The sequence below is a fragment of the Colius striatus genome, chromosome 1, assembly GCF_028858725.1.
Source record: "Colius striatus isolate bColStr4 chromosome 1, bColStr4.1.hap1, whole genome shotgun sequence".
Classification (NCBI taxonomy): Eukaryota; Metazoa; Chordata; class Aves; order Coliiformes; family Coliidae; genus Colius; species Colius striatus.
This window is the reverse complement of record NC_084759.1, coordinates 169,854,761-170,134,836: the sequence shown is the minus strand read 5'-3', so window position 1 is coordinate 170,134,836 and position 280,076 is coordinate 169,854,761. Positions and strand designations below refer to the sequence as shown.

General features: G+C 40.6%; 9 protein-coding genes and 3 long non-coding RNA genes across 29 annotated transcripts in view; 8 read left to right on the top strand and 4 right to left on the bottom strand.

The window, feature by feature from the left end:
• Positions 1-15,348: 15,348 nt before the first annotated feature.
• Positions 15,349-31,002, top strand: MDM2 (MDM2 proto-oncogene). Of its 3 annotated transcripts, none has more exons than XM_062016567.1 (11): positions 15,349-15,457; positions 16,055-16,127; positions 17,833-17,907; positions 18,259-18,392; positions 18,526-18,575; positions 19,743-19,810; positions 19,961-20,054; positions 22,592-22,749; positions 23,689-23,844; positions 25,310-25,387; positions 26,840-31,002. In XM_062016567.1, the coding sequence occupies exons 2-11, from the start codon at positions 16,059-16,061 to the stop codon at positions 27,395-27,397; spliced, it is 1,440 nt and encodes a 479-aa protein (XP_061872551.1). In that variant the 5' UTR covers positions 15,349-15,457; positions 16,055-16,058; the 3' UTR covers positions 27,398-31,002. The 3 variants fall into 3 exon arrangements, with proteins under 3 accessions (XP_061872551.1, XP_061872540.1, XP_061872548.1); XM_062016556.1 differs by having other exon boundaries at positions 22,589-22,749; XM_062016564.1 differs by lacking the exon at positions 15,349-15,457 and adding an exon at positions 15,741-15,928 and having other exon boundaries at positions 22,589-22,749.
• Positions 31,003-34,142: 3,140 nt separating this feature from the next.
• Positions 34,143-66,312, bottom strand: CPM (carboxypeptidase M). Of its 6 annotated transcripts, none has more exons than XM_062016495.1 (9): positions 65,947-66,126; positions 65,613-65,763; positions 47,761-47,858; positions 39,170-39,342; positions 37,586-37,770; positions 37,160-37,330; positions 36,380-36,532; positions 35,209-35,357; positions 34,143-34,491 (listed from the first exon to the last, which is right to left on the bottom strand). In XM_062016495.1, the coding sequence occupies exons 1-9, from the start codon at positions 66,115-66,117 to the stop codon at positions 34,258-34,260; spliced, it is 1,485 nt and encodes a 494-aa protein (XP_061872479.1). In that variant the 5' UTR covers positions 66,118-66,126; the 3' UTR covers positions 34,143-34,257. The 6 variants fall into 6 exon arrangements, with proteins under 6 accessions (XP_061872479.1, XP_061872489.1, XP_061872527.1 ...); XM_062016505.1 differs by having other exon boundaries at positions 66,001-66,126; XM_062016543.1 differs by lacking the exon at positions 65,947-66,126 and adding an exon at positions 65,867-65,888.
• On the top strand, positions 59,724-61,600 carry LOC133628425 (uncharacterized). Its single transcript, XR_009820689.1, has 2 exons — positions 59,724-60,033; positions 60,810-61,600. It is a non-coding gene; the product is annotated as an uncharacterized LOC133628425 (long non-coding RNA).
• On the top strand, positions 64,916-67,308 carry LOC133628414 (uncharacterized). 2 transcript variants are annotated; one of them, XR_009820687.1, is made up of 2 exons: positions 64,916-66,324; positions 66,603-67,308. It is a non-coding gene; the product is annotated as an uncharacterized LOC133628414 (long non-coding RNA). The 2 variants fall into 2 exon arrangements; XR_009820688.1 differs by having other exon boundaries at positions 64,916-66,432.
• Positions 67,309-114,570: 47,262 nt separating this feature from the next.
• CPSF6 (cleavage and polyadenylation specific factor 6) lies at positions 114,571-140,108 on the top strand. Of its 8 annotated transcripts, none has more exons than XM_062016441.1 (12): positions 114,571-114,705; positions 122,622-122,831; positions 124,677-124,780; positions 125,507-125,652; positions 126,357-126,530; positions 127,432-127,503; positions 127,653-128,157; positions 129,306-129,398; positions 130,421-130,536; positions 130,861-131,014; positions 131,945-132,136; positions 139,681-140,108. In XM_062016441.1, exons 1-11 carry the CDS (start codon positions 114,646-114,648, stop codon positions 132,129-132,131), a joined length of 1,821 nt encoding a protein of 606 aa, XP_061872425.1. In that variant the 5' UTR covers positions 114,571-114,645; the 3' UTR covers positions 132,132-132,136; positions 139,681-140,108. The 8 variants fall into 8 exon arrangements, with proteins under 8 accessions (XP_061872425.1, XP_061872411.1, XP_061872418.1 ...); XM_062016427.1 differs by having other exon boundaries at positions 131,942-132,136; XM_062016434.1 differs by lacking the exon at positions 139,681-140,108 and adding an exon at positions 132,278-132,308 and having other exon boundaries at positions 131,942-132,136.
• Positions 140,109-157,243: 17,135 nt separating this feature from the next.
• YEATS4 (YEATS domain containing 4) lies at positions 157,244-161,162 on the top strand. The gene is made up of 7 exons (XM_062004826.1): positions 157,244-157,347; positions 157,449-157,568; positions 158,029-158,095; positions 158,196-158,290; positions 159,759-159,851; positions 159,929-160,016; positions 160,495-161,162. Exons 1-7 carry the CDS (start codon positions 157,297-157,299, stop codon positions 160,662-160,664), a joined length of 684 nt encoding a protein of 227 aa, XP_061860810.1. The 5' UTR covers positions 157,244-157,296; the 3' UTR covers positions 160,665-161,162.
• A 4,318-nt stretch (positions 161,163-165,480) lies between these two features.
• On the bottom strand, positions 165,481-182,834 carry LOC133627978 (uncharacterized). The gene is made up of 3 exons (XR_009820478.1): positions 182,638-182,834; positions 178,488-178,612; positions 165,481-165,568 (listed from the first exon to the last, which is right to left on the bottom strand). It is a non-coding gene; the product is annotated as an uncharacterized LOC133627978 (long non-coding RNA).
• A 191-nt stretch (positions 182,835-183,025) lies between these two features.
• FRS2 (fibroblast growth factor receptor substrate 2) lies at positions 183,026-239,363 on the top strand. 3 transcript variants are annotated; one of them, XM_062016395.1, is made up of 7 exons: positions 183,026-183,097; positions 219,789-219,894; positions 222,816-222,907; positions 225,009-225,195; positions 228,374-228,532; positions 229,471-229,634; positions 231,889-239,363. In XM_062016395.1, the coding sequence occupies exons 3-7, from the start codon at positions 222,842-222,844 to the stop codon at positions 232,837-232,839; spliced, it is 1,527 nt and encodes a 508-aa protein (XP_061872379.1). In that variant the 5' UTR covers positions 183,026-183,097; positions 219,789-219,894; positions 222,816-222,841; the 3' UTR covers positions 232,840-239,363. The 3 variants fall into 3 exon arrangements, with proteins under 3 accessions (XP_061872379.1, XP_061872399.1, XP_061872389.1); XM_062016405.1 differs by lacking the exon at positions 183,026-183,097 and adding an exon at positions 188,485-188,548; XM_062016415.1 differs by lacking the exon at positions 219,789-219,894 and having other exon boundaries at positions 183,055-183,097.
• Positions 239,364-241,768: 2,405 nt separating this feature from the next.
• Positions 241,769-254,734, top strand: CCT2 (chaperonin containing TCP1 subunit 2). Its single transcript, XM_062004343.1, has 16 exons — positions 241,769-241,882; positions 243,060-243,134; positions 243,590-243,655; positions 243,754-243,865; positions 244,818-244,894; positions 245,851-245,963; positions 246,510-246,712; positions 246,820-246,920; positions 247,007-247,134; positions 248,749-248,852; positions 250,999-251,118; positions 251,684-251,812; positions 251,900-252,003; positions 253,026-253,125; positions 253,672-253,813; positions 254,419-254,734. The coding sequence occupies exons 1-16, from the start codon at positions 241,880-241,882 to the stop codon at positions 254,447-254,449; spliced, it is 1,608 nt and encodes a 535-aa protein (XP_061860327.1). The 5' UTR covers positions 241,769-241,879; the 3' UTR covers positions 254,450-254,734.
• Positions 254,735-256,950: 2,216 nt separating this feature from the next.
• On the bottom strand, positions 256,951-257,778 carry LRRC10 (leucine rich repeat containing 10). The gene has a single exon (XM_010209834.2). It carries the CDS (start codon positions 257,776-257,778, stop codon positions 256,951-256,953), a length of 828 nt encoding a protein of 275 aa, XP_010208136.2.
• Positions 257,779-262,332: 4,554 nt separating this feature from the next.
• LOC104563394 (cathepsin E) lies at positions 262,333-270,775 on the top strand. Its single transcript, XM_010209833.2, has 9 exons — positions 262,333-262,388; positions 262,565-262,742; positions 264,749-264,866; positions 265,441-265,559; positions 265,990-266,189; positions 266,893-267,015; positions 267,684-267,828; positions 270,400-270,498; positions 270,602-270,775. The coding sequence occupies exons 1-9, from the start codon at positions 262,333-262,335 to the stop codon at positions 270,773-270,775; spliced, it is 1,212 nt and encodes a 403-aa protein (XP_010208135.1).
• A 5,768-nt stretch (positions 270,776-276,543) lies between these two features.
• Positions 276,544-280,076, bottom strand: part of BEST3 (bestrophin 3) — a 16,853-nt gene continuing 13,320 nt past the window's right edge. Inside the window, exons 8-9 of the mRNA XM_010209832.1 lie at positions 279,746-279,897; positions 276,544-277,441 (exon numbers count right to left, since the gene is read on the bottom strand). Coding sequence (XP_010208134.1) covers positions 276,544-277,441; positions 279,746-279,897 — 1,050 coding nt within the window. The remainder of the gene's footprint in view (positions 277,442-279,745; positions 279,898-280,076) is intronic.

Sequence of the window (280,076 nt, the reverse complement as noted above, 5' to 3'; positions counted from 1 at the left end):
CTCTTCCTGCTGGTGCTTTCCCTCTGATGGATGTCTCAGCCTTCCCTTTGACAGCTCAATTGCTGCGAAGATGGTTGGGATGTCAGACGCGGAAGGTTAAGAACACAGAGTGAAAACTATCAGCAGGAGCTAATATAATCATGGGTAATGAGAAATCCTGTTCTAAGACACAGAGACATCTTTTTACCAAAAAGACCTGCGTTAAGCAGCAGGGAGAGGCGTGAGTTTATCTCCAGACAGGTATTGCAAAGAATGCAGGAGCTGAACTCTGAATTCCTGCTGTGCTGTAGTAGTTTGCAAATTTAAACTAGCTTTTAATAAGATAAAAATTGAAAATGCAAGTGCCATGCAAAAAAAGAATAAATAGCTGGATTCAGGCAGTATAAAATCTTTGCCAAGTTTGTCCCACGGGGATGGTTAACCTTCCTGAGAGAAGAGAGTTGTTCTGTCTCCCCAGCCCAATGATCTGGGGCTTAGTCAAGGGAGGGGTTGTGTTCCTGAAAGCTGTTCTGCTTTTTTTCAACTTCATCAGTTAGTCCAATAAAAACATATCACCTCTCCCTGCAGAGCTTGTCTTGCTGAAGTTACTGTTTCTGCTTTCATCTAACTGACTTAGATGGTGCTCCTGTCTTGCTCCGGTAAATGAAAGGTCTAATGGACCTTGGGGAGTAGAGCTTGCTCCACTGCCTCGGGCAAGAGCAGCATCTAGTCAGCTCTGCTGCAGGGCATCCAGTCAGCCCAAAGGGTCATAGTTAGTCTCCACTACAACAAGAACTAAAGAAAGGGGAAATGTGATCTCCTTTCTTTGTTTTGGTGACAAGGCAGTTGCTAATCCTTTCAAGTTTTAGTCCTTCTGGTTTCCCTTCAGTAGATGCATAAGAAAGCTCCCTTTCCTATTTCTGTCTGTATAATTTCTGTCTCTGTATAATTGTGAGATATTTTAGGGAATTCTGGAATTGAGGCAGGAATTGTATTCACTGCTCACATACATGTATTGATTTCACCCAATGTTGGGGGTTTTGGTTTGGTTCGATTTTTTACCCAGAGACCCTTGACTGCAATCCAGTAAAAAAAATAAATCCTTAAAATACAAGAGGAATTCAGATTAACCTGAATTAGTGTTTAACTTGCCAGCTCAGGAGTTGCCTCTGCCTTCCCAGCTGCACTAGCTCAGTGCCTAATAGGCACAAGGTGCAGCCTTTATAATGGCAAGACAGGAACAGGCATAGGCAGCTTAAACGTCATGTAATTACAGCAAGTGATGTCTTTAGAAAGTAACGGGGAGGATCCAAAGATTTTTCTTGAGGATCAGCATTGCAAAGACCTGCTCTGATTTGTTAGTGGCTTCACTGGAGTATGCCTACAAGCCTTTGATTGGGAGGCATGTGGTGGAAGCAGCATGGCTGTGTGGGTCAGTAGCACACACACAAGATGCACACAGGGTGTCAGAAAAGAGCAGCATTATTTTTAGAACCATAGACAGCTGTGACACATCCAGGAAGCACAGGGAGGGGATTTCTGGTTGAAGCACAGTGTAAGAATCTAATTGTGAATGACCTTGGCCCAGAAAATAGTTGTATTTACAAAGCAGAGATTGAGAAGCAAACTCGTTTAAAGGAGCCATGCTCTGATCAGGTGATGCACGTGGAGTAATCATCCTCTGGGGCCACAGAACAGAGGTGGCTGTGAGAAGAAAAAAAAAGTGAAGCAGTGGACTAAGAGGCAATTGAGAGGGGTATACAGCATGTGTGCATCTAGGCAGGGCTTTAAATATAAGGTCTTACGTTTGGATGCTTAACTCCAAGGTTAGGCATCTGGGTAGCACTTAATGGAGAATGGCATGTGCTCAGCCTTTCCAGAAATGAAGCTGCATAGCTGACAAGTTTGATTTTTTTTTTTTTGGTCGCCAACTAAATTAGGCATGCTGCAAAACATGCATATGAACAAAACAGTCCTTGTTTTGCTTCCTTACTCTGTCCTTAACATTTTTAATCCTCCATACTCTCCGGGGAAAAATAAATTGTTTGTGCACTTTTTTTCCTGTTGCATATCTAATCAGAGTGACTGAATAGGTTTTGTTGTACAATATAGTGGACTTGCATGTTAAAAACTTTGATTAAGGTCTTGTAATTTATCTATATGTGTGCATGTTGATTCCACTCAGGTTTCTGTCTCTGAGATGAATGGCAAAAGCCACTTGTACCTCTTATACCGCACCAGCTGTTGTGGATTAAAGCGCTTGTCTTTGAGGAGCAGAAAAGCAACATTAAGGTCTTCTGACATCCAAAGTGGTTTACTTGTCAAAAGCATTTCTTTTGGTGGTTAGTCAAAAATAGGTTTCCTATTTGTTAATCCAGTTGAGAACAGAAACTGACAGTGGTGGTCCTATTTCCTTCAGGCAACTAGGATACATTTCTGAAAACACACATTCTCACTTTTGTGAGTGGCAAAATGGTTCTGGTGGGGATTAACAATGTACTGGTGGTTTTTAGGTGTTTTCATGCTCCAGAGACCTGCTTTTCTTCAGATGCAGTTTGCGTAGTTCTTTGGTCTACAGGTAGGGGAAAAAAACAGAGGTAGTAAATTTGTTTCTCAAACAAAGCCCAAGCAAAACTCTCCCATAAAGGCTATTTTGATTCATGGATAGCTTTGCCTTTATCAATGGTGGCTTCTATACCCCTAAACCTGCAGTCTCAATGAGGTCCAGCTGACAGCAGAGTGAAGGGACACAGGAGAGGCTGGCACTGAGCTGGAGTTGCTCAGCACCCACAGTATGGGATGTTTTTTTGTAGAACCATATGCAAGATTACAGAATCAGCTCTACTTGGGTGTCATTCAAACCTCATCTTGAATGCCACAGAAAGAAATTAAAACACAGGTAGTTTGACAATCAGAAAATTCACCCAATGCTCTTAGCACTTTCTGTGAGATGGCAGAGTCAGGGGAACAGCACATTGCTGCTTAAAGGCACACGTCCCACCCCTCCCAGGGAACTCCCTTGGACGCTGGGTTCTGCCCCTGGATCTCTAGGCAGAGGCTCTCAAAGACTTCCTCAAGCATTGCACAACATGTTATGTGCCTACCAGTGGTCTCAAAAGTGTTTGGGACACTGGCTGGCTCTGAGCTTCAGTGGCTGATTGTCTGCCTCTGCAGCCTCCCATGGGCTGGCAACTCTCTATTCCTCTTGTCCCCTGTATAAAAGGAAGAAAGTGTATAATGTGGGTCCTATTTTTCAGTGTACTCTGTTTAGCTGAACCAGTCTGTGCTACATCAGCTGTTTCTGCTTCCATGAAGAGAGCTTTACTCATTTGAGAGCCTGTAATAATTCACAGAATGCCACATAAATCAGAAATAATTGAGATGTTATTGTTGACTAGTTTATTTTCTAATCAGTTACTTGTCCCTAAGCAAGCCAGGATTTAAATATCTGTAGTCAAGTATTCTTAGTGTTTTCATGGAGTATAGAAATAAGATAAGCAGTCCCCTGACCTCCACAATTTCCTTTTTAAAACAAGTGTAAATCAATCCTTTCAAAGATATATAAAGAAACTGGTTTAGGATGTGATATCTTTATTGACTAATGGGATTTAACATTTTGGAGGTAGGAATGACTCAAATTAAAAAGTTCTGGAAAGACTTTTCTGCAAATGTGTTTTAACAGGATTGATCTGCAGCAGAAGCCAGTCATCAGTCTCTAAAGAGGCATTGCCTACTTTGAAAACTAGAACCAAAACCTAGTAAAAATGGAGAGCTGGTATGTGTATAGAAAGCGTAGATAAACCCACAAAGGTTCCTTAGTTTTACCGCAGTCATCTTTTTGGTCTTGCATAAAATAATTGCAGGGCTGCAGGGACCAGAAAGCTCTCAACTTACTGCACGTGCACACACCGACAATGCTGTGAGGCAGTACTGCTCCCCAGCTACTTGAGCCTTCTTCTCTTGCAGAGATGATTGTCCTTTCCCATCCATGTCAGCAGAGAGTACTGTAGGCCCATGCCCTTGTCTCCCTTGGATGCAATCCTTTGAGTAACAGCTTTAGGTGCCAGACTCAACTGAACCCACCAATAGGTGGGAGATGATCCCTATGAGTTACTGTGTTACAAGGATAGTACCTTTTGTTAAGAAAGTACCATCAATAGCAGAGGGAAGTGATGTCTTCAGCTGGAGCAACTTTATTTGTCAGAGCTGCTTGATCAAAGCTGTAATAACAACAAATCATGCCTCTTAGTAGGCAAAGAAATATCAAGATCATAATTTTGGAACTGTGTGGAGAAAAAGCTTTGAACATGATGGGAAGATTAGCCACAAGATGAAAGAGGGTCTGACTTTTAAAAAAACAAAAAAGTGCCACAGTAAAATGTATTTGCTATCACAAGGGAAATTCCCTTAATACCTGCACAAGTGGAATGCAAAATACACAGATGATACATGTCCTCTACAGATGTCAAGATGTAAATTTCCAAAGAAGCTTTCACAAAAAGAGAACAGGTTCAGCTCGAAGCAAGAGCAAATGAGCTGTAAAAAATGAAGGGCCTGTAAATTACCATCACAAATGTCTTCATAGCTACCATCAGCTCATCTTGCAATGAAAGCTTTCAGCTCCTTTGCAATGCAGGAAAAGCTGGCTAGGGCTAACTGAAGTAACTATCAATGCTAACATTTACTCTTCTCCCTAAGTAACACCTGAGGGAAACTTCGGGGAATTTGGACCCAGTTCTATCAACAGGAGATAACAGACTTATTAACCCAGGTGACTGATGCTGCAGGTAATGACAGGGCATTTAAGGTGTAATAAGGGAAAGACCACTCTGAGTGGCTCCCTGCCCTCAGAAGGGGTTATTTCTCCAATTCTCTGCTTCCAGATGCATATTCCTGCTGCTTTCCCTGTGATGTCTATGTGACTGCATGATAAAGCAAGCTGACATATCAGCAGCAAATAAAAGTAAACATCCTGCTGTTGAATCAGCTAAATCTGTGGCCAAATGAGACAAAGCCAGCTCAAAGGGAGAGATACTTGGCTGGGAATGCACAGCTCCTGGCCAGGCCATTGTTTCACCTGGGCATTAGATGAGCTCAGGACATTCTTTCAGTAAAGTATTTGATGGGCTCAGCTGCATCACCTAACCCTGCAAGCTGTCTGAGTCAATCCAACATTGCTTCCAAAAAAAGGTCTCACCATCAAAGCCTGCAGACAGCAGTGTGGAGAGGAGAATAGGACATCTCTTTTGCAGTGCTGTGCTCAGAAATGAACCGAGCTTTCTTTAAGCTTCACCTTCAGTGGTGCTGCTGCCTAAGGCAGCTGAAGCAGATCCCACCTCTTCCTCTGCCTACCTATCTACTACCATTCCAGTGACATCCTGGCCCAGCCACTGTGGAGCTACTCAGGACTGCCTCAGGGAACTGATCACTTCATGCCACAGATGCAGAAATATCTGCACCAGTGTAAGAGAAGGGAGAGCAAGAGGATGGAAGAGGTGGATGGAAACTGATCTGTGTGAAGTACTGTGCTGACCAAAGAAATGCATCATAATCTTTGCTATCTCACCATTAAACAACCATTTTAGTGTGTCTGTGCAGCTGAGTCAGCCCCACAACTGATAGGTTTCTTTGAGCAGAGCAGGTATAGTAGATAACATGGCTGGTTAGTAATCAGGACAAGGGTAAGACAGGCCCAAGTCAATGATTCTCTGCAGCTTTACCAACACCCCCTCTAGTAGAAATGTAGATTAGGTACTGTGGCATCTCCTGCTTTGAATGAGTTAAGGATCAGGATAGGTAATTGTCTGCCAAAAAGGACAGTCTGTATTCTACCAGACCTTCTTCAGGAGGTATCAGGGAAAGTAAATGTTCTCATGAATCTTCTTGAAAGTCAGTTTTGACAAGGAAAGCCAGAAGACCTGTGCTGTCAAATATCTCACCGCAAGTGCATTTCTGGATATGTTTGTGTGAGGTTTGTTTTGCTTATGTGAGGAAACTGCAGTGTGTCTGCTGGCAGACAAGTTATGATGCAGCAATATCTTACAGACCGATAATGGTGGGCTGGGGATTTTTCCCTTCCGAGTAACTCTACTGTGGTGTATTTCTATCAAAGTGTTCTACCGTGCTGTGTGCCGTCTGGCCTTGGCTCATATTTGAACACGGTGTTACAATAACTAAGGTGGGTCAAAAGTCAAAGCCCGGTGCCTGCGTATCTCTCCAGGTACACAAAGAAAGGCAGAAGAAACTGCCAAGAAAAATGTACAGTTTCAAAGCTACTACAGCTTAAAATAAAGTTATTTTTAAACAACAGGGGTGATCTAAACTAAGATGCTAAAATGGACCCTGTGAAACAGCTGAATGGAGGAGTGCCAAAAAGTCCATGTACTTGCTTTTTCTGGAGGCAAGATATAACTGAGATATTAATACTTCAATGGAACCAATCAATGCACAGCACAGTGTTTTGCACAGCAGCTTCATAGACTCATAGAATCACAGAACAGGTTGGGTTGGAAGGGACCTTTAAAGAGCATCTAGTTCCAACCCCTCTGCCAGAACCAGGGACATCTTCAACCTTCTCCTGCAGCCAGATGCTGCCCTGTTTTTCCAGTGGCATAGAATTGTAGAATGGTAAGGGTTGGAAGGGACCTTTAGAGATCATCTAGTCCAACCCCCGTCATCTAGTCCAACCCCCTCAATGAGTTTGTGCACGGGTTGGGGTTTTTTTTTTTCCCGTTTTTTGTTTTTCAGATGAAAAAGACTGGCACAAACTTTCCACCAGGTGGCACAAACCTTCACTGACAAACCTCCTCACAACGACAGCCAGGGCTACGGCTAAGGCTTGGAAACAGAGTTAACGTCTGTCAGACCGGCCAGCGGGGCCACGGGAGGTGGCAGAAAAACAAGCTTAATGGCACACACATCCTTCAAAAATTCATACACCACTTGGCTTCATACTTTCTCTCTCTCCCCCCAAAACCTGGCCTTCTGGATAAAGACTGTGGATGTTTTCCTGATCTGTAGAGAGGTGTTTCAATTTGTAGGGCAGCTGGGGTGGGGGATTCCCCTTGCTTTTCCTGTTTCTTATTTAGCTAAAAAACCCATTTATTCTGGTAACAAAACCAGGTCACTGACAAGAACTACCTCTCTCATTCAAGTTTTTTTAGTTCAGGTGGACATACCAGAGTCCTCCTCAGGCTAAAACATGCCACGTACTGGAAACCAGTACCAAGTGGCTTTCAGGTGGAAGCTATGAAGAATTAAAATTCTACAATAAAAGAAGACAGGCAGGGTATGAAATATATAGATATTAAGATGTTTTTAAAAGTAAACCCTCTCACTATATGCTGCTTTATTGATCCAATACTACAAACATTTTCACATGTAATTACCAAAAATTAGGACACGTAAGAGTATTTGCAGAAAAATTTGCAAGCTCTTTGTGTGAAACTAATTTTTATCTGTCTAGAGTATCTATATTAAATATACTGTGGAAATGTTTACAAAATCTGAAAAGCAGTAATAACATAGAGGAGAGAATAAGACAAAAAATATGTAAGTACTGGAAGAAAAACATCATAGCAGGCAAAGTGGAGAAATTCGAGGGTTAATGTTAAAAAAGACGCTCAAGTCAGTGCTCATCATCCCAACCAGTGTCTGGTGCCTCAGCTCCAGAATGCCAAAATTCTCCTTGTTTTTAGCATTTCTCAATGAGTCTGAGAGAGTGGAAAATATGTATGAGAGCTTTCCCCACAATTTCTGTGACTCTCATGTTCCAGGGCCTTGGCACTCACCTTGGCATAAACAGTTTAATGATCAAGGCTGTTGCATCTCTGTGGGTCACAAAAACTCCTCCCAGGAACACTCAGCTGTCTTGGCCAGCTTGATTCCCTAAAGCTGTCTGGGCCATTAGAGGGGTCTGGGTGCCTATGCCCTTGCACCTGGTTCTACAGAGCTTCCTCAGAAGGGTTTTCTCTATGTTAGATTACTCTTGAGGGACAAATTGCAGAGATCTTCAGATCTCCAAGATCTTTTGGAACATTTCCCTGTTCTGTTACAGCACAGCCATATTTCCTGTTTTGGTCTCCTTTGGCAGCAGTAATCTGTTAAATTTTGGGAGATGAGGTTTAGTCTGTACTTTCCCAGCTCTTCCTTATAAGACATTTGGATAGGAAAAAAGAGCTGTACATGAACTGTTAGTAGCTGCAGAAGGGGAAAATGATACAATTAATGCACTGATTGAGCCTAAATGACTAAATAGCTAAATAGCTGCTTTCCAGGATCAATGGAAGGGACAGATCAAACAGGACCACTAAGAACATCAGTGAATAAACAGCTTTTATCACATCCTTAATGTTAATGTGATTGTGTCATATTGATAAGGTACTTTGACAATCCAATCAGGTTTTTGCCAATGGAGAGCAAGATAACTTGTAATGTTCTTTGTGGAGATGCAAGTACAGAAGAGCTATGCACATGGAGTGGAGGAAATAAATCACACAGTCAGCTGCAAGTAAAAATGAAGGATGCAAGTTCTGAGATATTTCAGAAATCTAAACCCTCCAATTCCAGCTATCGCTTGAAGAAGAAATCTGGGGAAAGATCACTCAAGATGAAAGTGGAATGCGTGGACCATTACAACTATATCTTAGCTAGGCTTTCTGAATGTTAAAGCAGTTAAAGAAGCAGCCCTGTATATGTCATGTGCAAATCTCCTTTCCTTCAGATCCTTTTAAAACCAGAACAGTGATATACCACTGGAAACACACTTTGCTACATATTCTACGCAATACACTACGCAAGCTTAAAGGATCACAAGACCACGTGTCCCTCCAAGTCTGTTTTCTGTGTAAAGCTCAATATGTTTGAGATGTAAAGCCCTGTCTCACAGACTACTTTGCCAGCTAGGTAAAAGGAAAACTTGGTACAAGCTTGTAGCTGTCTGCGATTCATCAGTGAATTTATTTTCTACTCTGCCAGTGTGATTTACCAGTTAATTTATTTTCTACTCTGCTTGCTTGTCATTCTTTTACATATATGCACTGTCTTTTCATCTAGAAAACCTATCATTTTCCTGTGGCATCATGGCACACAGGAAAGTTTTTCAGTCAGATCAAATACAGCAACTATTTTGAGGTGGAAAGGGAAAGAGGATTGAATAACCACTGTCTGGACCTGAAGTTATGCAGTGATTTAGGTTTGCTTGCTTACAAAGAAAGCAACACCGTGCTCACTGTTAGGAGCCCCTGGATTCAGTCCTCTTCTTGGTTTGGGTCTGAGGTGAAGTTGGGTTGATTTGCTGACTGTGATCCAGGATGCTCCAGGCTCTCTGGAGGTCGCAGCTTTCTAGTTTCACTAGATAGATGAAATCACAGTTCTGAAAAGTCCGTGTCAGTATGGCCACTGCAAGGTGGCAGAGTGAGCACAGATACAGCTCTCCTCCTGGGAAAACTGCATGATGCTGATGTTCCCTCAATCCCCAGAGACACTCTTTCTCTCTCTCTTGGCATCATGAATGTGTTCCTTACTTAGATGCTGTTGTTCCATGTTTGTGTTTAAACAAGTATTAATTCTCAGGTAAGGCAATACAGTAAAAAACTTTTCTTCCTTGGCAACAAGCGATTGCCTGCTGACTATGAGGTGCTGAGGTGACATACGATCAGGGTCCACTGGAATCAAAAGAGGGCATATAGGTAAAGAAAAACACAAACTGAGTAACTAGGAGAGCAATGTGTCTCTTCAGAAGGATGACTTGGCAAGGTATATCAGTTTCTTTCAGGAGGCATATGGATCCATGCCTGATTTGAGAGAGATTTAATCTCAAGGTAATTCTTCTTGGAAAATCCACTTCCAAAGTGGGCTTTGGAATATACATCCAAGATTGATAATGTAGCACAGTTTGTGATGGTAAGGAACTATTGAAGGGAAACTACTTGAATTAACCTTCAAGGTTTGAAGTTGAGGCTACCCCAGACACTAGTGATGCTCCATGCAGACTCTAGTAAATGCTCCAAACTACTTGTCTAGCCACTGGCATTGTTGTTTAGCTGCATGTGCTGTGAGCTGTATGTTAAAAGCTGTACTGACAAAGCTATGCTCTCAAAAACAGAGAGCCATTAGGTATCAGCGGAAAGGTGACTTTGTAATTCATCAGCAAAATCAATTGTATCCACAAAAGGAGAGTGCTGAGGCTTTTCTCAGGAATGGATAACTCACTCTGTCTCAAGTAAAAGCATACACCAGTCAGTAAGGCTGCATCAACCAACAGGAAATTGTGGAGCAGACTACAAGAAGGTCTGCAAGGGAGGATGCTATAGAGACTTTGTGGTCCAAAATAAAGGGTATCTTCCCTGTGTAACAGGCAGCTAGAAAGCAGGCATGGAGGCATGCAGGGGAGATGTGGACAAATGGGTTAGCATGGCTGGGACGATGCCGGGAGATGTATGATCAGATGCATAGAATGGGTCAGAGTTGAGATACTGCCTGTGTAACAGAGTGCCCTGCTGGGTTTGGTTGTAACAAACAGTTCGAGTAACAGCCAGGCAGTTAATATCTTTTTTTTTTTTTTTTTTGGCTTTCCCCTGTTCTAACCCAAACTGCAGCCAAACTTTAATAGTACTTCAAGCCTGACATTAACAGCTATAGTTCTGTTCATACATGACATCCCAAACAGACTGGATTTTGGATTGTTTGCTCTTGGCTGTCCCTGAATACATTTCAGAGTTTTTCCTCAAGAGCTTGAGTCCTGTCAGTCTGTGCACACCCCACACACCCCTGGAAAACAAACCTGATGTGTGTTAGACTGAATGGTACATTTGAAGGACAAAGAAACACTGGATTAATAGAACAGTTCCAAAGTGAACTGAGCACATCCTAGTTTGTTTAAACAAGGCAGACAGCCATTGTTAAACTGAGGCTTTCTCTGATCTAATTACATGCAATCAAGTACTCCTTCAAAAGGGGAGATCATTGGTTTACTTCATTTTCACAGCTAGCAGGAACACAGGTCACAATCTAGACACACACTTCACCCCTTCCTTACATGAGTAGAAGACAAACATTCAGTGACGTTCCCAACCAAAATTACTGAGAGTAAGAAGAGCCTTTTCTTGAGACTTTTCCCATTTGGTTCTTTAGAATCATTCCACAAGCTCCAAAATCAAGGACTCAGTAGAAAACTAGAGGAGGAAAAAACCCACCCAAACCTTTCCTTCCATGTTAGATACTGAGTGCTTCTAAGCAGAACTTTGAGAGAATTGGTTTGTGGTTTTGTCAGTTGCCCTCCCCTCAGAAGGCACATGCTGTTTTCATTTTGCTCATGGCTGACTGAGCTGCTACCAGGCGGGAACTGGATTTAGGCAGCCAGGCTACCAGTGTCTCCCAGATGCACAAAGGAATGGGTAGGGCCAACTAAACAAAAGCACAACTGCTGTCTTCTGATGTGGGTTTGTTCCAGCTCCAGGTGGTTTTGAAGCAGCTTGCAGTTAACAGGGTGCACCTGAACTGAGTGCCTGCAGGAGGGAGGTAGCAGCTCACAAAAAGCTGCTAGAAAACCACATTTTGTTTGAAACTGCCTTTGCCAGGCCCATCTGAAGTAATTTTACATTTTTCTAAATCAACAAGGTTGAATCTGAATCGTTGGAAACTACCCATCTAGTATCCAAAGCATCAACAAAGTACTGCAGGCAGCTGAGGCCAGGGTACACACACAGCATGGGCAGAGCTGCAGACTGCCTGCAGTGCCAACCCCGTGTTGGGCAGATCACAGACACAGCTCCCACACACCAGGAAAATACAAAATACGGCTTAGTGTTCCCTCTTAAACAGCCGCCACAGCATCACGTGTGGTCTTGGGGCTCCTGCTGCTGCTGCTACGAGCCTTGCTCTCAATTCCTGCTGTCGTTACTGTCTGTTCCAAATTACCCCTATGAAGGCTGCATCCCCTTTTCATTTAGTAGAGTCTCGGTGTCATTTACAGTGAGAAGTTTCCAGTGGTGGCATCAGCTGACATCTCCACTGGGTCTTAACTTAGAAACTAGAAGTTCTCTGAACTGGACATGCTATTACTGGCATGAAAATTTCTAACCAATGTGCTTTTTCTTACACAAGAAAACGGGAATGCCAAGAATATGACAACATTCCTTCTCTTGTGTTTGTCTAGAATGGTAGTGACCTGCTGTCTGGCACGTGGGGTGATGGCTGCAGAAGGCAGGCCTGGCAAAAAGCCCCATTAAGCCACACAAGCCCCAGCTGCGTTTCAGCATCCTTTTTCCTCTTGTTATCTTGCAGTGCCTGACAATCTACAGCACATGACCGATTGCAACTTTGTGTCACTGTGTCAGTAGAGACACTGTCTAAGGTTTCAGAAAGGATACAGCAGCCCCGGATGTGGGAGGGGACTGGGGAGGTGTGTGTAAGTTTTGGGTTTTGTCTGGGAGCAGCTGAAGCACATGAGGTTAACCTATCTGATAGCCAAGAAGCAGCAAAGGAGTTGGAGAGGAGACTTGACAAAGCCTGGCCACCTATGCCTCTGCTCAGCATCTGGGAACTTCAGACCACGTCATGTATGTACTGGATGCTGACTGGGCAGCAGCCGGGAGAGGGTAAGGAGGACATGTTGGGAAAAAAAAAACTCTACCAGACAAAAATCCCCCAAATTACAGTGAGGAACAAAAGCCTGAAATGGAAATCTTTAATGGTCCATTCCTTCACTTAAGTAGGACACCCCTGCAGCCCAGCCACCCACCTTTTCTCTGGCATGTGCGCCTCTAGGTAGACCAGATCCATCTCGGACAGGAATTCAACTTGCAAGCATTACAAAATGAAATGTCCAGAGTTTGGATCTGAATTTATATTAAAAAGAGTCTCATACCATATTGGTTAACCACAATGTAAAGTATCTCCAGTTAAGGCAGCTGGGCTACATCTCCTCCAGAGATTTTCTGTAGCATTATAAATAAAATAGCGAGGTGGGGTCTTGCTGTCACAATGTCTCCTTTTCTTTTTATGACCTTCAAACAGTGGGGAAGTCAGCTCTCCTAGCTATATAAGCCTATTACCCACCCTTCAAGTCAAACTTTTTTAATCATACTTGTCTAGAATTATCCAGCATAAGAAAAGAACAATGCATGTTGATGACATGGCATGTGCTCTATTAGTGACAAGATAGTGACAGACAGAAGGGGTGCATGTCAGAAACTATCCCCTACCTCCCTAAGCAAGCACAGACACTGTTCTTTTCCTACTTGAAGCCTTCCCTTACTTGAAATTAGTCTATTTGAGAGGAGAGATAAAATTGTTCTTGAAAAATGATTAAAATTCTCGATAGGAACTGTTGGGTTTTGGTGTTGGTCTTTTTTTTCAATCCCGAGGAGTTAATGAATCGGTAAGGGAGGTTATTATTTAAAGAATTCCAATTTAATCTCAAAGGTATCAGGGTGGTTATTATTTGAGAAGGGGAAAAACAAAGTCATAGTTACCAGTTTGGTGGGTCTCAGACTGTAGACAATTTATTGCTAATTTTAAAAGCACTTTAATTTCCACAGAGCCTTAGTAAAATGATATTGTGCTTAAGGCAAGGCTCAACAGTGCAATATATTTTTGGGAGAACTACATAAACACTGTTTTGCTTCAGCACAGTCAAATGCATTTTGTATAGGAATGAAATAGTTTTAATGCCACATCAGGACAAGACTGAGCATCTTCGACTGCTGTTCAGTGTGACATCAATTGTGTGTGGCCGTTTGGTTCCATTTTGCATTTTTGTGCCATTTCAGATTTCTCCTAACAATGAGGCTGGTTGGCTAAGGTGTGGGGGTACTGGGTGGAAATGGGCTGATATCTGACTTTACTGGTGGTCAGACATTCCACTTAAACCAGATTTCTGTTTGCCTTGAAAGCCCTGGTGCTATCAGGAGACGAGCAAGCTTTGCAAAATTCTGGCAGCTCCTTGGCTGTCCCTCACTAGACCTTGAGCTTTATGCTCTAGAAGGGTAACAAGCTTATCTCGAAAATCCGTCAAAACACAAACATCCAGATTTAAACCATTGCTGGAATTTTTACAAGGTGCCATGGTTGCTGAGAATCTATATTTGGCCAAGGGACAAGCCCAGGCAGTTATCCACTACTTGTTTAGACAAGTTAGTTGTCATGGAAAATTAGCATTATGCTCACTCTTCTCTAGCGGCAGATCTTCAAACACTATCTGAAGCGCTCATGTTCTCTAAAAATATCTCTTCACTATTCAAATGTAATTTCAAATTGTCACTATGGGCAAAGAAGAGACTTAGAAAAGGGAGTCAGACTAAGAAGTAAGCAGTTCTAGTTGAAGTGTAGCAACTAGTAAGTACCTATCAAAATAACATACTTCCAAATACCCTGCACTTAAAAGACTCTTAAAATTACAGAAAGATATACAGCAGGAATTTAGGATGGTACAACAGCATTCAATTATCTTTGGATGCAAAGTTTTCTCCTAGTTTCCTTTCCTAAATATCAGTGGGGGGGAAAAAAAAAACCTTAAAAGGCACAAATAAGCACTGTAAATCAATCTAGTACCAAAAGGTGTCATTACTGGGCAACCAACACTTTTCATATTGTGTCCTTGAATTTATCTGGACTGTGAGGAAGAGTCTCTGCCTTTATTATAAAACCTTGAAATAAACTGACATACAGAAGTTTCCTATCACTAACATATGCTGCAGCTGGGTTTATGGAAGTACAAAGTTGCCATCGGAAGTCTTAAAGCTGTTTATCCCCCAAAAAAGGTCTGATGTTTCAGAACCAGAGCTCACAAAACAGGAGATCAGAGGGCCTAATGTGTCTGAGTGTCACTGAAATCAGGAAGAAAGTTCTCGGTATCAAGTAGCGTAGTATCAATCAGTATCAAAGTAGGAATTGCTTTATTTGGGCCTGGGAACATTCATCCTCTTTGAGGCTGTTGCTTTGTTAGCAACATGCCCCGCTCTTCCAGGCCGGTCTCCTCGACGCTTCACGTCCACAAGCCACAACATGTTCTGTTTACCACAACGCGACAGTTTTTTGTGGAGTGGCCCTAAACACAGTCATGAGGGGGTAAAGCAACGATGGTGAAGCACAGGAGGGCGGCAGGCGAGAAGAGGCGAAGCCGTAGATACAGCATAGTGCGAGGACCCTGCGGGCAGCCTCCGGCCCCGCCGCTCCCTCAGCGCCAGCCGGGGCTGTGTCTGGCGCCGGGGTTCCCTCGCCGTGACGCGCCGGCGCTACCCGCGCGGCCGCACCCGCTGCCCGCGAGGCGCCGCCCTAGGCCCGCGCGCACCGCGGCCGTTACCCCGCTGCCTCCGCGCGGCGCAGCCGTTGCCCCGCGGCCGGGAGGGGGCGCTGAGGAGCGCGACGGGCCGCGCGGCGCGGCGGCTAAAATGGCGGCGTTGGGCGCGGGGCGCGCTGCGGCGTGGTAGGGCCGCGGTCCCCCGCGCGCCGAGCAGCGGAGCGGGCGCGGCTGCCGGTGCGTGGAGGGCCAGGGGCGGGCGGAGGGGAGCGGGGGGTGTGCTCGGGGATCGGTTTTCGCGCGTGGCGATGTGGGTGCAGGGAGCGAAGTGAGTGGCGAAGCGCGGCGGGGCCCCTGGCTCGCGGTGCGGCACTGAGGAGAGCAGCGCGTCTTTGCCCACGCGGGGCGGGGGGGGGGGGGGGGTTGGGGGGCGGGAGAAGCGCGGGGACGGGGCAGTTTCTTGCCGCCGCCTCCCCCGCCTCTGTGGGCCGCGGTGAGTCAGCGCCAGCCCCCCCGCGCCCTGCCGTGACTCGGCAGCGCCGCCGCTCCCGGTCATGCTCGGACATGTCGGGCAGCGACTGGCGAAGGAACTAAGCCCCGACTTGCCTCTCCTTGGCAGCGCTATATAAGGCCCGACCCGGCCCGGCCCAGCTCGGTCCAGACACCTGCCGCCGGAGCTCGGCGTGTGGGTTGGACGAGGGCACCGAGGTGAGGAGGCACCGCCGGGGTAGCGGCCACACTAGCACAGATGTCCCGAGGGAGCTCTCTGCAAAGGGGAGCCCGGGTTGTATAGCTGTGTACAACCTTTTGACATTGCTCTCCCCTTAATTGCAGGCAAATGTGCAATACCAAGATGTCCTCCCTCACGGATGCCTCTGCTGTTACTGCTTCGGAGCAAGAGACGCTGGTGAGTAGCTCTGTTGGATATGCGACCTTTTCGTGGTTTTTTGCAGGGGTTTTTATATGCTGCTTCAGAAGAGCCGCTGTGCTTACTGAAGGATGGCTGAAGAAAAGCCAGGAAATCCGGTGATGGTGATTTCTTTTTGATCCTGTAATTGTGAAGCAAGTCTTGTTCGTGGTTGAGTGTTGAAGGTGGTTTATATCTGTGCTTTATTTCCTGGAGACCTTTGATGGTTTCTTTCTTGTAATAAAAAAGTATGTTACAGCCTGATTTGATCATCGGAGGTATTTTGGGGTAGAAGTTGTTAACAGTTCATAACCAAAAAGTTGTGGGAAATCTCCCATTGTGCAAAATGTACACTGTTTGTGAAATATTTTCTCTTTTCAACGGAAGGTTTTTGAATTCAGCGTTTTCGGTTTCTTTGTTTTACCAGAATCCATAAGGAAGTTAAATCTTTATTTGTGTTTATGGCTTTGCGTATCCAGGCTTTCCATGATACAGTGACGGTTCTGCTGTCATGGCTTTTAAGTTTTCCTGAGGATGGAAGCCGATGTGTTAGACCTGAGATGAGAGTTAAAAACGATGTGTGTATAATAATGGTTGAACAGGATTACTTTATGTAGAAGGGTATAACTTTAAAGTGTAGACCAATAGCAAGACTTCAAAAAAATAAAGGAGCAGAGCAGCAGATTGTTCAAAGTTGAATTTTTGTTTGCTTGTTTCTTCTTTAAGTCATCATAATGTGTTGCTACCATCTACTGTCAGATCTGTTTGGCAGAAGAACGTGATACTTGCAGGAGTCAGGGAGAGAGGGCTGAGGAGTAAAAGATCTGAACTGATAGGACCATTTGTAGATTCAGAGGTCTGAAACTGTGCTTTGGCATCCTTTACTCAACAGTCATTGCTAGTTCAATAAATTACTGCTTACTTCCTTTATGAAACACTAATATATACCGCATGCTCTAAATAATTCAGCACTTATGATAAGAAGGGGTGAATAGTCACCAGGTGTTATCCATAAGCTTATTGATACTTATATTGTTATTTATGTTTTGGTGTGTGTGGTTCTTGCTGCTAATCTCTTGTTCATGCACTAAAAATACTAGCATTGGCAGATATTTAAAGTGGAATGTAGGGAAGTCCCTTCCCCTCCTCGCCCCCACACAAAAATGCCTAGGGGAAGTTAAATGTTTATTCTTTGTCTATGATATTTTAGCCACACTTTTCTGTAAGATGTTTCTTTTCTGTATTTTTTTTATAGCTTCATTAGCTCAATATACTATTGTTACAGTGACAATACTAAAAAATACTGCACTGGGACTTCTCAGTCGCTCCAGGCATTTTCTTTGCAATCCCTACAGCTTGTTCTCATCTCCTGCACTAGTAAAGGCACAGCTATTTGCGGAACAGTGCAGTGAATGGGATCAGGATGCTACTCAGGCCAGAAGGGGAAGGGAGGGGAGAAGAGATTGAGGAATCTATGTACTAGTGAAAGACTGGGGTTGGAGCTGAGATGTACAGCATAGGAGAAGTTTAGTATGATAGGGTTTGCATTAAGTTCTGTTCTGACATATGAAAATTTTGGATGTGGATAGGTTTGCACGTGTCTGGTTTTATATCTGATCAATACTCGAGGAGGAAGCCAACCGTTATATAACTAGTGGGTGTTTTGGTGAATAATTGGTCCATGCTGTTTTTCTTCCCCACTCAGGTTAAACCAAAGCCCCTGTTGCTGAAGTTGTTAAAGTTAGCTGGTGCAGAAAAGGACACTTTTACTATGAAGGAGGTGAGAACTTTTAATCAGTAAAAGTAGATTACAATGAGTACAGATAGATTGTTCTTTTGCTTTGGGTGAATGGCAGGCAGTGCAGTTCATAATTTATCTGGAAGATACTGATTTTGTTCTCCTGACTTGTTAGGTGGTGTTTAGCAAGTTTCTTAAAACCTGAACAAAAGTGTCTGGTGGTCAGTAGAATAGCAGAGTGCTTGGGAATGGGTAGATGGAAATCACAGTTCAATGGAGTTTGAGGCAACAACGTGGGAAAGGCAAATCTCAATGAATTTAATGTGTTTTCTCTTAAACTTGAAACAACAGAGCCTGTGTATTTATTGTCTGTGTGTGTCATTTATTTTACAGGTAATATTCTATCTTGGACAATATATTATGTCTAAACAGTTATATGATGAAAAACAGCAACATATTGTACACTGTGCAAATGATCTCCTGGGGGATTTATTTGGAGTAACAAGCTTTTCAGTAAAAGAACACAGGTAAAATGGGATTCTTCTGGAGAACGTAACGCGTGTGGCTTTTTTAACTCTTTGCGTCTTCGAAGATGGTAAGCTCCCATTTATAATTACATGTAGCTAACTTGCAACATCTCTTTCTTTGTCCCCATCTAAGGAGACTGTATTCAATGATTTCCAGAAATCTGATAGCAATCAATCAACAAGGTAAGCTAGTCTAGGAGGAGCTTTTGTATTGGGAAACAGTAGAGAAAATATAACTTACATTAATGTGTCTTGCACGTAGCGATCAGATAACATTGATCTCTCCATAATTAGCAATTTGGCTTTGCACACTACTGCCCAGAGCAATCACAACCAGTGAATCAAAGCAAACACCTGGGGAAGAAAAAAAAAAAATCTGAATAGCTTCTGAGTAATTTCATGGGACTATAAACAGAACAAGCACAGTTAGAGCTGAATACAAAGAGGACTAAACTGAAAATTAGCTGCTTGCTTGAGTTTCTTACAGATAAAGCCCTTGACAACATAAAAAGAATGAAGTCGGGGCAAATACTTTTCATAGTTTCTGTTAGGATTCTGTTGTCAGTTTCAAAACTCAATGTGGGATACATTTAAAACTCATCACCCTCATTGACACTTTAGTTGCTTTGTGGTCACTTTGTGGATAGCCACTCCATAAATGGAGAACTGTTACATACACTCATCTTTCCTGCTCAGTATACTTGTAATTTTTGACTAACACAAGGAGCAAACCAGAAGTTGAATAATGGAAGTAATTTTGTAAATTAGATTCTAAATCCATGAGAAGACACTCTTTGTTTCTGATTCTTCCTAAAGGCAAGTGTTCAGCTGCTGAGGCTGGGAAGCAGTCATCATTATTATCCCATATTGTTAAGGTTGCAAACTTAATTTACCCCTCGAATTCTTTTCTTGAAAGATAGTTCAGTAATGCCTTTTAAGTTCAGTGTTCCCATAAGGTGAATGGCTGGCAAAACATACTTTGGAGAGTGTAAAATACTTCTTGCATATACTCTTTAATATCTGCAGAATGTCAACTAGTGCACAGAATTCATTTGAAGGCTTTTGTAATAAAATTTTGAGCTACTTTGCAGTTATTTTTCTCTTTCTCCCTATGTTCCCGCTTCAGTAACGTTACAGGGAAAGTGCTGCATGCACCTGAAAAGCAAAGGAACTGGATTGTTTTTTCCATTGTTGAAAAATGTCTGGATTTTAAGTTCTGTCTAGAATTTACTTTGTAAATACTGTATGTGGGAAACTTCTTTCAGTTGTTTTCATTCTTTACACTTTCGAGCCTGAAATTGGCTTTTTCTACTGTGCCGTGTTACAGTTTTTGGTTTGGTTTGGTTTCAGGCCCTGCACTTGCTGACACACCTGAGGATGATGCCACTTTTCATCTTGCAGAAGAAAATGTTCTTAAGGTTTGGTTTTGTTTTGATTCTGAGATTTTGATTGTGATGATTCTGAGACGTACATTCTGTTTAGTTTTCTTGTGGTTTAGATACAGTGATTGATTCTAGCCTTTAGCCTCATATTCACACTCAGACTTACTCAGTATTTCTATTAATCAGGAGTCTGTGCAAGGGTCAGAAGAAAAGCAGACCTCATCAAACGGGACTTCCCGACCAACTACATCTTCTAGAAGGAGAACACACAGTGAATCTGGTATGTGCAGATTTATGACACAGACCTTTCAGTAGCATGGCCACTTAGGGGGAAAAAAAAAAAGTACATTCTGTTGCCTTACTGACTTTGAAAGATGCTGACCAATACAATTCATGTTTCTCTGCTTATCTAAAACAAAATGTTCAGTCTGGAAAAAAACACAGTTGTTTGCATTACTCCGGTATCATGTTACAGCTGGATCCCTAGAACTGTTAGTAAGGTGATGGAATAACTTGTTCCACAGGCCTATAAACTTGTTCACATCAGCAGGACTTAATCAGTTGCCTTGTCTTCATGATGAGAACACTTTTGTTGTAGTAGACTGATTTCATCAAATTCCTTTCAGTTTTCTCTGGAGACAGCCACAAAATTTACATTTTGTTTGCTCTTCTAAACCCAATTTTCATTGAATTAGTGGCAAACACCAAAGTTCTGGTAGTAACATGGGATGATTTTGGATAGGTTTAGGTTCATTAAGCACTTTTTAAAACGTCAATGACTTGAATGTCCTGTTTGTCTCCTCTTTCTCTTTACTGTGGTTATTCAGTAATCACTGACAAATACATTTTCAAAAAGTGGAATGTTTCTTTCCATAGTTAGCAAATAACTAACTGGTTAGCATGAACCTGAATAAACTTTCAAAGGAAGTGTTCTCTGCAGTTCTACTGAAATACTGTTCTGTGGAATTCCTTACTTCAGTTTGTTCCATCACTTCTGGTACCTCATGACTTGGTGGTTGTAATTGCCTGGGCAGTTATGACCTTTTGTCGTTGCATAGAATTTCCTTCAGTGGCTCAGGAACAATTTTTCAGTTCTTCAGCTTCTGTATAATATTTTTTTGTGTTCATCTTGGGCCACTGTGTTGTTAGTCGGTCCAAAAACTGTGCTGCATTGCTGAGCGGGATGCACTAAATTAAAAGAACGTTTTAATGTTGTAACAAAAACTGGTTAAGGGATGGAAAGTCTCGGTTAAACATCATAACCTGTAATACTTAGGCATGACCCAGAACACATAAGGTCCTGTGTTGTGCTTATTGTAGGTTTGATTATTAACACTTGCCTTTGCATCCACTTACTAGTTTGTTACAACCTTAAAAGTTCTTTTAATATAGTGTTTTTATATACACTTTTTTTCTAATTTATAGGAAATCTTCCTTTTAAACCACTATTCTTGTTAAATTGGGATGGTAGCGGCTCCTTTGGAGCCACTTATATAGTGTATAGAAACCTTGTGGTGATACAGTATCAGTACAGCATGGAGCCATGACAACTAAATGAGGACAACGATGGACAGGAGCAGCCCTTGGGCCTGCGGGCACCAAATTTGGTGGGGCTCTCAGGGCGGAAAAAAAGAAAAGAGAGGGGCTGAGCCAAGAAGCACCAAGGGAAAGTGAGAGAAGTCTCAAAGTATGTACAAGTGTTTTGTTCTCTTTTCTTTTTCAATGAAAGATTCAAGACTTGAAGACTCGTGGATTGTCAGGATGTGTTTTGGAAGGCAAGGGAGAAGCTGGGCCATAGAGGGTGGGTGCAGAGGGTACCTGTAGGGGGGCAGCAGCTCTTACCAGGGTCTGCTGAACTGAACCATGTTGTCAGGCCCCTTGGGGAGTGTTCACTCCGCTGCACTTATGTACTGACTTTACAACACCTTCTTTAACACAATTGTTTCTTACCAAGCACTCTAAAAGGCAGTGGAGCTGAATTTTTACTTACCTACCCCTAGAATGCTGTCCCCCTACTCCCTATGCTACTGTAGGTGGATGTTTCAAAACGTGCTGTATTTAAAAAGCATTGTTTTGCCTTCAAACCAAGCATACATTTTTAGCACAGCTTAAAACAATGCTTTTGGGGTTCAATTTTTACATAGTACACCTTGAAGATTTTCTTGCAAGTGTGTGGTGAAAGTCATAATGGTTTGTTGCAAAGATTTTCTAGGTAAACACAGTTGCAAATAGTGCAACAATTAACTGGCAATTTTATTGATGGGTCTTAAACTTGAACCTGAATTTATCTTGCTTAGCATGAGATCTTTTGTGTGCCTGTGACCCAGGAGCTAGTTCCTGTCTTCCTGCAAATTCTGGGATGGGACTCAAAAGCCCTCTGAAAGTGCCTTTTTGTCTACTGATTGCAGAGGGACCTGGGACAATTAAGATCCTAACTGCATTCCTTTAAGTTAGGAGGGATTTAAACTGCCATGTGTGGAGTAAAAATGCTTCCAAATTTGCAATTATTTTATTTCCTGCATGTAGAGACTGCCATTTACAAGCTGTGCTGATGGGACAAATGGGGAAAGCCACTCGCTGAAATACTGGTTTTGGGAATGTTTCATGCTTTTCATATTTCTCAGCATTACCATGTCTGGTTTTTAAAGCAGTTTTTGGTGCCTTTACTTTTTTTCTCCATAAAATAGTACTGAATGACTGTTATTCTTAAATTCCTATATAAGTAAATTAATATTTTAAGCTTCTGTTAAGAATATTCAAACTGCACATTGCATAGATGTTTTTGGAGTAACAAAAATTCTTGAATGTGCCCAGAAGAAAATTCTTCAGATGATCTGCATAGTGACAGAAGAAAACGACACAAGTCAGACAGCATTTCGTTGACGTTTGATGAGAGTCTCTCGTGGTGTGTAGTCAGTGGTCTGTGCCGTGAAAGAAGCAATAGCAGTGATTCAACAGATTCTCTTTCCATTCCTGTAAGTGGTACAGATTTTTCAGATAGCGCAAGTGCACATACGCATCTTAAATCATCATGTTCTCAATTAAAAGCCGCAGTGCTTTCGATGGTGTCTGAGGAAAGAAAAGAGACTGAAGGAGAAAAGTTGGTGTATGGGTGGAGTGGGGTCTATTGTAGGTCTGCTGAGTAAGCTGATATTAATTTAAGAAAATATATTAACTTTGAATATTCTTCAAAAAGCAGATTCTTACTGCTTGACACAGTATCGAAAAAATGCCAGATACATTTTGTGTTTCAAAATAAGTATTTCATAGAACGCTAAGAGAAGAAAAGCAGTCGCAGGTGCTCCATAATTCAGAGTAGCTGGTAGTTCTGATACAGCTTTAGTAACTACATAGCAGTGCCCTGATCATCTACTGTATTATTTTTCCAAGCCTTCACTGTTTTTTCACACTGAAGCAAATTATCTGGGGTTAGGTTAAGTCGTGAAGAGCTAACGGTATTCCTAGTCATATACTGTATTCTGAATTGACAGAACTAATATTATATCTTCACTCTTGATATCTTACAGTTGTTTAGTCACTGTCTCAAATTAAGGTTAAGTTGATGAGAACAGAGGATTTAATGACATGCAGCCAAAAGACAACATCATCTTGCATCTGTTCTCTCACTTTTTATGAGAGCCTTTGTGAAATAGTAGCTGCTGTCTGCAAGCTGGCTGTAGGTTGTTTGCAGCCTACAGAGTCAATAAAAGGCTTTCAGATCTAGCTTTACTTTTCTATTTCCATAAAATTTATGTGTCTCATAAAAGATGTATCTAATGACAGCTCGTCTCATGGTTTCCATGGCCAATTAAACTTGAGTTGTTTGGGTTTATCTTACAAGCTATTATAACAGTAATGGTTATGGATGTGGACTGGTGAGGTTGAATGTGTACCTTTTTTCCCTTCTCTTCCAGGATCTTGATGCAAGTTCATTAAGCGAAAACTCTGACTGGTTTGAGCATAGTTCTGTTTCAGACCAATTCAGTGTAGAGTTTGAAGTTGAGTCTATTTATTCAGAAGATTATAGCCACAATGAAGAAGGACAGGAGCTCACAGATGAAGATGATGAGGTACTTATTTGTTTTGTTTAAGATTCTTTTTCGACCGAAAGGAGTGAGAGTGGGACAGAGACTTAGAGGAATACTCCATGTTGAGATTGCAATAGAAAGTAGTAACTCTTCTGGTTTATTTCAGGACTGGATGTGCTGCATCACAAACTGCAGCCAGTCATTCATTAAATCAAATTCCACGCCTGTCACCAGCGTACACCCACTGGGCAGTAACTGGTGCAGTGCTAAGGCTTTATGCAGGCTCTGAAACAGACTCCTGGCACTCTGGAGAGGTCTGCGTAGCAGATTGTATAACAGCTCAATAGCTGTTGGAGTCAATGGCAGCTTCATTTTTAGTTTTAGAAGTATGGGTTGAGCTTTGACAACAGTTTTAATCATGAAAACTATCCTAGTATCTTTTTTCAGAGGGATATTTCTGAGTCATTTGTCTCCATTAATATAAATTTGTAAAACCACAGTTTCACAAATTTTCCTGAGGAGACAAGAAAACAGTAAAATTGAGATTACCATAATTTTCAAGTGGTCTAGATAGTTGGAATGTCAGGAAAGAAATGGGATTCATTTTTTTCTAGTAAATTTTGTGTTACTTCAAGATTGAGGACCAGAGGGAGAATTTGCTGGAGCTAGTATGATTGTGGTACTTTACAGTCAGTCCCATTCAGCCTCTTCTGATGTATACTGCTGCAGAACTGCAACCTGAGATAAGACGGTGGTTTGGAGGAAGAAAGGACTGTGATGTGTCCCTGCTCTCAACAGCAGCATTAAGAATTGCAGGCTGCTGGAGGATGGAAGGGGCCTCTGGAAGTCATCTTAACCTTCACCCTGTCTCAGACAAAATTGGTTGCCCAGGGCTGTGTCCAGATGACTTTTTAATAGGTAGAGGCTCCACAGCTGCTCAGGGCAACCTGTGCCAGTGCTTGGTCACCCTCACAGTGGAAGTGTCCCCTGACAGACAGAACCTCCTGTGTTTTTACTGTGTGCCTGTTGCCTCTTGTCCTGTTGCTGGACATGACTGAGAAGAGCCTGGCTCTTTCCTTATGCCTTCCTGTCGTGTATTTGTACACATTGATAACACACCCTCCTGAACCATCTATTCTCGAAGCTAAATGGTCACAACTCTCAACCATTCCTCATGTGAGGGTTTTTCCAGTCCCGTACTAAACTTAGAGGCCCTTTGCCAGACTCCAGCAGCTCCTCATCTCTCATGTATGGGAGAGGCCAGGAGGGTGGGACCTTCTATCTGACTGGTCTGTTTTTTTTCTTCAAACTCAATCAGAACTGTAAACAGAACTCTTTGCCCTCAAACCCAGTCATCAGATTTTATGGAGTTAATTGATGTTAGCAAGTATGTGCGCTACTTATATTTAATTAAAAGTCTCTCAGAAAATCTTTATCAGTGTAAAAATCTATCAGATCTTTAATTGGATGCCAAAACCCAGTTACATCAACACTTTCTTTAAACCAGGTATATCAGCTGACTATTTACCAGGATGAAGATAGCGATGGTGATTCATTTGATGAAGATCCCGAGATTTCTCTAGCTGTGAGTAAAACCCTGATTGGCAAAGCGTCATAAGTTGTGTGATCTGACAGAGTAGATCAGGGAGTATAGATTAATTCTGTGGCTACCAGTGGCTTTTAAAGAACTAAATTGACTTTTTCTTGTACACTCAAAGATTGATTCCAGGGCGATACTTTAGTTATTGAACATGTGATTATTAAGGAACCTTGATATTTATTTTCTTAAAAATTGCCAAACTTCCTAATCCATGAAATAACTCACACATTAGATTACAATTTCACTGACTTAATGGAAGGAAGTGATTTGGACTGTAAATCTGACTTCTTGCACAAAATGGAAAACAAAAATTCTTAAAAGAGATGTAGATTTAAAAAACTTCTTTCTGTAAATCACAGTGTCTAGTTCTATTGTCAGACCTGAAGGAAGGAATCTGTAGCATACAGATGTGAAAGCCAAACAAGTTTTCAGAACAGTACTGTAAAATTAAAAGGTTTTGAGGCTTTTTGTAAGTCCTATGAGACCGTTCTTGAAGTGCAGGAATTGGGGTTTAGGGCAAAGTGTGTAGATGTGTGAAAAAAGGCTCACTCTAGAATTAAATACAGTGTCTCTATTTATAATTGCTTTTCACAGTTGAAGCTTGAATTGAGCTGTTCAAAGCTCTCAAATGTTCCAGTTTCTACAGGACTGAAGGACTTAATGTACATGTGAAATACAGGGCTAGCCACCAGCTAAAAACATAGCACCGCTTACATGTAGAAAATCATGTCTGTATGTTGTTTTTAGGAATTGAAATTGGTCTTTGAAGCTTTTGATGTCACTGATGTTATTCAGAACTCGAACAAAAAGTGCCTTAACTCTTCTAAATAAGCTTTGGTTTGATGTCTTTTTGTTTGTTTTTATTCCTCCTGTGACATGCGTTATTTCTAGGAAAGGTCTTGAGGTGTATTTTTAGTGAACTAGCAGTAGTGTGTGAAGTAACTTCCAAGAGGGTGATGCAGCCCTTTTTTTTAATGGCTGCTGTTGTCTGTTCTCTGAGACTCCTGTGTCAGAGTGCCCTCACCTGGCTGCTTTGCACACCAGCACCTCAGCATCCCACGGGGTAACCGTCCAGTTGGTCTTGAGTAGGTTCCATTTCAGAAGTCTTGTTCTTGAAAATAACGGGAATGGTGACCATTTTGTCAGAAAGGAAGTTTTTCATGAGGTTCTCTGAAGACATTTGTGGTCTGGTTTCTTCAGTTTTGCATGAGATAATAAATCATTATTCTATTTTATTTCACAAAAAGAAAGAACATCAGAGAGTCTTTAAAATCTAGAACTGTAAAAATAGGGCCAGTCACTGAATGGAGTTTTAAAATTATGACTAAGGCAAGGTGACTATTCTTTTGGTGGTAACAAATTGTTTATAATCACTGAATACTTCAATTGTAAGTGTTACAAGTAGCTCAAGCTGTTCCAACCTTTCATTCACTGAAGGATTATTGGAAGTGTCCCGAATGTAGCGAAATGAATCCTCCGCTTCCGCGACATTGCCACAGATGCTGGGCCCTGCGTGAGGACTGGCTCCCAGAGGAAAAGAATGACAAGTTGGAAAAGAGCGAATTAGAAAGTTCCCTCCCTCTACAGCCTGAGGAAGGTTTTGATGTTCCTGACTGCAAGAAAGTGAAAATGACTGAAGAGAAAGAAGCAGCTATGGAGGAGAATGAGGATAAAGCAGTACAAATTTCCGAGTCCCAGGAAAGCGAGGATTACTCCCAGCCATCGACATCCAGCAGCGTGTTTTGTAGCAGTCAGGAAGACTATAAGGAGCCTGAGAAGAGAGAAATGGAAAGTGTGGAATCCAGCCTGCCTGTTACCAGCATAGAGCCCTGCGTCATCTGTCAGAGCAGGCCTAAAAATGGCTGCATAGTACATGGCAAAACAGGACACCTCATGTCGTGCTTCACGTGTGCAAGAAAGCTTAAGAAGAGGAACAAACCCTGCCCCGTGTGCAGACAGCCCATACAAATGATTGTGCTAACTTATTTTAGTTAGATGGATGTTGACTGGAAAGCAACAGAAAGAACTTCATAGAGTACTGGTTAAGAAAGTTAAGAAATTATTTTTGTATGCTTATTGGGAGAATTCATATGTTGAGACTCTTTACATTTGGTATGAAAGGTAATTGTGGAAATAAATGCACTGGCACTGTTAAGAGGTTAGCCCAATATTCCTAAGTCAGCTTGGAGGTTTTAAGTCCCTCGCAGTTAAAATAACCTATCCCTGCAACTGCCCTCCTCTCCAAGTGTTTGTTTTAGTGACGTTTGTTTTAATGGATTAAATAACGCATGTTAAAACCCCCCTCTTGAGAAGGTTCTGCTTCCCAAGCATTCCAGTATCTGTTGGCTGGTGAAGGACACCAGGTTCAATCAGAACCCTCTGAAGAAGTCAATAAAATAAACAAACAGAATTTTGTCTCCCTTATTCCCAAAACTGAAATTCTTCCAAGTAACCAAACTGCAGGGGAGACCTTACCAGGAAGTAAGTGGGAGAAGATGCAATAGAAAATCATTTAAGGTTTTGGAAATAGAAAAGGGTATTGTGTGTTGTCTATTTTTATAGCATGTGTTGTGCACTTCAGGGCTTTGTGTTCCCTGAGAAGTCATTGTTCCAAGGTCAGGCTTGCAGTTCTCTCTTAAACATCCCAAGAAACCACCTTTTAAAGTGCTTTGTGGGTTTGGAAGTCCTTACTGGTCTTAATAATTATTTTAGCAGCATGAGAAAAGCCTTGAACAGACAAGCTGAATGAAGGAGATGCTATGTAATGTGAGGTTGGGCAATATTAGGGGACAGTTGTACATTTCTGCACTTGTTTCCTACTTCAGCAGTAGAGCATGCAGCTCGGTCACTGCATTCACTTGAAAACAAACAGGAAGGAAGGAAAAGCCCACCTCCATCTGCAGAAACAACTGAGCTATGCTGTTCTCGTTCACACAGACGTTCTTTAGATTCACTGCTCCTTCCAACTTAGCTGTTTGTGTCATAACAATTCTGAAAATTTCTTGCAGTGTTTGGTCCAACTTAAAATTGGTCTCACTGTATCCATCCTTTCCTGCTTTTGGCTCTCGTCTCCTCGCTTTACTTCATCAGAAGCCGTGTGAAACAGAGCAGTTCCTTTATGAAGGAGTCTGCCAACCACCTCAGTCCCTGCTGCTTTCAGAGGGGGTAGTGTGGGTGTAAGCTCGGGTATCTTCAGGATAGAGTCAGTTTACTGATCTGAGCTGATTTTCAGATGGAGACTTTCTGTGCCAGTGAGTTGTGTTTATTTAGTTTGCAAGAGGAATTGTGTGGTTTTAGCACCTTTTAATTTTACAGGCAGTTGCTTCTCACTTGCAATGGGAATGCAGTAGTCGGGGGATTGCCAAGAGTGGAGACATAGCCTGACTGTGGGGGTCGTGCTGAGCTACCCCAATGGGCTGGGAGTGCCTCTGGGCTAGGACAAAGGCTTCTACTGCTACAGTTACCATCTGTCAGAGCTGGACTTGTTCTTCTGCCATGAAGGGGGTGCAAGCTGGGGTTTGCAGGGGAAGTGCTCAGGGAAAGGAGATAAAGCTGTGCAGGAGAAGCTCTGTGTACCCTTGGTTGTTACCTGTACCTGTCTGGATAAAACTTGGCTACTGGGGTCAGATGTGTTTTGTTTGTACATTTGAACTAATTTTCAAAAAACACTCCCAAAAGGTAGTAATATCTCTGAAGTTTTACCACAATTCAACTAAACAAAACATAAACTCCAGTTGTGGATGTTTCTTGAAATTCTTGCTTGCTTACCCATTGCAATTTGTAAAGCTACAGTAGGGGGCTGGAATTTTTTGAAGTGGGTTTTGTGGGATTTGATAATCCTTTAGCCCAAAATAGGGAAGTGCTTTGGTCAGATATTTAAAATTCTCAAGTAGAGATGCTGGTAATAGATGGCCACCTGCCTTAATCCACATGGCTTCCTATTTATTTTTCCTAATTTTTTCTTTGATTTGATTTTGATTTGCAGAGACTCTTCCATTAAACCTGCAGGTTGCAACCAAACAAGTGCTTGTAGCTGGGGTCGGAAACCTGCAGCTGTGGGGATTGTAGATGTGCCTGGCCGAGACCAGTGCTGATGACAAAAAAACCCCTCATCTGTTGATGCCTTCTCTTAGTGATGGCTGGCCTAGGACTATCCTGCTCTTGGTGTTCTCTTCCAGTCAGGCCGCTCAAGTGATCATGGTACTGAAATAACCTATTTCAGTTCTCAGGCACGTGTGGTCAGAGCAGTCCTCGCTGTTCACAACCACCTTCAAAAACTATTTCATCTCCCAGAAGCACTTTCTGGTTTTGCAAGAGATAAGCAGAGTATGCGGCACGGTGAATTTTCCTGCTTGTGAGCTGAAATGGTACTTCCCTGGCACGGCCTCTGCTGTGGAGAACAGCCCTGGAAATACCCACCACTCCACACAATGCTGAGGCCGTGGGCCATTTTGATTTCCGCATCTGTGGCCAAACTCCTGTGAGCAATTCTTTGGTTTGAGTTACATTTTCTGTATTAATGTTATTAACTTCTAGTAGAACTCCCAGCTGTGGTTGATTTGGGGCCCACCTCACTCATATAGGAGTGGTGAATGGTGGTGCCTACTCTCATTCCCACCAGAGAGGCTGGGGCCTGCAAGCACGTGCCCAGGCTTTGGGGTGTGGGTGACACTGTCAACTCCACACTGCTGCCCCAGCGCCAGCCCAGGGTCTGGTTTTCAGTCCAAAAGGCTGAAATCTTTGGGTCTGCCCCTGTGCCGCCACCCCACCGTGTTCAGCACATGTAGGGCAGGGAGTGGCCAGCCTGGGCTTGTCACCCCCTTCCTTCCTTCTGGCCTGCAGACACATTTCTGGCCTGGGGCAGCAGCACAAACGTCAGGGAGGTTTTAGTAGTTGGCAGTTGTTGCCTGGTGAGGTCTTTGAGATTCATATTTATACGTCGCACAGATTTTGATCTTTAATTTATTTCAGTTTGTAAATATGCTTACAGTTAGGGGTTTGAGCTTTAATTTATTGAATTAGTCTATGGGTACGTGTGTAAATACATAAACATGCATACTTAGTAACTCACAGTCATGAAAGAAATATTTAAGGAATTGTAGCTTTAAAATAAAGAGAAATATTCAGATAGTTTTCAGACTAAGGCAGGCAGAGCAAGGTTTATGGCTCCGTTGGTGTTTTTCCTTCCCTTAAAATGACTTCTGTGTTGAAACTGAACATTTATTAAATAGAGGTGGACGCTAGTGCAACAGTAGCAGAGTGAAAATATTTTGATGATGTTTGTTTTCCTTTGGAGTGCTTTTGGATGTCTGAGTACAGCCAAGAGGCTGGCTGAGTGCTTTGGGTGGTGGTAGGGTCAGAGGTGCACCGAGAGGTTAATTTGCAAGAAGTGAGGTTCACTTTTGCCTTTGAATACAACCAAGGGCATTAAAGGGATGGCCAGGTGCTGGCAAAATGTGACAGTACATGATTCTCTGTAATGGCCTTACTCTGTTCCATTGGGCTCTTCAGGTAGACAATAGCTGTGTACAACCGCTCCAAGAACTCACATTTATTCTGTTTTATAAAGTACAATAAACCTACTTTCTGATCAAGCTTGACTTTTTCACTGTGTGGCTCTTTATTAGAATAGAAATTCAACTCTTGACCCAAGGATGCAAAGTGCAGGTAAAGTACTCGAGACAGGTGGCAAAATTGCTTCATTTCAGAGTCTGATGTTGCTCAAAAAGGCTAGAAGTGATGAATATTGAAGTATTTGAGAACCCTTAGTACTGAGTCTTAAGATATATTAGTTATGCAGTTTGCTGCTTTTGTCCTTTAAGAATCTTGCACAGCCAAAGCAGAATCAGCTGGCTGGCAGATGCTGTTGCTCAGTTGTGCAGCACAGGGAAGGGTGGTTGAGGGTGCCTTAGAAAGGGTAAAAATGCCATGAAATGTTATTTGATGAAAAGTGTTTCATTTATCGTGGCAGTGTGGTAAGGTTTTTATCACCAAGTTGTGTTTGCTGTAAATTTGTTTAGACATCACTGTCTCTGAAATGTCTGGGTGGGTATGAAGCCACGTACAAGACTTCAGGCAGGTTTTCCCCTTTAAAGACTAACATGAGGGAAAACCCAGTTCTTGTAGGAAGCATCAACAAGAATAACTATCTCTGAAAATTATGTTCTTACAAAAGAGACATGAGAAAATTATTGGAAGCATAACAAAACTGAAGAAATAGAGGATAGGCATGAAGAACTTGACTTCCCTGTCTTTGATTTAAAGTTGCTGTTGTGTTGGGGCGTAACTTGAGAAGTAAGAGTTTCCAGTTTGAAAGCAGTTCATTTACTCGGCCTGTGAATGTGCCCCACACACAGCACGGCAACAGTTGTACCAGGGAGATGCGACATTTCTTTGTGCAACACTCAGCCTCACAAGGGAGCATTGCAGTGCTCGTCCCCTGGGACAGGGGTTGAACAGGTGCTGGAGGGAGGCTGCAGGATTGCCCCTGCCATAGGGTCACCCCCATAAAGTGCATTTGGCAGCACATTTGTACTTGGCCCAGGCCATGCGTGTTCCTGGGCAGTGCAGTGCTGGAGCAGCAGCTCTCCTGGCTGGGCCCAGCCTGCCCCAACACCTCCCCCAGCAAACCTGCCCACTCGTCCAGCGCCTGCCCAAGGCGGGCACGGCATCATCTTACTGCTGCTTAGAGGCCACACAGCCAATGAAAGCAAAACACAGTAAATCCCACCACGAAATCTGGATTTAAGGTATCATTTAACAGTGGATTGCACTTAAAAGCAACGATTTTTCATGTTCACTAACTCATGTGTGGGGTTTTTTACATTTAGCACAGATGCACTGAAAAGCTCAAGTGAAACACCTCACTGTAGTTTGTGTGTATATTCTGCTTGTCTCCTCTTATGAGTAAATGCTGCTTTAACAGCCTGATTTTAAAGGGCAGTTCTTGGCTTTGAGCTTTAATAGCTGCCAACACAATGATTACACAATACCTAAAAATACCAAATAGCTTTTCCAAAAGCAGAGTCTTACCTTGTCTGACTGCACATAGCTGGAATGGCTGTGTTTAACAGAGTGGTTTGCAGTGAATCTATGTAACTGTGCACGTCTGCCCCTGCTCCTTCCTGAAGGCACTTTCCAGACCTTGTCAGTCTGGAGCTCACACCCCGCACCTGTGGGACACCCGGTAAACACCCCCCTGGTGGGAATTGCTGCCTATATTGCATTTGGCTTTGAGTTTTCAGCCTTTTCTGAGGAAAACAAATACTATGTTGCGTTTAAAAGCTTTAAATAAAGTTTTGTTTATATACTCTTTGGTGTTCTTTTTCTCATGTCAGTGTCCTGAGCGTTAGAAGTTCTTGGTTTTCATACAGATTTGTACTTCTGTGAGCCAGTGCACAGGCTCCTTCCGCCCTCACCCAGCAGCTGGGCTACTGGCTTCTCTCAGATTTCGTGCTTTTGGGGAGTTTTCAACACTCCTTCATCTTGCTGTGACAGAATCAGAATCAAATATCACAGGCACAATTAGGGGATAATTATTGGTAAACAATCCACAGCAGTCAGGAGAAGGGAAAAGGTAGAAAATGCAAATGACTATGATGAATTCAAATGGCTATGATGAAAACATTAAATAGCACCTTGCAGAGACAGCCCTTGTTCCACAGAGCCAGTACTGTTGCAATTTCTAAAGTATATTTACAGCTTGAGACACTCCACAGCCCAGGCTTGGTGCGACAGGCAGGAGAATGCTTTCAGGGAAGGTGATACCTGGGAAGAGATTAACTGCATTCCCACATTTTTTACTTACTGCTTACAGAAAAGATTGATGCTTCCAAAGGTAATCCCTTCTGGTTATTTTTGTAACTGCTGAAGAAAATTACTGGCTAATAAACTTTTAAAATAAACACAAGAGCTGGTACTAGCTGCCTTTTCTTGATAAATTTTGTGTTTATTGGGATGCCTGCAGTGTGCCTGGAAATGACTTACAGCTGTCCAGGCAGAAATAGCCTGCCAGATGTGCACACAGTCAGGCCAGCCAGGTGAGCGGGGGCAGCCCGGCCTGCCCTATGATGGGGCTTGTACCTCACAGCCTGTACCCACCAGCAACTGGCACATGGGGGAGAGGTGGCCCAAACGGTGCCGTGGCAGGGCTGTGGAACATGCTGTAACGCTTGAAAGCCATCACTACAGTGTGTTGGATTAAAAAATATCAAATTGTGATAGAGCTGTTGACTCTTTCCACATCACTTTCAGCAGCTCTGCCTTAGCGGTTTCAGAAACCCGAGTTACTCTTTTTCCCGGTGGCACATCATCAAGCTTCCAGCAGCGTGGCCCTTCAGCATTCACTTACCCCTCATTTCCATCTTCTCATCTTACACGCTGTTTGTCTTCCTGGTCTTGACCTCCTTTCAGCCCTAGGCAGGCCCATCGCTGCAGGTAAGAAGAAGCACGGGCACAACAGCCACTCCACAGCCAGAGCAGTGAAAGGAGGACTGGGTTGGTGGAGCACAGCTGGGCACAGTGGCTGTTGGTTCCACCAGGACCCTGAGCTCCCACAAAATGTTTGCAGTCCAGGCCTGGATGTTTTCAAACTCAGGCAAAATTTCTTCAGAATGTGTTTGCACTTTCTGCATCAGAATTTCTTTGAAGTAAAATACACAGAAAAATACGATAGTTTGTATTGTAACCAAACCATTTGATTGTCCAGCCAGTGTTTCACAAACTACAATAAACACCACTGTAAATCTGAGAATTTGGTTTATAAAAACATACATTCTTTTGCATTTACAATTGTCTGAGAAGCCATGTTCTTGCAGGAAGATTTTTGCCTTGTCACAACACATCAATTCCTGACTTCATTTGAAAATTACGAGCATAACGGTCATTAAAACCAAGAGCTGGAGAGTTGGCCTTGCTGCAGCAGAAGCCTGTTCGAGCTTTTGGTAGAGGGGAATTTTGGGACACAAAGCACCTCTTGATTTGACGGAGACTTCAGAGAAAGAGAAGTCATGCTTCAAAGCACTGAAGTTGCCAGTAGTGTCAGGTATTTCCACTGTCTCCAGGATGGACTTAACTCCCGGTATGGTAGCCTAGGAGCAAATGTGAAAGCTTCCTTACTTGGTTTGAAACCTTGAGTTCAGCTGTGAAACAATCATTGCCTAATGTGCTCATTTACACTTTCAACACATCAGGTAAAAGTGTTCTAAACCCGAGTTTGAGAACACAGAACAGGAAAATACTAAAGTTTTCACGTTATAGCAATAACACTAAACTCTCCTCAAGACTGAGATGGTGTTCTTTATGATGGGAGGGCACCGCATGCCGTACAAGAGAGGGAAGCCTGCAGTGATTCCTAAGGGTAAGCCCCCAGCCGGTGGGAGGCAGAGCCTGTGCCGCACGGATCTTGTCTAACAGCAGCTGCTGCCAACCCCCTCCCCGGAGAAGCCGTTTCCTCCCAGGGGAGTGACTGCCTCCGGCAGGCAGGGGGAGCCTGCGGCACCAAAGATCCAGCTGCTGTCTCTTCACTTGCAAGAGCTCTGCGGTTTGTTTGAAACCACGGTCCAGATGCCCAGCCCAGCTGGCTCCACCATCCACGTCAGACAAGTGCTTACCTCTAGGTGTCCTGGGCACTTAAGACCATGTTGTATAAAAAAATGTCCCTTCTGCTGACTCATGTTTTAAAATACTTTCTGCTAAGTCTGCTTAGGAGCCTTTACAGCTCCCATATCTCACTTGAGCCAGTTCAGCCCATCAGCCAATACAAGGCGGCTGTGGAGCTCAGTATTCTCATAAGGCCGCACACTTACATTGATCACGTACGTCCCAGGCAAAAGGAGTAGAAAGTACTCCCCCTGTTCATTTGTTCTGTAGGGGCAGATGTGAGGCCTCCCTTTGGCCTCCACGATGACATTAGGAATAGGATCCCCATTCTTATCGGTCACTTGACCCTTGACACCTACAAAAAAGGGAGAGGAGAGAAAGTTCACAGCCTGTCACTGTGGTGAGCCTGCTTCTCTAAGAAAGTCAGAGTCTTTGTTGCTGGATGCACCTCAAAAGCATTTTGAATCTGACTAATGAGTCACATCTAATGATATCATTAGTCCTTTCTGTCTTGCTGAAGGGAATTGAAAAGCCATTCTTGTTGTCATTGTTAAGTTCACCCTCACAGCACCGTAAGCTCTGCTTCTAAATCTCATTTGCTGAAAGCATCATATGTAGGTATTGTTCATGTGTTTTTCTGGAAGGCTTCAATCTGCAGCACCAGCTATTTTGGGAGGGTAGGGGTAACCTTTGTTTTTTTAAAAAAATGAAATAAGTCAGCTTCTTGTCTAGTGCTTCCTAAGGACAGAACACCAACAGTGTCTGCTTATGAAGTAGTTTCCTTAAGTTCTCATATACCACCTTCAAGGCAGCACGGGCATTAAGCAATACAAACATTCTGGGCAACGAAATGCGATGTAAGCAGCAGATCAGTGCAAAACCCTTTGGACTCATTGTGAAGCACCACTGGCTTCACCAAGCAGCAGCACTCGTCTGACTGTGAAATCAAGACCACACCTAGAAAAGCCACACAAACCCACAAAATCCAAGCACCAAAGACCTGTGGAACACTCTGCATTTGCATACGCTCACATACACCTCTAAAACACCTGACTGCCCCTAGGCTCTGAAGAAAACACTCCTGAGGTCAGGAGGATGGTCAGAGGCCCCAAGGGCCTCACTCCTGCCCCAGCACATTTTAAGCCCCTTGCATCCCTGTAGTAGCACTCATGGTTCCACACGTGACCCCACTGTAAGAGCTCCTCCTTTACCCACCCCTGGCCTTGCAGCACTTGCTGTTCAGAAGCATTTAACTCCCAAGGTCATGCCAGAACTCCTGGCCTGTGAGCTCTGACACTGACCCAGGCTGCTGAGGGGTAACCACTCTGCCCATTGTCCTGGCCTCAGCTTTAGCTCTCTCTCCTTTCGCATACCCACCCAGATGGACTTGTTTTATGTATTCGATCAGAGCAACTTTGTTGTCATTCCAGAAGTTTTCCAGTTGGTCTTCTGGAGGATATTTACAGCATGACAGCTCCAATGTAATTTCAAAACACTGTCCCCAGATGTAGTTGTAATCTTGCATTCCACCTTAAAAGTGAAATAAAACGAACACAGTGTTCAAGCAAGAGGAAAAATGAGAGAGTAAAAATGGCGGTACTTGCATCACACCTGTTAGAAAAGTAAATCAGATAAATTGTGCCTCCATGCCACACTTGTATTTACAGCCTCCATGGAAAAACAACTCAATTACTTACAAGCAGAGTGGCATTTCAGGAAGGATGACTTATGGCTGAGGAAGGGCGAGTCTTTGACTTAAATGCATTCAAGTGCTCCCAGCTAAATAGGGGCAGACAAATTCACAGGCTGGCAAAGAGTTTGCCACTGCCAAAACCATCCTAAGAGCCTTTTACGGCCTTTATATTGGACTGTGAAAGCACGACGTAGTGCCCCAGTATACAGGACTTGTATTGGCTCCACATAAACCAGAATGATAACATTTATTCAGTGATCAAACATTTAAAAAGGATAAGGGATGAATAGAAGACTGGTTATTCTTTTTGCAAGGACAAGAACTTGGTGCAAGTCCAGTGTGTGTGTTATCTACTCTATGGCCTCTCCTCTGGGCGAAATCACAGCCTTTTGGTCACCACAGATGAAAAAGGTGGGAGAAAGCGAGAACATCGTATCCAAGGCAGATGCAACAAACATTCTTACCTTCCAGCTGGTACCAAGAGTACCCATTGGTAATGCCATCTGGAAAGGTTTGCCTGTTGTCACACCTAATTCCTTTATACATGCTGGCATGGTTGAAAGAGTAGGTTTTTGCCAGATGAATGAAGACATCGTCATCCGGAGACCTGCTGTAGCCTTGCAAAGAGCCGGTCACTGCAGAGTAAAGACAGCTGTCAGGTAACCCATTGCTGGTCAGCCAGTCCCACAGGGCTGGCTTGCACATGGGACAAACACCTCCCAGGCAGAGAGTATCAGGCAGTGAGCTTTGACAGGCTTTATCAAAGTCTGCCTATCCCAGCTCCAAAGCTGGAAAAACCTTGCAGAAATCCTTACCAATCTTGCTTTGGTTCAGCTAATGATTCGGAACCAAATCAGCTGTGGGATCATGAGAGTTTGTTACTAGCTTACCTTTGTTACCGTTATCAAAGGTGTAACTGGCAACCAGGGCACCCCCATGCAAGTTTGCTGAAAGAACAAACGTTTCATTTTTTATCCAGTTCATTACTGCTTGAGTCTCTGGCTGAACACTGACGTCGTTAGTTTCAAAGGCATCAGGAAAATTTCTGTTTAGATCTTCTCCGTTCTTATTGTACCTTAGGAAGAGAGAAGATACTGCTGTAGACACTTCCACATTGCCAGCCTCCCAGTCCTTAAGACCTGTGACATGCTCTAGTGTCTCCAGGAAATAGACGAGATGACCACTGCAAATGTTGCCGGGTGTTAAGATGACAGACTTTAGTTTGCTTTCTGGCAGCACTGTAATTTTCATAGGAAGCAATAAAACAAATATTCTCTTGTGTTTCAGGGGGAAACAGTGGATGATATTTAACAGGCATAGAGCATGCACACAGCTACACATATGTGAATTAGGAAAACCTAAGTCAGATAAAGGAGGATATTGTCCTTCTGCATAGAAGACCAAGGAAACTACTGGATGGCCGTGTCCTTTGTACTGGTCTCGCTCTGGACGTAGAGCAAGACATTTTACTCAAACACAGGATGTATTCTCCTCTGCCTCCACCTAAAGGTCCAGACTGCAAAAGCTTGCTTTCTTTTTCACTCAGACAGGTCAATACAAGAATAAAGAGGGTATTTAGAATCAGCTGTATTCATTTTTAAACTCAGTTAGTTAAACTCCTACATATTTGTCAGGGAGGGGATAAAAAACCAAATATATATCACTCTCCATAGAAATCCTGCTTGCTGAGGAAGACATTTCTAATGAAAAGGGGGCCTACAGCAGTCACCTAGACAACTAAACTACCTTTTCACTTGCTTCTGATGTTGCCATGGCCAGTGACGCAAGAGAACTTCTAGATCATGAGTTTGCTTTTTATGTGTATTCCAGCTTTGTCCCTGAAACACTTCCCTTTCTCTGACTCCCCTCTTCTAACTTGTTAAGCTTTTCCTCCCCTTTTCAGTCTCTGCAATAGTTACATTAAAGAATGCAAAAGTAGCGCACGGTGCAATGCTGTTACATCTCCTCCTGCGTAACCAGGTGCTGTGCTACCAGTAGCACTATTAGAGTGAGCTGTTGCCTAACATCTTGCTAGATCCACATTCAATGTGGACTTTCAACACATTTCTAGAAGCCCATTCAATAAGCTTAGACACACCTTTTTCTCATTAAGAAGGGTTACAGAGTTCTCCAATGAAACAGATCCATCCCTATGACTGGAGTTTTCCTTAAAGGTCTAAGTAAGTAATTGTGCTTCTATTCACAGGTTGTGTCTCCTATCTAAAAGGCTGGGTCATTACACCACTCTGAACCAATTTTTTCTAGCCGCATCACATAAACAGCAGCCTGACTCAGTTTTCCAAAAACTCCGTGCTGCAACAGTGCACCTTCAAAATTGTGCCAGGCCAGAATCAGCCCTAACGCCTCCTCTAGGTTACCCTTGCCACCGAGGATGACTCAGCCTCTTGGCTATTTCCACTTATTACTCCCCACCCATTTCCCTGACCCGCTGCCACCCTCCTAAGACACGTTACCTTCCTCGTGTGTAGTAGCAGTCGGGCACTTTTGTAGCCTCAAACCCATCAGGATTCATTGTTGGCATGATGTGAATCCGGGTGTTATTGAGTAACCGAGTAATAACCGGGTCACGTCTGTAGCTGGTCACCAGGAAGTCAATCAGATGGAGGAGGATTTCTCTCCCAACAGTCTGTGTAGAGAAGCACAAATTTTATTTCAAGTCAGCTATGGAAGAAGAAGGGGAAACCTCCCCCTGCCCAAACCACCACCTCGCACTTCCAGGTTTTTCCTTACTGGATTTCACAGACATAACAAGGCCTATGAGAGCATTCTGCTCAGCACTGGATTGTCTTATGCTCTCCTCTACATATTTTTAATTTACTAGATGAGTCATTGGAGGGTTCTCACAAGGGTTTTAGACCCAGATCAACCAGATCCTGTAATGGGAAACCAGCTGTGTCAGCTGCACTGCTTAAACCCTGCATGGATAAGGCACAGCCTTATCAAAAAGGAAGACCACAGAGGCGGTTCAGGATGGCGTGGGCTGAGAGGCCATTGCTGCCTTTTCTCAGCGGCAGCGCTGAGCCAGCTCTGGAAGGCTGCCCGAGAGGCCCTGGGCATCACCTGGCAGCCACAGCTCAGAAGGAAGGGAAAGATCTTCCACCTTTTCCAGGGTGCTAGAGCAGGGTTTTTTCTTGATGATTCCCTTTAATGGGAAGTCAACTTTAATACAGGATCAAGAGAGGCCCAACAGATACTTCTGTTATATTTTCCATTGCCTTGCTTTATTTTAATGCCATGAACACGAGTAGGTATAAATTATGTTTACCTACCAAACAAGTAGATACGAATCCTTAGAAGAAGAGATGGAAAGACATTTGGATGCAGATTTTGACTCAAGGAAAGAAAGAAAAAGCTAAACGTATATTTTTTTGTTTGCATGTGTCATGAAAGCTGGAAGGACGGTTCCCTTCAATCTACTCTATCAGATTGCAGGCAAAATAGTGGCAAGTTCCAGTAAGTTAAAAGTAATCCTGTTCTGCCCCAGAAACCACTAGTACACTGGTGACTGGACCACACTTCTCAGAAGCCCTTTGTGTAGCACTGTGACCTGTGCCCTAGGGGTGCCGTAAGGTTCCTGAGCCCTGGCTGGGACAGGAGCAAATCAAGACTTGCAACTAGATGTGCTCTGGAGATAGATTATCTCTACTTTATCTCCAAGAACAAAGCTTGGTAAGTCACTGCAGGCTCTCAGAGCTACAGCATCTCATCAGTGTCTTTTAGAAGGAATCTTGCAACACTGAAGGGGAAATACTGCAAATAATTAAATCATTTTTTTTCTATAAATGAAGAACATGAAGTGGCATTACTGGATGAACCTGGTGTGACAGATAAACATCTCCTTGCTTTCAGACTGATACAGGCTAAGGTAAAAGGTAGGTGATATCTGGCAGGAGAAAAGGAATATTTCCCCACAGCTATTTATTGCAATGATTTCTTGTTGAATTTTCACATTGGTGCAAGTTAAGTGGCAAATCCTGCTCTGAGCGTTGAGGTGAACAAGAACACAGATACCATCCAGCAGGAGCTGAGTTGGTGCATGATGGTGCAAGGAGGGCTTGGGGTACCTGCTGTTGGGCAGGGAACAAAGCAAGCAGTTCTGTCATACTGGCTGTTTGTACAGGGAGAAAACAAGGAGATTTTCTCCTACGTTTTCTCACCCTTGCCTGTCAGCTCTTGCTGGTCTCCTGTAAGCCACCATCCAATACTCTGCTAGGGGAAGCTGGTTATACAAATGCATACACTGTGCCATTAACTAATTAGTTCTTTTTCTAAGCACTACAGCAAATGGGCTTTGACAAGGAGGAAAAAGGTACTCGATATCCTCCACTGCCAGTAGCTTTCAAAACAGCACCTGAGTACATGAAAGCAGACTGCTCTGCAAGTTTGATAGATCTACTCTGTGAAATTTAAGAAGTGGTGCAACAGAACCTGTCTTGTACAGGCAGCTCAGTTCCAGCTCTGTGTGATAGACATCTTGGGAAGCACACACATCAGGAGGAAAGAAGGGAGGGGGGAGAAGACAGCCAAATCATGGCCCTGGGCATAGGAGATAAAGTTAGCAGACTCAGAAGCGGCAAGAACAGCCCTACCACAAAGACAGTTAAACTACAGACAAGACTGGACAGCTCTCTGGAGAGACTGGGAAAGTGCCTCTGTTCCCAGTCCTCTTCAGTACCTGATTAAAAGATATCCAGAAAAGCAAGGGTAGAGAGGCAGGAAAGAAAAGGGTAAAAACAATAAAGAAAAGCAACAAGAGAAGACAGTGAGAAAGGACACTAAAGAACAAAAGATGATCAGTTTTTCACAGATGACACTCTTTGCACTTAAAAGTTAGATACAGACTTACATATAAGGTGTTTTAAAAACTAACCCCATTTTATAGGATTCCTTGTATAGCTATTGTTGTAGCTGAGTACTTAGTACATTAAGCAATCTGCCTAATCTCTGTCACAGAGTTGGTACTTTGATCGTTCCCTGGTAGGGAAAGAGTGTATTTATTACCACTCTGTTTTGGTGAAGTGACAGAGAGATGGTTTTGTTTCAGTCCAGAGTACCCTGTATTTCTTGAGAAAGCACATCTGGAAGTATTTGAAGGGAAGTAAAAGGAAGGTTTTTGTTTCTGGGGAATGCATAGCTGAAGTTTGGATCAAGCCCTTGGAAGGCATCTGCTGCTCAGCCAAGCTATACCCTGTTACTTGAGAGGTCAGCTGTACCTGTGGAGAAAAGTTATGAAACATTTCTTTTCACTTTAGAGCTTCAAATAAAGGATTTAGACACAGTGGATGTAGGTTATTGACAGTAGAAGTCAAGGACAGACACTTTAACCTGCCTCTAGTCTAATATAAGGAAGTAGAGAGCAGGGGACAATCTTTATGTGCTCTGGGGCTTTGAGAAGACACAGTAAATATTTGGTCTTAACTTCAGTACACCAAGGGCAATGCCTTGTGTGTATTGCTTTGTGCCCGGATGCATTGTTTTGCTGTAGCTCAGAGGGGTGACACAAAAGCAAAGGGAATCCCTTTCTCCCACCTCTAGGGATACAGTTACACATTAAATTTCTCAGTGTTCTTTCAGCTGTCAGTTTCCTTGTGTGCCCCAAAGGGAGAGAGTCAGAAGGAAAGGCTTTTGGTGATCCTCAGGGGATGTCTTGAGTGAAGCAGCATCCATGTGTCAGGGCATGGATCAACACTGTAGAAAAGGGTGTGACTGCTGCTTCTATAGACATATCCCTCAGATGTTCTGACTGTCCCTTCTGGTATGTCTGGGTCAGCTACCTGGGCAGCCACCTAAGGGCTGACTCAAGAAGCCAAGTAGCCACCAGTTAAAAGATTAAGGTTAGCTCCAAAGGCACCTTCACTGCAACACTTTACTGCAGCACCTCCATTTCAAAAATGTTTTTATTACCACATGATACAGACCTAATACCAGGGGACTATGGGTGGAGAGACACTGCCCATTTTTATGGTTGAAGTAATTTCTGCAAGCCTGCCCTGGTCTTTAACTTGAACTATGTTGAAAGAGAGATCCAAACCATCAGGTAGGACCTGCTTCAGAACAACACAGCCTTGCCAGTCTCCTTGCTCCAGCCCTGACTGCTCCACCAGCATACCAGGCACAACCCCGCCTCAGGAAGCAGGGGTACACCAGAGAAACTGATCATCCAGCAGGTTTACCACTTCAGTGCCCCACTTGCAAGATATTCATTTCTAACAGTTGTACAGCACCAGTGATGGTGCGTGGCTGTGACACACCCCACCCTGTCTGTCCTTCTTTACTGAAGCACAGGAGTGTTAAAGCAAATATTTTTGTGCAAATACAGCTTGGCACACATCCATTTATTTCTACAGCAGCAATCACTATGGAAGTATGAGAACTACCACGTTTATGACAGGGAAAGTGAAGTTCCTTGGTTTATCACTGAAGGAAATGGCAATACAAAGCCTGCTTTTGAACTAGGAACTGGCATGAGATGTTACCACCTGGATAAATGCCATAGGCTTCAGGCTTTTCAGCATAGGCATCACCTGGCTGAGAAATGGATCACTTTTTGTTTTCCCACTCAAAAGAGTGGGAGTGCAGATAAGGAACAAGGTAGCTGGGGTGAGGCAGCAGCCCTATCTGTGTTGAAAGGGATCCCAGCAACATCCAGGTTTTTTTTTGTTGTTTTTATTTTAAGTCTGTTGTTAGCAAATAGATTTGATTCCTTTGAATTGTGAAACACCTGGTGCTTCTGACCTTTACACCACATCAGCTGAATGCTGAAGCCAGGTGGAAAAGAGTTCACTATACAAAAAATTTCCTTTCTTAAAAAAAGTCTCTTTTCTGGAGCACTTGTTTCCATGCCACACCACTTCCATACTATATTGCACAGCACAAAGGACACAGGAATACTGTGCTGGAAATACCTTATTGTGTAATATGTAGAGCTGGTGATAAAAACCCATCTTTTTCAATAGTGTAAATGCAGATTCCACCCTTTTTTCTTTTTCTTTCTTTCTCTTTTTTTCTTTCTTTTTTTTAGTTTGTTGTTTGGGTTTTTTTAAAGCCCCAATTACATTGATCACAAATAAACCTACCCCAGTCCTCAGTCACCCAAGTCTTAAAAAGCCACTATGTCTCAAGACAACCCTTCTGTGGATATGACTACGTCTATGATGACATGGAAAATAGCATCTAGTTCCTTTAAATTAAACCACGCGATAAGCCATCAAGATAAAGACATCCTTTCATGTAGGCTAGTTCAGGCCTATCAGTACAGGCTCAGCTTCACATAATGGAAAAGGCAAAATACTATTACCTTAAGAAAATAAGGTGAGCAGAAGTGGATGGTTTAGGAGAAGAGGGTTGGCATCAGCATTACCACCCTGGGAAAGAGTTTATCTTGTGATGGCCCCAGTTAAGCCATAGCTGCAGGAAGTTAAGGAAGCCATATGCTTAATTCATTAAAAGGAGCAAGAAGAAACATACAGATAGTTTACACTTCATTCAGACATGCTTTTCCTTAAAGGGCTTCCCTGCTGTGATACAGTTTAGGAACAGCCTTCTATTTAGACCTTGTGGTTCAGTTTTGTAGACTGGACTCAAGTCACTGGTGCAGCTAGTCAAAAAGTGATGTTCTGCACCATTAATGACTTCAGGGGCTTGGTTGTGGTCAATGTCAAGTGTAATGAGTTCTTCCCCAGAGAGGAAAGTGTGCGTGTACACATTGAAGCAGAGAAGATAAGTACAACGAGTACAAACCTGGGACAAGAGAGGCAGCTGCTAATTCAGAATGAGAGCAATCTCAGAACAGCAGGCAACCTCTCCATCACCTTCCTCAGCACAGACTTTATTACTGTTTCACAGGATTATGCATTTTGTGCAGTCTGTTAGTGCCATTTCAAAGTCTCACATAGCTGCAAGTGACTGAACTACCTCTATCACTTTTAACCTGGCTTGGGTTAAACAAAAGCACTGCTAAAAATGGTGTCCAACTTCACACAGGCACAAAGAATACAAGTGTTCAATAAAATCCCCTCTGGGGATCTGGGGCAAATGTTCTCTCTGTTTAACATTGGTGATCACAAAATAAAAACATTTAAACCTTGTCAGATCATGTCCTACGGTATTAAGAAAGATTAATCTCCTTGAAGAAATATATCTTTCCAGTTCTGAAAAAAATGCTCTCTTCCTAGCATTGTATGTTTACATTATTTTGTCTTAACTTCCCTGTTGGGCAGCTCTCCAGATAACCTAGGTCAACAGCTTGCACACATGCAATTCAGGCTCCTCCCACTGACTTTTATGTTTTAGGAGAAGCCAGCCAGCTTAGTCAAAAAAAGAGAAGTGGCATTGGTATGGTCATGAAAGGTTTAGAAGGGTAGCATCACTAAACAATGCTTGAGAACAGAACTTTTCTCACTCTGTACAATTTATGGAAAGCATCACTGAGGCACAACCAACCTAACTTAGACCAATGAAGTCACAATCCCACAATTTTAAGTTATGAAAGGCTGTGGAACACAAGTTGAAGTCTGTCATATAGTTAGTGAAAAACCTATCTGCTTAGTACTTTTATGGAGGTAGATGAATCTTTCCCCAGTGACCAGTCCAGCAGTATCTTACATTAGGAGGAAAAAAAAAAAATACTCAAGTTCTCCAGTGCTTCTCTATATGAAGAATTCATTTGCTGACATCTGAAATGCATTTATGTTTAGAAAGGAAAAACCAGACACCAATTGTGTGTTATTTCCATACACAAGGGAAAAAAAACCCACAAGGCAAAGATTTTCCTGAGGGCCTGAAAAGGAGGAATAGGTTTATTTCCAGAATCTTCCCTAGATGCGTGCTTGGGCTAATCAACAATCTAGGAAGTAGCACTGCAGTTAGTGCTATATGGTGCATAGGTAGGTCAACCCTGCTCAGACAAACTCAGACACAGCACCAGATAACAGTCTTGCCTCATTTCCTTACAAAGGCAATATAAAAATTCAGATCCTAGGCAGTGATCCAGGTTGCCTGATCTCCAGCAATTCCCGACCCTGTGGATATGCAAAGTGTGCATGTCCACTGTCAAAGTTCCTTGTGTGTATCCAATTGGGCAGTGATAGTGGCAGGTGTGCTTCATCGTGGAGGTTTCAATAGGAGTGGCCTTCTACAGTCCCACAATATTGGATTTGAGAGCCAGGCCATTATGGATAAGAGATCATATCCAATCCTCCATTTCTTTCCCATCAAAAGCTGAGTCATCTGTAGCCAGAGTTTTGCTGTTCCCTTCAGTTTGTAGTGACTGCCATATGGAGCCTCAGTTCCCAGGCACTCTGGACTATGCTGCTACACACACCAGCTGTTAGGAGCTGCAAACCTCATCTTGGGCATCCAGTCACACGTGCACCCATTTGAAGCCATGAATCAGCTTCCTCCCACACAGCGATAAATTCCAAAGGAGTCAGACTCACGTCAGCACTTTGAGCACAGTCACTGTCAAACAAGGTGAAGCTAGTCTAACTTGGGGAAAATTCTTCTGACATTACGTGCCAAAGTGCCTGTAGGCATGCAAGCGCTCACACACAGTACTGGTAAGAGCAATAGCTTGTGATATGATACTTTACACAGGATACACTTCCTACTACACCTATTTTCCTTAGTTTTGGGAATTCATGCTCTAGCATACATATACGTATATATAATTATATATAAAAATTTTACCATTTCTGTCCTTTATATTAAAGGCTGCATAGAAATACATTGTGTAGTTTCAACTGATGCTGAACATGACTAAAATAAGCAGGTAAAGCTAAAGAATATGGGAAATAAAAAGTAAGAGAAGTAGTATCCTGGGCTGTGTGAGAAGAAGTGTGACCAGCAGGTTGAGGGAGATGATTCTCCCCCTCTACTCCACTCTCATGAGACACCACCTGCGGTACTGCTTTCAGCTCTGAGGCTCCCAGCTTAAGGAGGACATAGGCCTGCTGGAGCAAATTCAGAGGAGGGCCACAGAAATAATCAGAGGGCTGGAGCCCCTCTCCTATTAAGACAGGCTGAGAGAGTTGGGGTTGTTCAGCCTGAAGAAGGCTCTGGGGAGACCTTACAGCAGCCTTCCAGTATCTAAAGGGGCCTACAAGAAAGCTGGAGCAGGCCTTTTTGTGAGGGCATCTAGCAATAGGTCAAGGGATGACGTCTTCCAACTGAAAGAGGGTAGGTTTAGAATAGATATTAGGAATAAGTTCTTCCCCGTGAGAGTGGTGAGGCACTGGAACAGGTTGCCCAGAGAGTCTGTGGCTGCCCCATCCCTGGAGTTGTTCCAGGCCAGGTTGGATGGACCTTTGGGCAACTGGTCTAGTGGAAGGTGCCCCTGCCCATGGCAGGGTGGTCAGATTTAGATCTTTAAGGTTCTTTCCAACCCAAACTATTCTGTGATTCTGTGACTACAGAGAAGAACAAAAGCTTTGAGTCTTTCCATTCCAGGTTCATGTACTATACCAGGAAGGCTCATCATAACCATTTTTCCTTTATCATTAATAAATGGGGGTTCTTTCCAGATCCAGAAAATCCTGAAATTGTTTTTTGATTTGTACTCACTATGCTATCTCAGGTGAACCCTGGTATTCCTAACTGAATGTTCCCAAGAGAAATTTTATTCCTAAAATAAATAGTTTAGTGCTTCACATCAGTTATTATTCAGTTCTATGATGCATTTGAAGAGTGTTATCAGTCATACTTCATGTCTAGGCAATAATAATGTACAAGCAAACTACTGCATACAACTGATTGCTAAGAAAGCCCAAGCCTCTGGCTTTATTCACATGGAGAAGACAAATTCTCCATTTAAGAGGTCTTAGGTGTAGGATTGTAGGATTCTTCACCATGATGTAAGGCATCCTTAAGCCCTTCCACTAAAACAAGGGAATTTTATTCCTGAAATTCCTCAAGAAATACACACATTTAGGTCCTCTTTGAGGTATGACACACCTCAATTATAAGTATCATACACCTGAGAGAAGCTCCCTCTGAATCTCTGGTAAGTGCATTTGGTATAAATGACATTGCAAAAGTTGAAACCTACCTCATCCCCATGCATATTAGCAACATACTTGAATTCTGGAATGCCAATCTTATGATGAGTTGGAAACCTTCCCAGAACAAGAACCCACAGGTCTCTACCTTAAAGAGGGGAAGGGGAAAAGACATTTTTTTTAAACAAGCATAAAATCACACAAACCTGAGAGATTAAAAAAAGTTGGTCAAGACCACCATACAAATGCTCGTATTTCATTGCCGCCCAGCCAGTCCTGTATTTAGCATATCAAAGTAGATTGTGGGGGTTTTATTCTAGGAATCCTTGCTGTATTAGTTATAGGAATAAATATATTTTCCCTCTGACCAAAATTGTGTAGTGAACCCTGCAATTTCAAAAGCATGCAACCAGTGCTAGGAATATAGTTTGGACTTCTTTTTGGAATAAACCATTTTTCGAATCAAGTTTAGCGAGCAAGATCTTGTCAAAGACCAACAATTAAAGAATATTTAAAATAAAAGACACTCTTCCCCAAAAATATTAAATGGTAAGCATTTTCTGAAGTATATACAGAAGCTGTCATTATTACAAAGAAGGAGCATCTTTTTGGATTAAAGAAAACACAGAAAAGCTAAAAACATTTGTGAGTTACTGCTCAGAAAACAGGAGATAGCAGGCAGAGCTGTATCAGAGATGTTAAAAAAAAATCAGCAGGAAAGAATTAATAGCTATGGAAAGAGTATTAGTTAGGACCACTAAAGCTGCACAGGACGCTGAACTTTAAGAAACAAAACAAACAGTCTGGAAGTCCTTATTTAAAGGTTGAGAGATGAAGGGCAGCAATTTTTTATTATTTTTAATGATATTGTGGCATTTCAGATCTCCTCTGTAAAACTATGCTTCCTACTAGTCTGCTTAACGAGGTGGAAAGCTCTAGCCTCAGTAGATGGCAGCAGCAAAACTGCACCAGTTCCTTGATACTAGCAGTCACAGCCTACAGATTGCTAATGCCAGACCGTGCTCCCTGTCCCCGGCTCTCACACAGAGCTTGTTGGGACCTGTGAGATGTCTCAGAGGAGCCCAGCTGTCATTAGTACATACAGGAAAGAGGAAAGGTGATGCTATATGCAATAATATAAAAAGCCTTGTTTCATAAATCTCCGTGGATCATCTAATCTGCAGCAAGTAATCTTTGGAGCATAACAATTTCCCAGAGGCAGAACTCATGATCCTCATGGTATAGCTGCAGTGAGCCAGTCACATAGCTAGAAAGGAAAATGCTGTGGCATTCAGGAATGGGAGAAAAATATGTTGAGGAAGACAGGAGGAACACTAGAAGATGTATTGAAACATCTGCAAGGTAGGTAGAAGTGAAGACAGTGGTTACCAAAATAAATTCTCACTTAACACATTGAATCAGAGTCTCAGGCTTAGGATTAAGAAGCAACAAGACAGCATTGAGAGCAGGCAGATTCAACAAGGACTGGATTTAATCTCCTGGTTTTACAGTCACTCTACAAGACATTGGTGTTTAACCCTTGTATTCATATGCTATGCACAAAGCCCTGAGATGCTACTGATTCTTTCATTAAAGAACAATGTGAGAAAACAATCCCTACTTTTAAAAAAAACCAAACCCATGTCACAGTAAGTGCTTTAGTGAGGAAGTCAGTTATTTGGCTTTGTTGTGTGCAGAGCCACTATTGCATTTTTAGAAAGACAAGAAAATAGTTTGTCTTCTGTAAGCCTAGACAAATTACAGTGTGGAAAAACACCAAACAGGGATGATACCCTTTAAGCACATCCTTCTTCAAAAAGGAGTGAGAAAGAAACACCCATCCTTACCACCCTAGCTCTTCTCCCCTCAAAAACCTCCAGAGTTCCCTTCCAGTCTCAAACATCCTGCAATTCAGTTAAAACAGATGCCAAGTTGTGCTGCAGCAGTGTATATTGTTTGAAACTGAAAACAAAATAAAAGTCTCAGTCATGCAAAAGACATGCTACTTTTTAGTCATAGGCAAGCATGGTCAAAAATCTCAGTTTAATTTCTATCTCTGCAATGTGTCATCCTCTCCATGGTTTTATCCAGTGGCAACCTGCAATGAAGTGCCAAGTGTGCCCTTCCAGAGTGCTTCTATGATTCTTTGTCCTTATGCACTCCAAGCTGTTCTGGCCAGCTCTCCTTCCCTCTACTGAAAGGATGTTTCAGACATCCCTCCTTGGTTCTCAACTTGTCAGTTGTCATACGGACTGCTGCTGCATCCAAGAAGAACATACCTGCTTACAATTGTAATTGCAGCCCTTCCTCCATAGCCTAAGCTGAATGAAGGCGACTACTGTGAACCTACAATATGTAGCTTCCCTAGCTAGGGATTCATCAGATCAAGCTGCAGGGGCAAAGGGCACATCCAATGTCTAAAAGATAGGGGTAAAATTATAAAATTAAAGTACCAATGGACCTAATAGGTTGACCTGCTTCTGCAGGGAGGGTGGACTAGATGATCTCCAAAGGTCCCTTCCAACCCTACCATTCTATGATTCTATAATATTAGAGACCTGATGATGTCCCAGCTCTCCCCTAGATGAAGGTGGATACAGCTGAACTGTAAAACACACGTTTCCTACAGAGGACACATCTATATAAATTCATTTATCCCTGGGACTGCCTGTTATCACTGTACCAAGCACACAGAAAGGGCTTCAAAATATCTCAGAGCCAATGGGTTCAAGGAATTACATCTAAAAAGCCCTTTCAGAGCAATTGACATAAGTGCTGATTAAAAGCAGTAGCTTCCTCAAATACCTGATGATTGCATACACTAGCACAAGGCAGTGACCCAGAAGGCAAGATGGTTGAAAATCCTGATCTTGCACCAAGCTAGCCAATGTATTTACTACACTTGTATTACCTTTCTATACATAATTTTTATCCAATATAAAACAACCAATTGATCACAGCAGCCAAACAATATTTTAGTCCCTAGAAGATGAAGCATCTTACATTGATAACCAGATCACAATGGCTATTTCAAATCCAGCTACTAGCAATGACAGTATCTCCATCCATTGTATATAGGCTTTTTGGAGCATCTAGTGAGCCAATGTAGCACAGTGCCATATTCTTTAGTCATTTCTCCATAGCAGCATCAGCACCATTTCAGTACTATATAGGCTAAAGCAGTAAGAGATCAAGTACAGCTTAAATACTATAGCTACTACTGTCATTTAGTACTTTCTACAAATACTATCGTATTCTGACTACAAATTTTAGAGAGATATTTCCAGTGCCCTGCCATCAGCAGTGCTCTTTCCAGATGCTATCACTGTGAAATTGCACCCATGGGAAACACAAGGAAAAGCTAAGTATAGACTAGCATTTAGTACTGATTTAAATTGGTCTTTCCAGCCTGAGTGTTTAGATTGTTTATCATTTCAGTGAGGGCCATCTAAATGATAAACACTCCCATGAACTGAGACACCAATTATTTTCTGGCATTTCCAGCTTGTGAGAAGTATTAAACCTACCATTAACAATTAAAATAAATTCCTGGGTCTGCTCAGCCTGCAGTACTGGATAGTGTTCCTGTAAGGGATGATGTAAGGTTTCTTTCCATACACCAGTAATCCACTGCATACAAAAAGATTCAGCATATAGATAAAGCTTCCTTTAATCAGTAAGCCCTAGATAACTCTGGCTTTGCAGCTGAAGTAAACAGCTCAGCTACTTCTCATGCTTTCAGTAAACTGAGTGGATATCAAAAGCCATTTCTTGCTGACTTCAACTACTTAGTGAACTATATTTCAAGTAATCAAGATGAGCCTAAACTTTTCAGTCTTCTCTCCAGCCCTTCAACAATCTTTGTGGCCTCTCCTTTGGACTGACTCTATTCTGTCCATATATTTCCTGAATTGTGAGTACCAAAACCAGACACAGTACTCCAGATGCAGCCTGAGTGCACTGAGTGGGATGTTCACAAGTATCTTGGGTAGTAACACCTCTGTAGATGCAGCCCAGGATCCAATTTGCCTTCAATACTGGAGCAGCACACATATTCAGCTTTCCACCTCCACCAAGAACCCCAGACCTCTTTCTGCAAGGCTGCTCCCCAGACATATATATCCTAGCCTGTACTGGGCTGTCTGGTTATCTTGCACCCCAGGTGCAGGACTTTGCATCAGTTTTTGTTAAACTTCACGTTTTTCTTGCTAGCCCACTCTTCCAACTGACCCAGGTCTCTCTAAAACAGCTCACCCTTCTGACTTGTCCACCTAGTTTGGTTTCATCAGCATATACAGCAATGGTGCTATAGATCCCATCATCCAGATGGGTTATGAAAACGTTGTCCTGTACCAATCCCTGGGGGAACCCATTTGAGATAGGCTGCCAGCCTGAGTAAAAAGCATTGATGACCACCCTCTGAATCCAGCCTGTTAGCCAGTTTCCTACCTATCACACAGGCCACCTATCCAATCTGCATCTTCCCAGTTTGTTCAAGAGAAGGCTGTGGAGAACAGTGTCAAAACCAGTTTGCTCTGGCTCCAGATCCTACTGAATATCTATTTGGATAGTAAAGCATAGAATATAGCTCATACAATGCTTGCTCTGACACTGGCTAGAAAATTGAGCTTTTAGGTATCTAAACCCAAGCCTCAGTTATGAATCTGCTTGAATCCATCTGTGTTACTGGGAAAGTGGATGAAGCTAGATTGCAAAAAAAAGACAACATGACATTGGACCAAATTGGTGACCTAAAAAAAAAACCCCAAAAGACCTTTCGAGATTTGATACAAGCCACAACATTTTACTTCCCTTTATACTTCAAATGCTCTACCTTAAAACTTACTAGATTTTAATCTTACTTATTCCATGTTTGGCACAAACTCCACAGGGCAAGTTGCATATTATCGGGTGGTTTGCACATTACTCTTAAAGATGTGACTCTAAGCTGTAGGAAAGGCCACCTTAATAGTAAGAAAAGAAGATAAAGAGGTTGAATAGAAAGTGCAGGAAACTTTAAAGCTTTATCATTATTCTTCAGATTGCTATTGGTAACTGATGTTTCAGTGGTCCTGAGAACTCTCCCTATCAAGGATTCATCCTATCATGCTTCACACAACGTTTATGACCACCAAAGCACACAGTCAAAGCAGTGCAAAGTAAGAAGGGATACCAGAACACAGTTTTTTTCTATGAGAAGGTAAGAGGGCAATGGCTATGCCTTAGGGATAGCTTGTACCAATCTTGCTCAATTCCAGTAGAGGCAGAAGAGCTTTAACCCAAATGCTATGATAAGAACACCAAGTAACAGGAGTGAAATAAACATATTAACTGATTTTTATAACAGCTTCCACTGCAAGAGCAACCATTACGTAATTATGGTTTGACACAAGAAAAACAATTCAAATAACTAGCATCTGCATTACTTACACAAAATACTGTGGGGAGACAGGATGGCATGAGAGTCACTCCTTGATAAATTCTTCTGTAGATACACCACATAATTCCCACATAATCTCTCGCTCGCTTGTTAATCCACTTTAACTATTCATACTAATACTGGAAGCATTTCTCTAACTGCTCTTGGCAACACATTCTGCAGTGTCTTGGAATACTTCATCCTCACTGGCAACTTATGTAATACTAGTGTAAATCTAGGTTAATTGTTACCATGCAAGATACTAAGGCATCTTTACAGTTTTATTTTCATTGCAGAACTATGTCAGAGTAAATTCCCAGATGCATCTGACACCTATTTTCTCAGGCTAAGTCAAATTAAGCTTATTACCACATAAATCCCCCTATTTTGCAGGAAGAGACATGAAGAAATTGACGGTGGCTTTATCACTTCTAGCTTTTACATCACATTCATGGTAAATCTGCTTACGTAGTAACATAAACCATTCTTTGGCTTTTGTGTTTTCTGATCTGCACTTGTGTTCACTGTAATGCTCAGTACTGTCAGTGTGTTACACAGGAGTACAATTGCTTCCTGTGTTCACATGCATAGGCAAGAAGATGGAAATACAAAGACATTAAATGCTTATGTGATTTAGCATTGTACTTCCAAGCTTCAATAAGAAGCTTGTGCTCTGTATTTCCACTTTGTCAGCTTTCTGAGCTTTATTGCAAACAGTCCCATCTCAGCCAATTTATAGTCCAAATATTATACAAAGGACCAGTTTTAGCAACTACCACTGACATAGTACACTTAACACTTGTGGTCTCTTCCCATGTATCCTTTCTTACAAGCATAAGGCTCTCTCTCTCATTCAAGAGGAAAAAATAGACAAAACTAATAATTTCCCACTATTTAATAAACACCTAGGTACTTCCAGAGATTATATCAAATCAATTCCATCTAGAGTCAGTTCCTTATAGGCAAAAGTGTAGGAGTGACCAATGACTTTAAAAAAAAACCAAAAAGCCAGAAAATAAACCACCCCAATCTAGCTACTGATTATTTGTAATCAAAACACTTGAGAATGGAATGGAGTCAAAACAGTTCATGGTTCATGTGCTTATTTTTCTTCCTAAAGGTTTACAGATCTTTGGTTGATTGGAACATCCATAGCTGCTTTAGATGCTTTCACGGGACTTGAATCTTATGAGAACAACTCTGTTTTCTACTTATACATGACTCATCACACTGTACCATTTCCAGTTCTCACAGATGTTAATACATAAAAAGATGAGAAATAGTCAGTCCACAGCACAGCCTCTACAATAGCACTTTATAGTTTATTTGAACACAAAAAAAATATATCAAGAAATAGAAATATTTTTTAAAATTCAAAATTAAAACAACCCAGAAGAGAACACTGGTTTTGAATTAATATACACTAATCTTATTCAGTATTGGTCATCGAGAACAACTCTGGCATATAGAATTAGCCTTAACAGGCTTTCCCCATGATTTACACCGACAGATTTCAGATTCACTCCCAGAAACCAAACAGGCTACTTTTCCTCTTCACCAACTATTGCATCTATTACAGGAGCTTTAAACCTAGTTCTGAAAATGTGTGTTTTCTGAAAAGCACGAGACTGATATGCATCCAGTGACTTTCAGAAAAGCTGCTGTATACATGGAAAGTACCATTACCCATTCACAGCAGTATCACCAGATCATGGGCAGGGATGTCTTACAACACAAGACATACACAAAGAGGGAGATGGCTTGTTTTTGAAGTGCAATTTGTCCAGATTCAACAGTTTTATTTGGCCTATGCTTTTAGCAATAGAGGCAGAGGAGGCCAAAATTATTCCTGCCACTTGAAGGCAAGAGAAGGAGTAGAAAACAAAGAGGAGACAACTGGTTGTTGCTCCTGTATCTCTGAAAAGTTACTGGTGTACTTTGAGGGTTTCATTGTACTGAAGTATCTTACCAAGAGAGCTGGTATGCATACCCTGTAAAAGTCCTTGCCAGATCCCAGACACTATGTTTGTTCTGAGAATAGGAAGCTCCAAACAATACACATCTCAACACTGGCAAGCAGAGTCCTATAAATTCAGACAGTGAGCAGCTTGCTCTCACTCCACTCCACTTTTCTTTTTATTTTTTTAAATTTTAAGTAAAATCACACCAGAAAACGACTAAACAAACCACAAAATCTGGTTTTCCCTGGAAGGTAAAAAAAAATGCAAGACATTAACTTTTTAAAAAGGATCCAATCTTTATCATCATCTATTGCTGGTTTAGTTAACAACCTATATTAGTCTGATGAGTTTCTTCCAGATTCTCTCTCTCAAAACAGGTAACAAAGTGTCTCCTAAGAAACATTAGTTGTTACCTTTTAGAAAAGGCAACAGACACTACTACCTACAAACAGAGTACCTCAGTTCTTTTGTCTCTTCCAGAAACATGTTCTGGTGGCCTTAGTTTCTTATGGGGTTTTGAGATCAGCCTAATGCAATTGCGCATGAAAGCAAGTTTTGTACTTTAACTTACTTTAGGTCCACTACAATTAGAAAATAGTCTTTGTCAGAAACAGCCAGGTGGCACATTGCTGGAAGTGCATAATGGGGCAGTATCATTTTGTGCCTACCCTGTTCCTGGATCTTTCTCTAATTATTCTTGTATTCATGTATTCTTTCTTACAAGTAACTCCAACTGCCAGAAACTGATCTTTCCCATAACAGCTAAGCCCTAGACATCACAATGCAGAACCATCTGTTTAAATGCATCCTCTAATCTTTTCCTCACATCTGAACCACTGTATAGATTACAAGGATCACTGTGCCAGAAGTGGCGCAGTTTACATGGAGAGCAGTATCTCAGCTGGTAGGGGAGAGCTACAGTTAGCTCTGCACATTACTTATTTCCATATCCAGTTGCCCAATTCATGAAAAGTTATGAAAGCAGAACTAGCAACCACACACACATCGAGTCTTCATTTACAGAAAAAACCCTCAACAGTCTTAAAAATCTAGATCTCTCTACTATGCAAATTACAAGTAGGTTTGCACTTTTACTTGAACTAGCTGAACACAGTATGCCATACCATAGCTACATACAGTAAAGCTTTAATTAGGCAGCTCTGAGAATCAACACCACTAGCACCTCCAAGGATCTACAGCCAGAGGCAGGAAGGCTATGCAGAAGTGATGCAAGGTGCACTGCTTTTCTTTTCTGGGATATGAAGAAAAAGCTACTAGAAATTAATATAAACAACTTCCCTGCTGAAATATCTGAAGAGATATTAAAAACTCATATGTTAAGCCTGCATTTTATTTCTTTTTAAGTAAGGAATTTGGTAAAAAATTAGCATTAAACTGAGAGTGCAATGCAACCCACATCACCGGTCATCAACGTGAATACTCACCCACTTTTCCCTATTCCTAGGGAAATACAGACCCTGTAGCATGACCCAAAGACCAGCAAATGTATGCAGCAACAGACTAACAAACAGACCTAATCTAGTGACAGAAGACTCTTAATTGAAGGACATCTCTTTATCAATGAGATCAATGAGATCTTTTTTTATTTATTGGTGAAGCTCTCCTCTTGTGCTACTACACAGCACCCAAAACTCAAGAGTCTAAGGAAATGAATACTTATTTAGGACCAGCCTAAGTCAACAACTACATATAAAAAGTAACCTAAAGTAAGAGTACAGATTTCATTTGCCTCTTGCAATATACAGATCATAAAGTAGAGTTAAATAGTCAGTACTGCTATGAGCTATACAAAGGACCATGAGCCATGTTTCAAGATCCCATCTCTTATTTACAGAACTGAAAGTTTATGTACAACATTCCAAATAGCAGAATCCTACAAGAAGGGGGAAAAGACCCAGTATTTATCTGTATATTGTGCACTGTTCTCAGTATCCTGAGTTATAGGGTTTTGTACTTGGTTGTTTTTTAAAAAACATCTTCTACATACTTACTTTCTCAACAGCATCTAAAGGAAATGCGGATCAACAAAAATAAAACTGCACCCACCAGTTGCAACTGGTGATTTTATATTACATAAGCCTCTCCTCATTGCCAACTACACTGGTGTGAATTATCAGCCCAATTGTCAGTTCTGTCTACTTCTTAACAAATGTGGAAAGCTACAAAGTCTTACAGAGGGAAAATAGGATGGTTGAAGGCTTAAGACGTTTATTGCTCCAAAGAAATGTTTGACAAATATATGCTATAAATAGACAACTACAAAGCAAGGAGTACAGAGAAGGCAGGAGAGCAGAGATTTTTTCCACACACTAGTTTTAAAGAAATGCTGCTTGCAGGAACAGTGGACTATTTCTAAAAAGATCAGATCTTTCCATTTCAAAGTTACAGCATAAAGATTTCACTACTAGATAACATTTTTTTTTTCTTTGAGAAGCATTTAAGCTATGTTGCTAGAATAGGTTCCCTTCAAACATTTGTTTGGTTTTAAAAAAACTTAAACAAATAATTATGTTTTTAGACTGGGATAGAAATCTATGTCAGGTTTCACTGCAAAAAATCCTTTTCCACAAGAATTCCTGCAAGAACTGTATTTAAGTTTCATTTGTGTGTGTGCCTGCATGTATGTAAAAGAAAACTGCACAACACACACACACTTTCATTATGTTATTTTTAGGTGTAGAAGACAAATCTGATTGACCAATTCACAACAAGTATAAAGAAGTTTAATGCAAGTTATTTTACTTTCATTGAAGTGAATAGGAACATGCTCTAAGTCAGTGACAATGTCTCTAAGAGTTAACATCTTAACTTACCAGTCTGAGCTATTGGATGCTGACAAAACTACATACTTCTTATAAATTATTTGTGTAAAAAGCATAGCCATACTGAGAGGAAAGCAACTTTAAGTCACGTTATCATCAGACAAAATCTTAGTACTTGGCTATTGGAAGACTGATTGCACACAAACTACTTGTGTCACATGACTGGAGTCAAACTACTATTTCAGATGGTAGAAGTACTAGGGCTTTTCATAGCTCTAAACATACTTAGTATTCATATTTAAAGTAATTCTGGTAAGTAAATTGCTAGAAGATGCAGTCAGATGAAATATGAAACTCTGTTTCCACATTTAAAGATTCTGTTAGGACAAGCAGACTTAGACACAAGACCTGATACAGTAACAATAACTTCTATATAAGCACTTGGTTTAGAGCAAAATGTAGTTGGAATCCAAAGATTTTTAAGAATACAGGCTAATACTTCTTATTTTTCAAGTCATGGTTTAACTTCAAGTAGATAAACAATGAAGGATCCAGTTCTCCTCCTCTGTTTCGTTCCCTTCCCATCATAGTGACTCACATAATATGCTGCAAATAGAATTTACAAGGCTGTTAAAAATCAAGCACATCCATGAATCCAAATACCCTTCAATAATAAAATGAACATATAAAACTACCTAGAATCTTGTTAACATACATTTATATGCCACAAGTACTGACAAAGACTAGAACAAATATGGTTATGAAGAAAGACACCAGAAAGAGTAAATGGAAAATAAAGGAAATAAAACTTCAGAGGATCACCAGGCAAGAATTTAATTATCATGACAAGTTTTAGAATGTCCATATTTAAATAAAACTCTGGACTTGAGATAAGTGACTTTAGTATGCTTTACATGAGGCCCTCATAGTGGGAAATACCACATTCATTCTTGTTTCTAAAAATGAACACTGAAAATATCAATGCTTATATTATCTACACACACCACACTTGCACTAGGAGCCTCTAGTTTACAGTATTAAGGAAGTTTGTGGGGTGAGAGATAAGGAGGAGGAAAGTGAAGGGGAGGAGAGACCTTATCAAGGACTGGAGACAGGAGGAAAGCCATCTGTAGCAGTCATTCAAGTAGAAAAATCAGAAGGTAATGCTCTTCTACAAAAACATACCTCACACCATGCAACCACAGAAAAAACCTGCAATATTATCTTTAAAAGCATCACATTCCCTGTGGATTCTCCTCTAGGCAATTTCTTTCCTTTCAAGACAAAAAGAGTATTTTTAAAAAGAAAGAAGAAAGAAAGATGATTAAATACACTGGTACTCACATTTAGTTTGTACAAACAATAACAGGTAACAGAAAAAATTACCTCAAAGCATACTGGACTATGTATAACATTTCATTCTATATTTGTGCAATGCCAGGATCCCTGAAAAGAATCTAATGAGAACAGTTCCAGTAGAGTATAAATGTTTTATGGATGCATACATCGGTTTTGTTTTCTCCAGCAGTAAAACTTGTTTTCTGGTACTTTAAACAAAGTAAAAACATCCAGAATATTCTTCTAATGTAAATTCAATACAACTTTCAGTGGTTTTTACTATTGATGGCAGTAACTCAGGCTCCTTCCATACTGTATCACAAGATATGTCTGAAAATAGCTTCCTTTTTTTCCCCAGCTAGATATAATTTTTGAGCTATATACACAGACTATTAATGTATAGAATAGACAAGTGCAATACTTGTTTTTTTAATAAGTATTTTCACCGGAATACAATGATCCTGAAGTTAGCACCTGTTCAATAGTCACTGCTAAATGCCTAAAAGCATCAATCGTGTTGTATCAAAAAAAGTCAGGAGACTTTTTAACTGTATCCTTGGCATATCCTGGGCACAAGTTCCACCCATATTTATGCACAATGATGACAAGGACAGGTTAATTCCCTACGTTCTCTATTAATCTTATTACCAGGCAAGCACACACTTCCCACTGCACTACTGAATCCTAATACCTAGCAAATCCTTTTGCTGAAGTCACATCTGCTTACCGGGTGGAAACTTGGGCAAGCACCATTCCCTTCTGTTTTCTGAGGAGGGAAGCCTATGAATGCAGGCAGAAAGGAGACAGAATGAGCTCCAACAGGTACGTACTCTGAAGAACCTGGGCTTCTGAAAGCCCTGCTGAGTACACCTTCCTGTAGTGCATAGTATCCCTTGTGCACACAGTCATATGGAACTCTGGATGAACTTTAAAAACCAAACCAATCAAACACACGCACTTCCTACATACTTCAGCCTCTCAACTTACAGAGTAGGGATGGAAGAATATTAAAAAGTGAGGGTTGGTGGTTTTTTTGGTGGGCTACTGAATGTTAGCATTGAGATTAATGGATGGAACACATCAGTTCAAGGGCAACAGACAGCAATTGAATAGTAGGCAGCAGAATACGATGATTAAACCACATACTTCTCGCCTAAAAATCTTTAAGGACAACTGTTTTGCAGAAAGATATTTCTGAAAACTTCTAATGAAGCCACAATAAAATCTGGTCAGTTTGTTTTGCTTTTTGTCTCTCCAATGATAGAATCTGATAAAGAGTTGTTAATTTATTCACATCTATTACGTCAACTTTGAGACTCTTTGCTAGGTAATGACAGAGTTACTTTAACTGTGCACAGCTTTTTGCTCAGTGAGCAGGATCTGGCTTAAGGATGATGTTTACAACTGTTCCAATTTGACTGGTATTCTAAAAATGCAGACTAGCCTCCACAAAAAAATCTAAACCAAGCTGTCATTGGCATGCTATCATTTTGTCTGAATGCAGAATATATCTAAGAAGAGTTTTTAAAAGAGTATAGATTTACTGCAAAAGCCACTCATCTCTTCCAACATTTCTTGCCCTTGTTCTCCTAATAAAGACATCACGTCTCTGTGAGAATCCTTCTGTCTGCTTCCCACCACCCTCATTTTCTTCTCAAAGAATAACTGCAACACAGTATCTTGAACAAAGAAAAGCGACAGACCATAAACTTACATCAAATACTTGCTTTTTGATAACACACACCGGAAGATTTGCTTACGGAAAAGTCAGTCTGTTTTTCACCAGGATGGCATTAGGTAGGACAGGTTAATACAATTATCCCAGATCCCATTCTCCAGACTGACACAGCTCTGCAACCTCTGCTGTCACAGAATGCACATACTGTAGTGAGATTGGATACTGTGCACATTAGAAAACAGAGCTCCTGCCAAATGCCCGTTATGAGCTTGTTCATCAACACTTCAGAAACAATGTAAAAGAACCAAGGTACCTTCTGGGCCACCATGCATCTCAGCCTACCTGCTTATAAGACTGAGAAGAGGAGGTTCAAACAAAGGTTCAAACAAAATGGAGTACGGCCTGCACACCCTGGAAGCCGTGACTCAGCGAAAAACGCAGCCTCAGCAAAGAGCGCCTCACTTCCAAGAAGCAGAAGTTGAAAAAACATTTCTAGGAAAGACCCGCAGTCTGCGGTTATCAGAAGAGGCCAGATCGAGGGTCAAGAGCTTGTAATTTTCCATTGTTTGTACCCTATATCTTTTGTGTGGCGTGTAAACCCTATAAAAACCCTTTCCTACTGAGCACCAGGGTTGCCTCCTCTGACTCTTGCACGAGTTACGAGACGCCCCGGAGTTCTGAAATAAACCTCACCTCGTGCGTTTGCATCAAGCCGGCTCCTCGTTTTCCTTTGAGGTGCGCGTCTACCTGGATAGAGGAAAGCTTCGCTTTTCAAAGACCATATCTGGTCTCTAACCTACAAATCTTGAGAGATTTGAGGTAACCTACTAAAATAGACCAAATTGTATTGTCAGACAATGGGCTACAACTTTTTAAGCTCTCTACTCCCTTGATTTAAGAACAGTGGATTATCAGATGAGATGCGTAATTAAATATCATAGCTTCTAAATGCATAGACCTAGAAACTGACCAGGCCATTGCCAGTCTAAAACATATTCTTCCCAGCAATCTGGCAGAGAGGTGGTGAATTTCCATATTGTGATGTAAACTACCACAAAAACACGTTGGGCATCCTTCAGTTTGTTTTCCATTGAGGATCTTGGTACTGGTTAAATCATGTACCTTGCTGTTACAGTCTGCACACATCAAATAAACACATTCTACAGAGCTCATCTCAAATTTATCCATGACAAATCATACTTGACAGCTTATCTTTCATATGAGAGAGGAAAGAACTTTATTTCTTTCATCTTGACCTTAGTGGGTCTTTCAATGGAATCTCAGAATCTGTCCAAAGAGGCTCTGGAAGTCACCTGGCCCAATGCTCCCTGTTCAAGCAAGGCCACCTTCAGCCAGTTGCCAAGGACTGTGTTCAGATGGCTTTTGAATATCTCCAAGATGGAGACTCCACAACCTTTCTGAGCACCTTGTCCCAGTGCTCAGTCACTCTCACAGTATCTTTGGAAAAATGCTGGGAACATGAAGTTTGACAAAAGCAAATGCAAAGTCCTGCATCTAGAATGGAAGAGTCTCAATATGAGATTATCAACCCCAGAAGAAAACCCCATGCTTGTACAGGCTGGAGCCTGGCTAGATTGCAAACTGGGGAAGAAACGTCCAGGTAGACAACATAAATGTGAGTCAGCCATGTGTTCTCACGGCAGAAAAGGCAACTTGTGTGCTGGGCTGCATCAAAAAGAACACAAAACCAGCTTGAGGGAAATTATTTTTTCCTTCCATTCTGCATTAGTAAAGTTACATCTGGAGTACTAGGTCTAGCTAGGGATTACCTAGCACAAAGGAGACACCACCACACTTGTAGTGTCATCATCTCAGTGGCTTTCTGCTGGACTACATCTGAGGAGAGGTTGGGGCAGGTCGGTTTACTTAACCTGGAGGATAAAACAGCTACAACCTCCCACTACCTAAAGGGACGTTATAGAGAAGACAAATCCTTCTAAGAGACAGATAGCAAAAGGGCAGGTAATGACTCACAGCAAGGGAAATACTAATTGGATGCAAGACACATTTACACAATAAAGGTAGTTGAGCACTGGATCAGGTACACAGACACTCTGTAAAATCACCACCCTCTCAGATATTCAAAACTTAGGTGGAGAGAGCCCTGAGCATCATAATCCAACTTTCAAGTTAACAGAATCTCAAACTAGAAGGCTTCCAGATCTAAATTACATTGTGATCTGTTTGGAGCATGTGAGACTTCTGACACAAAGCGTTTAGGTATTTCTGTTAAAGAACTATATGAAATCACCCACTGAAGTGATAATACTCAGGTCCCTCTCACCCTCCACATTTAGGATTCTGCACCCTCACAGATCTCCAAGCCTACACGTGCCAATGAAAAGTCAAGCTTCTACTTCTCATTCTTCATAGTCTAGGTCTAGATGGCAGTATATAGTGCTAGATTATTAGATAAAATTAGAGTAAAGCCTAGATTAGATTTCAGAATAACACAGTAATAACAGTCATTCATAACGGTAAGACTATGTCTGGTGGCTTTATAGCCACCACTTTGATTCATAGGATTTTGTATTTATCATCAACAATTTTGATACCAGGAATGTCAACAGCTTTATAGCAAAGTTACTATATCACATTGATCCTAATTTTATAATATTTAAATAATTCAAGAAATACATTTTGCTATAAAAATTTAGGTAATTGGTACTAGGACAACACCAGTGAACTCACAGAAGTGCACGTGCATACACATATTCTTGGTTTTGTCAGTTTATATAAGAAAAGAAGTTTTGAATTTCAACCCATTGACCAAAATCAAAACTTCATTTTCACAAAAGTTATAACCACTGTTGTCACTTGTCACAAAACTTTCTTTTAGTGTGAGATAAACAACCCAAATCCAAACCAGACCTTACTTCTGTTCCATCCCCTACCATTATTTCAAGGGGCTCTTAAAGGCATGTATCTTAACAGAGGTAGAAAAGAGAGAAACACTGAACATTTTTCACTGCCATTCTGCTTTTTTATGGCTTGGAGAAATTTTCTACTGACCACCTACTCCATTCAGAGAAATACTGCAGGCACACAAGACATGCAAAAAGCTAAGTGATCACCTTTTTGTGAAATCGTGATGTTTAACTGTCAGAACAAGGGAGAGCCATGTAATTATCTTTTCCCCACGCAGTTTGGCACACTGAAGGCAATACACCAAATCCTGACTAAAGTCACAGTGCATTGCTAAATCAGTCAAGAGGTGACGCATTTCCAGATTTCACGCTAATGGAACTGAAATGAGTTGAGCACTTCATGTAACCAGCTTTCAGGTTTCTATATATGTAAAAGCCAAAATTTCAATCCTTAGGTTGTCCTATCTGTACAAAGATAAGCCAGCAGAGTTCATACCAGAGAAGCCAGAATCTAGTCCTACCGTTAAAATGTTAGCTAAGTCCCCTCAAGGTAGGGAAATGAAGATGTGGACAACAGGTAGTTTGTACTGGAGGGAATTGTATTTGAAGGAACTAGCCATCTCTTGTGTGGATGAATAACACAATCCAATATGATTGTGCCTTTGATGAAATCAAGAACACAACTTAAATAACTAAGATTCTAGTTTGAGCCTTCCCACAAAACTTTCTAAAAAATGAGTGCAGACATGCACAGAGACAAGATCATATATCCATAGCAACATGACAGCTGTCTGATACCTCACTGAAACAGAGCTCTCTTTTCAACTAAGTTATGTCCCAGACAAATACAAGTATATTAAAAAAAAAAAAAAAAAACTAAGACACATATAGTAACACAAGTAAAGAGATATGAAAAGAAACCAGAGAGCTGTAGATTTTTTAACACAAACATAGATTTGCTAATAGATGCTGCAATTGTCTCCTTCCAGTGGTATGAAATGGAATTAAAGGAACAGATTTTTTTCCTAAAGAATGAATGCTAAAATGTGTAGTTGTATACTTCTTATCAAAGGAATTCAATTTTCTGAATTGAAAACTTTAAGGTGGGTTTTTTTGCTTAAAACTAGATAGATGTACATTAAAGCATTTATATACAGATAAACACTAAACTTTCTTATATTTTAATATCAATTTAAAAAGTATGGCATTTAAAAAAATGTAAGTTTATTGTAAGAAAGTATCAGTCATAGAGAGAAAGAGAAAAAAAACCAACCCACGTATCTATGATAGCAGTATATTTTCCTGTAGGGTTTGAGACTGAAATCTCATTCTTCATTTAAACCACAAGACCATGTATCAGTATGGAATTTGAACAGATTTTCTGGAATAACAGGTAAAGCCAAAAGAGAAGGTATTTTTAACACACAAGTTAGAAAACACACACTCCTATCAGAGCCCACACTTAGAAAAAGGGGTACTGCACATTTTTACGTTCTTTAAAGGCAGCTCTGTTTCTGAAATTGCCACTCAGAGGGTTTCCAATTCTCAAAGAGGGCGAGAGGGAAGAAAAGAAAAGAAAAAGGTATTTGGAGACCGTCAACTCTAGCTGAAGCGTCACGCGTGTCATCAGAGTTTGTTATTCACGCTTAAGCGAGAGGAAGAGCAAACTTCACACAGTGTAAAGCAGCGAGGCACCCGGCACTTGAGATTAGAGCAGCCCTGCCGCCATCAAGCCCGCAGGAAACGTCACCGCAGTCACCTTTACCCATCCTCGCCTCAATTTAAAACGAAATACAAAGTCTTTGCCCCCCATTCCCCTCCACCGCTTATCCTACCTTCCACCGAGCGCCCGATGCTATACAAGTGAGTGATGGAGGGGTAGGCGGCGTGAACCCTCTTCAGGTATGCTTCCAGCTCCTCGGAGTGGTGGTACTTGAAATCCAGAGCTGCCGCCGCAGAAAACAGGCAGAGGATGCCCACCACGTTCTAAAAAGAAGCAGATGAATCACACAGCCGAAGGTACAGGCGGGCTTGCCGCGGCGGCCACAGAGCCGAGGCATCGACAAGCCCGTGGAGGGACCTTCCCCACCTCAGCCCGTCTCCCCTCACAGGGACCTTCCCCACCTCAGCCCGTCTCCCCTCACAGGGACCTTCCCCGCCTCAGCCCACCTCCCCACAGGGGAGCAGGTGCCTTCTCCTTCCACCCACGACCGCCGCTCCTACCCCGCTAGCCGCCCGCATGGTGCCACCACTTTTCCACGACTGGAGCCCTAACGCCGGGCGGGGGCCACCATCCCCCGCCGCCGGCCTCGCCCTGTCCCTGACTGACATGGCCTTCATCCACTCGCGTCCCCTCGGCCCGCCCAAGGGGAACGGGGAGAACACACCCCTCCTCTTCTCCCCTCCCTCCTCCCCGCCTCGCGGACGGCTCTCACCTGTGCACCGCACGGCTGCTATCGGCGCGGCGGCGGCTGACGTAGCTCTCCCCTCCGGCCTCGGTAGCCGCTCAGGGTGAACCTGACCCTCTTTCTCGTCCTGCTCCTCCGGGTGAGCCTCCCTGGAGGCTGAAGGGAGGGAAAGAGCTCGGGCACACGGCCGGCTGCTGGGCACTGTTCCGAGGAAACAGCGCGGCCGCATTTTGGCGAGTCCCCCCTGGTTTGGCCTCTTCTTTCTTCCCAGAGGGGTTGAGGGGTGTCTGGAGGGGGGAAAAAAAAGGGAAAGGAGAGTCGCAAAAGTTGACATTTTGACTTTTGGTGGTGGTTTTGGTTCACAGGAAGGGCTGTTAAAGTAACTCTCTTTTTTTTTAATCTATATTTTTTTACTAGGAGGTGTGACAGCTGCCCTTCTCCAGCTGACATGTACTGTTCATCCCTTTACTCTTCCCCAGCACCTGTGTGGCCCTGGGGTGTCACCAGGATGCCCACACCTGGGGCCCAGAGGCAAAACCAGCTGCATGCAGAGGGACTCTTGAGAGATTTTAGCTCCCCGTATCTGAAAAACAACCTGCCAACGTGTTTTTAGATGAGTTGTTAGTAGGCTCGGTTTCGCTTATTGAAGGGACTGGATGATATCTACAGAATTAAAAGCTTTTCTTGGTTTTGCGCTAACCACATTGCCTTGGGGATATCCTGGTCTTGGGATTCACCACAAAGGCTTTTTCAGCGACTTTTATTGTCTTTGTGATTGAAGAGGGCTAAGAAAGATAAGTGAAGCTGCCCTACAGCAATTAAAAGTCAGATAGCATGTAAATTTCTTTTAAAATATGTTGTGGGTATATCTGAATGTTAGGGTACAACTATTTGTAAATTCTGTGTCATTTTCCCCAGAAAGATAAATGACAATTCTCATTATAACCAGCAACAGGATTTCATCTGTGCCTTCTGAGGTTTGCTATGCTGGCCAATGCCAGGAAAAGGATATTGAAGGAAATGAACAAGCGAGGCAATCCCAAAGAAATCCTGTATTCCAAATAGAAGCTGCTGTATTTAGTAAAAAATTCATGTTAAATAAAAGGTTACTATTAAATTAAAAGGTAATTTTGTATTTTACAGCAAAATATTTTTTTTAAAAAAAGAGCTATACTTCAAAGCAGGAGTCTGTAGTATTCCAGTGTACCAGAAGCATATACATCTAAAAGTGGTGGTAAGAGATCTGTGTTCAGATCTCTCAAGTATTCTTAGTTCATGGGAGGTACTTCCATATTGCATATGATGAGGGATGTATGCAATGTGCAAGGCTACTTGGTTAAAAGAGATATATTAGGCTCCCAGTGAATAGTGTTCCTTCAAGCATGGGATTTTGGGGGAGGGGATAGACCTACAGCCTTTCTCCAATACTCTGGCTCCACCATATTTTAACCCTTGACAAGGCATTCATCTCTCACAAAAGAAAACTCTCGAAAGAGAGGGAAGGAAGGAAGCCAGGTTAATGGTTAGAGTTGCTTGCATTTGTTACTTGGAAATGGAGAAAAATTATGGGTTTAGAGTGCAAATGCAGAGAAGTACAAGGAAGGAGTCAAATGTGTAAGCTTCACATTTGAATTTGTGAGACTTGAATATACATATACATCTATATATATAGGCTCCATGAAGGCTGATCTGGAGACACCACTTGAGAAAGCAGGGAAGAAAATATACACTGGTGATAATCCAAAATATACATACTTGGAATGTGGCCGTAGATAATTACATGAAATCAGAGAATTCTGACTCCAAGGCAGATTAGGGTGTTGGCAACATGGTAAAAATCACAAGGACCTGTAAAAACTTAATCTCAGGGAAAGGACTGAAATCACCTTTGATACCACGTAATCACATAGTGTTATCTTCTTTAGATATTACACCACTCTTTAAGGTAGCCAACATAGTCATGTTTAAATGAGAGTACTACTGTATTTAGGAATGTTTAAAATGATAGATTGTTTCCATGCCAGGTGATTGCAAGTTAAGACAAGTCAGACTGTTTGGCAATTTTTTAGTTACATGTGACAGTCAACCTTTCCTTCCACCCCCTTTTTTTTTTTTTTTCCCAGCCTGCACAAAAGTCAAAGATGTCTGTTGCTCTTGAATCACTTTTCTAAAGGTCTATTTAATCCAACCTGGGTAAACAGTATTCTGGCATACACAGTTGTGGCTAAACGTCAGTACCAAAGACCTGTATGAAATTAAGCCAGCAGTAAATCTCCTGTTGGCACCGATAGTTCAGAATCAGGGACTTACATGTCCAGAGCTGGTTTCAGTTATTGTTGTCAGCACTGCAGTGGACAATGACCCCTATGAGGAAGTGAGATTAGTAGAAAAGTCCAGTTGCTGCAAACAGCACTAACTGTTCTCCTTTTAGTATCATTCCGGATCGTTCATTGGAAACTGTTCAACAAGTACCTATTAAAGCTCACGCCTGAGCACGGACTCTGTAGGGGGAAACATTTCGACTTGAAATTCGGCCCCGTGGATCTCAGCAGAGAGATGTCTCTGAGTATATCGGGGTGGTGTGATGATGCGAGTAGCCGTGTTGCCCTCTAGTGACAGGTAAAGAAAATCCTGTCACAGGCAACAGGTAGGAAAAATTCCTCTTGGGGCAATAGAGTTACGTAGCACCCCAAGACTGATACTTCACAGACACACAGTTAAGATGGGTATCGGCAGTAAAAAGATCATCTGGATGTATTTTTGATTTTTGAGAGCTGTTCACAGGGGTGGTCTTGGAATTTGAAACCTTACTCAGAGTTTTGTCATTTCTCATGCTGGATTTCTGCACTTTCTGAAGATGAGTGCCTCACATTGTAACTCAAGCTCCAATGCAAATACAAAGAGATCACTAACAAGGATTACTTTTCTAAATGATCACTGCTATTATTAAAACTTACTCATTTGAAGTCATGTCCTAGGCATACAGACTACAGCTTCATGTTCTTTGCACTGATGTAACACCAAGGACCTGACAATCAGATTTCCGGTGTGGGAGAAACGTGAGATAAAGCCCTTCTCAGATGAGACAAACCAGACAAATGAGTTCAGTACAAGTGGTGACACAGACACATGAATCTGATAGAACAGCATAGTCCTGGATTAGTATAAATCCAGATATCAATCACCTGAATAAATGTCAATGAAGCCATTCTGGTGTACAATACCCTGAAGAATTAACAGGCTGATACTAGTATGGTGACAGATAGGTTCCCTGCATTAAAGAGAACAAAAGCTCCAGAAATCACTCAAGCATTCACTAACTTACTAGTTGTCTCTGTCATGCAAGCAATTCTCTGCTGAGGCTTAAGTACTTGTTTCACAAATCTCTCCATCCCAGCAGAAGGATTACTGCTGGAGAAGAAAGTAATGCCCTGCTATGTCTGATAATCTGCAATTAGAAAATGATCCTGAGGGAGACTATTAGCAGCTGGTATAGTTTAGAGCTGTCCAGACAAGTGTTGAATTAACTGAACAATTTGGAACCACAACTAGCTGCCTGACGAGCCTCTCACTCATCCCATCTTACAAACAGGAAAATCTGCATACAACAGAGATTTTTAGCTGCCATAAGACAATGTGTTGTCGTGTGCTATAGGTCAGTTCTGATCCACAGAGTGTTGAAGCGTGGGAATACGGTCGAGAGGTTAAGACAATTGTCTTGACTGTTGTATGTTGGATATTGTAATGCAATTGTAAAATGTTTTGGCTTTATATTTCTCCTCTTAAACTGGTTTATATTTGTCCTTTCAGTAGTTCACACAGAATTAGATGTAATTTGAAAATTATCTCTGGAAAGGCAGGACTTAGTTTTGCACTTGTGGCATAATGAGTCCCTTGGTAGCTAAGAGCACAGGACTAAGAATGGCAAAACCCAGATAGGTTTGATGGGAAGTTCAGTGGGCTGGGGCCCAATGGATTTCAGGAAAGTGGTAAGAAGGAAGGTGAAGAATGCCAATAGAGGTCTTGAGCAGGTGGGAGGACTGGAGCTTGGGACAAAGGAGCTGAAAGGTGGTAGAGTTACACATACTGTTGTTGGGAAAAGGCATTTACAAGGATTCAGGTATGTATGGGAGTGTTCACATGGAAAAAATAAAAGAGAGCAGTCTTTCTGTTCACTAACATCTTGTTAATCTGACCCCAGGATAACAACATTTGAGGGATGTAAGATGTTGACATGGAATCTTGTCAGGTAATTTGTATATGAAATGCATTGCAGCTAATGCCATGGAATTACAGAGACTTTTTCATAGCTGGTTGCTTGTTGATATTAAGCAATCCTTTTGAGTAATCTGAAATTGTCCCAAGAACATTTCAGCTTTCAACATTTGGAAAATTTGTCAAGCTTTGGAATAGCATTTTTCCATTTTTGCTAATTACCTTTAAATTAAAATATCTTCCTAATTGCCATTGTCAAGAACAATGCAACACTCTTACTCACAGCTATGGCTAGTCTGTCTCCTTGAACAGAACTCCTCCAGGCCACTTCATGTATCTGTTTCAAGTAAACAATGGTGCCATTTCCTGAACAAGAAATTAAGACATTTTTGAAAACTTCATTGGGAAATAAAACAATCCTCTCTTTTTCTGCACTGCTTTATGCATAATGGGCCTCTACACAGACAACCAAGTAAATAGGATGCACAATGCACTGAATTCTCCTATCAGTGAAAAGTACACATTGTGATGTTTTGAGCTAATATTTTTCTTTTCAGAAAGAAATGAATAGGAAACTTTCTGGATATACAATATCTATGAATTTGCCAATCAGCAGTTTAAGTGTTTAGTGGTGCAATAAACAAACATGCCACTTGCTTCACCTCACTGAAAGCAATTGACAAGTTTTACTTGGATAAATCTTTACTGGCTGTGTCCTGGTCAGGTTGTCATTTGTTAAATCATATGGCTCTGGGAAGGGTCGATTTCTCCGAAGATGTGAGTATGGTTTTGTGGCCAGCTTAAACCAACATGAAACTGAGCTGTCCCAGAGAGAAGCATCCCCGTACCCAACCTTACTGTCTCCCTTTTGCCAGTATGAGTACCCAAGCAGCCATGTGGTCAGCTGGATTGGGGAACTCGTGAATCTGGAAGCTAACTCAAACACACAGAAACACACAGTCCAAGAAATCTCTTCATTTTCAACGTATCTCAGCTCCCATATCCAGCCCATGCAAGTACTGGCCGTGACTGAGGCAGAAGAAGGGCTAGATAGCCCATGGAGACTGAGAACGAACTGACAGTAAACTGTTGGCTGGAGCCAGCGAATTATGTGATACCATAGGTCAGAGGAGAGTTTCTTCATAAGAACAAGCTATGTTCAGAAGAGAGAGACTCTTGTGCTGTGTCTCAGTTCAGGCAATGCCTCAACATGAAATCCTGCTACTCTCCTACCTCCCTAATGATATGGAAATACTAACGCTGAATTTAACTGTAGATTAATTAGTGCTTGTCAAGCAGTTTTGAAATGCCAATTAAATAAAGACAAGAGAAATAGAATGATCTTTCAAATATGGAAACTTCTGTTAGGCTTAGTCTGATACTATTGCATGTCCTGTACAGCAAGTGATAATATATGGATAGTTTCTCCAGCCAAATCAACTTTCCAAGGCAACCTGTAATGAAAGAAAACTTACTAAGCTTTCTCATACAGTCAGTATTTGCAAACACAATAGCCTTCACAAAAGAGCACTGGAAATAATAACTTTTATTCACAAATGTTTATAAGCCCCCAGAGAAAAGCTGCATCCGTGGTGGTTCTGGAGACTGGCTAAAAAGCAGCCCTTGACAACATGCAGCCTAGAAAAAAAGAATCTTGCAGTCCTCAGGCTTTGAAGGTAGTTTATTGGAAGTCATGCATAACCTCATCAGAAAATAAGAAATCAAGATGAAAAAGTTATTTTTGACACCAGAGAACTCTTCCCCCCCCCCCCCCCCCCCCCGCCCGGTTCACATTTTGTGGATTGATTAGAAAATTAAAAAGCTTTGATATGGAACAAAAAAGATGAGCTAAGCTTTAATTTTGCCTTGGCTCATCAAGTTTTCATACAATTAAGCTGCTTCTAGTGTTACTTATTTACAAAGACTTTCAAGTGATTTTTTTTTTTGCTTTAGAATGCTTTGTACTTACACTAAATTGTATAAAAAAGAATGATTTTGGTACCACAATGCTTCCCTTAAAGTAACCACTCAGCAGTTTTTCCTTTCAAATCCATGCTTAGAGAAGATGTGTAGGATAAGGGTCACTCTTGCATTGCTGGCACATCCATGGAATGAATGTTTCAAAACAACATACATTACATGGTTGTCAGGCACCAAAGTGACATCTGAGCAAGCCTCAGATTGGAAAAATTTTGTGTTACTAGTTTCAGAAGGAGATAAATCTTGGAGTCAAATGTTTTAATTCCTGTTAATATATGACTGTGCAAATATAATAAAAAATCCTCTGTCGAGAATGAGGATTTCAAGTGTTTAAGAAAGGAAACTTCATTTCATTTGCATTAGTAATTCTTTCTGGCAGTCTCTCACACAGGAAACCTGAAAATACACCAGAAGAAAAACATGAATACCCCAGAGAGCCTGTGGTAAGGAGATCACTAAATTAAGATAACTTTGAGGATACCCTCATTTCAAGACATGTATTCAAATTCTCTGTAACAGATATCAACGCTGTATGTTGTATGCATTGCAGACTGACATACTGCATACCAAAAGCTTTTCTGTAGGCAGTTGTTTTTCACATAGTTTTAATTGCTGTTCATCCTATAGGGGTTTTAATGGATGATTATGGAGCTATGATTATGCCTTTTCACCACACACTAACTTTTTTGGGCCTTTCCTTTACTATGACTGTTCCTGTGCAAGCCTAGCTACGTGAAGGATCTGTCCTCAAACAAAGATTGGACTGTTCAGAGAATTATTTGTCCATTAAAACTATCTTGTTGTGGGTTAATAATAAAAATTGCACTCCATATCACAAAAAGTGTCAAAGATTGCCGTGGACATAGATACTTGATCACTCAAAAATTCGATTTCCTTATCTGCCTCCTTTGGACATAAATTATTTAATCTTGTCCTAATAGTCTTAGATCTGTTTTGCTCTAGCATTTTATTTTAATTCAAAGTGGCTATCTCAATTAGAAATGTATTACAGTATAAGCCTAATGTGATTGCTGGCTCACAGGCTCACTCATGGTACAGATGCTAGCTTCATGGTGGTGGATAGTTGTTTTACAGGACTGAAGTACTAGCCAGTTCTTACATGAACTGAAGAAAGTTCTTGTTTTTATTTTACCTATAATCATTTGAAATAATGGACTAAAAGTAGAATCTGAGTTGGCAAACTTATGTCTTCTCTTGAACCTATGATGTGCGCTATATTAATGTAAACAGATTTTGTATCTATCTTGGTTTCCTCAGATTCACATTTCATGAGACTGGGCATCTAAATTTGGCCTTTTAGCCTAAATGTAACCAAAATGGGTGTTCACTCTATTAGGTCATTTTATCAGATTTCTTTCTTTAAACAATGGAGTATTTCTTTTCACTGCATGTGAGAAAAACTCACAAAAGATATTAATCTTTGCGTAAGTTTATATCCAGGACATTATTCCTTATAAAAGGACCAAAATTTATTTCTTCCTTTCAAGGCAGTCCCAGTTACTCTCAGTATTTTTTGGTACTTTTGTCGAGATCTAGAATTACAAAAAAGATCTTTATCTCTTGTCCAGCCCTACTCAGCTGAAAATAGAGAATCTGAGCCAGTAAATCATGTAACCATATGTTCAACAACTTTAAACTTATGCCAAAGCTCTCTTGACTTCAGTTACAGTTAAGTATATTATAAGGTGGCATGTGTGCTATCTTTTAGGAGAGAGAATAGGCTTGGAAGCTATCATAGTTGGGGCTTTCACTATTCTGGAAATGTATGTCTTCATTAGTCATTCTAGAGCTTACACTGCTTTATATAAAACCAGATTTGATCCATGGACATATGCATCTCTAATCTCGATTGTATCTTCTAATATTTTTGGCTCAGAATATCTGTCATCATTAATTCCCCCCATCCTATTTTGAAACAAAATTTTAATGAGTTGCTAGGTCAAAAGTGATTTCATGAACTTTCCCTGTCCCATAAGGGCGTTTGTTCTGGTTAAGATGTGATATTGTTGTTTACTCTTGTTTTAAGATCTTTTCCTTTCTATGTTTATGTTTTATTCAGAACTGATTAACTTGGAAAAAATCTTACACTAGTCTCTTCAAAGAATTACCGAAGTGGGAAAGTTTCTCTTTCTGCTCCACTGAAGATTCTAGACTCTTTAAGCTCATTTTTGCATTGCCATGTATTGTCTTTTATGTACATAGAGTAATGGAAGAGTGTGCAAGACTGATAAATCAGCATTTTCCATACATTTGACATTGATGTGTTGATTTGACCATAGAGAATAGGTCTACTATCACTTAACATTCTGCAAAGACCATGAGCAAGTAACATGAAAGCAAGTTCTTGCAGAAGCTTTGTACATGTGACCTGATCTAGGTTGACCTGCTTCTGCAGGGCGGTTGGACTAGATGATCTCTAAAGGTGCCTTCCAACCCTACCATTCTATGATTCTATGATTCTATGATCTGTTTAATTGCTGAATTATGTTAATAGTTTTAATTAGAAAGTCGTGGTGCTTGTACTTCTGATGACTTTAGCTGAACTTGAAAGGAGCAATAGCTCATTCAAAAGGTTTATTGAAAGCCAAAAATGCTCTAAATGCAAGGCAACAATGCATGTATCATAAACACGACAAGAACTTTGTTTCATGTGTATGGAGTAACTGAGGTTGAACTAACAACTGTATGACTTTCCACAGAATATGAAGGGTATCATAAATGGTCTTTGCTTCTGGTTGCTGGAAAGCCAAACAGCAATATATAATTGTCTATGTATTCTGTGATGAACAGGTTTACTAACGGTTTTACTGCTTACCACAATGCTGAGGTGCGGTTCAAGTGTCGGAATGAACTTGAGACCAGAGAGACCAAAGTCTCTGGCCAGGGGGAAGGACAGGCTTCAGAGATGATGGAGCTCTCTGGTTTCCAGTAAGGGTTGGTGTGTAAGCATCCCTCACTCACATCCTTTCTCTATCTTGTCAGCAATGACTTAAAAAAATGTCCATGGGAAAGTGCTACAAAACCAGATATACTTCCATTAACCATTTTCTTTAATGACACAGAATACATGGCTCAAATGCATTGCCAAACTCTGAATTTACCTAATTTTAACAAAACATTTTAGTTTATAGTCTCCACTCTGTTATGTAAATCTCAGATGTGATTCTAATTTCAGTACGACTGGAAGTACAAATAAATAGTTTTTAATACAATGTTTTAGTTTCTCTCTCTGAAGTACCTTCTGTTTATGACTTTATAAACGTCTATGTAAAATCTCTTATTATATATAAGATTAAGTTCTCTGAGGAGAACTGACAATGTGTGGATCTCAGTTTATATAATGATCATTGATACATACATAGAATTGAAAAAATATATTAGGTTTGTAAAATATAGCAAAGAATAAAGATTTAAATAATAGATCTTGTCTAGAATAAAGATTTCTGGCACAACAGTTACTCTGATACTTAATGACTGTATTATGAATATTTATTATATGAACTCAATTTTTTTCTGTACCTCTATTTTGGTAATAGTACACAATAAGTAGTGTTGCTTCATGAGCAACTATTTAATATTTTGGTTCGTATGAATTTTTCAGAGAGTGGTCTGTTTTCATCTGAGACATGAATCAACATTCAAGATCTTCGGGATGTCCTCTGTAAAAGTGGAGACTGGTGACAGAATTAAGCATTTTATTAATTCAAACCCTTTTGTTTAGAAAGAATGGACAGATGACACTTTGCTGAACCTAGAAGGTGTTATACAACAAGCATTTTATTTTCTTACGTTTTCAAGCAACGCTAACATTAATTCTGATGCTGATAGTTTCTGTCCTGCTTCTGGCATCTCCATCAAACAATGCCAATTAATGTTCATCCAGACAGGGAGTTCAACTTCTGACCAACTTTGTGTATAACCTATATTTACAGCTTAATTACTTTCCAAAGAAGTGTCATCTTCATGTTTTGTATTCAAAGTGGACTTTAAAAACAGTTTTATTTACATGATACTAGTAGCTTTCAACAAATCACTATTCTAACCACAAAAAGACATTACAAACTCTGTTATGGGAACCAAATTGTTGATTTCCTTAGGTTTAGAGTTTTTTGTCTTTTTCATAAAAACGGTATATGAATGATTTTCAAGCATTAACATCTATTCACAAACATTTCTGAAGACTGGTGTTATCCTCATTTTACAGATGAGGCACTGGAACACATTAAAAATAGTATCAAGAATTTTCACTGGTCTTAGGAGCCACTCTGAAACACCATCAAACTGATTTTTTAGGATAGTTAGCATTATATTACTTTCTTTATACTTAAAAAAAATCCATCACTGACTCCAGCTACAGCTGTAAATATTCAAGACTTTTACAAATTTGATCCCTCCGTATCAGTCCAGGTCCCCAAAATTAAGAAATACAGCACACTTGCTAAGTAGTTTTATGAAATAACTTCACATAGTAGAGCCAGAGACATAATCCTGTTCAGCTGGTCAGCATTTGCAACCTCAAGCACGTAAATATGATTTCTTCCTGCACTCTATGGTCTCAGAAAATCTCTTCCAACTTCTACAGCAAGTGAGACTAGTGTCAACTGTGACTCTTATTTACAGCCTAAATTCAAGTATCATTTACGAAGTCTGTTACAGGGTCTACACATGAAGAAGCCAGGGAAAGGCTGCATGAATGCTCTAGTTTGCAATGATAATCTTTTAGTGAAAAGGCATTTTATCTCCATATGAACATTTCAAAACACGTAGAGAGAACAGCTATTTACTCCCCTGAAATGTCACCCTCTGTACAGTTCATGAACAAGGTTGTATTTGCTTTCTGACAGTTGTGTTAATGAGACCAGTAATAGTTTCTTATCTTTTGTATCAATATCTGAGATTGTGCCAGCACCTTTCAAAGATATTTGATATCAGCCAAAGTTTTGGAACTTCAGTGATCTGTTCTTGGTCTCAAGGAGGGCATAGAAGCTGCTCTTATCCAGCTTGGCTTCTCATACCCTCTGCACACTGACCTCTGCTTTTAGCAGTCTTATTAATCCTAGTGTTTGGCTTTTTTTTCCACTTCCATCTTCTTTGCTTAGCAAGATTCACAAGACGTACCAAAGACATTCTTAGGCCCGGTTTGCCTCCATTGATGTAAATCCGACTACTATACTACTTCTGTATTTATCATCTTCTGTATCATCTGCTGTATTTACTATTAGACATTTTCTGGGCTAGAGAAGTTGCATTCCTGCAGCTGAAGCTGACATAGGGAAATCTGAACACTAAAATTGCTCATCTGCCTCAAAGCTCTCTCTGTGACTTCTCACATCCTCTCACTTTGAAGATCATCGGGCCTAACAAAGTCCTGTGCTTACGTTTTTATTCACAGCATTGCATTCAGTTAAATACTTGAGGAATTAAAATAAACTGAACTTTTGTATCCCTTAAATGAATACAAGGTTTGCCTATCATATTAGATAAATCTAGACAACACTTAAATACATGCTGTGCTTTTCCACTGTCAGGGTCCACCGTTAATCAGCAAATGTGTTAGTTTCCTACTACTTCTATCTTATTTACATTATCTCAAGTGAACTATTGCACAAGTATTTGGTAACTGCTATTCTCTTTGTAACATGGACTATCATCTATTTGCTAAAAGCCTAATGATCTCCAAAGACTGCACCATGAAGACTGAAAAATAAACTGAAGTAAACTATTTGTTGTAGAATCTTCAAGGGCACTTTTTTCCCTGATTATCAAGCATCCTGAGGTACCCAGCAGGTCATAAGGGCAGTCTTCAGATTGTTCTTAAAGGCTACAAACACTTCTTCTTTCTCTCTGTTAATAGTGGGGAAAGACAACGCCTTGTCAGAAATACTTAAGAAGCAATCTAGGTCATATGCCAAGCCATTCTAACAATTCATTGATCAACTGCTTCTCTTCTCTTAGATATCAGTGTGCCTTCATGTCATCAATGGCCACAATCTCTCAAGCCTTTAGTGACTTATGGCTATGTCATTTCTATTTTACCTGCTATTCCTCCATTATCAGGACTCTGACAGTGTATTAAGGTATAATACATGATTTATGGGGTTTATTACTTTGAAAAACACTTAGGAAAAAAGTAAAACATAAGAATAAAATTTATACTGTGTCATGTTTCCATGGTAAAACAAATACAATACTGAAATCTTTCAGAATCCTGCCTTGCTAATCTAACAGGTGACGCTGATTTTTCATCTCATACCAGCCACTAGTTGCAACTTTAACATCTAGTTTGAAAGGAGTTGCATGTTTTTATACACTGCAATATATGAGTTCTCATAAATCTAAAGTCTTCTTCTCTTTGCTCATATAATTCTCCCCTCTTGTTGAATCTTTTTCTTGCTGATATGCATTAAATTGTTTGTTCATAAAATACAAAACAATTGCACAAGTATACAGATAATTAAATTAGTTGATATTCACTTACATTACACATAAGAATAAAACTTACATTACATCTAAGAATAAATAATCTTAGGAGTTGGAAAAATATTTATAAATACTATTTAAACTGTTTATTCAATAATAATCACAGCATCATATGTTACTGTCTAGTTACAACTCCAAATAGGGTGCTTAAACAGAAAAATGCCCTTTGTTATCTAAGGCTCAGCATTACACGGAATATATACTTTTACAAAGTTTATTATCTGCTGTGCTTTTGGGATTTAAAATTATTGGGCTTTTTTCTAGCCAAAAATACTCAAGGATCTTTTATTTTATTTTTTTTGCAGAGTTCACTAAGTGCCCTCCTCCTTGCCTCTTTAAAATTGGGTAGAAATCTTCCAGTAATTTCTAAAAGTTCTTTTGTGTTACTTCAACTAATATAAGAAATATCAGTCAAATGCTGGATAGTTTGAATGTTAAAGAAAGCCATTGATATTTTAATTAATTTATTTCCTTAACTTGATGGGAGTGGCCAGTGTGTACTGGGAGCTTCAGCTGATTTTAATTATTTCTGTGAAAGATAAAATTAGGTGGAAACACTCAGGAGAAGCTGAAAGGGAAAGTGCTAATACGTTTTGAAAGTGTAAAAAGTATCTAAATTAACCAGAGGAGAGCAGATACGTTCATTTAAAAGGATAAATATATAAATATCAGAAAAAATGAGGGAAGAAAATTTAACTTGGAAGTGCTTACTGATAACACACAGCATTTTCTGAGCATAGTCTGAACATAGCTCTCCCCACTCTTCAAAATTAAACTGTTTTCACCTCTTTAATGCTCTCATCCATACCTGGAGTTTGAACACATAGTTCTAAATAATTAGAGACCCATAAAACTGGAGACAGCAATCAAGCTGGTAATCTAAGGATCCCAGCTTTTGATTCAATATCATTCATCCAGTGAAAAATCTGAGCACTCAAGAGACTTATCAAGAAAACAGAAAGAGCATGAGTTGCTAAGTAATTAATAGATGCGAAGGCTTTAATGTACTTATGTGACATCAGTAAAGAAATGGGTCCAATGAATTTTGCATAACTAACAAACTCGGTTCATGACTAATGACTTAGGCTCCTTGTTGTTCCTTATTCCTTATTCACAAAGAGAGCAGTGGGAAATTCAGATTTGCCTAAAAAATACAAGTGCCTTCAAGTTCCTGGGAGAGATATATCCACTTATGTGAGGGCTGAATTAAGTCTAAATATATGTATAGTTAAAGATTAAGTGTCAGTTTCATAAAGATATTTGGAATAGAAAGAAGTTCTTCCTATTAAATATTAGAATATAAAGAAGGACAGAACATACACAGAGAAATGACATTATCAGGACACTAAAACAAAAAGGCTCAAATATTAAGAAAATTTAAAAATTAGAATATTAAACCTCAAGGCAAAACCACTTATTTTTTTTAAAGTCATGGAGTCCAGACCTTAAGACTAAATCCACTCTCGGAACTGGCTACCTTGACTCATCTTCTTCTCTGTTAAAAGGACAAATTCAATATCTCATTCTTTGAAAAGACTCAAAAATTAGAACATTAATTTCATCTCTAGTTAAAATATCTAGGCTTTGAGTGAATTAAGTTGACAGAAGGCTTATAAATACACTTAACACAAAGTGATTTTAAAGATAGTAACAGCAGAACAAAAGAGCTTTTTCACTAAAATTTCCTATAACAAAGTCTCCTATTACAGAAGAATATTGTCACTTCGTTACAGTCAGAAAAGGCTTTAAACTGAATTGTGAAATAAACTGCTTATCCTGATAGTGAAAGATTGCTCCAAGGGACAGAGTAGTGTTTACAGCAGCCATGTTGCACCTTTGGCTCTTTCGACTTGTACATGTAAGCAAAGACTGAAATTCAAACTCGTGATCTGTTTGCTTAAAATGTATGTTTTACCGATGTTTCAAAATGATCCTGTAGTATAGGATCAGGCGCTGACACAGCAGGCTAAGGTGACCCTTGAGCTTTACTGGGAAATAGATTGTTAGATCCACTGTTACATGATGCTAGACTGATGAGGTTAATTTGGGAACACCAGGCTCTTGCAATCTATGGTGTGAATAATTCCATGTAATGAATTCATTGTGTGAAGAATCACAGAATAGCCATCCTGTGTCATTAAATGATCATCTCTGTCTGTGATGGCTTGTGTGGCTGCCACAAATTGATATTAGGTATTGCATATCTTTGTAATGACGAAGACTCTCTACACAGTTCTTTGAATAAGTCTCCTGAGAACATTCATACGTCAGGCTTCATTACTCTTCACTAGCAGTCTTGTCAAAATCACCCTGCTTGTCAGTGTTGTTTTTTTATGTTTCAAAAGATTTAATGCTGTCCATAAGCCATTAACACAGCACTATTGCCTTCTGGTACGGGCTGTTACTGTGTTAATCCTCTGTATTCACAGAAGTAAGCTACAGTAGGGCTGTTGTCCTGCCTTTCTGGGTTGCACATCACTCTGAGCCAATCTTGTCCTTTCACTGTTCTGAGATCTGGGACACTGCAGTTTTGTTTCCATTGCTCTGACTATATGCTTTGTGATGCTGTTTCCTACCAACATGCCCTTTCCATTCTGGTGCACAGGAATTTGGCCCCAGATTCTCTTTCTTCAGTGGGGGGAAAAATTCTACAAAAACTGTCCTGTTTCATCACAAACTTATTATCTCTAGAAAGCAAGTAAGCTCAAAGAAGTGCTCAGGAGAAACTACTGCAGGCCCAGCCCATGAACTCCAGTCCACTGTCACCCATCCTACAGCAGTTATTATTTCTAATATTACATAGGGTTATTATGGGCAATGAAAACTTCCACTTCTGATAACTCTAGCAATCAATCCGATAATATTACATCTTTTGCCTTTTACTTGCACATCTATGGTAATAAAACCAGAATTAAAAAAACAGAACAAAGCTAATCAACCTCTCCACTGGTGAGCTTCTAGTGATCTATTTATCAGTCTTTACTTTGTGTGTGTTATCACTTGCTTCCATCTTTTTTCTACAACAGAAGATGAACTTAATGGCTTCACTTAAATCAACAGACCATCTTTGCCTAGTTAAAAAAAAGCCTTTAACACATAGTCATAAGTACACGTTTACAGAGCTCACTTCTGGCCTTCAAAGCCAACTGTATGCCTGTTGAATAAAAATACAGTCATTCTCTCCATCTCAAATTTTCAAATACACATGCTAAACTTAAAATTATCTCATCTTTTAATCACTTCAGTACCAGCAATGCTTATTCAGATTCTCATTTTCCACTTGCTTGCTGTGCAGCCAATGTAGACACTACTCCAATATCTCGTTCATGCATGTACTCACATATTTATTTGAAAATATATTATCTATTTGATACCTCTTGTTACCACTTATTTGCTTATTTCACATCCCTCATTTTAGTTGCCTTAAATTTGCTAATAGTCAGGAACCTTTTTGTATATAGGTCTCTTTTTTTTCCAAAACTTTTTGGAAGCCATGCTAGAGATTCCATGAATATAAAAATAAATCAGCAAATAAGAAGATGAAAAAAATAACAACGTCAAGAAAAAGAAATGATTTCCTTTCTTTCTTCTACCTGATTTTTTTTCATCAGAATTGATACCTTGTATTCAGGCGTCTTCATTATGCCGCTGGATATGCCGATATCTGAGAGCTAATATCAAGCAATATCCCAACATCCATCAACCTCCAAAGATTTCTTGTTCCCCTTTCACCACATAATTCCACCAGAATGGTCAGCCTCTCACAGTGGTCAGTTTGTAATTTTATTCTCAAGCTCCAGGAAGACCCTTTGTATAAAATCATTCCTTTCTCTGGAGGTTTTCTTTTACTTGGTCATCTTTCTTCAGGATGGTACAGATTTTCTTATTCCTGTTGATAGTTTCTCCCATATTTTCTGTCTTGTGCCTTTTACTCTAGGAATAGGGAGTAGACAAAATACTTTCTTCTCTAGTAAGGTTTGTGTGTTTAATGTAAGACATCAACTTGGTCAGCATACAAACAAACCTGATCTTTCATATGAACTGCTTTTACCAATCATTAGCCAATCGCTACTTAGCTCTTATCTTGGAAGACAGAGTTTGTAGTTTATTCCAGCAGCAGTATAGCAGACAAAAAGGAAACAGCTTTCTAAATCTTATAATCTCCATAAATTGTGGAAGACTCACATTTTAATAGATTATTGGAATGCTCAAGATTACATTTTTTATATATAATCAGATGTGATTTAATTTGAACATCTGCAAAAAAAACGCACGTTTTGGCTTCCAAAGCTAACTCTAACAATCATGATATTTTATTATTCATTGTCTCCCTTTCAAATTTTCAAATACATGTGCAGTATTTTTTACAATGCCAGGACTTTATTGGCTTGGTAAGGAATAAGCCCTCAGCCTAGTTCAGAGTTAAAGATGTCCGCTGCTCTCTGAACAGCATCTGGCAGTCTTCTCCCGATAATTCCTCTTCTGTCACAAAAGAGGAAAATTTGTTGGCATAAAGCATACAGCTCACAACCACATGGTATCATTTTTGTTGATACATCCCCAGTTTGAAAACTTCTGACAGCAGGCATAGACAAAAGTGTTCCCCGTGTCACATTGGAAATAAATGATAATTGACAAAGTAATTAATACTCTCAGTCTTTCTGGAATGCTAAGCATCACTTTAGCAAAGAAACAAAAAAAATCAAAACTTGGATGGATGCTTAAAAACTAAAAGTAAAGTGAGGGCCTATTCTTGTTTAGTGAACAATTCCAGCTCTGGATTATAGCAGTTCCACATGTTGATGCTGGAGTTACAGGAAGATCTGCCCATGCAACATTATCCAGTCATGACTACAGGTTATTTACTCTTTATAATGAGATACAGATAAAATGCAACCTCAGACAAACAAACTTGATGAAGAAGAAATAAATAATTTGAATCTTCTAGCATGATTCTTCTGCTTTATTTGGAAATATGCCATGAACTGTGCTTCTGTGATTGCACATCTTTTTTGGTTTCCAGAGCTCTTAATTCCAAAGTCACAGAGGTAAATCTTGACATAGAAAGACTGTTAACACCAGCAGTACCTGCGTGGGCTTGTCTTATTTTTGTTTGTTCAGGAGCTTTGCCGTGCACATTCTAGGTGTGCTAAGAACCAGCTAACAGATATTCCTTGCATTTATTTACAGATCTTTTATTCTTTTTCTGATCTTGGCTGCTAGAAGACTTCCCTGTAGTGTACATACATAGCTCCTTCTAAATGTCAGGGCTTTTTCTTCTTTAATGCCTGATGTGACATTGGTGGTTCATTAGCAAAACTGTGGCCAAGAGAACCTCCTCTAATTGCTAATACATAGGAAATTATACACTCACACAGTGAAAGCTATCCTTAGGCTGCTGCTATGTGTGTCAGCAGAAGCAAAACAGAGTCACCTTCTCTCCAATCTGTCATCCACACTGGGTAGTGCAGATGGAGGTGACAGGAAAATGGACAGGGGTGTCTTTACAAATAGAGGTGGCAATGCAACTCAACGGGTGAAAAACAAGAATACATGTTATGCAGAGGCAGCAATAAGGTTTAACTGGTGTAAGACAGGAAACCTAGTATGTAGCAAAGTAGTTTAAAGGACCAATTAGAATTCCAAGTACCAACAAGAGCGAGACAAAGTTATGAAACAATGTAAATTCTTAGAAGTCTTGCTGGTTTTGAGCTAAATATGCATAATTAATAAGTTTATGAATATTAACTTCTCCACTTTGGGTGACATAAGGTTGGAGTTAATGAGACATACAATGTATGATGTGTGTTGGGGGGGTACATGTTAGAGTGAACATATAGTAGGTGGACTGGGAAGTCTGTATCCTCTGGGTACCTCAGCCAATGGGGAAAGAGTGACCAGCTTCAGAGTTGGGCAGAGAGGAACCTCATGAGGTTCCACAAGGACAAGTGCAGAGTCCTGCATCTGGGAAGGAACAATCCCACGCACCAGTACAGGCTGGGGGTCGAACTGCTGAAGAGCAGCTCTGCAGAGAGAGATCTGAGAGTCATGATTGATAATAAACTAACCATGAGCCAGCAATGTGCCCTCGTGGCCAAGAAGCCCAATGGCATCCTGGGATGCATCAAGAAGAGTGTGGCCAGCAGGTCAAGGGAGGTTCTGCTCCCCCTCTACTCTGCCCTGGTGAGGCCTCATCTGGAGTCCTGTGTCCAGTTCTGGGCTCCTCAGCTCAAGAGGGACAGGGAACTTCCGGAGAGAGCCCAGCGCAGGGCCACCAAGATGATCAAGAGACTGAAACATCTTTCATATGAGGAAAGGCTGCGGGATCTGGGACTGTTTAGTCTAGAGAAGAGTAGACTGAGAGGGGATCTCATTAATACTTACAGATATCTAAAGGGTGGGTTTCAAGAGGTTGAGACTGAGATTGAGATGAAGCTGGAACACAAAAAGTTCCATTTAAACATAAGAAAAAGCTATTTCCCTGTTCAGGTAAGGGAGCCCTGGCACAGGCTGCCCAGAGGGGTTGTGGAGTCTCCTTCCTTGGAGGTCTTCAGGACCCACCTGGACATGTTCCTATGCGACTTGATCTAGGTGAACCTGCTTCTGCAGGGGGATTGGACAAGATGATCTCTAACGGTCCCTTCCAACCCCTACCATTCTATGATTCTATGATTCTATGAAAGGAGGAGGGTCACAAGTGGTCTGGAACTCAGGGAGACCTCCACAGAGGAATGCCCCAGTGGACTCTCCATTCAAATAAAGTTAATTTTTACAGGATTTGTCTTTCTGCTTTGTGAACATTGACTTCTAGTCACAAGATTTTCCATATAGAGGGACTCCAGGTCAGCCATGTGGCCCAGAGGGATGTACTCTGCTAGGACCAGGTGTCTGTGGATACCCACTCACCTCCACAGCTCCAGAATGAAACAGTGGGTGCCTCGAATCTTTTTAAAATACCATCAAGAAAGTATCTGGTGACAGAAGACTCTGCTGAAAGATGAGAAGAATGGAATCTTCCTCTTAAACAAGATGGCTGCCAACAAGAGCACTGAGGCCCAGCTGAAAAAAATTACTGGAGTCACTTTGCAAATTAAAATCACAGTGCTCAACAATACTGTTAGATGCTACTTCAATTAGTTCTTCTTGGCAACACTACTGGTACAGATGAATGAACCTTAAGGGGGATATTTGTGGTGGAAGATGCAGTACACGAGATCCCTGCCCAGATTCAGAAGAGTCTTCAAGACGGATATATCCTTTGTACAAATGAACTAGGCAAATCCTGCAACCCACAAGGAAAGACAAAGCCTTAAATCTTATCTTCCTGTCCCTTACAAAAATGCGCAGATGTCTGGTAGACGGTGAGTTTAATTCGGGAAAAGCTCTGCAGCTGACTCCAGTTGAAAATATCATGTACTGATATTTACATGTCTCAAATCAGTTATGAAAGGGGGAAAATACAACTTGGTGAAAATAATTCTTTTGCAGGATGACACATTAAAAAAGAATAATTTCCCACAATTCAGCAAAAACGTTATTGGACTGCAATCAATCTTTTAAAAAGTAGGAAGTCTGCCAGGTGGTGAAGACTTAAGCTTTTTAATGAAGTTTCCAATTCAGCTCTATTTCCAGATCAGTGAGGAGCTGCATCTCTTCCAAAAGCTACTGATTTCTAGTTTGTTTACTTTTTACAGCTCACCTTCTGCTCACTGGAAACGTGAAAGTTACCTCTGTTCTGAGCAAGACATACTGAAAAAATGTCAAGTGATAGCTCTAGCAGTCAACAGAGTGGAAGAAGAGATCAGCACAGGATGACTCACATCATCTGTGAGATCACTCATTAACCCATTTCCATTCTTGAACTGCCTGTACCCTTCCTATCTCCCCTCCCTTCCTCCCTTCTTTCTTCCCACTGGCTCTTCTCACCCACAGTTTCCATCACCCCACCCTCTTTGATTTAATCCCTCATTCTCTGTGCCCTTTTGCTCAGGTTCATGCACGGCATGAATCCAGACCTCCGATGCATGAACCTGGAGTGAAAAGTCTATAATAAAGAACCAGTCACTGGACTTTATTGTCTCTGCTTTTTGCTGGAGAAGTTTAAAAATTGTCCCAGCAGTTAGATTTCCCCCCTGACAGTTGAATCTTTACTTTGCATGGGGGAAGGAGAGAGGCTGTCTCCTTACGAAGAATGGGGAAGGAGGATTCTGCTGAACCCTCCCACACCCCCAGGACACAATATCTCACTATGAACACAGGGCTGTTGATGAGGGTATTCAGTCTGGCAAATGACAAATCACAGAGCTGGCATAATAGGCAGACATGTTCTCCGTTAAGGAGCATGCATGCCAAGCGTGAATCTGCTCACACAGCATGCTCACCACTCAAGTGCTTAGCTCCCAACAGTGCAGGCAGTGTTGAAAGGTGGCTACAATGTCTGTGAAAGCGTCAGTGCTGCCCAGGTGGCAGGGCAGTCACCCCAGACCCAGTATCTCCTCCCAGATAGACATTTCCTTTCATCTGTGCTGCAGTGGCTTTCATTGACGCTGATTTCCTTGAAATGCAAGTCTCTGTCCTTCCTCCCTAGCGAGCACCTCTGGCCATACTGTTGTCTGTATCATGGAGACTGCAAGGAGCAGCAGGATTGGGATGAAGGTGGTCACAGTCATCCCTCAGATATGACTTCTGTCTCCTCATAGCCACTTCCAGTTGCTTTCAGTTGCTGCTGGTGGCTCCCTCCTCAGAGTTCTTTTTCCCAGCTGTTCCTTTTCTGCCAGTGGCAAGTCTCAACCACTGTCTGGAGAAACAACAGCTAGTGGGAACTGGTGTCTCTCCAGTATCACAGGAGACGCCTTTAGGGCAGGTTCTCTTCTCACACTGGCCTTAATATGGCTCTTGTATTGCTTATGTACAGCCAAAAGACCAGTAGCATCCTGCCCACAAAGCCAGGCTCTGTCTGAATACTCCCTCAAGCCTCAGAAATTGGTAACTCTTCTTCAGAGAGGCACAAATTCAACTGGAAGGTGGAGTAAGTCACAGATTTGAGGTTAGGCCAGCCTTTGAAAGAGATTTAAATAGGCATTGTTATGCTCCCAAGCAAAGGAGAGTACTGCAACTCTGGGGCAGTTCTGTGAAAAAGAAGCAACTGTGCTACACTCACCATACCATGACTTATGTGGAGTCAGTAGCCTCCAAGATTGTCCCTGCATTGCATGAGAGAGGTGCTTTGAAAATTCCTAGAGCAGACCAACAAAGACACTTCAGCAGAGCAACTCTTGTTTCTGAATTCTGGTGAGGTACACACAGTATATGCATGAGACAGAAAACAGTTTGCTGAGCCTTGTTGAAACTGAGTGCTTCTGGGCTTTGGAAAAGCCAGGGATTTTAGATACCTCTCAGCTGAGGTCATATCTAAGCACCAGTCTGAAGGGTAGGAATTTTGGGTTCTGATGTTCATGGTCTACTACGAGTACCTAAGTCCTTCACATGATCTGGTCTTTCAGCCTTAGGAACAACTGTAATCATCAATATATGATGTTTCAGATTTTAAAAGTCTAGGCCAGAGTGCAATAACACACTTGAACCCATCTCAGTTACCACTGAAATAAGAAGTCCCTGCCACAGGAATTAAGGGCAATTTTTGGACATGTTTTGGCTTTGCTACTGACTTCTATCTTGCAACTGTACTTTTATGAAGAATTGTGCAATTTTTTAAGACTTTTGGACACTCTTTGGAGCGTATGGCATTTAGCAACACACATCAGTCACGAACTTTGAGTTTGCTAGTGATTACATGGCTAGAGTACATGTAGCATATGCTTAGAAGCGTCTAGGGTTGTACATACTAGTAAGAGATTTGGCACAATAATTTAAGTACCTATTTACTTAATATATTGAAATGTAGTTTTGTTCTTCACTGGAGGCCAAGACTATATCTATCTTCAGTTTCAAATTTGTAGCTCATCTGGACAAAGATGACATTAGTCCTAGCAAAAAGTCCATGTACTTCCCATTGTCATGATATTTTCTGGCTTTATCAACTGCAAAGTCATAGCCATACTGTCACTATGTGTTCCTCATCAAAGTCTCAAAATTCATTAAACTTCTGCCTTTTTAAAAATGGTCCTCTGCAGGGAAAAATTATCAATACATTATTTCAATTACTTCACATCTGTATTCTCTACTGAATGTTTGAGAAATCTGTTTACAAAGATTCCCCATTCCCAGAATTCAGTTGGTTTTATAAGGACTGCCAGCAGCAATCACACGATAGGCATGTCAGCTGTAATTCCTCTCTTCTTTGTCTATTGTAATTGCTAATCCAGAAAACAGAATTTGCATTTTTCGTGGGTTCCTTAATTCATAGAATCATAGAATGGTAAGGGTTGGAAAGGACCTTTAGAGACCATCTAGTCCAATCCCCCTGCAGAAGCAGGTTCGCCTAGATCAGGTCGCATAGGAACATGTCCAGGCGGGTCTTGAAGACCTCCAAGGAAGGAGCCTCCACAACCCCTCAGGGCAGCCTGTGCCACTGCTCCCTCACCCTCACAGTGAAATTGTTTTTCTTATGTTTAAATGGAACTTTTTGTGTTCCAGCTTCATCCCATTACCCCTTGTCCTGTTGTTAGATACAACAGAGAAAAGGAATGTCTCAACCTCTTGAAACCCACCACGTAGATATCTGTAAATATTAATGAGATTCCCTCTCAGTCTCCTCTTCTCTAGACTAAATAGCCCCAGTTCCCGCAGCCTTTCCTCATATGAAAGATGTTTCAGTCCCCTGATCATCTTGGTGGCCCTGCGCTGGACTCTCTCCAGCACTTCCCTGTCCCTCTTGAGCTGAGGAGCCTAGAACTGGACACAGGACTCCAGATGAAGCCTCACCAGGGCAGAGTAGAGGGGGAGCAGAACCTCCCTTGACCTGCTGCCCACACTCTTCTTGATGTATACCAGAATGCCATTGGCCTTCTTGGCCAGAATTGTACTAACAATTTGTGAAGCTGAAGAAGGATGCAAAGATTTGCATCTTTCCCCATCATCCACCAAGATGGGCCACCAAGATGATCAGGGGACTGGAACATCTTTCATATGAGGAAAGGCTGCGGGAACTGGGGCTGTTTAGTCTGGAGAAGAGGAGACTGAGGGGAGATCTTATTAACATTTATAAATATCTAAAGGGTGGGTGTCAGGAGGTTGAGACATCCCTTTTTTTCTATAGTAGCTAGTAACAGGACAAGGGGTAATGGGATGAAGCTGGAACACAAAAAGTTCCACTTAAATATATGAAAAAACTATTTCACTGTTCAGGTGAGGGAGCCCTGGCACAGGCTGCCCAGAGAGGGTGTGGAGGCTCCTTCCTTGGAGGTCTTCAAGACCCGCCTGGACATGTTCCTATGCAACCTGATCTAGGTGAACCTGCTTCTGCAGGGGGGTTGAACTAGATGATCTCTAAAGGTCCCTTCCAAACCCTACCGTTCTATGGTTCTATGATTCTATCATCCATATATATTGGTGTTGCAATTCCATCTTTCTGCCATAAAATTTGAACTTTGAGGAATGAAAAGCAGGAAGAAGACAAGGACTGACTGGAATATTTCAACAAACTGAAAAACCATTTGACCACTAGTTTGGCATTGGCCATTTAGGTGCCTTAAAAAGTCTTAATTTCACACAAGAATCTTACAATTTAATCCCTGAAAACTGTGATGTCCGAAGATTGTTGGATCACATAACAGACATAGAGACCTATATCACCGGTGAAGCTTACTTACCTGAGCAAGTTCAGCATGGTTCAAGGTATGTACTTGTACAAATGTAGCACATGAGTATAGTTACTTTTATTTTAAAATTACTGTATATGTGTTGGAGTAATACTTAAGTTATATTGCTATCCAGATGCAAGTACAGCAGCACAATTAGTAACATTATTGTACTTTAACAAGGTTTAATATAGTCCAAAATTTTAATAAATTAAGAGGAAATTTTGAACAAGAGTTGCTTGGGCGCTATAATTAGGATTAGTATATTTACAAGTAAACTTGACTTTATGATTTCTCACATCTAGTCATTACAAGAATATTAAATGTAGATGTGTAAGTTAAAAAAACCCAAAACACCTGAAGTATTTCTAGTAAAATTAATTGTTAAAAATTGGAGTGTTTTGATGTCTTGAGATGGTGGTGATCATTTCTCACATTTATAAATTTTGGGGGTTTACAAAAATAGAAAGCTATTTTAAAGTTTTGGAGTTGCATTTTCAGCACAGGCTGCTAAAGCTGACAGTTTCCAAGACTTAAATGCAGAATACTTACTCTTAAGACATCTCTAAAAGTCTTTAAAAAATCACCAGTCACCAAATCAATTCATTCAGTTCTGAAAAAATTGGAAAATAATGAGCTATAGGGATTTGTTATTGCATGGAGGTTTGGTTAGAGGATGCAAGTTGAGGAGTGTGGAAATCATAGAATTAAGGGTGAATACTGCTCTTTAGGGAGCAATGCAGGGCACTTGGATATTGATGGGATTTTCCATTGACTTTTTTTCCCTCTTGTCTACCTTTAGAAATCTTCTGAATCACTGAGACTGGCATCAGCAGAACCACACTTTCAAGCATGAGGTTCTTTGCTCTTTTTTACTCCCCTTACATTGGCATAGACTTATCAGTCAAATAAAAAATATCCTGAATTTTTACATCATTTGTTTTTGCTAAACAAAACATCTTAAGAAATAGAGCTGAAAACTGTGGTGAACTTCTGTTCTGCTCAGGAAAAATAAGACGGATGGCTGGCTGGATGAGTAGACGTATGCACTAAATGCTTCACCTCTTACTTTAAAGCTAATGGAAAACACACTTTGTGACTTTGACAAGTTAACAAAGCAGAGTTTTATATATCACAATCTTATTATTTCCTGTTTTTCTAGTGAGTTTTGGCTTGGAAAGCAAACAGACTTGTGCACAGATGAGTAATGTGTTTAGTTTTAGATTTGGCCAGAAAAGAAAATCCTGGAAGATCTTTTTGCTTGGATGGAAATAATGTATGTTACTCTGCTGTTACTCTCTGGGATTCAGTTCTGTTGCTGCTTTTATAGCTGATTGCAATGTGCTAACGTGATAGGGACAAATCTCAAAAGTCTTAGAGAAGACAATGGGAGTATTGACTGAGTAAAATTTAAACGATATCTGGGAAAGGATGTTAGGACTTGGTTAGTCACAAGATTTTCACCAACATCCTAAAACCTTTACACCCTGAAAAACATGGAAGGTATTTTGGAAGAGTCCTAAACACTCTGCAACTGAGATGGTTTCTGGAGCATGTGCAGAAACTAAGGAAACAGTTGTAGGACTGTCTTCCAGTAACCCCACCACGTCACAGTGAAAAGGGCATTGCAAGGACAGAATAGAGGATGGTATGTGAGAAATTCAATTGTAGCACATAGCACTGATGTTAGGCAAGCTCTCAGAGCGTGCAGGGTAGCACGCAGAAGATAGTTGATATCAGATCCATCTGTTTTCTCATACTGGCCCCTCTAGGAAAGGGGGATGATCTATAATGCAGGATGAGAAGTTCAGCATGTCAGAAGGAACCATCAACTTTCTTGAGTTGAGATTTCTATTAATAAAAAGCAGAAACTCATGTCTTTGGTTTTGTGAGTTTAATTATAATCCTACTATAGAAGATGTAGGATGGACTAAAGATGTAGATTATATGGCTGGACTCAAACTCCTTAGCCTAACTTACACAAAGGCCTTTTTGCAGTGTAAAGGCCCCATTCATCAGTATAAAGCCAAGCTAATTGTTTCATTGGATTATATGATGGTCTTAGCTGTTATCTGTTTGCATTTGTGAGTAGATTTCAGGCCTGTGTAGTGAGAAAATGTGAACTCTACAGATTTAAAACCAGCACAACAACAAAATGAACTTTTACTAATTTTACCTCCCCTATTTTTAAAATAATCTCACAAATCATTAGATTCTGTCTCTGGGGTTTTGAAGGGTTGTGATTTGTATCACCTCCCAGCTCCAGAAGGTGAAAACTGTCTCCTCTCCTTGAAATTTCCATTAAACATATAAATTAGTGTACAGTGCTATAACAGCTTTGTAATCACAACTTCCTTTCATGAGAAGCTGGCTGGGACCATAGATGTTTCTTGTATTACATATCACAAAACACTCACCTGAATGTACAAATTCTAGCTTTTTTTAGACATTAATCTAGGTTGAGTGCTAGCCAGCTGGGCATTTTTGAGGCTTTCTGTTTAATCAGCAGTCCTTTGCACTTACTAGATGATATCTAAAGGTCCCTTCCAACCCTACCATTCTACCATTCTATGATTCCACAAATATATATGCTTACAGACATACAGCACAGCTAAAAAACATAATTCAGGAATCCTCAGATTAATATTTTGAAGTATTGACATGAAGTCATTGTATGCTTCTGACCTGCCTCCAAGAACAATATTGGCTCACTTACATACATCAGGATGTACACACATTTTTTTCACATTTAGAGGAGTCAAACTCTGGTTTTCTAGAGATGCTATGCAGTCTCCACCTTTGGAGGTTTTCAAGACCCAACTGGAAAAAACCCTGAGTAATCAGTTCTGATTTCATGGCTGAGTCTGCTTGGAGCAGGAAGCTGGGTTGCAGACTTCCTAACATTCCAGTTTCAGTTATCATGTAATCCTAGGGTTCTAGGATTATGTAGTTAATGCATGGATGGACAGGTAGATAGCTAGACAGACAGACAGAACTTTTTTGTTTTCCAGTGGGTTTGGGAAAATTTTACTATCAATCACAGAATCACAGACTGGTAGGGGTTAGAAAGGACTTCTAAAGATCTAGTCCAACCTCCCTGCTAAAGCAGATCCACCTAGCAGGTCACAAAGGAATGTGTCCAGGTGGGTCTTCAAAGCCGCCAGAGAAGAAGACTCCACACCCTCCCTGGGCAGCCTGTGCCAGGGCTCCTTCACCCTCACAGTAAAATAGTTTTTCCTTACATTTAAATGTAACTTTTTGTGTTACAGCTTTTGTCCTTTCCCCCTTGTCCTGTCACTTGAGTTAACAGAAAAAAGTACTGCCCCATCCTCTTGACATATACCTTTGAAATACTTCTAAGTGTTAATGAGATCCCCCTCAGTTTTCTCTAGGCCGAGCAGTCCCAGGTCCTCATAAGAAAGATGCTCCAGTCCCCCAATGATCTTGGTGGCCCTCAAACATGAAATATTATATAATCTTCACACTGCTGCATTATAAGCCCTGGTTGTGTAAGCTGATGAGATCAATACGGTATCCTGTTTTTCCTTGAAGTCACCGTGTTTGTGATAATTTTAACTATTCGAACTAACAATGCAGAGTGCAAATATTTTTACAAAATATGTTTAAAATACATGTTAGGGTTATACTCCACCCCCCTACCCCCCCCCCAAATGCATTGGGAAAATATTTCAGCCTTCCCAGTTACCATAACTGCAAGTTCATACTATATGTGACTAAGGATGCTTTTAGAGTGGAGATGTGCCTGTTAACACACAGAAGGATAAAAGCAGAGCATATAAACCACAGCTAAATCAGTATAGACAAAAGAATGATGAATGCAAGACAGAGGAAACGACATCTGGTGATATCTTTCCTCAGTGTTCATTGTTATCCTGAGAGTCTCTGTTGCCAGCTTTAGACACTGATAGGATACAACTCCAACCTATTCCCTTACGTAAGACATGTCATGTCTCTTGTAACATTTTTTGCTGTATTCCCCACTGTTTTCAGGTTCATCTTCCTTCCCTCTTTTGTTCCATTCCACAGCCCTACAAGGACAGGATTTTTGTTCCCTCTCAGTTTACAGCTTCTCAGAGTTCACACCCTTTTCATCCTTTCTCTTAAGAGCTCTCTCAATGACCTTTCCAGAAAAAATAAACTTTCAGATTGCAACAGTGACTAGAGAGATTATCCACATTAAACATTCCCCTTCTGAGCATGAACATAACAAAAGCTCATTTAAGAAACTCAAGGACTCCACTGTAACTGGGAGAGGTATCGCCTACCTCCTGCAAAAGCAGTCTTTTTATTCTTCTGTTAAATTTAATCAACCATTTGTGTCTGACATCTCAGCAAGAAGCCCTTTTGCTTCTCGAGGTTTGTAGGAGCTACAAACACAGCTGCTAAATCACAAGAACAATTACATTAGTTTCTAGTTTCTCTTTAGATTTCCTATCTGCCTACCCCATTGTTAGCCTGTTCTGAAATCCAATAAATAATTAAAAGCTTGCACTTATTCTTCTAAGGTGGAAGAGCATTAACTAAAATGTCTGAAAGCAAATAGAAATGTTTATTGTTTCTTCAGAATATTTCTCCCTGATGTTCTTCCCACCTCCACCACTGTAGGCATTACAACGACGCCACATAAGACAGAAACACAAGACAGGTTAATTTACTAGGAGATTTGACTCCAGTGCAGAGAACTGTGTAAGTCATTATTCCTTTTTATACAACCATTCCTTTTTTCCAATAAAGTATCGTCTTGTCCCAACAAATTATCTACAGGGCACCATTTGTCCAATAATTTTTTTCTAGGATAAATATTTGGACATTTTTCCTCTTTCAGAAAACACAGGCAATGAGATATTTTCAATTAAGGCTAAAGAGTTTGTTGAGGATTTGTGATATGCTTTTGAAGTTGGGAAAAAATCAGTCAACAACTCTGATCACTTTGGCATGGCACCAGGAACTACAAATGCAAGAAACCATGTGATTGTCTGTTACTGCTGTCTCCAAATACAAGTGTCACATTGAAGCCTTCCCTCTGTTCCTGTATGGCTCTCAAGCTTTTCTGTTAAGTGAATGTGTTTCATTTGCCTCATGGTTGTGAAATTCACCATAACAGGTGCAATATCAACATGTCTTCAGAAAAGTAGTCATCTACTGAGGACTCAAATGTTGAATTTCCCTTAAAAATTAAAGAAAATCAAAAAAATGTGAGTAACTCCCATGTCACTCATGGCCAATATGGTCAGGTAACTATATCAACATCATAAATAAACCTTCTCTGAAGTAAAGTTGTGAGTCTGAGTCACACCAGATTCTTCAGGGAGTCAAAAGCAGGGCAGTTACATTGTCTACTGATATGGAATGATAATGAACTATTTCTTTTGACTGTTTTCACAAGCTCACAGTACTTAGGGTCTTTGGACGGTGCTGGCAAAGCAGAACCAAATGGTAGGTTGACTACATTCATGATGAGCTTGTTTTAATTTGTAAATCTCTTATGAGCAGAAGACAAAAAGAATAATTTTGCCTGTAAAATTAATATAATCACTATTATAAGAACATATTTTCAACATTGTTCTTTCACATATATCTAAGTGATTTATATTAAACCATAAGCTTTTCAGAAACACACTCCTTAAAGCAGTATTCTGGATCTAATGATTCTGACCCTTTTATTTCACATTTGTAATTTAGTGATGTGACTGTAACATCCAATAAACAAGTTATAAAATAATATGCAACGTTTCAGTGAAATATATTATAAAGTTACAGCAGCCTGAGAAGTACACTTGCACTGTTTGAATTAAGGTATATAGTTCAGGAGCTCCTTGTGGAGTGAGTGGATTGAGTGAGCCTTCAATGCAGATTAGCTCAGGAAACGTCTCTTAGAAGCTTATTTCCAATAATTATACAAAGACCTTAAACATGAGGTATATGAAAACACTCATTAGGTTCATTCTTAAGATAAGTTCCATATAAAGAAGACATATGTGAAACTAAATATGAGCACGCTCTACTGTATTTCACAGTGGATATAATTCCCTTCAAAATGTGCACTGTAAGTGTTTATTTTAAAATAATAATTTATAACTGTTCTTTATGGAACTAAAAAAAAAAATCTTGCAGATTCCACTTACTTCTTTAGATTCACTCTTTTACTGTTTCAATTATTTGTCCTACCCAGGCTCAGCTGTTTAATGTTTCAAGTTATGTCTTGAATAACTGCTCATTTGAGGTTTTCTATATGATTGCTTATATGTCAATGTCAGAAAAGAAATCTCATGAAAAATTTACATTATGAATAACTGTTCTGGAGATTTTCCTCTTCCGTGTAAAAGGGTGCTCTCTGCTTTTATTCTTGCAATCTAGTGTATCCTAGTTTAAACTTGAATCATGGAAGCTTTAGCTTTTGGAAAGGCTATGTGAGCTTTTTACCAGACTAAATGTTCAGATTCAGCTCTTCCTATCTTTAAATTATTTTTACTTAAACTCGAAAAACATGTTTTTGCAGTATAGGAAGTACTACCAGCAGAACACAGTCACATACATGTCAACGAAATATAATAAAAAATACTAGAGTCCTTTCTGCACTTCTTGAACACACTCAGAAAACCTTTACACCTCAAGATCTGGTTTTATTTTGGCTGTGTATTACTGAAGAAACAAAGGTCCATACATATCCAAAATTATCTTGAAGAAAGCTATGACCCTAATGGAATGCAGTAGCTGCCACAGCTGTATTTTGATATACACCAAACAATAAAACAATACACACAGGAAGGTTTGCATCTATCTTGTTTTCCTGTGGAATTTCTCTGCTTCTTGGAGAGACTCAATTTGTCTTTTAAATACATTATCAAATCAGAATTAATTTATTTACATATCTGTGATTTTTTTTCAATACACTGGAAAGAGGTTTAGTAAGAGCTACAAATGCCTTAGGCTTGTCTAAACCAAAGATCTTTATTTCAGATCTCCAGCATTTAGGGCCCTTCCCAATGTAGACAGAGCTTAACAGCAAGACTCACTTCAGACCAAGCCTTCATTCTGCAAAATACCAGTACAACCTAAATACCATTCATAGAGGAATGTAAACTATGTTCAAATGGGACACACAGAACAAAAATGTGCTCTAGGTATACTTAAGAGATAGATATATTCCATGTAGAATGCAAATCCCCATTCTAACACAGTCCCTATATGAACAGGGCAAAGTCAATTCGCCTATCTGTTCTTTGATTTTCTATTTGGAAATAGGGATAACGTTGCCATCTCACCTCCTGGGATATTATGGCAGGACAAGCAGGAAAACATTTTGGGATGCTCCAATATTATGGGCAAAAGGATCAGATATGCATTCTAACTCAGATAGACCAAATGTGCCAATCCAGGGTACATGCAGTAGCATTTCAGGATGTGATCCTCAGAACTTCTAGCAAGACATGATTAATTTTGTTAGTAATAATAACAAAATTAGATCATTATATGTTATGTTGCTGACAGTGATGGAAAGATTTTCACAGAATTTAATAAAGAAAACAAGATGTATATGTTCTCATGAGAAATATTAAAAGGAACAAAAAATAAGTCTCTGAGTGAAGAAATGCAAGCAGATGGAAAAACTATTATGTAAATGCATGATTCATAGTTTTTCTAAGGAAATAAGTTGACCTGAAAAATCTGAAACTGGAATTTGGCCACAACACAGATGCATGCCAAAGGCCCGATCCTTACTTACTTTGTTGGAATGTTCTATAAAATTACACAAAGACTCCTATTATTGCGAAGTTTGCAAGATCCCATTTGACTGAAGCTACAGTGCCATCTGCTGTGGTAATAGTCGCAGAGAGGGCAGACAGATTCCTGAGCTTGTTTTTCTATGATTTTCCTCTGAAGCTGTCATCAAATCAAGCTATGAGTTTACAATCCATCTAAAACATATCAGATATGAATCTAAATAGAAGTGACATCGACAGTTAAAACAATATAGTTAGAATTACACTTTTAGGGAACCAGACAGACCCACAAACTACAGTGAAGACTTTTTGTGGATGTATAACTCTTGCTTCAGAGTTCATGATAGCCTAAAAAGACAGTCTTTAAATACTGAAGTTAGAAGGAAATTTTCCTCATGATGTGTTTTCCCATACCTGCCAGGTCTGGAGTTTTCACAGCTGTTTTTGAAACTTCTGAGAGTGCAGCTGCTGAAGATTATACCCTGAGAGTTGAACCATTCTGCTGAAGGAGGGACTTTTTCTCTACGCTGCTCTATTAAATGCATGCCAACTACTAACCTTAACCACCTCCTTCCCCCAAACATAAGCTAAACTTGAATTTTGTGCCTATCTGCTAGAGCAAGGATGCAAAGTTGTACTTTTCCATACGTATCCCCCCTCAATGGCTCAGTACATTGACAGTGACATCTCAGAGACAGAACTAGGGATGAAAACCATTTTTTGTTGACAACTGCAACACACTGAAAGGACAAATGCTAGTTAGAGATAGTTCCTGTAATTCAAGCAACATGGAGGCAGATATAGAGTAGCCTTCAAAGAGCCTTCTGTCACACTGGTATCACGATTGGGATAGAACTAGCTCTAAGGACAGGGACAGTCAACATACAACCCACAGTTTTGCAGATCATGTATTTCTTTTGCTGCTGTAGTCTGGACAGCATTGTAGAGTAGTTAATGACAAATAACAATCTCATATCTCTACATACTCATTGTACCAGAAGTAGTTATGTTCCAGAGGCCCTCTACATTGATGCAAATGTGTATCTACAGCACATGCCACTATGAAGAAAAAGGTTTGTGTATCAGGCTTTAGATGTCTAAATGTAAAGAAATAAAACTTCATCCTGAAGAGTGAAGAGCCATTTGTAGTCTCTGATTTCTGTTCATACTCCAGACTATATCCACTACTTTAATGAACCTGAAACCAAACAGCATTTCATAGTTTCCTCAAAACCTCTGCATCAGCTTCCAAGTCAAATCAGGAGGATTCACATCTAAAATGTACCTGGTTTCACAACTGAACATCAAATTCAATGTAAGACTATATTGCTTTGTGTCTTAGATTGATGAGGCTCTTCTTTTTGCACCCAGCTTCTTCAAACCAGACTGTCCCTTCTGCTGATTCCTCAGATGGTTTTGCAGCTGATGGCTGCACCGCAAAGGCAGCAAAGATTTACAGCTGGTTAATTCTCTCTTTCCAGTGAACTGCATTGTATACCCTTCTCCTTTTTGCTCATATTGTGAATGATTCCCCTGTTGGAAGTTTTATTGAGCAATGGAAAACAAACCTTAAAGAAAGATGTGATACTTTAGTTCAGAGAGGTCTTCTCATATAAAGGCTGATGCAAGTCAGTTTTGTCCCTGATGAGGCTTCCTAAGGATTTAATTCCATACCAGCTGGTTGAGTTTGACACTAAGCACTTCAGTAAGTCAGTGTGAAAACACTTTAATGCTTGAAAGCAGTCTTCTCTGAAAGTCCTTTGTTCAACATATTTATAGCACATATACCTGAAAAAAAATGGTTATTTTTCACTGGGTATTGCACCAGAACCTCTAGGGAGAAAAAACCGCAACATTTTATGAACTAAAAAGCAGGCTAATGTGCTAAGCAAGGCCATAGTTTTACAGTTGTTTGGAACTGCCATAAACCAGAATTGCCACTGAAAGAGGTCACCCTGCCCTTCCCCGACCCCTATGTTTGCAGCCCTCACCACTCCCATCTGCTCACACAAAGGCTCATATGGCCTCATGTCAGCTTTATTCCTTTTACCATGGTAATTTCAAGCCAGGCCACTGCTCTGACCCAGTTCACCACAGTCTACACGAGTTATGACTTTATTGCCTATTAAGAGAGTGCCAAGCAGTGCACAGGGACACGCAGCTACTCTCTTTATGGTTGGTCACCTCTGGAGATGGGCTTCCTCCTCTCCACAAAACACCTAGCCCTTGGTCTTCTACACATTACACATAGTGCCACTGTGACCCTAAGGCATAATTATTCTTTTGTCTGACTTTTTTTTCAGTTCAAAGAGTCTGAAATAATGAGATGATCATGCTGTAGCTTATCGGGAGAGGTGGTTTTATTGCATGAAGCAGTGGGTATGTGTAGCATGCTCTGTGATAACGTGAGCAAGGTGGGAGTTGATGAGCAGGGAGTAAATCTGGGGGACTGTGTAGGACAGAGGGACCCAGAATTACGAAAGTCTCATCTACCCTGCCCAAACAGGTGTATCCTGGAGCAAACTGCATTGTGAATCGGCCCAGACAGAGAGGGCAGGTGCAGGCAGAAGAAGGAGAAATTGCAGAAGGGCAGTTCCCCTTCCTCTGATGGCAGATCACACACTTCACACACACTTCAGCTGCTCTTGGAGGACATCATGAATCTCATAGCAATAATATGTGATAAATTGATCTTAATATCATTCCAAGGAGTTAATAACTACTGGCTTTGGCATACCTAAAAGATGTGGGTGAGCATGGGTGGGATTTAGTTCAGAAAAAAAAATTATCAGGGCCCTTATTTACTGCCCAGTGCACAGCAGCTGAAACTCTATCAGAGACCAGTCCCTGTCATTAAAAGTTGTAATCTGTGTGAAATTATATGATGGTGGCACTGCATCTTTGCATAGTTGAGCTTGGGGCAGAGGATATCATTTGGAGTGTGTGCAAGTAGACAGCACTGTTAGTGTCGCTGCTTAAAAAAAAAAAACAGTTTATCATCAGAAACATTCATTTTAGTTGCCATAGAGGCAGCCATTAGAGCCATTTTATATCTGTCTGAAAAACACCACATTTTCTGATCTCTTGTTTTTATTATTTTATGTCTGATTTCTATTTCAATGCAAAATATCTGACAGTAACATAACTTCTTCTACTTGAAACATGAAGTTTTTATTTTTGCCCATTAAATTCTTCATTGCTTCTCATATATATGTGCTCAGTTCATGATTTAAAAAAAATATTTCTAGTTAAAGAAACCCCAACGAGCAAAAGGAATAAAGACATACACATAAAAAAAAATTATAATAGATACTTTGCTGTTGCAATAAAGTGAGTATCATGAATATTAGGATTATATCTCCCTTCTAATGAATCTAATACAGATTCCTATCTGTTCTCATCTTTAGTCATCTCAGATGTGCTAAAAACACGAAACAGGAGTTTGTATTTGCTTACTTGCTTTTAAAATGAGTAAAATTATATGTTTTTGCAATTGTTTTCACTGAGGTAATCTTCCAATGTTTCTTAATTTTTCTATTTTTTTTTCTGCTTTAGTGATGACTTCACACCTGCAGGAAGAGAAAAACAAAGTTTTTTCTTAAAATGTCCCCTCCTTCTGAGTAGCTCAAATACCTAAAGGTGCTAAATACCATCAGTGTTCACCAACTTCTGCTAATACTCAGTGACTGGCACTCTAGATGGTAGATCCTCACAAATTTAGTAGGTACTTTTGTAAATTTGAGCCCAAATATCTTTTTGATGAAAATAAATATCATGGTATACTTACCTATAAGTATATATACTTATAGAGATATTGATATAATATTTATAAACTGTAATAAACTAAGATTCAAAGTGATGGGAAAATGCAAAACAGTTAAAAGAACTTTGTGTATTTTCTGTAAAAGAAGATGAAATAGGACTAAAATTCATTAAGAATGAGACCTTACACACTAGAAGTTAACTATTCCATATAAAAATAAATACTCTTAAAAATCCTAAAGAAATAACCTTGTTGAGAATGAGGAATATTTTTCTGCCACTAAGCTATTAACAGCAAAAACATGTTCTATTTAGAAATATGAAAAGAACACTGAAGCACTGCTTCAGAACAGCCTTGAAAACCACAACTTTGCCATATTACAAGCAGTCTGATAGTAAGTCTGGTGGTTTCAGCTTGACAGTACACACAGCTCTCATCAATTCATACTCTGCTGATTTGCTTCCCTTTGATGTTTTACATCTAAACCTTTGTCCTGTAACAACTATAACCAGTGCACATGTAATTGTGATTTATGGTGTGGGCAGTGGTTGATGGCTTCTCCTCTGGGGCAAGTCTCCTTCCTTCTGAATTGTAGGGCAGCAAGAAGCTGCCATGGGACTTAACAGCAGTCATTAATTCTGCAGTGTCGTGAAGACCAAACCCGTGTCTATCTGTGCAGCCTCAACCCCTAGGCACTCTCAGGGGATGTTATAAGTAAAACCTCTGAACCACTGTTTGTCTCTGCTGGCTCTGCGGGCAAGAGGGCTCTCAGGTAAGGATGAGAGCAACCCCTATTCCCTGTTGTACTTCTGCAAAGGTGCCTGCTGCAGCCTATCTATCTGCACCTGCCTGTGTATCCCAGCACAGCCAAAACTTAGAATCTTAGTAGAGCAAATGAAGCATCCAGCCCTTCTGCTGCAATCCCAGAGGTGGGACAGAGTTTGGGACTTGCTTTGCCACAGAATATGCCATCCTGGCAGAAGGACTGATGAGCTCTGGGAGGCCAAGGGCCCTCTGACCACATCCCCTCTGACCATTGAAACACTCATGCAGACACCACTCAGCAGAGTTGCATAGATGTGGAAAATGACCAGTGTGAGGAAGGGTAGCATGCTTAAGATACATTGCTTGTCAGTTCTAAAATAATTCTGCTTAATTATAACAGAGTAATAATTCATACTGTTACTCCTGAAATTTGGAAGTGTACAGGTTTCAAAAACCAAACCTCAACATGACAGAGAAGGCTCCCCTGGTCTGAAACTCTGCCTTTAAGTAGCTGAGCTTGAATGAGAGGAATCCTGGAGAATGGTGTTGTACCAGCCTGGGCTCAATGTGCTAAGGCAGGTGCAATACAAGAGTGAAGAGCAAAGGTGTTTTTTCAAATTCAGAGTAATTCCTGATATAAAAATTAAACAGAAATTGAGAAGGAAAATGAACCTATGAAATTAAGTTATCTTGGAGCTTAAACTCTGAAAATAATCAAAATTGTCTGAAAGTGATCTTGATAGGTCTATTCTCATATCTGTGTATATATATATGCATATCCCATGCAGAGAAAGAAAGATTTGATTAATGCAATTCATAAGTTTAGGGGGTTTCAGTCCATATAGAAGAGGAAATTAACTGCAGAAACATATTGCAAAAAACAGGTTAGCATTAATTTTAAGGGTAAAAATAATTTTTAGGAGAAAGGTTTTCAAACAAAGAGAAAGTGAGGCTATCAAAAAAATAACATGGGATTTAAAGCTGAAAATTCAACTCTGTACTTTTTCAGGAGGTAACTGAGCCTTCTGATTAACAGCTCATATGGAAGTGGATTCAAATGGAGCATTTGAATTTATTACCACCTCTTGCACTATACTTTCCTTCTCTAATATATCTTCCTGCCTTGAGGGTTGGCATATCTGTGCCATTTGCAAATCACCTTCTGATTGCCCACAGTTTTCAACCTGTCTCTCAACCACAGAGTGAACAGGTGAACAAAGAGAATGAACAGCCTGATGGACAATTGTAGGGGTAAAAAATACCATAGAACACTATGCTTACATGTGTGAGCCCAGAACAATTGAATACCTAAAAACCACAACTTAGGCAAGAGATGAATAATACTAGCTATTTTCCTACAACAGCTATTTCAGCAGGAATTTTTGTAAATGCCTTTCAGATGCAGTTTCATGTTACACTTAATCCAAACTAACTGTGAGCTGGAACCAAAAGAGGAGGTAATATTCCTCCTTTCCCAGAATAGGCTGTTGTGACCTTTGTTTGGGAATGGGGATATGATTGTCCCTTTCCTTGTCAGCCTGTAGTTACATTAAAGTTAAAAACTTGAAAGTTCAGCTGTTGAAAGCAAGTATGCACCCAAGTGCCGCGGGAGACGCAACTTGATACAAGCAAAGTGTCTCTCCTTTATTGAATACAAGCAACCCACATCTCCCCCTTTTTGTTTTTAAGCAACATCCGCTTCCCAAGGTTTGCGTCCGACTAGCTCGAGGACGTCTCGTTTCACTAGCTCTTCTACACTGGGAGTTTTTGCCAAATCTTGCTGTTGTACAAAAAGAATCCTATTAACAGAGGTAGCTATAGATTTTTGCAAACACCGCAAAATACATGGAATCATTACTAACAATATACAAACTATTAAAAGAATCAAAACTCCTTGTTTAAACAAGTCTTTTAACCATCCCGTAATTCCCCAAGATGCTAACCATCCATCAAATCCATCCACTCCCTCTTGTACATTGTGCCAAAAGTTACACAGTCCACAATGGGGACACTAGAGTTCCCGCTTATTAATTTCCGAAATTGATGTCATTCAGGAGCAGTGTTCTCATCTTCGTTCACCGATTCCGAGGTGTCGTCGGCTGACCGCTGCTGTAATGTTTCTCTAAAGGGTCTCACACTCTTTGCTGGAATCCAACGAGGACCTCTTTCTGTGGAGACACAAGCATAACCTCTGCCCCACGTAATAAGGGGATAGGGTCCCATTATCTTACCTGATTCTGGATCTCGAACCAAAACTGGAGGTTTCACCCTGGGCTCAAATAAATTGTTTGTGCTAAAATGTCGAACCACCGGGGGATTGCCATCCAACAAAGAACAATTCAAAAAATTAAAAACATATAAGGCTTTCTGTAATCTCTCTTCTGGTGTGTCAGTTCCTACTCCCCCTTTTTGTTTTTGTAATAGCCGCTTGAGGGTTTGATGGGAACGCTCTATCAGAGCTTGACCCGTGGGGGAGTGAGGAATGCCAGTGGTATGTGAAATTCCCCAGGATACAAAAAAAGTCAGTTAAAGATTTAGAGATATATGCAGGACCATTGTCTGTTTTTATCTGAGAGGGCACTCCCAGAGTGGCAAAAGCACGCATTAGATGTTTGCGTACATCTCGTGTCTTTTCTCCAACATGACAAGAAGCAGACAGCATTCCAGAAAATGTATCGATAGAACAGTGAATGTACTTCAAACGCCCAAATTCGGCAAAATGGGTAACATCTGTTTGCCATAATTGAAGGCTTTGCAAACCCCTGGGATTAACCCCTCCTGCTATAGAAGGAAAAGAGTGTCTTTGACAGTCGGGACAAGTGGCAATAATGCTATTAGCCTGTTGAGGCGTAAGGTTAAACTGCCGTTTCAGGCCTCCGGCATTTTGGTGAAAAAAAGAATGGCTAAGTCGAGCTTGCGCTAAACGGTCAGGTAACACCTGTACAGGTAACAGGTAAGCATATCAGCCTGTCGGTTTCCTTCTGCAATAAACCCAGGTAAGGAAGTATGGGATCTAACATGCATAATAAAATAGGGATGATGGCGAAAGTTTAAAAGAAAGATAAGTTCTTGTAGCAAAGTAAATAAGGCGACATGAGAAACATCACGGAGTACCGAGGCCTCTGCTCGTTGAACAATTCCTGCAACATAAGCAGAGTCAGTAATTACATTGAGAGGAATAGACCATTTCCGAAAGGCGCGAACCACGGCCGACAACTCTGTTATTTGAGGAGAGCCTTGTACAGTTTCTATATCAGAGTCCCAATGTCCGGATTTATCGTCCCACCAAAGAATGACAGACTTGTGGGTTTTACCCGATCCATCTGTAAAAACAGTAAAGGCCTGCAGAGGCTGATCACTTCTTTTTGGCATCGGCAATAGGTGAAAATCAGCATGCAACAGTTTATGAGAAGGTGGATGCGAGGTAAGTTGACCCGCATAGTTGGCTAAAGCTGTCCCCAAAGCATCCGATTGTTGCAATAACCATTGCAAATAAACTGCTGTTACTGGTAAACAAATAAGGGCAAAATCTGTCCCTGCTAAAGTCAACAGTCTCTGTCGGGCCTTGACAACAAGGGATGCAAACATTTCATGCTGTGTCGAGATAGTTTTCGTAGCTTGGTTGGGTAAAAAAATCCACTCAATAATTAACAAAGGGTCCGGTTTCTGGTTGTCCCACTGAAAGATCAACGCATGAGGTTGCCGTACAGGGTTTAAAATGAGGAGTTGAAAAGGCAATTCAGGTGCACATCGTTGCGCTTGTCTGCTGGCAATCGCTGTGGCAACCTTTTGTAACGCACTCATAGCCGCATTGTCAAGGCTCCGTGGGGCGCATAAGTCTGTATCCCCTTTAAGCATTTGAAATAAGGGACTTAAATCTGTATTTGTGATACCAAGTAAAGGCCGCACCCAGTTAATTGTTCCCAACAGCTTCTGTATGTCATGTAAATTTCTTACATTAGCACGTATTTGTAAAGGTTGTGGAACAATAGTCTGAGTTCTGATACGCCATCCTAGATATTTCCAAGGTGGTAATTTTTGTACTTTCTCTGGTGCGATACAGAGGTCTGCTGATTTTACAGCAGCCATGACAAGGGCTACGGCCTCCTCCATGACTTCTTGGCGCTGAGCTGCCACAAGAATGTCATCCATGTAATGATATATCAGTACTCTAGGTATTGCAACCCTAACGGGGTTAAGTATTTTAGCTACGAACCATTGACATATTGTGGGGCTGTTTTTCATTCCCTGTGGCAACACAACCCAGTGGTATCTCTGCAAAGGAGCTTGCATATTGATGCTAGGGACTGAAAAAGCAAATTTAGGGGCATCGTCTGGATGCAATGGGATATTAAAAAAACAATCTTTAAGATCAATGACAGTTAAATGCCAATCACGAGGAATCATGGTTGGTGATGGTAGCCCGGGTTGTAGGGCTCCCATGTCCTCCATAGCATCATTAATTTTTCTCAAGTCATGGAGCAAGCGCCACTTGCCAGTCTGTTTTCGGATAACAAAGATTGGTGAATTCCAGGGACTTGTAGAGGGAACAATATGTCCCTCAGAGAGCTGTTCTGCAACTAACTCCTGGAGGGCGTGAAGTTTTTCTATAGGTAGGGGCCATTGATCGACCCAAATAGAAGAATTAGTCTTCCAAGTTAATTTCAGGGTTTCACGCCCTGCAATGGCCCCACCTAAAAAGGCTTTTGAATAGTTTGAATAGACATACCCCACTGAGATAGCACGTCGCGTCCCCATAGAACCATAGGGACAGGTAAAACAAACGGTTTAACAGAAGCTGTTTGACCGCTCGAATCCTGAATCTGAATCAAATCAGAGCTTTGCCGGCTAGTTCCATAGCCCCCTATTCCAGCCAGCGCCTGAGAAACATTTGCCAGTGGCCACTGTGGGGGCCACTTAGCTTTGGAAATGACTGTAACATCAGCCCCTGTATCAATGATCCCACTCAAATCCACTCGTTGATCCCCGCGAACTAAAGCACAGCGGCACACGGGGCGCTTTTGGGTGATAGATTGGACCCATAAGATCTCAGGCACTCCTGTAGAGCCAAAAGCTCCCTGTCTTTGTTTCGCCTGGTCATCAGACTGGAAGCCATTTACTTTAGGGATTAAAATCAATTGTGCTATTTTACTATCTTTTGGTACGGTACAAGGTGGAAACGGGGTCCAGACCATGATTTTAATTTCCGATTCGCTATCAGAATCAATTACTCCTGGCAATACAAAAAGACCCGACAAGGTAGCAGACGACCTCCCTATCAATAATGGTTGAGTCTGTGGTGGTAAAGGGCCAGTAACTTCAGTAGACAACAGGTGGACAGAGGAATCAAGTAAAGTTACTGTGTGGGAGGTTGCCAGGTCCAAGCCGGCGCTCCCTGTGGTTGCTGGGCAGAGGTTAGAAACCCTCCGGTTTCCTGCCCCCCTCCCTGCGTACGGAGAGGCGCCGGGGCCGGTCGCGGAATTTGTGTCTGCACGCGCCGCGGATTCGCGTTCAGCTGCCGCTTTCCCTGTATGGGACGCCCATTCACATCAAATTTGGATTTGCATTGGTTCGCAAAATGCCGTCCCTTTTGACATTTAGGGCAAACGTTAGGTGCCGGGGACCTCTTCCCAAGCCCAGTGTTGCGACAATCTCTTTTGATATGCCCTGGTTTCCCACAACCAAAGCAGTTCTGCCTTTCATTACTTCCCACGGGTCCACTCATGGCCGCAAAAGCGGCGGCCATTGCTTCATATTTATGATCCATCGTACCAATCCTGTTACAAGCCTCAACCATCTCAATTATCGTGGGGTTTTGATTTGGAAGCGATTTTAAAAGTTTTTTACAATCGGCGTTAGCGTTTTCTACTGCTAATTTCAACAATAAGATCTCCCGAGCTTCGGCATTATCTATTTGCCGATCTAGAGCCTGTTTCAGCCTATCTATAAATTGCATATATGATTCTCGAGGCTCTTGGGTGATATTAGTAAACGCCTTTTGAGGCTTTTGGGAATCAGGAACTTTCATTAAGGCTTTTCTCGCTTCCTCCCGGACCGCTTCTAAAGCGTCTCGGGGGATATCTCTAGCCTGAGCAGCTGGATCTGCATGCTGCCCCGTTCCAGTAAGATGTTCCATGGTTAAGGCTGCTAAAGCGGCATTAGCGTGCCCCGCATACCCCAATAAAACTGATTGTAATCCCGACCTCCATTGAGATTCCCACATTGTATATTGAGTCGGGGTTAACAACAATCGCACAAGAGATTTTAAATCATGCGGGGTCATGACATACGTATCAAATAGAGAAGACAAAAGACTCGCAAAATAAGGAAAGGATAGCCCGTGCTCAGTAACCGTACGACGCAATTCCTTAATCACTGAAAAAGATAACGATTCCCATTGAGCCGCCCCCCCCCTTCCTTGATAGATTACAGGAGCCACTATGTTTTTTGCTATTTCTAGTTCCCCTTCCTTCAGCGCTTGGCGCTTAATCTCTCCCCAAACATCATGGGGGCTAGGAGGGAAAAGATCAGGCTCCTTTTCAGAGTCAATGGGTCCCGGATCAAAAGGATCATCCTCCGGTGGGTAACCTGCAGCACAAGCTAACGGGGGGGGTGACGAAACAGCGGGAAGTGGTGGTGTTGAGGGCTGCGCTTCCCCCTCTGAGTCTCCCTGGCTTTGCTCCTGCGCTTTTACCGTCTCATAAATCGATCTCCACCGTGGAAGCATTCGTTGAGCCTCCTCATTTCCAGAAGTAGCTGCATCCCACAATTTTACCCCCACATCATCCCAAAGTTCCTGGGTAAAAATTGAAGAGGCCGTGACCGTGGGGATCTTAACCTGGACCCATTTAAGGATCAACTTAAGATCCTGACCCGAAAGGGTCTTTCTTCCATGCTTTTCAAGCAAAGCTTCCATTAGTTCGTAAACGTCTCTCTCAGGAGAACTAGTCTGATTCCCCATTTTTCAGTTTCCCGCAGCTCACCTCTCGTTCCAGACGGGGGTGATTAGCCGGCTTTTCCTGCTTCGTTTCAGCAGCTCCTTCAGTTCTGCGGGACTCGCAGCACGCCACCAGATAGGTGATTATCTGTCTCCGACGGACTCTTCACAAAAGATCACGTCGGGGTCACCATTTGCCGCGATTGAGAGACGGAGACGCAACTTGATACAAGCAAAGTGTCTCTCCTTTATTGAATACAAGCAACATATTTATATATTCTTAAGGCCAACGTGTCACATGCTGATTGGTACAATTGACTAATTATCTCATACATATTGCAAAAGCTGAGCTCCTGATAGGCTAATAAAAACATACGATTCTGCCAAGAGATTGTTGTGTCACAAGACTAGATAAGTTTCAAAGTTTACTTAGCAGGGTCACAAGATCCTGTTCTTTTGTGCTTACTTCTGCATGCTGCAATCTTCCACTACCCTCCGTACTTTTTCATACTGACACAACAAGCCTAACGGCCAAAACCAACTTTATTACTTATATATATCTATATAATTACTAACACCCTATAAGCTCTACTGACTCCTATTCATACATAACCCACACCCAAGGATTTCTGCCTATTTACTGCCTCACTTGGAACATAACATTTTTTCTAAGTTGTTGTCTGTTCAGTCTTATAAACTGAGACACTTCAGTGGAAAACACAATTTCTTATAGTTTAGAGTGTACAGACTTTTACCATTTGCATTATTTTACTTTTTAAAAAAATTATTTATACAGAATCACACAGAATCACAGGGTTGGAAGGGACTTCTAGAGATCATCTAGTCCAACCCCCCTGCCAAAGCAGGTCTACCTAGATCAGGTCACACAGGAACGTGTCCAGGTGGGGTTTGAAAAACTCCAGAGAAGGAGACTTCACACCCTCCCTGGGCAGCCTGTGCCAGGGCTCCCTCACCCTCACAGTGAAACTTAGAACAATAAAAGAATGTGCACAGTGGTTCCAGGCAGCCCTGGAAAGGTGAAAAGCTTCAGTACTACAAATAAAAAACCTAAATATATTCAATGCAGTTGAACTAACATGGCTAGGACGTAAGTTTACACAACAAAACACACATTGCAGATCTCAACTAGTCTGAAGCCTCTTCTAATTTTGAGTACTATACTGATTAACAGTCATTTTTCTTATCTCAAATCTTATGTTTTCACTTTGTGGTCTATGACATTACTGTATGAACAGTTTACTCTGATATTAAAAAAAAATTTGATTTAAAAATTCCTGTACCATTTCCTCAATCCCCCAGGGCTATTTCTCACACAATTATTCTTTTTCCTTTAAAGAAAGACATATCTTTGCTGTGTTGCTGTTAGCAAAAATAGATTACCTTTTAAAAAATGTTATTCTATTGAAACTGGTTCTGCCACTCTTACTTAAAGTAATACACTTAAATGTATTTTGAAGTCATTACATACAATACAAAGGAATGGGAAAAGTGTTCTCTCCTTTGTCTTACAGCAATAATGTCCTAGTAGAAAAGGCTCTGAAAGGCCTTGGAGAGGAAAGCATGGAGAGGTCTTGCGGGGTAACACAACACACATCTTAAGGTTTTCAGAGCACCAGCTACTGCATTTATGTACAAAATGAGGATTATACTTGAATCTGCATTGCTACAGCACAAGATCAAAGAATATACAAATAAATGGGCTCTAGTGGACACATGAGAAACTCATATACTTAATGTGTAGGCCACTTTATGTAAAGCTGCCCATGTCACTTTTCCTCCTGCTTTTTACATCAAGGGAGCTCCAGCTGTTGCTGTCAGATCAAAGAATATCCCACGGTGTAAAAGAGGAACTGATGGAAGATACCAGCCCATCTGCTGCCACTTGTTCTTATGTCGGGTTGTGGGCTTGGAAGGTATGCACTTACTTCATAACCTGTGGCTTTTCTATCCCCAACAAACCTTATCAGGATTCTTTTTCCCAGACCAAGCTGTGCCACTGGTAACTCTTTGTCTCATGACCACATTTCTATTTCAGCCCATGCTCTACCTCAGCCTTCTGAATTTTGCCCAGTGAAAGCAACATATAGTCTATGTAATTTTCATGTGTACAAAACATGAAGCATTAACGTTTTTGCTTGAGTAGATAAACTCTGAAGCTCCTCTGTGGAGAGATAAAAATTCACAAAGCAGCTATTCCTGACCATGAGAAAAATGAAGACGGATTTAGTAAGTCTACTCATGAAAAGAATGAAAACACAGCAGGAAATAAATAGAACAGCTTGAGTAATATTTAGTCTCCCACACTGTTTACAGGATTTGTTTAATGATATGTATACAGGAATAAAAATTATCATAGCCTATTCTGGAAATGACTGTGGTCTGCAAATCTAGCAAGTCAAACTGTTTAGAAAGGCTCCAAATTGGAAAAGCTTTCTGACCATGAAACATGGCACAAGGTGAGGCCCAAGGGCTTCATTGATCATCTTGCATTATCCTGAAGAGCAAAGAAGAGACATGTCTTTTCCTCTTCAAAGACCCCAGTGGTGTCCTTCAAATGTTAGTGGCCATCCCTGAGGTAGTTTCTGAGATGACTTTAATGCCTTTCTTATTCATGTTTCATTTCCTTGCCCTTTTAAACATCATTACAATCTATGTGGAATTACCTTAAGATATTCAGATGTGTATTAAACATTCAGCCATGCACAACTTGTGAGATCTCCTGTGAATTTTTGTCAGATCACTTGGATAGCAAGGGTTAAGCTTTCTTGACTTCAGTAACTTTGTTCAGTGCAACCAGAAATATTAGGTGCCACAGTGCTTCATTTTGTTCCGTAGAAGACTGGTCACTAAATCAGTTCATCATTAAGCAAACACATGAACCCAATTAGATCTCAATATTTTTAACAGTAACTGTAAGGGCTGTGGCAAATCCAGAAGAGAATCTTCCTTGCAAAACCAATGAAACATTTAATTCACATGTGACTTGTGCACTCATAGATGTGAATTTGTACTTTTAACCTGTGATCAAACGTAGTATCATCCATCGTAATTGTAACCAACACTAAAAACTGAGTCAAGGTTGGTTTGTTTGTTTGATCCTGTCACCTCTAAAATGATTTTTTTCAGATAATACTCTGAACTTTTCCAGAGGGTAAGAGATATAAGAGTTCCTCTAATCAGGTGTCTCCAATAGAGTTCAAAACAAATTCATTTACAGGGCTTCTGGTTTCAAGAATTGTTATCACCAGGAATGACATGAGGTCTGCAGCTGATTGATAAATTTTAACGTATCACAAGCTGGATAAAAATCCCAAGAATAATACCTGTATCCCAGTTCTGGACCCAATGTGAAGCCAGAACAGTTTAGGACATGTATGCTGATCCAGGAGCTGGGAAGTACTCCCAGTCACAGATGAAGAAATCTTGAGTCAAGCTAAACATAACACTGAGTATTTTTATTCCTTGCAGTGATATTTTACACGATTTTAATTCAGTCTGAGAAACAGACTTCTTATTGTCAGCTCATAAGGTAAAAAGCAGCAGCTTTATTTTTGGATGTGCAACATAATGTACAACACAGAACATAGTTCATGATGCAGAACATCATGCACATTGTGCATTATGCTCCAGAAGATGCTCATTGGTTTTGAAATCACCTGGACCTTAAACGTGGATCTGGGTAATAAGGCATATACATGTGAGAACAATCTGAAGCTGTCTTTGCAACCCTAACAGTTCTGAATGCGTAACAAAATCCCCATCTCTTGATTTGACACTAATTTCCATCACTTTGTGATGTTTAAATTGAGCTCTGTAATAGGAGAGTATTTTAGAATGTGGCTAAATGCAGGAGTGTGTGCCTGCCCACGTGTTTTCTAAACATTATACTGTGCCCCTGAGCCCAATGTGTGCATCACTGGTTTCAAGATCATAAAATTGTAGAATCCTTTTAGTTGGAAATCATTGAATTCAACCACTAACCTCACGCTGCCAAGCCCACCACTAAACCATGTCCCTTGGCACCTCATCTATGCATCTTTTAAACAACTCCAGGGATGGTGATTCCACAACCTCCCTGGGCAGCCTTAGCCAGTGTCTAACAACCCTCTTGGTGGAAAGATTCTTCCTCACATCCAATTTAAATCTCCCTGGTACAACTGGAGGCTATTTCCTTGTGTCCTATCACATTACTGGGGAGGAGACCTACTCCCACCTCACTCCTTTTCAGGTAGTTGCAGAGAGTGATCATGCCTCAGCTTCCTCTTCTCCAGGCTAAACATCCCCAGCTCCCTCAGCTGCTCCTCATCAGACATGTTCTCTAAACCCTTCACCAGCTTGGTTGCCCCTCTCTGGACATGCTCCAGCACCTCAATGTCCTTCTTGTAGTGAGGGCCCCAGAACTTAGGCACCGTATTCGAGGTGCGGCCTCACCAGCACCGAGTACAGGGGCAGAATCACTTCTCTGGTCCTGCTGGCCACCCTATTTCTGATACAGGCCAGGATGCCGTTGGCCTTCCTGACCACCCGAGCACACTGACATCCCCAGGCCCTTATCCGCCAGCCCTGGCGGGGCGGGGCGGGGCGGCTCCCCCGGGCCCCCTCCGCCCCCCCGTAGCTGCCGGAAGCTCCCCCCTCCTCGCGCGGAAGTGACGGCTCCTGCCCTGCCCCCTCACTCGTTCTCTCGTTCCCTCCCTCCTCCCTCCCCCCTCCCGGCGGCGGCGGCTCCGGAGCCGGGCGCGGCTGGCGGCGGCCCGAGGCGCGGCCGGGCGGGATCATGGCGGACGGCGTGGACCACATCGACATCTACGCCGATGTGGGCGAGGAATTCAACCAGGTACGCGCGGCCGGCGGGCACCGCGCGGCCCCTCCCTCCCCCCCTCCTTTCCCTTCCTTCGCCCGCCTTCGCCGCCGCGCCGCCTGCAAGGCCTTCAGCGCGGCGGCCGACCCGGCCGCGCCGCCATTGTTCGGCTGGCCCCGCCGCTGGGCTTCCCCGCCAGTGCTGAGTGCGCGAGGCTGCGCGGGGGCGGGCAGCGCCTCGGGCCCGGCCTTGCCCCGTCCCGCGGGGGCTGTCGGGGCCCGACTTGGCGGGAGCTCCGCGCCGCCCGGCCGCGGCCGCTGAGGGAAGGCTGCGGGCGGGAAGGGCGAGGGAGGCCGCGGCGCGCCGGGAGTGAGCGGCTTCTCCTCCTTTGCTTCTCAAATGCCCGCGCAGGAGCGGTGGCAGGTTCGCCTCCCATCCCGGGTCGGAGCGGACCGGAGAGGACGGGACCCTCCCGGATGCGGTGGGAAGAGCAGCTCCTTCCCGGCGGCAGGGGGGAAATACTGCCATTGTTCGCAGATGAATAAAAAAGCCGCCGAGCGGTAGCAGTTACTCGGCCGCTCTTTGCGGGCGAGGTAGAGGTAGTGCAGCTTTATTTTGCAGCACTACAGAAACTACCTTCTTTTTTTTATGGTGGGTTGTTATTTTTTATTTTGTTTTCTTTTTTCATGCATTATTCGCTCCTAGTCGTTAAAAAAGTCACACTACTTTCCTTTAGAAAGGCTGTATTTTGGGGAGCAAGTGGGGGTGAAATAAACAGAACTTCCCTGTATTATAAATGCTCCACTTTTCTAGTTCATTTTTGTACCCCTTATCTTTCCCCAAAAGCCGTGTGCCAACTTTCCTACTGAAATCTGGTGTTCACATCAGTTTTGTATACCATCTGTCCTGTTTGTGCCTCTTGCACTTCTCCAGGTTGCTTTGCCCCAGATCGCATTGTTCCTGCCCTAGAACATAAATAACTGAGAACTGCACTTTCACACCTTTACTGGGCTTTCTGAGTGATGCTTAATTGTATGCCTCCCTGCACTGCAGAGAACTGAGAAATAAGTTATGGAAGTCAGAGTTAATTTGAATAGCAACTTAAAAATATCTCCAAGAAGCATGCTATAAAAGAATGCTGTTCCAGAGAGCAGATGGAAAGGAGTGATTTGTTATTAGTTTACCTACATGTGAAGGTTTCTCCCTTTACAGTTGAAGCCCCATTCTATGAATTTAAATGACAGTGAACCCTAGGAGAAATCCATTTAGCATGAGTTCATCTCATCAGTTACTTTAATAACTAGATTTTGTTTTGATCAGTTTCCTGTCCACTGGAAACATGTCAAGTTTTTCAGAAGTAAATCCAGTAATGTTTGTGTAGATTCGTGTGTGCAGAAGCCCTCAGAGTAGAGGAGTATAGTGCTGTGAGTATTGTGCAGACAGATACTGCTAGAACAGAAATGACAGGGATGCTCTGTTGTGCTCACTTGCTCAGGCTGTGGTTAATATTGTTATTGCCTATAGCCGTGGTGCAAAGGAGGATGAAGAGAGTCTTGTGATAATTTGGTTTAGCTTATTCCAGCAGTCAGGAGACCCTTTTGCCCTTTTCACTGTATTCACTCCAGGTGTTGTCCTGCTGGGGCTGTTTTTCTGCAGTCTGCTTCCTCAGTCTGTTAACCTTGCAAAATACAGTGCAGAAAGGCATGAAGAGTCTAGTGCCTTTTTTCCCTCCACTTGGAATTCGTTTTGGTGGGGTTTTTTTCCCCCAAATTTTTTGCTGGTTGTTCCTTTCAGTTTAATTTTTGTGACTTTCCTGTTGTCTTGGACCTGCACAGCTGAACTCTATTACTTTAAAGTTGAAAGTTTTACTGGGAGAGATTGACACCTCTACACTGTCCCATTTCCTTCTCTTAAGTAAGAAAGATGACTAGTTGTTACTTTCTACAGTACCACCCACTACCTCTAATTCTGACATTGTTGTGATGTCCTCTATAAGCTTCTATTCATGAGTTACTGTTTCTGATTTGAAGTTGGGACAGCTTCACTTGGTAAAATTGGGCATACCTGTGGGTGGTTGAAGATGATGAGAAAATGCTGTAAGGAGAAAGTGATTTGCATTTTTTATTTGTAGTGGAAATGTTATGGAACACTATAGTTGTAAGGAAAAATTGTTTTACGTGTAAAACAGTAAGCAAATGGGTTTTGGTTGTGTTGCACTACGTTAACTTGGCTTACTGATATTTGTTCAATTTTGGCCACAGGAACCCTTTCCACTAGTTTTGCCAGTGACAGGTCCTGGAAAATAGACAGTGTAGCTTTGTCATTCTTCTGGATACAGTATAACTGTGTTTATACCGAAGCTGAGACAAACCTTTTGTTTGCATGTGTAGTAAATGGATCATTCAGGACTTGTGACTGGATGAGTTTCCTTTCAAGGCCCCTAGGTACTCAGCCCTGAGGTGGTTCTGAGATTTTTCTTGGAGAAGGAGGAGAGTGATGTTTTGTTTGATTAGTACTAAATGAACCACAGGTTATGAGGGTGAAGTAAAGACCACAGAACCAAAGGTTTACAAGCTGGGTAAGATTAGCGTCAAATTAGAACTCTCTTGAATTGTATTTAGTATTGGTTGCAATCGGCTGACTAACTTGACTTTTTAGGGAAAATGCATCTTCCCCATTCCATCTGAAGCTCATCAAAACTATGTCAGTGTTGCCTCTCATTCTTTCATTAATTTATTGTTCATTATGATCATATTATTTTTCCATGGGCTTACAGCTTTACTCAATTTGGCTCCCACTAATTGTTTGGGTTTTTCTCCTAAATTGTGCTTTCCTTCCCCTCCCTTTTTTTTTTTTTTTTTGAGAACTTGGTTGAGTCATTTTCCATACAAATACAAATGGCCAAGGCTGACATTCTCTTGATGGCAGGAGGCAATAGTAAGATTTTAGAGGCACTTTAGCAAATGTTAGGGTGCATTTTTGTATGTAAAACCCTGGAGTATCAGTGTATGATACTGAAATAACAAAGAGCCCGTGCATGTGGCCATCTTAGTTCTGACTCAAGGCTGCCTGCAACTTTGGCCACTAAACTGGGTTACTTTCCTGCAGTCATGAAGGTATGACTGTGCATTGTCAAGTTCTCTGATGCTCTGATCAGCTTTGCATTTCCCAAGGTTTTTTCCTACATACATGCACATAATCAAACAGTAAATATCTGATTTTATTATACATATACAAGTATAAAAATCCTTCTGACCAAGAGGATACAAAACAATGTAAAGATCTTGTATTTTAATGCCGTGGAAAATTTGCTTGCTTTGTTTATACTCTGAGTCTACTTGCATAGTTGCATTTTGGATGTGTCTAAACATGCCTGTAGTGTTATGGTTTTTGATATTTAAATGCTAACAAATTAGAAGTGAAAGAGTTTTGACTTTGTATTTTGTAACTGGATAATAAAAGTTATTTACATGGAGTGAGCAGCTAAGAGGCCAATTATCCGGAAACCTCTGTGGCTACAGATTCTTAGGTACATGTTAGTTGCGCTCTTGACTTGTCTGTAACACAGGGAGGAAACTTTTTTGAGTATGTAGTGAGAAAAGTCCTATAAAACAGGTTATTAAAAACAGTCTTTATGTCAGGACAGTTGTCCTCTTATGGGAGGGGATGCACACATTGGGGTATAATATCTTTACTCAGAAGGGCAGAGCTGTCTTGGTGATAAAAAAAGTAAACTGGTCTGCATTTGTTATAAAATACGTGGGCAGTACCTTATTGAATATGTATTTTGCAGTTTTGTTGATCTACTGAAAGGGGCCTGGAGAAGAGATAACCTTTGTATATTTACAAATATCAAACTACAGAGCAAACTTGAGACCCATATCATCTGTTGCCTCTTAGCTTTGTTCTAATGCAAGCAGCAATGCTACCTGCGTTTAATTTATACTTTTGACTACTTGTGAAGCTTTAGTTACTCAATTTGACAAGGGATCAGATTGGTTAAATGTTATTTGTAGGTATGAGAGTATTTGGGCCTGTAAACTAAATGGGAATCTGTGGTTTAACGAATTTGTCCGCCGTGTTACATGTTTCTGCCACAGGCTGTATGCCATTTTAGGAACATCAAAGGCCAACTGTTTTTTTAAGGTTCCTGTCTGTGTTCAGACAACTAATTAAAACCAGAAAGATTTTTGCTTATCTCTTTTAACTTATTATTCAGGACCTACTGGCTTTTTTTTTTTTTCAAGTGAGGAGACTAAGGTGTATTTAGAGTTTCTCACCAGAAGCATTGTGAATCAAATGAAAAAAATAACGGAGAAGCTAGATAATTTGCTTTTTCTTAATTTAATGTTTTGGGGTTTTTTTTCCAGAAACAATAACATTTTTTTCCATGACATTTTATTTACTTAACCATTGTTGCTGTCTTTTTAAAGTGTTTAAATAGGAAATGGAAGAGCTGTATGGGGAAAAAAGCAGGTCTTGGAGATATATGTGCATTTAAAGAAATTTCATTTAAAAAAACCCAAAACCCAAATGAAACAAAAAAACCCCACAAAACAACACTTCCAAGCCAGCATTTGTCAAGGGAGTGACCACTTCTTCTCATCAACATTAGTTTGGCTGTTAAGTCCCCAAAAGAAAGAACATTTTAAATTTGTCCCTTCTGGACAAGACTGTGGTGTTCTGTGAATTTATGGGTTTCATATGTTGCAAAATGAATGTTGCAAAACACTGCAAACAGTAATTAAAATACAAGATACTGAGGAAAAACTGAACAACTAGAATTGTAACAGTCATGTGAATCTTTGAGAATGTATCTTTTCAGTGCCCTTTTTATTCACCCAATTCCACTTAGTATCACAGAATATGGAACTTCAGTCCTGATTTTTCCAGAGCGAATGAGCTAGTGTTTCAGACTGGTCTAGTTAAAACATGGGCTTTGGAAGTGTAGTACTGGTCTGATTTGAAGTTTAGAGGGGGGCAGAATAAATATGCTAATTTTATTTCTTAGTGTGTTAGTCATTCACAGTCTTACAGACAATAATTGAGCAGAAATAACGTCTCTTCATGCTTGATGGTCTTCTCTTAACCAAGGAAGTTGGAAGAGGTCAAAACCAAGTCCTGGTATGGGCAGAGCATTCTTTTCAATGACTGACTAGAAAAGTAACCTTTCCTGTATTCTTTTTTCTTACTCTTCTGCATCCAGGGAAGAAGGATGTGTATCGGTAAGTTTCCATGTGATAGGAAGGAGGAAGGGTTGATGAATCTTGTGCAACAGCCACGAAGACACCTCTTTTCTATCTACGCTCACAGTTGCTGACTCAGATTGTTCTTAATCGTCTAACCACATACCTTGTTGACAGACTGGTAGCTGGGTGAATTCTGTGCTGGCTGCAAAACTAGCACGATAGAAGAAGAGATGATGGTAAACATCATCAGGTTTTCTGTTACGTCTTTATTGATCCAAATTAAGGGTACTTTGAGCTCCTCAAAAATTACATGCAGACTGTGCTGCCCTGATAGTTCTCTTCCTCCTTTGATGATGACCTGAAGGCCTATGTAATAGAAACTTGATCTGTTTCAGGGGAGTTTCTTCCAGGTGGGGAGGTGCAGCAGTGCTGTGAGCTGCTGCTTACTCTGGTATTTTAGCAATGCTGATCTCGGCCTTCTCAGAGACATAGGTTAGTGTACTTCTGAAGACTGGTGGTTGCCTGTTTGGATCTGTTTACTAAGACTAAATTCTGCTTCCCTGAAGTCATCATCTATACACACTGATGACTAGAATTAGTGTGTTTAACAGAGGATTTCCTTTTCAATTGCCTTCTGACATCATCCTTATTCTTGCTACAAGGTGTCATGTTTAGGCCTATCCCAGGAAGTTCTTTGAATGTACTTTCATTAGCTATGATGACAGAAGGAATCAAACTGAGGCATAGAACTGGTCAGATAAGGTGAAAATATGAAACCCTTAATTATGATAAACTTGAGAGACAAATTTTCTGTTGAAGTTTAGAGTGTATTGCAACAGTGCAGTTTACTGAGGATCAAATCTATTTGATTGACAATGCCAAACTTAGCTTTTCTGTTTTGGTGTTGGTTTGTTTTCTTTCTATTTTAGTGATACCTTCACTGTGTGAGTAGCAGTTGATAATGAATGTTTGCATGTTTTCACAACAGCTGAGTATCTGGTGATGGTTTTGGATATATTGGGTTTTCAATCAAAATTTCTATCTTTGCAGCCTTTTTTCTGTGGAATCCAACCTGTTTCTTTGTAAGTTACCCTGTCTAGTACCATGAACTGTTCTACCTGGGATTTTTCTGTGAGTGTTTAGATAGACATTTTCAAGATAGTAGATGCTGAATTATGTCTGATACCAAAACATAGCAAAGCAGTTTCTGTTGTGGATTGGGGTGGAAGAGTCCAGGAACCCTCTGCAGGCTTTTTAAGTCTCAACTTTTGTGTGTGGTAAAACAAGCTGTGAAAGCTGAAGGTTAATATTAAACACTGTTAGGCTCTCCTAAGCTTTGTCAGACCACTGTTGTTCACCGAGAAGTTATTGCCTTCCTGTCAGTGGACATTTAGATGGCGCCTCTCTGTCACACAGATCTGCCTGTTCGATTATAGGTGATTGCTAGGATAGTAAAAAAGGATAGCAGCATCCCATTGGTCCACATCACTTCTGGAATATGATAAGTGACAGTATATAAGATGAAAAATGGCAAGTATCAAAATCTTCCTGTTTTTTTTTTCATAGTTCCTTAATGCAAATATACAACACCCAGCTTCTTACATTGTAAAAAAGTGTTTTGTATGTTTCTGTGCAGGAGTTACCATCATTTACAGCCAGTATGTTCTTATTTTAATTGTCTTCAGTGCTGGCAATACAGCTCTCTATAATAAAAAGTTATATGGCTTGGTAGTAGCATATCAACAGATTGAGGGCTCGGTGCTCAAGCCACTCCATCTGCCTAACACACTGTTTGCATATTGTGCTTCAGACTAAATTTAGTCTGGCCTTTTGGACCAAATATTCCTACCACACATATAATTCAGAGCTGTCTGAAGCACCACTGATTGATACTGACCCTGTTTAGCAGGTTGAATGCAGTTGTTGAGCACATGAAGCAAAGCTTATGGAAACAAACTCTCATTTCCCTTCCCTCTAAAACAAGTCTATTTCACTTGGCGAAAACTGTGCTGTAACATGTACCAATACCAGGGGAAAGTGATTCACTCCACAAGTCTGTGGTGCTTTTCTGAACCAAAATGTTCCAGAGGAAGCCTTGATGCTGTAGAATAGTCTTTCTATAGTCCATGAATAAATAAATATAATAAATACAAACCCTTAGGTTTATTAAATTTAATGAAACAAACCAGATTTTTGTCCCCCTGATTCCTCTGTGAACAAGGAGCTGAAAATCAAGTTAGGAATGCAGTAGAAATTTAAAAGGTTGACTGCTGCTATGTCAATAGGACTCTTGAAGATCAGTCTGTGCACTCAACCAAATGTTTTGATGGAAAAAAGATGTGCTTGAGAATGGACATTTATCTTCTCATTCTGCATATTGCTCATTCGCTTGTGTCTCTAAATCTGGGAGTAGGACTTGTGGGATTTCGGGATTCCTGTTTATATTAGAGGGGTAAAAGTATTGCAAAACTGAGGCCAGAGGCTTCTTTTTTTGTAGATTTTTTTTCCCTATCAGTTTAGAATATGACAAAAGTGATTAGAATTTTATATACAATTTTAGATACGATTTTATATGTGAATTTTATATAGATAGAATTTTGGAGATGAAACAAGGGGTTAATTTTTCAGCAGGGATGTTGTGTAGCTGTTGGATTGGACTTAGTATGTCTGTGGAAGGTGGCAGCTATCCAGCAGCATTGTGTTTCAAGTGAATTTTAAGAGTGTTTAATGTTGAATAGTATTAAGGTGTCTTTTGTGTTTTAGGAAGCTGAGTATGGTGGACACGATCAGATTGATTTATATGATGATGTAATTTCACCATCTGCGAATAATGGAGATGCCCCAGAAGATCGTGATTACATGGATTCTCTCCCGCCATCTGTTGGGGATGATGTAGGTAAAGGAGCTGCACCAAATGTTGTCTATACATATACTGGAAAAAGAATTGCCTTGTACATTGGAAATCTTACCTGGGTAAGTATTTTACTACTGTTAAGATGTAGCCAGGAATTTTTAAAATTATAAACATAGTTATCTGGAAATATTTTTTACTTAAAATTTGTTTTATGTGAAATATTAAGAGTATAGCAAAGCAAGTAGGTTTTTACTGTTTTTCTTCTGTTACTTGAAATTTAGTAAGCTTATCTGGAGCTATCTAATGTCTAAAAAGTCAAAGATGTATTTAGTAAATACAAATCTTAAAGTTTCCTGTTGAGTTTTAAGTGTTATGGATGGGATGTTTGTGATACCACGTTCTTAAGGTTTTTAGAGAACTGAAGGAAAGAGAACAAGCTTAAACTATCAAATACTTTATGCCCACAGATACTTCAAAGCTACTGAACAAACCTACTTTTTAGTAAACTGTTGCTGAAGTTTATAGCTTAAACAGGAAGGTTCTCTGGGATTTTCTTGAAATTACTTTTCACCTTTTTCCAAGGCCTTTTCCACTTCCCTTTTTCCAGGGCAGTGACTCTTGCAACAAAACTCGTATTTGCCTTGAGGCTGATTTCTGCTTCCTAGGAGTAACAGGTTTGGGATAACTCACTGAACTGCAATTGCCCTTAAGATAATTACATTTAGACAATTAGCATTGAAGTGTTTTAAAATCAATTGCAGTTAACAAAAGTCCTAGAGTTGGTCAGTAGCTGAATTCTTCCAAGTTCACTCATTAAAAGTTCTCATTCAAGTTTGGGGTTTTTCCCATCTGATTATTTGTGCTAAACTTGCAAAAGAATGTGTTGTGGATGCTTAGGTGTTTTTTCATGACTTATTACAGTATCGTAATATCAGGAGCTAACATGTAAGTAAAGGAGCAGTTAACAACAGTTTTACCATTCTAAGTTATTTAAATGCAATCAGTGCACATGTATTAGCTGAACTCATTCAAGTCAAATGTCACAATTTCTAAAGCAGGTAGCCCAATGTGCAACAGTTTCTACCTATTGCTCATTATTTTGCTTCACGAATGACGTTAACCACTAAAAAGGGCATTTATTTACTTTAGCATTGCTTTTGTGTGTTTTCTTTGTGTTTAGCTCCCAGGAAAGTAATTTGCTGAATTTTTAAAAGAAACCTTGATTCAAGAGAGATCAGATAAGCAATTCAGAATCTTGAAAACCTTTTCACTTCCCATATGAAATGTAAAGAGGTGATGATGTTACAGAAGTAGGAAGAAAACCATAAGTATTGGTGTATTTTGTGTATCTTCAGATATGTGTAAAATTGTTAAACTTTAATAGTAATTAACAGGAAGTTAGAGCAAATAGGTTTGGTTAAGTGGAAGCAGTTGTTTCTAACCATAGTTTCTGTACTAGTTTCCCATCCTTAAATCTATAAATCCTGCTGGGTTTGTGCAATTATTATGTAGTTCACTGAACTCTCATTAGTCAAAGTTCTCTAGTTAATACACTGTTTAAAAAAGACTTTTGTGTGGATGTAATAGAATCTGTGGGAGAAAAAAAATGCATCCTGTGTGGAAAAAGTAATAGTTACTGAAATAGTTCAGTTGAAACCTTGCACACACAGAAAACAAAAGTTACTCAAGTACTCATTTTTTTGACATACTGTAGCCAATATCCCCTGTGGAAGAGTTGATGCAATATGGGAAAGTGTGTATATTATTAAAAGTAACTTTCTGAGTATTATAAAATATAAATAATTGCTCTCCAAAAGTCAGAAAATATTAACAGCTTGAATAAAGTATTCCCCTTGACAAATTCTCATCAAAAAAGACAAAAACAAAGCGTGGAAAATGTTCTTGCCCTTTTCCTTATACTTTAGATAGGCTTTCATCTTTTTAATATTAAAAATATTTTTCAGTGGACAACAGATGAAGACTTAACTGAAGCAGTTCATTCACTGGGAGTAAATGATATTTTGGAGATAAAATTTTTTGAAAATCGTGCTAATGGCCAGTCTAAAGGGTAAGAACTTGTCATTTGTTTTTTATGTACATGGACTGATGTTTGAGAGGGTGGAAATGGGGAAAGAATTCTGTATTTTCATAACTATTAGTATGTAAACTGATAATCTTTGTTTATTGATATCCATCAATGACTTCATACTGATGTCAAATTTCAGGCATAAATTTTTATGATAGTATTGTGCATGTCGTTATTTTGTGCGCTAAATCTCTTTTACTATCTCTGTTAACATTCCTGGACTTCAGTTACTGTGATGGTGACATTTGTTGTTTCTTCTAGTGTAAATACCGTTCCCTCAACCTCCGTTATTAATACTTTCTTTACATGTTTTTATTTTCCATTAACTGTTGAAAATGAGCATTTGAGCCCAGTTTTCACTGGCAACCTAATCTTCCTTGCATCAGTGTGCCTTTCACCTTAAGAGTAATGAGAACGCTCTGTATGCTTAAAACCAACTTGATCGTATAAATTCATGTGTAGCATATTGGTTACCAAAGAGCTGACTTTGTTATGGTACATTTTCATGCATCTTATATTAGCACTTCAGGTGGTTCTCATATGTCGTAGAATGAGTTACTCTGTCTTCTGAGACTGGACTGAGACCTGTGAGGCAGTTTCTCTATTTAGTTTTCAAGTATTCTTTTGCATACTGTGTGTAACCTTTTTATGAGGAAGCAGGATATTCAGGAAATGGGAAAACTGTAACTTTTTTCTTCTTTCTTTCAGGTTTGCTCTTGTGGGTGTGGGATCAGAAGCATCTTCCAAAAAGTTGATGGATTTATTGCCTAAAAGAGAGTTACATGGACAGAATCCTGTTGTGACTCCATGTAACAAACAATTTCTGAGTCAGTTTGAAATGCAGTCAAGGAAAAGTAAGCCTCTCTCATATACTGTCTGTGAAAAATAGAAGTTAATTCCAAAAGCTTTTCTGACAGCATGCGATCATTTCTACATGGTTTGAATAGGTATAAAGTACTTCAAAGAAGGTGAATGAAGTATCAGCTTTGTTTTAAAGGTGGACCTCTTAAAAAAAAATAGTATACTGGAGATCCATTGTTACAGCAAAGTGAGTGCTCTCTCAAAGTGAGGTTGCAGCTTTGTGATGCTCTCTCCTTACAGTTGGAGAAACTCATTTTCTTGTGTGGTTATATATTTTTTTAAAAACACAGCAGCGTTTAGAAATTTAACATTTGTAGACAAATTGGATTAAATTCTGATGTCTGGAGACATGCTTATAGTAAAGCGAGGAAGAGAGATTCTGTGCTGTGCTTTCCTTCAGCACCTTCTGTCGTGCTTCCCAGTCCTAGTGTGAAAATGCATTCTTTTGTGGCCTTGGGCTGAATTATAGAGGAATGACCAATAGTCTCCCTAGATGCTGTTCCATTAGTAAAGGGTTACTGGAATACTTCCATATTTTAGCAAAGCACTTTTTCCTCCCCAAATAGCTTTGAGTTTGAGTTCCGAAGAGCAAGTTGGTGCTCATAAGGTCATGCTTTAGCACTGTATAAAACTTTAGATTTAAAAGCTTTAACCTATTTTGATTTATTATAGTTACACTTCTGTTTTCCCATTACAGCCACACAATCTGGCCAGATGTCTGGGGAAGGTAAAGCTGGTCCTCCAGGAGGAAGCTCACGAGCAGCATTTCCACCTAGTAATAGAGGACGAGGTCGTTTTCCAGGTGCCATTCCAGGTGGAGACAGATTCCCTGGCCCAGCAGGGCCAGGAGGGCCACCACCACCTTTCCCAGGTAAAATAATTCATATGTGGAGTTCCATTTCATTTGTGTTTCATGTTTTAATGCAGAATACTCGTTTGGAGAATTCTAAAGATCAAGGCAGTTCAGTAATGTGCTATAATCTGTGTTCACAGATGGACTGTGGGATTTAACAGTATTCCTTTGTTGATATTGTAACAGGGAATTCTGTTTCCTAAATTTCATAGTAATGTAATAACATTTTTGGAGACATTCTTTATAATGTGTCAATGTACATATTCTTGAAGTATGAAAAACTTAAGGTAGAGCCTGTTAGCAAGTAGACTTGTATTTAGCGCAGTGTAGTTCGGATTTTCTAGTTTGCTGTATGGAGTGAGAAGGCCTATGTTGCAGAGTGTAAAGTAACTCCATCCCTTATTGCATTACAAGTTTGCACATCATCAGAAATTTAGGTTTGATTCATGCCCACTGATGCTTCAGTTAGTTGGCACTTAAAATACTGATAAATTCAAAGAAGAAGAGTTCATGTTTAGTCAGATATCTGGTATGGGAGAAATGTCTATTAAACCATCAAGCTTGTGTTGCAGTAAAGTTCTCATTTCAGCTTAAGTATTTTTAATAAATGTTATTCAGTGATAGATTGCCTACTAGCAAAGGGACATGGTCAAACTGAAAAACCACTAATGAGGACCTGAAAGTAGGTTTGGATACCGCGTTTAACTTATTGTCTCCAATACAGCCTTTCCCATATTTATTTTTAATATATATCTTGTGCCCCATGTGAAAGACTAGCTGCAGGTGTAAGTAGGATGCAATGTTTTCTGGGTTTTGTAAGCTTTTGGGGGTTTTGGTAACAATAGCAGGTGATGAAGTGATGGGGGGAGGGTGGGCAGGGGCAGGTTGTCAGTTTTCAAGTTAATGTTGTTCTCTTTAGGTATTGATAGTCAAGCAACTGTTACAAATTTTCTAAGCTATCGGACCCAAAGTGGGACCATGCATGTCTTGTGTAAGTTGCAAATTGTTCAGTGAGGGTTGTTTTGGTTGTTTGTGGTTTTTAAGAATTTTTTAAAAGGGCAAGAATTTAAATTATTTTGCTAAGTGTTTTATTTCTTTGTATTTATTAACCCTATTTTTTTTATTTTCTTTTTATTTTAGCTGGACAAACTCCCCCACGTCCACCTTTAGGTCCTCCTGGCCCACCAGGCCCACCAGGTCCTCCACCTCCTGGTCAGGTCCTCCCACCTCCATTAGCTGGACCTCCTAATCGTGGTGACCGTCCACCACCACCAGTTCTGTTTCCAGGACAGCCTTTTGGTCAGCCTCCACTTGGGCCACTTCCTCCAGGCCCTCCACCACCAGTTCCAGGCTATGGGCCACCACCAGGTCCACCACCACCTCAGCAGGGTCCACCTCCACCTCCGGGTCCATTTCCCCCTCGTCCACCCGGCCCTCTTGGGCCTCCCCTGACTCTTGCTCCTCCTCCACATCTCCCTGGGCCACCTCCAGGTGCTCCACCACCTGCACCACATGTGAATCCAGCTTTCTTCCCCCCACCTGCCAATAGTGGCATACCTACTTCAGACAGCCGTGGCCCACCTCCGACAGATCCATATGGTCGACCTCCACCATATGACAGAGGTGACTATGGGCCACCTGGAAGGTGAGTGCTCTTGGTGTAATGTGCTTGGTAGCAGATTTTACTCCTCTGGTAGGAAGCAATTTATTTTCCTTTTTAATACAGTGGATGAAAAAAGTAGGGCTGCAACAGTCTTCTAATTTGCCCCTTTTCACTTCTCTCAGGGAATTATCTCTCAGAAACATGTTTGTAGCAGTAAGAAAAATCCTGAATTGCAGTGCCAGTAATCTCACTTTCCCTTTTCAGCTCTGAACTGTTTGTCTTCACTGTTTGTATTTGACAGTGTCATCATTCCATGTGTTCTACATGCAGACTTATGTATCACTTCTTATGCAGCAGCTTCTGGTTGTGCTTTTCTCTCAACTTGAAATTCTGACTTGTACCTTTGTCATCACACTTTGCAAGCTGTCTTCAGAATGCTCTGGAGTTCTTCTTTTTTGAATGTGTGTGTATGTTGAGTACAGTGCCATACAAGCTCATACCATTTCCATCTTTCAGCAGCTCCGCTTGTCATTTTTTCTTCAGGACTCAATTCAAAGTTAGTCATTGTCTCAAAAGCCAGGCGTGCTTCTGCTCGTTTGGTGCAATCTCGCTGTGTTTGTAGCCATGGCTTTTCCTGTGGTTAATCCTATCTGGGACAGAGTTTCTGAGTCTCTCTGACTTGTCAAGTTTTTCACATCTTGTTTGAAACATCTTTCTCATCTGTGCTTTCAAGCATCTCTGCCTTGTTACTGTTCCTTGATTTTCACCATATTTGTATTCGTCACAGAAAAATTTTTGATAAATTGTAAGAAAGACACTTTTTATGTAGTTGTATTTGGATTTTTCGGTTGTGATTTTACTGCTATCATGAGAAACACTTCTCTTGCTTAAGATGTTTTCTGTAAAGACACTTTGCTTTGATTCTTCTTTAAATAACTCCATGCATCTGTACATACTGTGTTCATACAGAAACTACAGAAATCCAAGCATTTGGCTTAATTGCCTGAAATATAAAATAAGGCGTTGGTTGTTTTTTGATGGACAAAATTGAGGTTGTCTACAGTTTATAGAATGTCTGGGGAGGGAAGGAGTGGGAATAGGACAGTATAACTTATTGTCCAGTATTTTCATTAATAATGTTAAAACTATCATCCGTAACTATTTAAATTGTCATTAATTATATATCATAGGCGTTTCACTGGAAATAACATGTCCATAAGAGAAAAATTACATATTCCATTCTATGGGAGGCACACGAAAAATAATACTCAAAACTCAGGGAGGTATGAATTTTTAGACATTTCCTCTTATGCTAAACTGGCTATAGGATCTTGTTCCACTTCTTTCAATTAAGAGGATAGCATTGCTTATTATTCTGCATTTTCTTTCTACCAGAAGAACTAACACTGTTCTAGACATATCAAGCAGTGGGCCAGTTGAACAGTCTCAACGTTTGTCTCTAACACATTTCTCCAAATTTTCTATATGATACAGAGACTGGATAATAGGACACTGCAAAACTTTTGGGAAAATTTTTGTGTAGGTTAACTTCTGTTACTTTGGAAACCCTGTATAGGTAGCTAATAATTAAAGCTTAAAAGTTTAATGAGTATGAGGTTTCTGCTTTATTGCTTCCTCCTTACTGTGACTGGTTTGGAGGTCAAATTGGAGCACCTTGAACTTGACCAGAAATTTTAAAAAAAAAAATCCAAAATCAAAACCCAACACAAAATTAGCTGTGAAATGTTGAAGTATCATTCAGAAAACTGAGTGTTTAAAGATGACAGACTATTCGATTTTCATAAGTTATAGCATTCTGGTCTTAGTTAAGATCTGGGAAACAGGATCATATAGTTGTAATTCCAGTATTGTTATAAAAATGATCTCTAATTTTGCTCAAAGTCGCATTGCCTATGTACATGTATTTCCATATCTATTCAATTGAGATAATATCTGCTTACATACCTTAAAGGATTTAATGAGAATGATAAATATTTGGAAAGCACAATATTAAGTGCTGATGAATCTTCAAAATAGATGGGATCAACAAAAAATAAGTCTGTTTATACAGCAATGTCTTAATTGTTTCTTACATTTTTCTTTTTTTAATGTTTTTGTTTGTTTTTTAGCTTTCAGGATTTTATATTGTAACATGGTCCTTAACAAAAACCAAAACCAAACCCAGATCCTGCTTTCTTTTCTGTTTGTCACTGTGCTTAAAGTTGCAAACTTGGATTGTTAAAACTGCAATGATATCTTCTGAAGTTTTTCTTAACCTTTTAAATACTAGTTTTATTGCTTACAGAGAAATGGATGCTGCAAGGACACCTCTAAGTGAAGCAGAATTTGAAGAAATAATGAATAGAAATAGGGCTATCTCAAGCAGTGCCATTTCAAGAGCTGTATCAGATGCCAGTGCTGGTTAGTAAAACTCAAATGTGTTTGTTATTCTACCCAACTGAAAAGAGTTTATAGTTTTTCTATTGTGAAATGGCAGCCCCGAAGCCACATATTTTTAAGTGACATCATTTAGGCACAGCCTATGGCTGATTTTGTACTGTGCTTCAATTTGTTTCTAAATGCCTTCTGAGTACTGATCTGAATAGTGTTTTAATGTTTTATTCTGCGGCAATTGATCTGGATGACTCATGAAGAGAAAATATTCAAAATGGTAATACTATTACAGCTGAAAATCTTTGTTTTTATTTGCTGAATTTTCTGATCACAGCCTTATCTTATTTCCAGGGGACTATGGAAGTGCTATAGAGACCTTGGTAACTGCAATTTCCTTAATTAAACAGTCCAAGGTATCTGCAGATGATCGCTGTAAAGTCCTTATTAGCTCTCTTCAGGACTGCCTTCATGGAATTGAGTCTAAGTCTTATGGTTCTGGATCCAGGTAAAACTTTCCTCTTCCATCTGTCCTTACTCACAAATGGGAAGGTGTAGCGCAGGACTAGTTCATAGGATAGAAATGAAGTCGTGTAAGAAGCTTAGTGAGTTGTTGAGTCGCACAAGAAATGTGTGACAGAACCAAATAGGAATTTCCCAAACTTAGCTGTCTTTTAGTTAACCTCCTTTTCAGAATTGATCTGACTATCTTAAATATAACTCTTTAGTTCTATTTAGTATCCTTTCCTATATGGGACTCTTGTAATATGTAGAATTATCCTTTTATCAATTAATATGTCCGGTGCGTGATTTTTATTAGAATCTGCTACTGAGGCTATTTGAAACCAGTTTTCATGTTGCTTATAAATAATTTTCTCCACGTTTGTCACAATAGAAGTACACCTGAGTTGGGGGAAAAAAAAAGATGGGCAGAATTTGTATCTAGTACAAATAAGTTTTGACAGAAATACTAATCTCTTACAGCATTAGGATAAACTGAGCCTCTAGTTCCTTTAGATACTGTAGCAGTAGTGTATTTGCATGGAATATTAAAACTATAAAGACAGCTGGTGTTAGCACATAATTTCGGTACGCAGATTAGCAGCCATATTGTAGCAATCATTTGATTCCCCCAGCTGATTTCAACCATCTCATCCCCCTTTCTGAGCATGTGCTTTCTGACTTTGCCTTGATACGTTAGAAAGTGGATGAGCCTTATTTGTAGCTGAACTCTTAGCTACTAACCGTCTTTCACGTTACGTACCAAAAAATCTGCATCGCAGTGAAAAGCGCATGAAATGTCTTATTATACCTCTTGTATATAAATGTCTCATATTGTCTTTTTGATCAAAGTCGTGCTCGTAACCAGAATACGGAATTGACATGCAGGTGGCTTGTATTCAGAGGAAAAATGTAATGAAGTAATTTCTTTTAGAAGACGTGAGCGATCCAGAGAGAGGGACCACAGTAGGTCACGAGAAAAAAGCAGACGCCACAAATCGCGTAGTAGAGATCGTCACGATGACTACTATCGGGAAAGAAGCCGTGAAAGAGAGAGACACCGTGATCGTGACAGAGATCGCGACAGAGAACGAGACAGAGAGAGGGAGTATCGTCATCGTTAAAGAAGGTGAGCTTTTGTTTCATGTCCTTGAATTTTACTGTTACTGACTTACTGAAAGTAACCACTCTAGGTTTGGGGTTATTTTCACCATTAATATCTGCATTTAAATGGCCGTACGCTGTGTACTGAATCACTTTCTCCTTGCAGCATCTGACGTGAACATGAGGTAAGTAACGACAGGTAACTGGTCTTGAAGGGAGGGAGGGTGGGTTTGTGTGATTATCTTCTGCTGTTTGCGTGCTGCGCTATTAATTTGACGTGGACTTAATGTTTGCAGTTTTTATGAAATGTGATGAAACCCATGCTTGAAAAAGCAGTAAGACAGATTGATAAGTCTGCTCTCTTTGTAATCTTAGAAGATTATAATAAAATTATGTTTGTATTTTGTATTTTTAAATCTGTTTGTGTAAGGACCGCAGCATTTAGTCCTTTGTGTGTTACCTGTGGATTATTTCAATTTAGGGTACTTAACAGTTGCTGTCCTGTCGCACAAGTACGATACTGGGTTTTCTGGGTGGCTTCTGTATTTGGACTGGTTTTTTTTCCCCAGTGAGTTTTATTCAAATTCAGAAACCTGTCAGTATCTCTGCCTTCTAGCTAAATTCAGGTGGTGTCTTCAACAAGGTTTATGATCAGTTGTTCCCTGTCACATTTTTTTCCCTGTCCCTGTTTTGTTTGGTTTTTTTTTTCTTTTCCCTGACTTTCTTTGATAGTGATTTTCTGAAGACTAGTAAATAAATGTATGACAAAAGGATTGTTTCTTTTATGATTGTTCAAAAACTAATGTGTTCTTGTATTTCATATATCTGCAGTCTTGCATGCATGAAATGTCTAGGTAGCTACAGAGTAGCATGCTAAACAATGCATTTTCACTGTACTGCTGAGAGCTTTAGAATACATAAAAGTATTCATCACATTATGTAACATACCATTTTGAGGACTGAGAATTCGGACGGCCCATGATTCCTTATAGTTGACAGTTGAAAAACCCTACCTGTTAGTTTCTCTGCAGTGGATCTTGTCCTTTTTTAGAAGAATTTCCTACTACATATACATTAAAATTGAAGCTTGCAAAAAATTGAAGCTCACCTATCCGCCTGACTTCCATTTCTCACATTTACCCTCAGCTTTAGTTTCTAGATTTGTATGTGGTGTTTGTCATAGAAGTTTGTTTACAGAAGTTAAATAGAGAAAAATGTTAGGAATCCTATAACATGTACTATGCTTTTATGTTAGTTAAATGTCAGTTTTTTCAGTCAAACTTCTATGTCACTGACTCCTTTTAAAGAGAACAAATTCTGGTCCTAAGTGCTCTAGTCTATTGAGTATTACGTGGGATGTTGTCTTGGGTTCATGTACTAACGGGACACACAAAGCAGTAATGGACCTAGATAAGGGGAGTCAAAGGCTTACATAGGAAGGTGAAGCATGGCAGCAGAAATAAAATTGTCAGTATATATCTGTTAATGCCACTCTATGCTGTAAAAAATAGATTGATAAAAGGATTTCTGGAGTTGCATAAAAGTAGCAGCTGTGGTTCGTAATTGTAAAATATCAGAAAACAAAAATACAGGTTTGACAGAAGCAGATTTCTTTGTTGAGCTGAGTTTTTACCTTTAATGATAAATATTTGTGATGTTTCCAAGTAGTTGTTGTTATAGGAGATAACCATTGAGGTGAGTGATGACTGCATTTCTAGAGTGGCTTCCTCTGAGTAGGGATAAGCCATACTAAAAATTGTTAATAATCTGGAATTTGTGAGATTTTTTCTTTTTGCCCTTGACATAATTAATGGGGCTTTAATTTTTATGTCTTTAGTGTTGTGCATGTAGCTAAGAAGTTTCTGTGCCAAGTACAGATTACCCACCCTGTCACCCCAAGAAAACATTATCAAGTAGCATTAGGCTGCATTTTATAATTTCCAAAGCACAATTTAAAAATGAGGCTGTGGTTTCAGTCTCAGTTCAGATGGGATTTATGTATGCAACATCCTTCAACTTTACTGTGTGCTCAGACTTTTCTTTCAGAGGGATTGTGTTTAGGTAAAGATTCACTTGTGCAAAGAAGAAAATAGGTTCTAAGAACCTGATTGAAAGGGCAAATTTAGTATTCTGCATGTACATGAAAGCATTTGGTATTTTTTTAAAGCTAAGTTGTAAACATTTTGTCTGTTTGCTATATTTAATGAAGAAGTAGTTTATTGTAGTTCTTGTTTATATATTTATACATGCACATAAGAAACACAGATCTCTCCTGGATTGTATGTTTCATTTTCACTAAGATGTTTGTTGCCATACATTTTTTTTTGTTTTGTTCTTTACATTGATTAATATTCATGAATGGATTTAACAGTCTCAGTCACCTAATAAATCTCATCAATTCTGAAAAGAGGTACTCCCCATATTACTGTGTTTACCAGATAACATGAAGTTGCCTCTGTGCCTGCACCCTATGAATGGCACCTATACTTCTCCTTATTGTGTACCTATAGTTATAACTGTGATACTGTACTGGCTTTTTTTTTATAGTGTTACACATCTAGTTTAGAAGGATTTTAAAGATCCATTGTGAACTTTTTTGTATACAGTGAAATTCAGTTTGTACTGTATTACATTTATACAGATGGGTTAAATGGGAGTAACTTACTAAATGTGTTTATAATAATAAAACTCTTATTAAAAAGATTAGATGTACCATAGCAGGTGTTTACACTTCTGTTTGTACACTTCATGACTTAAAATTAAATTATTTCAAGACTGTGATGCCTTTACTTGAGTGAGGCTTCATGTACTTTGATAATGAATTCTACAGAATTACTATAAACTGAATGTTTCCTTGAAACATCTTGTCTTGGCTGATAGAAGGCCTATAGATGTAAAAGATAACGATGGAGTTAAGACAGATGCCTAACTTTTATTAGTCAAGAAAAAAGAGTCCAAAAGAATAATGTTTAGAAGGATTAACAGTAAAATTAATGTGTACAAACAGAATAGTAATGTAACTTCATCAACATGAGTCCTGACTCTTTTTAGACAGTTCCTTTTTTTTTTATTAGTTTAACTGATACTCAATGATGTATTTCTAGCTAATACGTTGTCCCAATCTTAATCTGTCTGAATTTTTATAACTGCTGAATGTGAAATTTTTCATTTTATGTTTTTGTTATTGGGTTGATTGATTATTTCATTTTTAAACTGGATTTGGACTAAATTGCAAAGACAAAATCACATTGTAACAGCTGATTATGTATGTAGACTTTGTATTCCATATTTTGTGGTTTTCCTCTGATTTTTCTGCTCTCAAACCACTGTAAGCAAAATAATTTAAAGTCTGAGGCTCATTTGCTTCTTAAATTACTCTCAGGTCTCTCTGAAATAGTTTCAACTTTGGAGTGATCTAAGAACTAACATGACTGGAATTTTTTTGTTGTCAGTAGGAGGGGAGATGGTACTGATATTATAAGTAATAAGTAATATTCAATATTTTTGCTTGTGTGAGTAGGCACTTTACTGTAACTGTGTGTTAGCAACCACTTAAACATCAAGGGAAGTATGAAATTAGCCTCTTAAAAAACCTTGTAAATTAATAACAAAACACTTATTTTTGTAAATTATTTTAATAATAAGCTTCTAGTTGATATCAGAATTTTAAGTGAATCATACAAGACCTGGGTATAGATGTACCTGTCTAATATTACTTCAGTTCTTCTCAGTAAGAGGCTGTTACGAACGTTATTTACCTCATCTCTCCTTTTGTAAAATGTGTATTTTTGAGGAAGCTCATATATGGGGATGACACCATTCTACTGCATCTAGGTTTCATCAAAGAAAAATAGTGCTTTGGGCATCTCATTTAGTATTTGAAATCCACCATAGACTGACAGAGGCAAGCAGTGCCACTCTTTTATGTGCTGCTTGAAGTCTGTTCTATGGCTGCTCTGGTGATTCACAGAAATGTATAGTTTGTTGCATAATGGTCAGTGATTTCTCTCATTTTCATGAGGGTTACAATTCAAAAAACAAACTTCTTTGCTTTCAAATGTGTAACCTCATAACTTTTATTCGGGTTTTTTTTCTGTTAACATATTGCTGTAATTTTCTTGTCATATGAAGTGTCTTTAGAGACGTTTATATTTTTCTTTTCCCCATGTCCCGTGCTTTTTTTCTTTCATTTGGGAAACTGGGAATCCTGACAAATAAGTGCTGTGTGCAAGTTGCCCAGGAAACTGTAAAGCTTTATAGCATTTGAAACATAAAGAAGTTACCTGCAAGTGAAAATGTTGGTTGCTGTGGTGTTCTCCAAAGAATGAAAAAAATTTTTTTTTTTCCTTTTTGCTCATTGTGGTTTGAGAACTAAGTTTTCTTTTTAACAACAAAAAAAAAAGACAAAGATAACTTCATTTTTATGTTTTCCTGTGGCAGCCTGATCTACCTTTTTGTGTCTTCCTCATATATTAATGTGAAAGATACTTGCCAATAATTTACGTATTCTTAAGTTGTAAACTAAAGATTGAGTTTTCTGAAACACCTGTCTCAGTTCATCAGTTATTTTTGGTGAATAGACAAGCTTGGATAGTAGGAGTAAAACATACATAATGAATGAAACTAGTTTGGGAACATTATTTTCTTCCCATGTAAAACTATTTATAAAGTCAGGAAATTGTTCTAGTGTTGATCTTAAATTTTAACCTGAGATTGAACAAAGATATCAGGTAAGTACACTAATAATGGGGGTGGGGAAAGGAAACAAATGTAAGAACGTGCTAGCAGTGGTAAAATAGTCTTGTTTGTATATGTATGATGAACAGAATCACATATCTGTCTCAGCTTACATACAGAAGGACAAATCAAGCTTGAAATTTCTTGTTTCCCATTGTGTTAGTGCTAAAGCATCACAGTATTTGGAGTTGTGTGGTGTTCTGGAATTGTAGTTAAAGTTAAAAAAAAAATAGGCTTTCAAGCTGATACTTTCTGTGGGATTTTTGCTCTGTGTATTTTTTTCTTTTATGTATAGAATAAAATAAAGGAGAATTACATGAAGTAAGAGGTATTAGGATATAATGACAAATGTGTATCGTGCCTTTTACTGAAATGTGAACATGTTGGGAGATTGAATTTCAATCTCTGAAAATATCAGAAATTACAGTACTATAACAACTTGATGGTGTATGCACATACAGCTTTAAACTACTGTAGAGTTCTCACAGTTCTGAAAGCTGTTTAAAGCTATTACGCTTCTTTGGATAAGTGGAATTAAAAAGATAAAAATAATAGAGTTGCCTATTGCAAGATGCTTTATATGCATACAAGAAATCGATTGGGTTTTATTGTAAGAGTCTGTCTTTGTGAAGGAAAAATGCTCAAGTTGCATCTTGCATAAATACAAAAATGTTTGGTCACTTAAGTTCTGAGATTTCATTTGTGAAATGTTCTGACATAAACTCCTAACTTTTAATCCACAAAATAACTATTGAATAGATAAGTCTGAAATTTGGGTTTTACTAGTAGAAATGGCAAGAAACTTGACTGCTGTGTGGTGTTAAATTGTACAAACAAAGCACACGCTTGGGACAGATAGCTTATATGAGCTTGAGACAGATGGCAAACAGCATTGCCAAGAAGTACTGAGTAGAGATTCAGTTTTTATTTTTTTTAATGTTGTTTCTTACTTCAATATTCCACTTGCTTGTGGAATACTGGAAAGGGCTGAGCTTGAAAGTATAATCCATACTCATTTGTTTATCTGTCCTGGAACCACAAAGGTTTCCAGTTTTGCCAAGAGTGGCAAATAGTGTCAGAATACTTGGAACCAGAATGTACACCACTTGGGGATTTTAGTTGGTTGTGTTTTTAAAATGAAGGTTCAGTGTGGCGTTGGCCATCTTAAGAGCACTCTAATGAAAAGTATTAATCCTAATCCTAAATTTATCATGCGTCCTTTAAAGTTCCTCTAGTTCCATAAGTACCCATACAAATCTATAAAATTATTGCCAAGAGCTGAAGCTTTCTTATGCTAGCATTATCATATATAGTGCTTTGGATCTGTTAACTGTTGCCATAGAAGTGATAAAGATCCATAATTCTTGCCGCAGCAATTGTATGATGAGAGCAGCAAATTCTGACGTGCAGTCTCACAGCTGTCATATACTAATGTTCCCCACTAAAAAACGGAGTTGCTCCCATCTATGTTAGTACTACTTGGCTTGCAACTCTGAACACATCTTCTTGTGGAAGCTGCACCTTGTCACTTTGCTACTAATAAATTTTTGAAGTAGACAACATCTATGAAAATTTTGGCTTGGGGAAGGAACTTCCTTAAATGTAGTTATTGGTTGATACATTCATGACTTGAGAACAAAGCCTGCAAATAAGAACAGAAATTCCAGTTACTGCTTTGGCTTTGGATTAATGTGTATACATCCTATAGTGCATGGAGACTATTTGGTTATGTACTTTGTAAAAGTTTCTATCAATGATTTAGAAGAAAGCAAATGGAAAAGTGTCAATTGTTCATGCAAAATTTCGGTACTTGATTTTCCCTTCTTCTTTGAAATCGTTTTACTAGTGAAGGACTACTTGACAGCTGTGTACTGGTGCACATTCATGAAATTGCTCCTCTAAATGTCTTGGTTTTCAAATGAACAATTTAATGTGTTGGGTTTTTGAACAATTTGATTTGAACTATTTTGAAATTAATGAATGTTGAAATTGTGAATTAATAATAAAATGAAGATAGCTAATTGTTTTGTAATGGGATTCAACTGAAATCCTGTGTATGGCATTATACCATGCCAAGTATTTTGTGAACTCTTAACGGTAATTAACTCTGAATGGTATGGTTCCTTAATTTGCCAAAACACAGGAGAGCAGGAAGTAGGGCCTGGCTTGGTTTTTTTTTGTTTTTTTGCTAGGTCAAGTAGGGGAGGAAACATACAAATCTCTATTGTATTACTTCAAAAGTGGGTTTGTGTGATTAAACTGCAAGCATGTGTTTCTAGCTGTGAAGACCATCCTGCTTGCCACTAGTCTGAATTTTTTTACAAACTGGTATCAGTTTCTGTGCACTTTTAAATGTCACTAAGCTGTGAGACATCCACTTCACTAATCAATCAGTGCATTACTTAAATGTCAAACCTCTTAAAACTTCTGTAAGTGGGCAGGTAAACATGTAAAAACCCAGTTGTGGCAAAATTACCTTATGTGCTTGTTCATTTACTCTTGCAGAATGCGTACTTTAGGAAGTGTTCTCTACAAATATTTCCATCAGTCACAGGAACAGTAGCTATTTATTCCTTTATCATTTGACACTTCAGTTGTGAAATTTATATCTTTTTCAAATTTGTTGTACAACAACGTTAATTATCTTTTTTAACTACTGTATTAGAAAAGCCTTTCGTGCACAAAGAAGTAGCTGCTGCTTCTGGGTATCTTGTGTTAGTTTACATTATGATGAAGTAGATGCACGACTTGTGTATGTATAGATAAGCCAACAATTTTCTGTGTATTATGGGGACTAGCAAAATCTACATCACAAATTTTGACACATTACAGCTGAAGGAAGAGGAACAGCGTGCAAGACAAGATACATTCTTCAAGGAAAGATGCTTGTCCAGCAGTTTGCTTCATGTGATTGAACTGAGCCTGTAAGGATTCATGGATAAAATGAACAGGAATAGATCTGAATAAAGCAAATCTGCATACATGGTAACCAGTAGCTCTTTTACTTTTTTATGTTGCTTAACTGTTTTATTTGAGGGAAACCTGTGTGATTTAAACCTTATAGCTTTTGCAACTTTATTACTGGTTATATACATTTGGCAATTATAATGTGCAAGCAATTGGAAAAAGTCGAGTAAATGCTTGTTTTTATAGTAGTTTGTTCATGTTAAACTGTTCATATGATAATGTCTGTACACAGCACCACTGATTACAGTAGATGTAGTGTTGTAATAAACTGTTTAATGGGGCTGATGTGTAAAGCTGTTCAAGTTATTTGATGTTTACACCTCAGGGAAAGTCTTGTGTTCAGCAATATTTAAAGATAATGTTACAATGAAAACATTGATGCTGTCTTTAAAAACATTGCAATAGTTCTTGCATATGCCTCAACCTAATCTTGCATTCAGTGAGTTAAACATACTAATGTTGCTCTCTCACATTCAATTTTGATATGAAAATAGGTGATTACATAAAACCTTTAATGCTATTTTGCTTTCTAGCAGTGTTTTACCTAGGTGGCTTGTGAATTTGCTGATTGACATATAAAACTGTAAAAACTGCAGCTCTTTGTCTTGAGGAGAAGTGGTCTCATGCCTGTGATTTTAGCACGCTGAGAATTCTCTCTCATGCAGCCTGGATCTCAATTTGACACTACAGTTAATACAAACTTCAGCTGTTCAAGTGGACTTCAACTGTCCATGCTAAAGGGTGGAAAGGTTAGGTTTAAAAACCAAACCAAAACCCTGCAGTTGTTTACAGTTTTATAGTAATAGTGCTTGTGTGTGCTCCCCCTCCACCCCCTGGGCTGTAGCAGCCTGTACATAGTTGTATATTAGAAATGTGCCAGAAGAAACCAGATGTTCCCATTTTTCAGACTTTATGGATTTAGTATTTTCTTAATACTTCAGGGTTTATTCACACATGCATATAAAAGAGAAGGTACACGTGTATGTCCTTGTTCAGTGATGGGCAGTATTTAAATGCCTTAGCAAAAAGCGGCACTGATTAAATCTGTCAGATGAGGTTTTGTAAATTTACCTAAAAACAAATTAATGGAGCTCACAGTGAAAGCTGACTTCAAATTTTAGAATTTGTTTTAAACTTCATGAAGTGTGAAATGCAAGTGAGTAGGAAGTTCATGTCAGTTGCAAAAACTTTGTTTCTGGCGGCCTTGCACCAAGGCTCACTTTCAGTCTATTGTAAATTGTTACGTAATGGATTTATTCTCTTGGAGTTTTCACTTAATCAAATAGCTGCACTTAATGTTTTAAGTTAAGTTTCAAGACCTCAGATGGCTTTAAGAGGCAACTCTTAGGCAACTCTCAATTTCTTTCTTTACGTATTTTGAAGATTTTACAGCCTACCTAAAATGTTACCCTGTTCAGGAAAGCACTTCAGTCCGTATGGTTTTCCAGAACATTTAAAACCATGTGCTTACATTCCATAGATTTCAAGGAATGTAAACATACTCTTTAAGTACCTTATTTCCATATGTGAGTGATTTTTATGCTTTACTGAGTTGGGATGAGTAGCCTGTGCAACTGCACAAGTTTTGCATAAGTCTGAAATGCTCGTAATATTTTTGTCACCTACCACTCAGCCAAGTTTCCTGCAGCCAGGTTGATGCTGTTGGAGTTGGCTACAGCTTCAGACTCTCCCTCTCCTTTTTTTTTTTTTTTCTCTTAAATTGTGTACCTCAATTCCTCATGCATGGGATCACTGGTGTTTATGGAACTATTTGCTACTGAGAAGATATTTGACATGTCTGTTTAATCCTGTTTGGAAATGAAAACTGCCTTTTAAAATTTTGTAAAACTGAAAGTTGTATCAAACAAGTCACTACTCTTTCCTGCTTTTTGTGAATAGGTGTTGGTTACAAACAGTACTGTTGTAATTTTTTTCTTAAAACCATTGTTTACTGCTGTGTGTAATAAGTTTGAGGAAGAAATAACCTGCCTGTAGCTGTTACATGGGGAATAGCTAATACTGGAGAGGCAGCAGGTAAGTAATGTTACATTGCGTAGATAAACTAAATCTTAAAATAAAAAAGCCAATTTACAAGGATTTTATGCAGGAACTGATATTTTACTCCACGTTGAAATAGATTTAAGGAAACTGTTGCTCTTTTTACACAGAGTGCAGTTTCTTACTCACATATAGATTTCCATTGCTGGCGATGGAAATAGCAGCGAGGGGAGAGCAGGAGAAAAATAACTAAGACTGAACGATCATTGTGACTTGAGAGATGAGGTCCCCATATGAAGCCCCTTATTTCTGCCTGTTCTTTGAATGCTTAATTTTAACTAAGTGTACTGTGGTACAATTTAGATAATACTCTTTTCTTGTTATTGTGAGTTTCATTTGTTAGGATTTTTTTAATGAAACAAACAAAAAAATGTACAGGAAAAAAAAAAATCCAAAGACCCTTAGAGACACCAAAAAGGAATATGCCTAAGTCACGTCATGTACAACTGGATTTGTAGTAGAATTTTTACTGGGTTTTGGTTTATTGAATGTTACTGGCAGTTCCTGTGCACACTTAGGAAACAGCAGTTTGGCAGTTTACTGGCTGGTGATGGCTACTGCTGTGCTCTTTGATATTCATCCAGTTGCATTTCATCTCCTTTTGCTGATAAAAGGACAAAATTGTGATGAAATGCTTTCTCTCCAATATTGATTTTGTAAGTAATGTTGGTAAAGGACACAGCCTTAAGATATTATCTTGAAAGGCAAAACCAACAAGTAGCGACTTAGGGGTGGTGATGCTTTAGCAACAGAAGTTGTTTTACTGAGGTTTGTTTTTTAGAAGTAGAGGGGTTTTTTTTAAAAGTAATATTTCTACTGGACTATGTTTTGACAGGTCAAAAATATTACTTAAGAAGAACATAGCATTTTGGAAACTGTACAGTCTTTTTTTCCTCATTCCCTTTTTGCTTTCTGTGCCAATTTTAGTTCTGACTGCATTTTGAAAAACGGTTGTCAGAACTTAAGATTTTTATTTACAGTATGGCTTATAAGCTTGGATAGCTGCTGTTTTTGTGTTATACAAGATATTTTGTTACATTTAAGGATTAGATTGATTTTGTGGTTTTTTTTTTTTTTAAAGGAGTGAGTGCTTTCTGGTTTTGTTCCTTTGAAAATGGTGAGACTTAGTTTTTTCTAATGTTTTTTTCACATGATTGTTTAGTTGCATACCCAAACCCCTGTAAATGTTTTCCTAGTTGTATGTGGATAATTGGAGATTTAAATGTTGTATATACTTGTTATCTGTGTTTCTAGTAAAATACATGGCATTCTTTATAGAAATACTTAATTCCTGATTTCCTGTTCTTACCCACTTGCTCTCTGTGTACAGGTTAAATAGACTTTGCTCCTGGTTTTATTTATAGAATTTTATACATGGCCTCTTAAAGTTATCATTGGTTCTTGTGTAAACTGAGATACAGCCTTAACTTTCCTAGCATAATACTCATTAAGATGCTGTTAGTCACTTTGGCTTTCAAATGTGAAACACGCATGTTTAAGACTGCTACTCGTCAGAGATCCAAGACACTAAATTGCTTCTGCATTGAAATATAAACCCTTGAAGATCTTAGCAAAGGAAAGTGCAAGTCAGTGTGTATACATTTAAAGAGAATCGAGTTCTTTCCAAAATAAGTATTTTGATTTAGGAAAGAAGCAACATGGATTTGTACAGGATTTAAATTATTTTGGTAGTTGGCTGCCCACATCTTAAACATAATGGTTGCAGCGTACTAATTAGCCATGATGTTTATGGAGAAGTACTGTCTCTTGCAGCTGTTTAACTGTGATGCCTTGCAGTTGGCGTTGCAGGCAGACTCGGAGCGGGTGGGGGTGTTGAGGTGGTTTTTTGGTTTTGTTGTTGTTTTCCACACCCCAAAATTAAGATTTGACATGCTATGTACTTCTTGGATTCATTTTTGCTTTAGAGGATGCAGGTTTAAGGAGTAGTTGGGAGCACAGAAGTTCCTCGATTTGAGTTCTCCAGGGATTCTTCCCCCCCCCCCCCCCCCCATATGTTGGACAAAATATGAGACAGCATCTCATTCTATTTGTGTATTACACACTTGTTATTTCTTGAATCCATTCTAATAACCCCAGTTGTTGCAGTGGGTTCTAGGTTCTGATATGACCTATACCTGTGCTTAAATCTTTTCAAGCTTATTTGAAAATACACTAGTTTTACTGAAGTCTCTTGGAAATAGTAAACGATAGACCTTTGATCCCAATGAAATGGAGCGTTGAAGCTGTAAAAATTCCCATGTGCTTATTTTTTTTACATGATTCAGTGCTAACACTTTGAAGCATATTCAAGAAATAGACTTTGTCCTCACCCTCTTGTATACTGTATTTTGTAATAGAAAATATTTTAAACTGTGCATATTATTATAACATTATGAAACAGACATTCCCTTGATCCTCAAATGTAAGAAAATGAGGAATGTGTGTGCTTTTATAAATGCAAATGATTGCAAATTCAATTTCCTTTACTACTGCAGGTGTCTTTTTTAAAAATAAAAAAAAAGAAAGGGGAAAAAAAAAAAGCCAAGTGTTTTAAAGGTGAAAGACATTCCTATTTGGTAAACCTTAACATTTTTATGATGATTACCAGCACTGCTGACTTTCTAAACAAAAGGCTGTATTGTCTTCCTGTACCATTCCCTTTCCTGGTTCCTGCTTTGCACAAGGATGTACGAGTAAGCTATTCAAGAAATGGTTCTGAAATACAGCGGGGGGGAGCTTGTTTGAGTTGGAATGCAGAACTACAGTGCAAAATGTAAGGACATGGATGCCTGTCAGAATGCCTGACTCCAAAGGATTCTTTTTTATGTATAGTAAACAGTTTCCTGATACCGGCAGGCCAAAGAGTCTGTTGAATACTTGAGTTTCTGGAGACCTATATTTCTCAACAAGGTAAGATGGTATCCTAGCAAATGTGGATTTTAATACATTTTCAGCAGAGGTACTTAGTTAATCTATAAGTTTGAGAATCATTTCATCTTTTTTAGATGTTATACTTGAAATATTGCGTAACTTTTAGCTTTCATGGGTTTCTTTCTTTCAGCCTTTAGAAGACTGTTAAGCAATTTGCTGTCCAACTTTTGTGTTGGTCTTAAACTGCAATAGTAGTTTACCTTGTATTGAAGAAATAAAGACCATTTTTATATTGAAAAAATGCTTTTGTCTGTCTTCATTTCAGCTTGCCTAATATCTTTGCATTGCCCTATATTGTCAGCTTGGTCATCCTGATGTCGTTATAGCTAGATTCTGGGCTGTGGTTATTTCTGAATGTAGAAATAGTTTTGTTTAGAATAGCTCCTGTCCTTTGTGTCTGGTCTTTAAAGACTCTTCAGCATTTAAGATTTGTGAGAAGTGCAGCCAACCTTTTTTTTTCAGTCATTTTTCTTTAAAATTCCATGACCCACATGTGATGCATCGGCTGAAGGAAAACAACACAACAGCGTGCTGTGTAAAGCAGTTTGTCTCTTAGAATTACATTTTCAGAATGAAACATTAATGTACTAACATTTGGAGCTGTGGGCTTGCCATATAGGAGACATTAAACTAATGATGATGAAGCTTTATTTTAATCTGGATTCTTGAGTTGCTTAAATTTGTCAGCTGTCTCGAAGCACAGTGTGTGTTAAAACACAGCGGTGGCAAAACAGCCGTGTGCCAGGTCAGGCTGTTGTCAGCTCATCTCATGCAGATGGTTGGTGTGGTACCAATGACAGTACCTGTCCTGTAACAATGTAAGGCTGCTTTTGGCAATAGGGTCTTGTGGGCAAAGGTTTTGCTCTGCTGCTAAAGCAGAACATTGTATTATATAAAACACACATCTATAGAATCAATAGAATGGTAGGGTTGGAAGGGACCTTTAGAGATCATCTAGTCCAATCCCCCTGCAGAAGCAGGTTCACCTAGATCAGGTCGCATAGGAACATGTCCAGGCGGGTCTTGAAGACCTCCAAGGAAGGAGACTCCACAACCCCTCTGGGCAGCCTGTGCCAGGGCTCCCTCACCTGCTCAGATTTCTGACTGCAGGAACTGTTTCTGCAAGGCAGCTCCAGAGCACTTGTGCAGATGTTCTGCTGGGGGTTTTGCAGCCCAGATGATTATCTGCTGCATCCACTCTGACTCAGCCTCACTGAAGGCACTGCTGAACTTCTTCCTCTTGCAATGCTAGCATCTTGCTACATCTCCTGTCCATAGAGGAGTGTCAATGATCAGGGAGAGGCTTTAGTTGTTGGAATTTGTTGCTCTGGAAATGAGGCATCTAAGCACCTGCTGGGAAGCAGACATGGAATAAGCTGTTAGAAGTGTTCTTTTTGTCCCCTGTTTTGTTTGGGGTGGGAAGAGATGCTGAGGTTCAGAGTACTAGAGCCGTTCTCTACCTTTTTGTTTTCCCCTGGTTCATCCCTCACAATGTTTCACAATATTGCAGCTGGTCCAGGGGAGATGGTGAGATGCAAAAGTGAGGCACAGCAGGAAAGAAATCAAAGTCTGTATGAAGCAGTGAAAGGTAAGTTTGTTGAGTACAGACTGAGTAGAGGAAGACAGGCTTGTATCTGTAGTTTATGATCACAAAGATATCTTTCTTTTAATTTTTTTAAGAAACATTATTACAGGAAAATCAGATTCAGGCACCTGAGTGTCTTTATATCCAGCTTACCCTGAAGTGGGAGACTGTAACAAATTATGACAGACCAAGCAAGGAAACATCGATTTTATAATTTTAAGGCTAGAATCTCTGTTTTGCATTGGGAATTGCCTGAGTCCTGTTGAAGGCCCAGAGCACCTCACTCTCAGGAACAGGTGAGAAAGGGTGTTTGCCAACTTAACCTCTGCATTTTTCCAAAGACAAACCACCTGGTAGCACAGCATAATTCATTCAAGGAATGTAGTCTGCACACTCAACACCCCTGACCATGGATTGACACAACCTAAGACAGTTAAAGGATGCCACTGCTTGACTTCCTGAATGCGTCTTGGCAAACAACAGACATTACTCCAAACATGGTGAAGCATTTTAGAGTTGATGCTCATTCATGCTCTATGAGAGCAGGTAAGGCCATGGTGTACAGGAGCACATGTCTGAGACATGGACAGATTAGCTGGACTGCAAGAAGAAGATAATGTGTTGCTCACATTGAATTTTTATATATTTTAAAATCTGTTTTGCTTTTTGGAAGATACAAAAGCAAGAGATTGCCTCTGGAAAACATGGTTAAATGGCTGGAAATGGGGAGACAAGAAGCAGGCTCAGTGTCCAAAAAAAAGTAATGTACTGGGAGATGTACAAGAGCTTTCAGAGAGGCAACAGAAAGAGACCAAAGTGAGAGTGAGGTTGGAATGTATTTCCTTTCTCAGACTGAAGATGAAAGGAGGGGTTTGTGAAAGGTGCAGAAGCACTTTAATGGAGTGGCAGCTGATGTATTTTCAAAGATGTTGCAAGCTGAGAGATGTGGTGCCATCCCTGGGCAGGACAGAGAAAGGTTCGTGCTAAATGAAACAGGTTAAGGGTTTTGTGCTGGACAGCTTTTTGCTGGTTAAGTTTAAGCTTAGTGAGTTGAAGATGAAACTTTCTCTTTTAATTGTGTACCGTAATGTATCATTTTACAGAAAATGGTGAGATGCTTGTCAGTTCATGCTTTTAGTGCTGAGACATTGGGTATATGGTGTTCAAGGAACTGATTCTCTGCCTTTCTTACTCTACTCTTTTTCTGCTCCTAGAGAGGTGGTGTGAGAAACAATTGCCAAACATTTTTATTTGTAGAAATGGAGGTCTTTGCTGTAAGTAGATTATTACTGTGCCTTTTAAATTAGTCTGTTTATCCATCTCTTCTGAACAATTTACAGAAATTTGTTGGTGCTCAGCCTCCCATGAGACTGCAGTAGCTGTAAGTCTTGAAAACCTTGTGGCCTTTGTGCAAGTGGGAGATAGAATTAATTTCTTCTGAAAGAGAGTATCCTAGTTTTACATAAATGACCCAGTGTAAACAGCTGTTTAAAAAAAAAACCCAACAAAACAAACTGTATTGCTGAATATTTTTTCCAAAACTTGATTCCAGTTATCACTGGCACTCATTCAGATTTCCTCTCTTTATCCTGTGTATTAATGGTGAAGTTACCCTGTGGGCAGGCAAGGAAGGATGTGTTCTGAATGGTGCAGCTGTGCAAGAGTGGAGTAAAGGGTCTCTCCCTGCCATCTAGTGGCATGAAAAACCTTTCCAACTCTTCGTTGATTCATTCATCAGCTTGTGAATTGTTAGGGCTGACACCCTTGTCTGATGAGTATTCTCACGTTGGGCATTTATCCCACACTTTTGTCAGCAGAAACAGATGTGATAATGCTCAATTGCCCTAAATTTAAGAAGAGGGCAATTGCTGCTTCATCTTTTACCACAAAATAAACAAGCTGTGGTTTTTAGTCTGTGCCTTGACACTTAATGAAAAAGGCCTGTTTCCTGCCTTATTTGATGCATATTATCTTTGAATGCCTTCTGAGCATGCTGTTCTTAGATTCCTGTGCATGTTTTCCTATATAATACACTTGGAGTGAAAGAAATGTGTTAATGCTCAGAAGCCTTTCTTTGACACTGAAAACACTGGAAGGTACCGTCCACACAGGCAGGGAGAGTATTGGCTGTAGTTGAATGCATCTCCAGAACCCGTCAGAAGATGGATGGGTTCCCGTGTGGAACAGGCAGCGCTTGCGTCTGAAGCAGCAGGCAGCTCCACAGAGGTACTGTATCCCAGGATAGTCAAACTGGTGCTTAACACTCATTTCTAAAGCTCGCTGGTCTCTTTCCCTGTTTAGCCATCTACTTTTTGTCAGACAGGCAGCTACACTCACCACTCTTTACAATCTACAGACTGTGCTTCGATTAAGAAAAAAATACGTGGCTCTGCCTGGATGTGTTACAGCTCCACGCGGGTGGGAGGGGATGAAAACAGGGACTATTCATTCCAAACAGAGTCTTTATTCATGGGTCAAGCTGTAAGGGACTTGGGCTCCCACCTCAGAAAGTTAATTGGAGGCTATACATAATTAAAACTGCAGTTCCTTGCTTTCTTAAACCGTTGAGCCTGGAATCTTTGCAAGATGTAGGTCCACAGCCCCCGTTTTCTCAAAGACCCGTAGTGTAAGGGTAATGAAAATGATGAACGGTGTAGAAAGGCCAACAGAGCCCTGCAGAAAAAACTGTTGGAAAGAATGGCTAAATTGTGTGGTGGGTTCTTTTTTTAATACATAAAATACTTTGAAGGAAAAGGGTCAGAGAAGGCCAATGTTTTTATTAGCAGCTATAAAACCAGATGAAAGTTATTAGCTGTTTTCTCCAAGAAAAGCTGTGTTTTGAGACTCTCTGTGTAAGTATAAATTCTCCATAACTATTAAAGCTATCTGCTGTCTGGCTTCCATCTCAGCTGGAGTCCAGGAAAGTTATCTTGATGTTTCTTTCAGAGTGGTAACAGCATGATACTTTAGAAAAATAACTTTTTTGTTCTTTCATGTGAGATCCCTACTGCGCCCTCCTAATTTTAAGCTATCCCTGACTATTCCATTCAGTTATTTATAATGTTAAAAAAACCATATATTAGCCTTTTACTCAATTTTAGGAGTAAATCTATTAACCTCTACATTATCACCCCCTTCAGCTTTTTTTTGTTGTTGTTGTTATAATTATGGCAATAACTAGCTTGAATTTGTAACTTGTGAGAAGCTTGGGTGCATTACTGAAGAAAGGAGGTTTCTAAAGATTCAAGTCTTGACTTGAAAAAACTGGCAAGCTGCCATAAACACATTACTTCCAAATTAAAGTAATAGTCTGTTAAAACCATTGGGGCTAGCAAAGATGGTGGTAGAGAGTTCGTTCCTTGCTGGAGCCAGGTCTGTGCTACCTCCAGCTGCGCCTGATCCTCTTTCCTCACTCAAGTTTGTCCTTTTCAGGACTGAAAGAAGTCTGGGGGAAGTCTTATGTGACACTTCTGCAAGGTCAGCTCCTGTGAGATTGATTGTAATCCCTTTACCAAGAATAAAAATGTTCCCACCTCTTTTTAACTTGTAAGAATGGACAAATTTAACCTGTAATTCCAAACTTAAATCTATTTAATTATTAACCATATTAACCTAACCTGAGTGAGGATGTTAGGAACCCAGGAATTTACATTGAGATTTTAGTCTTGAAGTTGATCTTTCCTTATGGGATGTGTCAGTATCTGTGCACTGTCTGTGGCTCTGTGAGGAGCAACCAGCTGCCTTTACACAGCTCACTTCTTTTCACAACAGAGGCATATGGTAAAGCTTCACCTAAGCTGCACACTTGGGCAGAGCCTGAGCTCAATGGTTACATCATGGTGGCAGAACATGTGCAACAGCCCCCAAAAATAGGTTATTAGAAGCAGGTTCAGGACCTGTGTTCTTCAGGGCACTTCCAGCTCCTTACTATACACAAGAACCTGGGTAACACCATCTAGTTCACACAGTCCCATCCATTTCCAGTCCTTTCCACGTCATCTTGTTATGCAGACTTTTTTCCATTCCACTTGTTCCTACAAAGTTTTTCTTCCCTGTCTGGCCCTATGCTGCAACCTTCTCGTGACTCTGAAAGTGACTGCTTTGAAGACTGCTCAGTTTGAGGTGACTTCCTCTATTTCAGTAGGCAAAGAGCACACATCCAGTGCCAGTTTCTCCAGTTCTGCCACATTTTTTTCTCCCCCCTTCCATTCTTTCCTCCCCCCCCCCACCTTCTTGTTTCATTTTCAACTGGGATAGGGTTAATTTTCTTCCTGGCAGCTGGTACAGGGCTCTGTTTTGGAGTTGTGCTGAGAAAAATGTTTTGGGTGTTTTGATTATTGCTAAGCAGTGCTTGCGCAGAGCCAAGGCCTTTTCTGCTTCTCACTCTGCCCTGCCAGCGAGCAGGCTGGAGGTGCACCAGGAGCTGGGAGGGAGCATGGCCAGGACAGCTGACCCCAACTAGTCCCAGGGCTATTCCATACCATAGAGCTTCATGCCCAGTACATGGACTGGAGGAGTTGGTAGGGAAGGGCAGATCACTGCTCGGGCATCAGTCACCAGGTGCTGAGCCAGTGACATCAGACAACACTTGTGTTTCCTTGGGTTTTGTTTCTTTTTGATATATTCCCTTTCATTACAATCATATTTATTCTTATCATTTTATTTTAGCTGCTACCAACCTATGAGTTTTGTTTTTTCCAGTTCTCCCTATCCTATGGGAGGGGAGAGGCTGCACAGTTCTTAGTTGCTGGCTGGGGTTAAACCACACCACCACCTTTACCCTTTTTCTCTTTTGCTTTATTTTTCCTCTTTTTTTTTTCTCTTTTCTCTTAAATGTCCTTCCATGCTGGTAACAACATTCAAGCCTGTGAACATTGAGACAATCAATCCATTCAGTATTCTCTTGTTTGCCAAATCTTTGAGGTTTAAAAAAATATGTTATTTCTTTTTCATTCTCCCATATCAGTCTCCTCTATGGCAAGTCATGCCCAGCATGGCAAATCAAAGGTAAAAGGGGTTGGAAGTTGGTGTGAGTGTCTCTTAGCCTTGCATACAGTGTTGCAAGACCACAGAAAAAAAGTGAAGTAAGTAGCAATACAGAATGAAAAATATCCCTGGGGAGAAGAAATTCAGTCCTATCAACTAGCTGGGACAGCTAATTGTGTCTTATAACCCCTTCCAGGATGTATCCTGCAACCTGACAGGGTCAGTCAGGGGTGTTTACTTTTGCTCTTCCTTTGGAAAGGGTGTCGCACTCCTTCCTTGCTCCATGGGTTACAAACCTGAGTGGCTGCCTGGATTTCTTTTTGGCTAGATTATATTCATTTGATCTTGTGCCAGTATTGTTCCCTATCTAGTTATTTCCCTTTCCACTGTACTTAACTCCTTAAAGTATTCACCATGACTAGTTAATCCTCCTTCTGCCTTTATTTTGGTAAATTTAAGGAGGCTCTTGCCTTCTTTAGGACAGACTTTGTTAGGTGGAACTTGTCCTATTCTTGCACATTTGCCTTTCAGTTAATTTTACCTGTAACAAGAGAGAATATACCTCCCTTTAACAGAAACACACATGCTTTTCCAGATGAGGCCATAGAGGGGATTGTGTGGTGTCATTAGCATATTTAGTCCATTTACTGAAATTGTCTTCCCTGCTGCATCAGCTAGGGTACGTAGTCAGATATTTCCAATAAAGTGTCTGATGCTCTTAAATCCTGTTCTGTTCCTACTGTGCCATTTTCTAGATCACTCACTTGTTCCTGTATTAAATCCTTGTCCTTCATTAACTCCAAGTTTGTATCTTTGACAAATATTAGCCTATTTTTATGTCATCTTTAGCAGCCATTTAATTCTTCAGCCTCTTTTCTTCCACTTCACTGGTGGGACTGGAGTTGCCTCAGTTTTGCAGCAAAAGGTGTCTAGTTAAAAGGCTCGTCACCCAGTGTTCCTGCCAGTTCGTGTTATTGTTTGGGGTCATTCCTAAAATACTGTAGAGGAACATCCTTGTCACCGCGTTTGTGCATTTTATTGCACCTGTCGTGTAGTTGCTTTGAAATAACCCAGAGACACTAATAAATTTTGCTGGGGTTTCCAGCACCTCTTTGTCCTTCACAAAGCGTGTCTTGGCAAACTGTTAAGGGCAAACCACTTAGGGATGTTTGGGGCAGGCTGACGTTAAGTGAGAGGCAGATGAAGTGGTTATCTGGCTCAGCAGAACTAAGAAGTAATACAGCTGCAGCGAGCATTATTGCAGGATTTTGATAGGCACCCCCTCAGCAGTTTGCCAAAGCCACTCCACAGCACTTGACTTGTAACATAAGTGACAGTTAACCTTCCCCGTGAGCCACGTGCAGGACTGCCACAGCATTTCCTCCTGCTCTGCCACACTGAAGTGATACGAGTAAGGGACAGCAGAGCAACACTTGTTTCTCCAAGTGCTCTGCCATCCGAGCAGTGATTGCACTTCTGCCTGCACACCCACAATGAGGGATGCTGTCTGCTGATTGGGGGTGTTTGATCACTGTCCTGCTCTTCATGCACATTGTCCAGGAGCGTGGCGGCCCATCCAAAGAGTGAGCCCAAGATGAAGCCAAACCCTGCATTTTCTGTACCTCATCCAGCCTTTGCTACCAGCCTGACTGAGGCCACCCAAGTGCTCACACATTGTTCCTTACATCTGGATGTCTGTAGGATTTGGGTTAAAGCTGCCGCCTTAGAAGGGAACGTGTAGTCAGGAGTTTATCCATAAGCTCCAAGGACAGATCCTCCTTCAAGGAGGATGCTTTTTGCAAGCTTTTCTCTGTGTGTGAATGTAGAATTGCCTTTGCTGGTTTCTCTCTTTCATGCACTCAGGAACAGTTTCAATATGTTTTTGATTGACAACAGCTGAACATGAGCCAGTGGTGTGCCCAGGTGGCCAAGAAGGCCAATGGCATCCTGATCTGTATCAGAAACAGTGTGGCCAGCAGGGCCAGGGAAGTGGTTGTGCCCCTGTACTGGGCACTGGTGAGGCTGTACCTCAAATACTGTGTTCAATTTTGGGGCCTTTCGCTACAAGGACAGTGTGGTGCTGGAGCGCTAGTCTTATGAGGAGTGGCTAAGGGAGCTGAGGTTTAGTCTGGAGGAAGCTGATCTCTGTCTATAGCTACCTGAAAGGAGGCTGTAGCAAGGTGGGGGTTGGTCTCTTCTCTCAAGTAACAAGTAATAGGACAAGAGGAAATGGCCTCAAGTTGTGCCAGGGGAGGTTTAGGTTGGATATGAGGAGAAACTTCTTTACTGAGAGGATGGTTAGACACTGGCACAGGCTGCCCAGGGAGGTGATGGAGTCACCATCCTTGGAGATATTTAAAAGCCACGTAGATGAGGTGCTGAGGGACATGGTTTAGTGATGGGCTTGGCAGTGTGATGTTAGACTCAATCATCTTGAAGATCTCTTTCAACCGAAATGATCCTATGGCTCTGTAAATATGAGAGTAAAAAAGGAGTGCTCTTCTCAGCACAGGGGGAGTTGTCACATCTACAAAGTCGCGGGTGAAGACCCAAAGCTTAATAGCCTGAGAATCTGCAAGATGATCAAAAATTGTTTATTAGGCACCTTTAAATGCAATGTCTGTGGGAGACAAGGATAAAGATGCTCCTGGCTAGGATACCATTAGTATCCTCATGGTAGGAGAGTGCTGGACTGGGTGAGTGACAGGAAATGAAGGAGAAAGTGGCATCTTCCATCCATTGGAAAACAGGTGGGAAAATACTCTCTGGTTCCAGCCACAGGTGTGCCTTGAAGCCTCTGTGGGTGGTGAATGCACTCACTCAGCTGTGACAAACACATGCTGAATAATGTGTCAGGCCTGTAGAATCAGCCTGAACTCAAGTAAAACTAAGGCTTTCAAGTTTTACTCTCTTTGGGCTGTGTTGGGGTTATTTTCCAGCTGAAAAGGTAAAGTGGGACAGCTATACAGAAGACCTAGAAAATTAATTAGTTCCCAGATAGTAGTTGGAGATAATTGTTGAGAGAAGGAGGGAGGGGAATGAGGCAGTAATGATGAATATTTCTGCTTGGCCAACAGAAAGCCATGAATTCCTGACTTGATGTTTAGAAATGCTAATTGTAGATTGCAAGGCAGGAATGTCTTAAGGTTTTTGTTTCTTCCTTATGAAGACAGCACCATTTTGGTTATTAGAGTGAATTTTTAAAAAAGGATAAAAATAATGGTTATAACTAATCTAAGTTTGAAGTCTAAGAAGGTTTTAGCTGTGTTTACCATGACAAGATTGAGACCTTTACTTCATAGGTATTGTATTTAGGTGTCCTTTTGCCTGCCTAGTTACTTATTTCCCTTAGCATGGATCAGATAAGAATCCAGGTCTCCCAGGCTACTTGACTGTGAGGCAACATTAGTCCTCAAAAAGGAGGGGAAAAAAATGCAATTCACAGTTGTTAAAGTGAACTCACATATCATGATGCAATCAGTATCATCAAGGGGCTTAGTATGGAAGATGGGTAAGGGTAAGGTTAGAAGCTGCTGTTCTCTCAGAGAGTTGTGATTTGAAGTGGGCTGCTGAAGAGCTGATTTCTTAAAGAGGTTGCTGAACTTGACAGAGATTATTTTCCAGCCCACCTATCAAAGTGTCTGCAATTCCCCAAGCAAAGCTGTCCTAACAGCCTGCTTACAGTCAAATAAGATTGTGAGCAGCTATACTGTTTTTTGCCTGCCCTTTCCTTCCCAAATGAATTTAAGAGATCTGAATTTCAAAGTCTAGTCAAAAGTAACATCTTTGAATGTTATTTAAATGTAAATCTGCTTGTGGTCGTTCAGTTTTCCTGTGCCCATAGTAGAAAAAAACCCAACAAACCCACCAACTGAACCTCAGGGCTTGCCATTAGCTGTAAATCCCACTTCTCCATACTAATTCCACTATCAAAACCTGAGTCCTACACAGGTGCTGGGGGCTAGTGCAGAGGGCCTTCCATGCTTTACCATTTGTGGAGATCTTGGACAAGCGTTGATTCATCATGAGTGTTAAGGAGGCTGCATGTGCCTGTTCTTCGCCCATTACTCTTTCATGTTGCTTCATCTCACTGACAACTGGCTGCAGGTCCCCCTTGCACCCCAAGCCCCCACAAACCCAGCAGTGCTCCCAAGACCACGTAGGAACTCTCAACAAGCAGCACCAGGAGGTTGCTCATACCGACAGGCAAATGAGGCGTTGCCATACATCAGCACCTGACTAGAGGAGCCACCTTTACAGAGCCAGAGGGTAACACAGTAATTATGCCAATTACAACTCCTCTGTCTCCTAAAGCTGTGTTAGGTTGTTAATGGTGATAGAATTGTGATGAGCAGTAACTGTGCGGTAAGACCGGGACTTGGGTAATAATTTCCTAACAAATCTGAATAGCAGAGTTTAGATAGCCAGCTCCCTCTTTATTAAGCATGGGACATTTGAGAAAATGCTTCTGAGATGATGTCACTCTGACCTCCTGTGGCTTTCCACATCGCATATGAAATCTGGTAATTCTGGAGGGACGTTTAAGAGTTGCCTATGGACTGAAGAGGCCGTGTTTCTGGTTACTACAGAGCAGAGGAACCAAAAGGAGGTGGAGGTTAAGATATAAGAGAAGCACCATGGACTCAGTGTTAAGAGGTTGTGTGCACTGCTCTGGCAACATCAAGTCTTGGCTACTCATTGCATTTTGCCCCCTACCCCTGGCTGCTCAAGGAAGGTCTATTGGAAATGTGAGCTTAGGGTGAGTAACTTTTGAGGACACAGCCTGGGACTCTGTTAAGTTCAGTGGGTGCAGGGGGTGGGAACTGCCATTCAACAAACTTTGTTAAAGTGAGCAAGTCCCCATGATGGCTGGAGTTTAGAGGTTAGGATCCCATTGGTTTAGTCCATCTCTGCTGGCAGACTACACTGATGTTCTACAGCTTTTCTCTTTACGATCTCTTCCCCTCCTCCTCTTTCACAGTCTAATTGAGCCTTCACTCAAAGCCTCTCATCATCCTTCCTCAGCTCCTAATTGCAGTGCTTTTGCCTCCAGTGCTTCTTTCCTCTGAGGGCCGTTTGCCTGTCTGTGGTGGCCTCGCTGTGGGAGCGGGAAGACAGCTGCAGCTGTGGAACAGAGTGGGAGTGCACAGCAACGCTGGGGGGCCAGGCAGAGGCACGGCCGTGGGACCTGCAGGCAGCAGCTGGGGGCAGTGGCTCCTCCTTAAACCTGTTTCCTCTGGAGGGAAGCACACAGGGGCTCTGAGCCTGTCTGGGGAGCAAGGTAGGTGTTAGCCATTGACTGTGCACGTCCCTCACCCTTCCTGCTGCCCCGAGGCAGGATAGGGCTGGGCTGGTATGTTATGAAGCCCATAACAAGCACGACTGAGCTTGGGAGAACAGCACGTGCAACTTCTTGGTAAGACACGGGATAACGGCTTCGAACTGAAGAGGGCTGTTGTAGTGAGTCATAAGGAAGGAGTTCTTTGCAGTGTGGATGCTGACATAGGTTGTGGCTGCCGTATCCCTGGAAGTGCTCAAGGCCAGAACCTTTGGGGCGACCTGGTCTAGCGGAAGGTGGCCCCTGCCCATGGCAGGAGCTTGCAACGACAGGGTCTTCAAGGCCGTTTCCCCATAAAGCAGCGTGTGCCTCCGCGGGGCAGGGCCGGGAGGGGCAGGGCTGCGCGGGCCGCGGGCAGGAGCGGCGCCCGGGCTGCGTGAGCCCCGCTGTGGCAGGCGCGGCGGCGGCGCTGCCCGGCGCAGGCTCGCGGTGGGCGGGCGCGGCGCGTCAGGGCGCCGGAAGCGCCGTGCCCGGAAGGCGCGGGGCATGGCGGGGCCGGGGCGGGGCCGGGCGCGGCGGTGGCGGCGGCGGCGCGGGAGCGGGGCGCGGGCGGCGCGGCGGCGGCGCCCCCCCGCGGGGCAATATGTTCAAGAGAATGGCCGAGTTCGGGCCTGACTCCGGCGGCAGGGTGAAGGTGCGGCCGCGGGGCGGGAGGGGCGGCGGGCAGCGGCGGCAGCGGCTTCCCCGTGGCCGCCGCCCGCAGCGCCTCAGGCGCGGTGTCGCTTGTTTTTGAAGGGCGTTACCATCGTGAAGCCGGTGGTGTACGGGAACGTGGCGCGGTATTTCGGGAAGAAGCGCGAAGAGGACGGGCACACGCACCAGTGGACGGTTTACGTGAAGCCGTACAGGAACGAGGTGGGCGGCGGCGGGCGGCGGCCGGGCCTTCGGGCTGGTCCGGGGCCGTGCGGGAAGCTGCCGCCGGTGCGATGCGCGGGGCTGGCGGGGGCTGCGCCCGGCGGCGGGGCGCCGGCGTCTCCAAAAGCCGCCTTCGAGAGACGGGCAGAAGCACATTTGGACGTAAAGGGGGGACCGCATCCTCTGGGGGGGTCCCAGGAAGGAAAACGAGAGGGAAGATGCTTTTAGGCTTCTTAAGCGATCTTCTAGTCTGGGAGGAAACTGGCGGACATTCACGGGACGAAAGCACCCACAGACCTGTGTGCCAGACCACATTCACGCGTCTACCTTGTTGCTTTTTTCCTGTGCTTGAAGCCAGAAGAAATACCAAGTTTACATCAGAATAAACGATGAGCACATAGGACAAATGATTACCCAAGTATTGTGGTGTGTTGCATAAGTAACGGCATTTCTGTTTCAGGATATGTCTGCCTATGTGAAAAAAATTCAGTTCAAGTTGCACGAAAGCTACGGTAATCCTTTAAGAGGTGGGTTTGCCATTTGGGGAGCTGTTCCTAGAGCTGAGATTTTGATTAGTTCCATTGAGCTTTATCACCCCTGTTAACACCACTGTGTTTCCCACTGCAGTCGTTACCAAACCACCCTATGAAATCACTGAAACGGGCTGGGGAGAATTTGAAATAATCATCAAGATATTTTTCATTGATCCAAATGAAAGACCTGTAAGTACATGAAACTTTTAATGACAATTAATTATAGTGAGCTAAAGCTGTGCTGTAGGATATCGCTGGTCAAAATAAGTACGTTGTCCTAGTAAAGCCAGTTCTTATAGGAAGGCCAATGGCATCCTGGGATGCATCGAGTGTAGCCAGCAGGTCAAGAGAGGTTCTGCTTCCCCTCTATTCTGCCCTGGTGAGGCCTTATCTGGAGTTCAGTGTCCCGTTCTGAGCTCTCCAGCTCAAGAGTGACAGAGAACTTCTGGAGAGAGTCCAGCCCAGGGCCACCAAGATGATCAGGGGACTGGAACATCTTTCATATGAGGAAAGGCTGCGGGAACTGGGGCTGTTTAGTCTGGAGAAGAGGAGACTGAGGGGGGATCTCATTAATATTTACAAATATTTAAATGGTGGGTGTCAGGAGGTTGGGACATCCCTTTTTTCTATAGTAGCTAGCAACAGGGAAAGGGGTAATGGGATGAAGCTGGAACACAAAAAGTTCCATTAAAATATCATAAGAAACTATTTCACTGTGAGGGTGACAGAGCAGTGGCACAGGCTGCCCAGGGAGGGTGTGGAGTCTCCTTTCTTGTAGGTCTTCAAAATGCACTTGGACATGTTTCTGTGAGCTGATCTAGATGGACCTACTTAGCAGGGGGGTTGGACTAAATGATCTCTCAAGGTCCCTTCAAACTCCGACCATTCTATGATTGAGTTTTACATTTTCCTTGAATCTATTAAAATTGGTACTGGACTTAGCAAGGGCTTCCTGCACTGTTGTGCTCAGCAGTATCCCGACTTGCTGTATTAATTCTGTTCACAGCTTGACCAAGCTGTCCTGAAGTTGGTTGGGTGCTTTTCCTTTGTGCTTCTTCTTGGAAGGCTGTTTTTGTGTGTTGTGTTCTTCTCTTTGGAGAAGGTATCACTCTCTCCCACACACGTTAGCAGGCCTGTTTCTGGAAGGGATCACTTGTGAGCTCTGTGTCCTCTTCCTAGGTCACAGCCCAAGTGGTCAGTGGTTCCTCTCCAGCTCCTGCCATTTTCAGTGCAGTAGTGGAAGAGTAACTCAACAGGGAGAAATTTCAGTGCAAAGCTATCCGCAGGCTCCCCTGCTATTTTTCCTTCACAGGAAGGGATGATGGGGTCACAAAAAACATTTTCTAACTGATTAATTGGCAAAGTGGTCTTGAACTAAAGTATCTATTTAGAAACACCTATGAGAAGTTTGTCTTAGTAGTTTTCATACACTAATCCTAAACCATTTGCCCAGACATTTCTCAAGTGTCGAGGAGCCTTTGGAATGTGTTTAGCACCAACTATCAAATTTAAGTAATTCTGCTGAAATTACATAATGTTTATTTAAAAGATTTTTTTAAGTCCTGTACAGCTGTTTATAAAGAAGGATGTTGATATCTGGAATAAGACTTGCATTTTCTTACAGTTGTCAAGCTAATAATCTTCTGTCTTTGCACAGGTAACCTTGTATCACTTGCTAAAGCTTTTCCAGTCTGATACCAATGCCATCCTGGGAAAGAAAACTGTAGTTTCTGAATTCTATGATGAAATGGTATGAAAATTTTTTATGTACTCCTCACTTTATTTTTAAGAGTATTAGTGATACCGTGTATTTTTCTCCTTCATTAGATATTTCAAGACCCCACTGCAATGATGCAGCAGCTGTTAACAACGTCTCGCCAGCTCACGCTAGGTGCTTATAAGCATGAAACAGAGTGTAAGTTTAAAATCAAAACATGTAGTCCCTCCCTGGGCAACCTGTGCTAGTGCTTGGCCGCCCTCACAGTACAAGTAGTTTCTTGATGTTCAGAGGGACCCTCCTGCATTTCAGTTGGTGCCCATGGCCTTCACGTGCTGTCACTGGGCACGGCACACAAATTACTGTAATTCTCCATAATCAGTTTATATGGTGTCACCACTTCAGGGCTTTTTCCCCACTTAATCTTTAAAAAACTCTGGAAAAGCATTCAGTGAATCATACAACTCTATCCACAAAAGTGATGTGGTTTTTTTTGTTGCAGGTTTTTATTTGGATACCATTTTGCTTACATTCATTGAGACACTGAATCTCTAAGGCTAACAATAATAGTTTCTTTTCGGGATACACACCATCCAAATTATTGTTGCAATTTAAAAAGAATTACATTCTCCGTGATACTTAAAATGTTTATTTTTCTTTATTACCACCACTGCAGTTGCAGATCTTGAAGTGAAAACCAGGGAAAAGCTGGAAGCTGCCAAAAAGAAAACTAGTTTTGAAATTGCTGAGCTTAAGGAAAGACTAAAAGCAAGTCGTGAAACCATCAATTGTTTAAAGAATGAAATCAGGAAACTTGAAGAAGATGATCAGTCTAAAGATATGTGATGAGTGTTGACTTGAGACAGAGCCTATACTGAAAATGGAAGGACTTCAATGAGGGGTTGCGTGTGTTCTCTCTGGTTCTGTAACTGAGACACTGTGGATTCCACTTGCAAATGATTGAAGTACGTGGCAATCAACTTCATCAATGGAAGAAAAATGAAAGAATGTATCCTGTTTTGTAGTTAAAGTCTATGGGTACTTAATGATTTATTTCAAGTAGAGGGATCTTGGACTACTTTTTAATTCTTTTTTTTCAAGCTGCATTTGAGTGGTGTATGGAAACTTTGTATTGTCTTGGATTAGTTCAATGTGATTTTACAAAATGCTGGTGTTTACTTTTTTTACTTGTTTTTTCTACTGATTGTTTAGAGATGCATCTTTAAAGCTGAAAATAAAATAGGCATTTTTTATTTTAATATTTTTTTGTCTCTGTCCCGTTGTGGGCTTCAAGAACAATTGTAAATAGAATACCCTGATTTAAGGCAGAAGTCGAAATACAGTGCTATGCAAATTGCTTAACTGGGTGCAGTGATTTCTCCTTGTCTGTCTGTAGCCTCACATGTGCTTCAACACATATAAATGCATCAGTTATACAAGTTATGCTCAGAAGCTGGAAATGATTCCAGTCTTGTTTTGTAGCAGTTTAGTATTTGAACTCTACTGATGTAATTTCATCACATGCTGTCTCTACAGCTTCTTCCTCCTCATGCTCTTCCCCTGCTCCAGCACAGGCTTCCTGTGGCATCCCAGCCTCCTTTGGGCATCCCCCTGCTCCAGCATGGGGTTCTCCCTGGGCTGCAGGTGCATCTCTGCTCCCCCATGGCCTCCATGGCTGCAGGGACAGGGCTTCACCATGGGCTGCACCACGGGCTGCAGGGGAGTATCTACTCTGGTGCCTGCAGCACCTCCCATCCTTCCTCACTGACCTTGTTGTCTGCAGACTTGTTGCTCTCGCATATTTTTGCTCCCCTCTGCCACTGTGTGCAGTTGTCATGCAGCAACTTTCCCCTCTTGCCAAATACGTTATCCCAGAGGCACTGCTCCTGTTGCTGATGGGCTCAGCCTTGGCCAGCAGTGGATCTCTCTCTTGGAGCCGGCTGGCGTTGGCTCCATCGGATGTAGGGGAAGCTTCACACAGAAGGCCCCTCCACCACCAAAATCTCGCCATAAAAACCTGATACAAATTCTTAAGTAACTAGCAGATGTTCCTCTGATAAATCAGTATGTGATTTTGTCTGTTAAATCTGGGTTTTTTCTCTTCCTTTTGTAGAGGTGGAAGCACCTGATAAGAGATGGTGCTGCCTCAGGTTTTTAAAAAGCCTTGGGCATCTCTATACTGCTTCAAGATACTGTGTTGGAGTAAACTGCTGTAGGGAATCAAATATCCCACTTCCCTCCCAATAACTATTAAAACTTGGGATGTTTAGTTTATGGTATTATTTATACACATAGGTTGAGGAAGAGTTTGAAGAGATCCTTCCTAGTACTGTGGGCTATCCAATTTTTAAGGGGTACCTAACTGATTTGGTTTATTGATTCACCAGCCATCTTTCTGTTAAGCAGTAACTGAAGAAAAAAGTGCTAGGCAATTTCAGTGCAGTAGAATGTGCCATTTTCAGAGCTGTGCATTGAAAATACGACCTGTGTGGGCCACAGTTTATTATCCACTTCAAATCTGAACATTTTTCACTGAAAAGTTAAAAAAATACTCAATTTTCTTTCGTGATATCAAGGTGTTTATTTGGCTGCTTCTTTGATGATCATCAGTAGCAGATTTTTAAGGAAAAATATAAGAAAGTCAGTGCCAAGTGAGTCCTTCCAAGCATATTCACTCAGCTTCTTGCAGAATTATTCCATTTTCTGAGGAGATTTTTAGGGCCCTTTTGTCCATGCTGAAACAGAAATGGGAATGGAAAGCAGAGTTTTGGTGAGACTAGGCTGCAGGCAACATCGTTGTCTTCATATTTGTCAGTTAATACTAATGGAGAGTAGCTCAGAATATTAAACAGATTGTGCAAGAGCTGTGACTGACAAGAACAGATCTGCTGCAACGCGCTTGAATAGACTGAAAGAGACTAGAGAGAGACCTTTCGAATCCAAGGTTTTTGCAGGACCCTAAAGTATTCTTTTTGTTGACATTTTTAATAAAGTCCAGTAGTCAGCCTGGTATTTCACTTGAGGGCTCCACTGTTAGCAGCCATCAGCATGCTAGACAGGTGATGTAATTTTTGTTTGTGGTTAGTGTATTTTTTTGCCCCCAGTTTTCTTTCAGTTTTTTTTCTTCCTTCTCCTTTGCCCTCTCTACAAAGATCATACAAGAGTCATTAGGTTCCCATCAGTACTAAGGCAAGAAAATAGTGCTAACATCTGTCTGTGCTGAGCAGTTACTATTGACAGAGAACACGAAGAATATCTTCTGCTTGGCCAAGTTCCATATGTTCTGTGCTTTCTTCAGATGCTGAGAAAGCAGTTGAGCCCTGTATTAGGCAGTAATGAAATTCTGGGAAAAGTTGAAAGAGTTAAGTGGTTTAGGATTTTGGCTTGTAAATCAGTGTAAAAAAACCCCCACCTTCCTACATTTGACAAGTAAACCTACAGCTGCCTTCTCTACATCCAACTGCACGGTTCTTAATAGGCAGGATGTGTCTGTTCTGCCGAGACAAGAGCTGTTGATGAGAACACCTGAGACAACGTGTACACAGTAAATGTACACTGCAGAGCTGACTTCCTAGTGTGTCTCATTTTCAAAGTTACTAGAATCGATACAGACTGGGGCACCTAAGGACACAGCTGCATTTGATCCCCAGGGCCTTGAAGAAAAACCCAGAGGCTACACTCTGCTTTATTTTTGGCAACCCTGTGAAGATGTGATCCCAGACAAAGAGTTACAGGTTGTGCTTGCCAGGGGTGCCAACTGAAATGCCAGGCATTTATATACTGCTGAGACTGGGGTTTCTTCCTGAGTTACCATTGTGAAATACAAGTGTATTTAAATTTGCTTTGCAAAGTGCATGGGAGGAAATCCCTCATTGTGCTATTGATGCAGTTTGACCTCACTGAGGCTCCACCTGAAGTAACCCTTTGGTAAGTAAAGATAAAAGATGGTTTATCTCAGTTTATATGCTTACTGTTACCAATTTTACCAGGGAGGAATGTTTACTTCAGGCATCAAACATGCAAACCTGGTAGTTACTGTTGTTACCCCTTATTGCTTACTCACTAGTACCCAGTATTATCTATTCCTAGTCCATTTTTCACTTAGCTCCATCTCATAAGACTTACTTCTTTGTTTGAACTTTGGGTTTGTCACACTATAATTTACAGTTAGATTGTGAAGTTGTATAAAGCTGTGGCCAGAGTGTTTCTCATTTGAAAGGACCACCAAGATGATCAAGGGACTGGAGCATCTTCCTTATGAGGAAAGGCTGCGGGAACTGGGGCTGTTTAGTCCAGAGAAGAGGAGACTGAGGGCGAATCTCATTAATATTTACAAGTATATAAATGATGGATGTCAGAAGGTTGGGGCATTTAGTCCTGTATTTAGTGACAGGACAAGGGGTAATGGGATGAAGCTGGAACACAAAAACTTCCATTTAAACATAAGAAAAAAACATTTCACTGTTCAGGTGAGGGAGCCCTGGCACAGGCTGCCCAGAGGGGTTGTGGAGTCTCCTTCCTTGGAGGTTTTCAAAACCCACCTGGATGTGTTCCTGTGTGACCTGATCTAAGTGGATCTGCTTCTGCAGGGGGGTTGGACTAGATGATCTCTAAAGGTGCCTTCCAACCCCTACCATTCTGTGATTCTGTGATCTGTCAGGAGATGTGTAAATACCCATAAATCAAAAGATTTACCTGTGAGTTTTTGTGGTTAGTAGAGATGGGACCAGAAGGAATATTAGGTCACGCTGTTCCTTTTCTTTCTAGACAGATGTTGATAATGACACCAACCTTAAGACCTTGTTGCAGTTTATGCATTTAATCCACATTAAATACATTTGTTTGCTTCTTAGTGAGAACACAGATGGAAGAGCGTTTCAGGTTGTTTTCAGTAACACGGTTACTTTCTGAACACCAGGTGGCAGGTATGTCCAAAATATCCTCCAGTCGCAACATTTTAACTACCGGGATTTTGGCAGACCTGTAATATCTTTGGTTGATCTCATTTGCGTTGAGACTTGATCATCTCATTAGACACCTTGCCTTTGTTTCTGTAGAGATGACCACATTCTCTCCTGCCTGTTATGAAGCTGCCCAGCAGCCTTGTGAGCAAATAAAACATGCTGTGCCAGGAGCCAAAAAGAAAAACCAGACAAGTGTGAAAGTTTGTTTGCAATTTTTGCTCATTTGGCAAAGGAAGCAGCTTTCAAATGACACATCTCTTTTAGAGTGGGTTTTTTTTTCTTTTTCAGGCCAAGTTTGTGTGACAATATGAATGAACAAAACATAGCCTGGGTGCTCTACTAGACTGTATACTTTGCATGCACTTGATTACAGGTGCAAAATAATAGAATCATAGAATGGTAGGGGTTGGAAGGGACCTTTAGAGATCATCTAGTCCAACCCCCCTGCAGAAGCAGGTTCACCTAGATCAGGTCGCATAGGAACATGTCCAGGCGGGTCTTGAAGACCTCCAAGGAAGGAGACTCCACAACCCCCCTGGGCAGCCTGTTCCACTGCTCCCTCACTCTCATGGTGAAATAGTTTTTTCTTATGTTTAAGGATTTTCCACAAGTAAAAGTAATCACTTTTTTAAACTTAATGTTGATAGAGTTAATAAGCTTCTTTGACTACTTATTGCTTAGTGAATACCATGAGTGACCTTTGGCTTCCAGGTATGTTGAAACTTTTAATTTTCCTGAATCCAGCAGAGAAGAATAGCTTAAGTAAGGGGAAGGAGAATTAGGGTGCTAAAAAAACAACGAGAAATTCTTGTTACATATGCATCATGATATAATTAGTTGAGATTTAACATTCATTTGTGATATTTTTACTATCTCCACTTTAAACTGTTTTGAAATCATGTAAGTTTCTAAAAAAGCAGTCCTGCCTACCAAATGGCTAATACACATCCAAAATTCATATTCACATTGCAGCTTTCATAGAAAAAACTTGAATGTCTAGTGATTAGGCCATAAAAAGAACACATTAGCATTGGAAATGCAGCACTTGTCCTACTCCCTCCCTGATAATTACTATCTTTTTTTAAGGTATTCATGTGTTAAACGAGTGGCTGGCACTTCTGATTCCCGCCCTGTGTGGAGAATTCTGTAGTTTAGGACAGAAACAAACTTCACCTGATCTGCTGGCTTCTGGAATACTTTCACCTGAAGTGATCAACAGCTCTTTTTTCTTCAATGTCTAACGCTGCAATGGCTGGTGAATCTCACCTTTTTTTCACTCTCTATAGTTCAGCTTTATTCTAATTAGCATTGCTTGATTTAACCTCTGATCCACAACGTTATTAAAACACTCCTCAGAGTTTCTCAGTGAAACATTCTGGTATCTTTATTCATAGGATCAAGACATATGGCTAAGAAAGGTCTTCACCTCTGGAATTGATCAGTCAAAACTGCACCTCTGTTTAATGTCTCTGAACAAAAGATTTTAAGTCATTTCACAGTTAAATCCTCATTTCTAAGTTTGCATTCTTAAGCACTAGCATGCTGGGTAAATATGAAGAGTTAGCAAAAAACAAAGTTATGCCTCTATGCATGTAACAAGAGCTTTTGGACTCAAAATTTGGAGAATCAGTAGTGCTGCAGTGCTCTGCTGCTCCATGAGCCCTGCCTGTAGCAGGGCCAGCATGTGGCTCCTTTTTTTCTGTGTATGTTTATTAAGCAAGGATTAATACAGGTAATTTTTGTTTAATCACTGTCACAATTAGTGATAACTACGTTCCACCTAAAGTGCATTTAGGTCCTTAGCCACCTAACTGTGAGCAGGTAACACAGGAGAACATTGAAAAGTGAGATGTGAGAGACTTGCAGTTAACTTTTGGTGTAATTTCCTGGTTTCTCTATAGAAGCTCCTGTAGTAGTTCAAGCATTTACTCCGTAAGCTAAATATTCCTGAGGAAGACTGAATCTGCATCTCACAGGTTTAGAAGCCTTTAAGCATGAGGTCATGAGAGTACTGTCCATTGCTGCTGTTCTCAGCCAGCTGCAGATGGTCAGTTCTGCAAGACTTCTCTAGGACTGGACAGGCAATAGGTGAAGGAAAAGCAAAACCTCATTGAGGAATTTCAGCATTGGAGGAAATGATCTGAGTGCTTTTTTCTGAGCTGAATAAAGCCACCATCTCAGGAATTGGTTAGATCCTTAGAAAATGAACATTCATGAGATGGAATTAATTTCCCATTACCTTCAAAGGTTACATACCTTTTTAGTGGCTATAGAAGAAATTTATGTATTAGACAAATGGGAACTGGTTTTTTTCCTTCTTACATTTGCAAGGTGAGGCAAGACATAGGATAGGCACTTAAACTCGACAGACTGGACTCCACCACCCTCCTACATAGTGTTTGGAAATGATCAAAGTGTCAACTGCTTTGCAAAGCTTTGTGGTTGCTCTGAATCTACCTTTTTGAATCCTTATCAGCAACAGCCAGGAACTGCAGTGCTAGACAAACACAGGCATTATCCTGGATCATGGCAGAAAATTATGGGTAATGTCAGGGCAAAACTGATTTCGTTTGTGCTCAACTGCCAGGCCTGAAAGTCTGCATGTGGCTGCTCTTCCTGGGGAGTAGTTTGTACTCTTTGAGCATCTCACCACCCATCAGGCTGCTAGTCCTGCTTCCTGCTAGATTCATTCTAGAGTATTTAACAGTCACGAGTTTGCATTTTCAAATAGCTAATGTAGTCTAATAAACTGGGCTTTGAGCTTCACAGAATCATAGAATGGTAGGGGTTGGAAGGGACCTTTAGAGATCATCTAGTCCAATCCCCCTGCAGAAGCAGGTCAACCTAGATCAGGTCACACAAGAATGTGTCCAGGCAGGTTCTGAAGACCTCCAAGGAAGGAGACTTCACAGTCTCCAAGGGCAGCCTGTGCCAGGGCTCCCTCACCCTCACAGTCAAATAGCTTTTCTTATGTTTAAATGGAACTTTTTTGTGTTGCAGCTTCATCCCATTACTCTTTGTCCTGTCACTCAACAGAAAAAAGGGATGCCCCAAACTCCTGACATCCACCATTTATATACTGGTAAATATTGATGAGATTCCCCCTCAGTCTCCTCTTCTCCAGACTAAACAGCCCCAGTTCCCGCAGTTTTTCCTCATATGAAAGATGTTTCAGTCCCCTGATCATCTTGGTGGCCCTGTGCTGGACTCTCTCCAGAAGTTCCCTGTCCCTCTTGAGCTGAGGAGCCTAGAACTGGACACAGGACTCCAGATGAGGCCTCATCAGGGCAGAGGGGGAGTAGAACCTCCCTTGACCTGCTGCCCACACTCTTCTTGATGCATTCCAGGATGCCATTGGCCGCCTTGGCCACGAGGGCACATTGCTGGCTCATGTTTAGTTTATTATCAATCAGGACTCCCAGGTATCTTAGTTTTTATTAATAAAAAAGCAAGGAGTCCTAGTCCTTGTGCATTTTCTGGGAATAAGAGAAGATACATTTCTAAGGTTACAAATTCTTTCCAGCAATTTTTTCCCCCTAAAGGATACAGGGCAGAAGCAGTGTCACTACTGTAAAGATGAATAAATGAATTTGTAGGAGTTCCGACATTACTTTCTTGTGACAGGCTGATACAGTGCGCGTATTTTAAGATGGTAAAACTGTAAATTTGTCATGGTTTAATTGTCTGAAAGGTGAAGTTTCATTAAAATTTGTTCATAGCCTAAACCGACCCCCATCTGGTACTAAACACTTGCACATGCCCTGTCTCTGCATTTGGAGCTGGAAATGCTTAGTACTTCGCTAAATAAACCTGGCCTTCAATCCTTCTGAAGCCAGTGGCTTGCAAGTGGACCTCTGGTGGATAAAGGTAATAAACCAGCAAATGGAGAAGCCATATTTTCATAGTAGAAAGGCCACTTGAGAAAAGAGACCCTTCATTAATATTTTCTATTTCATGATAGACTTTACAGCATTGCTTTACAAGTATTAAGCTAAGGCTTTTGGAAGTCTGATGCATACCTATGCATAAATTTTAATAGACCTTTTTTTCAGCTTGTCACCCAGTCATTGCCTTTGTATGTAGCAAGTCTTGTTGACTTTGCAGTCAGATTATTTTCCTGTAGTGTATTTGTACATTTGCTCAAAGATTTACCCTTTGTAAATTCCATCTCCCTCCTCATTTCTATGCTACAGCTCCTTTGCTCTCATCAAAGCACCCTGAAGAGAAATGATCTGTAAGACAAAAAGCAAAGTGTAACTCATTTTTGCTGCTGCTGTTACTTCTAGAGCTTTGTTTATTTGACACTGAGGCTGTGGAGTGCCAGCTTCAGGATCTTACCTGAATCTAGACATAGTTTGTGTGATGACTGTATATATTTTGTAGCTATCTGACAGCTGTCCACACACAAGCATGTTGAGCTTGGCTAGTGGCCTGTGTCACCCTCAATGACCTTGTGTAAAAGTACCTCAAAACCCCAAAACTCTGTGTCTGAACCTCTGTTGTAGTGCCCTTGATACAAAAAAAAATAAAAGTTTGCTTATTTTGATAACAGTAATATTTTGTAAACTGCATCCAATGCTAAATCATTGCTGGACTGCATCAGACCCTTGTTATCATTACAGCTTTGGTTGGAATTTCTGCCTAAAAAACCCATCAACAAATAGATCAACTGTTACCTGGGTGCATTCTGATCTCTTTACTGCTCCACAGTCGTAACTGGGTTTCAAGGACTGACTGTGGTTTATACCCCTTGGACTCAAATTGCATCCAAACTAACTTCAGTAAAGACACTGTAATTGTGAAGTAGAACTGGATTCGAAATAACATTCTCATGATCAAAGATTTTAAGAAGCTTTTGTAGTAATTAGAGAATAACAAGTATACAAAATGTGTTTGCTTCTCATATTTAAATTAAGTGTAAAGATAAAATGCATGAGAAGCTTATTAACTGAACATACAGATACTGCATCTGATAAGATCAAAGCAATTGAGTGGGATTTTAATTTAGTCATTTGACTGACTTTGTCTAAAAAGAAAATGTTTTTGAAGTAATGCTGGCTTTGTTCCATAATATCCAAGAGGTTGGCTCAGTTGTGGATTGCTCCACCAGGCTATTCCCTCTGCTGCTGATGGATGATTATTTATATCGTACCCTGAGAATACCGTACATGTAAAACGCACGGGCAGAGTTCCAGGCCTGAAGGCCTTCAGTCTAAATGGCCAAGAGAGGATGGGTGGAAGAATAAATTGCAGTTCTTTATTTGAACTGTAAGCAATGTCTTTCAGCTCTGAAATTATACCCTTCACCCACTTTGAACTGAAGCAGCATTCAGTACAGTTCTCGACCTGTGGAAACACGACCCAGTCTGACTGTAGAGTGAAGTGAAGTGACCGCCATCTATGGGTTTCACCCTTTTTAACAAAACAGGCTTCTTTCAAAAAACTGGTATTCCTGGAAGTCACTTGCACAAAAACTGTTCTCATGGTTTTAAAAAAGAAGAGATGGGAATAAGACCTGAATAAAAATCCTCTGAAAATCTCCCAGTTGTTTGAAAAAGGCTTTGATTTGACGGTTGAAGTGAGCACGAAGTTGTTTGCTACAGAACTAAGTAGCCTTGGGAAGAAAACCTCCAGACATCTTGCTTCATTACTTTGACAAAATCAGCCCATAGCTGCCAATTGTGAATGCAGAGCAAGAGCCCCAGATACTTCAGGCTGCTTCACAGAGATTCACACTGACAAGTAGGTCTTAAACAAGACCAGGATACGCAGCCTGCCTGGAGGTCTCACACAGTTACTTGAACATCTCAGGAAAGGCCAAAGGCATGAGAAAGAGAGAAGGCAAAAAACATCAAGATGGTCCATCTACAGGTGCCAGTATGGTTCTTCTGGCATAATGAAGCTCTCTTCCACTAGTGACTGAAGCTTTCTTAGCAGTGGAATGAACTTCCCCAATAGTCAAAGACTCACAAACTTCAACTTTTCTCACTTTATCTCAACGATCTCTTTCTTTGGAGCTCTTTAACATAAACATAAGCCACTTTAAAAAAAAAAGCTTCAACAAAGCAAAAACTGTTCTGTTGTCTTATGAGGAAAAGCTGAGGCATCTGGGGCCATTTAGCTTGGAGAAAAGAAGGCTAGTAGTATCACTAGTAGTAGTCTACAACTACCTTAAAGGAAGTTGTAGCAAGATGAGGCTCAGTCTGTTCTCCCTAGTAACAAGCAATAGAACAAGAGGAAATGGCCTCAAGTTGCCCCAGAGGAGGTTCAGGCTGGATATGAGGAGGAATTGCTTTACTGAAAGGGTTGTAAGGCACTGGAACAGGCTGCCCATGAGGTGGTGGAATCACTGTCCCTGGAGGTGTTTAGAAACCCTTGCGATGTTGCACTTAGGGGAATGGTCTAGTGGTTGATAGGGCTGGGACAAAGGCTGGACTTGATGATCTTAAAGGTCTCTTCCAGCTGAAACAATTCTATGATTCCAGGGTAAGAGGCAGCATGGAATAACAAACACAATTGTGACAAATATCTCTATGGCAGAGTTAGTCCCACCTGAAAGGTGTTTTTTCCCAAACTGCTTTGGGAAAAAATCCATAAGCAGGACTGGAACATCTTTCATACGAGGAAAGGCTGCTGGAACTGGGGCTGTTTGGTCTGGAGGAGACTGAGGGGTAATCTTTTTAACATTTACAAATATCTAAAGGGTGGATGTCAGGAGGTTGGGACATCCCTTTTTTCTATGGTAGCCAGCAACAGGACAAGGGGTAATGGGATGAAGCTGGAACATAAGAAGTTCCACTTAAATATAAGAAAAACCTATTTCACCGTGAGGGTGAGGGAGCCCTGGCACAGGCTGCCCAGAGGGGTTGTGGAGTCTCCTTCCTTGGAGGTCTTCAAGACACGCCTGGACATGTTTCTATGCGACCTAATTTAGGTGAACCTGCTTCTGCAGAGGGGTTGGACTAGATGATCTCTAAAGGTCCCTTCCAAACCCTACCATTCTATGATTCTATTATTTCTTCCTTCTGACTCTTCTCCATACTTTTTTCTGTGCGAGAGAATAGTGTTGGTATTTATTTTGGTTCTGTCCCCGATTTGGCTTAAAATATATGCTATTATACATAATTGAAGGGAAATCTAATTATTTCTGCTGAAAATAATTGTTGTTTAAAATACCATTAAATTAACAAGTCTGCTTTTATTTCCCCAGTTTCAAGCAATTATGTAGTTTGCTTCTACTAACTATATATGTGAATTTAGGCAGTACTAAAAGAGAGAAATAATATGCTGGCTGCAAAATGAGGCACGGTACAAGCAGCTGTGTAGCTGTGTGTTCTATTTCCAATAAATCTGTTTCACCATACTTCATCCTTTCTTCTTCTATGCCTCTTCTGAGGGAACATGCCCAAAGTCATCTCATAGACTCCTATGTCACCTGTCTCAGCTCTAGTTTTACATTATTTTTTCAAGGGCTGGAGTGGTTCCTCACCTTGGATGACCTGTTACTCTCACTTAGTGCTTTCTGCCCACATGGTAAGAAGGTTCTCACTTTCCTGAAGAAGGCCACTCCTGGGGGAGATTTCTCCTAGGGAGAAATAAAAACTCTCTGGTATTTATGTTTTTCTTCTCTTAAAACATCAGGCTATGATCAGAGCCTTTCCCCAAGCAAGGATGAGACCCTCCACATGAAGGGTGAGTGACACCTCTCACAGACTCTGTTTTCCATCAGCTGCCATAAATCACGACACTCAGTTACCCATTCAGCCCTAGATGTGATTCTGGAGCACATGGGAGAAAGGCAGACGAATGGAGGAGAGCGAAGCCTGCTGTACCACTGCTCAGAACTGCTGATCCTGCACTTTCTTTGACTACTGCTTTCATTAACAAATTACAATGAAGAGGCAGGAAAGAAGTCTGGTAAGATCGCAAAGATCTTACCAGTGCGAGCTGGGGTTCCCTCTGCAGATTTACTGCTGAGCAGACAGAGTTGTTTTGGAAGACAGAAAGAGAAGCGTGTTTCACTGGTTTTAAACATGACAATTTGACTTCTTCAAAGAAACTTTCATTTCTTCATAAAGTAATATATCCACCTTAGAGAAACTGCACAAGGTCACTGTGGGGCCAATTCACTTCACATACATCAAAGTTAAATTGAAGTAATGTATTTTTTATTTTCTACTCCACTGGATAAAAACAAACACCATTATATCTGATTTTGTCATGTCAGATCTATCACTGCTAAAGGAAAAAATCCAGGTTGCCATTTTAAATATTCCTTTAAAACCCCTTCCAGAGCACACCAAGAGGCATTTTTCCTGAAAAAGCCACGGTATCCCTCTCATTGCACAGGACACAGTAACTTGGGAGTCAGAGAAAAGAGCTTCAGAAAGGCAGATACATAATTCTGGTATGTAATGTGGACATTAAAGACCATTTCCCAAGGATATTCAGTCATTCTACCAGCCACAATGTCCCTTAGTGATGCAAATGACCAAGTAGAGCAGCCATTATCTGCCTATGTCAGTGCTGGCCTTCCCATCACAGTGAACTATACATTATTGTGAAGATACCTGCTGCCAGTATGGGTGCTGGGGACCCTCAGAGTCATTTTAACAATCTCTGAGTGGGAAAAAAAAAGTTTCTTTAAATGTAGTCCTGGAACCTGGAATGATTAATCCATGCATTCATTAAAACCATCAAAAAGATACTTTGAAGGTTTTATTAAAAACCACTCTGTAAGTCGTTCTGTAAGCTGATGGCAAAACACACACCAGTAACACCTGTTCTAGCAAAAGTTTACACCAATTTGCCAGTTTTCTTTTCTCACTGTCTCAGATCCTACATTGTTGCCATGATATGGCCAGACTTTCTGCTACTGCAATGCTTTTCCTAACTGGAAACCACAGCAAGATATATTATTGTAAGGATGCAGGTCCAAGGAAAAAGTAGTGTTATCTTGAACATTTTTTCTCAGGTACTCACTGTTCATAGCTTACAACATATATCATGAAAAGACTGAGAAAATCATTGATTGGTTTAAATCTGCATTAATTTCTTACCAAAGGCAAAAACTCCACACACTGGTGCTTAATCATACGTTGTATCATGTACAAGCATGCAGTTTTCCATACAAATTCCATAAGGTGTTTAATCTGCTATTGCAAAAATACTTATTTGCATACAATCACACCCTGCTGTGGTTTGAAATGTTTTCTGAGAATACATTTTGAGCCTATTATCTTAACCTCACTGCCTTTCTACCCACATAGAGACTAGCAGACATGCAAACCCTTTAATTTTTATTCAGGCCTGAGTGTAATTAAGTTGAAGTGCATTTGTTCTTTAAAACTACAGGACTCAGCTTCTTCTGTAAGTATTGGTGATGAATATACTGTTGTTAAGTTGCTGAGCTGTAGTAGAGTCTGCAGCTCAGAAATAAAAGTTCTTATTACAGGAGAAAACAGTCATGGATAGTTTGGGGCATTTTTGTAGTCTGAATAGTTTGTTCACGTCATGCATGCCAGCTGTTGAGCAGACGTACTCACAAACAGCACTATCTTATCTTTCAAAAATCTTAACCCAAATACCACAAAGCACTGACCATAGTTAGAGAAATCAGGGTGAAGAACGTCTTTTTACCATCTTTCTTGTTGGAGACAGGTTTGATCCACTTGCAGAGAAGATGTACTGACACAATCCCATCGTGTGACTTGGAAGCATACACTGTGCCAAGTATACTCTTCCCCATTATTCAGTGTCTGACAAACTGATTATATATCATTTGTTTAAAGAAAACATTGGAAATAAAACCCACAAACTGTAAGCATGGGAAACAGTACCATTCACTGACTCCTGCTATAGCTGCACTCTGACAACTTCTTTTTGTTATATTTTTACAAAGTGTTTTAAAAAATACTGTCAGTCCACTACAGAAAGTACCATAGAGCTGACTCTTCATGACAAATCCAAAGTGTCTTGTCCCCACTATGTTCCTGCACTGAGTTTTAACATATATTCGTTAACCCGGACTAAACATATTCCCCTCTTGTCAATGAATATATCACATGAAGTAATGTAAAGTTAGGGCAGAAGTACATGATAAGAACCTTTCTTAAGAAGACGGGTCCAGGTAGGTTGCAATGGGCCTCAGGAGGCCACCTAGGACCCTTTACTGTTCAAAGCGAGGTCAGTTGAGCAGACTACTGAGGACCATGTCTAGTCAAACTTTGAGTAGCTCCCAGGAAGGAGGTTGCACAACTTCTCTGGACATCTTGTTCCAATATTTTACTACCTTCATGATATAAATGAATAAATGAATAAACCTCTGGATCTAAGCAGAGTTTCCCATGTTTCAACAGGTGTCTGTTCCCTCTTGCCCTATCACTGTGCACCTCTGAGACAAATCTGTCTTGGTCTTCCATTCAGACAATAGCAGTAAGATCTCCCCATAGCCACCTGCTTAAGGCTGAACAAACCACTTCTCTCAGTCTTCTACAATACACCATTCTTCCAATCCCCTGAGCATCGTATGTCTCTGTACTAGCTGCAAAATGGCCATACTGTATTGGACTATACAGGGATGTCTAATTTGCTTCTGAGCTTAATGACCAGGATTTAACAGTCAGGAAGAGAGTATAAAGAACAAGTCAGATATAGCACAATGCTTCTGGATATATATTCAGAGTTTTCAGTAAATCATTGGTGAGAGAAAACCTGAAGGACACCATATTCCATTCTGTTTACTATCTGTCAATGCAAGGCTTCCCTTTCGAGTTTAGCCTCTTTTCAAAAGTAATGATAGTTTCAACTTCCACATTTCCATACTTCGATTCTGCAGGATTTGAGAACAAGATTACCTTTGGGTTGGTTTAAAAATGCTGTCCATTTCCCCTGTGTGCCCACTAACTAGAAAAAGTGAAGGAGAGCTTCCTACCTTCTCCCCACAAGCCACCACTTTATAGAATTCCATCATCTTCCCTCAGTCATCCAAGCAATGTCGCTTTTGCCTTTTTTCAAACTGAGAAGCCCAAGTGCTGGTAGTTGTGTTTTAAACAAAACCCCTGTTCTTGAAATTTCATTATTCTTTTCTACCTTTACCTTCTTCCTGAAGTGGGAAACCAGAGCTTCAAATTGTGTGGCCATACCACTGACACACACAAAGACATCACAACATTTCCTGCTCCATTCTATCTTTCTTTTCTAGTAACTCCTGGTATTTTTGACTTGGAACTGGAAATGAAGTTTCTAAAGAATTACCTATAGAGACCATAAGAACTCCTTCAGCAATAACAGCATATGCAGAACGTACCACTAGCATATGTAATAAAGATTGGTTTTGCCTGTATGCCTTAACTTCACTGTTATTGTGACTGAATTTCAACTTCTAGTTTAACCCCTGTACTGCTCAGCAGAATGAGATCCTTTGAAACTCCTTGCTGGTAGCTTCATATCCCATTCCTGTAAAGGATTTGGCATGAACAGCAAACTGTGCTGCTTCTTTACTCACTCTTTTTCCAAGACCATTTCTGAGTATGCTAACTAATGCAGGTCCCAGCATGAATCCCCGTGGGAGTCCAATTGTAACTCTCTCACAATGTAAAAATGACTATTTATTGCTCCCCCATTAACCCTTCTCTTTCAGCTAGTTACTAATTCACAAGACAGGCTTTCTTCCTAACAAATATCTGACAGCTAATGTTCATTAACAGCACTGGTGAGGGACTGTGACGAAAGCTTTTTTGAAATCACTACAACGAACGTGTCACCTGGTTTATCAGTGTGTTGATTTTGTCAAAGAGCTTCATAATTATGACAAAGCTTCTCTATCTACAAAAATTATGTTGATTTTTCCATACTCTGACGTATTTGTCTGTATGCTGAAGCCTCACCCCAGCTGTCTGTCACTGATTTGCTTGTGTGACCAGAGACAAGTCTCAATGACTACACTAGTGAGGACTCAGATGCAGAAATACACTCACGATTCTTAAATACAAAATGACTCTTCAAAATTCTCATCCAGTTGCTTTATAGCTATGGAGGTACTTACAGTCCATAATTTCTTACGGTTTCCAATTTCAGTGAAGTTCCCAAAACATCTCTGACTGCTTTAGCATATACTTTCCAGAAAGCTTATTTTACTCTTAAAGGTCCAGTCCTGACAGTCACTGAACAATTTCAGTGGCCAGGATTAAGGATGCTGTAATAACCATATGATGGTTATAGCATATTCTGAGTGAAGGAAACTTACAAAACCAAACCCAGGTGTCCCACAAGCCGAGTTTCAGGGTTTCTAATCACTGAACTATAGGAAAAGGACAGAATGGTTTCTTCTATTCCTTAAATATTCGAGTCCTGTGTAAAGAGGCCCCTTCAGGCATCTAACATGAAAGAGTTCACGGAACTCCCAAGTAGAGAAAGAAGCTCCTTCGAACTCAGGTAGTTTCGAGGATGTTGAGACACACACTTTTTAATCTTTGCTGCTGTACTTGCATCTGCATTCAAACACCTCCCATGCAGCTGTGCTGGCAAAATGGACTATTTGCCAGTGCCTTGGTCATGCCCTTGTAGTGCAGACGTAACTGACCCATTCCCCAATGAGCACCATAGTGGCTGAGGTAACGGCACGTAGTCCACCTGCCAGTTTTCCAATAGCTGGCGTAATGTCTGGTCGTGGGCCACAACAGACACAAGCCCAACACCTTATAGGAATCTTCAGGTCACTGTGACCTCCTTGTCCTTTCACAGTGAAAAGTTTAGCCATCTTCTTATTTAGGGTGGATTCCATGTGATCCTGGTCCCCCACTTGCTTCTGCCATGTACCATATAGATAATCCAGAGACAGAACTAGGTGCCATTGATTTCACCCTCCAGCAAGGTTCTTCAACGTCAACTGCCACAAATCCAAGCAGAGCAGTACCAAGGCCCTCTGCAGACCTAATCCACATTCCCTTGTAAGTAAAATAAAACTATATTTCTTCTCAGGTAAAGGAAACACAGAAATAATTCCATTAATGCTAATGAAGTATCAACTAACACAATGACAAATGCCCTAAGAATACCTAAGTAGTTGTTCAATGAGTGAACAAATAAATAAGTCAAAGGCCACTTGCTACATACAGACATTTAAAATAATCAGCTATTTTCTCCTGTGAGAGGCATCTATTCTGTGTCCCAAAAGAGGAAGGGGCAAAACTGAAAAATGGGGTATGATAAGCTACTTAATTCTATACTTTGTGCCCACGAGGGAGTTAAAATTGCAGTTGTATAAGTTGCCTAATTTTTAAAAGTCTGACATGGTGACAATGCTCTTTGAACACTGTTTTGTAGATAGTACGTAGTCAAGTGTGTATGGTTCTGAGGCCTTGAAACTCTGAAATACAAAGAGGTGAAGTAAGGACATAGCAGCAATCTTCACTTGGAATTCCCTTGCTTTTGTCTGCTGAAGTCAGATCTTGAAAGTTATTGCAACACACTGCAGCTTTTTTGCATTTAATTAGATTTACATCTCACTTGGTTATCACAGGCTAGTTGGAAACAGACGTGTGTATATTCTGCAGTCAATGCATTGATGCTTCTTCTGGAAAACAGCCAACACAAAGTTACAGGAATTGCGTGCAGCAGCCTTTGTTAGAGGAATAAAAACAGTCCAATTTGGTTAAGCAAAACATTCATTTGTAAGGAGAACTGTATTAGTGTGCATACTTACGAGGCCCAAAAGGCAGCTTTGTTTGCAGTGATGTTTTTCAAGCTTCCAATATTCAAATGGTAAGGATCCAAATATTTAGTATCTCAAGGAGTACAAGACACAGCCTCTTAGATAGCAAGTTCAGCCTGAAATGAGGCCAGAGAAAATACCTAAGTTTAAAATTATGTTTCTGCAGCTCATTGCATTACCTTTAAAATTAACTGTCACAGCGATAAGTATCCTTCCCTTACAATACATCACTCGGACCTTATGGATCCTTTAACCACGTCAGTGGCATATTTGTGCAAGAACAAGACAATTTACACAACTGAGCAAAATCAAATGACAATACAAACAGCTGCCTGAGGAATTCCTGAATTACCAGGTTTGCTTCACTTTTCCATGGATACCATAGGAATAAAAGCAGAAGGCCTGTCATATTCCAATGGTCATTTCAGGAAAAGTTTCACTGTGCAAATTAAAATGTCCAGCTGAAAGGCATCTTTATTTACTATTGTATTTGAACTTACTTTTAGCTGAAATGATGACAGCTTAATTAACAATGACAATACTCAATGAAGTGGTTTAAATTACTGGCTCAGTGTTTGGATTCCTTATGAAAAAAGCCAAACCAAAACTTTACCAGGGAGGTATCTTTTCTTAAGAAGTGCAGGATCAGGCCATAAGTGGCTGCTATATCGTCCTTACCATATGTGAGGGCTTTGTTTGAATGTGAAAACAGAAACTTCTTGATTTAGGATACAAGGTGTCATTCTACTTAGCATGCCACATGAGCGGAGGCAGAATATGACAGGACTGGTATTACTCTGCTCAGCCTGCACACTAAACCCATCTCTCTCTCTTTGTAAATCTGTTTTCCAGCTCCTGAAATGTTGTTATAGACTGAATGTGTAGGGGTTTGTTTTAAAGACATTTTGGTTACAGAGTCAAATGGATTTTGGAAAGGTAGGGGTCAGAATAAAATTACATTCTAGGTAGCGTCTTACAGCAGAGAAAGGACCTTCTGTACCACATTTCACCAGAAACATGCTTTCACTGCTGAGTCATAAACCCCAAAAGACAGTGTTTGTAATAGATACCTCATCTATAGCTGTGTCAAGTGAGACCTATAGCAACACCAAAGGCCTTCTCTACTACAAAATAAAGTGACAGCAAAGTTCTACTATTTGTCATGAGGCTGTTGCTATGGTTTTAAGAGAAACTGCTTACTTTCCTATGTTTTTTTCAAGAGTAGAATTTATAGTTGAAACATTAACGATCTCAATGAGTATCCATCTCCAAAAATACATTCAGGCATCATGCTGGGGTATATCATACTGATCATAAAAGTCTTCCCAGACAAGAAGATAAATGATACATGAGATAAGTACCCAGCTTCTTGGGAAGAAATGTAACGCCTTCACTTCCTCCCCTTGAGAAGTTTGTTACCATGAATCTCTGAACAACGTAAGAAAGGAAACTACAGAAACACAATGCAAAATTTGACATTCTATTCACCAAGAGTCCCCTCTTTGTCAGGCTCTGGCATTAAGAAAGAATACAAGATACATAAGGAAGCCTTTTCTTAAGGAACTGCATACTGCCTAAATCAACGCAGATCCCAGGCAAAAGTACTTGACCTGCAGAATCCCAAATTTGAGGATAAACTCCATCACAAAACATTGGTATCACAGGACCTGGAATGAGAGGGGTCTAAGAACTGAGACTGAAATCCATTAGGACAGTGAAATGATGCCGTTCAATTTTATTTCCTCTTCAAAGACTACTTCTAAAATATTTATGACTGTCTGATTTTTAAATGAAAAGGAGGTGTTAACTTGAGAATTTTCATTTGAGGTGAAAGGAGTTAATTCTGAACGGTTCTAAAATTGAACACCTTCCAAGTGAACATTTAAGTGAGTAAAGCAGTTATGAATCAGAAAGCAATACAATGTATGATTGCTATGGCTGCCTCTGAAAAGCCATGCATTTAGCACACCCAGTAGACACTGTGTAAGACTATGTAAAAGATGCCCAAGCAAACAAAGTGTTTAGCTACTAAAAGAATATTTTTACAAATTAAGCTACAGGCTAACCACTTACAAAAAAAGCGTTAAAGGTGGTAGCAGAATCTAATTTTTAAAATGAGAATATGAGTTAGAGTAGAACAAAAGAGACCTCTGACTTCAAAGTTAATCTAAAGAAAGTTTATGAACGTGTAACAGAATTCAAGATGCTATTCGAACACCTAAAGCGATGGAAGCTCACAATTTGCAGAAGCCTATAGACAGCTATGCGGTCTTGGAAAGACGAGTAATCAGTACAGCATCTGGACTGAGCTGCAATCATCTCAGTTTGGGATGACAAAAATTAATGTAGATATGGCCAGCAACCAATGCGTCATGAAAGAGGAGGAACAGCAATGTGCGCAGTTAGAAATTCCCATCACTAACAAGACACAGCAATGTCTTAAGAAGCCATAAAACCACACAGTGAAAGATATGTAACAGCACAGAGCACTGCAAAGGTCCAGTACTTAAATACAGAACTGGTCTATCAGTAAACCTGGGTGAGCTGGCTAAGGTAACACTCAGGTAAGTAGTAAAGATCTTCACCAATGAACATAACTTCACCTTTGATGAAGACATTGAATGTTACTGTCAAAGTGACACTACGCTGTCCAAATTTAATGCAAATCCTGACACACAGTTTAAATGCAGCCATCCACATGAGCTGGGGAAGGTATGGTGAGACCTAGAGGGAGTAGAAAAAATAAAAGACCCAGCACAGGAGACGTGTGGAGACTTTGTTTCTTGTTCACCCAGATGCTGCTGAGAAGGCCATGGAAAATTGCAACATACAAATACTTAGTCGGATATGGACTCAGATTGAAATCAACAACTGAAGCCAAGCAGACTTTAAGGCAAGTCTGTGTAATAGGGGACCTGAAGGTCACAAGGAACCCTGCAGATATTTGTCTTAAGAGCAGCTCATTGTATTGTAGCCCGTTGACATGTTACATTTATGGGATATGAGCATATACAGTATGTTAGATGACAAGAGTTTGCTTTGTGACTTCATATACTACGTGACTCAGCTAGAGGAAAATCCCATTTGCTCTGCTTTATCCATCCAGATCTTTAAGCACTGACTCACACACAGAGAATCATAGAATTATAGAATGGAATCATAGAAGCCAACAGCTGCAATGGTACAAGCATTAAAACATGGTTGTGCTCCCTCTCCCCCATTTCTTTCTACATGTTATCACCTTTTTCGCAGATACATCTGAAGGAAATCTCTGCATGGACTTCAGCTTCTTCATCTCTCATACAACCTACATGTACAATGAATACTAGGATAGTGGAGTATACATTTGCTTTTGCCACTGCTGCTGTGAAGTAGGAACTGGCGAAGGGAAAAAAGGTGAGTAAAAGTCAGAGCGGCATTCTTTATTCTCCCTGTCAAAGGCTTTAGGTAACTGAAACTCAGTCAAAACATATGTTGCACAACCTCTGAGAAAGTAAAATACATAGACCAGTTCTGTGAAGTAACTCGGTGCAAGGCATTGTTTGCTGGAGAGGTCAGAAGTCAGAGCAAGGCCAAAGAAGCTAGACAACAAGAGGAGCATGTATGTAGTATGATCTGAGACAAAGAGAAGAGCTGTGTGCAGGCTGCTGGCTGCTCTAACTGCTAGCAATGTGTTTTGATTTGTGCGTGTGTTGGGACAGTAATTACACACTTGAGATTGAAGGCTTTCTGGTGCCAAGACCTGTCAGATGTTTTGAGCTGTAAACAGGCACTAGGAAGGACGATGTACAGGTAGCGACAGCAGAACACAGGTGCGGTGGTTTTCTGCACTGGTGAACCAGAGTGTCGTCTCTTCAAATCTGCACAATGCGCAGGTCTGCTGCCTACACTCATTCTTCTCGTTTCCCACGTTTCTAACGCAGACACAGCCTACTTTTCTTTCAGCTGTACGGAGTGTCCTTCATGAGAATGGTGCAACTTCAAACGGCTGCAGATGAGTTACGGTGGCACTGTCTAAAGTAACGCCACGACCTCGTGAGCACCGCGACTGACGGAGGCTGCCTCGCAAGGAACTGAAACCCACCCGAGCTGACACAAAGCTGTGCGGGCAATTACATCTTCTTTATTCTGTCTTTTTTACCTGAGCAATCAGAGGCCAGCGCGACCCCTGCGGCGCTCTGGGGCACGCTCCGCACTGTCTGCCTGCCTCCCGGCAGCAGCCTTGCCGGCTGCCCCGCCGGCACCGGCACCGGGGCTGGGGCGCCCTCACGGATCCATGGCGGCCGCGCGCGCCTCCAACGGCTCGCCGGGGCGCGCGAGCTTCCCCGCACACCGCCTCCCCCGCACACCGCCTCCCCCGCCAGCGCCCCCGCGGCCCCTCCTCGCCGGCCGTCGGCCCCGGAAAGCGTTCGCGCCGTGCCCCGGAAGTTGTCGCGGACAGAGTCCGGCCCAGAGCGAGGCCCTGTTGCTGCCGCTATCGGGAGGCGCAGCCGTTACCCGCGGCGCGACGCGGGGCCGCCGTCTCGCCCGTCACAGGCGGCCCGGCCCGGCTCGGCGCGGCCCGGCTCGGCGCGGCGGCCAGCGCGGGGCTCATGGCGGAGGTGACTGCTGGTCTTTTCTCCGTCTCTCCTCCCTTACTCCCTCCCCCGGCTCCTTCTCGCGGGGGTTCCCAGCCGGCTCCACTGGGAGGGAAGGGGCGACAGCGGAGGCTCCCGGGGCTGGTTGGCCCGTGGGCGGGAGCAGCCCCGCGTCTCGCCTCCTCCCGCATCTCGCCGCCTCCCGCGGGAGCCGGGCTGGGACGTGCCCTGTGGTGAGAGCTGCCCTCCCTCTCCGTCCGAGACGTGGGTCTGGGACGTGGGGGCTCGCTGTGGGGATGGCGGGAGCCGGGTGGCGTCAGAGGTCCCGCGGCGGGTAGGCGACCGGAGGGCATGCGAGCGGGAGGGCTGAGGGTCATCCGTGGGCAGCGAAGGCCCTGGGGGGGACTGAAGTCTCAGTCTGGGTCTGGGGCGGGAGGGAGGGAAGGAGCAGGGGTAGGGGAGCGGATTGTGGGTTTAAAAACAAAAGACGAGCCGTTAAAGTTGTGCTGGCAGTTAGTTTGCTGGAAGCAGGTCTGGCGCGGAGTGCGGATCCCGGCTGCCCGCCCGCCTCTTCAGTGCTCGGTGTGTCTGATAGTTCAGTCGTATCTTGTGTGACCTGTCAAGCGCTTGCACCTTCCTCTGGGTCAGCTGCTTCTGTCACATGCCTCTCAAGCAAGTGCATTTTCTGTTCCACGTCGCTGAGCAAGTGCGGGGACTTTCGAAGTTCGAGCCCTGAGACTAATTGAGAGCTCTGTCGGGTCAGTGGGTTAGGGTCAGCAGACCAGAGCCTCCTGAGGGGAAATGGGTCCTCGGCTTCGCAGGGCAGTGCTGTATGTCTGAAGGAAAGTGATAGGTAGCTTACTTGCTTGTAATTTTGAACCTCCTTTCTTCTGACATATCCCTAGATGTGAATGTAGCAAGGATAGATCTGAAGAGTTGCAAAGGTCAGAAGGTATCTCAGTACTCATTTGACTCGGTTCTCCATCTAAACTCGATTTTCTGGAAAGTGAAAGCACGCTTTCTCATCTTCCAGGTCACTGCATCTTGTTCAGTGTTAATGGATAAGAAGTGATAATCGTTGATTAGAAATCACTTAGGAATGTTGTTGGATGGGGAGTTGAAAATAATAGTGTTACTGTAATGAATACATACTGCAGAAATCAGGGTTGAGTATTAGTAAGTACTGACAAAGTTGCCAACTGTGCTTTGATATTAACATTTTTTAACAAATTTTTTTAAATGTGACTTTTTTGAGTAGCCTTTGGGATTTATTTTTTTAACCTTTTTTCCAATTTGAAGTGAGAAAATGACATTTACTGTAAGTAAAAAAGTTGTTTGAAAGTATTTTTTATCGTTCTTGAATGGTGTTAGTGTTAACAGTAATTGTTGTGAATCTGTCATTAAATCTGCTCTTCTAGTTCTACGTCATAGTTATATTTCGGAGAATGAACACCTATTTTTTTAACATTTATTGCTGTGTTAAAAGTGATTTGATATGGAGACACATGGATTCAGATCTTGTTTTCTTGTTGAAGTCAGCAGAACTGCCAGGGAAGTTAATTTTCTGTTTTCCTGGTTTAGCAAGTGCGTTTGGAAAGCACACCTGCCTATGCCTGCTTAAAAAGAAACCTGTATCAGCATAAATCACCAATTCAAGTCCAAAAACTCTTAACTCCATTCCCAATGGAAAGTGAGAAAGAATGTTGTTCCTTGACTGAGATTCCCTTTGGAAATGTTTGTTGAAACAATATGCCAGCAGTATCTGGTTAAATGGCTTTCTAGGGCTTTGTGCGTTTTCCAGTTCAGTGTCTTGTCTTAAAAGTTGGCAGTGAGTTGTAGTCAAAATAAACTGTTCACATTTCTGTGTAACTGTTACAGGCAGAGTAGTTTGGAATACTCATACAAGAAATTTCTGTTAAAGGGAAAGTGGGCAGGTGGTAGTTTGTGGGAGAATCTATCTTTGTAAGAAAAAGAGTTTCATAAATGGTAAAATTATAGTATGTGAGATTTGAGAAGAGTGGTGGATACAAGAATCTGATTCTGCACTTCAGTTGTGTAGTTCTTGAACTGTGATGTTGATATATCTTTTCAATTGACACAATATGTTCATCCAGTTGAACATAAAGACATAAAGAAAACAAATACATTTACTTGTCATGGTAATAATTTCCTGATTATGATCCATTAATAAATTCTGTTGTTTGGAAGTTAGCAAGGTGGTTGCTAACAGTTTGTCTGTTCTCCTACTTCTGATACTTTACTGTTCAAAAACTACCTTGAAAGTAGTTCTATCCATGTCTCTTGGGCATCTGATTCTGAATTCATTGAAATGAATTATGTTCACTTCTGTGACTATTGGGTCTTGTAGTTTAAGCAAAATGACTTTTTGAATATCAGACAAAATTTACTCCTGAGCAGAGAGGTTTATAAGACCACCAGAGTAACCTGAACCATTGTTTAGATTCCTTTATAAGTATTAAACTACAGCTAAGATAGTACCTAACATGACTGCATTGATTTTATTATGTGTATGTTCTTCCTTTTCTAATAGCTAAGTTGATTTGATCAGTGATGTTTAAAATAATATATAGTGAAAGTGTCATTAAATTAAGGTATCTAGTGCTCTGTCTTAATTTTATTAAGCATAGATTGAAATTGGTTCATGTAGTGAACTGGCCTCACTTCCTGCTGCTTGTACCCAAGCAGACTTAGGCTTCTGTGGAAAAAAAAGAGACAAGGTTTAATCTTAGGAACAAATTAATTAAAATAATCATGTTCAGCTGCTCTTGACAAGTTTAAATTTAAAATGTTATGATGTACAAGTGTGTTTTCACATCACCACAAGCTGATAAAAATTGAACCTTCTACCTTCCCAGCCTCCTTCCTTTTCTTCCTTGTGCTGGGAAGGATTGCACTGGGAGCTGGTTCAGGAAGCTGAACTGGCTGAAATCTAGCAACTTAAAAAAATATTATTAATTAATTTATTTGATAGAGTTAGTTTTTAATTGGCTCAGTGTCCCAAATGGACTCACTCTGCAGTTGCGTACCTGGCAGTGGTTGCGTGAGTGAAGAGGGGAGATTGAGTGGCACTGCCTGAGCCTGGACACGTGAGACTGATGTTGGGGACTTCAGCCTGCAACCTACTGCTTTGCATGGGTGTACAGCTGGCACGGACCAGCTCCACGTTGAAAAACATGGTCCTGTTTGTTTCCACACCACTCTGCTGCTTCCTCCTTTGTGCAGGCAAATACTTGCATGGTTATGTGGTGAACTGGGTTGAGGTTTGAACGAACTTGGGGGAGGGGCAGGGAGGGGAGGGTTAGGTTTAAGCTGGATCAGTTTGCTGCACAAACATTTGTGCTGGCGCAAAGATGGAGGTGGAAGCAAGCAATAAGGGGAGCGGGGTGTGTCTGTTTCTTTTGGTGACAGTGACACATTATGCTGGTTTAAAGTATATTTGATGCTGGCCTAAATCAGTGAGGTTAAGCTCATATGGCACTGAGGGTTTGAAGATGACATTCGGTTATGGTTCACGAGCACATTTTTCATCTAGGACCACTTAATCCATGATAGTGTGTTTCTGATTTAATGATGTACTTTGAAGGGATCTTGAGGGAAGAATCTGGCCTCTTGTATTTTTTTAGTATTTTTATTTGATACCTATTGTTTCATTTAGCGGTACTTAATGAGAAAAATATGTTCCTGTTTATAACTGCTGTTCATCCATCACATCCTTGAAACAATGAATTTGTTCAGCATGTATATTGAAGTTTTATTTTTAAAATACTGAACTCAGAAAAGATAGTGATCAGTGTCCACTAAGAAAACTGCAAAGTATTTTGCAGTAATAAGTAAATGAAAAAAAACCCAAATGAACAAACTTATGAAAATTATGAGGCTGAACTAAGACATATATCGTAACTTCAGACAGTGTTCTAGAAGGCAGTGTGTGACGTTTCTTCTTGAGTAACTAATGGTTAACGGCTTTCAAAATCTGTGTTAAGGCTTTCAGGGTATCACAGAAGTTGTACTTACTAAGTACAGGGTATGGATAGGCATTGGTAGTTTGTTCTTTTCCTTTTTGCAAACATCAGTGAAAATTGTAGATACCGTGTCCCCCTGACATTTGTCTATTGCTCTGCCACAGATTACCATGTTTAATGATCCTTTCCACTGAAGAAATTGTATGTAGTATTAGGTACTTTAGGCATAATCAACAGTTAAATGGATGGTATTGGCTTAATCTACCTTCACTGGTCAGTTACCTTGATTATTTTTTTCTAAAGTGGACTGGTGTGCTCTTACACGATTTGCTCTGTTGCAGGTCTGTAGGGGTGGTAAGCTCTCATTGCTGGGTGGCAGTGAGTAACTGGGCAGTAGCTACTGCTAGAAGAGATGACCTATCTGTAGCTTTTCAGTGACGATTTCTGCAGCAGAAGTAATGAGTTTTATTTTTGTCTCCTACTGAATAACATTGTTTTTTGTCAAAGCTATTTGAGGAGCTGTTGGCGGAAAACTGATGTCCAGAAATGTGTAATTTCATGCAACACATGCAGACGATATTTTAGTTGTATGTAAGTTGTAGAACAGTCCTAATAATAACAGGCTTTCCACTCTTCAAGCATTATCTTTTCTTGTTGGCCCTTCTGTGTAATCAGTGTTAGACGTGAAGATTCTTTTTGAATTTGAACTGGTGATGAACTGGTGATAAACTGGTGTGTGGTGGTTTCTCGTATAAGTAGGTATGTGTTTAAATGTGTGTTTTTGTCATACATTCTTCAAGTATAGTGTGCTCTTCGAAGTTTCCTCTTTGCTGCTTCTGGCAGAGTGGCAACACTCATGACAGCCAATTTAGTTCAGTCTTTTTGAAGGCCTATCTTCCTGGAGCCTTGTGATTCTCCACAATTTCAGTCTCCCCTCAAGCTTGAAATGAAAACAAAAATAATTATCTCTTGGCTTTAATAAAAAGAACTAGTAACTCATTTCTGGTGTTTGAACAATAAAATTTCATGATTATTACATGTTTGGGATGGACTATATGCATTCTTTTATAATTAGTAGAAATGACATTGTGATTAGTGACTGTTTCATTGTTTTAAAGTACGCTAATTTCATGTCTTGTTTGTTCAGCTAAAATGCATTCACATCCAAATGTGGGGTAGTGAGATGAGAAACTTCTTGTCACATGGGCTATACTTAATCTGTTACTGACTTCTCAGGTGGTCCAGCATAATCCCAAAACTCTTTTACTTGAATCTCAGTTGACAAAGTAGTACTGGTGTCTGTGTTAGGCAACGTGTTCCTCTGAATTACTGCAAGTGTATAATCATTGTTTCGTGTCATTGTTATCATAGCCACCACTGCTGGATGACTGGCTGCCTTTATTTACTTCAGCTTCCAGAATCAGCCACAGTTATTAGACTTTCCACTTCTTCTCACGGAAGATTTTTTTTTCTTTTTGCTGCAAAGCTTCAGGTACAGTATGGGCTGTTGGTGGAGACAGCTCTGTATTGGTACATTTTTGAGCTGGGATTTTACAAAAAGATCCCAAATGTAGCTTTTAGCTTATCCTTTTTGTTTTCCTTTATTTATGATAATTACGTATCTTACGGAAAAGGTACTCAAATATTTATTGCTATTCAGCACTTTGTCCCACATGTATCTGTTACTATCTGTTGAGGAAAATGTGATTCAGAAATACTGTAGGAATTGTCTATGTAATAGAAGCTGAGAACTGTAGGGCAGTTGGCATGTCTGAGATAGTAATAAGTTTTCTGGCCTGTCCTCCAAACTCAGGAAAAACTGGGGCACCGTGTTTTGAGTCTGAAGAACTGACTTCTTTCCCTTGGCTTCACAGTCATTTTGGTCCTGGCAAGACTGAGATGCTACTGCTGTCATTCATACAGTGCTGGTGGTTACTGTAAACCACTGATCTGTTACGATGTGCTGACTCAGTGGTGAAAAGTTGCTTTTATTTCTTGCCTTTTCGAGAGTAAAATAGGCTCTCTATCCTGTGTGCTGGTACCTGGATTCCTATGTTTCTAGTGGAAGATACAGAACTTTGATCTGTGTCTCACTGGAGCTGCAATTTAAACTAGTGTGTTGATATTTCCAATGTTTTCCTGTGACTGCTGCCAAAGAAGTTAAACTACGTAGTAGTTCTTATCTGCTGGGAGTACTCACCTTGACGCAAGTGAAGCATTTGTCTTTCGAGCAGATTTTCTGAAATGCTTTGCACAGGGGTATTATCTTCTTGTGTGTTAGCATGACACTTGGCACGATATGCAAGTGGGGACATTTAATTCTTACCATAATTTAGTCAGTAAAAGCGACTGTAGTCATACTGCTGGTTTAGTCATTGAATATCCTGAGTTGGAAGGGACCCATTATGTAAATGTTGGAAAGATATTAAGCAGCATGAAGTTAAATGTATTTCTGAGACAGAATGTCTTTATTTCATGATTTGCAAGATGTTCAACAGAGTGGAGAGTTGGTTGGTTTTGCCTTAGGACAAGCTGACATCTTTTTCCCAAATCATGATGTTGAAGCAGTGACTTTAAAGGGGAAACTCCCACTATGGTTTTCTTCCCCCCCCCCCCCAAATGCATACTTTGTTTTATATATAAACTTACAGTTGAAAAATGACTGATTTAATGCTGTGTTCAATCCTGGTAGTGATGTATCTGATGCTGAGCTTTTCTGAAATTACTGCAGTAGCTCTTTGCTTAGCTGCACAGCAGAGCAAAACAGAGCTGACTGTGCAGCAGTTATCCTTCAGACATGTCTAAATTTTTCAGTCTATTTATGAGTATCAACAAACACTTTGTGCATACTTATGTCATGTGTTGAATGCTTCTATTTTCCTTTAATTTAGCTTAAAACTAGTAATGGAATTCCTGAGGTTTTGAAAGGAATAGCTCTTGGCAAGCCTAGAGGTTTTGAAACCAAAGGCAAATTAAGATACCAAGCAAACATAGGGAGGGCTACTTCTTCAGGGAAGTATGTTAAGATTCTTCCAAAATCTTAAAGTTTGTTCTATTTACATTTTTTTGAGTTTTGTTTTTGAAACTATTCAAATTACTCCTTTAAAGCATAGTTGTTGTTATTTTTCTTTTAAAAAGATCTCCTGAAACACAGGGAGACTTTTTTTTCATCCCCTTGATGTCACTCAACAAGTTCAGCCTTTTCAGCCAACCATTAGAAGTTGAGGGTTTAATACCCCTTAATCTTTGTAGCTGTCTATATTTCAGTAACTCAAACACTGATTGAAGCATGTAATTAGATTACAAATTTTAGTTTAAACCACCACAATAATTGTAATTGAAAGTGGTTGTTTTGCATCTGTCAGATGCTGCAGTAATACAATAAAAAATATGTTTTCAAAAGGTAGTTATGCTTTTTATGAAACATACAGCTAAGCTGTATCAGCTTTATGGGAATAAGAGGAGATCCCATGTAGGGAAACTTGGGCTGTCACAGCCTTGTCTTTGGCATCTTGAGGTACTGCTTGCTTCAAGCATCTTCCTCTTTTGTACTTTCTGCCCACCAATCCCGAGGTGTGCAATGCTGACAGAAATCTTGCATGCTGTCTCTTTTATTTAGGTTACTGCATTTCTTTATAGAGTTTCATGTCTCTGTGTGCCTTCATTGAGTCCTGCATTTCCTTGCAGCATTTCTCATTATCATAAACATTTGGGATGTCTGAGAGCTCATTATCATCTCTCAAACTGAACTCCTTTGCTCACCATTTGTGATGCTGCTGACATCAGTATAATCCTCTCTAGCCCAGGGCAGTTGTTTGAGAGCAGCCCTCTTTTTTTTTTTTTTTTCCCCCCTCTTCCCCTTGAATCCACAGTCATGTTTTATTCATATCCTTCTTGTCCAAACAACATTTTCAAGACCACGGTTTTCTTTTTCTGTCTTTACAAATGAAGTTTAGGCCTGCATCTGTCATCTGGAGTACTTAAGTACCTCCTCCCTCTTCTCCTAATATTCCTATCTCTGCAATCTGTTTAAAATACAGCTGGTCCAATTTTTCAGTAGTCTGGCTGCTAGTTTTCCTCATCAAGCTAAAGCTCATTGTCTTTGAAGACCTGCATCTCTCAATTCTGCATCAAACTGGTCTTTTTCTTGCTACTCTTCTCTTGCCATTCAAATATCTCTTTTTTTCTCCCCCTCTCTTTATGTTTTGTATCATTCTTCACTTTGATTTAGGCAACTTTTGAGTGTAATTGTATGTTGTATATGTTAATACTACTACAAGAGAAAATGATTGCACATGACATACTTTAAACTCTATTGTGTGAGTACAATGTTGGATTTTGTGGACTTATTGTATGTGTTTTCAGTTCGTAAATATCTTTTTTTCTGTGCTTGTCAGGTTTCTTTGAGGTAAATCAGTTACAATTTGCAACTTTTATTTAGATGATACACAAGTTGAATTAAACTGGCAATAAAAGTAATATTAAGTGCCATTTCTTATACATGATTTTTGCAGAGCTAAAGCTAATTTTAACAGAGGTAATACATTGTTTTAATATGGAAACCCAAATGTCTCTTTTAATTTTTTTTTTTTTTTTGTCTCATGAAACTTGAGATCACAAAGTTTTTGTGGCTTGTGTTTTGGTTTTTGTAGTGGTGGTTTTTGGTGTTTTTTTAGAAAGGTAAACTTTTGGGGCATCTCATTATTTGGATGTTTATAGCTGGTAATAAAATGCAAAAGTAAAAAAAATATAGTAGTTAAAGTAATTTTAACATAATACTTACTGTACTTGTCTTATAAATGTTTTAGGATAGTAGAGTTAAACTGTGAATCTCTTCTTGGTCATGGCAATTGCCTTGTTTCATTCTCTTAAAATATACTGAGTAGATTTTCATGCCTTGAAAATGAGATTGCAGTGTACACTTACTCATCAACTTGTATTACCACAAAAGTAAAAGGACAGTGGTAGTTTTGGTGTTAATTCTCTCAGGTGTTCACATGTTAATGCTAAAGTAAACTGCATGTTTTGTATGAGCCTGTACAGTATTTGTGCAGCTAGACTGGAGGTAGTCTTAAATTCTTAAATAATTGGCCCCTACTTTAAGGATCCTAAATGCATTTAGTTGACAAATGTTTGGATGCTCTGTGTGAATGTGAATGTCTACTTTCTTATCTTTCTGAAAGCTGTGTCCTCCTTCATTTACTGTGTAAGATGTTAGGAAGTGGTATTCAATTCCTGTAAGGGCTTCCTCTCCACTTGCAATTTTACTAGGGAGAATATTATGTTCATCTTTGTTATGAGAAGATGTTTGGTTAGAACACTTTAGATCTTAAAAAGTAATGAACAAATTAATATTAACTGCAACACTATCCAATAAATTTTCTCTAAACTTGAATTTTGTGGTATTTATTTAGTATTATTATAATAACATTGTTGTTCCTATATTTAGGGACATTTGGAGTAGTATGTGCCAGTCCTGCAACTCCAGATAGTGCTCCATTCCTAAAAATTGCTGGGCTAGAAAAGAATGTACACAGAGGCAAAAAAAGGGATGTGCTACACAGGCTTCAGAAAAACTATTTTCTTTTAAATTTTTTTTCTTCCCACCTCCTCTCTTTTTTTTTGGTAGACAGGTAGATGAGTGAACTTTTGTCATCCAATACTTACATGCTCTCTCCCCAGGTTCCAGAACTTTTGCTGACAACAGAGGTGGGAAGAGCATTTCCAACTTTTTCTCTGAGTCTTTAGTTCTAGAGCAATTTTTGTCTCAGAGGTGCAACATATACCAGAAACCTAGATAAGCTTCTAGTTTCTGTAAGACTCCTCAGGTTTAAGTGTATATTATGACGGTTTTTTTAAGATACTTAGAGCCACTCAGAGTCTTGAAATATTTCTACTAGTAAAGAGCAACAAAGTGCCCTTCAAAATCTGAAGTTCAAGTTATTTGTCTTGGATTTTCTGTGCCTGCAGTGAATGTGGATCATCTGACCTTCACAAATGTGTTTTCCTTTACTATGACTTTAGTCTCTAAGTGTCAGTACATTTGCTTAAAAAATATTTATTTCTTCCTGCTTCAGGATTCCTTGTTTCTTTAAGTCTCTATAAACTGCTCCCATAGAACACAACTTCATGTATGTCTGTTAAGGTTGAATTGATTTATCTTGAAGAGTTTGTATTTCTTAGGTCAACTGTAGTGTAGAATTTGGTTTGTTAACAGTGACTAACTTACTACCTTTGATACGTTTTTTACATAGTTTCACATCAAAGTAAAAGGTAGTTGAACATTGTCAGTAGTTTGAAATTAAAAAGAAAACTACTTTTCTGAAGATTTGATTGTGCCAGGCACTTTCGCGTGAAGTCTTCACTGCTGATATTAAAATAAATCTTATTTAACACTTACTTATACTAAAGCCCGTTCCCTATCCTGTCTCCCCCCCTCCAAGCACACTTACAATTTATGGTGTGGCTTAGCCTAAAGAAAGCTGTGAATGGTTGTGTCCAGTTTTAAATACTTGTAGAGTGTTCAGATTCATGTCAAACATCAATTGGCAAGCAGTTAAATTGTTATGTTCACATCTCACCTCTGATAGCTTCCTATGATCTTACCTAATGGTAGGTAAATTGGTGCACAATTTTGAGCAGCTCTGTTTTGACCATGCTTCACGAAAGATTTTGCTTGGTGTTTTGACTTCTCATCAAGCTACATATGACAAAACTTGGTGAGATAATAGGAAGAATAAGGCTCAATTTAGGTAAATGCCAATCAGTTTCAATTTACTGCTTTCCTTAGGAAGGGTGATTACTTTGTAGTTGAGAGTAGGAAGGTGTCTGAAATGGAGGAAACTTGTTTAGCTGAGGCTTTGAGGACACACTGAAGAATGTGATAAGGAATGTGCTTTAGGGAAAGATCTTAAAAATATCACTGTTGACTACCATGAGATAATTTATGCTAATAAGTACAGTGATATTAACGAGGTGTATGATATATCAAAGTGCTCTTGCACTGGTTATGACTGGTTGCAGTGGTACTGTCTGATGGATCTGCTCTAGTGTTGACTTACAAAGTGAGTGGTGTGTTAAAGATGGTGTATTGGATTCTTATGAAAAGTTCTATCATAAATATGAGTTTTCATATTGTACATGAAGTATGTAGTTTTGTGCTTTTGCACCAGAAAAGATGAGTATTTCTTTCACTATACTACACATTTAGTAGCTAATTATTTTGAAAATATATGACAATTTTTAATGAACTTCTGCAGTACTTGATTACATACAGTTCTAGATTTTTTTTTGCAAGAAAATAAACACATTTGAAGTAAGAGCTGTTTTCTAATCCTGCTGTCAGATGTCAAAACATCTAGAATAGTCAAATCATATTTCTTGATGTTGCTTTCCAATGCCCCACATAAAAATGTGTGACCTACATGTGTGTGGGCTTTGTTTTTTTCTTTTAATGGAGTTACACAAGTTAATATAGCTTTTATTGTTGATTAATAGTTATAATTATTGGGTGGCAGGGGTAGGATGGAGAAGGGACTGCTAGTGTTCATTCTTTTATAGAAAGAAAATCAGCTCTCTTCCATCACTTGAGCGCTTTCAGCTTTATGTTAGGCTCCATCATTAGTCTGTAGAAAAGCTAGCATTCAGATTGTCAAAAATTGGACATAACCCAGAAGCTGAAAAGAATGTAAACTCTTGTATAATGAAATACATAAAACTTCCTTGTCAACTAAGGAGGAATAAGTGAAATACTGTATTAATGAGATTTTTAAGTAGTTAGATCTTAGGTTGGTCTGTGTGAAATGTTCTCAAATGTACTGTACCAAGGAAATGTAGCTTCAGAAAGCCTTCCATTTTCTTGACTTCAGAACAAACTAAGAACTATCACAGAAGAATGCTTGAGACTATAGGATAATAAAGCCTAGCAGTGTGTGTTAAACAGTAGAAGTATTTTATGTGCTACTTGGAATAGTAAATATTATAGCCTGTTAGTGATTTGAGAGGGATCTTGTTTTACATTCATTGTAAAAGCTTTCTATGAATTAATTCAAATACCGAACACAACTTCAGTGAAGTCACATCACTGACTACCTTTGATTATGAACAGACTGTTTCGAGGTGGGAAGTTACAGGAAGTTTTTTAACTATATCAGGACATATAAAAAGAACATAAAATTAGAAAGAATAAGGAGATGTTGTCTTTGAAATGCAAGTTTAGAGTTATAAATAAAATGTAACTAAAACTCTCACCAAAATACTTGATGTTAAATTTTGATGTTAAAAGCTACTTGCCGAATTACTTTTAGGCTAATCCTAATAATAAACTATTTTTGAGGGGGGTTAAAATCTGTATTTGTGACTATATTTCTTTTGTGCTACTGACGAGAGTAAAACCAATGGAAATTTGATAAACATCTCAGAAACCTAGAAGCTGAGTTTCTTTTGCTCTGTGCTAAAATTCCATCACACTTTCTTTCCAGACTGTCCAGACTAAGAAAATTCCTCCCCCCCCTCCCCAGTTAAGTACTGTGATTTGAAAGTATGGAATTTTTGCTTTCAAGAAAAAAAAATGTCTAGAAACATTATTACTAAGAATTGAAATTTTTGTGCAGGTGCAGATACGCCAATAATTCCCACTTCCTCTCAATATATTTTACAGTTGTTTGGATGGCACAGTTTTACCCAACTGCTTTACATTGAGTGAAGTGTTAACAACTAAATTGGATGTCAGTAGATTTCGGGTTTTTTTATTATAACTCAAAGGTAGTGACAGCATAGCTTGGGGTAGGCAGTACACTTTTTTTCTGCAGCTTGGTCTGCACAACTATCCTGTACATGCATGATGAAACTATTTGTAAATCAGTTTACAGTATGACTTACATTATTGTTTGTTTGTTTAAGAGGCCATGATGTGATTCCTCAGCAGTTGAGCAGATGATTTGTGAGTGATTCAGTTTTTGCCTCCTATATGAGTTAGGGATTTTGGTGTGGGGCTGGCACCGTGCGAGGATAGGGAATTTATCTGCTGTCATCTTGGTGATGGTAGTTGCTGCTTCCCAGAACTTCATTTTATTCCCAAGAAAACTGTAAATATTTCCCTATGAAATGTGTACATTCATAGGCACACATTAGGCTTGTGTGTAATGTAATGAGTTGTACCAGTGGGTTATGTGGTGCCCTGTGATTTTTTTCATATATATTTTATGCATGATTTATGCATCTGTTTCGGTACTTTTTTACCAGCTTCATCTAGGTTCTGTTTCACTATTGATGGCATAAGTCTACATTAGTGACTTGGCAGAGGTTTTAAATGCTTGCAGATGTAATTAAACTTCTCAAAAGTGTCAACTGTAGATGATTCTCTAGGGAAATTCTCAAACGAGTCACATACTATACCACACAAGTAGCAGACTGAGGATTGTTATGATTGTTCCCGAGGCTATCAGATGACCAGCAAGAAAGCCTAGATGTGTTTGAGATTAAAGCACTCACCTATCAATTCAGTGTATAATAAGTTACAAAAATGACTAATATTAACAGAGCTATAAAAATTTGGGGTAACTGATCCATGTTATTGCTGCGTAGGACTGTGGAATGGAGAAAGTGAACATGCTCCTGATGCTTTTTGAAATAGGCTGGTGTGATAGGACTGCCTGTTTTGAAATAGACTGGTGTGATAGGACTGCCTGTGCAAGTCGCTGTCTGTGCTACAACAGAGGAATTTTGACAGCAGTCCCCCGTGCAGCATACCATAGGCTTTCAGTTGCTGGCACAGCAGAAACGAGGGATGAATATAATCTGGCTGTGGTTCCATCATGTATTATTTAAAAGTTTTCCAACTGTTTATTTTCCCTTCTGCACTGCAGTTTGCTGCCCTCTCGCTTGTGATGTTACAGACACATTGCTTCAGTCACGCTATATATAAATTAGAAGTCCTCTCTCCTTCCCAAGGAAGGTAACGTAAGTCCACATGCTTTGCATAATGTTCTTGCTTCTCTAGTTACTTTCCAGAACACTTGTTAAGCAGTACCGACTTCTAAATGAAAACCAATGATTTTTTGTCTATTGTAATTTGGGGGGTAGGGTGGTGAAATTGAACTGCATATTCAGATGGTCAACATAAATGGGTTGCAGTTTATGAAGGAGCATAGGGCTGTTAATAATATTTGAAATATTCAAGGTTAAATAATTTACTTGCAGTTGTACAACAGTATCAAAGCACATGTGTTTTGAGTAAGCAAATTATTAGTGTGATCAGCTGTTAAAGAGAATACATCCAATCCACATGTAGAACTGGACCTGTGGAAATCTGGGGTGTGTAACATAGGTGAGCAGCCTAAAGTTGATGGGGTTAAACAGGAGCTGGCCAAGATTGTCTTCCATTGTAGACAAAGGGGTTGCAATAAATGGACAGAGTATTTGGTTCCAATAAATGGACAGAGTATCAAGTAGCATAATGATTATTTCACACTACTTCTCTGTCTAAATTTTCTTCATTTCCTTTCTGTTTCTGTTGTAGAAAATAATGTAGCTTTTGCTGATTTTTGTCATTGGCTTGCAGTTCCTGTAACATACTCTCGTTGACTAGTTCAGTTATTACTGGATGTAACGTGTTGTTTTCATAGAAGCTTGTGTTTTGTTTGCTTGTACAGTCTAAGACACACCATTTTCATTTGCTTTTGATTTTTTATATTAACTGTAAAAGTACAGAGAAAATATAGGAGTCATGGTTTATCTTGGATTATCCAAACTTGGTTTGGAACATTATTGCCAAAGGCTGTTACGCTTAGTGATTATTTTGTTTATGAAGCTGTTGTATTTTCTCAAACCATGGTCCTTGTAAAAGGGTAATTAAGTTAAGGCTTGGGCTATTCTTTCCAGATTCTGTGCCAGGGCCAAAATATTTTCAAATGATATGTGGCAATAATTTCAAAGATAGCCTTTTAACTTAGTATTTCAAATAGGCTGATAAGTTTTTGAAACACTATTGTCCTTCTGGTTTACTGAATATTAATTTTAAGGTGAAAGCAAGCCATTTATTCTGCGCCACCATTAGAAATCAGATGTGAAATGTGCTACTTCATATGAAGGCACGTTCATGTTCTTGCTCTAAAATTAATCTTCATGCTGTCAATCTTTTATGGAGGTAGCGGACACAAGTCTTGCTGTTTGCAGCTTTAGTTGCTGAACACTTTGATTAAAGTTCAGCAAATCACAAACTTACAAAAGGTTTTGTGCTGTGTATTTTATGTAAAGTATAATTTAATACTGAGTTGGACAGTGCTTGAGCTGGAGCTTGTAATGATGCTTGACATCCATAGTTGACTTGTTGAAAAATGATGGGAATTACTTCCATCAATTAAGTGAAATTGCTTAAATGTCAGGAGCTTAATCTTAGCTTGCACACTTAAGTCAAGTTTTATGTTCTTATTTTAAAAAAATGTACAAGTAAATGGACTTTTCTTTTTTTTTTAAACAAAACCTGTACTACCTAAATGGTTACTAATCCTGTTCCTAAACATTTGGGGACTTTTGAAGTGGTATTTCTGCAGAATTTTTGACACCTTCAGTGTGCTGTAAATGGAAGTTAGAAATTGCACTGACGGAAGCTGTAGAATGCCAGCTTGCTGGATTTAATAATTCTTATATCAATACTATCCTCAATGTTGCAACTGAAATACTGTGTTTTTTATAAAAATCTTGCTTTCTTGGCTTTTAAACAGATTTCACTAATTGCTTGGAATTATACACATAACTTAGCTTTATATGAACTTTTGCATAAAATGTGTTGAAGGAATGCAGCTTCAGAGGCTAGAGCCTGTTTTTTCTCTTAGATGATCTATAAGTTTCTGTAAGTTATATACAAGTTAATATTTTTTAGCAGATCCCTGTAATGTCTCTTTTCATTACAATGAAGCTGTATTTTCATGACCACTTTAAAATGGTAAAATTTGACCTGTTGCCAAAAAGCAAGAGTATGATTCTTCCAAGGCCTAACAACCCTTTCAGTAAAGAAATTCCTCCTCATATCCAGCCTGAACCTCTGAGAAAGAAGAGCAGAGCAGTAAATTTAAGATATCTCATCTCACTATGACTGTTGAATTCACCAAAGGAAAACATCACACTGCTTAGTTGCCATACACCTAGTTTCTGTAGGTGGGAAGAAATGCTATGTCCTTAAATCGCATTTATATTATCTCAGAATCATAGGCTTGGTTTCGAAAGAGGTGTTCTAGTTATCTCTTACCTCCTGTGAGTTCTAGGAGATGGAATTCTGGTAAAGAATTACAAATTTTTAAAATAATGATTTATTTTTGATATTTTTCTGGTCTTCAGCAACAAGATATAAAGAAGAACAAATTAAGTGGGACATAGATTCTATGATAGATGTGTAAATATTAGTATTGTGTCATTTAGACTTTTCTGTGATTTTACAACAGTAGTAAGTAATTATTTTCCTTTTGTTTTTCCAGGTTAGCAAGCAGGGACTTGTGGTATAAAAGTTTATGGAGCAGTCCAGTATTCAATTTGCAATGTTTTTAGTGACCTTTAGTGAGTGTTATGCAACTGTTTTGATTATCAATATTCACTGTTTTGTGTTTGGTTTGTGTTTTTTCTTTTTTTTAAGAAAAGGTGCACAGTCATCTTAGTCCCTTTACAGAAACAGTTTCAGCTGCTCTGGATAAAGTACATAGATACTACTCATAATGGAAATGATACAGAATACAACTGAATTTCATCTGTAAATGGGATTTATTACCACCTTTTCCCCACCTCCCAGTTATTCCTGTAGCACACACTTAAATACGGCTACTAGGACACAATTAACATAGTGTGGTTTTTTAAAAGTTGGGAAAGAAAATACTTAAGAGGAACTCAAAACTTTAAAAAGTTTAGCTTTAATCTTGAATACGTGGTTAAAAAAGAGCTTTCACATTTCCACCTGTTTTGAGAGCTGTCTGCCTATGATGTTTAAATCTTTGTCAAGAAGAGTGTGGCCAGCAGGTCAAGGGAGGTTCTTCTCCCCCTCTACTCTGCCCTGGTGAGGCCTCATCTGGAGTCCTGTGTCCGGTTCTGGGCTCCTCAGCTCAAGAGGGACAGGGAAGTACTGGAGAGAGTCCAGCACAGGGCCACCAAGATGATCAGGGGACTGGAGCATCTTTCATATGAGGAAAGGCTGCGGGAACTGGGGCTGTTTAGTTTGGAGAAGAGGAGATTGAGGGGAGATCTTATTAACATTTATAAATATCTAAAGGGTGAGTGTCAGGAAGTTGGGGCATCCCTTTTTTCTATTGTATCTAGCAACAAGGCAAGGGGTAATGGGATGAAGCTGGAACACAAAAAGTTCCACTTAAACATAAGAAAAAACTATTTCACTGTGGAACAGGCTGCCCAGAGGGGTTGTGGAGTCTCCTTCCTTGGAGGTCTTCAAGACCTGCCTGGACATGTTCCTATGTGACTTGATCTAGGTGACCCTGCTTCTGCAGGGGGGTTGGACTAGATGATCTCTAAAGGTCCCTTCCAACCCCTACCATTCTATGATTCTGTGACATAAAATGTTACCCTTATTGATACAAGCATCTGCTCATATCACCTTAATGTAACCTTAATATTTCTTTTCAGTATAAATACTTGCTGCTACCTATAAAATAATTGTGCCTTTGGTTACATTCTGCCTAGGTTAATGCTATTTATTTGATGTGCAGAGTAAAGTAAGATGCAAAATTATTTTGGATTTCTCCTCACTGTTAAGTTCAGAATAATGGAAAGATTATTGCATGGAACTTAAATTCTTAATACTAACCTGAAACTTTATGGTCTGTGAGGGGTGGTTTTAGCTGCAGCTATTTACAGGAGGTTTTTTTCCTTTGTTCTCCCCAGAAATGTGTTATCTGTCCCCATTGCTTGAAAACAACAGATGCCTCAGGTTTCTGGGGTTGCACTGAACCAGTAGGAAGCTTGTGACGTTAATTAGATATTATTAGTAACATCTGATTTTGCTGTTGATGCTACTGTCTTTTCCTGGATAGACTAAATAAGCAAGAACACGTAAATATTTTTAATTTGGAAATTCAAGTTTATGATAATTGAAGATATGGCTTTTAAGGAGTAATTAGGAAAATACATATAAATCTTAATGGCATCCCTTCATGGCTGATGTTATGATAGACATACAATATAATAATATTTTCAACAATAAGTAAATTTCTATGCAAAAAACATGGAGGAGTATGATGTACACACCTGTGCTATTTTTGATTTGTTTGACTGGTTTTAGTGATGGTTTGCCTGGAATGTTTCTCTTAACTCAATATGAAATGATAATATTTGCATTCATCCTCAGAGATCTGTTGCAACTTTTTGAGAATCTATGTTTATTTTTCCAAGTAGCATGATTAGCTAGCACAGGCAGCAATAGCAGTGAAGAGATGGAGGGACAGGCAGTTGGTGGCTAAAGTTTCTAGAAAGCTCAGAGACTTTTCCTTTTCACAAAATGAAGACTGGAAACCTATTTCAGAGTTAGTGAAGCAAATACTGTATTTTTATGTTGTGAGACCACATGTAAAATCCATCCTGTTAAAACCAGTCACCTTGGGTAATGGGACGATTCATGTGTGTAGTAAAGCTTTGGAAAAGAATGTTCAGGAACTAGCTGTGTCTATATTACCATGCCAGCAGGTACAGATGATTGTTTCCTTCTGTTCATTGTGTGACTTTGGCAAAGATTGAACTTCTTGCATTAAAGACTGTTAACTTGAATAATTCTATATTTTGGGGCTAGGTAATTAATGGATGTTTCAATCCAACTACTGATCAAAGTTCTTTGAACCGGTCAAGCATACTTGCTGATATGTTTCCAAAACATGTCGATATCCAAAATTACAAACTTGATGAGCCACTTGGGTAGACTGATGAGATAATTTCCGTGTATGTTGTAGAAATAAGTTGCACTATCCCAGTGACTCTTTATTCATGGAAGTTCTCACTGGTTGTTTACAGTGTAATCCATACTAATACATACTCAAGGTCATTTACCATGCAGTAACCGTTGTTTTAAGTGCTTGGTAGGTACATATGCTCCTGATCCATCTTCTTTCCTTGCCAGACAGACTTCCGCTTGTACAGCCTTCAGACTGTAAGGGAACGGTGGGAGACCTTTTTACAAGGTGCCCTTTTTGCCTTAATGTATATGTACAAAGCTCTAAAAGAGGTTATGGAAAAGATTTTAATCTCAGAGGATAGAGGATTGTATATATGGACCTTTGGACTCACTAGTTGAATTATCTTTAAGAATACAGTAAAGAAAAAATAATAATGAGGGGATCTCATTAATATTTACCAATTTCTAAATGGTGGATGTCAGGAAGTTGGGGCATCATTTTTTCTGTTATTTAGTGACAGGGCAAGGGATAATGGAAAGAAGCTGGAACACAAAAGGTTTCACTTTAAACATAAGGAAAAAGCTATTCTACTGTGAGGGTGAGAGAGCCCTGGCACAGGCTGCCCAGGGAGAGTGTGGAGTCTCCTTCTCTGGAGGTCTTTAAAACCCGTCTGGATGCATTCCTGTGTGACCTGATCTAGGTGGACCTGCTTTAGCAGAGGGGGTTGGACTAGGTGATCTCTAAAGGTCCCTTCCAATCCCTACCATTCTGTGATTCTGTAATAAACTTTCCTGTAGGAAAATTAAACTACTTTTGACACAGCATGTCTCGAACATCTTTATTCCAAGGTCTTCCACTGTTACTTCCCTTGTCCCTTGCACTACTGCAAAAGTTTTAAACATAAAATAAAAGTGCATTTGTCAGCACTGTGTGTTAACTGTAAGTATGGTGTAGCTGGAGTTCCTTATGAAGCCTTGTCCAAGTCAAGTTTACTGAGAAGTTGTACACTTTTCCCTTTCCAAGCCAGTACCCATCAGTTACATGTTTGATATCCTTACAGTTGTGGATTTGAAATGTTATAAGCTCTACTATATCAAATAATACCTCTAAGTATAGAATTACTTGTAAAATCTCATAACTTGTACTCAAGAGTGATGTGCAAGGCACTTAAATTATATGAGAAACATAATACTGTTTCAACATGGTTGAAGTGAGTCTGGTCATCGCTAGTTCTTGGACTGAAAATGTTTTTATTGCACAAGACGAGAAAAAAGAAACAAGATAGTTGTGCCATAAAACAAGGATGCCTATTTAGAGATGTTTCAAGAAATTGAGGATGGATGTACAGTTTTCATATGTGTTACAGTGTATGTAATGGTCAACTGAAATTACATTGTTCTTGTGGTAGCTGCAGTATAAATATTAAGGCAGGAATTACCAACTGTTTTTTAGAGTTTATAGTCTAAAGGGATAAGGCTGACATGCAAAATAGGAAAAATACATTTATTTATTAAGTGATTGTAGGTTGACAGCGATGGACTAGGAACCAACTGAATGAAGAAAACAGAATGAGACGCAGACAGCTGAAATGAGTTGTGGTGAGAGGAAAAGGAGCAAGGAAGTGAGGTGAAGACTGTAATAGAAAGAAAAGGCCAAGTCAATGTAGGAAAGACAGTCAGTGAGATATACAATCTTCCAAATGTCCTGGAAACCTAAGGTCCTCGCTATAGTCACCTCTGGTCCTGTCACCTGGGGTAGTTGTCTGGCTTCATCTGACTGGCCGTCTCCACTGGACAGAATAATTATCAGTGTGGTTGATGATACTCATCATCCTACTGATTCACTAAACCCCAAAATTAGTACAAATGGACCAATGTTATTTTTAGGGTATTTCCTAGTGGCAGTCTCTGTGGAAAGAGACGGAATACTGTAGGAAAGACAGGAAAAAAACCAAAACAACTGAGGTAGATGGAAAAGGAAGGAACATTAAGTTCAGTAATCATGGTTTATGAATCAGTTATCATACAGAATTGTTACCTGAACTGTGTGCTTCTGGAAAACCTCTTATGTAGTACACTGAGGTTTTTTTCTTGATTGAATAGGTTAAACTCGTTATCAAAGATATTAGATCAAAAGTAGTGGTTATGTTAATGAAACACTGAAGTTTACACTTCAGACAGGGTAGCTATGTTACACAGCAAACATTGATTTTCTTATCCAAAGATGCACACAGATTCAAACTGTGTGTTCATTGATGTTGTTTCCACTATTCCATGTTTTAAGATCTTCACTAGTCACTTCAGTAATTTATGTCAGTCTTGCATGTAACGCAGTGTTATGCTAAAATTTAGTCCTTGACAGGAATATATTTCAACACTAAGTCAAATGGGTTTTATTCTAAAACTGCTTCTGAAAATCTTCAAATATAAGAGAAAGAGGTTGTTTTTGTTAGGACTTTTTTTTTTTTAATGCCAACATTTGTTCTTAGTTGTAAGTTGCTTAAGGCTAGAATAGAGGAACCTAGTCTGATGCCTTTGTGTTCTGATGAGATCCTACCTCTCACCCATTTAGTCTTGAATTGAAAGAAATTGATTTTTTAAGGTAAATAATGTATTCAAAAAATTTTTCTGACCTTGATTTCAGAGATACTCAAGACACTAAAATTCTACCTATTTTCTTATTAGCCTATTACAGACATTAATTACCATGTATTTATTATTATGAGCCAGCAATGTACCCTCATGGCCAAGAAGGCCAATGTCATCCTGGGATGCATCAAGAAGATTATCCAGCAGGTCAAGGGAGGTTCTTCTCCCACTCTACTCTGCCCTGGTGAGGCCTCATCTGGAGTCCTGGTGTCCAGTTGTGGGCTTCTCAGCTCAAGAGGGACAGGGAAGTGCTGGAGTGAGTCCAGCGCAGGGCCACCAAGATGATCAGGGGACTGGAACGTCTTTCATATGAGGAAAGGCTGCGGGAATTGGGGCTGAACCTGCGTCTGCAGGGGGGTTGGACTAGATGATCTCTAAAGGTCCCTTCCAACCCATACCATTCTTTGATTCTATGATATGTTTAATTATTTGGTGGATTTGTACTTAATTGTTTTTTAAAACTTTTTTTAATTCACTAAGATTCTCTTGAGTTATCTCATCTTAAAGTGTCAACTTTTTTTTTCAGTTTGACCAATGATTTTTTGATGTAAATATTTATGAAATTAACTTCTAGAAGATGAGACTTTAGAAGATGAGACTTTCTAGAAGTCTCATCTTTATCCACTTATTATAAACCTACTAGCTTAAAATAGAACAGCTGAGATATCTGGCAATATTTCACATCTCTCAAATTCAAGACAGCACCTTCAAAATCATTACTGCATTTCTTCACAGAATAAATACTATGCAGAGATCTCAGGTGACAGTGTTCGGCCAATAACATATATATGAAATAGCTCCTCTGAAATTACTTGAATTGCTGTATTGCATTATGATGACTAATAAAAACAAGTGACCTCTGTGGACAATGGTGGCTCAATTTATCTGGTTTAGACTTTTTGTGTATTATTCCCTGGCTTTTCCTGAGCAGCTGAAATGTGTTACAGGGAGTGAGAGGATGATTTAACTACTTTACAGGAGTTTAAATATAAACAGTGGTAACAAGCAATTTATCTTACTTTAAAAAAAAAAAAAGTTAAAATATATATTTTGCTGCAGAAATGCTAATAAGCTGGAGCAGAGAAACATAACACGGGAAGTCAGTACTTCAAATAGATATTTTACTGCTTTGAGTTTTCACCTAGAAAGTAAACGCAATCGGGACTCAGTAAGTCAGCTTAAAGTTGGAATTGTTTTTTAAATTGCATTCATTTCTACTTGAAGTCTAGTTTAAGATGTTGAGTCATATAAATTAAAACTAAATTTAAAATAGAAATCTAGTTCTTAGAATTAAGTGAATTAGAGTACATTTTGGTTTTCTTTCAATTCTTTTCTAAGTAAAGGCCAGCAAGCTTTATGGACTTGTTATTTAAATGGGTTTTATGCCAAAACATTTTGCATCCCACGTTTTTAAACAAAATGTGCTGTTTTGCTGGAGACCACCAAATGCTGTAGTTGTAGAATCTGTGACACCAGTTGGTTTTTGTATCATCTTTGGTCAGCTGATACCCTGAAGCAGGAAATTGGCTGTTTAAGCTATGGAAAGTTATCTTTCCTTTTCTTAGAAAACTGTTGGAGTGGTATCCATGTTGTTTTTTACACCTGCTTTAAAATTATGCTGTAAATTGCATGGATGGATCAGAATCTTAACTTTAAAAATGCTTCTGTTAAAAAACCCACAACTGCCTAAATCTTGAGTTCTTTTGTGTTTTGTTCTTTCTTTTAAGGTTTTCTGTGCCTTTTTTTCTTTTTTTTGCCTGAGAGTAAGATGTGATTTATTATTTAACTGCTGCACCGAACAGAGTAACTACAAAGATGTACCTGTGGGCACAGTTTCAAAGAGCATTTCTCTTTGTGGTGCTGTTGACATGAACAGTGCCACCCCCTTATTTATGTTTGGGTGTTCGTGTGGTGACCTTGATCAGGAAGCTGATCCAGATTAAAAAATAGCTGAGCAAGGATTATTTTTAACCCAGATCAGTTATGAGTGACATACTGATGTTTGGAAGTGATGGCTAGCTGAAGAAATAATTTTAGAAAATAAAACCTGCAATAGCTGAAGTTCAGGTGGGTATGGCATTTTCTCATTAGCTTTTGTTGACATTTTATTTCTCAGTAGCAATAAATAATACCTTGCATATATTTAGGTGGAGGTGTACATACAAGCTGGAGTAGTATAAGTCAATTATCTCTGGTCGTGCTAATGAAACCATGGTCTGGGTACAGCTTGAAGTTCCAGCTGAGCTAAGCAGGCAGCTAATTGTAGTCCTGCCCCCCCATCCACCTTCTCTTGATTGTGCCAGCTCTGTCACTAGGCTAGCAAAGAGGCAGCTCAGGAAACTGACTGAAATGTAACCTTCCAAAAATATATTTTCTTTGGGCCTTGCTGTGTGAAGCAGTTCACCATGGAGACCAATGAGAGCCGGAGCTCACCTGTGGTCAGGAGCAGCAGGAGAGCTCATCACTTGTGTCTGACTTGTTTATTGTGTAGCCTCCAGACAGCAGGAGGGTGACCTCCTGAAAGGTGGCTGTGTATATTTCTAAGCAGCCCTGCCACCCTTCTGCTCTCTGCACTGCCTGCCTGTCTCATTACCCCTGCTACATTACCCCTGCCTGCTTTTGGCAATTGCCTCTCCTCTCTGCTCCCCTGGTACCCTTGCAGTTCATCATCTCTTGCAAAATGCTGCTTGACCTGGAAGGGAGAGGAAGAGGGATGGGAAGGTGAAATGAGCCTTGAGCTTGTGGACTTCAGTTTGAGGAATGCAAGTTTAAAAGAGGCGGTGGCTGGTGTATGAATAGGAGCTCTTCATAAGGGAGACAACTTGTCTGCTTTAACCAATAAAACAGTTAACATCAAGAATACTTCAAGAATCGGCCACTCCTGTGGAGGTCTGTAAGGGTTTCAGAGCATCAGTAGTGCATTTATTTTGGTTTCTTGTTTGCAAGGCTTTTTTGAAATTTAATAATAAAAAAGTGACAGAAGAGCTACTGTTTGTACCTTTGAAACTAATGTACTCTACCAAATGGTACTACTTTAGTATCCATTAAATAGCACAGCTGGCACAAAATAACAAGACAACGTAATATAAATGTGAAGAATTAATGTAGTGTGCCCTAGGAGCCCACATGTTGGTTGGTGTCTTATGCCCTCCCCCCATGTATGTGTTTTCATCAGAAAAAAAAAGAAATTATATAGCTGTAGAGGGTAAATTTTGGATGCTTAAGTCTCAAGTAAAGACCAGACCCTGTTGTGGAGTTGATACCCATTTTCAAAGGGTGCTATGAGTTGCTGCTTTGACGTAGTTATGGCTAGTATTGTTAATTAAATCTTGTTGTCTTCAGCAGACTCTAGAATTAATGCTTTACGAGAGAGAACGGGCATTCAATACAGCCATCAGATGCTAGCAAAAGGAATGGGCAAGGACAAGCTTGTCCATGCGAGCTGTAAACCAAATCAGCTTGTTTTCCATATGCAAGAGTGTTTGAAGTTTTAGTGTGGTATTTTCAACTACATCAACCTCATTCTTAATATCTAGAAGTTGCAGAAGTTAGCAACACAGAAGATTCACTCACAAAATAATACAGAAACATAAAGCCAGTTTGAACTCGTATGTAGAGATTACCACTAAATGCAGTTGGTAGAGAAATAAGAAAGAAAAAATGTGTATGAAGGCTTTGAGGGCTACAGTATTTTGGGTAACAGTTGATGCCATACAGTACTTGTAATTCCCCATAGCCAAGGAGGTGTGAAGGTGTGTGAGGTTTATTTGAGGCTGAAGCTCAAGGCTATTGTCCCAACACAAAGAAACTTCAGTGCTCTTCTTAGGCCTTTCCTTTAGGATTTTTTTTTTTCCTCCCCAACTGAGTTGTGTCACTTTTACTGTGTTGTTGGTTAGAAAACATGAATGTGTTATCAAGACAAGTATCCAAAAAGGTTATTCTTTAATATTATCCATCACTTAAGATAACAGGTGGTAATTTGAGTACAATAAGGTGAATATGACTTTACTGTGTTGTTGAAGGTACTAATGCTTATAAATGTCATGTGACACACCATGTTGAGAGTTTAATCTTGAAAACATTTCACAGGAATGATTTTGTAAATGGAAGGAATCTTATGGAAGGACTTGGTTAAATAAAAGTAAATATGATTTTTCTCTTTTTTTTGGTGAGAGAAGCTTCACTTTATTGTAAACGTCTGTTTAAAATGAACACCTCGGCTGCACAAAATTTTAAAATACAAATTTGGGACAATAAAATGCCTGAAGAAGACTAATCAGTAATGTCTTGGGAAGAGTTAGTGCTTACAAAAAGAAGATGAAAAATGTGTTGGGTTTTGTATTTTTTTGGGGGTTGGTTGTTTGGTTTTTTTTAAAATGACTCACTATCTCAAATCATCTCACATCAGGTCATGCTCTTCCAGGTTGATAACAGAGATTCAGGATGGTGTCTCAGGGGAAAAAAGTTATTATGTCATTAGTATTAAATCACGAGGTCCACAACTGATGATACAGAGAAATTTAATAATCTGTCTGGCTTTGCAAGACATGTGTACGTTCTTACATTACAATCCAGTGTTTTTACAAGTAAAAGAGAGCAAACGGTCACTCAGGCTAACTTTGTAATGAAACCAGTGATTCTGTGACAATTATTTTACAACACTAATGAAAGATAAAATTAGTTTATCTTTTTAGGAAGATGCACAATCCTGTGGTACGGTAAAGTGGTATTTGTTTCTCTGATCTTGAAGTTACCTGACACCTGTTTTCTGACAGATTTCTTTTGCTTCGTGTCATGTGTACACTTCCCAAACAAGCAGTAAGACTTGTGATTTAGCCAGGATCCCTCATGGGTGACACAGGACAAGAAAAAAACTGTCAAACCCTCATGATATCTCTGAGGTTCTTACTGACTAGTGATGCCAAACTGATTTTTGAATGATCTTTTATATCCTTTAACCATCAACAGGTAAATAAAAATCTTAGGAAGGGAAACTGTTCATCATCTGGTTTTCCTTTTTATTTTTTTCTCAAATGTTTGTTTTAAATATATATTGATAGTTGACGGGTTAACAGGAATATGTTAACTGTACATGCAGTGTGATGCAACCTCAGTGCTCTCCTCTGTGTGAGGTTGCAGGCTGTTCCACTGGCAAATGGTTTGTGCTGTGGTCTGATCAGAGAACAGGCCTTATTTCTGGAAGCGCTGTTATGGGAACAGTGCTCTTCCTTATTAGGAAAAGCTAAATTTTAATCTTGATTCTCTTGCTTGTTCTGGTCTGTAGACACTGGCACATGCGTGTACACATGAACACCCTTTTCCATTCACATTGAATATCCTTCCAATATTACTTTCACAGATCTTTACAGTATTAGGAAGAGATTTATACAAAGTGGTCAATTCATAATGGATTCTGTTGGGAGGTATGTTTATTGTTTTGTAAAAGAAAATGTTGTGTGATGTTAGGATTGGACAGCGGTTGTCTAACATGGTAAAATAGTCATCCAACAAAATATGGCTTTGTAGAGCTCTGTATTGAAACATCTAGGTTGCTACAGAAATTTCTGTAGTGTATCAGCAGTGTTGAAGAGGGAAGTAAGACTCAAAAAAGATATAGTGCAAGGAAATGGACCTTTTAGCTCTATTAGTTGTAAAGCACTAAGAAGAAAGATTTTTGTTTGTTTGTTTGTTTAATGGAACTTTGCTCTCCACTGTACAGGCAGATCAAACTACAGTTTTTGGTAACTTCCATCTCAAATAGGAAAATACTTTTTTAAGGCATGGCTCAGATATACTAATGGCAATGTGTTAAATCACTAACAAAGGAGAACTCAAAACTAAAAAAGGTGTTGTAGTTATTTAATTGCATGGCAGTTGATTATAAGAGATTTGGGAGTGAAAAAAAACAGTTGTTTGGATGCACAAATGTGATTATACTTGGATTTTACTTAAATCAGCTAGGCAGATCCTAATAATCAGAATTTTAGTTGGTTGTTAAAGCCCAAAGCATGGACAGGCATCTACACAATCAGGTTACCATGGTTTAAAAAAATCAGACACTAAATGTGCTTGTGCTCTTTTTACTTGCAAGCGCAAAGAAAAAAATTGTAACTTAAACCTGCTTTTTTGCAGATGTGAATCTTACTTCTCATCAGCTACCAGTGAAGAGTCTACATAGTTTTGATGTATAGGAGTAACTAGCTATTGTTAATCTTTCTCATTTATACAATGAATTGGTGTCACAAGGGAGGTAAAGTTAAACGGTTATCAGATTTTCTCCTGAAAGTGAGAAGAATAAAGGTACAAGAAGCACGTGAGGACGCATGTGAAGAGAACTAAGAAAATAAAGAGACTTTTCAAATCTGATGAAGAGAGTTCTGTGCAGAAAAAAGTGCTAAACACAGACAACAAACTATTTTTAAAAGAACCTAGATTTAATGATGACTTGGGAGTGTGGGATTATCAGTTTTCTAAGAAACAAAAATCAAATATATAAGCAAGACGTTCAGGTAGGGCCATGTTTCTTCTATCCAAGAACAAAGAAATTGCTGAGAGCACAAGAAGAACCAATGAATGGATGAGAAGGGCACGTACTGAGAATACATACTGAAACAGGTTTTTCCTATGAAACAGAGTGACGTGGTCTTAGTTTTGATAAATCTTACTGAACCTGCTTAACATTTTGGTAAGAAAGACCTTACACGCTTTTATGGTGGGTTGACCCTGACTGGATGCCAGGTGTCCACCAAAGCTGCTCTGTCACTTGGCTCCTCAGCTGGACAGGGGAGAGAAAAGACAATGAAAGGCTCACAGGTTGAGATAAGGACAAAGAGATCACTCAGCAATTACAGTCTTCGGAAAAACAGACTCAAGTTGAGGAAAGTAGATTAATTATTACCAATCAAATCAGAGTAATAAAACTGAATCTTAAAAATACCTTCCCACCAACCATCCCGTCTTCTCGGGCAAAACCACTCCCAGTTTTCTCTACCTCCTTCCCCATGAGAGTGGAGCAAGAGGACAGGGAATGAGGGTTGCAGTCAGTTCTTCACACATTGTTTCTGCCACTCCTTCCTTGTCTTTGGAAGGTCTCACACTCTTCCTCTGCTGCAGTATGGGGTCCCTCCCACATAAGAGTCCTCCATGAACTTCTCCACTGTGTTCCTTCCCACGGACTGTACTTCACAAACTGCCCCAGCGTGGCAGGGTAGCAGCCCTTCAGGAACAAACTGCTCCAGAGTAGGTCCCCCATGGGGTCACAGTCCTGCTCCAGCACAGGCTTGCTATGGGATCACAGCCTCCTTTAGGCATCCCTCTGCTCCAACATGGAGTCCTCCCTGGGCTGCAGGTGTGTCTCTGCTCTGGCCTCCATTGCTGCAGGAGCAGGGCCTCACTATGGGCTGCACCATGGGCTGCTGGGGGAATATCTGCTCTGCTGCCTCCAGCACCTCCTCCCATCCTTCCTCACTGACCTTGTTGTCTGCAGACTTGTTGCTCTCGCATATTTTTGCTCCCCTCTCCCACTGTGTGCAGTTGTCACACAGCAACTTTTCCCTCTTGTCAAATACGTTATCCCAGAGGCACTGCTGCCGTTGCTGATGGGCTCAGCCTTGGCCAGCGGTAGATTTCTCTTGGAGCTGGCTGGCGTTGACTCCATCGGACGTAGGGGAGGCTTCTCCTAGCTTCTTACAGAAGGGCCCCCCCGAAGCTCTTGTCCATGCAAACTCAGTACACCTTTTCAGTGTTGTTTCTATCAATGTATTAGAAGACTTTGTTATACATAAAAGCAAAACATAAAAACATAAAAGCAAAAACTTTCTTGAAATGCTTGAATTTCACAAATTAAAAATATTACAAAATATAAACTTAGTGCCATTTATTTAATTACAAAATTTGGCACTTCACTGGTCTTGAGGACTTGTCAAAAACTGTGAGCCTCAAGTTTTAGGGGCATTTGTGGCTCAATATTGAAGAGGTGACTCACTATTTAAACAGTTTCACGCCAGATATCCTTTTCAAGTTTTTAGCTAGATTCACTCTTTCGCTTAGGCCCCTTTACTTGACTGAAATGTTGTAGCCTTCTACTTAATTTTCCCATCTACTTGCCTTTCTCCTTGATCCTATATCCAAAAACCATTTCCATAGCAGTGGTGCTTAAAACTTCAGTACTGTTTCTGGTGTTTCATTGTTGTGCAAAAACAATGCTTTTTTTTTTAATATACTGTTCCTCAGAGGACACTTCTAAAGAGATTCAGAATTTCCAAGAATAAAATAATTTAGTAGTGCCTGCTTGTGTAACCTAGTGTTGTGCTTTGGAGTTTGATATTCTGGCTGTTTCTTTTAAGAGGATGTAGTCAGTCTGGCAGACGTTCACAGAAAACAATATGGTGGTGTGGATCAGGAGAAATTGTTTTAGTAAGAAATTGAAAAATATTTGCATGTGTGTAAGTTGTTTTAAAAATGATACCAAGTAAAATATACATCTTGTTTCTCTGGAACAAGAGGATTGTTTTTTTGAAGAGTGATTAAAGAATAGAACCAGGAATGTTTTCCCACATCCTCAGAAGAATTAATGGGGATGGTGGAGCAAACAGCTTTTATGCCCCAAGACCTAGAATTTATGAAATGTGCTGAGGCAAAGTTTTGAAACTCCATTTAATACTGTCTATATATATGTATGCACCTATTGAATTGAACGTTTCTGTCAACCTGGTACCTGGATTAAATGTGTGATTACCTTTTCTGTCACACTAGGATAGGCCAAAATATCCGGTCTCACCTCAGGGAAAGGGAATGCGGATCTTAAAACATCACACTAGAGGAAAGTGGAAAGGTGTACCATCAGTTGCACATAAATACTTTATGAGGTTTAAGACTGATATAATTGTTAGCACAACATTGTTGCCTGCTGCAGTTCTCTCTTGCCTAACTCAGCTGTCTGTGCTGGTCTTTAGTCTTCAGTACTACTGTAATTATGGTGAATATAAGAGCTTTTCTGTTAGAATGAGCACTTTTTTTAAGGAGTGACTGATGAATAGTGAACCAATAAATGTTTAACTAACCTAAATTTGAGCACTTTGCTGAAATGATTGCTTTTAAGACTAGCTGTAGAGCATTATTTAATACTAACATGACATTTTGAAATTTTACACAATGACTCTTCAAGATCAATTGGCAGTCCTGAATTTAAACCAACAAGGTTCCTAATTTGCTTTTCTTCATGTTTTCTTTTTATTTTCCTGTTTCTTAAATGGTATTGGGTGCTTTCACATAGTACCAAAGCAAGATGGGGTGAGGGAGAAGTAACAAGTTGCCGATCACTTTGAATCGAAATATGCTGAAATATGTGCAGCGAAACAGATCAAGTCATGAGCATCTATGGGTTAAAAAGGAGTAAGAAGAGAAAAGCAAGCCTCCTGTGAGTGTGAGGAGCAGGAGGTTGGCAGTGGCAGGAGGTGCTGGCAGAGGAATGCTGCTGAGAGGGCGAGTTCCTGGTGTGATACTGCATCAGCCTCCTCGACACATGTTCAAATGTTCAAAGAGCGTTCTGAGGGCGGCATGCCGAAATGGCAAGCTTATGTGCTCAAGCTTGTGTGTGGTTGCAGTAATTTTGTTTTCATAGTAGGAACCAGAAGGTCTTTACAGTTTAGCTTGGGGTTTGCCAGTTTTGCTTTTTTTTCTTTTTGTTTCTGTTTTGTTTGTTTTCCTTTGGAAAGGGCTAAAGAGAGAAAATGAGCATACATTTATTACTGTATTTTAATCATAAGTCTGACAACATGCTCATTTACTAAAAATATTGAGGTAAAACTCCACCTGTTAGCCTAAGCAAAGTTACAAACTAGTTTCTGCAACTTCACCTCTATCATTCATAGTTTTCCGCAATTGCAGCCAGCAGCACTGAACTCTTTTCTCTGCAAGTTTAGTTTCTTCTCAGATCTCCTTCATTGTCATTTTTAACTCTCTTATAATTTGTTAGCACTTCTGCTTTTTCATCCTTCTAGTACTTCTGATGCTTAGACATCTTCAGTATTTATTTTCTTAATAATTGTTGCCAAGTGGAGGAAGGACAAGGATTCGTTGATAAGCTGACCTTAGTTCAGCTTGCTTTACTATTAAAATGCTTTCTTCCCAAAATGCATTCAATGTTTGGGAATGAATTGTTGTTACATTATTTGTCAGTCTATGCAAAGCAAGGGCCATTCAGGACACCTGAAAGAAAAGGAGTTGATTTGAAGGATGACAGCATGCATGAGCAGGCAAAAGGGGAGCATTTCATGCCCCTTTTGCTGTAGTTCTTGGGGGTTTCTTCCTGTTCTGCTGAACACTCATATCCCTTTAAACTGCTGTGTTTCCATGGAAGAACATTCCAGCTCTGGCACCTCGTATGTCTGTTCTGTCTCCAAACATTGAAATGAATTAGTCAGTCTTTGCTGATGTACAGAATTTTTTTTTTTTTTTTTTCAAATAATTATAAAGTGAAGAGGTCTTTTTTTGTGACCATTGGACTCTTGGAGCTGACCACACTCGGTAATTACTACTTCAGAGCAAATGCTTTATTTTGGTGCTACATCTCTATGTGCATGTGAGGTCTGGGATGTGGGAGTCCCGTGTTCCAGAAACCTAAGTTTTGTTTTCCAATTGAAAGAACTTGTCTTCGTGGTAGTGAAGATATGCTAGCCAAAATAAATAGAAGGTCAAAGTATAGGCTATTTTAAGTCATAAGTAGGATACCAGAATTCTTAAATCATATAGAATTTGCCACCATGGATTACATCATGACTGTGAAGACACAGGATTTACCACATCAGATAAACCAGTTATCCATTTAATGTGCTGTATTAGCTAGTTACAAGATGGGCAGTATTTGGCTACCAGAAAAACTCAAAGGACCATTTCAGCCTTCTTCACCTATCTTCTGGAAGGAATAAAATAGCAATAAAATAATCATTACTTTACTGAACGTTTTTCCTATGTGGTAAGTTGGTTCCACTGTTTATTAGTTTTTTTGCTGTCTCAAATGCCTGTAGGACTTCCACTTTCATCTAAAATTTGATTTGTGAAGAAAATTTAAAGCTGCTTTGCTGTAATGACAACTGGGGTTTATAAGCAGAACATGTACTGAGTTACTTAGAAATTGTCTAAGTGCAACCTGAAACACTCAGATTTATAGTCTCTGTACTTAATCTTTTTGGGGACGGTATGCAGGTGAAATTATTTTATGCTGTAAAATAACTGTTAGCACCAAGTATTACAGTGCTTGTGCAGGTGAAAAATCATAAATAGACTTAATTTTTGAGCTTTCTGAGTTGTAATGGTTGATTTCAGTGTTGATCTAAAGCATGGTTGACTAATTTGTTTCAAGCTTAGGTAAACCATGGTTAAGGCTTTACAGTGGTTATGGACCACATTTTGAGAAATGTATTTTAGTTAGTAGCAGGGTTTAAACTATGAGGGGTTACATCTTTCCATTGTTATTGAATTAAGAGAAGAAAGAAAGGCCAGACAGTTTCCAGTTTTAGAAATAATTAACAATTTGAAAAAAATTATTCTACTCACTATGCTAAATCGAATTATTTAAAGAAATGAATTAAAAAGGTGAAATACTCCAGATTCTGATTTATCCACCTATCAACGAGTTTGCAATTGTAATACACTACCAAAACTCACAGCATTTCTCTTGGTTTGGTTTTTCATTATAACTGCTTTGTTTCCACAGAAACTGATGTTAAATGTAGAGGGCTTGATAATACTTCTTTTTACCTTTTTAAGTAGAGTATTCTACGTTGGTATAGGACATAAAAGTGCAGAGAAGTGCAATGTTGTAGCGATTGGGATGACGTCCTTTAATTATTTTTTTAAACAGTCTTTGAATTAAAGTGGTTGATGATGACACTTTAAAAGTAGAGGCAATCTTCTGAACTGGACTATAACAAGAATGTTATAGGCAAAAAATTATAGTGTGTGTGTGTTTATATCACTTAGAATCATTTCAGCTGGAAGAGACCTTTAAGATCATCAAGTCCAGCTTTTGCCCCAGCCCTATCAACCACAAGACCATTTCTCTTAAGTGCAGCATCCAACCATCATTTATGTATGGTCAAAATATTATCAAATGCTTGATAATAGGTGAATGGATAGGATAGTGCTTGACAGCGTGAGTGCTAACAACCTGTACCCAGGCACCTTTCTCCAGTTACTTCATCATGTTCATTGGGCTTTCTAGATGTTAAAATTTCTGAAGGAGGGAAAAGCCCTAGTCATCTTTATTAAAGTAGAGTTTTGTGGTATAAAACACCTTAAAATTATGTTGATGCATTTCAGTTAAGTTTTCTGCTATCTACTTACAGGTCTGAGAGCAAAACGTAGAGGATATAATACTGTGGCAGCTAGTGGTTTGAAATGCTACTTTTTCATTTGAAAAGAACATGTGCAAAAGATCAATTTACAGATAAGGCACCTTTGCTTCTCTCTACCTCTTCTGAGGTGTGCTATGCCCCTCTCACCTTTGCCTGTCTTTCCTAAATAACATACAGCCGTGCATGGCTGTGCTCCAGTCATGGGAGCTGTCCCACCATGTCTCAGTAACAGCAATGAGATCATGACACTGCATCCTCACCCATATTTCCAGTTCCTCCTGCTTATTCCCTGTGCTGTGTGCATTGGTGTACAGGCAATGCAGGGACTTAATGAATCATACAGGTTACTCTGGAGGATCCTCTTGTACCCATCCAGTGACAGATAGTCCCTTGGGGTGGTCAGCCTTCTGACTCTCATCCTGGCACGCAGCTGAGGAGCATTTGTCACTGCTTTTGATGCCCTGACATTTCCATGTTTGATGGGATATGGCACAAGCATTGCTGTTCTGCGTTCAGCCCCAGGCATCCTTCAGTGTAGCCTGTAATACAGCTTGCCTGTGAAAATTTATAATGTTATTATTTTTCTAATGACTATGTAAGTTTCCACCAGAGTTGTATGGATCGGGCTTTCTGCTCCCTCTTTTCTTTCTCCTATCCTGAAGATTTTTAGTAGGGAATTTGGTAAACTAAGTAAATCCTTGTAACAGCGAAGGGATTAAGTTTTCTGAAAACTGATCAGAGGTGACTAAGGCTGAGGTTCTGTCTGCAACTGGTTCTGGTACTTGCTAGATGCTCTGCTGAGGTGTTTTTGTGTGCTAAATCAACAAAAATCTAACATGACCAAAAAAAAAATCAAATAATACCAAGTAGATTGGTCATCACAAACCAGAGCTTGTGCATGTTGGAGAAGGGTAGGTCTTGAGTACAGCTGTGTAAAATTTTGTCCAAGATCAAGAAAACCTATAGCTAAAGGGCAAATAAATTACAGGAAGGATATGTGACTTGCTGCAAGTTCCTAAGTACCACTTATGCACCACAGAGAATCTTTATGTTTAGTATGTGTATGCAAAAATACGTATCTATCAAGCAGTTCAATAAGTTTATCTTTCTGTTCCTTTGTGAAATGTAGATTTTAGTTTGAAGATAAATACAAGTTGTTAAGACATGAAAAAAAGTAATAATTATGACAGTCCACTCAAAAATTGATGGTGAGTCCATGTCATCCTTTCATGTTAACTAGAATGGATCTGTTGGGTCAGATTTGAAGAATCACTTTGTTTGGTATATCCTGTTTCTGACAGTAAATAGTAAATTCTAGCAGCCAATAGTAAATATATAGAGAAAGGAATAGTAAGAAGGAACATCATGTGACCATTCCCTAAGACCTTTCTAAATGTTTACAGTTACGGACTTTTTGAGCCAGATATGACATCCTTGAGTTTAAAAGCTCTTAATGGAGTTTGCATTTGTCCAAATACTTTTAGAATCTTTAAAATTTTAGAACTCATTCCCACAAAATGTTGTGGATCACAAAATTTTAACTACATAACTGCATAGTTGTGCTTTATTTATCCTCTCCATGTTACCTGTAAGTCTTTTCTGTACTGTGTGGTCCCCTTTTCCAGACTGAACAGTGCAAGTAGCACATTTCTGGTTTTACTCATCTTTTTTGACAAGGGGAGGGAGTCACAGTTACATTCATTACAACATCTGTGAGTGCACTGTGGTTCATACAATAGAATTGCGGTTTTGGTTTGTTTCTTTCATTTTTCAATGAACAAATCTGTTTCATTTGCTTTATGATGGTTATAAAGCTAATGTTTTCAACTATGTGTGACTACATGATTGAAGAGTTCCTTTGATAGGTGCATTATTTTGTGTTCACTAGAATTGAATTTCTGAATTTGTTTGCACAATTCCTCCACAGTCAAGAGTATTCTGCAACTCTTAACATGATGTTTAGGATCTCAGATTAGGTTGGGACTACATTACACTTGATCCTGTGCAAAAAAGAAGAGTGCTTTGGGTTCCCAAAATGCTTTAATGTAGGTGCAGGACAGCAGATGAATACAAACTATTGTTAACAGTATTGATAAGCAGAGCTGCGATGACCTCAAACAAGTTTGTGTAGGCTGATAAGAAAGGCTAGTAATAAAGTATTTTTTCTGAGAATTTTGCCTTTCTCTTGAGTAAGAAGCAGAGTCAAATGAAACATCAAGTGCTTATTTGACAATTCTACAAGCAGAGAATGGAGGCAGCCAACTGATGGAAGCAGCAGTTGAGTTTTTGGTGTTAAATGTGAGTAGATAGTAGATAGTAATCCAGGGGGCAGGGGTGAAGTGAAAGCAGGCAATTTATGGTTAACATCATGGAGCAAGAATCAAGAGAAGGGGGTGATGTGTTAGCCACAGAAATCAGCATTTGTGTATGTTCAGTGGGATAAGCAAGAGAGAGTTAAACAGAGTAAGTTAGGTGTATTCTTCTGTTTGTCTGCTGTGGTTTGGTTTGGTATGTACCAAGGGTAACAGGAGCTTTGCATCTGTCATTTTCACACACCAAATTGAGTAAGGAGTGAGTGGAGTCCCCAGTATGGCAGGCTACACTGCAGAAAAGAACACTAGATTATTTTCTTCTAAGACCCAGCTAGAAACTGAAATGCAGGGGAAGCTCTAAGAGATCAATCTCTTGTCTAAAACTCTACTTCAGATGCATCCTTCATGGTCATGAAGACCACACATCACATAATACTGCTAAAATAACAATTTAAAAAATTGTATGTATTTTTGTTAGTTTACTAACTGGCATCTTAAAACAGAAAAATATTACATTTTTGTGTACTCTTCTAGTTTTAGGTCAAATGATTAGTTCTGTGACAAGACAGCATGACACTTTGAGTATGACAGAAGCCCTGATGCTGCAGCAGAGGCTGGGAATATTAATGGCCAAATCTAGGTGAGTGATTTTTAATTCTCCCAGCTCCCCAGCTGTTTCATTTCTTCCTCAACCTGGTTCACATCTCTTGTTTGAAGCAGCTTTGTAGTTCTTGGTTTTCTCAAGTATTAGTATTAGAATATTGGAGACCAACTAATGAGCTTGTATGATAATTGATTATATCCCCTTCCTTTGTTGTTCTAAGGTACAGTGGCCAAACTTCATATGTATTCATATATTGCAGCTTTCTACTTGCATCTGTAATGAGTTTTGCCAAACTACCTTGCAATTAGGGAGTGAGTTAATTTTGGTTTTTTAAGTTTGCATGGCTGTGGGAACTGGGTCTATTTAGTCTATAGAAAGGGGAAGACTGAAGGGGGATCATATTAATATTTACAAATATCTAAATGATGGGTGTCATGAGGTTGAGGCATCCATTTTTTTCTATTGTATCTAGCAACAGGACAAGGGGTAATGAAATGAAGCTGGAACACAAAAAGTTCCATTTAAACATAAGAAAAAACCCTATTTTACTGTGAGGATGACAGAGCAGTGGAACAGGCTTCCCAGAGAGGGTGTGGAGTCTCCTTCCTTGTAAGACCCAACTAGACATGTTCCTATGCGACACGATCTAAGTGGACCTGCTTCTGCAGGGAGACTGGACTAGATGATCTCTAAAGGTCCCTTCCAACCCCTACCATTTTCTGATTCTGTGATCTGCCTCCAACAGATTTGATTTTATGCTGAATGCAAAGAAAGTAATGATACTGTAACAGCATGTTGCTATCTGGTTTTGCTTTCACCTTATCAAAATGTTTGGAGAGGTCTAAAGTGGGCTTTGTGCCTGAAGGCTGCTATGACTGCTGTAAGGACCAGAGCCTGAAAACCTTTGCTGGAGATTTATGTGTTCATTATTAGTCTGCATTGAAGCTATTGTCATCTATTTTTCTTTTTGGTAGTGAATTCACAGAATAAATAAGATCGTATCAGTAGGCTAACAAGACCCAATACGTGAACATTACTGTAGTGAGGCATCATGAGGTGCCAGGGTAAGAAGTTAGTAATAGGTGTTATTACCTATATCTCTTTTTATAAACAAAACAGACAGAATTCATAAGCAAAAAAATGGAACAGTTAAAATAACAATGCATGTATATATGTGTGTGAAGACTTTTAAAAGCAGTCTGTAATTGAGAGTGACAGGCCTGATTATTAAAATTTGTGATTTCTGTTCACTAGCTAAAAAACCCCACTTGTGTGTAGCCTAGCTTCCATCTGCAACAGTAGAAGCAAACAGCCAGCCCCCTGGTTTCATGTTGAGTTGGTAGAACAGGTATATCAGATTAATGTGTGTTTTCATGTTATGACCAGAAATGACATTAGAGAATTTATGCTTTTGACCACGTGTCTGGTGCTCTGCCTCTTTCTTACTTGTTTAATCCAAGCTGTATTGTTAGCCTTTCTGTTAAGTTCTCCGTTTCACCTCTATAAGAGTTTGGTGGCAGATTTCTTTGAATTGATACAGTCTCTAGAGTAGCAGTATCTCTTTTGAATGACTTTTCTAGTCAAGAAGAGGGGAAGAGTGAGATGCCTTTCTTTGTATTCCTTGCACCTTATTTCTCAGCATACTGAAGTGCTGCTTGGCTACTACTGCTGCATGCTAATACAAATGCCTGTTGAGAAAGCAAGTCCTGGTTTTCTTAAGGTGCTGTGATTTGTATTTTTTTCCATTTAGTTAGACAAAGTTAGTAAGCAGTTGTCTATCTTCTTGATTCCTAATATCGTATTTACTGTTGATTGACTAGGTCTCTCCCAGGATTTTTCTCCACCTTTCATTTGTGTAGTAGAAATTTTAGTTCTTATCCAATAGCAAGATGATGTAAATGGGTTTTCTTTTGTCTGACTTTCTTGCATTTAAGAAATATGAGATTTACCACCCTCTGCAAGGTGATGGAGGAGAAGCAAGTTGAGGCTTGGTTCTATGACTATTTTGTCATATTTGTGATATATGATGTATCAATTTGTGAAACTTACCATACATGAAAAAAAAAATCTTTAAATAAAAATACACAAAATAGCAAGCATTTCTTTTTTGTTTCTTTAATTTTGCAGTGCTGTTCTGTTGGATGTTTTACTGGTTTATAGCAAATGAAGTAGACGATGTAACACAGTTTAATCCAAATGGAACTTAATAGAAATTAAAAAAAAAAAAAGAAGTATAAAAATATTTGTGTTGAATGTAGTTTTTTTTTTCCTTCCCTTGTCTTTGATTGCATAGTTTTATGTACATTGCTATTTGGGAAGTTTTTAAAAGTGGAAGCAAAGAGCCTGACTGCACGGCTGCCAACACAGGGCTGCCTCCAGGCCTGGAACACCTCCACCCTCTGTTGCAAGCCAGCCCTGGAGCTGCCAAAGCCAGAGCGGCCTTTCAGGATTGCCATGTGGGCTCTTTGTGTTGCCTGTGCTTGGTAACCTCCTGCAGCCCAGGGCTTGTAGGGGCGGTACCAGGACTGTGCTCAGGGCTGGAGCGAGGGTGTGCTCATTTAGACAGAACTGGAGTCCAGGTAGTTGTAGTGTGTACAGGCCTTGGTTTAGGAGATGAGAATCACACCTGGTAAGTAGTTGGTTTTTGTTTTCTTCCAAGCTGCTACCATGGGAATCAAGGTGACAAATCAAATGGGTCTGTTTGGTAGTAACCTTAAGTCGAATTATTGGTAGGACTTCCAACAGCTCGGTGGTGTCACTCATTGCCTGATCTAGTTTAATTGTTTAAAAATATTTGTAATATTTATGTTGATTATTTATTATGACTGCAGACTTCATTGTGAAGAATTGTAATTTCAGAGAGCAACTTGTTTCAAGTTTTGTTAATGACACACTATTTTCACTTCAACTAAATGATCATTTTGGTGCTTTGTTTTGGTTTTTTTTCCCCCTTTTAGAGATCTCATGGTCTTCTAAAGAAGTCATGGGTAGCTGTTGTAGCTGTCCAGATAAAGAAACTGTCCCAGATAACCATCGAAACAAGTTTAAGGTAAGCGACTGACATAGTAAGCTGTGAATTATTTTATTGCTTTTTGCAGAGTAGGTTTGTGATTGGAAAAAAAAATGAATGAAACTAGAGTGACAATTAGTGAACGGATAAATCATTGCAGAGTTGCTGGTGTCTGTGGCTACAGGGTTCTGTTGCCCATTTGAAAAATCCTCTCAAGCCTGTCCAGCAGTGATAGGAATTCTCTAGACACGATAGACTTTTTAAATGAGAGTTTTGATCTTCAGGAATGAGAAGAAGCCCTTCTGATCCATCTTCATTTCAGTTGGTAGGGCCCAAGTAAGCATTGTTGCCTCTTGGAGGTTGGGGAAGTTAAAGAGTAGTGAGCATGAGGGAAGAGCTAATGGAGAAGTGTGATTATGAACTTGGATGTGGGGTCAACAGTGGAAAATTTTAGAACTGCTGACTTTACTTGTAAAGACTTCACTACTGATGATACCATTTTGCAAACGTTTGTCCTTTACTTGAAATTTTATTCATAAACATGCTTCATATCTTGTGAACACTTGTTCATGTGCTTAACATGCTTAACATGAAGCTACTGAAGTCAGTAACTTTAAACACAACCTTCGTATGGTCACACAAGTCAGATTTGTTTCTGTGCTCCAAACTGTCTCTGTGAGTTGGCAAAGGAATGTAGTGCTTCCATAGTGAAAAATGATTCATGCATTGCCTTAGGGCAACACTGAAATGAGCTTTAAAGTCATGGGAATTTCTGGAAGTGTTTAATATTATCAGTAGGAAAAGCTGAAGGATAAAATATTTTTCTGTTTTCTTGCTTTTCATGCATTTGACATCACTTTGTGTAACTAGTTCCTATTTCTCTCCTTGTAGAATTTCTCTATTGTTTGTGTGGGTTGCTGATTTAGCAGTAGGGGGGAGATGAAAGAATGTAATTTGCAAAATGAAGAAAGTTGGCATAAGCCTCAGTGTCAGATGAAACTATTCCTTATTCTTTTCACTTGACTGGATTTCAAGTTGAAAATGTCTCTTTAAGGAGTAGCATTAATTGATACCATCAGGAAGACTTTTTGGTAGTCTTTTTATTGACTCAGAAAGAATCCCACTAAAAACAGTGTTGAGAGGTAAAATACATGCAGAGGAAAATATATGTTGTCTGATTTCTGTAAAGGATGCAGATGACCTCCAGCTGGTTTGAGAGCAGAAAGAATAAGAGTTTAAACTTTGTACACTTGTTTTCACGCAAGACAACCATAGGGTATTTGAATTATTTTATGACTTTTTTAAAAACCCCTTAAAACAGTCTGGTGATTCAGCACAGTGCAAGGATATACAGCTATGTTAAGGAAGCTTTATCTTGGAGCCGCTTATCCTTTTTCATTCCTTTTCACAACTGTAAGTGGGGTTGTATGACAAAGCAAATATTTCTTTTTATAAACAAGGCTCTGAAAGATTCCATTATCTGAGGTATGCAAATATCTAAAGGGTGGGTGTCAGGAGGTTGGGGCAGCCTTTTTTCTGTCGTATCTAGCAACAGGACAAAGGGTAATGGGATGAAGCTGGAACACAGAAAGTTCCACCTAAACATAAGAAAAAACTATTTTACTGTTCAGGTGAGGGAGCCCTGGCACAGGCTGCCCAGAGGGGTTGTGGAGTCTCCTTCCTTGGAGGTCGTCAAGACCTACCTGGACATGTTCCTATGTGACCTGATCTAGGTTGACCTGCTTCTGCAGGGAGATTGGACTAGATGATCTCTAAAAGTCCCTTCCAACCCTACCATTCTATGATTCTATGAAATACTGGAATATGTACATAAAGCCAATAGGAAAAAAACCCAATAAACATACAAATCTCTTCTGTTTTAAGTTTCTCCTCAGATTGGATGATAACGTTATGCAGTCTCATTAATCTTGATTTAAAATAGGTATTATTTTATCTCTGGGTTGTGGGAGCAAAGGAACTGGTTTGGTGAAGTTTGAGTTTTTTTCAAACTTCTACCTCAAGGATTGTAACTAGTGTGACAGAGCAAATGGAGCACGTCAGTCAAGCATCAGTACTAGTGGTATTGGTTTTCGAAAGAGTTCTTACCTATTCCAAATGCTATTTAACTTCTTTTTTATAGGTTATTAATGTGGATGATGATGGTAATGAACTGGGTTCTGGCATAATGGAACTTACAGATACAGAACTAATTTTGTACACCCGTAAAAGGGACTCTGTAAAATGGCACTACCTCTGTCTCCGTCGCTATGGCTACGACTCAAATCTCTTCTCTTTTGAAAGTGGCCGAAGGTGTCAAACTGGACAAGGTATGTGAACTTTTTCTATGTAAAGCTTTTCAGAAATTTATTTCATGTTGGAAGAACCATTTTGTTTTAAAAAAGGTATGTTAGCCTGTCTTTCGGCAGGGGTTATAAAGACTGCGGTTTAATATGGGAATGTGGTTTCTGGAAAAAAAAGTAAGATACTTCATCAGGAATGACCTTATGGTAAAATGAGAATTTGTGTTGCAGATGATAGTTCTTGTCATTTTACGTCTGAAGCACCTTGTGACTGTTTGTATGGATACTTCTGGTAACTCAGGAGATGGTTTTGACAGGGAAATTCTCCTACCTAAGAGATGGACTTGACTTTCAGGGAGCTGTAGTGAATCCTGGGACTGTGGAGGAATCTCCTCAGAATTCAAAGAATTTGGTATTTTTAGATTTTAAAAGACTGGAGCACTGGTATGAACTGGATAATCCCTACCCTATTATTGTCTCCAGTAACACTTGTGTTTCATCCTTTTCCTAAATCAAATACCACTTTCATTTGTGTCAATGTCATTGTTGTCAATTTTTAACACATTTTTGTATGAAGTGTGTAAATTCCAGGTATGCCTAGTTATTTTCTGTATGACTTGAATTGGGAAAAGATGGTTACCTTTCCAGTTCCTAATCATGCCTGCCTTGGCCAAAGGTGGCTCCCAGTGAGATCATGTAGGCTTTTTTCTCTCCCCTGCAGCAGCTCCCAAGGACATAGTTGTTTTGGTGGAGGTCTCAGCCTCATTTTGCATCTTCCTACAGTGATATAGCTGTGTGTAGATAGAATTCTTATGTATCACATATTGTGAAATTAAGGTGCATTTTAATTTTCTTACAGTTTTTTAGCATTTACAGCTGTTTTTATCAATAATGGTATTTAGCAATTGCAAAGTTTTTTTTTTTTTTAATTTAACTGTAATAAATCAGGAAGGTGAAAGAACTTGATCATAAATAAACAAAGCTGGTCAATCTTCCTCGTCCATGCAGAGGTAAGGGTTGACAGGTTTTTTAAAAATAAAAATATTTAGAAGGTATTCTCAGTTCATTTCCCAATGTTTTCAAATACTACAGTATTCTCCATACGAAACCAAATTCTCAGACTTCTAAGAAGAAAGAAAGAGACTTTGTTCTGAAGAAAATCACTGTAATTGATTTAGCAGGTTGAATTTACTGCTTCTTCTAAACATGTAAAATAGACACTAATAAAACACAATTGAAAATACTATTTTGAAGGTTCTTTTCTATGACCTATTAGCAAGTCTACAAAGTTTTCCACTGAGCCTAATTGACTTCTCAGATTCCCTCCTAATTTATTTTTTTTTAAACAGAGAAGATTAATCAGGCTGTGTGAGCAGCAACCCTTTCCTCCCTCTTTTGTTTTCTGCCTTCCTTACATAATATTACAATACTGCAAATATTGAGAAAAATAGGGATCTGGCAGAAGATGTCTCTCTGCTGCCGTTTTGCAATGGAGCATTGTTCCCGAAACCTATGCTGGGTTTTGTGGGCATGGTTGCAAAATTTCATCTTCATTTGGTGAGATGACCAAGCAGCTTTTCATTTAAGAGCACCTTGAAGGCTGCACAGCAATTTTTACTGGTCACATTAGTCAATATTCTTGTTTATGTTTTCTATTTAATCTCAAATTAGGTCTGTTCATAAACTGTCAGAATGCATGGGTGGCAAAACGTTGAGTTTCTGCTAGTCATTAAAAACCCTAAAGACATGTTTTGGGAGCAAAGCTAATTGATAATACAGGATAGAAAACTTGAAGGAGCTGATATGTCACCGTATTGTGCAATGACAGCCTACACTAATGTGAATGTATTTAATACAAATTAAGGTTTTATCAAGTTGTTTTTGCATGCAGTTTCTGTGCCAATTTAGTTCACCTCATCTTTTAAAGAATCAGCAATTTGAAGCACTTCTTTTAAACAAAGAGGTCAAGGCAGCTGAATTTCTCAAACCCAATGAGAGCTTTTTAAAACTTGTGAATCTAGATTATTTTCTTTATTTTGTAGCCATTAAGCTTTAAGTATCCAATGTGAATTTGCAGAAATATATTAAAAATTAAACATGAATTATTGTACTTGAGATTGATAATAGGTTGGGGAAATGTGGTAGAAGCAGCTCTACATCTGCTGTGCTGCAAGCATGAAGCTTCTTCGCTATACCAGCTGAATATTAATTGTTGAGTGTCATTCCTCTTGCTGGAATGAGCCCATTTGGTGTATTCCCAGCTGGGGTTTTTTGTGAACTTCTGCCACGTGGAGCATTTCTGGTAGATCTATCACAGTTCTGTGTCTTCAAATAAATATAAGATGCTAGTAATTGCCAGCATATTAACATAATTACACTTACAGAAGTAGCTATTTAGTTAGGTAGCTTTTAGTAAAGAGTATTTTACTTAAAAAAATGAGCAGCTGCACCCACGTTTAACAAGCATGTCAACTTTAACTTCATGCTTTCAATGGAAGAATAATCCAAAGCTGGGACTTTGCTGGTGAGGGTAAGTTGGGGTTCTCCCTGCTGTTTAAAGGCAAAGTGGCACAATACACAAGCAAAATAACAGGGTATTGCTGCTAACTTTGTGTTCTGTGTCTATCCTTTAGCCTAAAGCAATTGGTTTGTTACTGTCCGTTTCACACAGTTTGTTTTAATAGCTTTTCATATTAATCTTTTAAAAGAAACTAAACTTTTCCCCAGTGTTTAAGTCCTTCTTTCCTGTTGTGCAGGTATCTTATTATATGGTAATTTAATACAACTGTGGTTTAAAAAAATAAGACCTTGTAGCACCTCAGTAGTTTGATGTAGTGTTTTTTAAAAAGTCTTTACTTAACAGGTGTCCTTTTTATCAACTTAGAAAACAAAAAAATCTTGCTCTGTTTTGTGGCTGGTATTTTTTGTTTTATCCCTCATTTAGTACTGCAAACTTAGTTTTGCTCTTAACTGAATCAGTTTTCAGTTGTAATTTAACTTTTGGTGCATGGGAATCCAATCTTCTATTAGATAAATACCTTCAGTAGTTTTGTGTGGTTTGGTGCAATAAAAATCTCTTAACATTTTTGCTTCTTTAACAGGTATTCATTACATGGATTCCAGTTCTATTTTTTCAAAGTTACATACATTGTAAGGCATGTTTCTTATGTTAAAGGATTTTGATTTTTTCCTTGTGTGTTTATAGGAATCTTTGCCTTTAAATGTGCCCGTGCAGAAGAGCTATTTAATATGTTGCAAGAGATAATGCAGAATAATAGCATAAATGTGGTAGAAGAACCAGTAGTAGAAAGGAATAATCATCAAACTGAGTTGGAAGCTCCAAGAACCCCTCGAACACCTACCAGTAAGTACGATTATACTGGCAGATGACATACCTGAGTGTAATATGGTAACTAGCTGAAAATAGCATTTAATTTGCATTAAATCATTAAGTAATTAAAAAGAAAGCTCATTTAAAGCTAAGAGGCTAATTACCAGTAATGCATTCTCTTGAGGTACTTGCTAAGAATTCCCTTTTGAGAATCTTAAGTCTTGGGAGCAAAACTGCGTAGTCAAGTTCTTCAGCTTTAAGCAAGAAGTTTTGGGAACTTAGTTGTTGCAGAAGAACACTTATGAATACACCGTTGAATTGTTTTATCACTAATCACTGATTTATATCACTATATTTTACTTGTAGCATTTCTGAGACGTGATCCCATTGGGCAATGTTCCAACCTTTTTTTTAGTAGGGGAAAAAAAGAAATGCTAATATCATATCTACAGTGGCTTTGGAATCTTTCTTTTGCTGTGAGTAGATGGATGAGTAGAGTGAAGTCCTTTTAATATAAATTAACAGGATGTTATATAAATATAACAGGATTTGAGGTAATCTCAAGTCAGATGGCTTAATATTTGTAACTAGGAGTTCTGGGTTATTGATGATTTCAGATTAACGGAAGCTTTGGTAAATGAGTCCCTGTTCTTTAAGGAGACACGTCATTAATGGTAGAGAGAGAAATCTGGATAAGGAGTTTTCTGGGGATACTATGATGTGTAACATACCTAGATTTCAATGGTTGCTTCACACAAGTTTCCCATTAAATACTGGGATGCTATATGCTGTAATTTGCGTTCCTTTTCTTTCCCTCCAGCAAAATTGAGTCTTGTGAATATGTAATACTCTTCTACATACTTTAATTTCCCTTTTGAAAATTGAAAATGAAGATACAAAGCATCTTACTCATATACAGTAAAATGTTCTTCTATTTTAATATGGCTTTGCTTGTTTTCTATTTGAATCAGCTCCTGGGTTCAATGCACAAAGTTTACCTAACGGCTATCCTAGATACCCATCTTTTGGAGATGCTTCATCACATCCTTCCAGCAGACATCCTTCTGTCGGAAGTGCACGCCTCCCCTCTGTCGGTGAAGAATCCACACATCCTTTACTGGTAGCAGAGGAGCAAGTGGGTATTTTTCCCCCCTCGTATAATTTAGGTTCTTCATTGATTCATATTCTCTCTATTGCTTGTTCTGTAGGCTTCTTTTGTATTTTTCAGTATCAGGTGTAATGTGTTTTTACTATACGTTAACTACCTCAGAAAAGTGTTTGCTATTTTAAAATAGTACTTTGTAGGATAGCTTGCTGAGGAAAGTAACTATTTGTTCCTATTTATATACAAATAGATAGTGAAAGTATATATATGTGTATAATATTTTTTCCAAGAATTTAAGTAATTATTTTTAAACACATAAATTGTAATTTATAATGAGAGATACTGGTCAAAAAGCTCCTTTACACCTAAGTCTTCTATTTGGCAAATAGAAGTCATGGAGTCATTTGGAAGGTGATTTTGAGGTGGTTGTGCAGAGCCTTGTCTTGTCATGCTTTGAATACTCCAGGCACGAAGATTTCACTGTGTCTGAGCCATGTGTTCCAACCTTTTTACCGCTTTTGTTGTGAAAACGTTTCTTTGCCCAAAAGAATCTGGCTCTGTTTTACTTATCTATTGAAAACAGCTATTAGGTAGTTTCCTAGTCTTCTCTTAGGACTGAAAAAGGACGGTGCTCTCAGCCTTTCCTTATATGTCACATGCCCTAGCCCTCTAATCATGGTCCTCCACTGGACTTGTTCCAGTACGGTGATGTCTGACTTGTACCAGGGAGCCCAGATTCAGTCTCACAAGCACTGACATTATGGTATTAACTTTCCTTTAACTCCTGGCTGTTCTTCTACTAAGCACAAACCAGTACACACTTGATTTTCATTGCTGCAAGGGCACACTGCTGACTTGCATCGAATTTACAATCTACCTGGACCCCTTGTACTTTTCTGGAAGACTGTTTTCAAGTCAGTTTGGTGCCTAGCCTGTACTGTTGGTGTTGTTCCCTACCAGGCACTGGACTTTGCGTTTCCTGTTGCTGAACTTAATGAGGTTTCTATGGCGGACAGTTCTGGAGGCTGCTGAGATTCTTCTCAGTGGCAAACCTACCACTCTGAGATAGACTGAAAAGTTAGAGAGTGTGTCTATCTCATCATTCAGGTTGCTGATGAAAATGTTAGTCAAATTTAATAGCATGTAATGTGGTTTAAGATTTTCATCTGTGACAAGAAACAGTGTTGGGAACCAGAGAAGGTAACCAGAGCGAAGTGCAGTGAACTGTCTTGTGGGAAAGGATTTTGTTAGGAGCCCCCATAGAAGTGTTATTGGTGGAATTATTGAAGAGTAAATGAGTTTAAAGAATCAGTGTAGGAGTCAAGTGAGCTGTAAAAAAACAGACCTTGTAGACCTTGACAGAGGAGTTGGGAAGGCTAGATGGCTGCTGCTGTAAAATACTACTTCTGCTGTTTGTGTATCCAGACACAGAATTAAAATTTAGACAAGGAATCCATTCCTCCAGTCTTTTCTGTTTAGCCTTGTGTTGATCTGCTGTGGGAACTCGGAGGGATAACCTAGTGATGTATTCCTGCCTTAGTGGCATCTGGTGCCATCTCCCACTCCTTTCTAATGTGGAGTGCCACAGTCCATATGGAATTGTGTGTTTTTCTACTTCATCTTCTGCTATTAGGAGGCTGTGTGCTCTTGAAGAAAGAATGAGCTGTTCTTTTAGTAAAGCCAACCTGTCTTCTCATTACTTGAATCACAAGGCAAGATCCTGAGTGTTTTAAAAGTCTTTTATTTGTTTGTTTGGTTTTGGCCTTTTTTTTAATGGACAGGAATGTCCATATCTTTGTAATGTGGAAATTAAAAAGATAAATTTAGCCAACATGGCTGTTGAAATGTTGATCACTGTCATGGTAAGGGACAGCAATGTAGAACTCCACTGGTTTGTGCAAGTGAAAAAATAAGCCCAGTTGGAGCAGCCTAAAATTGCCCTGATGTGAACAGAGCTAGAATAGAAGCAGAAAAGTTGTAACTAGAGCACAACTGAAACAAAACATAAAATCAATTTAATAACTAACGTAGGATATACATTCTGTTGTTTTGTTAGAGTAGCATTAACAAAACCAACAACAAAAATTCAGGGGAAAAAACCCCAAACTGGGCACAGTTTGGCAAAATGGCAGAAAGATAACCTTTGCTCTTAAACAGGTGCTGTCATGAGATTTGGTTTGCAGGTATTTGGATTAGCATAGTGAGGAGTTAAGAAAGGAAATTTGGAGGGGAAAATAAAGCACAAGTAGCATCTGAATTTCTTTTTTTTTTCTTTCCCCTTTAGGTGCACACTTACGTCAACACTACTGGGGTGCAAGAGGAAAGAAAAAATCGATCAAGTGCGCATGCGCCACTGGAATCAAAGCTTTCAAACACTGAACCAACTAAAGTGAAAGAAGATCAGATGTGTACTGATGACAGAGATGCTCAAGTTCTCCTGGAGCCTGAAGGAGTCAAGTTTGTTTTAGGACCAACACCTGTTCAAAGGCAGTTAATGGAAAGAGAGAAACTGGAGCAACTTGGGAGAGACCAAGTTAGCGGCAGCACCACAAACAACACTGAATGGGACACTGGGTACGACAGTGATGAACGTAGAGAAACACCATCTGGTAATAAATTGGTGTATGAAAATATAAATAGGTTATCAATCCCTAGTGCCTCAGGGGTCAGGAGAGGTCGTTTGACATCAACCAGTACCTCAGACACCCAGAACATTAACAACTCTGCTCAGAGGAGAACTGCGCTGTTGAACTATGAGAACTTGCCATCCTTGCCTCCTGTTTGGGAAGCCCGCAAGCTGAGTAGAGATGAAGATGACAGTTTAGGACCAAAGACCCCATCTCTGAACGGCTACCACAATAACCTAGATCCAATGCATAATTATGTCAATACAGAGAATGTAACAGTACCAGCAAGTGCTCATAAAGTAGAATTTACACGACGTCGGGACTGTACCCCAACAGTCTTTAACTTTGACATTAGGCGTCCAAGTTTAGAACACAGGCAGCTCAACTACATACAGGTTGACTTGGAAGGTGGTAGTGACTCCGACAACCCTCAGACTCCAAAAACCCCCACCACTCCACTTCCGCAAACTCCAACCAGGCGCACAGAGCTGTATGCTGTGATAGACATTGAAAGAACTGCTGCTATGTCAAGCTTGCAAAAAGCACTGCCCCGAGATGATGGTACTTCTAGGAAAACTAGACATAACAGTACTGACCTGCCTATGTGAGCCTGGGAAGCATTAAATCATTTGCACCTTTTGTGAAGTTTATAAAATTGAAGATGCAAGTACTTTGCATTCTTAACACTAACGCCTTTTATAGACTAATAGAACTTTTTCTGCATACTTCATGTACTTGTCTAACTAAAGGGAATTAATGTAGAGCAAGTATTCATTTAGATAACACTATTTCATTCTACTGTAGTAGTAATTACTGCATAGCAGCATCATCACCTTTCACAGTGCCTCTTGAAATTGATTAGAGTCTGAGTGACATGCCAGTTTTGAATTTATAAGTATTCTGGTCTGGTGCCTATACTCATTAATGGCATTTATAACACTTTTTAAAGCCTCTTAATATGTGCATTATTAGCAGGTAAACCTAATCTTTCAAGATACTTATCTTACTTTCATTCCTCATTGAAATGGCTCCTCCAGAATTAAATGTATGTAATGCATTAATTCACTCAGTTTGGCATACACAAGATATATCAGTTCATCTCAAGGGATATAAACACCACACCTTTTTTGTCTATTTTTTGTTTGTTTGGATTTTTTTTTAAGACTACATGGACAGGAAAGCTTTTAATTCCTTGACAGTTTTATTAACTTGTGTGTTATTTGAGAGGTCACATCATAGTTTGTTGATCAGCTATGAACACATCTAAACCCAGTCTTAAGTTCCTTCTGCTAGAAGAGAATTCCAAGTGGTGTACCAAGTTCCCTGTGAAATCTGACAGAATTTTAGAGTTTTGGGGTTTTTTTTTGTGTGTGAAGGAACTCACAGGTTGGCTGTATGAATTAAGGCTCTCTTGTCATTTCTGAGTTCAGTGTGCCTTCCTTTCTTTGCATTTGTGTGTGTTTTTTTTACCTGTTCTATAATGTCCTGTTTTAAAAGTCAAAATTTTGTACATAGCTTTAATTATTTGTTACGGTCATTTATGTGTTTGTCTTACTCTTTTCATTTGACAAAGAAAAGCTCTTGAAGGTCAAAGGGTTGTCTTTGTCCAGTGTTCTGCTTTTTTTATGCCTGAGAGAAATATCCCAGCTCTCCAGCAGCATACATTATTGCACAACTGGAAAGGTTTATTATGCAGTTACAGTCTTCCTCTAAAGCATCAGACACAGGTTACATGGGAGGCAGGGTACTGGACTTGATAGTTCTTTATAGAAAATTGTACATTCTAGCAGTGTACATCCATAGTTGATAGTATACTTTAATTTAGAAAGTTATGTAGTGAATTATCTGAAACAAGTATTATTTACAAGCGTACTTCTCCTTTTGCAGTTGGTGAACTTGGTTACAGTGATGGCTGCTTAGTGTTACAGGTACATCCAGGTACAATGTTGTATGTTGAATATGCCAGATGCACCCTTAGCAGAAGTTTTTTGTTTTGTTTTTTAATACTCTGAATAACTTTAGAAGTCTGGCAGTATTGCAGGTGCACCTTGGTACTAGCAGCAGAAGAGATTACTCTTGAGCCTGTGATTGTAAAGGAACTGACACTTGTGTGAACTGATGCGATGTAAAATAACCCTTGAACTGTGAGTGAGGAAAAACATGCAAGAAAAGCCATTTGGAGATCTGAAAAAGAATTAAGGATCTTCATGCAATATTTGAAGTTTTATAAAAAACAAACCACAATTTTTTTCAGTCTTTTAAATTGGAGTGTTCCTTTTTAACTTTGGTCTTCTCTCAGTTTAGTAGTGACAGCAGTAGTAGCACCTGAAATTATACGTGTGTTGCCACACCATGAAGGGGAATCAGGCAACCTTTTCACTCTGACTTTCATTATTATTTACAGACTGTAAGGTACTGAAATATCAGATGCATAAAGAAGGTAATTTGCAGAAGTGAAAGATGGGAGTCATTGAAGCCATTAGGAGGACCTTAGATGGGATTTAAAAAAAACCTCATTAATGATTTCATGGTCAGCCTAAGCATACTCTTGTGATAGACTCATTGATTTGTGGGGAGTCCTTGGTACTCAAGAAGGTGATGACTACCTAAAATTAGGCATTTTATAGATCTCTACAGTGTTAGTGCTACTTCACATCCTTTGCCATTGCCTCACCTTATGCTGTGGACCAGTCTTGTTCTGTACTGAAATTACCAGGTATTGCAGGGTACTCACTGGGTTAGTGATACTGGTGTGAATCTTGTTCTTAGCTTATAGCTCACTTAAATCTGTAAGCCAAACTAACACTTCATCATGTGTTTCCAGGCAAATGTGTTTAATCTAGATAGCTGGCCTAGAAACATTTGTCCTCATCTGTAAGGTATGGATGTTATGGAAATACAAATTGGTTGGACCTTTAAAACACACCTGTGAGGAAGGGAAGTAACATTCTTAATTGACAAATAGAGAAAAAGAGGCTTTAGGTAGATAAAAAGTGACCTGCTGAAATTGCAACCACCACCTATATCTCTTCTTAGTTCCAGTGCACTGTCCTATGCATTTATCCTGAATGGTCTCAGATACAAAGAGTGGTCTGAGTAATTTTTTAATGTTGTTGCAAGTTTCACAATACTTCACAGGAAGTGTTTTCTTAGCTCTGGTCCCGAGACTTGAGATGATACTGAAATTCCAACTTCCTGTAGCCTTAATTACATTAGCAAGTTTGACAACATTATTTTCCAGGACTATTTTTTTTACCCTCTTACATTTTACAGGTGGGATAATGCTTTCTTGTTTTGTGTACACTGCACATATGCTGAGTAATCCCTGTTTCTCTCGCTACTCATCTTTTAGCATTCCTTATTTTCTGTCCCTCAAAGTAGATATAGTTGCGATGCACTTTACCCTTTGAGACTTGGTAAATATTTTTTTCAATTCAGTCTCTTTAAAGGCTGTGATGTTGTTAGGTTTAGTGTCTGTAATCTAGGATTCAGTTTTCAGATGAAATCTCTCCACAGGATTTAGATTATATTTATTTTGGCCCCACAGGTGTATAGATTGAGAAAAAGACAGATATGTAACCATTTTCTCTAGTAACTGAGACATGTAAGGTTTACATAAACTAGGCCCTGCAAAAAAGTGGCAGCATCTCCATCAGTTCTACTTTTCAGCCATAACACACAGTTGGCTGCTACCCGTCAAGCACATTTGACAAGCCTTTACCTGTACGTATTTCTTTAATGCAATGATTTGGGAAAGATATCTTTATTAAATAAGGATTAAGGAAACTTGAGTTGAAAAAACAGATGAAAAAGTGACCAAAAGTACATAGTAAAGATTGTACTAGAAATACAGTTAGTGAGAATTTAATCCATTTGTTGTGTCAGGATTTTTTTTTCCCCTCAAGTTGATGTCAAGGGGAGGACCAATTATTATGAAATTTTGTGATGTTTCTTGGTGACTCTAGAAAACAATAGAAAAAGACCGTTCTGAAAACCTTAACTCTCTTTTTTTTCTTGTTCCTGGTAAGTACATTTTGTGTATGCTGGGATTTGAATGTAATGGTGTGCCTTGAAGCACTATTTCTGTTAAAGTCTACAGAACTTTTATAGAAATCTGAAGTATTCAGACAGACATTTAGTTTCGTAAACTGTTTAATTCACATTCCCTATCTTCCCTGCAGAAGTCTGGATATTTGTGTGTGTGTTTACACCTCTGACTAGGGCTTGGGTATAAAAAGGGACACAGAGAGGTGTAAGCTCTACAAAGTCCAAGGCTGCTCCTCTGGAGGTGATGGACCAGAAGTTGATTTTGCTGGATTTACAACAGCATGTACGGGCTCAAAATCTGGCTGTTTTTGTTTTATATTTAACCACTTCTCAATGAGACAGTCAGGAAAGAACAGGTTGTCTTTCCTCACTGTTGGTGAAGTAAAAATGCAAGTTCTGACTAATGACAGCTACTACTTTGAGCATATAATGATGTATCTGATTTGGACCTCTATTTCTAAGCAGTATTCTCCTCTTTGTGTAATGTGGGATCAATGGTGAAATTCCATTTCTGCACTGTACTAATTTATTTAAATGGCTGCAAATAAGTTGATTTAGTAGGAACTAATAGTGGACTTAAATCTGAAATTCTCCTATTTTCCCTAAAGAAGTTTGGTCCTTCAGTTTGTTAGATACAATTAGGTATTTTTGGAATTTAATCATGAGATCTTTCCAATCTTTTCCTTGAGGTAGCAATTCAGGCATTTATATTTGTCAGTATTTACTTAATATAAACATAAGTTCATTTATGATATCTTTATTTTAAATTCATAAACACTCCAAAAAACAAACCCCAGAAGAAATTCCATCACAAAAAACTGCGTTAAGACGGGGTCAAGGTTGCTGATGTCCTTCTCACAGAGCGAATACATGAAAAAGACAGGAAGTGGCTAGTTAAGGTTCTTTTGCAATCTTTAGGAATTGCTTCCTCTTTTGGACAAGACAAGTGAATTAAGGAAAAAACCCAACAACTTAGCAGCTGCAACTCTGACCACGCATACATGATTCCTTGTGATACTGTGCTGTATGGTACGAGACCAAGTCTGTCAGAAGTTTTATGAGGATGTTACCCTAAACACGGTGTTTACTCCAGATTAACGCAGTATTTTGTTTGGAAGTATGTAGGTGTACAGATAGAATACGAGAGGTAAAGTAACCTTTAAAGTTGATGGAACAAGTGTCGGACGTCTATATTTTTATATATTACAAAGGGCATTTTTGACTTTTTCTTGCAGTTTTAGTAATTTAGTGTGGTAACATACCTATATTGTGACAATGTTTTCCACTATCTCCGTTACATTGGTGTAATTTTATTTTATGTAGCAAATATGTATATATACAAAGGAGATTATGTAAAAAATACAATTAAGAAATAGGCTCAAACCCTTCAGAACAGGGGCCGTCTTCCTCTCTATCTGCAAAGTACTTAATGCCTTGGGGTCTCAGCTACAGCTCCTGCCTGAGGGAGAGTCGCTGTGACCGAACTGCCAAGTGATGAGCGTGGAGGAGCAGATCCTCTGCCTTCTATGAGAAGCCTTAGTACAAAAGGTGTGGTGAAGTTCACCTTGCCACTCCTGGTGCTGGGGCTGTGCTCTATGTGGTCATTCCCAGTGCCACCTGCCAACGACCCAGAGAGCCCAGAGTCCGTGTCTCCTTTGCTCCAGCCCTTCCCTTTGGCAGTAGGAAAGGAAGCCTGAGGCAGGAGCTTGGATGTCATCAGGGAATCTTCCTTGTTAGCAGGGTGATCCTTCTTGAGCTTGTTTAGGCCTCATCCGTTGTCCTTTTAAGGCAAAATGTATGTTTCTTGTTGACTTCAAGGCCCACTGGATGTGTTCCTACAAGATCAAGTTCTGCTGACTTAACAGCTCTGTTACACCTGAGGACCTGGCTGGTCAAGTTCTTCAGGAATGGTCTAAAAATAGTGTAAAAATACAAATATATTTAATCACACGTACTGAAAAAAAATCCTATTTGTTGTGGTCAGAGTTCAGATAATTAAGTGAAGTTTGATTTCTTAGTCATACTGGCATATATGTTGCTTTAACTGTCGTGTGAAAGAGGAAGTGATTCTAAAGTGTGTGAAAGATTGGGATTACACCTGTTTTTTAACGGTTATGTTGTTTAGGAATGGATCTCAGCAACTTAAATTCCCTATTAATGCAGTTTTTTTGCATTAGAATACGTGTGTATATCATACACCCACATTTTATATATAATATATTATATATTTGGTACCAACTTTGTATTTTCCCTGAAACGTTGCCAAATCTCGAACACAGATGTTCTCACTTGTAAGACTTTGGTACTTAAATAACTGAATGTATAAGGAGTGCTCTGGTATGAAAGGAAAGAGTGTTGTATGGTGTCCCACATACAGATGTCTCAACCAGCAGGCTCGTTGCCTTTGCCACATCTCGCTTCCTTGCAGCATCACCTTTCGTCTCCCCAGAAACAGTCTGTGTTTTAGCTGAACTGCAGACCTGCTGTTAACCATACAGTCGAATACCGCGCTCGCATGAAAGCTGACCGGTAGTAGTAAGAATAACAATAGTCACCAGTGTGCCACAAATGCATTTATTAAATGCAGAAATAGACATTTCTACAAAGGCCAAAATCTTACGTCGTATGTTCCTTTCTTGTCATTACGTTGTATGATATTGTAAGATTATTGTATGTCCTGATTTGCATTATAAAATGTTTTTTCCTACTTAAAGGCATAAATATAGCAACTTTGTATAAAGGTAGCTTTCTAGATTTTTATTTCTTTTATATAAAAAAGTCTAAACAGTGGGAGTACCATTGCCAAATTGTTTATAAGATTTGAAATAATTTGCCCTGTTCAATCAATTTGTTTTTACAAACATTCCGTATTTCTTTTATGAAAAAAGTGATAGTATACTATGCAGAAAGAGTGTATTTTTATGCCATTCCACGTTAATCTTAAAAATCTTAATTTCACTTGTTTTAAGTGTCATTATTGAGAAAGCTTACCAAATGTGCATTTTTAACAAATGTAGTATGTATTATGACAACATTTTCCCCCTTTACCAGTGCCAACTTCATTTGGAAAAAAAAAAATTGTAGCATGGCAATAAACTATTGATTTTACATTGAAAATTGTCTCTGGGTGGCTTCAGTATTTCTTACTGTCACTGTCAATGTATTTATATTTTGTTAAGATAACCTTTTTTACTTGTCTTTAAATCGTTGCTTCAGATACCTCTCTCCCACCCTGTATTCCGCTTATTACTCAGTGACAACTCAGAACATGATGACCTGGAGTCTGTAAACTTCTCTCCAAGCTTTTGTTTCATTTCTACTAGTGTTCTGTCACATCTTGTTCATGTACATAGGTTTGTTTTGTTTTGCTGGGGTAGTATGTTGCTATCAGCTACTGGCTGGTGAATCCCATGCCAGCAATTTGCATGTGCTCCTTTCTCAGTTAGCAAATGGCTTAAGAATTCACAAAACCCATTTAGACTTTGTTAGCATAGTATTGATAAATTCGAAACAAATAAGAAAATATGAGGCTGAAGTCTTGTCCAGATGACCTTTTTGCTTTCTTCTGGACACTACAAAATGTAGTGGTGATTTATCGGAATTCATATTTCATCTTTTATCTCTCCCAAGTCACTGTTTTGAGGCTTAATTTATGGCATTTGAACAACCAAGCATGAAAGAGCTGAGCTTCCAGCCATCCATATGTGCCTAGTACTAGGATTTCAATGATGACATAAAGTGGCCTTGGCAAAATCCGTATACATAAATGACAATAACACATCCATTAATTTTCAGCTGGGGCCACCTGAAGGGTTGGATTTTGTGAAGAGTCTCTGTTTTCCTTCTTCAAACTCATATCTGCTTAGAAGCTTAAGTGACTGTTTTGGCTGAAGTTAAGCCTCAAACTAGATACTGTGATTGGTGTTTGATTGGTCCTGGAGAAGCCAGGGAACAAATCCTGTTCTATTATTCCTACATCATTAACAGCTCAGCTATAAGCAGAAGGTCTTGAACTGAATTAAAGCACTATCAGTGGATACTGAGCATGTGGAGATCTGATTGAGAATTCATCCCTGAGCAGCCAAGCTTGTGCTTCACTCTGAGCTGGCCAGCCTGTCTTTGGAACTGAAACACACTCCATTTCTTAACCTTGAAGGAGAGATGACTGACAAAGCATATTTATGAAAAGAGTGAGATGAGGCACTTTTTCTCTACGGTAACTCACAGCGTGACCTTAAAAATTGCCTTTGGCACAACAGAGGTGAGGGCTCTGTGAGAGGATCCACAACTATTGCTGCATCTGGGCTCTGCCTATTCTGATGTTGCTGCTTTTACACAAATCATAGCTTAGCCACGGTCAAAAGCCCATTAAACCAAACGTATGAATTTGCTGTACTAAGTTTTTCCATGACCTTCTAAAGGCCATACACAGTTAACTGTCCAAGGCACTTCAACGTATTTTTGTTCTCCAGCTCACACAACAGTAGCAGAAAATGTGACTTTAAAATCAATCATCAGGGCAAATTTTTATGAACACTCTGAGATAAAAATAATTGATGCAGTTTTAGTTGCATTATTAGCCCTAGCCAATACTTAAGATACTTTTCTGCGTAACTATGAGGAAAACTGAAGATGTTAAAATTCAGGTCGTACTATAGTTTTTAGAAGAAAGTTAGGGGAGAAAACATACGTAACTCTGAAGAAAACAAAGGAAAAAGCCCAAAGAACACAAGAAAAATACTAGTCAGGTATTGACATACCAGACACAGATGTGAAAGTCAGCAGAGTTTTAGTTGTGTTCTTTTTTGCTGTCTCTATCAGGATAGATGAGTGTCTTGGGCCACCTTCAGCCTAGAACAAAGAGCTTTGCCAATATCCCAAGAGATTTGTGTCTGGCAGCAAGAGGAGTACCAGCTGGAATTAATTCTGAAGGAACAAGCCATACAAACCCATTCCTTCATTTTTATATGACCAGGTAACCGACGGGAAACACAGCGGCAGAACAAGGCTTGGATGTGGCCTCACATCTGCAACGTCGCCAAGAGAAGAGTTACCCATTTTTTCATACTGAAGGGCAGAGTGCCGGGGTACCTCCGGTTCACTGCTTCCAATTGGCGACATGGATGATTCAATGGCAGATGCCTGGGACGGTCCGGCAAATGCCCTGGAGGCCACGGGAGCGGTAATTTAAATGGTTTTGACCGGCTGGAGAACTGATCTCCAGGAATAGGATGAAATTAAACTGGGGCGACCGCGAGCTCCTTTGCTCAGGCAGAAATAACTTTGCACAGACATACAGTAGAAAGTGAGTGCCGGGATGGCAGCGGTCTGGAGAAAGGCTGGGTGTGCTGCCATGCGCTGCGCGCTCTGGCCAACCGGCTCCTGCCGCACGGGAGACCGGCGCCGCACGCGACGCGGCCGCGCGAGGCGGGGCCCTGGCTGAGGGGCGGGATGCGGCTCCCGCAATGCCGCGCGCGCCGGAAGCGGCGGCTCCTCTGACGGCAGTTCCGCCGGGAGCTCGTGGTGGGCTGCGGAGCCGCGCGCTGGTTCCCTGGTGCAGGAGGCGGTTGGCGGCGTCCCGGCGGCGGCAGCGGCGGCATCATGGTGAGCGGCGGTGGTTTCCGGCGGCGGGGCGGCGCGTTGGCACGGGGGTAGGGTGCGGCGGGGCGGCGGCGGCCGCACGCGCGGGGCCTGGCGGCCGCGCCCCTCCGCGCGCGCTTTGTCCGGCGGCGGTTGCGGCGCGCGCGTGGGGGCGGCCTCGCGCCCTGCCCCGGGCCCTGCTCCGCGCCCTGCCCCGCTCCGCGCGCGGCGGCGGCGCCGTGCAGGGCCTGGAAGGTTCTAGAGCGCGCGCCAGGAGGGTCCGTTGGGGCGCGGCCGGGCCGGGCCTGCGGCGGTGGGGCCATGGGCGGTCCCGTTGCCCCGGAGCGCGCCCCTGGAGCCCCCCGCTGCCCCCGCACCGGGCGAGGCGGGCGGGAGGCCGCTGCTTCTCTCGGCTCTAAGGGGAGCTGAGGAGGTAGCGCCGAGTCCTCGAGCGTGAGGTGATGCTCGTGATGACCTCCCGAGACCTGCCCTCGCCGGCTGTGGCGTCTCCCACCGCGCCCTTGTGGTTTCTCGTGTCAAAGCAACGATGGAACTGACATGAAACTGGTAGAAAGATGGTGTACTTTACGCAGCAAAATGGAAAGTCGTGAAGTCTCCTAAGAGGGTCGATGCATTCTGTTGGGTTTTTATCCTAATTCAAGTTCTTAGGGTGATTTTTTTTTTTTTCAAGTATTAGTCATTAACATCACGTATGTGTTACTAGTATACTTAATTTGTATGGAAATGTAAAGAAAAAGAAATAAAGATGAAGGTTTAGCACTAATATTGAAATACTAAAGCTGGAGCATGCTCACTCACTAGATTCTTAGGTTGTTCTGGCTGTAACTATCTTTGGGATCTCTGGCTGTGATGAGCAGCCATGCAGAACAGCAGCACAGATGAGCCACACAGAGGGTGACAGTGAGCTGCTGGTAATGGCCTTTCAGGCTCATAGATCTTGCCAGAGAATGTGGCATACAGTCTCTTGGATGTCACAGGATGAGGAGATTGCAAGATAAATTCACTGTGACTCTTCAAAATCTATCTCAAGTGTACGTTTTGTCAAAACCAAATGAGATATAGAAAGAAATAATTTTAATAATGGAAGTTTTGTTTAGGTTGTCAGCATCAGGGAATTGTTTTTAAAATGCATTTTTTTTATTAAAGCTAAGGGAATATACTTATGTTAACTCTTTTTTAGGCATCCATTTCCCTTGCACCTGTGAACATTTTCAAGGCAGGTGCAGATGAAGAAAAGGCCGAAACAGCTCGCTTGGTAAGTTTCCTTCTCTTAAGAAACTGGTAATACTTGGGGTAATGAAAATTTGTCTTTTCTACAGTTGAATGTACTTTCAGTTTGTGGTGATGTGGAACTTAATCTGTCTCATTGGGTTTTTGTGCTGTGTGTCAGTGAACAGAAGGTCGGAGGAGTGTTGTTCATACTAACGATTAAACTCCTCCTAAGTGTTAAAAACCTAAGTACCTTAGCTCAGAATATTGATGGTAATCGAAAGGCATTTCTTTTGCCTGTGAGATAAGCTTTTGTGGTCTCTGTGACATTCTGATGATCAAAATGTAGCAGCTAAGAAACTTGGACACAGACTGGTGAAAAGAGTGGGGCTGTGGAAAGGTAGTGCTAAGATATCCCTTGGAAAGTTATGGGCTAGCATCTACTACTTGCATTAAAGTAGAAGGAAATCCTTTTCTAAGGTACATATGCTTTCATTTCAGTCATCCTTTGTTGGTGCCATTGCTATTGGTGACCTTGTCAAGAGCACTCTGGGGCCTAAAGGCATGGTAAGGTGGCTGCAAGTTCTTTATGGCCATACCTGTTAATTTACTTCTAATGGTTCCAGTATGTTTTCAAACAGTATTCTAAATCCTGTATCTTTTAGGACAAGATTCTTTTAAGTACTGGTAGAGATAGCTCAGTAACTGTTACCAATGATGGTGCAACCATCCTGAAAGCTATTGGAGTTGACAACCCGGCTGCCAAGGTCTTGGTTGGTGAGTTTTTAACAGCTTGTCATTGCAGTACTTTGCATTTCTTAATCTGTAACTGTTTTTTACAGTTCTTATTTGTTCTTAGAAATGTATTCTTTAGATAACATGGAAAAACTGAAGGGAGGGGGAGCAGAATCTCTGAAGTAAGGAGGCCAAAGTGTTGCAAGAGTTTTGGTACTCTGCAAAAGTAGAGTTGAGGTATACACTGCTCTTGCAAAACTGCTGTGATGTCTCCTTGTTTTTTCTCGACCTTGGTTTATCCCAGGAGTCAAAAGGGACAAAAGACAGCTATGTGCTCCTCTGTTTTTCCACTAGGAAAATTTAAAACAAATCTCCTGGTGTTCTGAGGTTTTATCTGGTTCTTCCTGATTTAAATATCTTTTTATCACTTAATCAACATTTTACTCTGGAATGAGTTTACCTTTGTGATCAACAGTCTTAGCATGTAAGTGGTTCTAGTGACAAGCGGGACCTTGAACAATTCGGTTCAGATTTCTTGATGGTTTGATGTTAGATGAGTCCTTGCTTACTAGCAGTTCATGTGGTATACGTGATTATTATATTCTCTGCTCTTGCCTGTGTACCTTAGAGCTTCTGTCTGGCCTTACTTCCTTTTGTTGGCCTAGATGATCTCTAAAGGTCCCTTCCAAGTTTTAACATTCTATGATTCTGTGGTCTTTTGTAGTAGGGAGAGTGAGAGGTAGCACTTAACCTTTGCCAGATCAAAACTAGTGTCTAGGTTGCAAGTGAAGAGCAGGAATTTGAAGGATGCTGAGTTTGATTTTTGTTTCTGGGGTGGTTTTTGATTTAGACAGTGACCTCTTGTAACTCTGGAGAAGAAAAAAGAGGAGTATTCCTCTAAACTAATTTGAGATACAAATACTTTTATGTAAAACTGTATGTACAGGCATGGTATTTTTAATCAAAATGTTAATTCAGTGGCTTCTTTCTTCAGATATGTCAAAGGTTCAGGATGATGAAGTTGGTGACGGGACTACATCTGTCACAGTGTTGGCAGCTGAATTACTGAGGGTAACGTATTACAGTTTTTCAGATGTATTTCTGTTTGGCATTGTACTCCTGTGATACTAATAGGAGATGTCTTATTTGGTATTAATGAAGAGGGCTTCTAAACTATAGTAATATCTTGCTCCATTGCATTTGGTAGGGAAGAAGTCCTTAGATATTACATAATTTAATAAAAAAAATTAGACTATTCTTTATTGTTTATGAAGTCACAATTACTCTAATTTGGTACATTGTAGAAAATTACTTTCTCTTATTTTATGCAAGTGAAACAAATATCACGCTCAAGGGTCACTTCCTGGATGTTTCACTGGGCAGCATGTAACGGTGCTTAGTTGTGACATTCAGTCCTCGTTAATGAGGAGAAAAAAAACCCCAGCATGTTAAATTCTGTTGCTTTACACTCTGCATACAGAGTTTATAATGACAAACTAAACCTGAAATTACTGTGAAAGAGACTTCAGGAGTGAGGAACTTTTTTTAGCAGAGTTGTGCCGGTAAATCTGATCATCTCAAATCTAGGAACTGTGATCAAGAGCATCCGAGAAAAGCATCAGCTTGCCAAGTTCCTAACAAATGCAATTTGAAGATGATGTTTTGATTTTTTTTTTCTTTTTTTCCCAGCCATGCTTTAAATTGCAGCTATGCATGAACAGGAAACTGATCTCAAACTGAAGTTGAAGATTGCTGTTTTGAAGTATATGTCTGGTTGCTATTCTTACTGGAGTTAGGATTTTTTTCCAGTTAATCACAATTTCTTGATGATATTCCAAGGGCGGATCAAATTTGCCTACATAGGGGGGAAAAAAAATCCCAACCATGGCTGCAGGATGACTTTGATTGTTGTAGCTTTCTGACTTTTACTGCCACTCAGAATTTTCTGATTACTTGAAAGTGTCTTTCCTAGTTAGTGTAAATGTACCTTGGGGGGAAAAGACTGATTATTAATTTCATTTAAATAGGAGGCAGAATTACTGATTGCAAGGAAGATTCATCCTCAGACCATCATTGCAGGCTGGAGAGCAGCCACAAAAGCTTCAAGGGAGGCACTTTTGAAAGCAGCTGTGGATCATGGGTTAGTAATATACAATTGCTGTAACTCTTTATAAACCAATCAAGATTACAAACATCAGTGAGAATTATATACCTTGGGAGATTATTTGCCCTCTTTTAAGTAGTGTAAGGGCTGAGTTTATGACTTCTAACAGTTAAGCAAAAAAAGTCTGTATTTTCTTTAGATAAACTACAGAAACTTACTTTAAAATTACTTGGGATGTGCAGAAACAACATATATAACAGTAATTTGCTCCCTGCAACAAAAACCTGAGCTTCTGTTTAAGGTTTCACACTCTGATTTTACATGTGATTGTTTTTTATACCTGATACTTTAAGAGCATAGGCTTTCTAAAGCTAAATGCAAAGGTTCTCCTCATTAAACTGGTATTTCAAATAGAAAGTTGAGTTCTAGGATGCTGGAGGGATTCTGTGTAGCATTCATCAAAATGGAAGATGATATCTGCAGATACAGGCTAGAAGAAATGCAGAAGAAGCTCACAGCAGTAGGGTAATGCTAGTTAAGGCTTTCAGACTGTCCACTTTAACTGTACTGACTTTATTTTAGTGATGATGAAGTGAAGTTCCGTGAAGACTTGATGAACATTGCAGGAACAACTCTTTCATCAAAATTACTTACTCATCATAAAGATCACTTTGTCAAACTAGCTGTAGAAGCTGTTCTTAGGCTGAAAGGTTCTGGTAATTTGGAGGCTATCCATGTCATAAAGAAACTCGGTGGAAGTTTGGCTGATTCCTACTTAGATGAAGGTAGGCCTTTGTATGTTGACTGGAAGTGTGCTTGGAAAAGGAAACTGTTAAAAGTTACACATTTCTATATAATATGAATTTTTAAAAGACCTTTCCTCTTACTACAGGCTTTTTGCTTGACAAGAAGATTGGTGTAAATCAGCCAAAAAGAATTGAAAATGCAAAGATTCTTATTGCAAATACTGGTATGGATACAGACAAGATTAAGGTGTGTGACAGAACTACTGTTGTGAAATATTACTTTTGTAAATGGAATTCCTTGTTCAACTGATCTCTTTGTTTTCTCTCATTTAGATTTTTGGCTCTCGTGTTAGAGTGGATTCAACAGCAAAGGTGGCAGAAATAGAACAGGCAGAAAAAGAAAAAATGAAGGAGAAGGTGGAGCGTATTCTTAAACATGGAATAAACTGCTTTATTAACAGGTATGTGTTTTCTGGGAGGTGAGGTAGAGTTTATAAGGCAGAAAGTAGAAAGATTTTCATGTTGCATAAAGAACACGTGCTCGTATCTCTAAATCTAGATGAGAGCCTTTTATACACGTCTTTGGAAGTATGAAAGAGAACCATTTTCATTTAAGAGGTGTCACAGTCTAAGGTAGTTACTTTTCTTAGCAGGGCACTTCTCTCTTAAACTATCACGGTGCAAAAAACCCCATTTTTTTATATGATGAAGAATGCTTCTGCCTTTCAATAACTTTGAGTGAAACTGCTGTCTGTATGAGCAGCTGGACACCTGGGAGTTCAGTGCATCACTAGTCTACTAGGAAGTTGATAGCTAGCACTGCCCCAAAGACAGGAGTTGGAAGGATAGCGCTTAGTACTGCTTCAGGATATAGGGCATCTTATAACTCACCTTCAGAGTTTATGTAGAACACCTCAAAGAGCCACTGACAGACTGATGAGTTTTGTCATCTCTGCATCTATGTCATGTTTTGTGTATGTTATGTTCTACTGTCGGCAAAATGAGTACTCTGTCCAATGGGCATGGTGTAAATACAGAGTCTGAGAACTGGAAGTCCTGTTGGCAGATTGATGGAAGAGTTCTTGGATGTATGCAAAAACATCTGTAACTCCATTGCTGCTACTCAGGCTGGGAGCTGCCCTATGGAAGCTCAGAGTCAGTCACCGTAGGCAGGCTACTGCTATTCCAGTTGGACTGAGTCTTGGCTTTCAGGTTTATTCCCTGATAACATTGACTTCTGCTTGTGGACATACTGTAGATCCACGTAATATCTGGTACTGTGTCAGCCAGATGAGTACACCTGAGGAAATGCTCCACAGGGCTCAAGGCTATGCAGATCCAGAGTGGGAAGAATCTTCTCTGCACATACCCCAGCAGCACCAGCTATCTCTTTTGAAGACAGAAACATCTATTTCTGACAGCGATGGCATCTCCCAGCTCCTGCTGAATCTTTACAATACTTGCTCTGATTTGGAAAGGAAGAGCAATTAGGCACAGCCCTCCTGGATTGACCCTATTTGGCTTTAGATGATGATCATTCAGTAGAGAATGGGATGCACATTAGCAAGGGAGCTCATACTCTCCTCTGTGCTCCACTGTCAGTATAGGTTACAAGACTGGCCGTTTGTTGTTCCCATGGAGTTGTTGACTTTTGGGATTTAGTGTTGGTGAAGGAATTAAAAGGTGTTACTTCATGTGTCACTCTAGTGCCCTCTGCTAGAATGGGCAGTTACGTGCTCAGCAGGCAGATAGGATCAAAAAGACTTAGAATTTAGAGCATATGGGTCCCTGTGCACTGATAGTGGATCTTCAGGGGAAGAATATTGCAAAGAGCTACAATAATTTGAATTTTTCATTTATCTTTTTTAAACTTTGTATGTTCTCCTACCAGTGCATTTGCTTCTTTGTGCTGTGCCATCCCATCTGTGGCAGATGCCTCACATACTGATTGCTTTTGTAGCTTTCAGAAATGCCTTATGTCCATGCCCCTGAGAATCAGCTGTCCTTTGTTACTCTGGCATTTTAAAAGATGTGTGCTGTGTGTAATGGAAGATGCGCGTGTGTTTTCATTGCAGGCAGTTGATCTACAACTACCCCGAACAGCTCTTCGGAGCTGCTGGCGTCATGGCTATTGAACACGCAGACTTTGCTGGTGTGGAACGTCTGGCTCTTGTTACAGGTGTGTAGAGTATCTTGTCCTTTGAAACTAGGAGGATCTTGTTATTTGACCTTCGCTAAATGTTAATGCTTGATCACCTAGTTTGTACTTTTTACTATTAAGCTGTGGATGTGAAGCTGTTTTTACTATTACTGTGGATGTGAAAAGTACTCCAAATAAGCTGTATCTTGCAGTATTTGAATGCAAATGTAGATAGAGGACCCTATAAAATTGGCCATAAAAATATTGAATTGTCTTTTATTTATTGCTACTATATAATTACCTGTATTTTTTCAGAAGCATGTCACTCAGTTTTGATCTTCAGTATGTTATGCTGAATGTAAAATGTCTGTGTTGATTCTGAATTGTCACTGCATAGTGATTTAGATGTACGTTTTATTCTCCAGCAACTGTGAATAAAGGATCTTAACACTAACTGTGGAATATCATGTAGCCAGTTAGTGCTAGTTAGTAATTTTCTTTAGTATTTTTAAAATATTTTCTTCTTGATAGACTTGTGAAATGTTTATATTCTAGGAAAAAGATGAAACATAGCAATAGAAAGAAGATGATTAATCCAGAAGCTCATTAATACCATTTGTTATGAATGAGTCCTGTTTGATTATAATAATAGAGAAGCCTAAAGAGTCATCCTTTGTTAAAAATGCAGGTGAATCTTAAATGACATGAACAATCTGGGTATTTTTAGTAGTGGTCAGTGAAACTGACTAGCAACTAGTGAAGATGAGACATCTGGAATGCTACAGGTGGTTCTCACTGCTGAGGTTAGAGATAGTTAACTGGAACATTGTAAAATGTTGATTGTGAAAGTGATGAGGAGAATGGAGAACTTGCTTCACAGGGAGAATGGAAAAGATGCTGATTTGTTTATCTTAGCAGAACTGAGGTAGCAATTGCATGTAGCTGTCTACAGGCACATTGACACAGGAAAATGTTTGATTGAGAGAAACATTGCTTATCACAGAATCATTTGGGTTAGAAGGGACCTTAAAGATCCTGTAATTCCACTCTCTCTGCCATGAACAGGGACACCTTCCACTAGGTCAGGTTGCCCAAAGCACCATCCAGTCTGGCCTTGAACACTTCCAAGGATGGGGCAACCACAACTTCTCTGGACAACCTGTTCCAGTGCCTCACCACCCTCACAATAGAGGACTTCTTCCTAATATCTATTCTGAATCTGCTCTCTTTCAATTTGCAGCCATTACCCTATGTCCTGTCAGTACATGCCCCTGTAGAAGGAGTCCCTCTCTGGCTTTCTCATAGGCCTCTTCAGATATTGGAAAATGCTATAAGTTCTCCTCAAAGCCTTCTTTTCTCCAGACTTAACAACCCAACTCTTTCAGATCACAGTGGGTCAAACAGCGTAGCTGGAAAAAGTAGACAAGCTTTTTAGTAAGCGCAAACTTTACACTACAGATTTTGCCTTTCCTTGTACTGCTTTAACTACAGCAGTGCTGCAGCTGATGTGGGATAACTGAGAGTACGCCAGGATGCACGTGAATGGTTTTCTAATGGGAAGAACAAAGTACTAGAACAGTATTGTGTTCAGAGACATTTTGGTCTTTGTAATATCTGTTTTTACCGTGTGGGAGTTTACAAATAGTGCATGGTATTGCTGCTATGCCGTGGCACAAAAATAGTGCATGGTATTGCTGCTATGCTATGGCACAAGAGTCTTCATTCAGTTTAGTGGTGGACAGTGGTTCTCAGCCATTATCAGGCTGGCAAAACGAATGCTGTCACAAGCTCAAGTTTAAAAACATCAAAAATGTTAAATCAAGTTTGTTAAATACTTCAATCAGTAAATGCTATTAAGACTTAAACAGATTGACATTCTAATACTGGCAAAGATGAATGTTTAGCCTGTTATCTAGGCAGAACTCTAAAACACAGTAGCTATTGCAGTTCTTGTGACATGAAACAAAATATTGATGTTTTGGGGACTTGTCAACAAGGTGTCTGGTGCCATATGCTGACATTGGAAAAATCTGGCTTATCGGAATTGTTAATTTAAACTTGCTTTGGGCAATTATGAAGATTATTTCTTTAAATTCACCCCCCCACACACACCTTGGTTAGATGTTGCCAGAATGGATGCTTTCATCATGAGCTCTTTGACTTGTGTGTGATCTTACATTTGTAGGTGGTGAAATTGCATCAACCTTTGATCACCCTGAGCTAGTAAAACTAGGTAGCTGCAAGCTTATTGAGGAAGTCATGATTGGAGAAGATAAACTCATTCATTTCTCCGGAGTGGCTATGGGTAAGTGTTTTTTCCCTAATGGCAGGCTGTAACATTTGTGTCAACCCTCTGCTAAAGCTGTTCAATTACCAGGATGACATAGGTGTTCTGTAATGGTTCAAGTAGCCAGTTTTAGGAAAGCCTTTCATTTTCAGTGAAATACTGCAAAGATATGTGTTTGTGGTTGAAATTGTGTATGTTTCATGTTATGTAAATGAACGTAAACAGTTGTAAGGATGGGAACCAAAATTTCAGCTTTGAGCTGTTAACTTGACAAGTAGCAGCGTGTCGTACTTGAAGAACTTGAGAGCTTGTTCTAGTAAATGCTAATACTGTAAGGTTTTGAGATAGTATTCATTTTCTGTTGAATTAAATAAGGTGATGTGGAACAGCTCATTGATAAAAGCAATGGCAGAGTGTACGTCATTTCGTTCTACCTGTGAATAGTCATCATTTTCCCCCCAAAACTGATCCTTGTAAAACTTGTCTGCAGAGACAGGAAAACCATTGCAAGTGCTTTCAATAGACTCCTGTTTATGTCTTTGGCTTGCTGGTTTTTAAATCTTTCTGCGTTTGTGCTTTGTAGGCGAAGCCTGCACCATAGTTTTGCGTGGAGCAACACAACAGATTCTGGATGAAGCAGAGAGGTCTTTGCATGATGCTCTTTGTGTTCTTGCCCAGACTGTAAAGGACACCAGAACTGTCTATGGTGGAGGTGAGTATTTCATTCTTTGTCCATGATACACGTTCTGTGTTACTGTTCAGGTCAGATATAAAAGATCTGTGTGTCCTCGATGGATAGGTTGCTCCGAGATGCTGATGGCCAATGCTGTTGCAGAGCTTGCCATGAGAACACCTGGCAAAGAGTCTGTTGCAATGGAGTCCTTTGCTAAGGCCTTACGAATGGTAAGTTTGTTTAATCAGATTGCTGGATGAGTAGACAAAGTTTCACAAAGTTGACTGACTTGTGACATGATATAGTTGCTGCTTTTTCAAAGTTTTTGATTTTCTAAAAGTAAAAAAGGTGAAATTTGGCAACATGCCTTGGGTGAACAAAGGGGAAAAAGTTACTCTTTTCTCTCTTAGAAAAAAGTATCGTTGTTTTAATAATTCTACCTGTTGCAGTGTGCTAGCCGTCTTCTGATTTGGTTCTTACTCCTTTTTACCTGCAAGGTTCAAAGTGCAGCAGAAATAGCACATAAAAATCTGGGCTTATTCAGTTGGCAACTGATTTAGAAAAGAGCATCCCTTCTGTTTGATTAATACTCTAGTGCTACTTGATTGTAGTCGTTGTTCCGTACTATTGAGAAGTTCCTAGATGTGCATTGGAGATGGCATCTTAGTAGGAAGTAAGAGTATCATAAAAAAAAAAATATAGAATATTACTGTGCTAACAGAATGTCAGTTTGAGGAAAAAATGCCTTCCTGTAATTTAAGTTAGGGAAGACCTTTCTTAAGGATTGTAGGAAAACATTTCTTCCAAGAAGATTAAAGAGTGTGGTAAGATTTGGCATTACCTCTTCAGACAGCAGTGTAGATGGCACGTGCTGACACTTCAACAGTGACCAGCATGGACTACTAGTTAATGCTGTCCAGCAAACTTGTGTTCTTAAACCATTTCTCCAAGTGTAGTCTGAAATGATAAGAAAGACGATTTTTTTTCTGTCCCTATTAAATGAACTGACAGACCTACTAACATGCTTCTGTCCTGTATTCTCATATAACAGAGTCTTAAAGTCCTTAGAAAGGTAGTTTGCTTTTTTTTCTTTTTCCTCATTTTCTGGTCACTGTGACTGATCATCTGCCATGTTTTTGAAACTTCCCCTTCTTGAAATTCAATAGGAAACAAATAATAGCAAAGTATGTTTCACAAGTACTAGGGATCAATTCCTGCATTAATTAAAAGCATCCTGTGTTTGTCCCCTTAGATCCCCACAATAATAGCTGATAATGCTGGCTATGACAGTGCAGACTTGGTTGCTCAGCTCAGAGCTGCTCACAGTGAAGGGAAGACCACTTATGGACTCGGTAAGGGGCTGGGTGTTCCTTCTCTGACTGGCTTCCTGTTTGGGAGGGCATTTAGCCTGATTGGACTTGGTCCTGTCTGTCACTGAGATATTCATCTGGAAGAACTGAGTATATTAATTTGTTTGCTTTCCACAGTGTTACCTTCCTTTATCCCTCCATTAGGCTCTCCACAAGAGCGTAAAGCTTTGGTTTTCAAAGGGGGAATGATTTCCATGTGTGAAAACCACTTTCCTTACTTACTTTGAATCTGGTTATATGAAGCTTAAAAATAAAGGCATTGATTTAGAAACAAAACTGCAACACAACCAAACACCTTCCTCCTCTTGCTGCCCTGAAAAAGAACAACTTTAAAAAAGTTGTGGAGAAGAACTCTGAATTTGCTACACCTAAGGAGATAGTGCTGGGAGTGCTGTTGGGATCTTGCCTCTTCCTGGTGTATCAAGTTTCCACCATTATGTCAGATTTGTGTAATTTCCTTAAAAAAAAACCCAAAGCCCACAAGTAAAAAAAGCCTCAGACAACCTCTTAATGCCTTTCTTTTTCCAGATATGAGAGAGGGTGTCATTGGAGACATGGCAGTCTTGGGAGTAACAGAAAGTTTTCAAGTCAAGAGACAAGTTTTGCTGAGCGCAGCTGAAGCTGCAGAAATGATTCTTCGTGTAGATGACATTATCAAAGCAGCACCAAGGTACGATCTGAATATGTACAGGGTTGGTTACAGTGGCGTGGAGCTGCCTACCTCTGTGGAAAAGTAACTGGGCAGAAAAGTCCTATTCCAAAAATACTTTATTTGAACTGAAGACTGATGTCTGACATGCTGACATCATGCTGCATGATTTTTTTTCTCTGAGCAGTATGAACAGGTGGTTGGAGCCATCAGTGCACTGAAATCAATGTGCCTGGGCAGTGCCCAGGGCACGACTGCTCTCCTGCTCTGCGTAGTGTTAAACATCTGCAAAAGCTGCTCACCAAAACGTGAGGGATCCTGCCACTTGTTGGTTTTCTCTTTTGGCAAGAACTGTAGTGAAATGCCCAGCTGCTTCTGAGGCAGAACCTGCAGCTAAACCAAATGTGTGTCGAATTGGGAAGAAATGCCAGCGGCAAGCAGGTTATGCTCTGCCTGCCCGTGGCGTGTTGTTGGCGCTGTCTGAGCGTCGTGGCTCCTTGACATGGTCCAAGGTGCTGGGAGAGAAAGCTCCCACTGAAACACCACCTCAAAGATCAGGTGGAATGGGGGAGCCTGGGGGATGGCAGCATGGAAGGGAGTGTTCTGATTTCTCTTTCTCTCCCTAGAAAACGTGTGCCAGATCATCGCCCATGTTAAATTTTCTTCGATACCTGAGGATGTGTGGACCAGATCTCACCTAGTAGTTTTTTTTTTAAATGATCTAGTTTTTGTGAGGTTATGGAACACAAGCTTGAGACGAGCAGATCTCCATCAATGGCACTGAATAACTGTCTGCAGTTGCTTTTAACTTGTTTCAGTTATGTGTTATGGGGAACGATTCACTTTCAAGTCAAACAGGGGTTTTATACAACCCTATTCCTTCTGTTCCTCTCCAGGTTCCACTTTAAATACACAGAAAATAAACAATTCAAAGTCGTGGAATATGTGTCTCTCTGTGTGTGTAAAGAATTCAAAGACCTGGTGTGTGGAGTGTGTGTGGCAAGTGCCCATGTCTCCCCTCAACCTTCTCCAGTTGTAGCAAGTGCCCGTGCCTCCCCTCAGCTTTCTCCAAGCTACACAGCCACAGCTCCCTCATCTGCTCCTCATAGAACAAATCTGTCTAGATTTAAAGTACACAGGACTTCTGCTGAGGGGAGTTGAGGGGAACATGCGATATAGGACAGACACCAACATCCTGGGCCACACTGCACTGCTGTGCTTAGGCCAGGCTGCATCACGTTCCCTTTCCTGTCTATTGTAGCCTCTCTTCATTTTCTCTGTCCTATGTCACTGATTGCTGCAAAAGCAATATGTTTATGATTTGGGGTACTTGATACTCAGGTGGAAAGGAAGCCCGTGGTGCCTGCATCAGCCTTCATGTACATAAGCAGGGATGAGTGTGGAGGCTCTGTGTGTGTGGGAGCCCCAAGAGAGGTGCCAGTGGGGCACTGTGACTGTCCTGGCCCGTGCAAGTGTAATGCAGTGCTTTGGCAGATGCCAGCAGAGGCCTGCCAGAACAGAAAGGTTCCTTTGAAATCAAGAAAATATCTGTGCAAACACACTCTTTTGTTTCCTGAAATTATGAGAATCTGCTTAGAGAATGCTCTCCAAGCTCTCAAAACAGACTCTGCATCTCCTGAAGTGTCAGTGCTGTGCAGAGTGAGGGGTTATATACAAACTCTCAATGAGCAGGTGAAACCACCTTCTTCCCCACCCCCTCAGATAAGTACCAGCTCACTTCCATAGGAAATAAAACATTTGGCTTGAATGTTAAAAAAGCCCCCAAACTCTTACCCTGTTGAGAAATTTGTAGGAAGAAATTGCTGGAACAAGGTTAGAGAAAGAATTTGGAGAGAGAGAATTAATTCCAAAGGAAGATTTAACTCAGCGAGATGGTCATACACTTTATTGAATGTGGTGATGCTACATGGGTGCCGGCCAGCTCCAGACTCAGACTTCATTTAACAAGACAGTAAGTGCTAGCAGAGTCTGTAGCATTCCAGATAATTTTTCAGGCTTATAAATGACACGAAGCAGTCACAAACTGGTACTGAATCAAACCTTTTCTAGGAAGTCAACTGCTGCTTCTATGTTGCTGGGACGGTCCTGCTTGGGGAGTTGGGCAGAGGGGGCAGTGGCTGTTCGGCACCGCCACGGGCTCCCCACTCTTCTTAAAAAGAGTTCCCAAATTCTGAGATCCCTGCTATGGAACCAAAAGCTCAAAATGTCATCTTGAGGCAGATATCTGTGTTACACAATTAAACAGAAACTTAGTTTAAACAGCGCATTTTGAATGGGCTCTGAACTGGTCTGGGTTGCAAGCTGGAGAAATACCCAGCTGAAGTCTATTGAGAGCAATTTGCCTCAGCTTCAAATTCTGTGTAAGCCTGTAGTGGCAAGCTCCCAGCCCTGGGTTTCATTCATGCAAGTCCTTTGCAGCTCTCTTGGCTTTACTGCTTTCATTGGGCTTTGATGTTCCCTTTACTAATTACAGGCACCGCTGTTGGTAGTGTAAAAACTAGCAGCAAAGCCTCTAGCTTTCCTGACCGTTATTTAAAATGCTGCTTAGCAATAACACAAGAGTGGCTGCAGATTTTGCAGGAGGGAGGGGAAGCAGTAAGAGGAGAGCTTACTGGGACGTACGTGCTGAGTCCTTGATGGAGCGGCTCGCGTGGCGGGCAGGGAAACCTCAAAGCTGGTGCTGCGTTTCAGGTAAGTCATTTAAGACGAATACTGGAGGTTACTTCAGAGCTGTGATTCTCAGCAGCAATCACCTGTAACAGAGGCTTCCAGCAGAGCTTGGATGCTTCAGCAAGGTGGGAGAGGAGCAAGTCCGTGAGCTTCCCATGGGTGAAGAGCAGTGAGTCTATATGTGCTCTGTATGACCCACTCGTAAAAAACATCTAAACTGTGTCTTCATCTCTGCTGTGAACGCTGAGTGGTCCCCGCATGAGAAGAAGGGCAAAGAAAGGAAGTCTTTTTTCTAGAGGGAGTGCTGGGTGCTGCACAGACATGGATGTCTGTACCAGAGAGTTTTGCTGTCACCTAGCTCTAAGCTAGTGCACCTCCTCCTGAAGTCTATCCGGGCGGCTGGTGCTCCCTGGACACCAGCAGTAGAGGCTGGGGGGTGGTGTGAGTCCGCTGACACTTCAGCAGGGCTACGCTTCTGGCTCAGACTTGGCAACAGGAGGCAGCGACGGCCTCTCATCCAGCGTGATTTCTATCACTGCCCCGGACCGCTTGCGGGGTTCAGGGGTCTCCTCTGACCATCTCCCCACCCTGCGCACCCCTTTGGCCACTTTGGGTGCGTTCCTGCAGGGGTTGTGGTCGTAGATGACCAGCTTCAGGCCAGGGAGGTGAGCCAGACTGGGGAAGAAGCGGATGGAATTACGATCCACATCGATCACCTCCAGAAAAGGCATGTCCAGGAGCACAGGGGGGAACTCGGCCAGCAGGTTGCCTGAGAGCCAGATGGTGCGCAGCTCCTGCAGGCGCCGCAGCTGAGTGGGCAGCGCGCGCAGTGCGTTGGACCCCGCGTGCAAAGTCTTGAGCAGGCTGAGCTCGCACACCACCTCGGGTAGGCACTGCAGGCAGTTGGACTCGATCCACAGGGTCTTGAGGTTCTGCAGAAGCCGGAGCTCGAGGGGCAGGCTGCAGAGCTTGTTGTTGCCCAGGTAGAGAATACACAGCTGCTTCAGTGTGCAGACGACTAGGGGCAGTGCTTTGAAGTTGTTGAAGTCCAATGCCAGGATCTGCAGGTTCTGCAGCTGCTCCAGCTCAGGAGGCAGATGGTTCAGGTTGTTGTCGCTCAGGTACAGCTTGACCAGTTCCCTAAAAGAGCATATGTGCAGAGGCAGCCGCCTCAGCTGCCTGCCGCTCAAATCCACCATTTTATCCACTGGCATCTCTTCTAGGTCTTCCAGGAGATACTTCTGACACTCTTTAGAGGGCACAAAAGCAACAATGGTTTTCAGACTGTTGCCCATCCTGACACTTTCTTTGTTTGGGGATTGCTGGGACTGCAAAGGATAAGGGCTGCCTTGGTCTTGTCCTGCTGTAAGCTGGCCTGCCAGTAACTCTGTCCTTCCAATATAAAGCTCTGTTTACATGGCACCAGCCATTAATCTCAAGGGCTCTGAAATGTTTCTGATAACTGAACTAGTGTTTGGTGATGAGGATTACAGAGAGGATGACTTGGAGTGCAGGTCTCCCTCTCTCACCCATGCTCCCACTCGCCCCTCTCCAGATACATTCCTTCCTGCCTCTTCCTGCACACTGTGAATATTCTCTGATTTTGCCGTAGACTGTCACCCCGATGCCCCAGCCCCTCACCTCTCACTCTGCTGTGTGTGTAGCCGGTGGTGGCTGCAGGGATTGGCTCAGGAAAGTAAACACCACAGAAGACCAAATTTGTAAGCTCAGATGTTTAGCTTTCGTGAAACTTTCAGCGGAAACGTCGGATGTAATCAAATTGTTGTTTAAAATACCTGTCAAGACTTGACTGACTTTCTAGACGAGTTGCACTTTTAGGGATTTACTTTGAAGGTGTCAAATACATAATTCCAGAGTGTAGCTTGCCACCCAGTACTTATCTTAAAGTCTTGACACAAATACTTGGCAAACTGCTATCCTGAGCTGTCCTACTATTTATGTTCCTAATTTAACGGTGTTTACTATAGCCTCTGGCACCCTTGACTATGCAGGGACTTTTTCATTACATTCTGTTTTGTTTCTTGCCTGAATCCTCCTTTAATATGTGCATTATCCCAACTTGCCAGGGGTGTTCTCCAGCTGCTTTGTGACTGTGCTTCTGCAGTTCCTGTGTCCATACCAAAACATGTCAAGAAATTGCCATGGATTCAATTTTATCAGGATTTGCACTTGTTATGAGTGAGAGAAATATGATGTTTAAAATTATTACTGTTTAGACATGACAGCTTAAACTGCTCCCTTCCTCCTCTCAGAAAGATCTATTGCTATTCAGGTCAGGAGCACCCTTGATTTCTGGGAGGAGCCTCCCCACATGTAGACACCTGTGTATACTTTTGACTTCTTGAACTACTGGTGTTTTAAGCTCTCTTGGGGATTGGCTTATCTGTGTGTTGGCTGTGTCTCTACCATGATCTTTGAGTGTGAAAGCTGGCAAAGTGTTTTGAGGTGAAATAGCCTTTCTGGCAGCTGGCTCTCTGCTTTGGTATCTACAGCTCATTGTTGTCATTTTCCATACTTACCATAATTTAGGGAGAATATTTTCTTCAAACAATCTGCAGTCAGTTTCTGGAGTGCTACACAACCAAAACAGGTGATTGCTGAGAGCCATGTAGTCTTGGAAAAACAAGGCAGAGCAAACAGAAGATTGAGGAAAAGGCAGTATCAAACAGGAAAGGTGGCTTCTGGATCTCTGCTCAAATCTGGTAATAGAGAGCTCTCTACTATCACTTGCTTTCAAATGTAAAGCAGCTCTTAGCTATCAAATCAGTATAGGCTATAGGGTATTTACTAGTCTTTTCCCATCCAGATGAGTGACTGTGCCATGCAGCAGTGGTGCTATGAATCACATGGAGGGTTTCCTGGGAGAGGAGAACAACAGAGAGGGCATCTGGGACCAGCAAGTACTGTGACCTGAGTGCCATAACATGAGTTTTGGATGAAAAAGCTGGGCAGAGTATCAAACCTGAAGAACAAAGACATGTCTCAGTCATCTCTGGCTGTGCTGTGGAATAGAGGTGCTGAAAATAGCCTCTCTGATGACAGAAGGTGGGACATGTTAGGTGAAGCATCCCAGCAGCAAGGGCCAGTTTGCACTGAAGGAGCAGGTCAGAGTAGCCACTTCTCTGCTGCCTTAACACTACATGCCTTGCCAGAGGACCACTGTGGGGAACATGTCATCTCTGGATATCACAGGTAGTTACCCTGGAACGTGGTCTCACTTTTAGGAAAATATTCCCATGGCCCTCATCAGGTCTTTTTTTGTATTCATTTCATTTCTGAACAATTGTGATACCTTCTAAAGGCAAGGATCCCCACCTCGCTAAAGCTGTGGGAAAACAAGTGCATTTGGCATAAATAATAATGAATTTACATCCATTAGTAAAGACAAATTTCTTCAGATATCCCGATGATCATAACAAGATAAAAGCCTGGGTAAGAGTATATTCATAACACAGTTTAAGCATATTTTTCTTAATAATCCATATGGAGAGAAAGAACTTTGAAACATACCTTATGTCTATAGACACAGATATGCATATTTTCTTTTTCCCATTTGAATTATTTCTACTTAATTACACTTTTAAGCTACAGGCAACAATTTCTTCCAAATCATCTGCATTGTTGTTTAATCATTATTCCAGCTTATCAAAAAAAGTCACAATGACCTTTTGTTGCTGCATTTTGTACCTCTGTTGGCTAAATGAATGCCTGCTTGGAACACGCAGTGAGATCAGAGGGTTTGGGTAAAAATAACCTTCGTGTGGTGGGATACTAAAAGGCTGCATTTGCAATAAAATCAGCAATCTTGATCTTTCTGAGAGTTAGCGACCTAGTGGAGGGTCTAAGGCAAAGGCAGTCCCCTTGGTAGACCCAGGGCAGCGTTGTGGAAGCCACTTCATGTCTTCAAAGTTACCCTGATGCCCTCCAACATGAATGACTTCCCAGAAGCATTTGTGGCATTTGAGGAAAAGTTCAAGTGATAAAGGTGCTCAGCACAGACATTGTCTTGCTCTTGTCAAAGTGACTCTGCACTGCCAGAGGCAGTGACATCTGGTCTGCTGTGCATCAGGTGGCACGTGTAGGCTCCTTGAGAAATGCCTTTGCTTTCAGAAAGTTCACAGATGGCCACACATTGTATTTCCAGCACCCAGCTCCCACAGCTCACTGGCTGGAATGACTGAGGGCCAGACAATGTGATTGCTTGCTGAGAACTTGTGTGAAACCTCTGAGTCCACAAGAAATGGGGAACAGTGCTCATAGCTAGATTAAAAATCACAATAAAATGGAAATCAATATAAAACCTGCATTTTTGAGACTTGTATGATTTTTTTAAAACAAAAATATTAGAACAGAGATGCTGATGCTTTTTCGGCTCCAAAGCTCTGCACACAGCTGTGTGATGACACCAGGCTCAGCCTTTGCTGGCTTTGAGTAGCCCTCTCAAAGTAGGTAACATATACTTCAAAATCCATTGGACTAATGAATAGAGCTCTAAAGTCATTGATTTTAAGGCTCTTGTGCATCTCCTTGATCAGCCCGACACAGCAAGGGAAGAGACACGAAGGAACAATTGTCAAGGATTTCTGTAGTATATGCTGCTAATGATTTGCTTTACATTTATTTAAAGTCTGAGACAGGCATTTAGATGCCTTCTTCTCTCACACACACCGTGTGTTCAGGTTTTTCTGCTGTTTTTGTCTTGACTGGAGCATTGTCGCTGGAGGGGAGGATGACTTCTGCCTCCTCCATGTTCTTGACATTCATTCTTTGCTATGCACTGTCACACATCTGCTCTCTTCTGGGAAGGTTACTTAGCTCCAGTTCACCTTCCCATGGTGAGCAGTTTCTTTTAAATGAGTGGTGTGTTGCAGAGGGGCACGTATTGCTCACCATTGTGCAGCATCCTAGCATAGTCTTTTGAACAAAAATGACTGATTATTCAAATTCAGCTTTAATGTATGCCGGACTGAAGGATGTAATTACTCGCTGCTCTTTCTTGTGCAGAGGAAAGATCCAAAAAGTCTCCCAAGTAAATTGCAGGCTCGGTGCTGAGCTTCCTCCCAGGCAGCTAATGGGTTTGGGGTCGCTCTCTGTCAGAGTATCTTTTTGACACTGTTCTTTTTCTGCCAGCTTGACTCGAATCTAAGTGTCAGGTAGGAATTGGAACTGCTAACCTCATGAAATTCACAGGAAAAGAAATCAAAGAGAGGTCTCCCAAGTGTCTTGATGAAATGTGTATAAAGCCACTTCTAAGACCCATTTTTTGGGGTGGCAATCACGTTTATGTTTAGGTGGAAGCTCTCATATAAATTGGGAATTAAATTTTGGTTGTTAGGAGTTGATTTGTCACAACCCAATCAAACGTCTGTCTGCACAGCCCTGCTGAAATGCCCCCATGTAGAAGGGAAACGGTTATATACTGTCTCCTCTTTCTCTGCATTGGACACTTCTGGGCCACTTGTCACTAAAACAAGCCTGAAAAGCAGGTTACTCACAGGGAACCAGACAGGTCCTTGGCTCAGCTCCTCTTTCTCATACTAACAGGAGCAAAGCTCACCCCGTGTATTATATTTATGTAAAAGACATTAAGGGTTGTTAGTAAAAAGTCTGTTTGGTCTAGGCTGTGCCCTGGTTATCTGTGCCTTAGTAGCTCCACTGGACATCACTATTTGCACAATCCAGAGGTTACTGCGAGAGCAACTGAATCAGTTTTCTGCCAAAGCACTGACCTTCTGTGATTGATTGACCTGGCAAACAGCTGACAACAGGGTATAAAAAAGGGAATTCTGAGTAAATGAGTGTCATTAGACTCCCAGCTGCTTGGAGCCATGAGGGTGATACTGTTAGCTGTGATTTACATCCCCTTCACCGTGGCCATGGAAAGGTAAGAAAACACGTCTAGCACTGCTGGCAGGAGTCTCAGCTGGCTTCCTGCAGTGACCTGTGCTTGTTGCTACCTGAGGTCACAAAAAAGGAAAGCAATTTAAGAAATATGAGCATATGAGAGCTCTAGAAAGGAGAACCAGATAATTTGTGTGTGTGTTTGTTTTATCTGTGTAGAGTCCCTCTCACTCAATTCAAATCTATCAGGACACAACTGAAGGAAAAGGGAGAATTAGAGGAATTTTGGAGGAATCACCACCCTGACATTTTTGCCCGGAGGTACCTGCATTGCTTCCCTGCAGATGTTGCTTTGTCCCTAGGAACTGCTTCAGAAAGGCTGTATGATTACATGAATGTAAGTACAGTTTCGGTAATGCAATCATAAGGACTCGCTCTTCTCTTTACGGCATTTCTCCCAGAACATTTGAAATCTAGTTTCTCAGTGGAATGATGGGGCTTCAGATGGTTCTGCAAGATAGATATTAGACCACAAAAAAGTTAGTTTGCTGGTCTGCAAAACAAAGCATGTATGGATCTAATTAGCATGGGACCCAGATAGAAAGTTGATCGATGTAATCTAGCGGTGGAAGTCCTGCGTCAAGTTTTATTTTTCTGTACATCTGTATTGGACTTGGTTGGCTGTCCAAACAAAAGTGGAAGATTTGCCTGTATCAGTCTTGGTTCAGGACTGGGTTTTTAGTAGCAGAACCCAATGACTGCATTCAGCTGTATTCTATTTATCAGAAACTCGGATGTTTGCATCCCTCAAATCTCATTTGTCTGATCACATGAACTTATAAGTCAGTGATAACAAAGACCCAAGTGGACTTTTTATTCTTCTGCTTTTACATTCTGAGATTAATGTGTATTAAATAATGGAGACTGATCTGGGTCTTACAGTAACCTGTCTGAATTTACCATCTAAACTGAAAAAGGAAAAATGCAAATTTCACTGGATCCCAGACATTCAAGTCAGCAGGTCAGCCATTGTGTCAGCCGTCTTTCCTGGGCCTAGCACTTTGTCCGTATGGATGGTCTCTGTTTTGTTTGGTTCTTCTGCTGTGCTTATCTAAAGGAAAGCTGAGTTGCAGATATGTTGTGGCTGCATTTGAACAGTGAAGGAAAAGGAAAACCAAATTAATTGAACAAGAACTTCCTGATACTTGAGGACCACAAAGAAATACGTCAGGATGAGCTAGAGGTGTGTGTGAAGAACAAAGGAGTCTGAAATATTTCACCCTGCTCTAAGGCTTATAAAAGAGAGACAAATCTCAAAATGAAAAACCAAAACCCAGTTTCCCAACATATCCAGCCAGCACTGGGAACAGTTTTGTAGAGATTTCACTACAGGGTGCTTGAGGGTTTTCTGTTTGGTTTCTTAGGATTTTTTTTTGACAAACATGTTTTAGAGCTGCCTCACTTAATTGATGGTAGATTTGTTTAATACAGGAAGGAATAAAACCCTGCTGCATAGCAGGATATTCTCTTAAATGGTGACCTTTCTTGCCTTTTCATGATTATCTCATTCAGACCATAAACTCCGAGGTCAGAAACTATATTCAGTGTATTAATTAACAAGTGTGCACTTGAAGATACGTGTTCAAATATTTGTATTGCTACAGAAGGCTTGGCACTGGCTATTGGTTTTCTATCTGCATTTGAATTCCAGAAATGCCTCTTCCTAAAAATAGGTCTCTTAATGCTGAAGTGCTCTTCCAGGGCCAGATATGGGCACTTAGACACTTAGGTTTGGGACGTGGATAAGCTCTTCACTCCAGCATTCCCGTGTTCACAGATTATCTCTAGCCTCAACTGGTATCCAAGGATGGTCAGTGGTTCCTTTACCCGCTGGATGAACTCTGTTCAGTACACGGGATACAGCCTGCGGCAACAGAATCATTTTTTGCCTTGCTGGTGGCTGCTAATTACAAAGGAAGCAACCCAGCCATACGACAGCCTCTGTGCCATGGGTCTTGGAACCTTTTGACACTGGCAGAGGCAGGTGGTGCTGCCTTTGCATCACTGATCTCTTGCTGGCATCAGCTGGGAGCTGACTGAATGCCCATGTGATTGTGTGAGAGCTGACCTTGCCACCACTGAAGTCGATGTGAGAGGGCTTGTTGACTTCACGGGGAATCTGACTGAATGTTTGCTTAAAAGGCTTTAAATATGCTGCACTGCTACAAATGCAGCTGGAGTGGAGCCCCAGACACGCTTCCACGTGGCACGCATTTATGTCTAAGTGAAACTGCACCCATCGCTGTGGGAAAGCGTGTGGTGCTGCCAAGCCTGCCTGTTCCTCGGGAACAGCACGCTGAGAGGCAGGCAGCGCGGGGCTGACCAGGCCCTTCCTCCCCGCAGGCGCAGTACTATGGAGTTGTGAGCGTCGGCACGCCGCCCCAGAGATTCACTGTCGTCTTTGACACCGGCTCCTCCAATTTTTGGGTCCCTTCTGCTTATTGCATCAGCGAAGCGTGCAGTAAGAAACATTACCCTTCTTCACACTCCTTGTGTCTCGCGTACCTTGGCCGCTTCTCCTTCCCCCAGGAGCTTGCCTGCAGCAGGGAACTGGGAGGGGAAGGTCTGAAACTCCCCCCAAGGGCTCCTCTCTCCTCTCCTCTCCTCTCCTCTCCTCTCCTCTCCTCTCCTCTCCTCTCCTCTCCTCTCCTCTCCTCTCCTCTCCTCTCCTCTCCTCTCCTCTCCTCTCCTCTCCTCTCCTCTCCCTGTCTTGCTGCTCCATCTCTGCTCCTCCGTGCTACCCTGCAGCCAGGGAAACTCCAAAGTGTCCCACTGCACCATGAGGTGCCTGGTGTGAAGGATGTGAAAATAAAAAAAGGGAGATAAAAGTAGCAGAGGAAATGCCCATTTTTCTTTAAAGCACTAAATAACCTCCGAGGTTCAGAAAAAATGGGTTGCTTGCAGGGGAACAGGCACTTCCATCAACATCTTCCTTGTAAGACAAGCAAAAATCTCACCTCCATCTCAGTCAGTGGTGGATCAAGGAGCAGGTGCATTGCTGAGACCTCCCCTTGGTGCACATTTGTTTTGTGTAGGGGTGCACGAGAAATTTAAGTCCTTTAAGTCGGATTCGTATGAGCACAAAGGGGAAGCCTTCTCCTTGCAGTACGGCACGGGACAGCTTCTGGGCGTTTCTGGCAAAGACACGCTGCAGGTGAGCATCCACCTAAAATGGGTGTCAGCCTCCAGGTTTTCTGGGCGGTTCAGATACTGGCTTTGCCCTGGAAAACCTTCCCTGGTTTAGGCAAGGGCAGGGTGAGGTGTCACCAAGGCCGGTGCTGTGAGGTGTGGGTGCTGCTCTGGCACCTCTGCTGTTAGGGACAAATCCCTAACATTTTATTCTGCATTTTTTTTTTTGCTTACCTCCTTGGGTCCTCTCCTGTGTTTATGAAAAAACATCCACAGAATTAAGGTATTAAAAGGAATCGTTGCAGCCCACCTGCCAAGCGGTTACCTGCTATGTCGATGCAAGTCACATGAGGTTACCCAGGCTTTATAAATTAAAAAAATCCATTGATATGGTTCTGAACCATGGCTAATTTCATCTAGTTGATGGTCTCCTTGCTTTCACTTGTGTCAAACAGATAAGTAACATCTCCATCAAGGGACAAGACTTTGGCGAGTCGGTGTTTGAGCCAGGACTAACCTTTGCCCTTGCCCACTTCGATGGTGTGCTGGGCTTGGGCTACCCTTCCTTAGCAGTGGGGAACACTCTGCCTGTGTTTGACAGCATCATGAACCAGAAGCTGGTAGAGGAGCCAGTCTTCTCTTTCTACCTGAAACGGTCAGTCTTTCAAGTGACACTGCCAAAAAAGGAGCAAATATATTTGCATTGTTTTAATTTGTTTACTTGTTCAGTATATTTTAATTTAACCAGTCATCTGTATAAATATTCAGTTCTAGAAAGGAATTTCCCTCTTTGTGGTTTTTTGGTTGTTTTTTTTTTTTCACAATTTGACTCTGAAAAATATGGAGTGAAAAGAAAAAACATGCTAGGAGGACCATGACTCTCTGGGCAGACAGTTATTCTGTTGGTACTGGTCACAGACAAGTCAAAAGTTCCAAGGTTACTCACTGTGTTCTGAGCTGCCAGAGGCTTCCTTCTGGCCAGAGGAGGTGAACTGAGATGCCATGCTACACCCAAGCAGCCACATTTCAGCAAAGAAATGTTGTTACATCATCTGGACCTAGCAGTGACCCTGCCAGTTTGCCTAGTGTTTATTTGGAGGTGAGAGTAGCAACTTGCTCAGCTTGGTCCTTCCTGATGCCTATCTTAGCCCTCAACAGCCTACAGTAGGTCTTCTCAGAGGCTGTTTGGAGGCTCTGCACTGGGATGTAGGCAGTTATAATTTAGAAATAATCCCTTTCAGTCATCCATATCTGAATTAAAAAAGGATTGCGGTTTTTCCTTTTGCTTTTTAAGTATAATCTCATCAGCACAAGCTGGCACACTTCCCTATCTGTGATAACCTGTGTTCTGCCTTCAGAGGAGATGACACTGAGAATGGTGGTGAGCTGATCCTGGGGGGAATAGACCATTCCCTCTACAAAGGTTCAATCCGCTGGGTCCCAGTCACTGAGAAAAGCTACTGGCAGATACGTCTGAACAAGTACGTATGTATATATGTATGAATGTACGTATGTATGAAATACATAGTGGAATTCAGCTCTCCAGGTAAAACTCACAGAGGCAGAAACACTGAGCAATACTGATACAGGAGGACTTGGCTGCAGTGTTTAACCCTTGTGCCTTCCAAAGGGGAGGTTTGCCAGGATGAGACAGGTATTTTTCAGCTCTCTAAATGTACTGTGCCATGGGTAGCTGGTTTCTGGGAGAACATGTTCATATTTTATATGAAATTTAATATGATTTAACATGGTACACTAGTGGTTAAGTTGACTTTTGGTGGACTGTTGAGTCATCAAAGCACCTAGGTCCTATCCTTATCTTTTCTGTTAACCAGGAAAGTAGGCAGTGTTCCTCTGTTCCTCCCCCTGCTCTGTAAATGGAGGAAGACACATACCTGTGGGTGAGGAGGAAAACAATTAGGGCTGTAGGAGTCCTGAGACAGAGAAGTGGATCCACAAATGACAAGTCTCCTTCATGCAGTTTCTTTTCATTGCTTCCTTGTCTTTTAAAACTATTCTTTCCTTTTAAGACTGGGAAAGCTTGGCAGCTAGTTCAGGCTGTGCTCTGGTACTTGAGCTTGGAGTAATGCATTGGTTCAGTTACAGTATATATACCACTTGCTTAAAGATGTTTGCTTTTCATTCACAGCATAAAGATCCAGGGCCGGGTGACATTTTGCTCCCATGGCTGTGAAGCCATCGTTGACTCAGGCACTTCTCTTATCACTGGCCCCTCTTCACAAATCAGGCGCTTACAGCAGTATATTGGGGCAAGTCCGGCACGGAGTGGAGAGGTAAAAATCATACATCCAGAAAACAGAGAGGAAGATAAACTGATATTTGGTGCAAAGAGCTTAAAGAGTGGGAAAATAACTGAAATAAATGTTCAGAAACATCCTAGGGAAAGCCTTGTTTCCAGGACAGCACTGAACTCAGAGCCGTGATGGTTTTCACCCATCTGCTTTGTTGCCTCAGAGGCTCCTCCTAGTTGTCTCCCTCCTCTTCTGTGCTCATCTGTACTGGTGTGTAAGGAAATCATGGTGGCATAAGTTTGAGAAATTAATCCATACTTTATATCAGAGACAATTTTCTTTTGGAAAATAAGAGAAGCGCTTCCTCTCTAAGTTCCTGGCTGTAGCTATCGGCTTGTTCAAGCCAGGAGGGGTTTGGTGCTGATGGCCAGCTCTGTCAGCATCAGATGGAAAGGGAAAGGTATCACAGTTCCAGTCCCACAATAGCTTCAGTGACAGCTTGCAGCAGAGCAGGCGGTGTCATGCTGGGGCTTCCCTGGAGGGATGCACAGGTGTGATGCTCACAGCCTGGCTCCTGCCAGATGAGACACAGCGAGTGGAACAGACCTTGCTGTCTCTTCTTCTCTCTTCTGAACCTTATTTCTCTGGATCTCCACTATTTTTTCTCTCTTCCCTCCTGCTGTCTTCTGCATCCCCCTTTGCTGACAGTCCCCTCATCCCTGCCTGCTCTCCCAGGAGCACCTCTACTTCATCCTGCCAAAAGAGCCTCCATGTATCATTTCATGGCCTCTCTGGCCCCACACCAGCAGTCCTGGGCTGCCCGTGCCTCTCGTGATCTGAGGGCTCATGTGAGGAGCTGAGGTTAGGGTTTCCCGCTGCCCTGCCCTGGGACACAGTGGGGAACGTCTCTCTGTCACTCCTCGCACCTCCCTGCTGGCAATTTTTAGCCGGCATGACCAAACCCTTGTAACATTTAAAGCGCTGAGATAACAAACCCCAGACAGTTAAACTCACCCGCCTCTGGGGAAAGAGCGGCTTATTTTTACTGTGCCTCACTGCTGGCCCTTGGCTGACTCCCACGGGTAATTACTGCATAGCTACAGCTCCAGTGCCCCGAGTAAAGCTACTGCGTACAGCTTCTGTTAACTTCACGGTTGCCTTGAACCTGACCCAAAACTACAATTGGAAGGAAATTGTTACAGTTACCCAGTGCAAAAAGGCAAAGTGGACCTTTAATTTGCCTTCCTTTTTAAGAGGAGAAGTTAGAGCACCATCTGTGTAGCTCCCGAGGCTTCTGATTCTTTTCCAGTTAACCTTAAATTTTCTTTTCATTCCATTTTTCAGCTGCATGTCAAAGAGTGCGCTTTAATAGCAACTTGCTTCTGTAATGGTACATGCTAATGGATATAGATGAAATATGTATTTCCCATGCAATTTTGTTAGTGTAATACAAACAGTGAACATGTTGTTGCAGTATGCTTTTATATACTCCAGTGCTGATGTAACAGCACCCAGCCAGCCTCTCAGATTCTGCAAAGAACAGCATCCTGAGAGAAAAACTTTCTATGACTGTTTGTGTAGAAACCACAGACAGGCTGAGTATATTGGGTCAAATTTATCTTGATATGAGTGGGTGCACCCATATCAGAACTTTTATCTCTTTCCAGCAAGGATGAACTTGTTCTGGATGTACTAGCTATGTAAATGAATTATGTCTTACCCCTTGTATCCTGCAAACCATTACACTGGCTCTGTTACCCTTGTCCTCTGTATCCCGTGGTTTGGGTTTTTTTTCTAATGGTATGACACCTGGTAAGTATACTCAAGATTTAGGGCTGTGTTTTCATAAAGCAGGTTTAACAACAAGAAGTAGATTCTTCCTTCTAGGAAGCCTCTGAAACACTACAGTTTACGGCAAAGATCCCTCTGGGGCTTGGAGCATTCTGCAGTGCCATTTAACACGCCAGTTGTTTCATGAAATAACTAGAAAGGCCAGGAAATGATTTTCTGTGTTACTGTAAGTGAATGTATTATTTATGGAAATTAATGACTGTGCCAGGGTTTAGTCCTTCTTCTGCTCTTTAAATCCTGCTCCAGGGCAGAGTATAAGTATAAAGTGCTATATTCCTCACTGATTTGGGGTTTTTTTTCCTGAAACCATTAATTTACTGGAGGGAGTGGGGTGAGCTGCAGCCGTAGAGTACTCGCTGTGTGGGATGGGTGCAATTCCCTCCACTCAGCCCAGGCCAGAGTGTTGAAGGACTTTTGCTCAGTGGTCCTTGCTAATACGGATTTGCAGGGGTCACATACTTTATTTTGTTTTCGAGTTGTACAAGAGGGATATCAGAGTCCCTCTTCACCTCATTTCCTTTGGGGCTCATGAGGATATTTTAATCAGCCTTGTATCCCCAGAAGCTTTGGGGCAATGAGCTGGGCTGCTGGGCTGGTTTGACCCAGTGCAGGAGCTGGAAAGCTGGAGGGCAGTGTTGGGCCATAAGTCAGCCTGATGCTGTTGCTCTGTGGTAAATTCACTATTACCTGCTGCAAAAGTCTTGAATTCAAAGGGCAGTACTTAAAAAAAGACAAACATCTCAATCAGTGCCTGGCATACAGTTTCTTGTAGACTGCAGAAGACTGTCCAGCTTGCCTCACATAAGCTTCACGATCGGACACCACGAGTACAAGCTGACAGCAGAGCAATACATTGTAAAGGTGCGTGGCTACGGCCTCCCCGCTCTCCGGTCCTGGCCCCTGGCTCCCTGAGCCGGGGCTAGAGCAGGCACCTGCAAGGGCATGTGCTTTCCCTCCCTTCCAGGAGTCTATTGAAGACCAAACCTTCTGCATGAGCGGCTTTCAGTCTCTCGACATCACCACACGCAGCGGCCCGCTCTGGATTTTGGGAGATGTCTTCATGTCTACTTTTTACTGCATTTTTGACCGTGGGAATGACAGAGTGGGATTTGCAAAAGCTGTTCATAGGAAGGATTAATACTGAGTTGTAATAGCATTTATTCTGCCTTAACCCAAATATTAATGTAACGATCTTTCACACTTGGGTGAAGAAGGGCTTTATCTGAAACTCTGGATTTAAATACAGTCCTGTTGCCCCCTTCCAGATTTTAAGGGATTTGAGGTGATCCTTGTCCCAAATGGTACAGTTTGGTTCAGTCTCCGTATGTTTACAACCAAGAAATTTTTTTTCCTGAAAAACTATGGACACCAGAACACTCAGGATGAACTGAAAACAGCTCAGCACTCAGATCTGCAAAAGGATGAAAAATCTGATCAGTGTCAGGCTGACAAGACAGCAGCTATGAGTGGAAGAAACTAATCCCTGTCTGGTCTGGATATCTCTTTTTCTTCTTGCGTGCTAGTTTCCACCTCATTTCTTTTTCTTCATTCTTTTCCATGGTTAAGGTTTTGTCCAATCTTGTTTCCTTAGTGCCACGTAAATTCCCTTCATATGGACTTGTTTCAACCAGTTTCTATAAAGAGGAATTCGATCGATGCCATGTGACCACTATACTTCCCACAACTGTTCCTTGCACATAATTTCCTGCTGCTTATATCATCTTTTTCCCTTGGGTCGATTGTCGCCTGATGCGTTTCTCCTCCTTTGGATCTCGGTGTTTAATGTCCACCCTTAGGTCAGAGGCTGCTTTTAGCGGTGGCTGCCTCTGCCCTTGGTGGTGAGGGCAGATGGGAACAGCATCTATCTGCATTACAAAACCCAGCTGGCAGTGCCCGCAGAGGGAGCTGCAAACAGATACCGCGGCATTGCCGGGATGAGTTACAAGACCAACACACTGACCATCGACTGCCCTTGCTCAGCTGCTTCTTGTCAGCAGTGGAGCAGCTTCGACGTGGCCAGAAGAGAGAGGCAGCCACAGGGAGCTGTGCTGATTCTGCAAAAGAAGACTCACCTAAATTATACCTGTTGGAGATTTTGTTTGGATAGCTAAAGCTGATGCTGCCCTTTATGCAAGGGAATAAAACTTAACCAAGCAATATCTGCTTTGGGCTTAGTACTGTTTTGCTCTCATTTTGTGTTTTCTTATAGTGGTTCCAGTTCCAGAGAGGAGAGGGAGAAAAGAGTGCAAGTGAAAATCCAGGTTGCTCTGGAGGCTGGAGGAGAGAGATGGGATGTGTTGGGACTGCACGTTTCTCCCTAAAGCCAAAAAATATCTGCAGCCCCAGCCTTGGGTACTGGGCACCTACCAGGCAGGGCAAGACTGTGAGAAACTGGAGACAGGCCCTGCTGTGGCATCACCAGGGCAGGGGCCAGTGGTCCTGGGGGTCTTGCTACTTCTGCCTGTGTCTAGATGTGCTTAATACAGATCAAACACAATATTTATTAGTGGCCTTGGCAGTGTTATAATCGTGATGCTTTAGATTTTAAGGCTTCAATGGTAAGAGTCAATGGGTATTATTAAAGCAAGCCTGTAGGTATCTCTGAAACACTCATCTTGCCCTCCAATATGAAATACTTTTTCTCCCCAGTGCTCGTTTTCATGACTGTTTGCAAACCACCTTCTGTTACATGTCTGGCACCCAGACTTCAACCTCTGCATCAGGGTCTCTGCTGCCAGTTGTCTCCTTTTGCATACGGGATTGAGCTGTATGAAGTTATCGTGTATTTTAGGCCAGTCTTGGCTTGTTTCCGCTTTGTACATATTGCTCTTGAAGAATAGAGTGACCATGAGCAAACTTATTTGTCTAGAAAACGTAATTTGCTTGGTTGTAAACCAAGACAAACTAGCATCTGTAGAGTCCTATCAGTCATTTAACAGCAGCGGAGTATTTCTCTTTACCATACAGCTGAAAACACTCTGGTACTGCCAGAATACATAAATATTCCTCAAACATGAGATTGCAGAGTTAGAGATCTGTTATTTATGACTTAAAGGTGGTGGGATGTGTTCCTGAAGCCAGCTGGTCCCTACACCGCTGTTTCAGCTCCATGAATTCCAGTGCAGAACACATCCTAAAAATAGGTGGAAAGTTGGGGAGTACCTGCCAGGACCAGCTCTGAAATATCTCATCCTGCTCATGATTAACATCATTTGATGGGTGCAAGCAGCTGCTCTGACCTACTTGCCCATCCTGGCCCTACTCTCTCCTCAGTCTTTTCTAGCTTTGCCAACTTCTGTAGGTCTGCTTTACTCTTCCTGGCAGACATGAAGTTGGCTTGCATGGTACATTTGCTGAAAGTGCTTCTTGACAGGTCAATACAGTCAAGATGACTGTGTTTCTCAAAGTGCTTTTATTCATGCAATAATTCAATACTGTTTATACCAATGAACATGAATTGTAAATTACTGGGTTTGCTAAAATAGTCCATTTAGCATGCTAAGGCAAATGGTTTACTGAGAGAAGGGCCTAAGAGAGAACAAATCCCAAAAGATAGTTTATTACAAATCAGGGCCTGTAGATGTTTGCAAAAGTGAGATAACAGACTAAAGGAGGAAAGGAATTTTTCTGGTAACTCATCCCAGCACTGGCCTCTTTACAAGCAACAAATAGAATATTACAGCTAACCTGGAGCTGGCCTGCTGTATGTGAAATGCTATTTGTGTATTGCAGATTACATTGTGGGACTTTAGAGCTGTCATTCCTAATTTAATATGCATCTATGTGTCTAATAGTAATTTTTGTGGGGCTTAACTGAAGATTTTATTAACTTACTACTGTGTGGCCCCTCTCAGCCACCATTGAAGAATGAATAGAGTTACTGGCAGAATGAGTGGGTGAGGTAGCAAAATCATCACTCGTGAGATGCACAATGTCCTGGTGGAAAGCAGCAGTGAATCCTAGGTAGTGGCTGGGCAGGGAAGGTGATGGAAGGGGAGCAGAGCTGGATGATGAGAAGCTGGGAAGACTTCTTCAGGCTTAGCAGTGTCAGGATGCAGAATGCTGATGTGGGTATTGGGGAGGATGAGCACTTTGCTCCAACACCTGAAACACTGGTGAAAGCTAATGTAAAGCAGAGTGAGGAGATGTAGTGGGACTGGACCCTCAGTGCACATTTGTAGTCATCACTTTATGGTCTTGTCTAATTTCTGGCTTAAATTCCCTTACAAAGAGAAGCACAGATCCTCAAGCTTATGTACTGTGAGGAAAGAGCTTGAGCCAGACTTTCTCCACAGCCACCAGAAACCCTTCCTATACATGCATGGCTAGGAGGACTGTGGTCAAACTACCCCAAAACTATTGTGCTCTCCTAACAAAGTGTTATAGAGGAGTGTCTCAGGCTCCCAAGGAGAGCAGCAGTTACTTTAACTTTATGTCCAGCTGCGTGACTGGAGCTGTCTAGAGATCCTTAAAATGTATCATTTTAATTAAAATTTATTTGTTAAAGTTAAGTTCATTGGTAAATGGAGTTGTAGATAAAACTGAATTGAGAAAAATATTAAATTGAAAAGTGTGGCTTCAGCTAAAAGAAGGAATAGGAAATGGGGAAGAAAGAGGAAACAATGAAGGAAAATATTTTCTTCTCTGCTTGATGCAGGGAAAGGAAAATTATGGATTTCCACTCTTGTCACAGCCTGATAGCATCCTCTTCCCCAAGAAATCAGCAGTCTGAGGCTCTGACGACTGAAGAGCTAGAAAATGTTGCCAGAAGCTGGGTATTGCCTAGCAAGGGCCATCCAGCAATCAGGACTGCTAATCTATACTGCCATTTATTTCAATATAATTTCACTTTGTTGAAGTTCTTATTTGGTTGGTAGCAACTTGATTTGCCTGATGACTTGTTGCAGAGTGGCAAGGATGAGGCTGCACCAGAATGCCTTATTCCAAAACTGACCAAACCTCACTACTCAGCTGCTGTCAGACACTGGCATCACCTCATTTCATGGTGTGAAGAAGAGCCTCTGTAGATGCCTGGGAAATCTGTACCTGGCTTTTCTGCATACCCCAAATTCCCATAATATGAGTTTAAACATCTCATCCTTGGGCTAAGTGTCCCCTGCTTCCTAAACTGATAGGGATTCATATGCTTTTGTCTAGCGTCTTCAAAGGATCTGAAAGCAGAGTACTGCTCAGACCAGGTCTAATGCACACCAACAGGAGCCAGTTCCCAGACCCAAATAAAGCTGGAAGAAGCTGAGGTTGGAGAGAGCAGTTGATTCCTTTTCAAAGCCTACTGAGATGAGACATCAGAGCCCTGCTGTATGTGAGAGCCTAATAGGAGGGCCAGAGGAGGAAGAGCAGGCAAGTTCATTCATTTCTTTCACAGCTTCAGGAAATACTGAAGACTCCTAGGAGCCAGTCACTGGTGCTACTAGTTGCCCTGTTAGAGATGCTGGTCTGTTGTCTGAAGTGCAACCTTCTGAGCAAGAGAACTGAGTGGACTTAACGCGAACACAGTTCACACTGCCTGCTGGCTGTTGCACCCCCCATAATCTTCTGTGTCTCCCCCCATAATCTTCTGTGTCTCCCCCCTCCCTGTTCATCCCCAGCCCCTGAGCCACCCAGTCTCTCCAGTGTCTAGGGAGACTGCCTGCTTGGATACTCACTCGTGGTGGAATTCTGGTGTCATGCTCTGGGCTGCGTTCATGTAGATGTCAGTGAGAGCTAAAAATTAAGAGCTGCCACTGTTTTCAGGGCCTGCTTTGAGACCTCTTGCAAGAGTGGCAGTGGAAAGGCCAGGTTGCTACCAGGAGGTTTAGGGAGGTGGATTGGCCACCCCTGCAGCAGCAGGAGCCACCTGATGCTGGTTGGAGTTTGGTTAATGGAGAACATGTGTGGTATATCTAGGTGGCAAGGGTACAAGGTAGGAGGGAAGGAAGCAGAGGGTAATTTTTGCTAACAGCCTTTGGCCATTTCATTGTCTTCCTGGGATGACTGCAGCCTGTGCACTTTCAGAGGGGATGACTTGCAGCCTGTGCACTTTCAGATGAAGATCTCTGCAAGAATGGAGCCCTAAGCTCAGTTTCCCGTGCAGCTCCATCACTATTCAAGAGTGCCACAGCCCTGCCATCACTAGGGAGGCCACCTGGGTACACCACATACATACAGACAGATGCTAGGCACACCACATACGCGCTCCAAGGAGAAGAGACTAAGGTTCACACCTCCCATGCTCAGCTCATCATCAATTTTGCCTCTTCACTTTTTCTTAATGAAGCTGAACAATTAATTCCTTTATTTTTCCACTCTCTAGTGACATAGCTTCAACAGGAGTAGGTCAGGCTCTTGCCTCATGCAAGAGAGGAGACTGATTTTTCAAGCACTCCCCCAGGCAGTGAGAGATGGTGGGCTGAATCTCTCCAGGCTGAGGAGAAAATTGAGCCCACACCTCTCCTTTTAGCCACTTGAGTAAAAACCAAAACTATTGGCGGGTCTTACAAGGATGCCACGGACCCTAATCTGAAGGAGCATCCAAAGGTAACAGTGTTCAGGGTGGATTTAAAGTGGACAGAGCCACCTATACCCTTCTGATAACCTTAGTGTTTTCTCTACATGAGCCTACACAGCTTACTGCTGTGTGCCCTTGATGGTTTGCAACCATTCCTTGAGGCTCTCAGTTCTCCCCGTAAATGTTTTCTCCACAGGGTCACAGATTTTCAGCCAGTGACCAAGTGGCTTAAAGCACATCACTTTGATGCCTCCTATTTAGGTGCCCAAAACCTCTGGTGGATGTTGCTCAAGACTTGTCTGAGCATCATGTCTGCCCCTCTGCACTTTCAGCAAATATGTGTGAAAACCACTTTCAAGAAAAGACAAGAAGTTCAGTCAAAACCAGGGGAGGCGTGATCAAAGTTTTCTTTCACTTTTCTCATTAGAAAATTCTACTATGGCTGTTTCTTTACTATCCAGGTTTTCCCATAAGTGCTGCATCTCAAATGTCTCTGGAGCAGCAGCAGAAGTAACATCACTGAAAGTCCTTTGTTGTGAGATTGTCTCAGAATCTGTTACAGATGGTGCAGTGTCAGTATTTGACACCGTACTGGGGCTATGGAAACTTGGTAAACTCCATCGCTGAAGGTTTCTCTCAGGATCTGTTACGAAACCTGCTATGTTACTGCCATGAGGCTCAAATTTGGGTTCACCTATCACTGTAGGAAGTGACTGATGCACCTCAGAGCCTGGGAGGTACGTGATCATTTCTGGGGGGAAAAAAGGATCATCCATAAGAGTCACATTTTCCTCAGTTAGGCTCCTTCGGAGTTTCTCTTCTGCCATGCTTGTGGTGAGCTCTGTTTGCAGATCTGGTTTGCCCAGCACATCAGGTGCTTTCTCCTCAGCTTCAGAGATGATGACCTCAGGAATTGGCTTGTTAGTCTCAGATGAGGTGTCACTGTCACCAAACTGTGCCTCATTCCTTGAGGTTTCAGTTATGGGTCCCAGATCTCGGCTACTATGAAGTCTGTAACTTCTGTCAACTCCTTCGTGTTTCTTCCTGAAGCTCGAGGTCGAGTGTCTCCCTCTCGTGTGCATTTCCTGCAGCCGCCTGATGTGCCCCTTTTCATCTGCTGGGAAAAACACCGAGTTCTCACTTGTCTGACGACTGTAGCGCCGGTGAGTTGGAGATGTAGGGCCCTCATGGACACTGAGAAATCTCTTGACTCTTCTCAGCACTGAATGTTGTCTTCGGTGTTTCTCCTCTTCCCAGGGCCACTCCTCTCCGTAGAGGAATTCTGTATCAGCCAACCTGTGAAATAAAGCCAGGTAGTAGGTGTCACTTACATATAGAAAGCGTGTGGCCTGCATGCACGTATAGCCCACTGTCTCAGCAGAAAGACATAGGAACAAAGGCCCTTAGTTCCCAGGGAAAGGCATGAAAGGGATGAGGCTGCCTTTGGAGCAGCCAAATCACACAGAAAGCTGTCCACATCCAAGTGTCTCTTCTCCTGAGGACCAGGCTGGGAGGGCATCCAGCCAGGCATCTGGCACCATTACGTATTTGGGCTGCACCTTATGTTTCAGATGCACATGGTTAGGCTTGCACTTAGGGTGGGGGAAAAGGGAGAAAGAAACCCTAGTCTGTGCTGCAGACACTTTTTTGGGAGAATCCTTTGAGTAAAGATAAGAAGAGTGAAAAAACTACTGGAAGCAGAGCACAAGGGTTTCAGAAAACATTGGAATTACTCAGATAGCCAAATCTTACTGACTTCTGGGCATGATAATGTGTCTCAAAGTCCCACTTGTACCCGGTACACTTTTCCTGATCAGCCTCAGTGGTTCATGAGAACTGCTATTGCTGTGTCTGTCAGGCAATTCAATATACATTACTGATGCAGAAGACAAGCCAAACCTGCTCAGTTACCTGTCTGTCCTTGTCCTGGCAAGGATGGCAAACTGGCTCAGGCCAAACCAGAGGCAAGGAGCAACGGTAACCCAGAGGGATGGAGAAACTTCATCCAGAGTTTGTGAAGATCAAAGAATCATATAGCTGTTTGGGTTGGAAGGAACCTTTAAAGGTCATCTAGTCCAACCCTGTCCTGCAATAAGCAGGGACATCTTCAACTAGATCAGGTTGCTAGAAGCCCTGTCCAACCTGACGCTAGATGTCTCCAGGGATGGGGCAGCTAACGCCTCTCTGGGCAACCTGTTCCATCTGTTGGCTTGAAGGCCTGGAGAAAACTTTGGGTTTGGGCTCAAGTTTTATATATTTTCTATGGACTTAGATGTTTTTGAAGTTTGCTTAAGAACTACCCTTTTTTTGCTTTTTTAAGAGATGGACAATAGAACAGTTCAGAGGAGAAAATAATTAATAAAAAGGTCAACACATCAGAGCTGTGTGCATTTCACAAGGGCTAACATGGAGCTCTCATTCAGTTCCCTCTTCACTTTTTTATATAAAGTGCTTCTTATTAAAAAAAATGCTTAATAATATTTCTTCTTTGCCACTTTTTTTTCTGTTAGCAATTGCACTAAAAGAAATTTTATATTCTGAGTTTTTCTGCTTTGTTTTTTTACTTTCTTCCTTACTTTTATTTTCATTTTGTAGCTTTTCCAGAAGGAAATAAATTCTGAAAAGGCTGTGTGTGACAAAAGGAACCTCTTTGTAATAAAATGCTTGCAAAAATGGGAAAAAAGGAGGTATAAAACTGAGAAAACACCAATATCCATGCTAAATTAAGCAAAAACTTAAGTGTATTTTATTTTGATAAAGGCTGGAAAATATTGAAAACATATAAATCTTCTTGAGATAAGTTTTAAATTCTAAAAAAATATCTACTTTAAAGTTTTAAAAAAGATTTTGAGATAAAAAATGCCTACTTACTCTGGTATTTATTCAGGCATGGTGGTATTTACCCTTACTGACCTGCTCTGCATTAAAGCATGTCACAAGTGTTTTAACTCTAAGCTAACGGGCCTATCACTGATTTCTTATATTGATCCTGACAACACAGGGCAATTCTACATCCTCTACATGTTTCTTTATAATGGCAGTGGTTATGTTAATCTCTGCAAGCAATTCCTCTTCTTCATCCCGTCACAAAATCTGATCTTTCCAACTCCCTCACCTAGAATATTAGCCAATGAAAAGTCATGCAATGTTTAAGGTAATTTCTTGTTTATCTTCACAAAAATATGGACTAGTTTTAGCCATTATCTAGTAACTAAACAAGCAAAGGAAAAGCTGTTTTTTTCTAATTGGAGGATTTATGAAGATGCTGTAGTAAATAAAGGGTAACTAAGAGAGGTCAATCACTGTCTTCAGGTGCCATCTTGTGCTCAGAGACCATCAACGAACCCTCTCTGCAAATGTACCATATTCATTAACTATACAATTCAAGCTATGGGTGCACAATTCACATGAGCAACACTTGGAGATATTGTCCCACCAACATCAGCCTGTCCACTCATTTCTAAAATCATTTCCCATTGTCATGTCCCCACTCACAGTATCTTCACAGTCCACAGACTTGCTCTGACTCTCTGTTGGTCAACATGGGCTGTAGGGGTGGTGATCTCTCTGATGGCATTAAGAACTCTTAGTGCCACTCACCCCATTTCAATAGTCGATCCAAGAAAAGAAGGAATACAGTAATCAGCAGCCGCTTTTGTGTAGGGTGGCCGTGCAGAGGAATCATTCCAGTAAATATCTTTCTCCATCCTTGGTAAGTTCATGTGCATCTCATCCACCGCCAGAAGTGAAACCTTGGATTTTTTTGGTATAAATCATGTCACTTTCAACATAGTACTGTATATGAAATGATCTGCTTTGTGCTCTGCTCTGTACTCCCTGGTTCAAAATGTCTTTCAGAAACCCTTTAAGGTAAGCTGCCTATGCCAGCCTAGACATTGGGAAGACCCTCGCTGTTATAAAATACACCTCC

What these genes read in the sequence shown, in the direction of transcription:
- CPSF6 (XM_062016427.1), top strand. Translation starts at nt 114,646, where the DNA reads ATGGCGGACGGCGTGGACCACATCGACATCTACGCCGATGTGGGCGAG. An exon ending in ACATTGGAAATCTTACCTGG is followed by an intron (nt 122,832 to 124,676) that starts GTAAGTATTTTA and finishes AATATTTTTCAG; the next exon opens with TGGACAACAGATGAAGACTT. An exon ending in TGAAATGCAGTCAAGGAAAA is followed by an intron (nt 125,653 to 126,356) that starts GTAAGCCTCTCT and finishes TTCCCATTACAG; the next exon opens with CCACACAATCTGGCCAGATG.
- CCT2 (XM_062004343.1), top strand. An exon ending in TGATTCCTACTTAGATGAAG is followed by an intron (nt 246,713 to 246,819) that starts GTAGGCCTTTGT and finishes CTCTTACTACAG; the next exon opens with GCTTTTTGCTTGACAAGAAG. An exon ending in GAAGACCACTTATGGACTCG is followed by an intron (nt 253,126 to 253,671) that starts GTAAGGGGCTGG and finishes TTCTTTTTCCAG; the next exon opens with ATATGAGAGAGGGTGTCATT.
- FRS2 (XM_062016395.1), top strand. Translation starts at nt 222,842, where the DNA reads ATGGGTAGCTGTTGTAGCTGTCCAGATAAAGAAACTGTCCCAGATAAC. An exon ending in ACCATCGAAACAAGTTTAAG is followed by an intron (nt 222,908 to 225,008) that starts GTAAGCGACTGA and finishes TCTTTTTTATAG; the next exon opens with GTTATTAATGTGGATGATGA. An exon ending in AACCCCTCGAACACCTACCA is followed by an intron (nt 228,533 to 229,470) that starts GTAAGTACGATT and finishes TATTTGAATCAG; the next exon opens with CTCCTGGGTTCAATGCACAA.
- CPM (XM_062016495.1), bottom strand. Translation starts at nt 66,117, where the DNA reads ATGAAGGCCATGTCAGTCAGGGACAGGGCGAGGCCGGCGGCGGGGGAT. An exon ending in CTCTTGGTACCAGCTGGAAG is followed by an intron (nt 36,533 to 37,159) that starts GTAAGAATGTTT and finishes TTCACTTTTAAG; the next exon opens with GTGGAATGCAAGATTACAAC. An exon ending in CTGGGACGTACGTGATCAAT is followed by an intron (nt 34,492 to 35,208) that starts GTAAGTGTGCGG and finishes ATTTGCTCCTAG; the next exon opens with GCTACCATACCGGGAGTTAA.
- LRRC10 (XM_010209834.2), bottom strand. Translation starts at nt 257,778, where the DNA reads ATGGGCAACAGTCTGAAAACCATTGTTGCTTTTGTGCCCTCTAAAGAG.
- LOC104563394 (XM_010209833.2), top strand. Translation starts at nt 262,333, where the DNA reads ATGAGGGTGATACTGTTAGCTGTGATTTACATCCCCTTCACCGTGGCC. An exon ending in GTCCGGCACGGAGTGGAGAG is followed by an intron (nt 267,829 to 270,399) that starts GTAAAAATCATA and finishes CCTGGCATACAG; the next exon opens with TTTCTTGTAGACTGCAGAAG. An exon ending in CAGAGCAATACATTGTAAAG is followed by an intron (nt 270,499 to 270,601) that starts GTGCGTGGCTAC and finishes CCTCCCTTCCAG; the next exon opens with GAGTCTATTGAAGACCAAAC.
- YEATS4 (XM_062004826.1), top strand. Translation starts at nt 157,297, where the DNA reads ATGTTCAAGAGAATGGCCGAGTTCGGGCCTGACTCCGGCGGCAGGGTG. An exon ending in ACTCCGGCGGCAGGGTGAAG is followed by an intron (nt 157,348 to 157,448) that starts GTGCGGCCGCGG and finishes TTGTTTTTGAAG; the next exon opens with GGCGTTACCATCGTGAAGCC. An exon ending in CTACGGTAATCCTTTAAGAG is followed by an intron (nt 158,096 to 158,195) that starts GTGGGTTTGCCA and finishes TTCCCACTGCAG; the next exon opens with TCGTTACCAAACCACCCTAT.
- MDM2 (XM_062016556.1), top strand. Translation starts at nt 16,059, where the DNA reads ATGTGCAATACCAAGATGTCCTCCCTCACGGATGCCTCTGCTGTTACT. An exon ending in GATAGCAATCAATCAACAAG is followed by an intron (nt 18,576 to 19,742) that starts GTAAGCTAGTCT and finishes GTTTGGTTTCAG; the next exon opens with GCCCTGCACTTGCTGACACA. An exon ending in CAGAAGAAAATGTTCTTAAG is followed by an intron (nt 19,811 to 19,960) that starts GTTTGGTTTTGT and finishes TCTATTAATCAG; the next exon opens with GAGTCTGTGCAAGGGTCAGA.